Raw genomic sequence first — 288,358 nt, 5'->3', positions numbered from 1 at the left:
AGCCTCTGATTCGGAGTATTCAAGTCATTTCAAGCACACACAGAGCACCAACTGAGCAAGAGGACTGCTCACAGGGTGAGGTTTCAGGGTAGGACTTGTTTCCTCCAAACGTGTGAAGGTTAGGCTTCTAGTCTAAGCTGGTCATTAGGATACCGCTATGCTAATGGAGAGAGAAGACAAGGGAAGGAGCCTGAACTTATCCTTCTTCCCCTATTTCAGGATAGGATGGATCATTCCCTGGAAGCGCCTGTCTCTCTCCAGTGATTAGAGGAGAACAAACATGCTTAGATTCTCCTTCAAGTGGCTAAATTTGGATGAGAATACTCCTGGCATTCTTCAGCCTGTGTAAGGGTAGTATATATCCAACAAATGAGATTTTTTACTATGATTGCAAAAATCAGAGATCTGATGGGATCAAGGGAAACTCTTTGTCTCAACAGCACTGCTGTCTTTCATTCACCTTAAACCCCTTAGTCCTCAAGCAGGCAATTTGGTTTGTAAACTTTTTGGAGCCAGGACCTGGCTCCTATCTGCTGGTAAAACAGCTGGCACATGGTTAGTCCTGTACAAACAAGCAATAATAATGCTTTCTAGAAGCAGATGTTTGGAACCTGTTCTCAGATGAAAATGGCTCAGTCTAATTTAATGAAATACAAATAATGTGTTACATGCAATTATCTCCATATGAATGTTGGACTCATTAATTAAATGGGGACTTAGGGAATTTATTACAGACTATGTCAATCTGGCCTCACAGGTAGATGTTTTCCATACCAATGACTATGGGTGTCAATCCTGGTCTTACTGACATCTGTTATGAAAATGTCACTAAATGCAGTAGGAAGCAGATTTGATTCTCTTCTCACAGGAATGACTGTGAATATTCCCTTCTCCCTTTAATATGAACGCACCTACAAAAATACTAGGCCAGTGAGGAAGTCTCCAGATACTGATAATTTTCTTTGCAATTTTTAAAATCTTTAAAGCTCATGTATCAGTACTGAATGCTGTTGCTGTTTCTCTCGCTTCACAGACAGCTTATACAGCTTCTGAGCTGCTACACTGATCATCAGTAGGTATCTCTCAGACAGCAGAAAGCAAAGATGTGAGATATGTGGCATCCGTTCTGCCCATCCCACATTTCACCATGGATTTTAAAACATTGACTAATATGTTAGCTGCTGAACTGGAAATGATTCTGCCTTTGGTCACCCATCTGGATGAAACAGATTTTTACTGTAATCAGACACTCTAGAGACAATGTTAGCATATTGTTTAACCTGTCGGAATTTAGTAAAAAGGGATGAACTATGTGCTTTCAACATAACAAAAGATTTCTGAGAAGATATTACATATTTATATACATACTCTAGAATATATAAATTACAGAAATTCAATATATCAGAATTTTCATTTCAGTTGAAAGCAACTCTTACACCTCCATTTTCCCCAGCAGCCTTTCACAGCAGTAGATACCAGACCTGTGCATCCTTCATAACCCCAAGCCATGGTCCATCTTCTTTGCTAATTCATAGCCCAGGATATTATTGCACCCTTGTAAGTTAACTTAGCTTCTGGTTTTAAGGACCCAGACTTCACCTCACCAACCACTTCTGTTTATAACTGCATTGATTTCAGTGAACTTATTACTGATTAACAGCAGCGTAGGTCAGAGAGGCATCAGAGCTGGCTTCAATTTTCTGCTATGATTACTATGATTATTCTGCTATGATTCAGAGCTACAAATAAAAAAATATGTGGAGAAACAGTGCTTCTGAAGTGTCTCCAAATTCACAATTTCTGGTGAAGAAACCTGGATAATGTTTCTCTGGCCTGCCAGGTTACGCTTGCTTTGCTTAGGGGAGAGATTTGAATCCTAATTCTGGTTGTGACAAATTCTTGTCAAAAACTTATGGGACAGGCTGCTACCAGAAAAAAAAATGTTTTCAAGAAACCAAATTTGTTCATGTAATCTCATTCATTTAGAACTATATCCTGTGCTAGGATCAAATGTTTTCAATATAGAGGAAAATGCTCCAAGACATCAATACTGAAAATAGTTGCACCTCTTTATAGTACACAGTGCTTATCCTTTTTTCTCGTTCAGAGTATAGCAATGTTTCATTAAAAAATGAAGGGAGACGATGTAACTTACAGACAAAAAAGAGGATGTTTCAAAAGAACATAAAATTAATATTTTATTTTACGTTATGTATAATAAGGTATGTTCAGCATTTCCGCAGTTCCAAACTCAGAGCAAAGATAAGGACCACAGTGAGAAAAATCCCCATGGATGGGCATTCTGCATTTTGACCAGCTCTATTAATAGCCCTGAAGTTCTCAGTAAGCTTGTGCTATAGGTCATAAAGCTAGGATTATCACCATATGGATTTGGAAAGAAAAATGGAGACTGAATATTAGCAAGTATTAACTAACTGGAAAGTTCATTACACTGGAATAGCATGTCAGAGAAACTTATGGAGGATCTTTCTCTTGTAGCACTGAATATATGGTTGGACAAAAGCACTTAGAAAACTCTGCTACAGACAAGACAATCTGATAGATCAATTAATCACAACAAAACATTTCCATTTCTACAATCTGTCCCTCTCAGTGAAAACTAGATGCTGAGTTTTATCAAGAAGACTGAATTTGATCTAACTGCTACAGAGCCTTTTGGAATTTCATAATTTCAGCTTTGAAAACTACTTAAGCTAATTCAATAAATTTCCAAAACCTGAACATTGCCTTTCATCTTTCAGAGGAAACAATTCTGAGCACTGCATGAGCAGTATTTTCAGCTCCAAGGTTTGAACTTACTGCAGTAATTGGAAACGAGCTGAAGTGTGCTGCTTGACACTTTGCTCTCTGTAGCATGTTTCCACATACGCTTTTCCAGATACACAAAGTCTACGCCAAATTCTCCAGTCCCACCATGCACTGCAAATGTAACACTTGTACCAGGAATAACAGCATGGCTGCTGTTCTGCATTTGTGGTTTCTACTAACACTTCTTTTAAACAGTTGTTTACCTTCATTCAAGTAGCAAAGTTAGTTGATACACATAAAGTATTTTCATGATGAAATACAAGGATTGTTCATTTTTTTTGTTCCATCCAGTTCATATTTTTCCAGTTTCTGTGGTGAAAACTATGCAATATCAATAGTAAATTCCTTTTAAAGCTAAAATATATTCCACTCTCAATTTTCCAGAAACTCAGTATGATCATATTGTGCTACAAGAAATGAAAACTTGACTTCCTGAAAACATGAAAGCATCAGAGGTCCCAAATCACTTAATTTTCTGTGGTTGGTTAGAAGATTCCATTCCCTGCAAGCTATAATCTGGCCATTGGCTTCTACAGCTTTGTTACCTCCTTGCTGGACTGCAATATAATATTAACAATATTAGCAATATTGTTAATGATATGTGTTAAATAAACAATACATTGGATGTGACCGTTTCAGGACTTGGCAGATTCCAGTTAGCACACAAGCCTCACATATAAGATATCCTCAGCCATGCTAGCTCTAAGAAACAAATCAAAGTATCCTCACTCCCACACTGCCTCTCCTAGGCTCTCGCTGAGTAATGAATCTGAAATCAAGACCTCATGTAGGTCTCTAAGGCACACTGCTTCTACATGAAGTCTCCAGCTGACACTTCACGTCTGCAGCACAATAAAACTTACTAAGGTAAGACTAGAAACTCCTCTGTACAGGGGAAAAAAAAAAAAAAAAAAAAAAAAAAACAACAAAAAAAAACAGACTTCCTCAGGAGACAGTACTAAACACTGAGGTGTGCTTCCATTGACAATAAAGATAGTGCCCAGCCTCTCTGCCTGATACTCCTAGGGCAGAGCACATTCCTTTGACCCCATCTATTCTAACAAGAGCCACACCCATGCATATTGATGTATCTCCTTTAGACATTCAAAATTAAGCCACTACCTGAAAGATTTTCTTCAACTGCAAAGAAACAGAAAAAGCATATTACATATTAGTCATGTCAAAGAATTCACTGCTAGGAGGTGCTGTGCTGTTAGGAGATAAGCACAGCATATGCACATTACATAGCGCAGCATAGCAAAGAAGGCAAGGCAAGGCAATATTTGTCTGATTTCAAGCTCAAATCAGTGTAATTATCCAGCTCAGATCCTTCCTACATATATCTACAACCTCCTTATTTTCACCTTCCATCTTAAACAGTGATACACTAGTTACAACAGGAGATCTTCATCCCAAAAATGAATTCATTAAAGAAACAAATAATTGTTTTTCTTACTATGCCTTGCCTATGTCAGTGGCAATGGCATGAGTGTTAATGTTATATTTATGAAATACTGTCAAATTTTTAAAATCCAAGTAATGATAAAATACAAATACATATGCATTAAGAATAGGTTCCTTGTTTATGCAAAGAAAAGTTATTAATTTATCTGTCCAGCAGCATCAACCTTGAATTCTAGGAAAATGAAGGATTTCAACTAAGATTGGTGACAAGTGGTGTCCCTCAAGGATCGGGACTGGGACTGGGACTCTTTAATATCTTTGTTGGTGATATGGATAGTGGGATGGAGTGCACCCTCAGTAAGTTTGCTGATGACACCAAGCTGTGTGGTGTGGTTGACATGATGGAGCAAGGGAAGGGATGCCATCCAGAGAGACCTGGACAGGCTGGAGACATGGGTTCAGGCCAGCCTCATGAAGTTCAACAAGGCCAAGTGTAAGGTCCTGCACCTGGGCCAGGGCAATCCCAAACACAAATACAGGCTGGGTAATGAGTGGATTGAGAACAGACCTGGGGAGAAGGACTTGGGTGTGTTGGTGGATGATAAGATCAACATGAGCCAACAAAGTTCATTTGTAGCCAAAAAAGCCAACCAGATTCTGGGCTACATCAAAAGAAGTGTGGTCAATAGGTTGAGGGAGGTGATTCTGCCCTTCTACTCTGCTCTCATGAGACCCCACCTGGAGTACTGTGTTCAGCTCTGGGGCCCCCAACATAAGAAGGATATAGAACTGTTAGAACGAGTCCAGAGGAAGGCTACCAAGATGATCAGAGGGCGGGAATACCTCTCCTATGAGTACAGGCTGAGAGAGTTGGGCTTGTTCAGCCTGGAAAAGAGAAAGCTCCTGGGAGACCTTACAGTGGCCTACCAGTACCTGAAGGGCGCCTACAAGGCTGGGGAGGGACTTTTACACTTTTACATCCTGATGATAGGACAAGAGGTAGTGGGTGGAAGCTGAGGGAGGGGAGGTTTAGACTAAATATAAGGAAGAAGTTTTTTACTGTGAGGGTGGTGAGACACTGGAACAGGTTGCCCAAGGAGGTTGTGGATGCTCCATCCCTGGAAGTGTTCAGAGCCAGGTTGGATGGAGCCTTGAGCAACATGATCTAGTGGGAGGTGTCCTTGCCCATGGCAGGGGGTTGGAACTAGATGATCTTTGAGGTCCCTTCCAACCCAAACCATTCTATGATTCTATGAAGTATTACCACAGTTATAGCTGCACCTATTACCTTTGTTAAATGTCATTTTGCACAGGCCAGGTTAGCTTTATACCAGCTGAGGTATTTGCTTAAACAGCTATTCTCTTACAGAAATCACAGTACTGAAAATTTCTCTGTGTGTAGGCTGGTGTAAGAAGCCTGTTATCATAGACAGCTCAGTGGTGTTCCTGACATTTTTCAATAGCTACTAAGAATAGGACATCTAAAGCCTTTTCCTTCAGTACCCTGTTTGGAAAGGCAGGGAGGTGATGACAACTATCTAGAGAGCCACAAGAAGTTGCTTTCAACTCTGTTTTAATTGGATTCCAAAGCAGCACAGGCAACAGTAAAGAAAAGGTAAGAAAAAGCCCTGTATTTATGGTAATGTGAAAGAAAATGTAAAAAGGTCTGATACGACTGCCAGATAAATAAAGACAGACTGCAAGAGAGAGCAATGTGAGCAGGACACTGGGCTGAGACTCACAGATGTGGATTTCCTCTGGGACAGCTTGTGGGCTCAACAAAAATCACTTGACTGTCCTGTGTCTTGGACCTCTTCTCTATAAATGGATTTAAGTGGCCATCTCTGTAAAGCACTTTCAACCTAAGAAGAAACAAAATTATATAAGAACTAGACATTAACAAGTTATTACTCATCTGCAGCAAATTTGTGATTCAATCTTCATGGGTTTCTTGAGACAATGAGTTGCAGCCAAACTGACCATGAAAGCAAGTGAAAAATAACTTTCCTTTATCAACAAAAAAGCTGGATTGACCATGTGACTCTCTTCTCAGGAACACCACAGTTACTAATTTCTGTACATCAAGCTCTGTCATTCTCCACCAGTAAAACTCAGTAGATACAAGCAAGCAGAGGGATGAAGGCTTTGCCCTCTTTGGCTCCTCTTGCACTGCACAGGGCCACATTTTCCTTCAGGGCATACACAGCTGCTGAGTGCAACACTTACCTGCTGGGTCCAATTTTACAAGTTAATACATGCTCACAGCTTAGATGTGTCATTTGCTTCAGCCCCTTCTTGTCCCCCCTTGACCTCATCTCTGCATCGCAGTGACACAATGTGGCTTCTCCCAGCTCCATTATGGGCCAGGCTCCTTGTACAAGGTAAGGAGAGGCAGGTATGCAGCTGATCATGGCAGCAAGCACTCCAGCAAGAAAATTCAAATTACGGGGAAAGAAGGAGATGAAGACAACAAAAAAGAAATAAGGCAGCAATTACAGCCCAGGGCACGAGGAACATAGTACAAGGATCCAGATCAGGAGAAGCCATCTGGAAATGGAGACAAGGAGCATGGCACAGGCTACACAGAAATTCAGTCCAGAGGAGGCAACCCTTCAGCAATTCAAAGCCACCATGGTCTGCCAAAGGAAGCAAACTTTCCTCCAGTCAGCAGTCCCAGTGATTTCAATGGGATATGGAAAGTTGGTATATCTGTAGGCCCTGAGCTCTTCTTGAATTATTTATTATCTCAAATAGTCTGTGAGGAACAGACTGTACCATCTTACAGTGCTGCTCCACAAAGATCAAAGTCTTTAGAAAGAATCCACCTACAGGGCTGTGGATTTTGGAAGGCAAGTCTAACCCATCTACCACTCTGAGTGTTACATGAAAACCTGCTTTGTCAGAGTAGGTGAAAGGAACAAGAGGGATTTTATTGTCTGGTAACAGCCAATATGGGAAGCTGAAATATTAAGATTAACTGTAACTTTGTTTTTAACAATTAACAGCAGGGCTTTTTCACCAGACCAGCATGCGTGAACACTAGGGATAACCATGCAATGCATTGAAAAGCATCGCGTACAAAAGGATTGGGAAAAGAAAATTCCCTTTGAGCAAAGGAAAGGCTGGAGTCACTCAGGAAGTAAAATCACAGCCTTGTACCTTTGGATAGCCAGTTCAGCAGAGGAAAGTAATGAGCATGAAACAAGCACAGTTTTTAACCACAACAAATGGAACATCATGTAGAACCTACTGTGTATCTCTGGGTAGATTTAGTAGATTTACTCAGATACAGAGTCGAATAGTTCACTCAAAACCTCTTAATAATATGAAGTCAAGATACAGATTCTGGAGGCCTTTCAAACCCTACAATGCTCACTAGCTGCTGACTATAAAGCCCATAGAAATGTGTGATCACCTATCTGTTAATCTGAATACAGATTACTGACCCCTTATATCCACAGTGTTGCTTTTCCTGATGACAGTGACATCTTCTTGTCACTTTTTCTAGTGGAGAAAGCAGACACATCCCACCCAGCCCTCTGCTTTGCAAACCAGCTGCACACAGGGACCCTCTCATAATGAAACAATTATCTTTACCATGGAAGATAATTAGAAGAGACTATCTCTGTCTCAACCTGATTAGACAATAAAAACTGCAGACTGACTTCACAGAAATTTCAGATAGAGTTATTTAATTAATCCTAGTTAAAACCAGTCCTTTTCCCAGAAAGAAGGGTAGGGGCTGAGGATTCACATGTATAATGGTAGACTGCCCTTGTTCATTAACATCTTCTAAAGCAAAATTTTATTCTTCTTATTTAGCAGTGAAGACAGCCTAAAACTCTAGTAACTAAAACTCCAGTAAATATCAGCTACACCATGCTGGTGTAGTTAGTTACAGTGCTGGGTAAAGTCTGAACTTCATCATGTGCTGGAGTACAACTTGTCAAATCTTCAGTGCATGTGCAGAAATTAGTGCTTCAGCAATCCTGGTAAAGTTGAAGCAACAAAAATCCCTCCTGGTACAGCCCAGTTATACCAGTGTATTTCCATGGTAAGCACCTGACTGTAAACAAGAACCTGCCATGGTTTGGTGGAATGGGCCGAGATCTCCAAACAGGGAATGATGCTCTAGGTGAAATTCCTCTGTGCTGAATTCAGCTCATTTGGTGGCCAAGGGCAGAGACACAGCTGCTTTTAAGGCATGATTCCCCTCACTCACGTCATATTTAGAATGAAAAGAGTGTGGACTGGATGAGCCTGTTTGCTGGCTACAAAGGACGCAAGATGGCGATAAGTAGAGCAGATGTAAGCGTCTACAGGGTCAATATTATATTTGATCGCATAAATTCCATACTTTGTGTTAAAAAATTACGCTACCTGTCCTTGTAGCTGAGATGACTCAGAAACAAATAGTTTTCAATTAGAAATTCATATTCCCTTTGATATGAGTGACACGCACTCAATTTTTTATGCTGCCACTACTAAGTGATGCCTAAAATTTCTAAAAATATGTATCTCACTTTGATAACTCACGGAAAATGTGGAAAAAAATTCTATATTAGGCTTCATCTTGACACCGAAGATAAAGCTGATTATAGAAAAGGTTGCTCCAATTGAAGTGGCTGCTCCAGAAAAAGTGTTTGTGCATTGATTACAGTTCATATACCATTGTCTTGACCACTAAACTTGGAATCTTGAAAGGGCTAGTTTCACAAAGCCAAAGATTGTTATGCACTAAATTGGTTATGAGAATGAATTTAAGGAGGAAGACATGAATGACCATTGACAGGAATTTAGAACACTTCTCTAGGTGTCCAAATGGCCAATGCCCTAATGAAAAATAAGGCCTAGCTGATAAGCAAATCAGCCTGGCTTAAAGAGAAAGTAAAGCAGAGATAATCATCGCAATGCAAATCGGCATATTCACATTACAAACCAGAAATTTAAGAAAATTAAAGAGGAAAGCAAAGCCACAAAGAAACTTCCATGAGCTTCAGACTTAGGAATAATATGCTGGGTTTTAAGCATCTCAGGTATAACACAAAGTTTACAAATAATTAAATTCTGTACTGTATATAAATGTTAGTCCTGGGCAATTATGAAAACTAGGTAAATGTGTTCAATAAATGTTTCCATTCTTCTTCGAGTAACAAAATGTATTGGTATCAAATGATGACAAAATACTTCCATTTCAACAGAGAAAGAAGTGACAATGACAATTGGCAGCTGCTAAAGTTAAACATTTATTTAAGCATATCTGCCTAAACTGCATGTGTGAGTTTGAAGGAGCCAGCCCAGGTGTTTTTTGGATCATTCATGCTGAGATTTTTGATTCAGTCCTTAAGAAATGTGGACATTAAAAGACCTAGGTTCTTTTAAAAGGTCTTGATATTCAGAGAAATAGTGCTGAACTAGTGTGACCTGTGCACTTACAAGCTTGTTATCCTGACATTGATCCCCAGAAAAAGAAGAATGCATGTGACATACACTCAGTTAATACAGAACGACAGAAGTTAATGCAGTCTTTGAATATCAATGTGGATTTATAGAAAACAGGTTTGGTGAAACAGCTGAAAGAAATTTTTTCACAGGATTATATATTTGGATGATAAAAAGACTAATGTTGATGTAATAACAGCAGACTTATGTAAGCAAGCTGACTTAAGACTGCATGACATTTTAAACAAAATATAAGCACACAATATCAACGTGGCATGTATTATGTGGACTAAAAGCTGCCAAACTGATAAAAGCTTAATCTCTCAATTTTCCAAGTTGGACATTTTAGAGAGATTTGATCATCATTTTTTAATACCTCAGAAAATGTCATAATGGGGTTCTTTGACAGTTCCTTCTACTTTTTTCATTATGCTGAAAAAAACACAAGTAATGAGGATCCAATAGGTGGGATTTGAAGCAATTACCCATAGGGATGGCTCCCTAGGGGTTACAGTGGAGCCCTTCTCTATAAATATTTGAAAATTGCAATTGATCACTTTTCCAAAACTGTTGTTCTCGATCAGACATACATGAAGACAGCAAAATCCTATGACATTGTATGAAAAGGTTGAACTAGAGGATGGCCCCTTCTGGCTTTAATTTATATATTGTTGATGTTGGACCATTTGCCTGTGTAAACCTGAACAGTCTATGTTGGTCCATAGGCAGAAACACAGATAAGGGAAAAATAATTTTATCAGAATTAATTTTGGTTCTGCCTTCAGTGGAGGCAAGACTAATCAACTGATAATCCACCTATCCTGACTGCCAGGTTTGCTGCATTGCCATTAGTTCCAGCAAGAAAGTTGAGGATGCATCAGACAGCTTCACACATCTGCACAGGGTCTCTGCTGCCCACAGGGCTCTCCAAGAGGGCAGAGACACTTTCACAGAGAAATGGGTTGGATCAGACTACAGAAATTACTAGAAATACTAATTTTACCTTCCTTTACTTTGCAACAGAACTATGGATCTGTCTTGTAATTTTTAAGCCATAAAATATATATGCAGATACATACATGCATTTTTACACAGAGAATTAAAGGACCGTGAACACAGTCAGTGTCAAAAGAGCTCATCCTCACCTATGAGATGGATAATGATACTAACAGGGAGGATTCTCATAAAGGCATGAAGAGAAATCACTTCTGGTTGTGAACAGAAATGATCCAGGGACAAAGCTGAGTTGGAGGACAGTCAGGCTGCATGAAATTTACCCTTGCACCCAAAGCTATGCAAAACCTATTCATTCTTTGTTTATTTGAGAGCCTAAATGGGTTATAAGGAATGCTATGTCCAGTACTGAACAGAATTCAAAACATATCATTGCTTCATTCAAAAAAATTTTGTCAGAAATATTTCATCTTGCAACAGACTGCATGTTACTGTGAAAATGAAAAGACATGTCATCACCTGGTGGCAGAATACACCTTGGGCTAAATTTTATATGACTGAAGGCCTCGACACTGCAGTAAGAGCTGCACATACGGAACAAAGTACAGGCTTTTACCTCTGAAGAGAAATTAAGTATCTCTTGAAGCTGAAGAGAATAACAGTTTCTTGAGTATTTTTATGTTCCTTTTGTATATGTAGCACAAAGTAAGAGTGAATCCATATTAGCCATGGATATACCAGTGTGAAGCAGTGGGGGAAAGCAGTAACACCCACGTGTGAGAAGACAGAATTAGCCTATTTTAGTGAGGTAACCATGTACAAGGCAAGTGAAACATAAGAAAAATAATTCATAATTATTATTATCTCCAAGGCACTGTGCTAACACTGGCATCAGTTCTTATAGTTACAGGTTATGTTTAATGGCTTCTCCTGTAGTAAGGGAATTCCATTTCTAATTGGGCTTTTATTTGCTTCACAGGCTTAGTGGAAGCAGACAATATTAACTACAAATAAATAATTAGGCTTCACTTCTGCCTGTCCATTTTAGGTTGTTATTGAGCGTTAGTCTGGAGAAAAACCTCCAAATAAAAACTTCTGAAAAGTATTCTGTTACGACTGTTACTGAACTAAAATCAAGGTGGGCAGATACTTTAGGGTTCTTATGCCTAGGTTTAAATAAAACATCCAGAGGTGAATATAATAACAATATGATAATGCTTATATGTCATTTTTCTACTGTATTTATAGTGAATGAGATTCTAATAATCACAGAAGACAGAACAGCTAAGGTTGGAAGGGTCGTCTGTAGATCACCTAGTCTAAGCCCCTGATCAAAGCAGGGTCACCTACAGCAGGTTGCTCAGGTCCATATCCAGTCAGATTCTCTGTCAAGCTTCTTTCCAGCGAGCTGGCCACCAGGTTAATTCTTTGTCTGCTGTTAATAGATGGATATGGTTCCTCTTATCTCACCAGCACTTACTGTGCTTTAGGGTTTGGCTATATTTTCAATTTATAGAGGATGCATAATGATCACTAGGTGTTGTAATGTTGCTCATGCAAATGCATGTCACTGTAGGAAAGCAAGTTTAGACTAAGTATTCAGACAACGTTAATGCTGATAGGATAAAAAGAATAGCTTATAGCTTTTCTTTAATGAAGAAATAATGTATTGAATTACACTGACACTTACTTTAAATGAATACTTCATTAAGTGTAAAATGGAAAAGTATTTGTCAGCCTGCATAAAAAATTATACAATGTACCAGCAGACTGACTTAATAAATGCATATTACTCCTGGTTATACTGTGATGGTACCTCATGCAAGCACAGTGGAGGAGATCATCAAAGAGAGGCCAACACAGTTGAAGAACAGAAAGATCAAAACACAGAGGTGACATTACTCGTCCAGTCTCTCAGTCACAAAGCTGGAAGCTGAATTCAACCAAATATCCTGACTTCAAATCCATTGGTGTATTTAAAGCCATATATTTAAAAAGTCCCAGTGTAACAATTTTCTTCAGATTTTGTCACTCTGTTAAAATGAAAACATCCTCAAAGATGGCTGGATTTCAGTTCTGTTCCAGTGCAAACCAGTTAGAAATCTGTTTACATTCCCAACAGTTCATCCGTATTGCTCCAAAGGAAGACTCTGATTTAGGATCCCAGTAAACTGAGGTCCATGATCTTAACCATAGCCTCCGGTGTTTTGAAGGAGCTTTTAGGAGCTCTCCTGACCCAACTGACTTGATGCATCTGCTGAAGTGTCATTACTTTTTGCAGAAAACTAAAGGAAAAATGAGACCAGGTAAAACCAAAGACCTGTCTTACAATAGGATGATTCACTCCTTGGAGGTGCCCAGCTCTCTCCAGAACAGAGAATGAGAAAGCCTTGATAACCAGCTTAAACGATATCATACTTTTCCGATGACTAAATTGTAGCAAAGATGAACCCAACAGTACAGTGCAATATAGAGGTGTATTCTCCTCATAATGACTGCCAGCAATTAATATCATTATGAACTGGATTTGCAGGCTCATATCAGCTGGAGAACAGCATACAAAAATCTTTAACATGACAGATTAAAAGAATAAAGAAGAGGAGGAACAGACTTCATTGTTTTCTCATGTCTATTTAAAGCAATTAAAAGGAATGCTTTGATCTCTTTTCTTTCAGATTAACTATCCTGCTATTTCAGAGATATCTTTTCCCAGATCAAGGAGACAATAAGAAAATTACCTCAGATGAATGCAGTATAAACTTCATAGGAGCAGTTAAATAAAGCATAATTTTTCATTAAAGTTTAATAAGTTACTGTAATTAGAGATTACTTTTTTTTTTTAATATCACTTTGCTTATACATGGCACAGAAGTCTGATCTTGAAGAAACAAATTAAATACCAATTCCCAGATGCCCCACCTCTGTCTGCTACTCTCCATCTCTTCTGAAAGGCTTGTCATGTCATACTCTCTCAATATCATCAGGAGAACCCAAACAGGTCACCACAACTTCATGATAAATTCCTGTCTGTCGTATTATGGCCTTGTGAATTACTGCTGAATTTAGTAGATTTTAATATGTGTGCTTTGAACAACACCATACAGGTATTAAATTTGCAATATCTACCAACTAAAACTCTTTAACACCTTATTTAACTGATCAATATTATTGCCTTCCATTATTGTTTGACTATGTGACCTTAGTAAACTTCTTCGTGTTTGCTCAGAGGACTTGTTCTTCCTCAGGCACTGCCATCTCTCAGTTCTTAAAACTTAAAATATAGCTAGCCACAAAGCAAAAAATATTCCTAATAGCAAAAGACCTGTCCAGTCATGTTTCCCTACAGTCATGATGCACACAATTTTCAAAAGTATCATTCAAATGTCAAAGTCCTTGACCGTTAGAGGTCCTAGACATTTATAAACCTTTCAGGAAGATTCAGATTGTATGTTTGCAAATCACCTTTGAAAACCTGAGATTTTGGTGGTTTGAGATTTTTTTTAACTCCTCTGTAATTCTCTTTTTCATGGAAAAATCATTGATATGGTCCTGTAAATTGCACATGGTGAGTTTTTGACAACAGAAGAAGAAAGGGTGCAGAGAAGAAGCTGTCAGCTTGCAATACCACATAATCACCAGTCAGAAGTTACAGGCTTTATGAAACAAATGGTTTGTCAGACCAGGAGGAATGAAGGTCCTCTAAAACTGAACTAATATTCTCAGAGAACTAAACCGATGTCAGGTCTCCAGGAGAAGGTACATTATCAGCTGGAGTATTTTCTCTGGAAGGAGGGGAGACAAGAGCATGGATCTGCATCTTCTCCTCATACTAATGATTTAACTTCAGCCCAAGGAATACCTAAAGTAAAAAGAGAAATTAATTGTGAATAGCCTCCAAAAACTGTAATCAAAGGCAGAATTGTTCACTGTTGTAAATGGAACAAAAATAACCATGTCCCTGCCAGCAGGCATGCAAAACAGTGTCAGATGGGATTTGGTAGGATAAGAGCTAGGACATGTATTGCAGTATGGTGGGTAGATGAGCAAAGTGTACAAGGTCAGACAGCACAGCCTGAGCTCTGCTGCTGCACACACTACCCACAGTCCTCTGAATGTCAGAAGGCACTACAAAGAATCAGAAACAAGCAGTCATTCTGCCTGGTTAAGATACAGCATGAAGAAAGGTCAGGACGAGCCAAGCTGAAGCCAGATTCACCAATGCTGCCGCAGCGCCTGATCTCCAGCCGCGCTCCTGAGACATGGCACATCTGCAGCTGACCTTAGCCGAGACACTGAAACATGTCTTGGAAGGACTAGGTCATGGAGAAAATCCTGGGAAATGCTTGACATTGTTTAGGATGGTATTCAGAGAATCACAAAAGAGTAGAAGAGACTAAAAGGTGAAAACTATTTTAAATCATCAAGTTGATTTTTAAATGCATGATTTGCTATGCATAGTCTCTGTCACACGAACATAGAGATTGACACAGTAGAACAAATCAGTCAAATTTAATTAATTACCTGATGCTTCAGAGGAAACAGAATGAGGAAATACTCAGCCTTCCTACGCCCTGTCACTGGCCTATGCATTGAAGCATAAAGATTACTAAATTGGGGGGTTTTTTAATCATCCAATTTCCTTCTGGAAAGCCTTGTTTTCCATATTATTCTTGCTCTCTTGTATCCTCTTGGCTCTAAAAAAAATTTACAGAAATAAAATCTACTATGTTTCAAAATGTAATCTATGTTTTGCCTTTCATTTCAGTTGAAAACCATTGGTGTCCACGGTGTTTGCCCTCCTTGGTGACAAAGAGGTGTTAAGCAAAGGGGTGTTAAAATATCAGTGAGGTCTACTCAGGACCTCCTGCACAAACTACAGACAACTATACTACTCCGATGATTGCAGTCCAGTCTCCGGAAAAATCCTCTGTTACTCTTCAAGCAATATATAAAGTATTTTCAAATTGTGTGGCATCTCATAAGCATGTTTTTCTAGATATTTTAACAGACTAGTGGATTTGAATGCTTCATTTTGGAGATATCCAACAATGCCTCCCTTTCAGAAAGTAATGAACTCTCTGTAAATTAGACGCTCTATGTGTTTGCTGAACACAAAAGACAGACCCAAAATCACTGATAAATTTTTAAAAAAAGAAGTAAAAAAAAAAAAAAACCCCACAACAAAAATTACAGCTACAATTCTAATGTACTGAAGCAAAATAAATGTCTCCAGTGAACTGTTTCCTGGGGACTGCTTATTAACAGCTGCTTGTAGCAGATCGGGAAAATATTCCTTAAAACAAGCAGTGTTGTATGTTTCAGCACAAAGCAGCACCCAGCATCCTCTGGAAATGAGTCTTCCCAGGAAAGCCTGCTGCTGAGCCGGGCTCTTCTGAAACAGCTTGTCTATTTGCTGAGACCACCTAGGAATAGGGATCGGGAATTGAAAATATGATTCATAGCCTATTCAAATAAATAGTAATTCCAACTTATCCCTACAGGCTCTGTCTCAGGATATTTAGCAAACAGCTTTTACCTATTAGCTTGGCTTGTAGCTAAATCACCTAACAGAATTCCTGCATGCTGAATCCTGCAGCCTGCATCCCATCTTGCAGGCACTGGCCTTGCTGGGCATCATCTGCATATAATAAGAACAGAAATAATTTTCAGTGTACTTTGAATAAATTAACCTGTCACTAGTCATTTGGCATGCTCTTTGCTCTTGTCAGGCTTCTTGATCACATATTAAAACATCAGTTGTTGATACCATTGACAGCTTTATTATTATTAAGTGACAGCATGTGTCAGAAAATCAAAAGAAAGCACAGCAAGAATATGAAAAGGTTGAAAGCAATAGAGACAACATGATTGTTGCCATGGTGCAGATCAGCACCTAGTGAGGCTAGCAGGACAGTAGCAGTAACACACTGCGTTCACGCAGTTTCCTCATCCCAGATAATTCTAATAAAGCATCTGGAAAGATGCAGAGATTACCCTGATAGAAAGTTGCCATCACAGCTTGAGCAAGGACTCAGCAAGCACCACACTGGCAGCTTATTCTGAAAAGTCAAAGTTGATGAGGAAGAAATGTTTGAGTCCTCCCCAAGCAGCATGGACAGCCACTTAGTTATTTATCTCAAGGGTTACCTTTCATTAACAGTCGTATGTTTTGGCACTGGCTCTAATAAGCCACTGAATAACATTTTATCACTTGCCAATTCTTGACCAATTCATGGAGCACACTGAAAGAAAGTGCCATTAATCAAAAAGAAACACACTTGTTTGCAACTCTGAAGTCCATGGAGGGAGTTTGTTTCCACTCCTCCAAAGACAAGTCTTACTTTTTTTTGTTTGTGTTTCACAAACTATCTCTCTGTCCCTCTGCTGCTACTTACTAGGCAGCCATACCGACACAGGAAAACAGGTCAAAAGCACTTTGTTTATCAGTTTTTGAGCTTTCCAAACTTCTTAATTTCAATTACTTCTGAAAGGTTTGCATGCTTCAAAAAAATTGATATGGCAGAAAGCAAAATAAATAGCTGATTTAATGTCGGTGGGAAATCAAACCTGGATGAAAAGTTGTATCCTGTATTATTCCCTCTAATTACTTTTATTTTCTATCATTCTCACCTTTTGTTTATTTCTGATTACCCTGTCTCAAAAGTATTTTTTTCTGTTGAGGTCCACAGCACAGTCATCCCTCTACAATGACTTCAACAGCTAAACAAGGAAGGATTATAGAAAGAGATAATTCTTTTTATGCTTGCGACTGACCCTTCCTGTACCCAAGACCATGGCAGAACACCAACCTTTCTGCAAACAAAGCTGTACTCAGAGTTACTTTCTTTGAAGAACTGAGTATACCAGTTCAATCAAAGTACTTGGCTCTAACACAATAACATTGTCTTTAAATTCATTCCTTTGGGATTAACGTGTATCAATGTTTTATGTATTCTAATTATAATTTTTTAAAAAAAGCTTTTACCAGAACAAATACATCAGCTTACTGGCAGAAACACCATAAGCAACTTCCCAATATCTTGTGAAGGCACAGAGGGCAAACCCCGCCAATTTAACGGCAGGTTCACAGCAGTGTGTTAGTTTTACACCCATTGGAAGGGACCAGAGAGGCCGGTACAAAGGATGATTGTATTTTTTCCTTCTCAACTTTGACCTCACCGCCCTTTTCCTGCTATTAGTATCACACTGGTGTGTTGTTAGGAATCATGACACTGCCCTTTTCCACCAGCAACTCCCCGTTGCACGGATTCACCCTGTGCCAGACCTGAGGAGAGAGGCAGAGGCACAGGTAGAGAAAGCTGAACAGAAAGTGCTGACCTTGCATTTTTCTGTAGGGATGCCCAGCCTATCTTCTTGCTCTAGTTTGCTGACACTGACTCTTAACCACAGTATGGGCTGTAGCATTTTGTTTCACCTAACACCTGATGAGATCAGTTTATAATACAAAAAAGTAATCAGATAAGTTTCTCTAAATAAACAGAATCAATATTCTGTATTACTCCAGCAGCTAAGGTAGCTGTGATAACAGAAAATGTATTTAATCCATTTTAAGCACAGATAAGTATTCATTTACCCAGAATATACCCATCTGCCTTTCCCCTTGTGCTATGATTTCTGTTTCCATAAGCTGGGCCACATTATGCAACATGATGGTCATTTTGCAGTGGTTTACTTATGCTACAAAGGTGCAAAGCAGATGAGTCTGAGAACACCAACATGCTGGGCAAGACATGGTCTCCAGTTTTAGAAATGCAGGATGTAGAACAGCCCAGTCCACATGAAGACCATCTCCAGGCGCTGCCTGCCAGGGTAATGAAGCACAGGTGGCAAGGCCAGAGACCATGAAATCCTCCATAGCGTGTCCCACACTCTCAGAGTGGGACAAAATGCAATAGGATAACCACGGACATGTTATCCTCCCACACCAACACATCTGCACTCATACATCTGTACACCACATGGCAGGGTAGACCACAGCTCAGTCTATTCCATCAGCCAACAGTTTTGCAGTGCATAGGTGTCTAACCATTGCTGCCCTTTAGTTTACAAGTTTGTCATTCTTGTACCTCCTCTTAATATTTTCCTAACACTACAAACATAGGGCCAAAATACATTCTATTTTGCAGGTAATGCCTCTTCTTTGATGCCATATGAAATTATGTATAGCAAAATGATGCAGAAACTGGTCATCTGTCTATATAATCTGTTCCCTATATGAAAGTTTCTCCCTACCCATAACACTTTTTGAAGGGTGTAGATCAGCATTTCCCATAAAGGCCCATGTAACATGTAGCTATAACTCAGAAAAAGTCCTGAAGCACACATCCTTCATGTCTTCTTGGAAATCCTATCAGGAACTCAAATGAGGCCTCTGGTATATATGTTATTGCAAAGTCATTAATCTGCTTAGAGACCACATGAGTTCTGATGCTTATAGAGAGGAAGGAAACTTTTACAGAAGTAGAAATTTGGGATCATCACTTACACTGACATTTGCATCACATGAAAATACACACAGAGCCATTTGGACAGGCAGCTCAGTGTGTTTCCTCCATATTCTCTTCAGTGTTTTTCGTAGGCTTTGTGATCAAATGAATGGGGATCTTATTTCTATTATGTTCTCAGATTTCTTCCACAGAGGAAGAGCTGGCTTTTAGATCCCAGGCCAAACTCAGATATTTATTTGGATTCAAATCATTCCCATCACAAGGACTTCTTAATCTTCAACTCAAGAAAGATTTTTCAACCTGCCTGCCACAATGCCGCTATCAGGATTTCCCAGCTTTGAAAATATCCCTTGGGGTTAGCCAGTTGGAGGCATCATTTGCTGAACACTTCACAGAATCAGCTAAATATAACTGCAGTGTTTGACTGAGTATTAACAAATCACTAACCCACAGAGGGATGAAATACTCTTTTCAATCTGAAATGCAAAGAAAGCATATAGATGTGTAGTTTTTTCAAACACTGGACATTATATTCCAAACAAACATGGAAATTAACTATATATTTTATGGAAACATAGGAATATGATCAATATATGGAATCATAGGGACTCTAGACTGAAACTAGATAAAAGGTAAACAAAACTCATTAGGTTGCCACAAGTTTAGGCTGTTCAACCATAATTTTAATTTAAGAGTTTCTGTAAAAACATAAAACCTCATAACTAATGTCTAAAAATTCAACATCCTGTTTAATAAGAAACACAAAGTAATTTCCAAAAAGTGAGACACAGGGGCTCAAATAGTTTGATGAACTTCTGGCAGTTTCAATCAGCTAATAAAAACCCCATGACATACTTAATTCCATTTTCCCAAATAACAAATTCTTGCACAGAGGGTGGGACTGTCACTCACATTGCCTATGTATGCCAGCCTTTTCCAAGAGAGAGTCAGCTGAGTCACACAAAGGAACAGCAATTTTGCACCACGAAGGAAGCCTGACTTCCTTCTCCTCCAGCAAGTCCATCAGACTCCCTGTGGTACCAGCCTAGATGTCTTTTTTGCCAGCACTCCAGTTGTCTGGAAACATGGCTGTGGGCAAATTCTTCCTGCTGATGGCTTTGCCATCTTCAGAGCTGGATGTATGAGCTATGATTGTCTCTCTATAGATGTAATTGTTCAACCACCACCGCATGGAAAGTGGAGGGAAAATAAGAACAAGGTTCTTAACCAACGGAAACTTTTCACCAGTGGAGAGAACAAGATCAAGAGCTCATGGAAAATGAAAAGAGCAAGGCAGAAGGCTTGGCACAACTCAAAGCCCTCTAAACCCTTGATGGAGCACATGGGAATTCCAGCTACCTGAAGGAACCTCTCACAAGTACATGGTAAGGCAGAAGATGTAACCTTATTTAACTATCTTGATCTGGCCCAGAAAAAGTCAGCGCCTTGTCCTCCGTTCCACTATTCTTCCATGGTAGCTGCCTGAATCCAAGGAAACATCAGTGCTATGCTGTTCAAAAGCACAGAAGACATTCATCAGAAAGGCAGGAGGATTTATAAAAGCAGGACCACATCCTTTAAAAATTCCCAAGCCTCCTGAAAAAAACACTGCTGGATCCATCCATGTTAAGACAAGCTGAAGGGAGGTACACACGTGAGCTGAAGAGGAAAGACCTCTGATGTATTTTGGAGGAAGGCAGTCTGGCTTTCCTCCATTAGGGCAACAGCCAGTTCTGCAGGCATCATCATACCACTTCTGCCAGTGAGTCTGTTTGCCATGCCTGATGTCCTTAGTCAAAATGAAGGTTGTACTCAACACCTAAACCATTCAAGGCCACAGAAAAATTAACTCAGCCAATTGGTAATGCCACAGGTTTCACTGCATATCATGTAGGATTTTAAGAAAGAATAATCAACAACAAATTGTCTGTTTAAAGGAAGGTTATCATTATTTACATATTTTTCTATCTTATTTTCTTGAAACCTGTTGCTGTTAATTTCTGCAAAAGTGCTTGCACCTTCTTACTGAGCTGGTTCAAATATTATATTAAGCTTCACATACCAGAACAAGTCAAAAATAATTTGTTGAATATTATAATTTTGTTAATTTAACTTCCTTCTACCATAATGTAACAGGCATTGTGATCAGGAAGAAATAACTAGTGTCCTTCTATCTTGACTTCTAGAAAGCCTTTTCCATGACTTTCCCATAAGTAACTGAGAGAATATGGTCTACATGAACATGATTGCATAAAGATTCCCAGGGCATGGGTATGAATGTTTCCTTCTCAACACTTGAGAACATTTGGAGTGATTTTCTGCATGGTTGTTTCAGTTATTTGGTTCTGTTTCGTATTTTAGTACCAATTGGATATCTGGGAGAGAATGTGCCTATTAAATCTGCAGGATCACACAGAACTAGGGGGAACCACATATATGTTGGAGAACAGCTTTAGGATTCAAAATGACAGTGAAAATCTGAAAAAAAATCTGGAAAAATGAGACTGCAGCTCAAGATGAACAAGTTCAGGGTGCTATAGTCTACCTAGAATAATCAATGTCAAAAATACAGGGAGAGAAATACGGAGGTAGATAGTACCGTCATCTGAGGTCAAGGTGCAGTTGAGTGAAAAAAAATCATGTTGCTATAGAAAAGATAAAAATCCTACTAGCAAGTCTAATTAAGGGCATATCTTGCAACTTGCAAGAACTGTAACTTACAATATATCAAAAGTTTAGGTGAAACTCTGACTGGAGCACCATGTCCAGGTTTGGGTGCTGTACGTGAGGAAACAAGTCTTCATGGGGAATCCAGAAAAGAGCTGTCTAGAAGAAACTTCATGTTTATGGGCATAGTGAGGCACTGGAAGAGAACAGCTGAGAAGACTGTAGGTAGGGTCTCTACTATCAAAACTTTTAAGAAAAAATTGGATAATTGGGAATCATGAATTTTACAGACACAGACTAATCCTGACTGAGAGAGGAAAGATGAGCTAAACAGACTCTCAGGGTTGGGTTTTTTTTCTCTAAAGTGCTAGGTTTTTATGACAATTTACATGAAGTTTAAGAGAAAGTCCTTCAGCATTTTAGTCAGACAGGGTGCACAGTGTAGGAAAGAAAAGATATTTAAACAGGCTTAATTTTTATAAGCAAACAAACCAAGAAAATGGCAAGGAGTCTGCCCAACATTACCAGGGGCCCAGCCCAAAGCAGCTTCTAACCTGCATCTCTGAGTGGTGAGTAGGAAATCTGTCTGGACTTCACAGACACAGTCAGCCTCACTTATCTCCCTCTCTAACCCAGGTAGTTCTACTAAGAAGTAGGATCAAGGAAGGCATTTTCATCTTCAACCTTAACAGTGTCTCTTTAAAGCTTTTTACCATTTCAGCTGAAGTAGGACTTCATTTCAGCTATAGGTCATCATCTGCTTCCAGCTTCCTTTATGTGGACACAAATGCCACACATCGTTCACAGTTTAATTTCCTTCTCCCCCAGCAAATAAAAGTTATCTTTCTTTTCATCCTTAACTCTTTAATTAAGAGATTGCTAGATATCAAAATCTACCCCCTCTGTATTAGACATGTCATTACTACACCATCTGATTGCTATCTCGGGGGATTATGGAACTGCTGCAAGTAGGACACAACAGGAGGCAGTCGACTGGCTTAGCAGCACACGGATTTCAAGCCACTAAGGGAAGAGGGTTGTTAGAAATGGCAGACATTCATCTTCCCTGGGATAGATAAAGGATTAGATTTCACAGAAGCTGTTCTCGAAATTCTCTCAAAATCCAACCCGGCAATCCATTAAGTTTAAGAGCAAGCAAGTCAGCAACATGCAGATGAGCCAGCTCTCAGACTCAGTAATGACTCAATTCAAAATCATTAATGCCAAATACATATAACATCAGCACATCCTTGGGAAAATAAATCCCCATAAATCTGGGGAAAAGAATTCCAGGCAGTTTTTGTAATGACATGTATTCATTTATATCAGAGAGGAGAAAAATATACAAACCTTGCTCAGAATATCGTTTCTACTAGTGTGCAACACAGATACTCCAAAATAGGTGGATTCTCTTTGCAGTCTTCAACCACTGATCTCACAGATTACAGGACTTTAGCACCTACAGGCAAATGCCTTTTCACTGGCCAGAAATCCTTCCTTAGTGATCCTATTCATTTCAGCCAGCATGCTTTGGTTCATTCTATGCAGTGTGAACAACAGCTTTATCCCTCCTGGGAAACTACATGGCACTTCACTCCTCAGAGCCTTCATCACAATTTTTTCTGGAGGAAGGGTCCACTTAGTGGAAGAGTCCACGACAGAAAATAGTATCCAGTCTTTTAGGCTATAGACCTTATAAGTCTCTTACATGGCAAAATGGTAGCTCTGATTTTAACCTTAACCTTCTGGAACAGTACCCAGATACCATATATTTAGTGCTTGTTTAGCTGTTCCCATTCCAATACCTGTTAAACAAATCTTTCTCCCAGTGATAAAAAGGCTCTAGGAAAAAAACATAACAACTCAAGATTAATTCATTGATGTGAATCCAAAATGTCTCTACAGGATTTCACTGACTTTTCCCAACAATTAATTTGATTCATATGGTTTCCAGAAAATTGAGGCCCCTTCTCTGATAGTACTGGTCTGGGTTAGTGTCTTGTTATGAGTGCAATCATTAGTACAGTTATGACACTATTTACAGTTGTAACATGTTCACAGCCCTTAACATGGATGTGCATGTGGACTTACCGTTCAGCAGGACACGTGATGTAGTGAATATACTTCCAGGTACTAAAGAAGATGTGGCTGAGGGGCTACCAGGTAAACTGGCAGGAGGCTGCAGGCTTCTGGCAATGCGGATGATCCCTCCTGCAGGATGGATCCAGCCTACAGACCACCTGGGGTCTCTGCTTCCTCTTGAACCCCTCAGTTGGCACCTCCTGGGCATCAGTCCTCCTTCTACAATGGTTTTCAATGTGACTTCCCAGGGAAAGTGCCTTTTTCCCTTACAGTTCCTGTGTTAGCCCTGACTGAGCATTAAGAAACAGTCTTCCAGAGCATTTATGCACTGCTGGCTCACAGCATACATAATGGCATCACCTGTTGTCACACCAACAAAAGACTTGAGCCTAACAGTTTAGCTAAACCATGACTTTAGAAGTGTCTCCACGTCTTGATGTTTTGTGGCCTTCCTTTCCCTTTCCTTCCCTTCTATGTAGTTTATGTCAAAACTGGAGGAATAGCAAATACAAGAATTAGATTCAAACTAAAAAAATTAGTTGCAAATCTCAGAACTAGATAAACTGCCTTGAAAAACCCTAGCATTTTAATACAAAATTATGAACATGAAGTATACTCTTAAGCTACATTCAGCAGAAGACCTTCTCCATATTTTTGTCCTAGGCATTGCCAACAGAACTCAACTGAAGGAAACATGATAGAGTTAAGCCAGGCTTGGGTAACAGGACATATAATAAATAGCAGACAGGGTAGCAGAAGCAATAATGTTTTTATACTGCCGTCTGGAAAAGCTTATTAGTATTTTTTCCATTTTGCAATTTTCCCCATAGCAGCATTAAAGAATGACACATACTCTACCTGTAGGGTTTATGAGAAAGGCACCACATGCTTTCTACATGAGAAGATATTCACAGTCTTTGCACCATCAAATCATCAGTTTTCTAACTCCATATAGCTTGTTTACCCAGCAAATACGTGTTCTGGATGGAGTACTTGCCAAATACTGGTCACTGGGCTGTTAGTGCCCATTGTTTCCTGCCAAACAAAACTGAAGCATGTGCTTTTTTAATGAAATTGCACAGAAAGACATGTTAGAACTTTCTATTAAAAAAAAAAAAAAAAAAAAAAGAAAAGAAAAGAAAAAGAGAGACTATATGAAATCACAGCTCTTTATTCAAGCAGTATCACAATCAACTTGATAATGTTTCAGTTTTTCTATTACTACCAGCTGTGGATGCAGAGTAAGTCCAAACTTCATGCAATGTGGTCTTATTTTGTCTAACATTTTAAATGTAAATTGTGTCCAAAAGGCTTTACAGAAGTAAATACACAACTATAGGGTAAAATAGCAGAGACTGAAAGAAGTAAAAAAGACCAGCAAAGAACTGGAGACTAAAGAGACAAATAGATGCAAGTATTCTTGGAGGCAAGCACTACAGAGGACCACAGTCAGGAGGACAAGGGCTAGGGAAGAGCCTCTGAACACAAGCGAGGGAAAAGGTTCATGTAAGCTATGGTCCAACCTTGTATCATACCAAACACTTCTTGAAAGGTATTTCACTGGGAATGCGGGCTGCCCTGAAGGTCTCAGCAGATCAAGCTGGCTGCACATACTTGAGAACAAGGCTTCAGGTGAAGCAGAGCAAAATTAAAGGGAAGCAACTCTTCAGATAATTCAGCTAACATCAACTAACAAAGGCAGATGAACCATATATGCATTTTTACAGCAATAAATGAAATAAATTATGTGACTGTGAGCCCAGAACTGCATTTTGAGTCTACTACTAACTGTGGGTTCTATTCTTTGCCATATGGTTAATTAGATGAGATAGTAACAGAACAAAATATTCTAAATTTACTATGACTGTCATTAGAAATGTATGACAAACTGCTAGTAAACAGGTATTTCAAAATCAGGAGAGTAATACTAAATTAGTCTTATTCAGCTATTGTGCAATGTTACATATCAGTTAAGGGAAATTTCTTAGCTAATCTTTATGATTTACATAGCTATCAGTACATTATGCAAAATATCATTAACTGTTGCACATATATATAGTTGTTCCCATCTTCCTTTAAACACAGAAGAAATTAGAGAAATTTACCACAGACATTTAAATATACCTGTCTATAAAGTCTCAAAAGAAGAAAAGAAAATTCTTAATTTAGAAGGGCTTGATTTAAGTACATGGCAAAGAAACCTACTTTCACTGCAAAGCAAATGTTCTAGAAAAGTCTTCCCATATCTAGTCCAGACAATGACATATGCTTTGCAGTAATAACACAGATGCTACAGGGCTTTGGCCTCACATAAATTTAGATTTCTAGATCTTTAAATGAATACCTTCTGAGTAATCATAATGTAATTACTTAAACCAGATTACTTGATTAGAATGGCATGTTAATATAAGAATCTTGTCATTTAGGTTTTACTCTTAACTATCTTCCCTTTTTCCCTGGGTAATCATCATTACAGTAATGACAACGATAAAGGCCCATATGTTTCTTTGTCTTACATGCTGCTGATTGAGGGAGCATGGTGCAAGTTAATGTAAAATGAGATTCACATCACACTGTGCCAGATAAAGATGCCTACGCAGAATTATGTAGCGCAGCCGCAGCCCCAGAAAACAGGGCATCCAGCACCTGGAAGGCTGCCAGCTGAGACGGGGATACAGTTCATTGGGGATCGCAGAATCAGTGGGGAGCAGGAAGGGGACACACAACACAGGCTTTGCCATGGGACTGCTTCATCATAACCACAGATACTTATATTTGCTAAGATAAAAGAGGCTAATGCTGTCTGATGTGGCATTAATGTGCAATGTTCAGGAAGAACATGCTGCAGATGTCCCAAACAGCACAAAAGCCCGTTTTTGGAAAGATGGCAGCTCCACAAAGGGAGGTCACACATGTCCGTAACCCACCTCTTGTGTGGAGGCACATCTGCCACTGGTGTAACTGTGCCAATACAATTCTCTCAGGTAAGCATGGCGCACGCCATCACTGAATGATTTGTATAGCTGTACTGCAAGTCTGTCTGCACCAAGACTTTGCACAGGGACAGTCTCCCAGTGGCTGAACTTCAGGTGCAGATGAGTTCCTAGAATATGAAAAATCAGTATACATTACTGGTCTGCAGCTGTGGCTCTTGTAGTGCTCTGCACTAATTTCTCAGGATCGCAGCAAAAAGCACCGCTTGAGAGCAAGGTTTATGAGAACATTTGGTGTCACATAATAGGAAGCGCCTTGCAATAGTCTTTACTGTCCAGAAAGGTGAAGGATGTTTTCATGGCTGTATTTTAGCAGTTCTGCAGCTACTCAAACAAACAGGTATCTTTTTGCCCTTTTTGCTCTTAGTGTCTAGCCACAGACAACAGTGGGCCCTGCCATATAGCAGCACAAGCTGCTCTCCTGGGCTTGTTTACTTGTTCCCGCTTAATCTAAACACTTTTTTGCAGGACAGGGGAGCACCTACCTCCATTCTCTTGCTGTGCTCCTTGCAATGTAAGAAAACAGAAGGTTTTCTCTTTCAAAGACTAATCTTCATGTATCACTCCTTGATACTGGACGCTGCTTGTTTTAGGCTGTATTTTCTCCTTTAGCAATATACACTTAATCTCTACTGTTCAGAAAAATCCTGTGCAGGGCTGCCTGTTGTCATATGAGTGTATAGACATGCTATGCTGACCTGTATGCTCAAACAGCTACTCAGTATGTCCCCTGCTAATATGTACAGACACCTTGAAAGTAAAAATACCTTCATGGCACTGCCCTCATGCTTGTATTTTTCTCATGGGCAGTGATTAGAAATTATGCCCATGAGAGACAAAGTAAAGAAGACAGGGAAAAAGAACTGCTACAATGCTAGACGGTCTAAATTGCTTCTGGCATTTCAAATACTTTATTAGATTTAATGCATACATGGGAAAATCACTGGCACACACATTTTCAAACTAGCCCCTAGTTTTCATGAACTTCATGTAGAAAGAAGCTCAGTTTAAAATAACTTGGCCTTGTTTTCTTCAGGGGTGTTGAGCATTACTGCTTCACATTGACCTGAATCTGTGGTATGGATGCTCTACCCTTTTGAAAACCAGTCCCATACCAGCCACACAACACCTCTCTTTGTATCTGAATATGTGTTCCTTGATGTGTAGCACGTAATCAGATTGTTCTTTCCAGTGTTCAAAGAAAGACAGGTAAAGAATGTCACTGGAGTTCAAAGTACTCATGGGTTTGATTCACAACTTAGTTGTTGATCTGGCAGAAAGTCTCCCAGATCAAGCTTGGCCTCATTAGTGCTGACATTAATCCCTGACAGCAGAAAGGAAGGACTGGTTCCTTAATTTAAAGCAGATCTATTGATTGCATTTATAAACAAGGGAAGAGCTGGAATTTCTGCATGTCCATTATCCTCCCTCTTCATTTTAAAAAAAGCAAAATAAACCAATTCCATTGACTTCAGCTGTGCAAGGTTTGTGAGTTGGGGTGCTGCTCCATAACCACCCAGACCATCTCCCTGCTACAAAATCCACTACTGATTGCTTATGGTCTTGATAGATTCATCTTAATTTTCTCTTTTCCAAGTGAAACCTTATATGCTGCCTGGAAAAGAGTCCAACAGCTTGTTTAACTGTGCAAGGAATAGCACTGGGGTGGAGGCATCACTTCTTGCCAACTCCAATTGCCTTGTGGAAAGCTTTCTGGCTTAGGAAGCACCAAATGCTTCAACACCCACCGCAGCTTTTCCTCTTCTTCCTTAAAAGATGTTTAATCTACACTAGGGCAGGCACTTTAAATGGGGTGGGAGATCTTACTGGGGAATGGGAGAAGGCCTCCTTATGAAAATAACCTGAAAGTCTCTTTCTAAAGGTCTTTTCTGAAGCTTGAAGATGATAAACCTCTATTTTTGGCATGACAGAGGGAAGGCAAGTCCAGCATTAGCAGAGTTTGCTATTTCACATCACAGCTGACCTCCCTCCACAATATATACTCAAAGCATATTTGTTGTTTCTGGAAGAATTATGTCTGACAGGAGAAAAGAGCTGTCTCTTGAAAATTCAGGGTAGCTATTCATCAGAACAGATGTCAAAAGCTTTAATCATGACCACTCAGCCAAAGCCTTCTTTCTGACAAAAAACATTTTCTTTAATGATGCAAATAAAGATGACAGACTTGACTGATAGTTGTTGTTCAGTGTCGTGCTGTTAATGTTTACCTTCATGGACAAAACCTCTGTGTTCTCAGCACTTTGTAGTTTTTGTGTAATGAAAATTACAGAGATTTTAACTTAAAGGGGTTTTTTTCAATATCTCTTCATCTGAAAGGGAATAAAATCATAGTGATATTTTGGAGTGATTTGGTGAAAAGCAAAAGTGATTTGGTGAAGGCTGGCCCTTCAATCCTTTGATAAACATGAACAGAAAACCTAGCTCTAGATAGCATCTCTTTAGTCAGTTTTGCTCCTCTATTCCTGCTTAAACTTACAGAGAAGGGGTCCAGTGTGCTATAAGTCAGATGTGTAGTAAAGCAAGATAGAAGAGAAGGTCACAGAGTGGGTCAGATATTCTCATAAAAGCACTTCAATTTCCAGGGTACCCCTTTGACTGCCCATGCCTTGCAATTTTTCTGTAGAAACCACTGATGTGTATAGACATTAGCTGTCCTTTCATTGTCTTGTTTCCTTGAGCATAAAACATTTATTTAAGGCAACAGAAGACAGAACTTAAGCGTATTTTTTCATAGGAATATAGGACTAGAAAAGATGCTCAGTGTCACTGGGTCTTGCCTTGCTTGGCAGTAATGTAAATAAAGTCAATAAAGACCTTCATGAACAAATTTCACCTTAAAATTCATTAGGTACTTTGTTTCCACTGTTCTTGTTCCAGAGCCTCCTTTCCATGATGCTAGAAAATATTCTTCTCATTTCCAATTAAATGTGTCCTTGCAGAAGAACAGGAGTTGGTAGGCAGCTGAAGAAGTAGGGGAGGGTCTGTTGAACCTTGCTAGCAAGGTGAGCTAAGGTTTTCCTTTCTCCTGAAAAGCACAGGAGGAAAACAGTGAAAAACACCCCGTCTACATACAAAGCCTTCCATAGCACACAGAAGTTGGTCTCCCACCATGTTACCTGCATCCAAAGTTCCCAAGCAAGCTATGACTAGCCCTCCTAGTCGCACAACTTAATCCCCTAGATACACACTGACCTATTATCTGACCAAAAGCTTCCCCTAATACTATTTTCAGCTCTACCTCCCACAAGCCCACAAGGTCTCCAGCCTTCCACCTTCCCAGCCTCCCCTTGAACCACCACAGGATCCCAGTGCCTCCCCTGAGGTCTCCTGGTGCCCATCCTTTCCTGCTTTTCTGTGGCATCTGCTCTGCCATTACTGCAAAACTGAATTACTGCCTGAAAGGCCCTATTTCCATCAAAATGGTAGTGCCATCCATTTGTCTGTGTCACTGAGAATTTTCAATAGAAGACTAGGTCTTGTGCCAAAATTGTCAAAACTGTTTAAATAATCCTGTTTTTTCTCCTGCATTTATGTCACCTGTTCATTTCCTCCTCTCCTCTCCTTTCTGTCACCTTCAGTTGAATTACGGAGAGCAATAATGTCCACTTGCTATCTTCAGTTCACCAGAAGAAACCAAGGTCTTTTTATTTCTCTCAGAGATCCTCTCTATTTCCTCCATCTTGCAAACAACTCTTCCCTGTATCTGCTCCTCTGCAATTAATTCTTCCTTCAGTATTCACAGCCAAAGCAGAGAGCAACACTCCAGGGGAGCACTTGTTGATGAGATTATATCCAGTGGAAACATCTTGCCTTCTTCATCGTGGGAACATATTTGTGCATTTCACAGCTGTAACAGAGTTTTTGCTCATACTGGTCCCATAATTGTTGCTAATTCCATGCAGCTCATAGTAACTCAGCTCTTTTTTCCTGGTCAGGTCTTTCTTAGTGATGAATTCCTACATTATTACAGCAGATGTTTTTCCATTACTTCCTGACAACATGGTCCCGTGCTTTGTATTGTTGCCCTTTTTTTTTCCATTTCTGTAACTGCACTTTTGAAGACTATCCTCTTCTCCTTGTTTGCCATATAAAGGTCTCTTAGAAGTCAGTGCCTTCCAGCTTGCTTTTTCATAGCCTCCAGCCACTCCAGCAGCCACCCCTTGTGATCCTGCAGACCCACAGGCCTTGTACATTTTGTGTACACAGAGGCTACTGTAGCCTTGGAGGTGAGAGGAATGAACAGATCTCTCTCTAGCACTTTCTTACTTAGCAATTTCACATTCCTAATTTAACTTCTATCATCTGTTCTCTTCTCTGTTAAGCAAGAAAGGTGATTGCATTGACACAGGCCATCTGTTTACTTTAAGGTGTAAGAATAAAAAGGGAGTTGTTCTTTAGGTATCAGAGTCAAATGTGTCTTTGGACAAGAATGCATTCGGATTTTCTATTACTTCACAGAAGTTCCCTTCAGTTTGTCTTAATACTGTGCAACTACATTTTAAAAAAGGCTTTCGGGTATTAGGTCTATTTATCTTAATCCTAATGATAAACATAATATTTTTTTTTTTCAGTTTACACATATGTCCCCCCTGAAATTACTGAAAGTCCCTTGCTGACATCAGCTGAGGAATCCCTGATGCTGGTTAGTTAAATTTACATCATCCACTATTTAAAGTAGGGGAATTTAGATGGAATTACACCAATGTAACACCTAAAAGACTTGTAGGGTAGTTATTTGCAAGATCAGTACCATATATTTAATTCCAAGAACTGTCATTAACTCAATCTGTATTTATTTGTATTCTGATTTAATTCTTTAGACCTATTTGGAAGACTTTAGTTTTGTAAAGATCCCAAAATAAAAAATACAATGGTTGTTAGCAATTTTTTACTTAAATGATCTGGAGAGTTTATTTTGAGTAAAGATGGTTGGGCAGGAGGACTATAGACCTCGAATGACATCTGAAGTGGCACAGAGATGAGAAGTGTTCAAAAAATGGAATGAACATCACCAGAAATTAAATGGAAAACAAGATCCAAAATGGCTATGAAGAATATGAGACAGATAGTGGAAAAAAATAGAACAGGGCAACTTCTATACATCGTCTTGAGACACCTCACTTCAGTGCTACAAAAGCCCAGGAACTCTCACCTTCTGCAGCAGACAGTAGTAATGAAACACCAGCACCACTGGCACCGAGAGATTTGGGTGGGCACCAGTAATAATGTCTACAGCACTTCTTATTATAAAAAGATTTTTTTCATAACACACCCATAAAAAGCTTCTCTACATGCAAACTTTTTGAAGAGATGGAATGAAGACGCTAGTGGAATGGCATAACCCAAGCTATTTCGGGGGGGGGGGGTGCCAAGCCTCACTTGCATCTCACTTCAGAAGAAAGCTGATCAACTCTCTCAATATAATTAATATTAGTATTTAAATTCAGGAAAATAAAATTGATTGATGATGTTCAAAGTGCCTTAAAAAAAAGGGTTCAAATTGTGAAGTGTTATATACATACACCATGACCCTTAAGTTGTTTGCCTTCAAGTGTAGAGGATGAAGCGTAGAGGTAAAAAAGTAGAATGAAGTGCCAGTAGATGTTTCAAAAATGATACTCAAGCACATAGTGACTGAATGAAAGAGTAAAGCATTGTTAAAAAAGAGAAGATATTGTAGAATGTTTATTGTTAGATGCCATTTTGAATGGCATCACAAAAAATTGGTTTTCAAAGTGGAAGAAAGAAAAATTCTTATTACTAGAGCAGCATGCCTAGGAAATAACATGTTTGACTAAAGTAATGTGATATTACAGTATTTTGAGAAGAAGAATTACTTAATTTTTTTAATTAACTTGCAATTCTCTCCAGAGCTCCTAATCCACTTTAATGGGATGCACAGCAACAAAGACTAAAACCAACTTTACTATTTAATAAATTATTAGGTGTCATGTTCTGTTGTTCAATATGGAAAGCTCCTCTCTGACAAGGACTGCAGATGAAACCTGTATTGACTTCTGCTATGTTATTCTTGAAGATTTAGGTTGAAAAGTATTGAATGCATCAAAATATGCAGCAGGATACAGCTAAAAAAGAATGAGCCCACTCAGATATGATATTACAAATCTACTGAAAGATAATTTGTGCAAAGAGAAGTACTTTTCACTTCATTTAGATTAAACAGCTATGAGACAATATTGACAATTAGAGTTAAATATCCATAATGTATTGTATTAAAGGAGTAACTAAACTCGACAAACCACAAAATCAAGTATGTTTGTGAACTTAATGCCTGAAATTGATTGTTACATCAAAACCCGCATATTTCCTAACAAATGGTGGACAAAATCTGAGATACTCATGGACTCTTACCCTTATGAAAAATGGCTCGATGTCTGAGTGGAGACCAGTAATGAGTGGTGTTCCTCAGGGGTCAGTATTGGGACTGGTGCTGTTTAACATTTTTGTTGGTGACAGGGACAGTGGGTTTGAGTGCACCCACAGCAAGTTTGCCGAAGACACCAAGCTGTGTGGTTTGGTCAACACACTGAAGTGAAGGGATGTGCCATCCAGGGGGACCTGGACGGGCTTGAGAGGTGGGCCTCTGCAAACATCATGAAGTTTAACAAGGCCAAGTGCAAGGTCCTGCACATGGGTCAAAGCAATCCCAAGCACAAATATAGGCTGGGCGATGAGTGGATTGAGAGCAGCCCTGAGGAGAAGAACTTGAGGGTACTGGTGGATGAAAAAATGAAGATGAGCCAGCAATGTGCACTCACAGCCCAGAAAACCAACCATACGCTGGGCTGCATTATTCTTCCCCTCTACTCCAGTCTCATGAGACCCCACCTGCAGGACTGTGTTCAGCTCTGGGGCCCCCAACATAAGAAGAACGTGGACCCATTGGAGTAAGTCCAGAGGAGACCACAAAGATGATCAGGGGGTTGGAGCACCTCACCTACGAGGACAGGCTGAGAGAGTTAGGGTTGTTCAGCTTAGAGAAGAGAGGCTCCAGGGAGACCTTATAGTGGCCTTCCAGTACTTAAAGGGGGCTACAGGAAAGATGGGGAGGGACTCTTTGTCAGGGAGTGTAGGGATAGGACAAGGGGTATTGGTTTTACACTGAAAGAGGGTAGATTTAGATTAGATATAAGGAAGATGTTCTTTCCTGTGAGGGTGGTGAGACACTGGAACATGTTGCCCAGAGAAGCTGTGGCTGCCCTCTCCCTGGCAGTGTTCAAGGCCAGGTTGGACGGGGCTTTGAGCAACCTGGGCTAGTGGAAGGTGTCCCTGCCCATGGCAGGGGGTTGGAACTAGATGATCTTTAAGGTCCCTTCCAAACCAAACCAATCTATGATTCTATTATATGATTCTAGGAAAATCACCAGTTCGAGATACTTCTGGAAAAGGGAGGTCATAGTATTCAGTGATCTTGATGAATAAAAGTATGGGACAACTTAGTCATATGTAAGTGTTTATTCAGACTTTGGAAGAGGTAACAGTGTGGCTAGCCTCCACTGGCCAGAATTATCCATAACTCTGTTATCAACAGTAGCCCATGGACTTCATGTGTTTTGCTAATTTTAATCTTGATCTTAGAACACTAAATATCTATTTCAAGATCATGAAAAAAATGTGCAAAGTATGCTCAAAGTTCAAGAGAAACTATGTTCAAGGGAAATTTTAAAATGTTTTCTATTACTGAAGCAACTTTGATAAGATGAGAGCATTTTTATAACAGTGCTGACAGTAATTATGGAGCATGGAGGTATTAAGTAATTTTTTCAATTTAATTGTTTAAGGACAAGTTTCATCAGATTTTTTTATCTGAAAAAAGAAAACACTAGAAAAAAACAGTAAATTCTAAGAGTCTAGAAATTCTTGCATATTAAATTTTTACCAATGACAATGTGAAATTTTTTTAATCGATGTATTTCTCTGAAAAGTTGTTCTCATTTAAGAGTTACATAAAATGAAATACAAGTAAATATCTTACAGAATCAATGAGTATGAAACATGTAACTCTTAAAGCAGCCACATTCAGGTACAGGATTATGCAGGTCCACAGAACTGCAATAGCAGGCATCACATTAAGTCCCTATACTACCAGCTACTCACACTAGTACCTCTACTCACAGGAAAGATGATTTTTTTAATATGTTGGTCTTCAGACCCCCAAAATGTTGCCATCACTAGATAATGCTTTCCACACGGTAAATGGAGAGGTGAAGACATATTCTGAGAGAGATTACAGTTAAGTGAGATGTTTTACCATTGATTTTTTAAGAATCCTAGGCACCACTCGGCATAACTTGGCCTTTCCAGATACCAAACAAGAGAGCAGGAGTCAGTCATACAAAAGGCCAGGCATACCAACAGACATCTGCATAGGTGTTTTGCTCAGGCCTTTTCCATGGCTGACAGGTTCCACCCAAAATTTAGACTCCAACATCCCCATTCAGGGACAGACGCTGACAGGGGGAGTGAGGAGAGCAATCAAAGGAGTGAGTGAAGGAAAAGAAGACAGCAAATCAAGAGGTTGTGGGGCTTTTTTTGAACAAACAGACAAAGAAATTAGATCACTACTGAAGAACAAGAAGACTGACGTGTAAGGTCCCCCAACCTTGAATACACAGACCTCACATTGCAGGCAAATGCCTTTAAGATCAGAGCAGAGAAAAATCCATCATGGAGACAGTCTCCACACCTCCTAAGTAGTGGGGTCATCCTGTAAGGTGTGGAAGTCTTAACAAACATGAAGGCAATTCTCTGTAGAACACCCCTTCAGTTCCTGTCTCACCCTTCTCTCAAAGCAAGTAGGAACTCTACATGGAAAAGGTGTAGGCAAGATCTGTAATCTAGATACCCAACACACTATTCTCTGAAATCAAGGTTTCTAAAATTGGACCTAAATTATGACCAAAAGACAGAACATTTTGGAATTCAGAGTGCATGGTCAACTTAATTCATTTTGTATCTAATCTATAAACTAAATGAAAGAGTTTTAGAGAAAACAGTAGGCAAGTACCCCATTGTTTTACTACATACAAATGCTTGCTTTTCCAGATTAAACCTTTCTCTATTTTTTATACTCATCTTATTCCTAAGAAGATACAAGTTAATTCTGATCTATCAAACACCTCTATGAAACCTCAAGGAAAAGATGAACTTGAATCTTCAGTACAGGCACAATCAGATCAGGCAGGGATTCAGCACACCACAAATAGTGCTGGAGAAAGAACTTCTTCATGAAAAGGTTACTCTTTCATTCTAGACCTCCTCTAAAATAGAACTGATGTAACAGAGTGGATTAGCTGACCTTCACAATTTAACAGAAATACAAAAACCCAGTCCTTTTTACGCATATGAAGCTATCTCATTACTACTGAAGCATAGCACTATGTGTTATCACAGTGATTTTCAGTGGTTTTAAAACATATGATTTCTTCAAACTAGACGCTATATCCTACAAAGCAAAACTTAATTATTTCAGAACAGCCCATAGCAATCTTAAAAGCAATTTAATTTTTCAATAAGCTTCACAGATATAATTTTAACTGTAACTTAATGAGCTTAAAGTAAGCACAGTGTGGATATAATCAACCCTCCTCAGAGTCCCTTAGAGTCACTGTACGGAGAAGATTTAACCTCAGCACTCACAGATAAGCAATAGAAACCCTCTCCTATTGAGTGGCAAAATGTACATAGTTATTCACAGTGTATTCACAGTAGTTTATAAATACAGAAATTAGTATCTCATAGTCATGGATACCACAGAGTGTGTTTCTCTCTAAAATAGAGATGTTCCTACCTATTACAGGGACCAGAAACAATGAGTGAAGCCTACAGTTGTTGAACACTCAGTAGGAAACCCAATATCACTAGAAGGGTCAATCACTCCAGCAACCGCGTTTCCAAGCAGACCCACCTATTGGCTTTCACTCCATGGAAGTCTCTGTAAGGTCCCAGGAAACTGTGGCAGAAGACAACTTTCCGTTTTTCATTCATAGGTGATAAAGTCAGTTATGTGGAACTGCTCAGCGTTACCTTTCAGTCCATGGTTCCTTAAGTTTTATGGTATTAATTTCTTCTGCTCTGAATTTGCAGGTTCCTCTACTTTCTGGAAAGGTGCTCTCAAAATTTAAACAAACTCTCAGATGAGTTAAGAATGAGCTATTCCTGTTATACCTGATCATGAATCACTCTACAATCCCACTTCGGATTTTAAAACAACTCTTTTATTCAGTTGCTAAACAAAGAGGGTGAGCAGATGGTAGACTATATTGAGGGAAATAAATAAATAGCAAGATGCAGAAATGTTCACACTGGGATCATGGAGGAAGCTTATGTCTCCAAATCCAAAAGCCAAGTCAGAAGGCTCTAGTCTATCACTGCTGAAACACCCCAGTTGGATGGGTGGGCCCCCAGGTTCTCCTGGCACCCTGCATTTTGGTACATGCTCAGAGCAGCACAGTCCAAGAAGAGCTCAGCATCTTCCTAAAACCCATTTTAGGCCAGATATTAGGCCCCTCATGCTGTCATTTCTACTTCAGTTTAAACTCCAGTAGACAGAGTGGTAACTCTGCAAAGTTGCAGATGCGCAACCTTCTCAGGCATGTCAAAGCCTCAAAGTGAGGTAAGTCTTGCCCCAACTTCTAAACAAGACCCTCAAAACAGGCAAAGATTTTCATGTATATATGAAAAAAAAAAAAAGAGCATCTGGTTGATCCAAAGCTAGAGATGGTCCACCAGAAAGCTCCATAAAGTCCATAGAAAGCCATTTGACAATTTCAGTGAGATTTGGATAAGACTTTTATTGCATTACTTACAGCTCTGGAATCCACAGGTGTAAAGAAGTCCTGCACAAAAATCTTTAAAAAAGGAAATAGTAAGGCAACACCCTGTCATTTCTCATTCCAATTACAAATTTTGAAGCAAAGGCAAATAGTCAAAATAAATGTGTTTTCACAGCTGCTCATAATAGCTTAAAATATATAAAGCTTCAGTTATAAGTTATTTTTCTACTTTAGAACTGCATCATAACTTCCGCCCCTGTATGCATTTGCTCAGAGAGCCTGCTAAAAGAATTTGCCAAGATTGGGAGTGTATTGCCATCTGCTAACAGCTGAATGAGCCTGGAGCAAGTTTTATCCGCTTTTTAAAAAAAATCTTGTCCTCATATTGCCATCAATTTCTCCTCATCTTCTGTCTTGACGTGACTTGTTTTCTGTTTCTGAAAGAATCCTAAGGTCATGAATAACAGGAAGAATAACTTGGGCAAGAAACACTGAAGTCAGAGAGGAAGAACACTAAGTAGGCAATGAAGTCTGCCTCCTTGTAACTACATCATTGTTTTTACATTTCCTTATTTACAGTTTTAATACATTTTATAGCCTGCCAGTTGTCAATGTTGCAGGTCTCAGTGTTTCTCCTGATTCCTTTCAGAAGTGAGTGCGGAACCTAACAGTTCCCACAAAGCATTTCTTCATATCATGTGAGCATTTAGGATGACCCTTGCTATATGTATCTCAGCTGTTGCTCACTTCAGGTAAGTTTTGACTATTCTGTATTATATAGCTGTCTCTCAGAGAAAGGAAAGCTGCAGCCCTTCCCTCTTTGTCAAAATTAATAAAACGCTGTGGCTCTGCAGTTACTTGTCCAGCACTTCTAAAGATTCCAGTGTGGAGTTACACTAGTAATGGGACCTTTTCTTTTTCACATCTTGAACAGTATCCCAACTGTTCTGCATACTTCTGATTTAACGGTTCTTCTGGTTAGCAAGAAAATGTAATGGGACTTCTGCTGCATAAAGAGGAGAGTCCAGCAAGCTGCACAGCCCAAGATCATGATCAGATTCCTTCAGGGAAGGAGATATTCCTGTACTTGTCAGCCAAATAAAGGAAACAGAAAAGGTCTCCATTGTGTTTTGGTGAAGAGTCACAGAAGTGGGAACAAAGCCAGACTCCTAGGTATACAGCTGAGATAATGCATCTCCAAAACACACATGCAAAGCAGCAAAGATGCACTCCTTGGGGCTGGGATTAAATACATCACTTTCTGCGTCTTTCATAGGCATGTAATTCTGAAGAATTTAATCAAAGGCAATATATCTTATAAGCAGATACCGCATTAGTACAATTATGCATGACAATTATTGTTTCTACAAATTGATATTATGATATTACATTTTAATAAATCCATATGACAGGTATCCTCTACTTATCTCTCACACCCACTTTCTTTCTATAATGCAGAGGCAGAAAATTTTCCCAAATTAGTTTAAAAATTGGAGGGGGGAGAGGATTTATTTTTATTTCATTCATTGTAGTTCAAACATCAGAGCTCACTGTCACTCATCTGAGACAATGTGGGAAACCAGTCTGCTCAAAAGCAATCTGTTTTTACTCTTTGAAAAAGAGGTACAGTTTTGCTTGTTTTGCCTCACTAATTGTAAATTTTACAAGTGATAGAGTCTGAAAAGTTTTGTAATTTTTATTTCTGAGAATTGTTTATATCCACACAGCGTATATTATATTCTCAGATTTTTCTCATTTAAATTATTTCATCTGTGATCCAGAATAGATGGAATAGTGCCAGAGGTCTGAAAGGTGAGATAGGGAACAAAAAGATTCCTCAAATCTATCCGTTTTGGTATTTTAAATTTAACATACTCTGTTCAACTGCTGGGCTTGCAGTGAAAACTTACAAGCAAAGAATGGGTGCCTCAGCCTTTCAAACTAGATTAGCCAGTTCAGTATCATGTTCTTGGATGGGCAATACAAAGGGAAAGCCTGAAATGCCAGTATTGCCTGAAGACTAGGAAGACATTTCACTGTGTACATTACATGATGTATCAGGATATGTTCATGTTGTTTTCACGAAGATTATTCTTTCTAGTATTCCTCTAGCTGAAAGAAAGAATTACAAGCCTAAAATTTCCAATGCTCCTGATAATTATGTGCCCTGTATTTTGGAAGTCATCTAGATGCCCTTAGAGAAAAACAAGACACTCAAAAGCTAAAGAGCAGGGTTTTTAAAATTGTGTGTTTAGAAAAACAGAAGTGATTGGATTCTTGCTGGTACAACTTATTTGCATCATAGTTTCTTTGCCAAAGTGTTCATGGTCCCCTCACTTGGCTTCAGGGGCTAGGGAGGGCAAGTAAGCATTTGGGTGCAAAGTCTTAGAGGTGCAAGTCTTATACTGTAGCCTTGAACATGTGTCAGATATTTATTATGCTCTGAATGTGGATCAAAAAGGGCATTAGACTGAAATTTTATCTGTCATTATTTCTTTATTAAAGACTGAAGTAGGACCACAGCCTGGGGTTGCTAGACCAAGAGATGTGGGATTCTTGGACCTAGAAGTCACAGAAATGCGTTGGCAAATACAAGGTTTGTAATTCTTCTTTTCCTTTAAAAAGATCACTGATCTGTTGTTCTTAGATTGACCTGTTGTAAATAAGAATCAAATTCACATATGTCCACAAACAACAGTTCTTGTGATGATAGCTGCAGTATTTTGTCAGAGTTCAAGTAAGTAAAGAGAAAAAGCCGAATACCTGGCATTGAAACATGGTGAAGAATAAAAACATTATAAATTTTCAAACTCAGTAAGAGCAAGAAATATATCAGAGAACCTGCAGAGACAATAGATGAAGGTACAACAGAAAGGCTCAGAAAAAAAATTAAGCCATAGCAGAAAAACTAAATTTATTTGGTAACTGCATTTGTTTGGGGGGTTGCGAGAAGATATTACCACTTTTTTGTGGTAAGCACATGGAAGATCCACCTCAATTCAAGGTGTCAATAGAAGTAGTTATGGAGTGAAAACAAGAAAGAGTGGTAACAACTGGATGGGACAAGATGGTAGGAAGTCATGATTTCTAAAGTTACTCTCAAGGATAAAAAGGCCAAACCACTGTATCCCTTAAAACTGCCTCATGACCAGAAAAAAGGCAAAAGACTTTCAAACAAGATTTGAGGAACTATAAGAAAATAATCTCAACATCTACACTGGGGAAACTGGTAGCAACTCTTCTAAGGAATAGAATTAGCAGGTATAAAGTGGGGAAGATCAACACAGCCTTCATAGAGGTCAAGTGTCACAATTCAGGAATTCTCTGATTATACTTTCAATAAACATGTGGACAAAGAAGATGCATTTCATATAATCTACTTGCATTTCCAAAATGCATCTGGCAGGGCTTACTATGAGAAACTCTTAAAGAAGCAAACTAAGATGAACAAGAGGAAAGGTCCTCACATGGCTACATGGCTAGGAAACAAAGGGTAAGAATATTCACTGTTTTCATGTTGTGGGAGGTCACTATGAAGCTCTGCTTGGGGCCACACTGTTCACCATATCTGTAAAGACATAGATAGTATACATAAGAGTTGTTGACGTTTGTTAACAATACCAAGCTGTACAAGGTAATAGAGATGTCGTCTGATTGCAGAAATGCAGAAAGGTCGTATCACTAAGTGACTGAGAGAAAATTACAAAGTTTGGTACAGATAAATCTAAAATGATACAGAGGAGAAAAACCATAATTGAACGTTTATGATGCTGGGCTCTGAGCTGTCAGTTGCCACTCAGGAATAAGGCCATGGGGTAATTCCATTAAATAACCTGATAACACTGTAAGAAATATAGAATATTATTTTGAAAGTACTGGAAGACAAAAAACTATCATGGGTCACTGTACAGGCAACTATGAGAATTGCAAGAAATCCTTACTCCTCTATACCAAAACGGTAGGAAAAAGCATCACTAAATGCTGCTCATTTCTTACATTCTTACCTAAGCATCTGCTGTTGACCTCTCTTAGGGTTAGCAGGGCTTCATGAGCCTACTATGATCTACTGAATATTATTTTTATTCTTTCATATCTCAGGGTTTCGATGTCTAAGAAAATTTGTTCTTTCTGCTATTGCAACATAATACTTCAAATCCAGTAAGCAGTGTAACAGGAACACTTCTAATGACTGGTGAGATAGTGATTTCAGTCTTATCACAAATCCTTTCATAGCAGAGCTTTCTGTGTACATACAAGCTTGAACAAACAAAATAGTAGAATTTAGAATGATGCATGACACTATCTGTTTTTATGCCAGTTCACATTTGCTCCCAACAGTACAGTTTCTCACTGTTTTGTTTTTTTTTTCTACTGCCTAATTCCTAAGAGACATTTTTCTATGGTTAATACAGCTCATGTGATTTCACAGAGGTTGTGTTACTGCAATTTCCAATCCCTGTGCGTGGTAAAGACATCTGTGAGAATTATAAACACCCATCCTGAAAATGCAATCTTAAATTAGGCAAAATTCCCTTTTGAATAAATGGGAATGGCCCTTGGAAAAAAGCCAAAGGCCTGTAGATGTAAGTGGAGGAAGAACTCTAATTGCTTTAGAAAAAAAAAAAATAAGTAAGAGCAAGCCTTTTTCATCACTCTATGTACCAGAGCTGCAATCTGATCATTATATTCTATTATTTCACAAATAATCAGGTGGTGTCATTCTAAACAGTGTGATTTCTCCTAAATACAGTTAGAATGTTTCATAATGAACCATATGATTTTGTCATTTCTCTCTAATGCAAAGCAGTATCTTAATTTGACACTTTGGGATGCCACAAGTAAAACTTAAGCAAAAGACACAAGAATAGGGGGTGACTAAATACATCTCCCCTTTACCACCAAATAAGCACACAAAAATCTTATTCATATAGATTCATTGTACAGGCTGCCAGGACCCCAACTAGACAAGAAGATGCTCTCAATACTGTATCTGAATATTTCAGAGAAGTGTAAGGACAGAGAGGACCACAAGACCACCACAGAAGTGCTGCAGAGACATGTGCTTTCAGGTGAAGGTAACAACTGACTTTCTCCAGGGGGAAGAGAGTCTGCTGGTAGGGTTAAGAGAGCCTTCCAGCTTTTATTTCCCTAAACACTTCAGGAAAGTCTTCATGCAAGATGTGCTGAAGAACCAGTGGGTGCTACATACTTTAATTAGAGGGTATCAGTGAGAAATGCTGTTGCCTGAAAGTTGCACTGGAGGGGGGACTGGTTTATGTCCTGACAGTCATGCTAGGAAGAATTTAAATATGTTTAATGACAGAAGGAAAGTGCGGGTACCAGTGGTAAGTATATTTAAAATTTAAATTGCCAGCTGGTTTTCTTGATTTCATGATCTTCTCTTTCAGCTTTTAGACACATCTGTCAGTCCCCCTGCAAAGCCTGCCTCACGGAGGGAAGGCTTCCACCCTCCATCTCAGACCCTTCAGGATCCTCTGATAGACTTTCTAAAGCACAGATATGGCCAGAAAGATGATTGCCAAAATCTGGAGAGGGGAGTGTCTACCCTGGCATCTTAGTCACCTGAGACAGAAAAAGGAAGACACCCTATAAACTCAACATGAAACAGCATCCCCAAGGAGTCTGGGCCTGTTCCCAGCTGCCACCATTGCCCACACACTACCTGCAAGATTCCAAACCCTTCTCAGGACTGCACCTATGGGTAGCTGGCTTGGAGGTATAAAGTCTTTGGTTTGGAGGGACTTGCTATTTTTTTTCTCAATTATACATCTCCCTAGGTGCCCCAAGAAACCTTATTAGTTCTCTTCCCCTCAAGAACACCATGGCAGAAGTAACATTTCTCATCTCTTTAAGATGTTGGCCTGAACAATACCCAGGCCAGGCTTTTTCTGTCCCTTCAACACAGAAACCCAAGTGTGAATGTAAACGGACCCAGGACAGGGCATTTAGGTATTAGTATTGTTACCAGCGATGAGGGGAGGTGGACTGACTCTGGCAGTCCTGACTCCTGTGCTGTCCATCCCTGAGGTTGACTCTGTCAGTCTAGGGCACACTGTACTCCATCCCTGCTGAGTACTTACACACCACAACAAGTAGTGCCAGGCTAAAAACTAGGACCTCACACTGGGCTGGATGGCTGACATGGGGCCACGCACTATCCTTTCCTTCAGCAGCATCTGGAGACGTAGCTCAGGTAGCAGAAGAAGAGGCAGGCCTACAGCAATTGGGAAGTATGAGAACACCTTTTGTCCAGAGACAGCTCCTCTGGCTCCTCTTCCTGGCATGCTACCTGCATGTTTGTACATGTACATGGGGTGAGGCTGATGCTGGTGTCTCTTTGCAATGCAGTAGCTGTCTGGGACAACTTTGCTGTCTGATGAGGAAGGGGCAAAAGACCTAAGCACACAGTGGTTGCAACGATGTATCGTAGAAGCTGAAAGACTAGATTTCGTCTAAATATGCACAGTACTGGCAAAGGATGTCCTGGGACCACCCTGGACTTTGATATGGCTAGTCACTAGGCACATTTGGGCCATGTGGTAACTCCACCTCAGATATCCCACTGTGGCATCGGAACAAGGGAATGTGCCACACATACACACTGGATGAAGGGTGTATATATGGGCTGAAGGGCAAGCTTGGGTGTTTTGGATCTGGCATTCAAAGTAAACAGCTCATGATGTTGTCAAGTATGCTCCCAGAGAAAGGTACTACAGATGCCTGGGGAATGGGACCATGGGAGCATATAACCAACATGGTTCATAGAAAACAGGCCTCCTGTTCATCATACTGGTCTTTTTACTTTTTGACAGTTTTATTTACAAAAAATACAGTTTTTCAGCAATCTTACTTCTCTCTTACAGGTAATCGAAACATGAAACTGAAGTAATAGGAGTCACTTGGAGAAATTCAGAGCAGATTCTGCACCATCTGAAATCCTTTGTGCAGTTCTTTGTTCTTTGCTTTGGACCTTTTTTCTCATTACAGATTGCATTTCAGTCTTTAGAGGGTTGACAGGTAATGTATACTTTTAATATGTATCCATGGCAACATTTATTTCATTAAAACATACTGTATATGCCACACTGGCAACAAATTGTCAGTATCTAAACTAATTCCAAAAATAATAATTACACCTTTCCACACTGTCAGCAGAGAGATTACTATCAACATCCCCAGCCTCAGATAATTACTCAATCCACTCCTGAACTTAATTTTGATCTAAAACTAACCTCTTCCAGGAAACATCTGAGTGACTGTAAAGCCTTGTACCACTAAAGAGTCACCAAAATAAGTCTGTACTGAAGTAAAAAATTAAGTGACTATGAGACCAGAGAACTCTCTACCGAGGACCTCAGATCCACATTTCAGAACCAGCATCAAATGTCTTTTAACGAAAGCAGTGTGGCTGAGTTCAGTCTTCTCACACGATTATATAGTTGGAATAAATGGCCTCTTCAGTGTTTTACAGATTCTTACTTTCTTGGGCTATTTCTATAATATCAGTGGGATTTATAATCCCTCTAGTGATGGCTTCATTCTCATCTAAATGAAGTATAATTGTGTATGATGAACACAGAATGTGTTTCCTTCACTTAATGCCTTATTTTTTGGATCTTTCTCAAACCTTGCATGGCCCAATGCTCCCCTCCACATTAAGTCAGTCAGGGAAAGATTCTGTTGTACATAGTATATGCAGTACTAATATACTGCTAATGCTTCTAAATCCTGCCTAAATACATACTGTCTCCCACATTCCTGTAGGAACCTGTTTTACCTTTTTCCTGGTAAGCATGCCAGCACTGTTCCCAGAAGCAGAGTGGCTTCCTTGCCGGATGAACAGAGAGGCAATATTCTGCTTCTTGTTAGGAAGATTCAGTACAAATTAGCAGACCACTGGCAGAAAACTTCAATGAAAATTAATTAATTCATGTCCTGCTCTAAGTGGACTTTGTTGTCAGTGACCTCTAAAATTGGACAGAACTCTGGAAAACACTCTTGTAAGGCATAACCCAGAAAACTGGATACCCTAATAACTATATAATATCTGTGTTAGACTTCAACATCTGTGGCCTCTCAGACATCAGGACAGGTAGAAAGGTGTCTACCATAATCTTGAAAAGCATATTCATCTTTACTTGGATATTAATGAAGTCACAGAGGTCTGATGTATAATTCCAGCCCATGCCTCCAAGATAAATGTGTGTGAAGCAGTTCAGTCATCAAGAAGAGATGATTAAAGATACTGACTAATTCTATCTGCCTCACACCCATGGTACCAGCCCCATACCATACACTTTATTAATGAGTGCACCATTAGAAAATGCGTTATCAACATTCTTATTATGCAAAGGTCACAGACTGCATTAGCATTTGCGATACAGCAGTTTTTTCTAGAGGTTTTGCAAGTCAGTCACTTGCCAGACAAGCTACCATATAAAGAACTCATTATCTTTCTCACATTCACTCCTGCCTAGGCTCAGAGCAGAATCTATCAGAAGTCAAGAATTTCATGAGCATCAAGAAGTCAGTACTATCCATATTGTTCACATCTCTTCCATGACACCTGTTTTCTACAAAATATCTGCCTACGGAGATCTGAAAAGCAGCACAGTTGAAACTATCTAGCTGCCAGCACGTCTCCACAACTTTCTATATGTTTGTTTTCAAGATGTGATTTTGTGCCTGCCACTAAGTTCTCAAATAAATGTCAGTGCTGTTCCCAAAGCAGAAGAAACTCTGCTCAGAAGACAAATGGGGAAGGAAAACACAACAGCTTTTTTTATAGTTACCAATCTTTACAGAACTCTGAGGTCAAAGGATGATGACATTCAGATCCAGATCTTGATAATGAACATGACATTTTCACAGTTACATTATCTTCTCTAAATGTCAGGACAGAGTACTCTAGTCACAGTACATGAGTGCACTCAGAGGGGATCCAGTTTTCCTTTCCCTCACATCAGTTTTATACCAATTTGACTTCATTTACATTATCAGAATTGTAAAATAAAACAAAAAAATAAAACTGTTAAAAAGAGGACTACAGCAGAAGGATGGAGCCAATAATGATTTCTGAATTTCTATGGGGAACATTTCCCTGTGTAAGATATCTTGGACATTGTAACACTTGTACAGATGATTATGTTTTAGGAAGAAATCAATTCAGCCATTCTCTAATATCTGAGACAGTACAGTGTCTGGGGCTTTTGTCAGATGTAAACCAAAACTGACACTTTCCCTGGTGTATGATACCTCTGCAAATGACCCGAAATTTTGAACTAGACTTGCAGGACATCTACAGACTGGTAAGCAGAAAATTAAAAGAGCAAGCCAAAAAGAAAGAATCAACCCCCAAACTATTGATGCATACATACCCTTTAGCCTTTTTGCTCAGAACACTTGGCAAAAAATATCAAAACAGATACGAGTACATGGACAGTTAAAGGAGCTATACTGCTATGACCATCAGTTATAACACGTTTTGGTACACATGCAAAACCTCTTAGTGAAGTTAACACAATCTCTGGCTCCTTATCTCTGTCTCTGGCACATCACATTACTAGACTGAGAACGTGTAGTACAAGAAGAAGGAATAATCACAGAATCACAGAATCAACTCGGTTGGAAAGGACCTTGAAGATCATCTAGTCCAACCGTTAATGTAGCACTGACAGTTCCCAACTACACCATATCCCTCAGCACTAAATCAGAGTTTTGTCTTGTGAGTGTTTGAGGCATTTCTTCAATCAGCCTCAACTTTTGCTTTCCCAGGCTGTTTGTCTTAGTTTCTCAGATGTCTGGTTTCTCGTCTCTCACAGAGCTCTGAAATTTTAGATCTCTGCTTGATTCTCCCCCATACTCTCATAATGATGTTCATACTCTTATTTTTCCTTTAAGTACCTTTTCAAAGGTATAATTAAAGACATACATACATACCTTTGACAAACTCGTCTCTGCAAACTTGAGTGAAAAAACGAATTTGTGTAATTTGGCAGATGAGAAACTTTACTTTAGAAAGCAGGCAAAATGACAATGGTGTGACAGGATGATTGTGATAAGAGTGTGTGTTAAGAGTGTGATAAGAGTGATTTAATCTTAGCTGAGAGCAAAAACGCAACCTTACAGTGCATTAACAGACACTATGCAGTAGAAGTGGTGAAGCGGTAATCATTTGGTATACAGCATTTTGTCCGGTTCTCATGTCACACAGACAAAGGTTCAGAAAGCTGTTCAAATGTCTGTGGCACATGCAGATACAGCTTTGTTATCAAAGAATTAAATGCATGGTCTATGCAGTTTCTCTAATGGAAGGTGAACACAGAACTTGAACAGTCCCAAGATATCTACACAGCAGAGAAATTTCTGAAGGTAGATGGATAATTTAAGCTAGCAGAGGAAAGACATTATGAGATTCATTATGTAGATATGGAAACTGGAGACTCTGGCCTAAAAATATGTGGAAACAGCTAATGAGTAATTTAACAACTTTCTTATAAATGTGATGAGTTTAATTTACAATCTTTAATGCAAAACTAGATGCAGTCCTAAAGGGTATTAACATTCACGGCAATTAACAGCTAGCACAAAGGACACTGAAAAATAATAAAGAGTAATTTTTTCATAAATAACTAGCTTCTTTAATTCAGTGCATTTTTAAATCATGGTGACCATAACTGAAAACAGATGTTACAAGACATAAAAATTATTGCAAGAAATTTCAAAACCAAAGTATTATGGTTAAATATGTTGGCCTAGAACATATTTGGGACAGTTTGACTTCCAGTTGACTCCTCTCCCAATGCCAGTGGGTTTTCATCATTTTAAAAATATCACGCATTGCAAGTCTATTTGCCACACACAACTGCTCAAACATGTTTTCTCTGTTGATGTTAACCACTAGCAATAGAATATAAGTAGTCACATTATGTACAGAGAACAAGTAAGAAAATACTCATTTTCAGATGAGACAACGGAGCACATGAGAAGAAGAAACTCCAACCAAGTTAATTCTGGTCTAATACAAAACTTCACCTATCCAACCGCTGTGCACAGCTGAGCAGGATGCACAGATATCAGAGTTCAAGCACACCAAGATCTCAAAAACAGAAAAGCAAGAACTGTGGGAATTTTCTCCTTGCTTTCTTAAATAAAGTGCATTTCTCCTGTGGAATGAGCCTGATCTGTTCAAATTAGTTCTGCCTGGAACAAATGGTAGTTCTGATAGATGATGCCTTATATTAGCATGATATCAAGATGTAAGCATTACCTGTTCTTTATCTTGTCTAATATCATAATGTTTGATTTTAAGATTCTTATCTGTAAAAAGATTGTTACTGACATCTGTAATTCAATATACAGTGATAAACACAGAAATAAAAATATAAAGAACTGACAAGTACAAAATTTATAAAAACACTTTAATAATTTTCTAACATATTAGTCATTTAGATCTTAATGGTAGTATTTTGAAGCGTTTGGATCACTAGCGGGTATGTGTCCTCATACAGTTCTAGCATCCTCTTCAGAAAACCCTTCTTCATCACTTGTTAGTAAAAAGAAGAGATAGGAACATACAACACCTTCTAAGTACAGTTTTTTAAACATTTTAAATTATGAGAATATCTCCTGCATTTTTTCCTCATGCATTTTCTACTTCCCACACTGTTCATCTCATAATTTTTAAGATATCTATTCCAGTACCCTGGGAGGAACAGTCTCTCGTAACAAATGACAAAACTGCAGATCCAGTTTAGGTTTTGACCACTGTACAGCTAACAGTGAGCTCTTGGTAATGTGATTACATATCATTGCTTAGCTTTGTGCAGTTTTGTATGCATTCAGTAAAACCCACTTGTTAGACTGTCCCCATCATGGATACTGACACTCAACTAGCTCATTACCAAATTTATCATTGTGATAAAAGATTTTGTTCTAAATTCTCAAATCTATAGGGAATGCTTTCAAAATGTTACATATTAAGATAGCAAGAGGAGTGAGACCACAAACAGCAGTCCACCGAGAAAGCTACTATAAGCTATCTAACCATGCACACAGATCCAGTGCTCTTCACAAATCTGCTGGGGACAGCTATAGCTAAACTGCTGGAGGCAAATGCCCTGCTGGCTCACAGAGAGGCAATTTCACATCAGTAGGACAAGAATCTGCTCCCAGTGAATTGTCTTTGCTACAGCCTTGAGCTGACAATATTTTGTATATCTTTGTGCATTGCACCCTTTTCTAAAGGGCAGCTGTTAGTTCCCAAGTGTTTGGCAGCCTCTGGCAGATCCAATGTTTTAAGAATTCTTTCACCTTCATACAGTAAAAAGTATGCTACTCCATTTGGAATTAATTCCTTTATGCTTTTACCGTTACTACTTAATGTTGCCTGCCTGACATTACAAGGATTTACACTGAATCTCCTGTTTATTTACTTTTCTTCTTGAACCTTCTCTCTCTCAGCCCTGTGTTCATTTTTTACCATGAATAAAACAGTTTCACGTGAGTTATACAAGATGACAAAAGACATCATAGGGAATAAAATATAGGAAATCTCTTAGTAGAACAAGAAAAATTAATCCGAAACTTTTTGGCATAACAGTGGTCTTCTCTAACCAGTCCATCCTTGCATGCTTGATATTGTCACAGTAAGGGTAATTTTCTTCTTCCCATTTTTTATATGAAAAATCCATGTTAAAGATTAGACTACATTAGATTTTGCTAGCTGCTACACTTTTTACATATATTTATAAGTAAGAGAATGCATTTGTAGAAATCCATCTCCTTGGTTCCCTCTCCTGCAATGAGCTGAGTGCTGTAAGCCCGCTGCCATAGTGCACAGCAATGTAACTGTTTAAACTAGCTCCCAGAGGAAAGGCTGCCAAAAGGGCAATCGTTCAAAAGCTTCTGCCTTTTGTTTCTCTGCAGAGATATAGTGGAATGCCTTCTTTTCACAGTTCTTAAAATAAAGCTGTTAAAGAAAAAAAAAAAAAAAAAAGTGGGTGAATTCTCAGTGCTGATCCCTCCCAATTAACCTAAAAAGTCTTTTCACAATTAACCTAAAAAGTCTCATCACGAGGGCCTTGTCCAGGGCTTTGTGCGCAATTATATTCTTAGGGTATGCAGTGCACTGTCCTGAACTACAAGAGCATACCGAGTATCTCCCATGCGAGCCCTATCAGCTCTGACAGCGAGTGCTAGCATGTTGTAGGACCTGTGCATGCTGTCCCCTTCTCTCCAGCACAGCAGGCCAGCCTTCATGCTCAGTCCAAGCAGCAGAGCTCCCATGGGGAAGCCTGTTGCAGTGGAGATGCTTTCTGACCTTCATACAGACACAGCAGGATAGTTACTCCAGCCCTCCCATGCTCCTTGTGCTGGAAATATCCACTCCGTCACACATGGGAAAGCTGTGCTCCCTGCACACTCTTCACCTCTCTAATTTACAGCTCAGCAGACTCACGAAGGGGCAGGGGGAGCAGAAAGGGCTGTGGAGGTAATGCTCTTAATGCTCTGTGCCTCAGCAGGACATTGGGTTTCCATCTCTGCATCTGGTTTTGGCTGTTGTATATGTACCTCACCCTCTTGTCAATGCAGGGAAAGATTCACAGAAAATATTCCTAACCCCTGTTCCTCTGATTTTGTATATAATGCTAGTTAAATCTTTTTCTCCAAAACTGCCTCTATGGACACTTTAATTCTGTGAGTGGACTGTATTAATGCTGAAATGCAGTCTTTGAAACCCATGCTCCATCTTATTCTCCAGTAACTTTCTCACACAGAGAGGCCCTTGTGCCTTTCTTTCCATTGGCTTCAAAGTGAGTAGAACTATCAGACCTGGATGTAACAAGGAGGGAGGTGAAGCAGCTTGGGTATCACACTTGCAGCCCAGCTAGTGGCACCACAAACAACCAGTTGAGGCAATCATGTAGGAACAGGCAGGGAAACCTACAATTTCATACACAGCAAAATGGCATGAATTACACAGGCCCACGAGAGCTGTGGCTAAAGAACTGCAACTGAGCTTAAGGCCAAATGATTAGATTTGACTTCCACAGCCAGCCATGCACCTCCCACATAATTAACCAAAGTTACTCAGAGTCCACACTTTCTAGCATAATTTCTCTGTTTTGCTGTTCCACACTTTTGGTTCTTATTTTCTGTTTTGTTTTCTAAAATTCGGATAATCTCAAAATTACACAAAAAGAGATGGAGTACTTCCTAATTCATAAGGTTAAAAAAAACAAGCCAAAACAAAACACTACTCAGGAAACATTTGCCCCAAAATGTTCTTTGATAATCAAGGTAAGATTTGTGTATTTAAAGTAGTCTAAGACTATAATTTCTGAGCTAGTGAAAAGCAAGAAATTAAGTTCATAATGGTAACTAATTTCAAAAAAACAATATGGATTGCATCCAGTACAACTCAAGTTAATCCTCAAGAAGGTTTTTCACACAGAATCAGTCTTTACTTCAACTGAATCAGGACCAGTTACAAAGTTTTGTTATTTTTGGTAGTGATACTAGTAACCATGGCAGTAAAAAACCAGCTTTAGTAATTTAAATGGCATTTCAAGCATTTTTAAAAGCACAATTTTTTACATTACTGAAAATTCATTAGTCATTCATTTTGTATTCTTTGAATAAAGCTTTATGAGTAACTTTGTAAGATTGTAACTCAATACATGAATTAGTGTTGTCAAAGTATAAACATACTCTAATATTAGTCTTTGCACTGTATTCTTTTAAATTCACACAGTTTTACAGAAAGGCTTTCGAATGTGTGAGATGGCACAATACATTTACATTGCCATAGATACACAGATATAAAGATCTCTAGAAATCCACCCATCACCTTTTTTCACGTTAGCCTCTCTCATGGTTGCAGAGACCCTTGTAAGCATGAGGCAAGCTCACTGAGCATTATCTACCTGAGTACACAATTGTAAGTCCTCCTTTGCTGGCCTATCCGCTTTAAAAGCACATAAAAGTAATCCAGAATCAAAACTACTTCATCAAGCAGTCATATCAGTGGTTCAGACAGGGTAGGCACTGGAGTGAAAATAGCTCTGTTATGAGTTAAGCATTGCACCATGGAAATGTTACAAAAACAAGGCAGAATCCTTTCAAAGACAAGAAAGGGAAAAAAGGAGCAGAGAGATAAAAGTGAACAAAATACAGCAGCAGCCTAGAGTGGACCAGATTTTCTTAGTATAAATGTAAACAAAAGGCACTGAATATATAAGGAACTAAGTGTTTAGTTACCACAGAAAGCCATATTCTCCCTCTGATCCCCATGAAACCTTCATACCGATATCAATGGCTAATAGCTTTGTGCTCTGGGGAATTCACTGGCCTCATTGTATAGTCCTGGTCACGTGAACTATGTTATGCCTAATCAGATTGTGGCATTCATTATCATAACATGCCAGAGAAATTATAATATAAATAGGTTTAAAATAATTAAATAGATTTATGCAGAGAAGATCTATCAATGACTATTAAACATGATTAATATTTAACCTACTGACTCCAGAAGCTAAAAGGACAAACCAGGAGAAGGAGCAATCCGTACCTCTACTGTTTCTCTATGCATACACTATTTACCACTACTTGATAGAAACACAGATTTACTAAGGTTGAAAGGGACCTCTTGAGACCATCAACTCCAACACTCCTGCTCAAAGCAGGGTCACCCAGAACAGGTTGTTCACAGCTGAGGCTTGACTGTCTTTAAGGAAGGAGACACTGGGCAACCTTTTTCAGTGTTTTACCACCTTTACAATAATAAAGTTTTTTGTTATGTTCAAACAGAATTCCCCATTTTTCCATTTGTGTACATTGCATCTTGTCCTGTCACTGGATACCACTGAGAAGCCTCTGGCTCCATCTTCTTCACTCCCTCCAATCAGGTATTTATAAAAACTAATAAGGACCCCTGAGTCTTCTCCAGGATAAACAGTTCCAGCTCTCTACATTTCTCCTCATATGAAAGATGCTTCAAGACCTTCATCATCTCCATGGCCCTTCGTGGACTTGATCCAGTATGCCCATCACATTCTTGTACTCCCCCTCCTTGTCTTCCCAGCTTGTGTTTCCAGTCCACTGCAGTTATCCTACCATGTTGCTGTGATCACAGTGTGATTGTAACCCTGCAGCTACATGCAGACCTGTAACTCCTGTTTGCTCCCCATGCAGCATGTACTAGCATAAAGGCCCAGAGAGGTACTTGGCCATGCTGATTTAGTGGCTTAGTTCCGTCTTTGGCCTGATCCTGTAAGGCTACTGCCACGGTTTAACCCCAGCCAGCAACTAAGCACCACACAGCTGCTCACTCACTCGCCTCTGCCAGTGGGATGGGGGAAGAGAATCGGAAGGGTAAAAGTGAGAAAATTCGTGGGTTGACATAAAAACAGTTTAATAATTAAAAACAAATAATTATTATTAATATTATTGGAAAATTGTAAGGAAAAGAGGAAAAATAACAAAGAGAAAAATAAACCTCAAGAAAGACAAACGATGCAAATGAAAACAATTGCTCACCACCAACTGACCGACACTCAGCTAAGCACTGAGCAGAAGCCTCCACCACCAATCTACTCTCTAGTTTTATTGCTGAGCATGATATCATATGGTATGGAATACCCCTTTGGTCAGTTGGGGTCAGCTGCCCCAGCTGTGTTTCCTCCAAATTTTTTGTGCACCTCTCATCTAGTTGCTGATGGGGTGGTGTGAGGAGCAGAAAAGGGCCTTGACTCTGCGTAAGCACTGCTCAGCAATAACTAAAACATCAGTGTGTTATCAACACTGTTCTCAGCACAAATCCAAAACACAGCCTTATACAAGCTACTGTGAAGAAATTTAACCTTACCCCAACCAAAACCAGCACAGCTACTCTTATAAACTGGTGCTCTGAGTTTTTACCTTTTCAACGTCAATATTGTAAGTAGTTACCAATAAATCATAGGCAATAAATAGAGAAGGAACATTATAAGGTCATGGTCCAACACCTTACTCTAAGCGAGGGCCAAATACTGCTCCTGAGAGATGATTTTTAATATATTCTTAAGGTGTGAAGTAGTTTCAAATATCAGTTATCTCATTAAGAGCTTACCTCTCCCTAACATTTGAACACTCTTTGACAGTATCTAACCTAACTAGTCTTTGCTTCAGCTAAAGTCTGAACTTTGTTCAGCTAAAGCTCCCAGAACTTCTGTTCCTTCTTCAGTGAACATGAAGGGCAGTCTATTTGACTTCTTTCTTCTATATGTTCCAAGACAACCCACCTCACTGTTATTCACATCCCTTTAATTTTCATTCCATTGGCTGTGCTCTCCTGTCCCCTGACAAGTCTGACTGCTTTCCCTGGGACTCTATCCAACCAGTCCACCTTTTTCTTTAAGTGCTTTCCCAAAACTGGCATAATAGAGCTGTGAGGCCTGCCAAACAGAAAAAGTACACCAAGTATTCTTCAGGTGACACTTGCCTTGTTCACAAAAACATGTATTATGGACTCCCATTTACTTTTTGACTTCTAAACTGCATAATTTCAAAATCCTTTCATAGAACATACACAGGCCCAGTTTACATCATAGTTGAGGACATCCATAACACAACATCTGATGGAAGAAAGTGGCACTAATGGTCTTAGGACACAACCTTCCCCCTAATATCTGAAAAAGGCTGACACTCAGAGAACAGGTGGTTTAGCAGTCACAGATGAGATAAGGCAAAGGCAGGAGAGGATGTATTACTTCTATACAGCAAAGCATTTATCTTTCCCAGAAACCTACAGCACCTTTAAGCACTCAATCCCAAAGACTTGCGCTTTTCTCTGAAGTAAATTGAACTGTATCATCTTGCATGACATAGTGTATAATAACTACTATATTCTATGTTACTGTTGAAGAAAAAGCCTACAAGAGCGACCCCAGTAAATAAAATCTGTATGTCCTCATGTGTTTGTCACAAATCAGCACAAACAACTTCTCATTATGAATTACCTGCTTTCTGCATGACTCCTTACTGATGAGGTAGTTCCTCTGTTTCTTTCAAAGACAAAATGTGTTCAGTTTCTCCACTTTCTGTGGCCCAAACTCTCACTAATTCAGGCTAAGAGCAGTGTGAATCATAGACCCTGCATCACTCATGCAGTAGTATGCAGTGACCACATAGTTTCCCAAATGGGAGAAGTCAAGGGGACTTTTTTGATACAAAAGCAGGTTCACACCAGATGAGTAGAAGTGGCACTCCTTACTTCAAGGGTTTCAAGCACTGAAGCTGACAAAAACCAAGGATGTAACATCCCTTGAACTTTGTTTAAAAAGATCTTCAAGCTGCTTTGTTTATTAAGTAGATTCAGTTTATGAGATCAGAGGGCAAGATAAATATTTAAAAGTATAGATACATATATAGCTCCATAGGAGCTGTCAAAAGCTTCTGTTCCCACATGCATATGGGCATAGGAATTATTTTATGAAAGTGCTAATGCCACTGTCTTCTACCAGCCTTCTGGAAGTGCAGCACTTCTGAAAACCAGACATGTCTAAGTTATTTTTAACATTGTAGATTAATTACATTAAATTAGGTCACCTTGTCTTTTAATGATCATTTTCACTTCCTCCTTTAATGCAGTATATAACTCAAACTTTCTTTCTGAGCAAAAGTTCAGATGAGTATTAGCATTATAGTCAGAGCAAGGATAAAAGAAATAAATAAAGGGGAATATCAGCTACATTTGGATTCTGAAAGGGATTATGAATATTACAGACACACTGTACTATTCAGGCCTGGAACCTGGAACTGAGTAGCTCTGTTTCTCCTAATGATTAGGTAAGGGACCAAGGTAAGATGTTCACAAATTCAGGTGATCTTGGGGGGAAATCCTTCTAGGAAATAAGGTCCTCCGTTTCCCCTAGTTTATCCCTTCCAGTAAGAGCTATTACAGACTGCCAAAGTCGTCTTATTTATTTTCAGCCACCTGCAGATTTCTCTGTTTTGGGGAAAAAAAAAAAACAAAACAAAAAACCCCCAACCTAATTTTAAAGTATTACAGTTGATACTTTATCCTAGGGAGAAAACAGACAGCAATATCCATCAGTCTTTAAATCCCCTTGTTTACTGTACCACTAGACTTTATGTAATGCTTTTCTTCCTGAAATGCGTCTGCCAGTGATATGAAATGATCGCAATGTAATATCCTAAATGTTTTCATCATGTGTAATTATTTATTTTCATGCCATTCTGAAATCCTAGGCAGATTGCCGACTTGATGATCATGTTTTCCCCCACAAAATACTTAATAGACAAGAGACAAAAGCCTTAGAAGGATCAGAAATAGAAATGTTTACATAACCTGCCACTTGAATCATCAGAAAGCAAATGCTATATCTTATTAGAAAAACACAAACAAGTTTTTCTTTTCAGTGGCTTTTTAAATTGCTTGCCATAAACCTTTACCAATTAATTACAGTAATAATTACAAACAGAAATTACAATAAAACGAAGAAACAAAGAAAACAAGTAAAAGCCAAGCTGACTGAACTAATTTGTACCATCTTTGCAAAAACTGGCAAAGGGCTGACATGTAATTTCAGTTAATGTTATTAATTTAATTGAAAGCCTCTAGAACTACAGTTATATTAATTCAATTTGCAAATAAGTTTACAGTGTGGGCACTAGTTTTAAAACTGGATGGAGAGTAATAGCATCAAAATCTTTTATTTTTTAAAAAAGATATTATATGAATCTTTCAAAAATTAATGTTCAGTAAATTCTCATACCAGATCAAAAATTCTGAGGACTGACATTAGAGGGGATAAAAACACATGACTTAAGGAGCATGGGGATGGTCTCTTTAATACAGCAGTATGAAAAATGCACTTTTACCTACTCTGCTAAAAGAAAGATAACCTGTAAGTGTGTTCCCTGTGGTCAGATTATTTTACCATTTCAGTTGAATTAAACTGACTTTGAAAAGTCAGTTGCTAGATGAGCATAAAGTGAAACCTTTGGTTTTCTCCTAGGGACTGAGATTTCAGGCACCCTTGGCACTTCTGCACACTTCAAAGTTTCACTTGTAGTAAACAATTTCACTTTGGTCTTCTTAACTGCACTTTGGTCTTCTTAATTGCACTTTGGTCTTCTTTCAGTCGTGCTTGAAAGCATTAATAAATCCCAAACCCACTACACAGCTACTGTGAAGGGACAGAATGCAAGAGAACTTGTACAGGTTGGAGAGAAAACTCTTCCAGATGCATTATTATAAAAGATGGCAGAATCATTTGGGTGGGATTCTTCTCACTGAAAGGTTGTAATGTTGATGTCCCGATCTCAGGGAACTGAGAACTTAGGTCTAAGTTCCCTTTATGATCCGTGGAGAAAAATATGCACTTGCAAGTTCTGCTTAAACAACTCCTTGAGAATGGAAAGATCAGTAATTCTAAAAGTACCTCTTCCTCTTCACTAATTACAAGAGGGTGGTCAGATGAATCATGTCCAGGTTACAAAGATCTTGTAATCCATATGCTTATAAAATGTTCCTCAAGGTGACATAGCAAATCCCTGTTATGGTTGCAGACATGATAGTTCTTCATCACAAGTAGCAGAGACCTGCTATTCTCCACTTCTTTGGGTCCCATGTCACTCTTGTAACTTACTCACAAGTAAGGGTTAGACAAGTCAGCTTGTTCACAAGTAGAGCTAAACAAGGGCTGAAACTGCACTCATGGAGAGTTTGCAGGGAACCAGCCCCATCTGGAAAACGTTATTCTGCATAGCCATTTCTGTTCAGAATTCTACTGGCCCTGGCTTTCTTTAGAAGGTGTCAGCTGGGTGACAGGAGGGAGAAGAATAAGTTAGCTAGACACATGTTTTCAAACCTTTTCTTGTGATGTCTTTGAGAATCTTCCAGGAAGAATCCAGTGAAGCCATACCACTGTTTTGACACCTTCATTTCTTCCCAGCCTTACTGAGGTAACTTAAAACGGAGAGCAACACAGCTTAACAGTATTCTGCATGAGCTTTGGAACTCCTTTTAAAGCTGTACCTTTTAATAATACTACAGGAAAGCTGGAAAATACAATGGTCTTATTAGCCTCAAGAATTACTAAAACTTAGGGGCTCTTATCAGTCCTAAGGAGAGCTTCTACTGCTACATCAAGCAGAAAACAAAGAACAAGGTAAATTAAACCAGGTAATATTTACAGCAGAGTATTTTGGGCTGGGATTAATACACTTTTTATCAAGCTTTTTCTCCTTAAGCCTTTTCTTCCCACCTCCATTTTCACAAACACTGTGGCTCTTTTCTTCTACATTCTCAAGTAATTTCCCTTCAAGTTCACATTCAGAAGCTGCTGAACCAACTGCTCTTAATGACATTCCTCAACTGCAAACTCCATACAGAACCTCATCTGAGATGGATGGTTTTTTAAAAGCACTTGACAAAAAAAAAAAAACAAAAAAACCAAACAAAAACAACATAAAATTTAAAACCAGTCTGTAGGCTGTTTCCTGGACTCATTAGCAACTCCAGGATAACAACAACTTGAACTGGATTTCTAAATATGTGTCCAGGACTCTTGGACCTATGACCTGCTTGGAAAGACTGAAAACGACTGGCCAGGAATGAACTGATCAACTTTGCCTGGAATGTGACTGAGCTTCCCTTTGTAAATACATGGAAATATACTCTGAGGAACTTCTAGCATTTCTGGTTCTAACCTAGTATTTTCCATTATTTTAATTGAAATCTGCCTGAAAAGTTTGGATTTGTTTTTCTCCTTGTTCCAGTCACTGCTCTACTGCTCCAATCTGGCTGTGTATGTTATTCAGTTTAGAACAGGTTTCACATTTTCCATTTAGAACTCCAGTGATTCCTGGAATATATGTGATTTACAAGGAAGATCTTCCACACATTATTTCAGCCTGACAAATGTGACTGAAGAAATGGAGAAATCAACATGGAGAGAAAAATCCAGCAAAGCCCTTCCCTCACAGAAGACAAACTGACAGTGGAAAATGCTTTTTTGTCCCATGATTAATACATGTCATAAATTTTCATTATATATATTCTCTGAAATGCTACAAACTTGAGGCACATTATAAATATTCACAAACAAGCTCTTGTCTGAATTAAATAAGGCGCCAGAACGCCTATCACAGGAAATGTAAGCTTGTGCTTTAATTGCTCTTCATGATTCCCCATTGCATTCCATCAGCAAGCCGTCAGCCTATATTGGAAGGATTATATCTTCATGTGAAATGTTTTTCCCAGTCTCAACTCAAACCATGTCATCTTTGCTCAAGTTAATGTATCAGCCAAAATGCTAATTGGGATATTTACCCAACGAGGGAATACACTAAAACTCAAAACGTATTCTAGTGATGTAACTACTTAGTCACCGGTATCATAAATGGATTTAAACCATGTATAAAAAAAATAATCACACACCTGAAATAAGTATATGTGTGTAGAAATTTTATTGTATGTATAATGAAACATCTTGTGCCATGGATGAATTTATTTCTCCAAAAAGAGAGGCACTATATCATAGCATTACTCTACAATATTAACTTTTTATTAGACCTTTATTAGATTCTTGGGGTCAGAAACTACTAGCATGGAAATAAAAGCAAAAATATACTGGTCCATACCAAGACACATTTTGAGAAAAGTGGCCTGACCTCTTACTGTGGCCATAAGTGGATGCTTAGAGCAAACAAAAATAGGCAGTGTGGAATGGCGCTTCCCTTAGTAGACTCTTTTGCTGTGAGCACTGAGAGACTAACAGAGCTCTAACAGATCATGTGTGCATCACCCTTTTTAACAGTTCTTCTGGTCTAATTCATGGACCATAAAACTGACTGATCATATTTTAATACATTTCTAATTCTGTAGGAAGTAATTTTTATTGTTAAATTATGGATTGTTTTCAAAAGTACTTCTTGCTTAACTTAAGCCTGTCATTTTATCATTTCATCAGGTGCCTTCTGGTTATTATGTCACTTAAAAGGAATAAACAACCATGGTTGTCCATGTTCTTACAGAAAACTCTACCCAATACTCCATTCTTCACTGACATACATCCTAAAAATTATAGGCCATTTAAGCTTTTTCCTACAGAAATCTCTACATATTTCTAATCATTCACCATGATTTTTACCTCTACCTTCAAATGCAAAGAACAAAAGTGTACATTCCTGTAAGTGATTTAGAGTCTTTCTTTGCTTATATGTGATTACCAACCTTAATACTACGCTCAGCAATATATGAATGTACTAAAAAAATAGCTTTTTCACCAATAGAAGTTATTAACTACATATTTCAATTATTATTCCAGAAAAAATCAGAAAGATGGATAAGTACATGAAATATGAAGCAGACAGCTATATCAGCCAAGGTAAACAAAAAGAATTTCTGTTCATGGTATTTTCTTGGTTTTGGAAAGGAAGTGAAACTTAAAATACAGATCTTCTTTTTGATTCAACAGAAGCTCAGGGTGTATTAATTCTCATACACTGTATACATAGCAGAAACACTTCACACTTTCGTAAATAGTAGATGTGCACTCAAAAAAAAATCAACAATACTAAGATAATTTCTAGGAACACAAGAGGCATGCAATCATAGCTTTCTCTGGGACCACAAATATTTTTCTTGGATTTTTAATATTATACGTTGTATAGAAGTGATAGAAGTAAAACTAAAATACAGTCCTGAGAATGTGCCCCACTTGCTTAGCAGTCTCTTTAAATTCAGAATCTACATATGTCATGGGTTCCATTACTTTTTCTTTACACATGAAAACCAGAAAAATCTCAAGACATAGGGTACCTTCTAGTAAAATATTTAAATAGCTTTCCTAGAATAGGCAGAATTAATTTGATAGTAATTACAATGCCAGGGATTGGAATGGGTGTGCCACAGGGTGGTAATCCTGTTTAAAATAAACATCACTTTTATTGTGTAAAGCAACAGAATTCAGAACCAACAGTATGTGATATTTCTCATGGGTATTACAACACCTAATAGTTGTCCAACTACTTTGTCTACAGTTTTGGACAAAACACTACAAAACAATCAAAACAGACAAGAAGAACTGATGACGAAGTAACTAACTAGCTCAAGGTAATGCAAGAAGTTAGCGTAGGATTACAGTACTAAGCTGTCATTTCATCAGTTTCAATATGCACGATCATAACCATCAGACAAAACCTTATTAATCATAGGAATGAAACATATTCTCCCTTCATCAATACCCATTTTCAATGTATTATGAAGAATTCTGACTAGTATACCCTCTAAACACCTTCTTTAAAATCAACTATTTTCTATATATTAGTTATAAAAGACAAAGAGGAAAGTGGTATTGTCTTATGGAGAGGTCCAGTAAGGGGAATCAAAGCTGAGCAGCTCAGTGGGATGCTGAGAGACTTACACAGACACACTTAGTAAATTCTATTTATATTTATTTATATTCTAATTCTGCTGAAACTTCATGCATGGGCACTGAAAGAATACTGCTGATCTTTTCACTTTCATTTCGTGTAGGTGATTCCGAAAAATCTTCTAATAAATTAGGTTCTTAACAAAAGAAGATCATTTGTTGGTAGTACTTTTGATTATAGGGCCAGATCACTGCATTTATCACAGCATTCATCACAGCCTACAGTGCACAGCTCTTGATTTAGAAAGACCCCAGAGAAGAACTGAGAGAAATGTCTTCTCTGTCCATTTCAGGTGAGGCGTCCTGACTACCCATAACCTTTGCATACAAAATCTCAAAGTAGGTCATGAGCCAAATCTCCCTTCACCATGTTTTCCATATGTAGTCTCCACAGATACAAGAAGAGACCATGCTTGTTTTCCAGAGTGGTTATGGTTTGCCTCCACCACCTCCATCTGTGACTGGCAAATAATTTTCAGCTTTCTCTATGAATAATAAATGATACTACAGCGAGGGATGAGATTGCAATATGCATACAACTACCTTGGATCCAGTTAGTTCGGACAGTAATACATGAAAAGATGACACTGCAAGCCTCAGTGTGCACTGTAAAGTTTACCAGGGAGTCTGGTTGCCCAGGCTACCACATCTTCACACTCTTGCAAACAAGCTCCATAAAACATAGCTGAAGTTGTTTTTTCTATGCATAAGCAGAAATACGGCAGTCAAAACTAATGCAGCCCTTGCAGCACAGCATATTATACTATCTTCTGCAATATTATATTCCACAGAGTATGGAATCACTATTAATATAATCTATCATCTCATTTGATTTCTGAAAGCAGTGGCACAGAGAGCCATTCTGTTTTTTCCTGGGGCATTTATAGTAATTCTGGACTACACATGCATGCATGCAGTTGAAATATTTGCTTCCAAAAAGCATTGCTTAGCATTTGTCAGTGTTGGATTCACATGCCATTGAAGTACTGTTATTTCTTAGGCTCTAATAAAGTCCCCTGAAGGCTCCATGTATCTTTTGTATTTTTGAAGCTGTGTATTAAAATTGCCTAAGCAAGTAACAGTTGAGGTTAAAGTTACATTATATGATAGGGCAAAAACAAATAACAAGCCCGCTCACCAGCTTGTCCCTCTCAGAAATGTGTTTATAGACACTAGAAAACCAAGACTTCTTTTCCCTCATTGTATTTACTAACTAGACAATAATTTATGGTCCAAAAATGTGGACTAGAAAGAATATTTCAAGAAGAATTTCAGATTAAATTTTTGCTGTGAAAGCAAGTTTCTTAACGATTTTAAGAACAAAAGATAAATCTTGGTTTGCCTAGAGACAGAATTTCATCTTCAGTGCACCTAACAGTGGCTGATCTGCAACATGCAATTCTGAAAGATTTCAACATCTTTTATACATCTCCATACAAACAAATAAAACTGAAAGACCCACAAACAAACTCCAGTGCCTACACAGAGCCTTCAGTCAGACCCCACAGGATACCCTAGTTTCTCTATTTGATACTCATTTCTGCATTAGGGCCCAAATCTGTGCCTTGATACAGACACTGAGTTTCAAAGGTTGAAAGCAGAAGTCAGAAATTATTTTCTGCTTGTTTAACAAGTCTTTGTTTCCAGATATCCCTATTTATACTACATGGTCAAGGTGCATCATAGTCTCTTCAATAGTAAATTAAAACTGGGAGTGCATGCTCAGCCTTGCTACTGGCTGGACCTGGAGAGCTGGAGCTGCAATAGTCTCAACTCTGTCAGGCTCCCAGATTCAGCAGCTGAGCACAACAGACAAGGCCAACTCACAATCCAACCCCTGGCTACTATTTCCCTACACATTAAAAAAAGACGGAATTTAAACAAAAAGCACAATGTTATGCTCACAGTAAAAAGCTTGTAAGAGGAATTTTCAAGGATAAAAGCTTGATTCAAGTATTAAAGGAATCTTGTAAAAATCACAATCACATTTTAAATTAAATGCTTTTATACCTATGAATTTTCATGTCATATTTTTACTACTAATATACCTAAAGACAAACTCAGCAAATTTCTTACACTATGCTTCATACAGAAAAAAAAGATTCTGTAAAGAAAAGAAAGTAATGTGAGTTCAGCACCAATGCCATAAAAATACCTAGGACCAAACTGTCCATCATTAAATTTACAGATAGCTTGTTGGTTTTAACTGACAGGGTGGATGAGAAAAAGCTATCTGGCATACTTTGCAATTAATTTCATTCATATAAAATTAGATAAAAAATAGCTACTGAATATAAGCACCCAATAACCACTACTATGAGGAAATGCCCATGCAAGAACAGCCACTGACTGCATCGTTAAATGCAAGGATCCAAGGCCTTTGGTATAACTTATGACAGAACTAAATGGTTACCCAACAGCAACCTATAGATCCAGCTCACTGTATGGTTCCCGAAACACTAGTGGTAACACAATGGAAGGGTGAACACTCACCTGGGACCAGAAAAATGCAAGACCTACCCTTTCAGCAACAGCACAGGTTTAGATCAACTTTAACTGGTCATAAAAAGTCATTTTAGACACAGTGATAAAAGCAACATATTAACTGAAGGTGAGTAAACAATAACTTTTACGTGAATGACTGTTGCCAGATACTACAGTTGTGAAACTTAACTATTTATAATGACAGAAACTTCACTGAAGAAAATACCAACTGTAGTGTTACAGCAGAAATTATGCACAATGGATCCTGAAAAGTCTAACCCCTTTCATAGTATAAGTAACCTGAATCTGGGGTACTTCAGAAAGAGAATTATAAATATTATGAGCCATAAACTGTAGCTGAGGAGTTGAGATTAATTACATTTCCCTCAAGTATCAGTGTCTCTCTGTTAGATGACCACAATGCTTTGAAACTGTCTAACTCATGCAAACCTTAGCAACCAGATAATTCAGTTGTTAATGCTAGATAATTGCGTTTCATTGATTAAATCATACCTCAAATACACCTGCACATCCCCTATCTACAAACTTTTCTGAATCATTGCATTTGGCCCTGTCTGCAGTAATATAACAGGTCTTCTTCCTGCTCCAAACACATGTGCAGCCCTTCACATAACATTTAGGGGAAAACTATTTTTCTATTTACCGTGTACTACAGAAAAAATACAATAGCAATCACATACCAAATAACCAAGATATACATTTGCAGAATCTATCATCTAAATGACAAAAAAAAAAAAAAAAGGGAAAAAACCAAACCAAAACATAAACAGAAATTCTTGCCGAGAAAAGGCAAGATACAGACAATAAGAAAGGAAGATGCATTTGAACAAATAACTGGCTTGAAAGATGATCTAGACTATGTATGCGTTTTCAGCCTCCATTTGAGTATGATTTTTAAATACAACTACGTTGTTCACACCAAAGACAACAAACTGTTCAGTATTACCTTTCTAATACGGTGTACTTCCTATCGCAGACAAAGCCAGCAAAGTGGCCTACAGCACACTTGTGTAAGTGGAAGCGGACGAGTGAATCCACGCAGGGTTAATCCATGCTGCCATCTTGTGGTTACCCACATTAGAAACACTGACTTTTACATTGCCTGCATTTTAAATACTAGCCTATAAAATTAAGAAACATCAGTACTGTTCTCTGAATAGCTAATGGCACAGACAGGTGGTGTTTCTTCTTTTCTGAAAAATTACTGCTGTCTTTTCGAACCAAGTTGCTGGTTTTGCCTTCAGATTTTCAGAGTGGTATGAGTGCAAAACTGAAGGGGTGCAGAGTATGTTCATTTACTCCTTCATGTATAGGCTGACAGAACTACAGACATAAAACATGCATGAGATAAAACATAACATGTATGTATAGCTTTTATAACTCTTTTTAAAGGCATAGAGAACAGAATGTACATCTGTGCAGAAAATGATAACGTGCATTTTTTGCTATTGTTCACTTATTTATTAAAGGGAGCAAAGTTGAAATATAAGCAAGGATAAGCTGTCTTCCCACTGAAGAGCTAATTAGGCCTAATTAGGTTTCTCATCAAAGAGCTAGTTAGACTACTTTTCAGACAAACCTGCTGGTTTAAAATTGCGTTCAGACCGCTAGCCAAAGCAATTCTTCCTATCATTTCCCTTTCTCTGCTACATCTGCAACAGGTCTGCCATCACCCATCCTACATTTTACCCCTCAGATGTTATTCACTATGTTCTTAAGGAACGTTTACACGAGTTAATGAACATAGAATCTGTTAAATAGAATATGAAAGATAAAGACAAAATTTTGAGTGAGCAAGCCTCAACTTTGAAATAGAGGAATCATTTTCCAAAGCTAAATACAAGTTGAGAAAACTCCTGAGATTTTAACATCACTGCAAAACCTCATTGGAGGATCTGAGAGAATAGACAACTAGTATTTACAGAGCAGGAGAAGAGGGTTTAGCTCTTAAGGGACAGAGAGAGATAGCTAAGTTATTGCCTGTTGGAGCATGGGCCAGCTGAAGATGAGACAATGATAATGTGCCATAGCACCAATATCGAACAAGTCTATAAATTTTCATGTCAAGGAGAAATAAGAATTTCAGTTCCCAGCCCTGTCTTTTGGCAGTATTTTGTAGGACTTCTCCAGAAGCTGTTTCTGAAAAACACACTATGGTAATGGGAAGTTATATTGTATATGCGAATTCAGCCTGGGACATACCGATTTTTAGTCTCACAAACAGGGTTTCCCACAAACTTTCCATAGGCCAAACCACACCAGCTGGGCACAAGGCACAGCTGTAAAATTTGACAACAGATCTCCACAAGGATTTTATACAGAGTCGTGTATAATCGCGTCCTGGTTAACAATGAGGGCTTCTGAGGGAAATCATTTACAAGCTGAATCAGTTTGAGGATAACTTCTGGAAAATTCTTCCCCTCACAAACAAATCATGCACATTCCAGTGTGGATAAATTAAATCAATGCACGCTTGCCTGATTTGGGTGTTTTACTAAAAAGTAGGTGAGGACCTAGCTGTCTTGGATAAAAGTATTAACACGGTAATGATTTAACAAGAAATCTAGATTTTTTTGAATAACTAACTGCAATTTATCATTACAAAATAATTCAGAAATGTTGAAAGAAAGTGACTTATTTACAAATTCTAAAATGACAAGATTCACATTAACAGTACCTTAATTTATACATATATACATGCACATACACAAAACACACAAACACACACACAGAAGCAAAAGTATTTTGATCCAGTAGAATAAGTACGTACACACACACCAATAAACAGAGAAAGAATGGGTAAAAGAGAAGCTAGATCAAAGAAAATTTCCCTCTTAAGTTTATAGTAAATGCAATGCCTTAGCATTCCCCAACGGGTGATAATTGAGACTCGAGTGGATGGGCTTCACTGTGGCCTTCTGTCACCTCTGGAGGCAGACAACACCTTAAGGGTTTTGGTACCTGAGGTGTCCCAGCTCAGGGGAGATGCTGGTCACAGGCCCGCTATGATCCAGGAAAGCTCAAAGGGTCTCCCTAGTGGTCGCAGTTTATAGGGTCCAAGATAATTGACTTTCGTCAAATACCTTCTGGTGCCTTCCGGCAGTTGCACAAGAACTTGATAAATGTGCAACTCTGTTATTGTTCCTTCTGACCACATCCCAGACACAGGTGTGCCAGGCCATTAGGAGATGATGGACCGTTATAACGGTTTCAGAGCAATCTGGAGGGGCAGGAGCCAGGCTTCTTAAGGGGAGCCTTAAGTTTAGCAGTCCTTATCTCCACAGACTGGTTTATAGCTCAGGGGGATGTGGGTGGAATCACACCTGGCACCAAGCAGCTCAACAAGGAGGGGCAGGGAGGGGTAAGAATTGCACCACCACGCTAGCTCCATAGAATTGGCTAATTTTTGAACATTACTGCTCTTTCTTTATGCTTTCTTCTCCATTACTCCTGAAATTATTCTTCTGCCCTTTCAGCAGACAGTAGTCTTCTCCTTTGGCTCTTTTCTCAGCTGAGTTATTGTTTGCCTTGGCCACACAACTGAAGTACTCCCTATCATTAAGAAAACCTAGAGTAGAATGTGTGACATTTCAAACTCTGCCTTGTTACTCAAGTCAAAACCTCAGCCTAACAAACACTTAGTACATTTAAAATGGAAGACGTGGGGTAGAACCTACTATTACTATGTGAACAGTGCAAAAGGGTAAGTAACTTAGGAAACCTCCCTCTGAAAGCTGGCCTAGTTCCTGATTTGGCAAGTGTCTAAAAGTTGTAGTGTTACCATAAATTTGGTCACAAAAGAACCTTCTAAGACTCAGTTTGAAGTTTTAGAAGGCAGGCATTGTTTATTACAGTGCTAGACATGTGGGGGATTGTGCCGCCCAACATGCATGCAACAAGTCATAACATGCAAAGTGTATGTTGTTTGACAATTTACATATGCATTATATTTCCTAAAATAGTTAATTATTTTTCCTATAACTATTTGTAATATTTACATCCTAATCATGCATGCACTTTAGGTCCATTTGGGTCTTTCATGGGTGTCTTTGCTGGTCTTCAGGGGTCACTTTGATGTGTGTTTTAGGTGAACTCTCCTCTGGGACACGTGCAGTGTGAGTTAACCTACATACTTGTTTTCCTTCTATACTGGTTTTGGCCAGTTCTGATTCCTGGTTCTCCGAGCAGTGTCTGCTTGCCCCCTCTGAAGGTTTGAAACATTTCAAACAAACAGAAACCAATCATATGAGTATGACCTTAAAAGGTACAGCATGACATTTCTACTTGTTCTTCAAGGTATCAGCAGGGGAAAATCAGTGTGGTTTTAATTTTAAAATTAACTGTATTTTACAAGAGGTGATTTATACAGAAATCCAGAGAGTATCATATTACATTTATGACAGCCAAAACATCAGAAGTAAAACACTACAAAAATATCTCTTACATGTTCTGCAAATCATGGGAATGCATGTAGAATAAAGTAAGCCCAAAGCACGGATGGTTTAATGGCTCCTAGCCCATGAAACACCCTATGCTCAAAGCAAAAACGGGCCTGTGGTCTCCGGCAGCCGCGGGGAGGGGCCGGGCCAGGCCACGCAGCGCCTCACCAACCGCGGCAACTCAGCCACACCCCAGGGCGCCAACATGGCGGCGAAGGCTGCCCGCGCGCGCCACAGCAACAAGCGCCCTCCTGCCTCTCCGTGATTGGCTGCGATGGGAACAGTGGCTGACGAGGCGCTCGGTGATTGGCGGTCGGGACAGCTATTTTGGCGCGCGGCGGGCTCAGCCCGCCTATTCTTGCGGCGCCGTCGGGTTCTGTGGGTGGCGGGGCGGTGCCGGCCTGGCCCTGGCCCTGGCGGTAGCGGTATGTCTGTGCTCCAGCGTCTTCACCGGCGGCCTCATGGCATCCGTCTGCAGTTGCTGTGGTTAATTACTTTAAAAAAAAAAAAAAAAAAAAGGGGGGTGGGCAGGGGAGGTGATGATGCTGTCTATTAGCAAATACAGAAGGAAAAGCAACTGGCCAGATAGCAGGCCTTAAGGAAGGGACATGGGGTCAAGTGTATATGGCAGATTGCAAAGAGGGCATAAACCTATAGTATTGAGACAGTGCAGAAAAGATAAATGATCATATTGAGGGTACATGGTCAGGGAGGTGGTTTGATGACGAGTACAGGAGTCTTCTGCTGTGTCTGGTAGTGGTAAGGTTGGGGTAGAGCAGCACGGTGAAGTAGCTGGATATTGTAAAAACAGCCCAGTGTTTTGCTGTGTTTAAAAAGATATGCCTTTCAAAGAAAAAACGAGTGTAAGTTTTGTATTACTTTTGCATCTATCTTTTTAATTTTATTCTTTTCCAAGTGATGTAAGTAATCTAGTGTTGGCTCAACTAGCGAAATGCCTATGTGGTAGACAATTTGTCACTTTTTTTTAGAAGACACCATCATGAGTAGAAAGAAGGACTTGGTGGATGATCATAGTGACAAACTTCACAGAAAAATGAAAGCTATAAGGTATGTGAATTTTGAGATTAGTGGTTTTGATGTTTTTAATTTGTTATTCAAATTAATAAATTATTAAATTAATTTATATTCTGGCAGTATGTCAAGAAATAGTTCTGAGGAAATGTAGAAAATAATGTTTGTATTTTGCACTGTTGCAAATGAGCCCCTTTTTATGTCTTTTATATATATATAAAACATAGTTTGTGGAACATTTTAGTATTTGGTGTAGGTTCAGGGAAAAAGACATTTTAAATGCATCTTGGGATGTTGTCAGATGCTGAGATATTAGGCAACCAATGTCTCATATTGATCTGTATGTATATTTTGCAAGTAAATAAATCATTGTTGATCATTATATTTTTAGCTAAATAATGATAGAATGAATGTGATTAAAACTTTTAACAGTTTGTTAATGCTGGTTCTAGTTAACTTGAATGCAGCATACCCAAAAGCTTCTAGTACCACCTTTACTGATAATGAATTCATTATTGTGGAGGTAAATTGCTTCTCCTCCATTTAAATGAAGGTAACAAAATCTTTGTGTGTATGGTGTGTGTTTCATTAATTGCACCTTCTTCATAAAGCCATATGGTCTAAGTGGGCAAGCTTAGTTCTAAGAGAGCTGGAAATCAGAATTTGTGTTTGGTTAGTATCCCTAATAATTTTAAATCTTTATTTTTTCTTCTGAAGGCAATGTCTTAAGGTACTAGAAGAGGACTTTACAGAACCATATCAGAGAAACAGCGATTCTTATCATGCGTTAAAAGCTATGAATGTGAAAGGTAAGGCATTTGGATTTTATTTTCATCAATTTTGTAATGTGCAGTATTCACTGTTAATTAATATTTTATATGGTCTGTTAAAGATGATAGATGGGTTGCCAGATTTAATTAATACATTGTTTATTTACGTTTCCAGTACTTGGCAAGAACAATCAATACCTTTCTCTTCCCCTCCTGCTGTTTTTCTTGACAAAGCTGCTGACAAGTTTGTTTTAAAAGAAACCTCACTTTTTCTGGAATTTTCTGCTTGAGTATCTTTTTTCCAAAAGTTGCAAAACTGTGTTGAGTACCTAGTATTTATGAAACAATTTTTTTCCTGTACTATAGGTACGCATTTTGAATATGTGTTCTGCCTTTTTGCCTTCACTTTCATGTGTTTATGCTCTTCTGAATGTGGCAGCAATGTAATATAGCTAATCATGCAGATAATACCCTAATCATTAAATTCAAGTGAGTTTTTGTAATTCCCAGACAACTTCCACACCTATTTATCTGAATTTCTAGTTTTCAGGTTCTGGCATTACAAAAGTCAATGTCCAAAGTCCTGTTGACTTGATGAATGCTACTTAGAAGAGTACTCTGATCATGTATTCCTGTTTGTCTTGTCAATTAAGATGTCCTACAGTTAACAACATTCACAGTCAAGTGTCTCCTGTGTTTGCTATTGCAGCGATGTGTGATGATGTGAAGGATGAAGACGCTGATTTTTTTGGTTTCTCTTCTACAGAAGTAAGTTGATCTAAAGCTTTCTGTTCAGTAGTCACTGTGATGGTCTAAGATAGTGATAACTCAAGATTTTCTGTATTTTCATTGAAAGTGATTAAAGCAATCTCAGGTCCTCTCCGAGGTAGGGGCCTGCACTTTATAACCACCTACTCCCTAGCAAATCTTTGCTAGCATTTCTCATTATGAAATGTACCTATGTAGTGTGCATCTGGTGTCCAAATTTTGGTTTTAGAAAGGTTTATTTTTACAGTTCTTATTAGTGCCCCATGTTGTCAGCTTCATTCCACCCTCTCATTGGCACATAATGTGCCAGAAAGCAATGAGTGCATATGTACAGGGGTTTTTTTAAAGAAAATATTTCCCTGTCAACTCCCAAAGAAAAGGTCTTAAAAGGTTATTTAAAAGAAACAAAAATAATTTTGTATAACTTAAGAATATGTTTCTGTAGTTAAAAAAAACCCTCTGCTTGTGAATCTTTTCTGTGTAATGCTAATGCCATTTGTTTTCCAAAAATCTGTATTTGGACAAAAATTACGTGCTTTTCTCTATTTTTAATTCATGCCAAATATAGGGTGTGGCCATCTCTTTTTTTCTGTTTTGAGATTTAGGTTTAGTCTTTATTGCAAAATACAGGTAAGTCAAATCTTTGGATTCAGCCCTGTCGTTAAAGTTTATTGAAAGAAAGAAGTTGTAATCAGGGTCAGTATTGTGATATGTTAGAAGTTTTGCATAACAGTGGGAAAAATACGAATAGCAAACAGGAAATTGGCATTCCTTTTATTAGGAACACTTCACTTACCACGAAGATACTGATGGCTACAGAGCTGCAGCCTGGAAGCTGTTTTCATACACCTCTCAATTCAATAGTCCTTGCTTTGAAGCTCTTCCTTTCATTGAAATGAGGGCGGGGTGGGTACTGAATGTGAAAATGGGCTTACAAAACATTTTTTATTGGGTCTTGGATTTAACTTGCTTTACTTTTTTCCTCTGAATTTAGATCAAAACTGATTTTAAACTTGGACTGTGCAGTGGCAACTCAAAAAGGCTAGCAAGGTAAACCTTTCTTAGCTTAACTGTTTTTTATGCGTTTAAATGCCAGACAAGGGGAAGACTTGATGGAGTAAGCATTTCCATCTGTTTTCCTTTGATTTTTTTTTTTTTATGTGTTCTTTAAACTTTACTGATTTGTTCTCAGTATGGGTGTGTAGTACTATGGGAACACAACTTGCTTGACACTTGAGCACAAATATTTAATTGAAAGGCAACAAGAAACAGATTGGTTTGGTTTGAAAATGTTTGGAGCTGGAAGGTTTAAGCACTGGTAAATCCCTGATAAGAGTTCAGAGGGAGAGACTGCTGAAATACCAGGCTGTAATAGGAGGGACTGTATCACTGAAGTGCTGCTTCCCCCTACCACCCTGCTGCTCCCATTGCATCTTCTGCTTAGATAACCAGTCACAGCTGTAAAGATTAGATGCCATCAATGTTCTCTGGTATTGTCATATCTAAATTGCCTTCATTTGCTTATTTGTCTAGCCTAAGTGAACTTGAAGGAAGTCTTAAAGTGGGTGTCTTTCCCCGCACTACTGTTGCTGTGGAGATGCATGTTGATACAGATCAGAATAGGCCCAAATAATTCTCACAGATCTTTTACATAAGGGATCTGTTCTATACAGATCTGTTCTGTAAGGGAAGTATAGGAAATATATCTTCTGAGATTGATGCGTGTGATGTACATTGCTAACCTTGCCCAAAATAAAACAGCAGCTTTAGATTTCACATCTGGCTCTGCATCAGTGCTCTCCAAGTCATCTCACAGTCCCTCAGAAACAGCAAACAGCACAAGAACAACACCACAGCGCTTCCTTCCTGTAATTAGGCTGGTTTATGCAGACTGTTTTTGTGAGAGTTTTGACAGCTGTTTAGATCCCATTGTACCTTGCAGAAGAGCAGGTATGAGTGACCATACGACAGAATTTAAGAGCCTTCCTGATAGGTTGTCAGTAGATTATATTAGTATAATCTGTCACGTATTCTAAAGATTTTTAACAGCCTAATCAATATCTGATAGCTGAAAGAAAATATTTGAGCAACAAATGAAAAATGAATCCTGGGGTGTTAGTAGACATGCTGTGGTGGTTTAGGCCCTGCTGGGATCTGAGACCATGCCGCCATTGTCCCTCCCCCACTCCCGGACTGCCTGGGGCAGGGTTGAAATAAGGAAAAATTTCATACAACAGTGTAACAAATAATAAACTGAACAACAACAGTAATAACAATGAACAGAATAAGAGATATACCGCACAGAGTACAGCAAGTGAGGGTACCAACCATGAACGCAACACGTCCCCTAGCTCTTCCTGCACTTGGGGCCCAGATCTGATGTCAGCATGGTATTGAATAACCTGGCTAGAGCTTGCTCCTCACATTCTGGGGAAACTCAACCCTATCCTAGCTGAACCAGGACACATGCATTTTATTTTCACTGAGGATAAAAATCACTGCCACTTACTAAGGTTTTGTTCAGCCTTGCCAAAATTGTCAGATGAAAAATTAATTACTAAATATGAATTCTGAGATAATGCTAGTAGACATGAAAATGAGGTATCAATAGTATATCACGGTATGAATACTACTGTTTCAAAAATAGGTGTGTTACGTATTTAATAGATTGTGAAATATTCAAACAACTGTGTCAAAAGTATTTGTGGGAAGTTTGATACTTTATATAAAATGTGTAGGTTTTTTCCTTAAAAGTTTTGTTTTGCAGGCCCTTCAGTCACAATACTGAGGAGAAAAATGTTCAGCACCCAGTTTCTTTGGGTGATAGGGTGAAGGATAAACCAGCTGTAGCTCTATCAGCAGACATGGTGCGTTAATACAGCGTTTCCTTACATTCTCACTCATTGTTTTTGTATATGCATAGTTAATACTGCACTTCTTAGAACACAAAAAACCTGTGGCCTTAATAGTTTTGTGCTATTACTCCATCTAAACATAGAACCAATGCTCAGCTACAGAGTTAATGAAATAACCTGACAAAATGAATGCAGCTCAGACCCCACCAGATCATAGCTGAGGTGTGCTAATGTATTCAGCTGACTGTGAAACTATGTATTTTGAATTTAGCTTTTCTTAAGACACCTGAGGCTTTGCAGTATTTGGGTTTGGGGCCTTTTTATTTCTTTTTAAATTCCAGACAGCTGAAAGCTTGTGCAGCACATCCTTAAAGTGGTCATTCAGGGCAGCAAGGTTGTTGGACAAATGGATGTCTCTTGAAAATATTCTATCAAGTTTCCTTATCTTTCTGCATGAGGTTCATGAAGTTTTAGGCCCAGTGAACTAATCTCATGTATATTGTACAATGACAGAATAAACCAGAAATGAGTGGTGCATTTTGTGCCAGTCATGTTTACAATGGAGTTTGTCCTGTACACTTACCTTGAAAGAATTGTAACTTGCAAATGTCTGTCTTGGCTTCTTAGGTGGTTTTGTTACAGTGCCCATTAAAGTTTGAAAATTATTTTCTTTTCTGAACAGTTTTTTAAAAGTGTTTGAAATAAGGCTGTATCATGTTATCTAAAATACATTACTGTTGACAGAGTATTAAAGGAAATAACCCTGAAGTTATCTTTGAAGTGTCTTGATTTTGAGGCTGTAAGTAATACTTTGATGGTAGTCACCTCTTGACGGAATATTTTCTTTTTTTGGAGAAAGTTGTTGACAATGACCTCATGTGAAAACCCACTTGTTGAGATTGTAGTCTAATTGCTACTCTTGTTCCATAATTTTTTTCAGATTCCTTTATTTTGTGATTAGTGATTACCAGATCTTTGGCAGTAGCATTTCTTACATCACTGAATGACCCTATCCTTGTCTCTTGAGTTTTGGAAGGATTTTTATTCCTGCATCATTGATCATAATAAGAACCACAAAGTAGAGAGGGAGCAATGTAATTCCATGTCATTTTAACCTGTTAATGTCTCCTTGATTCAGCTCAAAACAGAGTGGCAATAGTTGTCATAGGAAGTATTACAAACACATTGACATCCAAGTCATATTAGGAGGAGGAGTTTCTTCCCTTTTTCTGCTCCTTGGAAGGAGACATAATTGATCTGAAATGTTTATATGCATTATTTGGAAAGTTGGTCTGGAGGGGAAGGTGATGACAAACATCTTTAATAAACTCCACAATGTGTGTGCCTAGCAGGTGTCTCGCAGATTGTGGGCAGCACTTCCTTTCACTTACACCAGTGTCTGGTCAGAGGCAGAACTGTTTCAGGTTTTTGAACTATTAAGCTTTAATTTCTTTCTTTTCCTTCACATACTGTCTTTTGATTTGTTTTTGGTGTGTATGTCTGTGTGCAAATAAATTGCATGTATTTAATAAACTTAGAACTCATGTTTTCAAAATTTTACAATATAAGTGTTCTCAGTATAATTCAGGTGAGCTGAGTATTTTGGGTCTCTTTGCAGCTCTAGAGCTGCTCAGAGCCTTACACAGATCATCAGTCACCCACATCAAGTCAAAATGGCAAATGAGTATAGCCCATCTTGCCTTTCAGTCATACAACAACTTTATATTCATTGACAAATCTTCCCCCAGGACAGCAAAACTATGGAAGATATTGATACAGCTTTGTACACAGCTGTGTGTAATCTCAGCCACTTATATGAAGCAGATGAGGTGGGTGAAAATAAGTTAATCATAAAATACTAAAAGCTGTCCTTGACTGAAGCTTTTTTGTTATGAGTAGTCATGTATTAACATGCTACTTAAACATGGTTTTACTGCATTTGTTTTAACATCTCTTGTCCTTCAATTGTTTATGATATTTCTATGAATATACAGCTTTATAGACTCCAGGCTGTAGTCTGGAGTTTACAGACTACAGTAGTCTGTAAAATTAATCATTCCTGATGTAAACACTTTGATTTAAAACATACTGCTGGTATTCTTCTCTTGGTTTCACAGCCCATCTGAAAGAATTGTTAGTGCCTAATTGTTAGTACCTAGCCTGAAGAATTGTCTTAAGTAAAAAGGACAGTTCAGTTGGCTCTGATCTAAAAATCTGTATATATAGGAATGGCCCTGGCAGGGATTCTTCTGGTACAAACTACTGTAGTAGTAGGGATGTAAAGGAGTACATTAGCCTATGCATAATTTAATAGGTCAATCCATATATTTAGCAGAACTATATATAAGCCAGTCTTTAAGTACTAAGTTTCCTTGGAACAGGGTCAAGTTCAGCATTTGTTTTTTCTCTAGTAACTATGCCAACTTTTTAGTTTTCACATGCCTCTTTCTGGTTTAAAGATGAAAAAGAAATTATACAGGCAGCAGAAGTAATAATTTACATGTTTTACATATTGTGTCTGTTAAAAATTAAGTAATGCATTTTTATGCACAGTATAAAATACTGCACAATACAAAAAATTAAGGTCTAGACTAGATACTAGGAAGCATTTCCTTCCAGAAGGGGTTGTTAGGCATTGGAATGGGCTGCCCAGGGAGGTGGTGGAGTCCCCATCCCTGGAGATGTTTGAGTCGGGTCGACGTAGCATTGAGGGATATGGTGTAGTTGGGAACTGTCAGTGTTAGGTTAATGGTTGGACTGGATGATCTTCAAGGTCTTTTCCAACCTAGACAGTTCTGTGATTCTGTGAAACAGAAGAAATCCTAAAATACTGGCTAATACTATTTATAGGTTTTGCTGAGTAACTTATGAACTTCTTCAATGTAACTATTTTATTTAAACTTCTCCACAGCAATTTTAATATGAGTTAAAGCTTGCTGTTCTGTCTTTGCCATTTATTTACATTTTACATGTATTCTAAGATACCCAGGCATAGAAGTTTTAATAATCCAAAAGTTTAAAGCAAATTCATTGTAGTAAGTGTGGCATGAAGTGTTCTTAAAACCTGTTTTCCATTTTTCTAACTTGTTTTGTTTCAGTGGCCAATCTGTCAGTTAAGCAAAGTTACATTAAATACCTAATACATATACTAATAGCATCTTGTTAAAACCTACCATTTCAGCAGCTCTAATGTAACTGTGGTCTTCCAATAGCATTTCAGCAAAGACCAAGAATCACAAAAGCCATGTTGCATTACTGAGACTTTTTTTCTGTAGTCTCTTCACAAAGTGTAACTGTAGCAACAAAACTGATGCTTAGCCAGAGGAAGAATCTTTAGTTTTTTCCTTTATGCTCAGAATAAGTTTAAAAAACCCAGTAGAAATCTTAGCGTGCTAGTTATCTGTGTATGGTGCTACATTCAAATGTCAAGTAAGGAAAGTGAGGCAGTGGGGCCCAAGATCTGTGAGTTTATTGCCTCATAGACCTCATTTGACATGAGGATCCATACTGCAAACTGACTAGAAGTTAGGGAAAACAAAGATTAATGATGTAATTGGTTTAAGTATCACTCTTTCTGCTGTATTGATCACTGTCTGTTTATTGCTTCTGTTCTGAAAAAAGTACTGTGAGAATAATGCATGTTTATTCAATACTGAACAAAATAGATGCTGAAATACTTGGAATTGAAAATGAAGCAGGAAGGAGACAAAGTTGTAGAAACTGCAGATAGAATATTTGATGAACTTACTACTCTCCTCTCAAGGTAGTAATCTGGTTTGTGGGATGGCAGGGATGAGTTATTTTTACCAAGAAGTTATTTCTAATTTGGATTAAAATTCTAAGAACTTCAGTCTTCCTTGTAGTAGTATTTCATAATGCCTGTCTTTAATTTTTGCCCTTACATAGTGATGTCTTGGAACTGGTTTGTATGGTTGGAAAACACAAGCTTATGCAGCCTCCGTTCTTTAAAAAAAGAAAAAAAAACTTAATGATGTTCATTTTCTGAAATACTTCAATTTGAGAGGTTTTTGATACTGCCATTAGTGGATGATCAGTTTAACAGCAAGAATAACTTTTTTAAAATTGACTTTCTTCAAGTTTTCAAGATGATACAAGCTCAAGGAGGCTTCATTTCTTCATTTTCAAAAATATTTATATCTTCAGATTTAAGGGAGCAAGGGGTGCAAAAGCTTAAGATTCCAGAAGAGCCTCAGAGGCGCATCTGATATCTTAATAGACTGATTTGTAAAATCCAACTGTTTAGTTTTCAGTTGGATGTGTATGGAAATACTGGGAAGTTTGAATGGGAGAGTGAGTGCTTTAAACATTCAATAAAAAAAATGTTTCTCCAAATGAAGTAACTTTCCAGTGAGAACTTTAACTTTTGTGGTTCCTCTGATTTTTAAGTGGGTTTTCCATGCTTTCCTCTTCATTGTTTGAGGAAAATTATATTTCTGTGAGATTTATCTGTGTATTGCGGTGTAACTGGTAGTTGTGTGTTACAGTTAAAGTTTGAATCTGCATGGCTGAGTGCTTATTAATTTCTGGAGCAATATTTTTAATACAGCAAAAGGAAACTGTGTGCAGAATTAGTGAAGAGCATCAACAACTACAGTGCTGGTATTGCAAAAGCTAAGGAAGTCATTGAAGAGAAGAAGAAGTGCTTGATTGGTGCCATTGGGATTGCAAATGAATTAATAATTACACCTTCTCTAAGAAACTGTTGTGATCTCGCTCAGGTAGTTACATTCTTGCACTGTGAAATAATTGTTAATTAATGTAGTCAAATTTGGATTGAAAGTTTCTGTGATGCATCTTTCAGTTTGCTGATTTCAATATTGAATTTTTTGCAGTAACGTGTTCTTACCCCACCTCTACACACACACAGAGTTTATATTTAGTTTTTGTCACAAATTAGGGTCTGGTGACTGATGTGGAAAAAAGGATGGTCCTTGCCTTGAAGAGCTTGCTATCTAAAATAGCAAATGAATGTGGAGGACAGGAAAACTGTGACACAGTACTGGCATGTTTTCAGCACTTTCGAAGTATCTCAAGATTTTTCCATTCCAGGGCTCTCCAGCCTTTTCACTGAACTACTTCAGAATTAAGTCATGCCCTCCTGATCCTCTTGGTCCTAGGTCTTTACTTCCATTCTTCCTCCCCATCGTATCTGCTGTTCATAGAAACCCACACTACTTGCTGTGCTATATCAGACCAAAGGTCCATCCTGTGAGGTTTCCTGTCTCTGACAACAGAGAGGAAAAGATGCTTGGAGGAAGAATCTAAGAACCTGGGCATTTAGCGAGTACAGGAAGTGGAAGGTTAAGGATTTTATGATCGGTAGGGTATGTCAAAGTCATCACACTGATAAACATTACCTCATTGTCTCATAAGCTTGTATTACACTTACTTGAATGTTTTCATACACACTGTGGCAGTGTGTATGGTGTGTGCATGTGTACATTATGTATCCATATTCAGTGGCAGTGAGTTCCACATTTTAATATTTTAAATGAGGTGTATATAAAACAGCGCTCTCTCTTCTTTTTAAATGTGCTACCCAGTGACTTCAGTTGGAGCCTTTGCAGTCCTTATTTTGAGAAAAATAATGAATAGATTGTCTCGTCACTCTTGGAAGTAATGTGATTTTTAGACTGTCGTGTTGCCTTCACAAGTTGTCATTTTCCATATGAAGAAACTTAGTCTTTCTCATCTGACCCAGAAGTGTAATCCCTCCTTTTTTCTATCATTTGCCTCCATCTTGCCCAGTGTGACTTTTGGGAGCTGGTACCCACCACTGTCCTCCCATAGGCCTGACTTCTTATTTAGAAGTCACCTTGTCAGTAGCTATTCCGACAAAAGGAAGATAGGAATCCTGCATCTGATTACATGCTAACATTACAATATCCCCAAACATTATGTCTTAGCAATGTAAGAAGACATCACTGAGAATTGGCTATTGGCTGATAATGAGTAAACTCTTAGGTTTTTTCTGTAAAATTAATGTCATACTCTGGCTTTCTTATGTTGTAGGTGCCTGTATAATCTTTTTGTATAACAGAAGCTAAGACTGTACTTCTTGATTTCAGGTTATTTATAATTTAAAGTTGCCAGTTGAGGCTGAGCTCTCAAGAGTGAATAGTTTGATGGAAGAATTATCTTCAAGGTAAATGACTTGAGTGAGAGGTAGATGAATGCACCAGTTATCTTAATTACAAAAACTGTTCACATAGTAGTTAAACAGCAGAAATTGAGCTGCTTCGTTTGCATTTTACTGAAAAACTACTAGTTCAGATGTATATAAATTTATCACTAATGATGTGCAGTAGCCTTCATCTGAGGCATCAGGGAGAAAGCAGAGTTTGCTGCTATGTAAACAAATATATATGCATGTAAAAAATTCTGACAGACTTCTACCACTTACAAACTTCCTCTCGTTCCAAGTAGAAAAAAATTGGGGAAATAATGGCTTAATTTTTAAAAAAAAAATGAATCAGTTTTTCACTTTCAGGAAGGACATAAATGCTTTTTGGGGCACTGATGTCTAAGAAGAAATTTTACTGTGGAAGATCCCAGTTACCATGTTACCTTCATTGGAAGTGACAAATATGATTTCTATACCAGAAATGATTAAGAAAATGTGTCATAGCTGTGGTACAGCTGACCTTATGCAGCTTGGCCATAAGGCTGGTCGGAGTACTGTAATCCTACTGTAGCTAATTCAGGAACAGTGAAGGAGGGACAGAACAAAGATGGTGTTAGACTGGAACATCTTTGGGATTTCATTCTATTTCAGGACATGGAACCAGTCTGGGGGATAGAGTGGCTATGTGACATCAGATTCTGTCTGGCAGAGGGGAATGAAGCTCAGAGTTGGTTACTTGCAAGCAAAGTGTGAAAAAATGGCATAGAATCATAGAATTGGGTTAGAAAAGACCCAGTCCAACTCTTAACCTAACACTACCAAGTCCACCACTAAACCACATCCTTAAGCGCCAAGTCTACATGTCTTTTAAATTGCAGTATCATGGAGTGGTTTGGGTTGGAAGGGACCTTTTAAAGGTCATTAGTCCAACCCTCTGCAAGGAACAGGCATGTCTTCAAATAGATCTGGTTGCTCAGAGCACTGTCCAACCTGACATTGAATACAGGCATGGGGCATCTACCACCTCTCTGGGCAACCTGTTCCAGTGTTTCACCACCCTCACTGTAAAAAAAAATTCTTCCTTCTATCTAGTCTGAATCTACCCTCTTAGTTTAAACCATTACCCCTTGTCCTGTCACTACAGGCCTTCCTAAAAAGTCTGTCCCAATCTTAGTATCCCCCTTTAAGTACTGAAAGACTGCAATAAGGTCTCCCTGTACCCTTCTTCAGACTAAACAACTGCAAGTGCCTCAGCCAGATGCCTTCAGGGATGGTGACTTAGCCACTTCCCTGGGCAGCCTGCTCCAGAGCTTGACAAAAATTATGACAATTCTTATCATAAGTTAGTTGAGTAATTAGAATATTGATAAAGGAGTCTTTAAAATCTGCTTTTAGTAAACTTAGGCCCTACCTACCAAGTCACAATTTTGAAGATGATGTTAGTGGTGAATGAGAATTTGAGAAGTCTATTTAAAAGCACAGTGGCAAACTCTCCCAACCTAAAAGAAAGCTGAAACATAACCCAATCTGTTCGCATTGGAGGACCTATTAAGAACTTGAACAAAAAGGGGAAAAAGATCTGATGAAGGATGAGTATAAAGGCCTCACATGCTGGTACCACTAAAATAACATGAACAGTAAAAAAATCACAATGAGGAAGTGCATAGGAGTTGACACATTCTGTAAATACAAAATAACTAGAAAAAAAGGTAGATGTTTTCCTGAAGGGATAAGGGGATGGGCTGTTCAATTCTGCTTCCATTTCAGTTTTCACAGTATTCATTTAAATGAACAGCAGAGCTAAGGATTTGTTTGAATTATGTTTACAGTTCTTTTAGCCTGACTGTGAAAGTACTTAAAATATTTGGTTGGCTTTCATCAGTAAAGGATACTGTTGTTCATTGGTGTAACAATAAACAGAACAAAACATACATTTTTAGTTATGGGCTTTGTTCTTCAGGACTGTTGGAGAATTCTTTTTCTTAGTGCAGAATTAATTTACTGAACTAAACTGGGTGTAGGTGTGAAAACTCAGTGAATGTTGGAATAATCTGTCCATAACAGAGAAAGTGAAAGGCAAGGGAGTTTTTAAGTGTGAATGTGAAGATAAATCAGCAACCAAATCTGTTAATAGGAGTGGAAAAATGAAACTGGAGTAGGTGATTAATCTCCATTAATACTGTGCTGAAAAATACTGTGTATCTTAAGCTGTCAGTGATTTAGGTATTCATGTCACCTGTAACGTTTCTTCTCGATTCTTCTTAAACATTGATGAAATTACAGCTTTCTTTAAAGATTTGGGCAAGATTGAATGGGGAACAGGGCAGTTTGTTTAATAAAGAGGATAGGGACAGTAACTTACCTGTTCTTCTAATGGTTAAATATTTATTGGAGATTAAATTTCAAAATAAAAATAGATCTGTATATGCTTATGGGTTTCTAAGAGTATCACGGAACATAACAGAACTTCAGATGCTGATATTTCAGTCAGCATTCCAGTTAATTGAACTAGTATTTCAGTTCTGAGACTTTTTTTACTTGTTTCACCCAACTATGTTTCACTGTATCACTTATCAATATTTTTTTAATGCTGTGTGCTTTTCAGCTTTTTCTGGCATTTAATGATACAATCATAGAATCATTTAGGTTGGAAAAGACCCTTAAGGTCATCAAGTCCAAGTGTGAACATAACACCACCAAGTCCACCACTAAACCATGTCCCTAAGCACCATGTCTACACATTCTTAGTACACATAATAGAGATGTTTATCATTTCAGCATATGAAAATTACTTCAAAATTAAGTGTAAATAAATCTCTAAAATCAAGAGCAAATACTGAAATTTAGATTTCCACTTCACAGTCTTAAGTAGTGATTGCATCAGATGCCACAAGAAATTCCTTGAGATGAAGTTCAACAGAAAAAAACTTTATTTTTAAAGTCGCAGTTGCTTTTATTAGTCCACTTTCTTTTTCCCTGCAGTCTTTGACAAAAACTTGAGATAATTTAATGGAGTCACTGGAAGGGCTGTTATAGTTAGCACTGGTTATGTTAAAAAAGGCTTATTGCATACTGTAATATTTGATACTGTAATAACCCCTGATTACAGGGAAGAGTAACTGTTAGTACAAAAGCATCTGACATGCCTTTTGTTTTTAATATGAACTATCTATCACATTATTAACTTTTTTTTTCAAATAGTTTGTACCTGTGGTCTCTGATCATTTAAGTGGGGATAGCTCTTGTACTGAGTTGTGCCCAAGACCCCAGAATATGTCTCATTTCTGTGCCAGTCCTTTTTAGGTTTCAGAAATCATGTTACTGTTTCTGTTGTCGTGGGTATTCAACCAGCTCTTATGAGGTATTTTCTTAACATAGTGATACGTTCTTAATAAAACCTCTGCTTTGACTTGTGCTTTTTTGAAAACAGACTGAATTATATTTGTCTCCAAATAGATGTTTTCCCAAATACAACGAAGATAATGGACAACACACTCTTACCCTTGATGACAAAGAAGAAATGCCGGACTGCAGTACTCAATCATCTGTCGTGAATATGTTTCCAGCACTTAGCAGAGAAAGTAAAGTAAAGGCTCTTGCAAATAAACTCTGTGTTCACAAAGAAGTGAAAAACACTCAAGTATATGAAACAGTTCCTATGATACATCCCCAGAGTATTCCTGCTCTACCCAAGTCTACATCCAGCCCTGATGTCATAATAGAAGAAATATTTGAAGATGACCTGAAAAGTAAGTTTCATAATAGCTGATGCTTTCAAAGTTCCATTGTCAAGCATGATGTTATATATGTGGTTTATATTATTTTGTGTGTTTGTAGTTACACTCGGCTCATATGAGTTCTTTAATGATGTCTGTATTTCATTTTATCTTGCTATCATTTCTTTTTTGTTCTTCAGCTTAGCTTAGTGAAAACTTTCTCACCAGTTCTCTTAAAGAAGGGTCATAAGTTCCTGTGTCTTCCTGGATGATTCTCTTTGTCTCTTAGTTATTACAGTCCTCCTCAGAGTTTCTGACATTGGCTCCTGGAGAATGCTTTTCTGGCAGTTCCCTAGGCTTCCTGAATCTTCTCCCAGGGCATTGTCCTACATTAACTGGCAATAGCAATTAGGTTCCTTGGCTTGTCATATTTTTCCTGGACTGTATGAGTAAGCGTGTAGCTAACAGGTCCAGGAAGTGAGCTGTTAGGCTCTTGTTAGACTGAATCTGGAGCACTCTGTCCAGTTTTGGACCCAGCAGTACTGAAAGTCATACTGGAATGAGTCCAGCAGAGCTTACCACCCTGGTGTCCAGGAGGTATAGGGCTGAAGGCATTAGGAACAACTTGGAACACCAAAGTTCCGTTTAGATAATAGGGGTGGAATAGATAGATGCATCACACAGTATAATTAAGATGCTTAATGTCAGAGTGTTCTGCGTCCATGACGTACCTACAAAATCCCTGTGATTAGCAATGCTTGGGCAGGGTGAGGGAGAGCGGAGGGGTAGTACGTGAGAGGAACTGTGGTAGCATATATTGGTGATCAAAGTGAAGTAAATTTCAGAGCTTGGGCATGACTGTATTAAAATAACATATTCCAGAATCCTGGTGGACTTTACAAAACAGTTGTCAGAACAAAATTCCTCCAAACTGCAGTGTTATATAAATTTTGCATGTCTTGAATCTAAGAATTTAAATGATAGTTTTGTAATCTTGGAATTAGCATGTGGGCTGGCCATGTGCACATAGTCACTGTCTGTGTATCTGTTTGTCACATCAGATGTGAGAATTTTTGCCTTTGCGGTATCCTTAAAACACATGTAACTTCTCTTTACTGTGTTTGCTGTTTCACTACATATGTATAAATACTCAACTAACCTAATTCATTGACCTTTTCTCCTAAAACAACAAACAGAGTTTCCCACAGAATATCATGCTCAACAGAGGAAGAAGCTGTTCAAAAAGGAAGCACCTTTTCAATGCAAAGCTGGTTAGTAGTTTTTCCTATCTGGTAAATGGTTTAGTTTATTAGAAGGGACTACCCTTTAAGCAGTGAGAGCAGACACTGGTATTTGTTGGAGAGTTGGACACATACATTAACATTCCAGTTGGGTTCGGGAGTGTTCTAGGAAGCAGATCTCCTGACCCTTGCCTAGTTAGCATGTATTAGCTCACATGTAAGAGCAGACTTGGGACACATGAATTGATTTCCTTTCAGTTAAAACTAGTCTGGGAGGTGCTTATGAGTGCAGATGTCATTCTTAGCACCAGGAGTTCTGCTCTGCAAAAAACCTCCCTGGTCTGCTTTCCTTGCTAATGTAAAGACTATACCATCTTTCAAGATTTCCAATAAATGTGCTTAGTTTGAAGATGCAATACAGGAAATCCCAAGAAACTTTCAGCAGCTCAGCATTGGCAATGTTTCTCAACACCTGGCAGGTACTTGACATAATGATAGCAGTGCTTGCTGTGAACAGTGGGACCCATTTCTTAGGTCAGTAGTTTATATACTGAATTTTGAACTGTTGTCTTGTTCTTCCTCCAGCTGTGGTTTTCTGAGTTATGAGTGAACAGCTAAATGTACAAAAAGTAATTTGAGGAAATAAGTTACTTTGTTTAAAAATTCTGTAGGCATAGTTCGTGCAGTGCTTTGAGCTTTATTCATTGTTGAGTGTAAATGGTAATAAAATTTTTGAGTAGAGATTGAAGTATTGGGAAAGAGAGAAGTTGACAAGAGGAAGAAGCACTGCTGAAAAAAGATGTGCACAAAATAATACCAGCAAAGAAAAAGATTGAGGAAACTGCATTGTTTCATTTGATTTGGGGTTTTTGTTTGGGGTTTTTCCTTTGGTTTTTTAATACTTTTTTTTAAACTGAGAGTCATATAAATACACTTCCCCTGACAGTTTCCTGTCCATTAACTTGTGAATTCACTGGCTGCTCTTAATGAGACTTGGCAGCATGTTGGGGAATTTGAGCAGTTTAAGTCCATAACAAATTCTGTGGCAATAAGTAGTTAGCAGAGAAATTCTCCTATGCCCATAGTGAAGTTAGTGTAGTGTGCTCACTCTTTATTAGATATCAAAGAATTCACATGGAGAGAAAAACACCACTGTCACAGTTGTGTGATATTTGAGTCTTAGCAGACACTTGAGCATCTCTCACATATACATGAGGAGAACAAGATCTTAAGAGATAAAATAATCACAGAGTTACCTGGTGTGATGGTTTTTATCAATAATATGCTAAAATACCTACTTTGTGCAGTATTGGATCTTTTCGGATTATGAGAAGCATAATTTGAAGTTGGATATAACGAGTTTTTCTTTTTTTTTCTGCTGATAGGCTTAGTTATCAAATAATATTTGATAATTTTTTCAAATCCCTTTCAGGCAGCTGTGGTTTGTTGGGATTTTTTTGTTTGCATTTAGTTTAAGGCACATAATCAAACAGCTTAATGACATCTCTTCTGGATCCATCTGGCTCTAGTGATCCGGAACTGGCACAGCTCCTGTTACTTTTTTGGCTGGAGATATCAGCCTCTGCTGATCTAGTGAAGTGACTGTTAATACATGCTTTTCTTGGTCTACTTAAGACAAGCTAGCTGACTGATCCCACCACTGGAGATGGTGACCAGGGATGATCCAGAAGAGTTAGTGTACCTATAGATGAAATCTTTTCAAGTCATTCAGACTTTTTACTCAGATGCCATCTCTTTCACCGGAAATGCCGAAGAGTAATCTTGCATCTATTCCGGACACTGCATTTCATAAACTTCCAAGCAGAGTCCTGCGTACGTGCTCAGAATGTTTCAAATGCCAGATTCTTTTTACCATCAGTGTCCTGGTTCAGCTAGGATAAGGTTAAGTTTTTCCCAAGCAGGGGGAAGGGATCCCCAGCCGGGTTATTCATACCATGCTTTCGTCAGGTCCAGCGCGGGAAGCTTTCCTTTGTGGCTTTGGTCGCGGGAAGCACGCGCGGCAGGCTGGCTGTGTTCACTGCGGTATTTCTCTGTATATCTTTTGTTTACTGTTATTACTGTTTATTGTTGTTGTTGTTATTGCTGTTGTTGTTGTTCAGATTGTTTATTACACTGTTGTATTAAATTTCTTCTTGTTTCAACCCTGGGGCTTGTGCCCTACTCGGCCCGAGGGTGGGGGAGGGACAACGGCAACATGGTCTCCGGTCCTGGCAGGGCCTAAACCAGCACACATCAGTGAGTTCTAGTTCAGAGGTGGGCACAGAGATGGCAGTGTTCTAGGATGCTGCAGATCTGTCTGCTGTGCCCTGATCAATCATGCAGATGTCACTGGATCTAGGTGGTGCTATCCACTCTTTGCAGGGAGTTTTAAGGTTTAAAATACTCCTGTAAGAATTGAGTTGCTGACCTTCTAAAATCTTCTGACCCATTCACCACCTTTGGTGAGTAGCTTCAGAAAGAGAAACCTGCATTTTGGATCCCAAATCAAGGGAGACATCTGCAGTGTAAAGGATTTGGATGCTTAAGTCAGAAGTACTGCCTTATATAGGGTCATCTTTTGGCTAGATTTAGGCCATTGTTTGATCTTCATGCATTGTCTCTGAATAGTTAAACAGAAGTGCTTAGCATAAATGTAGGAGTCTTAAATCTCTGCTTTTTAGAAGCTTCCTATTTCTCTGTTAAATAGGGAGTACAGACTCTGAATTACCTACTTAAATTCAGGTTATCCTTTTGTAAGCAGTGAGACTGCGTTTTGTTTTGAAGGGAAGCATAAGGGAGGTAGTTCAAAAGAGCAGGTTTAATCAGAAAGCAGACATGGTAACTACTTTGAAACAAGTGTGAGCAGACTTACTAGGTTAAAAGCTATTTGAGGTAATGTTATCATGATTAGCGCAACTTAATCACATGTCTAGTAATACCTGTTGGAGCAAAGAGTGTTTGATAATGTTTTGTGTCTTGCTCAGGTTTGCCAGAACTAGTGTTTGTAAGCCATGTTATAGATCCATGCCACTTCTATATTCGGAGATACTCACAGAAGAAAGCAGCAGGGGTTTTGGAGGAGAAATTGACAAACTTCTGTTGTAATGAGAGTTCGTATCTCTTGCCTTCAGATGTTTTGGAACTAGGTAAACTTATTAATTTCTGAAGATTTACATTAGTTTAAAATACTATCTTGCAGTATGTCTTCCTTAGTATAATCTTTTTTTTTTTTCCTCCTTTCCCCTGCCGCCTTTACAGTAAAGCACTTCTTACATGTTCTGGAATCTATAATTAATGCTTTTTGGGAAACATTGTACACATTGTTCAGTAAAGTAGACTTTTATTAAATCATATAAACAAAAATGATAGAAGTAAAAAAGGCTGCAGTTCTTAACCTCAAGAAATCGAGTGCTTAGAGAAACCAGCAGTTGAAACAACCTGACTACAAACAATGTTTTCCAGCATTAGGTGAGAATTGTTAACTGGTACTTTTTTCAGTGTAGTGATTTTAATGACTAGCCTAATTCTTTCATTACTTCAGTAAATCAGCTTTCTCTCATGCAGGTAAATTCCCTTCGAGTGGATGGATGATTTTTTTTTTAAAGTTCATTAACTAGATAGAAACCATTCTAGAAGTGAAAATGAAAGACAGTAATACATTGCTATATCATGAAAAATATTTTCTAGCCCACATGTTGACAATGTTACTTCCAGAAGGTGTTTAGAAAACTGATGAAAAGTATGTAATAGCCCTCAACTTCAGTGTTTTTTTGCCACTTTACTAAGAGGTACATAAAGTTTTGACAGAAAATTACTTCTTAATACAAGCCAAACACCTCCTAGCCTTACAGACACTGTGTAAATGAATGTGGGAAGAAAACACCTGGTGGCTATTGAGACATGGGTTTTAATGTCTTCATGTCTATTTTAGCAGTAGCACTTTTACTATCTGTGTGGAGGATAGGCAACAATGGAACATTATGCAGAACTGTAATGATACTTCCAGTGTGAAATATCTACAGATACTCAGTCTTTTTTTATTTCCTTCCATATAGGTGCTAGAATTTTTATTAAGAGTGAGGAAAATGGAATGTGGTGCCGTGGAACTATCACTGAACTAATTCCCCTAAAAAGTAAAAATGAGAGGAAACCCTGTGGTCCAATAAGATACAGAGTTTGTGATACTGCACTGCTGGAAGTATTCCTGATTGATTTTGGGAGCTCTGTAGTTATAATTTTCTCAGGGTATGTTTATAGAGAGAAGTTTGTCTGCAGTTATTGTCCTTGTTACTCAAGAGCATCTCTGCTAAGAAACAAGTCCTCCATCAGCTTCACTCAAGCAGATAACCAGATATCCAAATGACAGTAATAGTCTGTATGTGCCTATTTTCCACAGGAAAAGTGGCAGTGTATGTAAGTTAACAAGTGTACAAGTCTTCACACGTTAAAATGTTTAACTTTGCCTTGCATTGAAAAAGAGAATACGTGAGTCCTCAATGTATAAAAAAGCAATACATTTCATTGAGACTTTTTGGTTTTGTTTCAGTGACATGACATAGTGCCAATTATTGCATTGATGATCTTTATTTTAAGTCTGGAATTTTTTGGTGTTGGGTGGGTTTTTTTGCTTTTCTTTTAAGCTAGTACTGCTTTTATTCCCACTCACAATAGGTACATTCCTGCTGAAAGGCCTGAACCTTCTGCTCTGCAGACTGTTGAAACAGATGACATTTCTTTGTTTGTAAGGAAGCCTGATCAGCATATTGAGGCAGAACTTGCAGCTGTTCCTCCTTTAGCAGTACAGTGTTCATTGAAGGATATTGTTCCCAAAAATGCAGTAAGTAAAAGCTCTTTGTACTATTTCAGGAGATTTTTTTTCTTCCTAAGATTTATATTAAGGAACTTAAATACATAAATTTACAATGATCTTATTCCAATCTAAACACAGGGAAACTTGAGAGGAGTACAAGGTATATTTTATTTTTTAAAAAAGGTTAAATCATCTCTTGTGAAAAGATGGGTTGCACTGCTTTCATTGGAAAGGAAATGAGCTTATAGCAGTCTGTCTTTAAAAAGCCTCTGGGTTTACAGGTACATATTTCAGGTTTAAGTCTCGCTACTCTTACCTAAGACATGTTCTTTGTCAAATTTTAAAACAAATTACAGAACTGATACTCTTATGGCTGTCTGATAACTTTATGCAAGTAGTAACTTTCAAAAATAATCTAAACATAGAAGAAATGCGTTCAGTATTTTTAAGATCATCTTTTCAGGGATTGCCCTTTGTTACTTAAAATTTTTGCCACATACTGAATAGAGTTATTTGTTCTCTTACAGTATAACAACAAATAAATAGTCAACCTTTATTGCCTTAGAAAAATTACATATATTGCAGCATTATTTTCTTCAGTATTCATTTATTTATTAGACTTTATTTTTGCCACGTTCACGTGGAGATGAACTATGTCCAGTGCAGCTGTGCATTTCTGACAGTATAACTGCTGGTTGGTTTTGGGTTTTCTTATCAGTCTTGATGTTGTCTGAAACAACTTTAAATAGGAAATATCTGGAACAGTTTTCACAGGTGTGGGTAAAATGCCTTCCTTATATACACTTCCATTTTTTTCACACCTAAAAGGCACAATTTGCAGTATCAAAAGAGAAATGCATTAGCTTGATCCAAGATAAATAAATTCAGACAGGCCTTTTCAAGGTAGATAAAACTTTAGGAGGGATGTTGTGGAGAGGAGGAATGTGTAAATTGACCAGACTATGTTGTAAATTTGTATACAGACAGAAAAAGATAAGAATAAACTTTTGAACAAATTGGGAGAGGAGAAGTGCAAGTCATGGGATGAAACAACATATGACAATTCTGACTTATCAGAACAATCAGAGAGGTGAAATCTTCCATCTTTAAAAGAAATGTGGTGGAAACTGCAGTCCTTTTGGTCTGACTCAGTTTTATACAGTTAAAAAACTTCTGTAAATCCGTCCTAGAAGACTAATGTTTAGTTCTGGCCTGGCTGTGGACTAGACAGTCTTAGCAGTTTGTTCAGTATTTCATCTCTTCAGACACATCTGCTCCCTTTTTTGCTTTTATTTTTTTAATTACTATTTCTATTTTTGTTTTAATATTGACATCTTCAGTAACTTTCTTTCTTCCTAAAACAGAGTGAAGGTTGGGGAGAGGAAGCAAAGACAACATTTTTACAAATGGTAAATAATAAAGTTGTTTCAATGGCCATATTTAGAGAAGAGAATGGTGTTCTGATTGTGGATTTGAAGAAACCTCCATTTAATAAAGCAAATGATAACATGCCAGTGTCTGTCAAGGATGCATTAGTTTATTTAGACTTGGCAAGGTATGTGTTTTCCTTTAGTTTATGCTCTTATGCCATAAATGATAACAACATAATTGTAAAGTGAAGTTTATCAAGCGAATTGTTTTTGCAGTGTTTGATATTTTAATGTGTGATGCATTAATCTTAATGTCTGTTGATTTACTTTTTTGAACATCATTAATAAGCATTGTAGAATATTCATTTGCACTACTCAGGGCTTTATTTCAATAATGAACTTTATTTTAGGAAATGACAAAATGTAAATTTCTGTACAAGTTTTAATAACAGGGCAGTGAAAGGAGATGCCCCTAGTGTCTACCCCAGAGAGAACAACATAGAGAAGTCAGCCTTGTACATGTTTGATTTGGTTGGTAGGCAGTTACAGGCTAGTCAGCACATCTGAACCAGCCACGGGATGTGATGTATATAGCACAACCAACAGGAGAAACAATCATGGGGCGTAAGGGGGAGCGTGATGTTAGCATGAGGACAGAGGAGAGCTGCTTTGGAGGGGGACCAGTGGAAGAGGCAGAAGAAAGAGAAGAACATGAGCATTTTGGTGTTTGGGTACAGTGGTATAACATGCAAATCTGTGGGAAATTACAGGTCATTTTGCTGCACTCAGAGAAAGGTCTTTGTTTATATTTGAGAATAACTGTGGTAAGAACAGTGGGATATGATTTTTTTACTGCATCTGTATTCATCAGGTAATTGTTTTTTCTAGTAAGTGAGGAAAAGGAAATCTGAGATAATGGTTTTGTCAGTATAGTGGATTCTAGGCTTTAACTTTATTTTTTTTAATTATTTAAATGTATGCTACTGCATTCCAAATAGCTAAATCTTTTTAGGAGCCAGCTGCCATATATCATTCTTCGTATGCTACATTTGTGATGTGAGAAGCGTTAGACAGAATTGGATGCAAGAAGGAGAGCTCAAGCTATTTACAGACGTGAATCAAGTTATTTTTATAAGACCATTTTGTGTTTTTTATCGAAAGACTGACATTTGAATATAAAAGGCTCCCTGTCAGTTTTGGCTGAATTTATACAAAATTTCATTTTGTTTACCTTAGGTTTAGATTGCAGCTTCCCAATCAGCTAGAAAATAATACCATCTTGCGGTATAGTCCACCTAAGATTCCACAAGAAAGAGAAGAAGTCTCTGTCACAATTTGTCACATTAATAGTCCAAGTGATTTCTATCTGCAGTTGGTAAGTTTAGAAATAAGGTCTATTTAAATAAAACTCTGAACAAACATTTTAATGTTAAGTTATGTGTAGTCCACAGTAAATAAGGTACAATTTTGACTAACTTCTATTACTTCTTACCAGTTTTAGGATTCCTAGAATTAATAGATGAGAAATTCCTACAATTCTAGATTAATTCGGGAATTTTAGATTCTAGATTAATTGCAGAAATTCTTAGAATTCCAGAAAGCTAACATTTTTTGTCAGTTCTGTTACATGGTTGATTCCTATGTGGGTATATAGTATTTTACTGTTTAGAGTGGTGATTGAACAGTGCAATATTCAACAATTGCTAGGTTCTTTAATTCATAATCACTGTTTAATTTGGAAGGGGAAGACTAGGAAACTTTACTAGAAAAAAATGTCCCTTAAAAGAGCAAAAATACTGGGTGTTTTTGGTTGTTTTTTTTTAAATCTAGTGTATATGTATGTTTTGGTTTTCTTATTTTAGAGAGATAGCCTGGATTTTTCAGCTCTTGCAAAGAAAATTCAGAAGGTATATCAACATGAGTATGGGAAAAACTTGGAAGTTGTCTGCCCAGTTGAAGGTCAAGCCTGTATTGCAAAACAGGAAGATGGGAATTGGTACAGAGCACAGATTATAGGTGAAGTATTGAATCTTTCCCTCTAATGCTAGGCTGCAAAATCAGATGTGGTACAAGATCAGTCACACACTGGGTATGAATAGTAACAAACAACCATTGTTTTTACTAGGCATTCTTAAACTAACAAGTAGGTTCATAAAGTCAGTAGTACTAATTCATGTTATGTTCTTTTGCTATTAATTGAGTGGTTTATACATCTGTTTTTTAAAAACCCAGTCAATTTCATTTTCTATATATAACTGAAATTCTATTATACATAATGTTTCATTTACTATTACAGTCTGAACTACACATTTGTCTAATATAGCTGACCTCTTGAGTGTAACTAGTATGGGTAAATAATTCTCCATAGTAATTCCAAAGTGGATGGGGGGTGTACTTGTGCTGATGTGTATGTTGCCTGTGTGGGCAGTGTAGCATGCCTGTATGCTTACATGTCTACTTGCCGTGTAGTTAATGTGCCAGTGTCTCATAAAGTAATTAGATGGAAAGGGACCAAAATGCTAACACTATCATTTCAGGAACCCAAAAGAGCTGGTTCTTAAAGAACACAGATTTTGAATCAGGTTATAGAACATTTGAAAATGTGGTATTGTATGATTATGTTGTGTAAGTGTGGATTTTGCTCTGACATTCTAGTGCTTTAACCTGTATCAGATACACATTTTTTGTTTTAATAACTTGGGTTGGTTTTTTTTGAAGGGCTGCCAAGTTGTCAAGAAGTTACGGTAAAATATGTTGACTTTGGCAACATTGCTAACTTAACTCTTAAAGACATATGCAAAGTAGAAAAGGAGTTTTTGAGCTCTCCAGAAAAGGTAAATTAGTACTTGGATGGATTAAACAGTCAAAATTAATAGAATCTCAATGTATGGAAAGGGAAAGAGAGAGTTGTTAACATTCTGAAGTAAATAAAATGTTAAGCAAGTTCCTTTTCTCATGGGTTTATGATGTGACTTAATGTTTTGGACGCACATTAAAAACTTAATTTTTTTATAATATCATTCAGTTTTAAGGTAAATCTAATATTACCTTTCAGTGAGGAGGTATATAGGCATTGTGTATGTGTGTTTAATTTGAATGCCTTCTTTTATTCCGTAGTAAACTGAATTAATTTTTACATTCTTTCATTTTCAAATGATAATCTAATAATGGTCTTTTTTTTTAAATTACGTTTTTGTTTGGTTTATACATTTAAAGTTTGGTGATTTCCTAACTTTAGGTATTGTGGGAATTTCCCTCTTTTGATAAAGAGGAAAAAGCTGAGTGGGAAAGGAAATGGCAAGTATTTCTGTCAAATAAAAAATGCACATAAGAAGAAAATAATTATTTTCTTCATCTCTTCATTTGATAGTTCTGGTTACCAACCATAATTACGCTAAACTTTAAAACTTCATATGTTGGTAGGGGGGTTTTAACCCAATTGTAGGCACCAGAAATAAAGATTGTTGTAACTAAGGTTGGCTAGCATCTTTTGCCGAAAATAGGATTTAATTTTTTATATTTTGGCCAAATGTTTCTGGGGAAAGTTTGAGCCAAAATGATCAAGCCTTTTTTGACAGCAGGGTAGAGGAAACATTCTGAAAATGGCAAAACATTCTTGCCATTGCAGTGTCTTAATGCTTCAGATCAGAGTGGCTAATGAATAAGGATGTTGGGATTTTTAATGTGTGTTATGCCATTGTTCCAACTGATTGCTTGCTATTGACCAAATACAAATCTTCAGAAAGATCTGTTAAGAATTTGTCAGCTCCTGAGCACATACTGCTAGGCCTCCTCACTTTGAACATAAAGGAGAAATGGCTAAAGAGTTATGGATACAGATGGGTATATGACCACTAGGGAATTGTCTAAAAAAAACTTGAACCCATCAGTTACTCTCAAATGTTGACATTCTTATGCCATATATAGGTTATGGTTAAACACTCTGGCAAGGTGTTAACACCTGAATTTTGTATAAGAAATAACAAGTTCCTGTTGCTATTAGTTTTAATGCAAGTAATAAAGATGAGCAGACTTGAGTTTGTGTTGCTATGGTTTCAAATCATTTCTACTTAAAGATTTAAAATTCTTTGAAACATGACTGGACACAAGATGGCAAAATCAAGCATTTAGAAAGAGTATCACAAGTGAGGTTGCTTGTGCAGCTCTATCCTATTGCATGAAAGCACTGATAAGTCTTCACACATGATCACATACTGCATTGCCTCAAATGTTAAGTTCATTGTAAGAGATTTGAATCAGGCTGTTACAAGAGAAGTCAGACTTTTTTTTCAGCCTGTTAATAGTTTGCAGGCATTTTAATGGACTTGGGTGGTGCAGAAATCTTGTCCAAGACTACAGTGAGCAGTGCTTAATGTAGTGTTGGGTTTTCTCAGCTACAGCCCTTTCTTTTAATGGTTATTTAACCTGTCCATCAGTTTTATTTTCAAATTCCTGACTGCCTGTATCCTATCAATATCTGCACAAAACATTATTTCTATTGTCTTTATTTCCTTTCTTTCCTTTTCCCTCACCTGTGTTACTCTTCTTTCTTTCGGTGCAATAAACAAGAATGAGGAGACAATAACATTCACAATTTAAAATTGAGCTATAGTGACCACCAAAGTTTGCAGTAAGGATGCTAAACAAAAATTCTTTTAATCAAAGTACTTCATCTCATCTAATTTCCTGTGTGTGTCTCTTTTCGACTCCTGGTTAATACCTTCCAAAACTCCGGCAGGAATTTTCTGACATAGGTACTGTGGTGTGTCTCTGTTCAGTCCTTCAGACTTCTGCAGTGGTATAGTCATGTTAGTCTTAGATGCTTTCAATCTGGGTTATTACATCATAAGCAAAACAGGATGAAGGCTTTTTTTTATCACCTTTCTGCAGTAATCTTCCCTGATTTCTGCACCAGTTTATGCCTAACCATAAAGGGAGGCAAGGAGAATTAAGCTCGCTCTATTTCAGCAAGAATATATGTGAATTAGAGCTCAGCTGCTGGTGGGGGTGAGGTGGAAATAATTTTAAGTCAAATCAAATAATGGTAATGTGGACCCAGAAGCCATGCATGTCTTGCTGTCCTGCATGAGTGCAAAGCAAAGGCTCTGATTTGGCTGTAATGAGATGGTCTTAATATGTGATGGTACATGCATAATTTGAGTTACTTTTTAGGCAATAAGGTGCAGGCTGGCTTACATTGAGCCTTATAAAGGGGCAAATGAGTGGAACAGAGAAGCCAAGGAAAGATTTGAAGAAATGACTGAAGAAAAACTTATGTTCTGTTCAATTGTTGGTAAGTTGTCAAGAGTATATTAATTTATATTTAAATATTATTAAATTGTCTTAAACATAGAAACACACACTTTCATATTTTAAATAGTATTTATTTGAAATGCTTAGGTTCGTACTTGCTGCAGGTAGCCTGGAGTGAGAATATCTTAAAATGTGAACTAATTGGAAGAGACATAACAGATGCAACTTCTGACAAAAGCTCTGTTTATGTCTTCTCTTAGGGACCACACCAGCATTAAGTAATATAAGTATCCTGGCTTATTAAGATGGGCTTGTTTCCAAAAGTAGTAGCTATCCTTGACTGTTCCTGACTCTATGAGTAGCTGAGAGTATGAGCACTGCTGCTCTAAAATGTCACCAAAAAAAAAAAAAAAAAATTGAGATAACACATATATGCCTTAGTAGGATTTTTCTCAATACCATTTACTGTTAATATGCAACTAGTTATTTTTCAACACCTGTAGAATGGTGGTTTGGAACCCATCTAATAAATGAAATTACATGTAGCAGTTGGTTTCTTTGTACAAAAATATTTAGTAATTCTTGGTGTATTTTAAGTTAATTTTATAGATATGTGCAAAGCTAAGCCTTTACGTATTGTTGATGTTCAGAATCAATTATTTTATAAATCATATGTAATTTTACTAAATTCTGTCTTTTTATACCATTTGCCGTACCTCCAAAATCATAAAACTAGTCTTTATACTGTCATTGATTGCCACTAATTATATTATTAATTCACAGAAATTTTAGATGGTAACATCTTATCTATTGAACTCTTTAAATCCTGTGGTGGTCATGGAAGAAGCCTCACTATTAACTGCCAGCTAGTTAAAGAAGACCTAGCATCCTACGTACCTGGGTAAATATACTGTGTGTAACAGTGTTTGGAAATACTGAATTTGTGTAACAAAATTACTGGCTTTAGTATGGCACCGCCAGTGGCTGGAGTTTACCACATTTGTGATTAAATTCATTACAAATCACATTCATCAACTGATACAAGTTACGGAGTGTAACTCTACAGTTTGGCATAGTTGAATTCTCAAACTGAATCCTGACAACATACTGTGTTGAAATTGTATTTGATGCAGAATTTGGAGATGAAATGTTTGCATTGTACTTGTAGTGTGGTTAAGTGCCAGATCTTCCCAGACTAGTTATAATTAAGGTTCTCCTTCCCTTATACTAAGAAAAGAAATACTACTTTGTAGTGGCCAAAAAAAAGTGAGTCAAAGTGTTTTTTCTTCTTTCTGCAGGGCAGGGGCTGTTTATTTTCTTTATTATCTCTTTTTCTTCTTACAGTAATACATACTTATGCTGTCATTCAAGCTCTTAATAATGAGCAAATCAGCAACGAGACGGTCATCAACCCTCTCTCCCACAAACAGTTCCATCCACCTTAGCACAGCCTGGCAGTTTCTTATCTCTCCTCCAAGGCCTGCTTCTCCTCAAAACAGTTCTCCTTCTCCAGACCTATACCAAGCTGACTTATTTTTCTTCCAAGGCCTGTTTCTCCTCAAAGCCTTACTACTTCTCCGGGCCTGTGCAGAGCAGAGCTAGCACTTCTCTGAGCCTGAGCAGAGCTGACTGGCCGTCGTCGATTTGGTTCTTAAGTATTGAATTTCCCACAGCTGCGCAGGGCTGACAGGCCAGTGCCAACTTGCCCCTTAATCATGTGCCAGTAACAAATTGAATCTCCCACAGCTGTGCAGAGCTGACGCTCCCACATCACTTTTGTGTGTTTAACCTGCACCTAACACAAGTCATCTCTTTGGAAGGTCTTACTAGAAAACAAATAACTCAGATAACCAGCTATGACAGCAACAGACAGAAGAGTTGGGAGTCCTGCTGGGGAACATGAAGCTGATAAGGAGATAACACTGCTGTATTTAATTTGTTGTCTTTTCATATAAAAAGATTATCTATGGGCTGTATTCATGAAAATCAATAATTACTCTTTCATTAATAATTTCTGAATACTGATGAAAATAAAAATATTGTTATATAGACAGTTTTGATTCCAAAAGGGAATTCCTGATTTGCTTTTATTCAGGAGGAAGAAAATAAGTGGATTTTCATCTCTTAGCTCAGAAATATAACTAAATCCTAGTAACACTTTTCTTATACTGATCACAATTTTAGTAAGATTTTTGTAAAATTAAACAGCTTTACTTAAACCTGAACGGCTGAATTGTTTTGTTACTGTCAGTAGGCTATTTTGTTGTCTTGCAAGCTATACCTAAGATACCTACTTGCAGCCTGCAAACAAGTAGGTATGTTACTTTAACGTGAGTCGCTGTGTAACACTGATAACTTTACTAATGTAGATTTTTCAGTTGCTTGCTCACTCCCTTCTTTAGTTGGACCGGGTAGAAAATAGAAGAAACTGGAGCAAAAAGACTTACGAGTCTAAATACAGGGAATTACAGTACTTACCAAGTACTGTTGTAGGCAAAACAGACTTAATTTAACTTATTAGTAATTAGTATAGATAATATATAGTATTAAATATTTAATTAGATTCAGGCATTGGGACACAGAAGACAAATGTTTATAGTGCCTACCCTCCCCCTTTCTCAGGCTCACATTTACTCCAAGCACCTCTCCTCCTCCTCCTGCACTCAGGTTACACACAGTCCCTTCGGTGAGGCAGTAAGCAGTGCAGGGGCTTGGGGTCAGGACACAGTGATTTCTTTCTGCTGCTGCTTCTTACTCTTAGCTTCCTGTGCTCCAGCATGGATCCTCATAACCCCATTAGGGTTATGATTACTCTTTCATGTTTAATGCTGTTGAGGGATACCCAGGCCAGCTCTAAACTAGTGTAAGACAATATAAGCAGGAGAGCACAGCGCTCCATAGAAGCTGACTTGCTGATTGGGATAGGAAGTAGTCCATACAGAATTCCAGGAACAAACCTTGGAGTCTGAAGTTCATTTCAAATTGATTGGTTTTTATGATGGATCTGCAAGGATAATGCTATAGTGGAGTTGCTAGAGAGGGTGTTGTAAGACATGTAACTTGTATTTCACTTGGGAGAACTCTCCATGACAGATTTGCCTCTGTCCATTTCATAGTTCAGACTCATTACATGCAAGGCAAGTATATTTATGAGCTATGATGTTCATTTCTTTCCTGGTTCCGTAAGTTAGCTGTTTTGCCCAGCAGCTTGGAAGTATGTGTATCAAGAAGGTTTGCATAAGTAATTGTATAGCAGTATGTAGTGAATGATTCAACACTTCACAGAATTTTCTTTTTGACAGAGCAGTTTGTTTTCTTCCCATGAAAGAAAAAACAGGTGCTAGATCTCTGAAAACAAAAGTTTCTTCCTGGAAGCCCAGAAATGGTCAACAGTTAAACTCGTGCTTGCTGTCTTCTTTAGTCAGTGATGTTTACAAGAAGCCAGTTCTTTTTGCATTAACAGTTTGGGTTTTTTCAACCTGCAATCTCTTATGTCTCTAGTTGGCACAGTTCACACGCTTGTACTAAGCTGGGCTGTGGCTCAAAATACATAACCAGCCAACTCTTGTTTGCTGCTGGGCTTTATCCAGTTCACACAATTTAAACAGGTTTTCATCAGGGTACTATGATGACCATACTTCTTTCACTACTCTACTTTAGGAAAGTGCTAGCACGAGTCATGTTGTATTTGTATCCTCAGGGAATGCTAGAAAGGTGAATGTTTCGCTAATGTTAATGTTCTTCTGAAAGGAATGGCTACGTATGTTGGAAGTTGAATGTTGCATCTTTCACTCAGAGGCACTGTTGATTTCCAGAAGCATGATATTTGTAATTTGATGGCTTTTAAGCCAGACATAAATAGTAGAATGTTCAGTAATATCAGCTGCTTTTCTGCCAGCAGCCTATACTGCACTGTGCTTTAATCTGTCAGTAGAATGTGCAAGGATACTTCCGAAAGAGAATAAAAATAAGTTACTATCATCAGTGTTTCGGAATTAGCATTTAGAAATGTCTTTGATTTTTGTTGGGATTTTTTTCTTCTTTTCTAAGTTATTTGTTATTCTTTACTCTTCGTGTTGAATGATTTCTGTCATGTTGAACTGTGGTTGGTACTGAGCTCTTTTTCACTTTGTTTAAAATACGTTTAAACTTTCCATTCTAATTACTTTTACAGGTACAATGAAAGTAATGCTGTAAGGCCCAGTGAAATATGGGATGTTTCTCTAGAAGAAATTCCTGAAACCTTGGAAGCTTTAAATCTTACAGACATGGAATCTGTGGATGAAGGAGATTTCAAATCAATTTCTGAGAAAGAGCTACAAGTGAGAATTAGTCATGTTGTGTCTCCTAGTAAAATTTTTATGCAATGGATGTCATCAGAAGGTATCCTGAAAAGGTACTAAAATCCAAAGAATTTCTCTCAAGGCATTCTTATTACAAGCTGGTGAAGCACAGTTAGAACAAACTGATGAGGGTTGCATTTGGTACTGAGTACTCTTGAATACTGTTGACTTAATCTTGCTTCACTGAGGAAAGTATAGGAACAGAAAGCAGATTGGCACTATATTATGGTTCATTAAATATTTCTGATTCCAAATTAAGTACATGATCTAACTTCTACTTCAAATCTGGTTTAATGTAGTAAATATTGGGGACTGATAAATGCAGCACTGTCCAGAAAGATTAAAGGTTATTGCTTGCTCTTTTCTCCTCCCTGTTCCTTCGTTAGAAAACTTTTTAAACAATACCAGTATCATAAGTCAGAACTTCAAGTTAGTTATTTCAACATGATTCTAATATACTGTTAGGAGAGTTTGAAGGCAATTTCTAGACATGGTGTATCAGTCTTCTTTTGGTCGATATTTAGGTAATGTTTAGATAATAGTGCATGCTGTTTGAAGGCAATTAAATGGAAATACCGTTTCGTAGTGCAAGTTGGTTATTGTCTGCCTCTTATTTCTCCTTTGTGTCATCTTTTTACCTTGCATCTAGCTACCTAGAGTCTCATTGCATTAGTCGTGACACGATAAGTATCACGCTCTCAAGCTGTCAAGAAGAAATAGTGCATCTTTCAAATAATGCTATACGGAAGGGTTAGGATGGCTCAGATTTAATTCTGTTGTTTAAGAAAAGTGATAGTTTTACAGAATTTAAACAGATTTCATGTGATTTGAAGCTCAGTTTCATGTATTTCTAACATGTCATGAAGAAAAAATACAATACTATATGACTGTTAAACAGTGACTAAAACTTTGTGCTAGTTAAGCACTATTTGACTAGATAAACCCTTTATTCACTGGATAAAATTTTGCCACTAGAAAAGTAGTTTTTTTGAATGTTAGTTTACAGGAGAAGATGGCTACTGTCTACAAAGAATCCCAGCCACAGTCCGTGAAGTGGGAAAGTAGTATGCACTGTGCTGTTTACATACAGGATTTGAAACAGTGGCAAAGAGGTCAAATAAGCAGGATTGTCTCTGAAACAAGTATAAAGGTAAACCTCTTATCGTAAGAGGGTTCATACTTTCATTTCTAATGTTTGTAAGCATTCATTGATTAAAATAATGTCAAATATGTGCTTCTTAGTTCTGTGTTAATATTTTCTCATACAGCCTTTTGCTTTTCTTGAGAGTTTAAGTTAAATTGTACATTACTGTGAAGAAGATTACTGTCTCATCAAAGCTCAGATGCCTTTAGCAAGGAACCAGGTAGTTGAGGAAGTCTCATAAGGTTGATTTTGTGTATGTTTACACTACACTTTGCAACATGGCACAGATTCCCAAGCTATAACCTACCAGTTTAGCTTAGATTCCAGAAGCTGTGTGAGCCTGAGGGTCCCATTAATTTAAACTTAATGATCCTTGCTAAAAGATGGAGTTAGTTGAACTGAAGGCAACACCGCAGGTACACGTGTAGTCATGCTGTTGCTTGAACCCTAAACTGATGTTGATGTATTGTGCCATGTAGGTGTAACATTTTCCACTTCTCACACAGTGCTGCTTTAAACATGCATTTTGTTGCACTCATTTGAAAAGAGTAAGAAGAATCAAAAGAGTCATTTCATGAATAGGTAGCTACTTGCCTCAAAAGTAAGAGTGGCTTTTTAATCACATAAATAATTCAGGACTGGATTACCATTGGTTTTCTCCACCATCATCAGATGACGCCTGTGGATCTTGTTAGTAGGAAGCAGAAGTGGAACTTTTTATACTTCTGGTGTGCATCATCTGCTTTCAAAGGCTAAGGGCCCTTAAACAACTATTTAACCACATCAGAATAAAAAGCAAGGGCTGGAGGGGAGCTATTTCAGCATTTCTAGGTTTACAAATTTAAACGCACCAACATAACAAGCACAGGAAAAGAAATTTTCTTACCCAAGTAACAGCCTCTGTGAAGTTGTTTGGCCGCCTCTGAGCATATTTCTGTGTTTTGTCCTCTAAGTGCACTGTGGTAGTAGTCATTCGTATTGTGTGATGAAGTACTTCCGTGCAAAGGCCTTTCGTTGAATCCTTGTGTGTTTGAATTTTGTTTACCTATTCAGGCACACTTAATTATTTGTTACAGATAACACAAAGAAAGGGTTTTTTCATTGTGTTTCTTGTCTATAACAGGTATTACTTTATGATTTTGGAGTTGAAGAAACAGTGGATATCAGCTGTCTAAGAACACTTAAGGAAGATATGAAGATAATTAAGACATTAGCAGTAGAATGTTCCTTGGTAGATATAAGGTAGCCTTTCCCTTATACTAAGTAACAGTATTAGAAACCTAATATTGACGTAAAAGTATTTTCCTGCCTTAGCAATGATATCTTAGATTTGGATGTGGTTTGGCTTTTGAGTAAAGAAAAAATGGGATGGCAACTTTACAAAGGGCTTCTTTTTCTAAGGGTTATGCTACATGCCAGTAAAGCAGAAACTGTGCTATAGAAAGTAAATATTTATATGATGAATTCAAAAATACTGGACAGATGATAGAGGTTTTTGTTATTTCACTGAATGCTTTTTTCCTTGGCTCAGAATTTTGAGATGAATCAGATCTCATTAAAATGTACAGGAGGTCTCTCTTTTTCTAGACTGTAGAAAAAAGAGAACACCATGGTATTCTCCTGTGTATTTGTTTGTGTGCTATCTGTACTTCAAATAAAAAAGTCATGTTTTTAATATCCATTCCCTGAATGAATATGAAAAGCCTAATTTGCAGATGAAGTATGGATTTTCCATTGTTCTGTTGAGACAGATGCCATGCTTAAGGAATTCATGATCCTCCTTATTTTGAAGTTTTGGGGTTATATTTTTTAATTCTTCCTGCTACATAGATCTAGAGGTGAATAACCATTTCTTTTTATTGTTGACTGTAATGAAAATTTTCTTTTTTCCAACAGTTCAGACAATTTAAAAAAAAAAAAAAAATCAGTAAAGGGAAGGGGTTGTGTTAAGATCAGGAGATGCCACCTTCTGTTGTACTAAAGGAGATTATAATTTGTTCTGTGTTAGACCAACAGGTGGAAGCATGCAGTGGACAGCAACAGCCTGTGAATATTTATCCCATTACCTAATAGGGACACAAGTAAAAATAATCATACAGGTTTGTAATCAAAACCAGCAGTATTTGTATAATTTCTTTCAGGCTGTCTGTTAATTTAATTTTTTTCCAAATATTTTTACTCGTCAAAAAGTCCTAAGTGGTATTTACTTAGATTTCTCTTTGCTGTAGGGGAAAAGATAATTTTTGTTTTTTCTGCTTTACTTTTTTTTACTGACCAGAGCAGTTTGTCTACTCAGTGTGGAAAGAAGAGAGTCTTAGATATATTTAGTTACTGAAGAAGAATATTTAGATCTTTGGGTTCACTGGATGCTGACAGCTTTTATGGACAGATGAGCAAGGTGCTCATATTCTTGATGAGAATGATTTCAGCAGCTGCTATATTAGTTTTCAAGCCTCAGAAACTGAAAGAACGAGTCTGATGCTGCACAAACATCATTAGTAATTGATTTCCTCTACTGGTAAAGAAAACTGAGTTATTATGAGGGTTTGATTTTTTGGTGTCTGTTGGCAGCTGCCAGTGAGGTTTTACAGTGTGTCTGGAAATAAAAGCACTGATGAGCAAAGTTATTTATGAGGGGGATTAAAGCTCCTGCTGGAGGAAAACGAGTGGCAGTTCATTCTAAGAAAACAGATAAGGCAAGAAGCAGGGTTTTATTCTGTTACTTTAATGTTATGTCTAGAACAGTTGGTAAAAGGATGGGAACTGACACTGATTACATAAATTCTGTCTTCTGATGTGCACATCAGTTGTTAAGTGATGTCTGATTTGCAGTCAGTACCAATAAAATGAAAAAATGTCTGTAGTTTAGAGGAAATGGATATTGTAATATGTTATCCAGCTCTCATTTTTTTCAGGAAAGTGATGTGGCTCATGCATTGCCTGTGAAAATACTTTGCAAAGATGAAACAGGACAATTGATTGATATTTCAGAACACCTTATTAAAAAGGGTTTGGCTTTTAGAAACAAAAGGTTTGGATACTTTTATGTTCTTTCAGACTGTCATATTCACATCATGATAAGCTTATAAGTGAAACAAAAATTTGGATTGTTCTCTACAGCATATGTAGCAGCAGAACTACATCTTTAGTGAACTTTTTTGAGTATAACATTATTAATTGTATTCATTGCATGTTTCATTTCTTCAAGTTGGTAGATGACATCTTTGACAGTACTTAAACAAGCATTTGCTATCTTTGTGTGTTTGATTTTTTTACTTCTATTTTACTATTTTGCACTTGTAAAGTTCTTTGTCACTTAATATGATTTGATTGGATCTGCTAGAACTGTTGAAGCTGATGTGGCTTGCTCAGTCTCCAAGGAACATCTTGAACATTTAGAGCAAGAGAACACACAACTGGATGGTTATAATTCTGAAACTGCATGTGCAAGAAACAGTGCTGCTCCAGAGGAAAATGTCACTGTTTCAGAGAGTGAACAAACATCATGCAAAATATATAAGTCACTACTTCATTCAGGAATGGATGAAATATATAAATCCCCCATTATGCCCGAAGTGAAAATTTTTCAAGCTGTAGTAAGTTGCATTGGATATGATGGAACTATCTATATAATACCGAAATCACTTGGTAAGATTACGTGGAAGAATGTCTACGTCTATGACTATGTCTATGAATCTTATAACTTTACTGTATCAGAATATATCAGACGTGTTACCCGTATACATGTTCTGTATCAGAGCATAGTTGTGGAAGATGGCTGTGGGGGAGGATTGCTGCCAGGAGGTGATGAGGCCTTTGGCGTGGGTATGAGAGGTACATGACTGTGCGCCCCTCACCCTGCAGTCCTGGAGAGAGCTCCCACAGTTTCCCAGTAGGGAAACTCCAAGATGGGGTGCCCTGTCATCAAACCCATCAGAATTGGGTCCCCTGCCCTTCCACCCTCCCAAGAAATCAGAAAAACTCCAAGTGCATGGATGAGCAGGTCACTTGCCTCTTTCCTCTAGGTGGTATTGGGTAAAGCACAAGTGCTTTATACTATAATGTTCAGACTGTGATACATTTTACTACTAATAATGAAGATACAGTCCTAAAGATTCTCAGAGGTTAGCCTGGTTCTCAAATATTACTGGATTTTTTTCTTTCAGTGTGAACTCAGTACCCAGTTTCCTTAGGCTCTTTATTTGTACTAAGATTCTGTATCTCATAATAATTTCTGTTCGTACTGTTTGAAAGAGGTACATTTTCATCTGACAGATGCAGTGATAGTCTTCAGTACTGCAAGAATATATTGTGCTTTAGAGAAATGTTTCCATATGAGAGCATTAATTTTTCTTTTGTTTTCTACTCTATAAGTACATTTAACTATTAGGTCGTATAATTGGATTCAAAGTACAGTACCCCACTGGCCCAAGACTGTGTTGTGCTGTACCCATAGCAGAACAGGGTCTTCTGCACACTTATTTTGTGTTTCATGGTGTCCTACCACTGTCTCTGGGAATCTGTTGTCTTGTTCACAGAGAGGCTCTTGTATTAGTGCTGCTAAGGTGTCAGTTGCAAAAATTACAGACACTTTCTCTCTGAGATTAAAATCCAGAATTACTAATGACTTCACAATTGGAAATGCAGTTTAGTTTTTTAGTAGTAACTCGTTTGTGGATACTAGATGTTGAACATACATATTGTATCAGTGTTGGAAAACATTTTATGGAGCAGCACTTGTTTTATGTTTATACATATCTTCATCTGAATCTGTTAGTGGTTGAAATAATTTGTACTAATATGTTACAGGCTATTCTAAATTTATATTTTTTCTCCCCCCCTCCCCCCAGAAATGGCATTAGAGAAATTGATGACTAAAATACAAAATGACTTCAAATGCCTTGGTCTTCTGGAGCCCTACTGCTGGAAGAAGGGACAAGCTTGTGTTATAAGAGGATCAGATACCAGGTGGTATCGAGGTAAAGTTGTAGAACTTGGTGGTGATACTCTCGAGGTAAGTTTGATTGCGTGGTGTGCTTGTGTGTGTGCGTGAACATGTGCTTGTGTATGTTTTTAGAAAAAAAGGCAAATAATCTAATCTTCTAAAATAAATTTATAATCACACCTTTTTTCATTCAACTGACCTGACTATCCAGATGTTCGTTCTGCTCAGAAGTGTGATGTCTGTCCTGATTTTTACATTTATTTTAAAGATTAATTCTATCTACCTATTTCATTTGCCACAATTTTTCCCATAGTCTTCCTGGTGATGATAAATGTTCATAAGCAAAAAGCTGCCCTTGATCACCTATAAGTAATCCCTTTCAGATTTTTTCTTTTTCTATTTTTGTTGTTACTGTATATGGAATGCTTTGAAAACACTTAGGTTGAGCTTCCCCCCATCCTATCTGCATGCAGAAAGTAGTGGCTGTCTTTGTTTTGAATTCTTTCCACTGCACAGGTGTGGAGCTACTTTTTCTAATCAGTAGCTAATCTTATCTAAACTCTTGAGTCTGTTAGTCCTTTTTGAATGTAGATTTGCAAGTCTGACATTGTGCTCGCTCACAATTTTTTTTCCTTTCAATTTTAAACTGCTGTAGGTTGTTACACAAAAGGTATGATCTCTTGCAAGACAAGTTTAAAAACTGAACTTCTAATCTGTCATACCAGTTTTTTAATGCTTTCCTTCATTTCCACTTTGTCACGTCACCTACTTAACAGCACACCATTATTTTTTCCTCCAGAAAAGTGAATACTGTAAATGAATGCTTTCTCATATTAAACTTGACTTTTAAAAGAACAGTTATTTCACGAGAGCTTTTCTTCTCATGTAGGTACAATACATAGACCGTGGTTGCACAGAGAGGATTCCTCAGTGTCATCTGTATCCAACTACATTGTATACTGGTATTCCTCCATTTTGCATACCCTGTCAGCTCTACAAGACAGTACCAGTGAGTAATGGTAGATTTGCAGATGTTTTACTCAGAGGTAGTTACTCAAATCAATAGACTGTTTAGTTATAGAAAAGTTGAGACTAGTTGCTGGTATTTTTTCTTGCCTATGAGTGTTCAGAGAATAGCTGATGAAGATCATTGGAGCAAGGTAGCCTTTTATCAGGAACTGCCAGATTAGTTTATGAAGTGACCATGCTTCGAAAGCAGCTGTCATTGGAATTAAATCTTTGTGAGACAAGACACTTTAGCAGTTGGCAGGATGATCCTCTGAAGTTTTGCAATAGCAGCCACAAGAAGTAAGGCCTGGATTTCTTAAATCTTCAAGTCCTGCAAAAGTGTTTCCATCATTCTGAAATTAGCTGTGTAGGAAGCAATCTGTTACTCTAAATTCAGTCAAGTGAATTGCTTTAGAGATTTTTGTTAGTAAGTAATTGATATGTAAATATCTTCACATATCATCGCATCTTATTGAAAGTTGATTGGTGCATTTAGTCAATGTGAATTACTGAAACGACTAGCTTACTTTTCTAAAGAAATCCTTTTTCTGGAAGCAGTTCAGCTGATAGGCTTATAAACCTGTCTTTCTTAACCTGTAGGTTGGGAGGGAAACGGGTATTACTGGGAATAAAAAAAATGTTCTGTGTTTTATATTGTCTGAGTGCAATTCTGTATCTTTGAGTTATGTTTTGGGTAATTGTGCACACATACATTATTAAGTATACGGTAAAGGTTAGACTTAGCAAGCAGCATCTCTTTTTATAAGCCACTTAAGGACTTGAAAATTGCTGGTCAGCTTTGTCACACCGTAAGTTTTAGTGCACCAAATAGCAGATAACATTTAAACTGTTGTAGACAAACTAATGAAGTGTGTTTTCAGATAAGCTTTTCAATGATAGTCATGTATTTTCATCTTACTAGGTTAAAAATAGTAAAGAGTATTACTTGTCAGCATCTTAATGTGTGGGGGGTTCTTGCTTTTCACCAAACAGATGGGAGATTTTTGGCAGCAGGATGCAATAGTTTGCCTTCAAGATATACTTGTAAATGAAGAGGTTGAAATACATGTTCAGGTAGGTTAATTTGTTCATATATGTGGACTGAGGCTTTTTGTTCTTTTTTTTTTTCTTTTAACTTGCATTTAAGAATAATAGGTGAAGGAGTATAGCAGTAAATGTGTTTCTTAGACAAAACAAAATCCAGAACTAAAATTACTTCTCCTGTGACTTTACCTTTATTATTGTTTCAGACCTCACATGTGCCCTTTGGAGATATTGATATTTCTTTGGTCCTGTTTGTATTCTGCGTTGTCATTCTGACAAGCAACCTACATGCCAACAGCATAAACTCTTCAATTTTAAGTGATAAAATTTGGCATAATTAAGTATGGACATGCTTAAATTAATATATTAACGTTATAGGGAAACACGTAATCTGTATTGTCTGAAAACCTGCAATTTCAGGTAGTTTAATTTCTACTGATAAATTGTGAGAGGGGTTTACTGCTGAGTGAGAAAATACAGGGTAATGTTTCAGTGTCAGAATGAGTAGTCAGTGCTACCATTCCAGAAATAAATATATTCCCATTTGTATCATAACTGATGTTAATAGCCATCCTTACTTGTTTTGTATCTTTGATGAATGATCATGATGTGTACAGGAATGACAGGTTTGAATTTTCTGGTCACTATTTCTTAAACCTCAGTCATGCTATTACTGGTGTAATATTTTTTGTCTTTTGTAAGTAGGAATTGCCAGATAACCCATGGGGCAAATTGTCCATCAAGCTGTATTTTGGTGGAGTCTCGCTTTCTTCTTTCATGGCATGCCAGAAGTACTGTGTTGCTGAAGATTGTGAGGACACACTGAAGCTGGTGAGATTTGTGTGTGTGTGTCTTTTGTTGTTACTCTGACATTAAACACATTACTCTGTTGCTTGTTGTGACCTTTGATTTCTTAATTCTTTTTATATTTCTGTACAGTTTTGTGATGTAAACAGCAGTAAGACTGTAGGATATGATGTGTTAATAAGATTATATGAAATGGGAAATTGCCAAGAGTTTATTCTTTTGGACTCCTTACTGAAAAGAGATTTTTGCATTTCTCTTTTAAAGTCCAAGTCGTTTTTGTGTTCCTCTGAAGCTTAAAATTATAGGAATAGGGTAATATGTAATATTTTTATCACTTGACTATATTAGTTAATCATAGAAATATATCCAAGGATGAAGATGTTCAGAAGTAAATTGAATCAAATATTTCAACATAAACCTAGTGATTTCTAAGGGAGTTAACAAGGTTCTTTATTCCAAGTGTATGGGATGTTCATGTGGTGTTCTTTAGAGGAGGATTGAAATTTTCACCAAACTTCATTGTCTTAATACATAAAAATCAGATTGTTTTTTTTCTTGATATCTGAGGATCAGGTTTATTTAAATTACTAAGGTTTTGTTGTTGCATTTTTCTCTTAATTCTGTTTAAGCGTGACAAAGTATTTTTCTTTCCAACATGAGTCTGTGCTTCAGAAAATAATTTTACGATAGAGTACACTGCTGTCACTGCTGATGAAAGTTTTGGCATGTGTGCCAGTGGGCTTGTGATGCAGTTAGAAAAATCTCTCAGTCTGTATTAGAATTGAGTAGCCATGGAAAACCTAATTGTAAATCAGTCTCTTGTTGCATTTTCATAAAGTCAGCCACAACACAACTTTCAGCAAACTAAATACGGATTGTGAAACAAAATTGTACCCTTAAAACAAAAATGAAATTTGGAAAACAAAGCCATGTAAGAAGGTTGTAAGCAAGAAGCATTCAGAAAGCTTGAAGTGCTTTTTGCAAGGAATATAGCATTAAGCAGATCCAGTCCAGGAATAAGTGATCCAGAACAATTTGTAAGAAAATGAGTGTTAAAGAGTTGTTCAGTTGTGGACCAGAAAAGGAGCAAAGCATCCAGAGCTCAAGCTGGTTCGAGGAGCAGAACCTTGGGAACAAGTAGAAGCAGGAAGCATGCCACATTGAGAACGTTCGATCAGTCAGCTCTGGGTTTAGCTGTGGAGGCTAAGCAGCCGTCTTCACAAGACAACTGATACACTGCACTGACTAAAGGATACTATGACTATATAAAGTCTAGCCATTATGTATGTTGTTATCTTATAGTTTGTAACTTTTTTCATTGCTTCAAGTATGTGTTTTCAGGTAAGTAATCTGATATGGTCTGTATTCTGTTCTGTGAGTAATTTTGTTAATATTAGGCAGCAGAATATTGGGGAGTACACCAAAACCCCATGCATGGCAAGCTTTTTTTTGTTCCTGTACTACTGTGAGTCAGAACTGAGTAGCTGTGTGCTGCCTTTTGCTTGTATATTGAGACATGGGGGACCATGACTTTGCTTCATTTGATAGTCAAGTTTTTAATCTCTTCATTCTGAGATCAGACTTAACTAACAGTATCATTTTTAGAACTGCTTTTTCTACAGCAGTTCACTACAAACCATTTCCAGCTATCTCAACCAAAATTGATTCAAAATCCCTTGTACAGACCATTTTTGTGTTTAACTGCATTGTGTATCAGCCCCTTTACAGTGAGGTATTTGAAGTCTGCAGATTTTAAGATCATAATCTGAGAGAACTCTTGGCCACACTGTTATATCTTAGTCCACACCTGAAAATGCCGATGCTGAGGTTTTTTTGAAGTCTTAGTTTAGGTCAAAGGAGAGATGTGCTTCAGATTGCTGTTGATATATTAGCCATATTCATTCAATTAACACCTGCCTTCTGAATGACAACAAAGACAATGTTGGAAAGACTTCATACAAAGCCATTTTTGATGTTACTGACTTGCAGTCATCTGAACACTTCCAGCATTGCCAGGAGCTGCCCAGGTTGCTAGCTATTACAGAGAGAGTCTCTGTCTTTTCAGGCACAGAGAGAAATCTTTAGGCAGAAGCAGCAGTGTACAAAGGGCTAATTCCTCCTTTGGTTCTGCATGGACTTCCATGATAGATGAGGGCAGATGCTGCAGTTGGTGTTGCAGTGCTGCATGCATCATTACACATTCCAGCACTGAGATTGTTATGTGGTTTGGCACTTCAGCTTGCAGGAAGGGTCACTCCTGTCCCTATTCCCCACTTTTAAATAGGCAGTTTCCTCTAAAACCAGTGATCTGTATGACTAAAAGACCTGCCAGATGCCCTGAGCTTCTGTTTCCATATTGGGAATTTATCAGGACAAGCCTGAATGACTGCGGACATATGTTGAACGCCAGCCGTGTGGGTCACAAGTCCCACCATCTCTTGACACCAACAAGACCTGTTCTGTCACTGAAGTTTGCAACAAGAATAGTGGAAAAGCATTCTGCAAATGCCTAGACAGAAACTTTCTTTCCACTTTCCTTTTGTCAGTGTGAGAGTGAAGTGTAAGACACCCTGTCTGTTTCAGGGAAATACGGAAACAGACTTGCCAGACTGTCACTTTGGTCTTCATCATTCTAAAGATGTCTTTAATGTCTCACACTACTGGGTGGTAGAGAAGGAAGTACTACGTAACACACTGCACTGCAGCCTGTCATTTACTTCGTTTGGATTAAATTCTTCGTGCTGAAAAGCACTCTTGCGTTGCCTTAAGTATACAGTATTATGTGGTGTGTGTATGTTAAAAATACATGATTTCTGCTATGGCTTTACAGATGTAGTAAGGAATAAAAGCCATATTTAGATTTTTAAAGGATACAGAGACAAAGGATGAGGGACAATTGTTTGAAATAGGTAACTCCTAAAGATGTCTTGGTAGAACCTCTTTTTAGCACAGTATTTACAGCTGGACTGTCTATGCCTACATGTGGTAGATCTAGCAGTAACCAATCTACTGACAATAAGAAAAGTCTGTTAACATTAACAACAAAAATGTGACCTGCACAAGAGCTGACTGAGATACCCAGTTTAGCTTCATGCAGTGCTCAGTTGGGAATGAGCTGAAATTTAAGTTGAATCTTTAGAGCCAGGTGTGGTCAGGTGGTCTGTCACAATGTTCCTGATTGTTTTGCAGAGATCTGGCATTTAGTTTGTATGTATCTATGATATATTTGGACATCCTTTCTTTACTAATATTTATCAAGATTGATTTTTCTCTTTTTAATCTTAGGAATACGTGCTTTCAATGGCAAAACTTTTTTCCTAGTTAAGTCTAATGTTTTCTGTATTGTATGTCAGATCATGAAGGGAGAAGAGGAGTCATAATTTACTGCTTTATTTTGCAGTTATATATATCTGGTTGCTTTCACTTTTCTTTTTGTTTGGGCATAATGGTAACTGTTCATCAAGTAGGTGTCTAAAACTAAAATGTATTTTAGAGAAACTGTACTTTTTATTATGTATCATATTAAAGTACAAGAGAGAATAGAAGCTGTATTCATGACCTACGATCCTTCTGAGCTATGTGATATACATCCTTATAAACATATAATTTAATGCACCGAGATTTATTTTGTCATGAACCAAATGAATTCATGGTATGTAGAATGCCAGCTGTAAAATACACAGTTCTAGAAGAAGACACAATGGATCACTCTTTGCCACTGAGATCTGAAAAATCTGTTACCTTTTTGAAGGAGAGATAGTCCTGGTGGCTAAGGAGTTAAATTATTCTTTGCTGTTCTCTTAAGGGATAACTTGCACTGGTAAACTGCAGTAATACTGGGCATGGCATTCAGGTTAATCTGTGTCAATTAATTGCTATTATTTTAGTTTTTCTTTCTAAATACTTTCACTATTTTAAAGGGAATTCCATATTTAATGCATTTTTGAATTAACAGCAATCAAGTTAGCAAGTCAATATATTAGGATCATTTCAATGATATATTCATATTTTAAGTGTTCATTAGCTAGTTCTGTTATGTTTTAGCTAAAACTTTTTTTAAAACCTAATAAGTATTGAAAGGAAATGTCGATTAGTATTGTTTTTCATCAAGGACACACTGCTTACATTATTAGATCACTCCTTTGAACCAGAAATTATACCAAAGCTAGTTTCCATTTTGTTACTGAATATGATGCTTGATTAATAAAGACTTTCTTGGTCTAGGAGCTACTTGAAGGACATGTTCCTGGTTTGCCTTCATACATGTTGCCATCACTGCCTGTTTCAGGAGAGACCTTTACTGTCAGAGTTACTCATTTGGTGTCCCCTAAGGAGGTATGTTTTGTAAACATCTCATATATGTTGCAGACAGGAAGTGTTGCAGTCCCATCATGCTGGTGAAAAGGAAATCATGGTTTACAGTTTTAGATAATATAGAAAAGTATTAGTAAGGTTGCAAAATGCTTCTGAGTTATTGATGCAGATGGTTGTACAGTGTAATTATCTTAATGAACTCTTATTTGAAATACCCTCATGGATGGGGACAGAGAAATAAATACTGAATGTTTCCCTTAAAAAAAAAAAAAAAAAAGAATTACAGTACTGTAGTCTGGTACTACTTGCACTGTATAATAAGGAAATAGGTCATTAGGTTTTAACTTGGCAGAACAGTAATGGTTTATCTCTTTATTCTCCAAAAATTAAATTACTGGAACATTATATAGCAATGTGAATGTTTTCTGGGTGCTACAGAATACAGGTTATATTTTACTGTCTTTGGTCAATATTTGATGATTTTTGTGTAAACCCACACAGCTTCCCTCTAGTAGTCTCCCAGGCAAAAGGCAGACTGTAATATTCATTGACCAAATAAAAGATTCCTATGTGGACTTTGAATTCTGAATGATGAAATAGGAGAACAGGAAGCAGTGAGAAGCTGATTGTGTTAATCACTAGTGAATCTAATGCTTCTAAGTGGATTGTTTTATATTATGTTCATTGTTTTGGTAAATCTGTAAACCGAATAACAGGTTTTAATAGTACTGAAGTGCTTGCTTTAAATTCAGCATTGTGGTCTAATATAAATTCACCCCACTAATTCACTTGGGTATACACATCTTTAAAAAACCAAGTTGTATAGTGTACATATCCATTAATACATTGTATAACACACATTATCCGTTATTGATTTTTCAGATAGGCAGCAATGAAGTTGCAACAGGAAATCTGAGGGCAGTCAAGAGAGACTTCAGGGCCTTGGGATGACTGGTTGAGGGATCAGGAGCACAAGTAGTGTTCTTTATCCTTCCAGTTGCAGAGAATGATGAGGAAAGGGAAGGAATTCAGGAAGAATCAGCACATCAATACCTGACTCTGAGCCTGGTGTCACAGGCAGAATTTTGGGGTTTTCAGTCATGGGCCGGTTTACATGACACCAGGCCTGCTGGCAACAAATGGGGTACACCTGTCTCAAAGGGGGGAAAGGATCTTTGTGTAGGAGTTAGCAGGGCTTAATAAAAGAGCTTTAAATTAGATTTGAAGGGGGAAGGAATAAAACCAGGCTCACTGGAGATAAGCCTTGTGTTAGGGAGTGTTTTGACCGTCTAGAGCTTGATGATGGTGACAGTGGGGTTAAGTGTTTATGGGTAAGAATCAGGAGGAAGGCCAGCAGGGTATATAATAGTAATAAATAGTGGTGGGAGTCTGTTACAAAACACCCAACCAGGATGAAGAGGCAGATGAAATATTCTACAGGCAGCTGGAAGAAGTCTCATGACTGCTAGACCTTGTTCTTGTGGGGGACTTCAACTTATCAGATGTCTGCAGGAAATAAAATACAGCAGAGAGGAAACACTCTAGGAGGTTCCTGGAGTGTGTGGAAGATAACTTTGACACAGCTGGTGAGTGAGCCAGCTAAGGAAGGCACCCCACTGGACCTGTTGTTTGCAAACAGAGAAGGACTTGTGGGTCATATGATGGTTGGAGTCTCTTTTAGGCATAACGATCGTGAAATGATACACAAGTTTTAGATTTTTGATGAAGTAAGGAGGAGGGTCAGCAGAACCTGCTACCATGGACCAGAGGGACTGTTTAGGAGCCTGGTTGACAGAGTCCCTTGGGAGGCTGTCCTGAAGGACAAACGAGTCCAGGAAGGCTGGACATTCTTCAAGAAGGAAGTCTTAAAGGTGCAGGAGCAAACTGTCTCCATGTGCTGAAAGGCGAGCAAGTGGGGAAGAAGACTGGCCTGACTGAACAGAGAGCTTTGGCTGGAATCCCGGGGCGGGGGAGCAGAAAGAGAGTTTATGACCTTTGGAAGAAGGGTCAGGCAATTCAGCGGACTAGAAGAATGTCGTGAGTTTATGCAGAGAGAAAATAGAAGGGCCAAAGCCCAACTAGTATTTAATCTAGCTACTGCCTTAAAAGACAATAAAAAATGTTTCTGTAAATACATGAGCAAGAAAAGGAGGGCTGAGGAGATACAAAGGGTAAGGAAAAGGCTGAGGTACTTAATGCTTTCTTCGCCTCAGTCTTTAGTAGTAAGGCCGGTTGTTCTTGGGATACCCAGCAGCCTGAGCTGGAAGACAGGGACAGGGAGGAGAATGAAGCCCATAATCCAATGGGAAATCATTAGTGACCTGGTATACCGCTTAGCCATACACAAGTCCATGGGGCCAGACGGGAACCTGATCTATGACAAGGTGACCCACTTAGTGAATGAAGGAAAGGCTGTTGATGTTTATACCTGGACTTCAGTAAAGCCTTTGACACTATTTCCCACAGTATTGCCCTGGAGAAACTGGCTGTTCTTGGATTGGACATATGTTCTCTTAGCTGGGTGAAAAACTGACTGCGTGGCTGGGCCCAAAGTGTTGTGGTGAATGGAGTTAAATCCAGTTGGCAGCCGGTTACGAGTGGGTCATGAGAGTGTTTGGCCCCAGGGCTCTGTACTGGCGCCACTTCTGTTTGGTATCTTTATCAGAGATTTGGACGAGGGGATCGAGTGCACCCTCAGTAAGTTTGCAGACAACACCAAGTTAGGCAGGAGTGTTGATCTGCTCAAGAGTAGGAAGGTTCTACACAGGGATCTGGACAGGCTGGAGCAATGGGCTGAGGCCAATGGTATGAGGTTCAACAGGCTAGGTCCTGCACTTGGGGCACGGCAACCTCATGCAAGGCTATAGGCTTGGGAAAGGGTGGCCAGAAAGGTGTCTGGCAGAAACAGTCTCAGGGACATGGTCGATTGCCAGCTAAATGTGAGCCAGCCGTGTGTCCAGGTGGTCAAGGAGGCCAATAACACCCTGGCTTGTATCAGAAGTAGTGTGGCCACCAGGACTAGGGAAGGGATTGTCCCCCTGTACTCGGCACTGGTGAGGCCACCTCTCAAACACTGTGTTCAGTTTTGGGCCCCTGACACTGAGGTGCTGGGGTGTGTCCAGAGAAGGGCAACAAAGCTGGTGAATGGTCTAGAGCACAAGTCTTATGAGGAGCAGCTGAGGGAGCTGGGGCTGCTTAGCCTGGAGAAAAGGAGGCTGAGGGGAGACCGTATCACTCTACAACTACTTGAAGGGTGGTTGTAATGAGGTGGGTGTCCGTCTCTTTTCCCTAGTAACAAGGGATAGGATGTGAGGAAAAGGCCTCAAGTTGTGCCAGGGCAGGTTTAGATTGGATGTTAGGAAAAATTTCTTCATGTGAAAGGGTTGTCAAGCATTGGAAAAGGCTTTCCAGGGAAATGGTTGAGTCACCATCCCTGGAGGTATTTAAAAGAGGTGTAAATGCTGTGCTTAGGGACATGGGTTAGTGGTGGACTTGGCAGTGGTAGGTTAACAGTTGGACTTGGTGATCTTAAGGGTGTTCTCCAACCTAAATGATTCTATAATATACAATTGTTTTGACTAAATACAAGATGGAAGTGTTTGGATAGCATAAAAAGGGATTTTCTTAAATTATGTTTTCTGCTTCCTCTCTTACAGGAGAAACTTTATACTGAATATTTTTTGGTTCCTTTTGTGCAAATGATTTGAGCTCTTGCTTTTGATGACAGTATATAGTTGTGAACTCTACATACTGCTCTGGACTCCTGTAGATTTAAGGAGTGGTTGCATGATGGGGTTACAGCTTGATTATATTGTATACAAATCAGAAAATCAAAATTAATTTTCTTCCTGACTAGTGAATTATAATGTTGAGTTTATTAAAAAAAAATAACCTACTCATTTATTTATTTGGACTGTTAATAGATATATCGTCATGTTCTGAAATGGCTCTGTGTAAAAAAAAAAAAAAAAAAAAAAAAAAGACATTTCATTTGTTACCTAGATTTTAATTCACCTATGCATGTTGTTATGTTGTTTAAACTTTTATTTCCTTGACCTACAGTGTTATACTGATGACCCAGATATAAATTAGGTGAATGGAATGTCTTTGCATAGCAAACAAAACACCATTTCAAAAGTTCTTCTTCATTAACTTTAATCTTTGGTTTGATATTATGAAGTGAGATTATTTACCAAGTAGCAGGAGGGAGGAATCCTAATAAGACACAGCTGTGAAATCTTATATGGGTATATTCTCTAGTATATGTACATTCCTTTAATTCTTTTGATATTGGTATGTGGTGTTAATAAATCATGGCTCTCTTCTGTTTCTGGGAAAAAAAAATTGTGTAAACAGGAAATTATTCATACATTGCATAAAGAAGAAAGGGGAGAAAGGATGTGCTAAACCTCTCAAAGATGGGAACAAGTAATCTTCTAATAATTAATCCTTGATCACTGATGGAATTTGAAGGTTCTAAGTTATCTGCAAAAATTGTAATGTGAGAGTCTTTTCTTTGAGTAGGTATACATTTGCCTTGGTCCTTCTAAGAACCTTATGAAGCAGGCTGCCACAGAAGGAGATACCATCTGTGACTCAGAGAGTCTTGATAAAGCCCTGAAGTGGTGCAATAAAAGTGTAGGGTCTCTTCCTCTTCTAACTTACTTCCAAAGAGGTATAGTAGTGTGTTTATTTTCCCTGTTATGTGGATGTACAAAAAGCCTGAAATTCTTTCTGAAGGATAGGAATAATGATATTTCTGTGTACCTTTAAAACTTTTAGAGGGTAAGGAGTAACACTACAGTATAATCATATAATATAATAATATGGTTTTACTTTTCAAAGAACTCAAACTTCTGATGCCTGTTAAATTTGATTAACTGAGTTTAGACTGCATATGGCAGTAATAAAGCTTCCTTTAAGGTGACTGTCACTGAAGCTGTAACTGTGAAAATCTTGCTAGTAAATATTCAAAAGATATAAATTATGTACAGAAAATCATGTTACCAAGAATTAGAAATTATGTGAACCCTGAAGAGCATCACTTCAGTTTAATTGTGGATTTCTCTATTTAGGCAAAAAGATGGGCTTAAATTCTTTTGTCCAGAGCTTTTGGGCCTAAAATAACGTAAAGTATGTAGGTCTAAAACTTTGTGAAGAAACCAGTTATTGCTAGTACTTGGTTCTACCAACTAGTAAATTTCTGGTTGAGCCAGCATCTGCCTTCTCTCACAGATCGATCTGTTTACTAACTGAAATGTGCAAATGAGTCAAAGTTGAAAAGCTTAAATGTTAAACAGTTTGGATCGCTATCTTTACGAAGCAGTTTTCTGTGAGTTTTTATTGCCATGTGAGGTAGAGAAACTTGACTTAAATTTCATACTAGTGATTGTGAATTGGAGTTCGAAGAGAACTGGAGAATGCATAGAGCAAAATAATAGCATGAATTAGAGAAGGAAGAAAAAGATCTTGGCCATGAAGTAAGATGGATTTTCAAATTCAGTTAATTTGTACTGCACTGAGTATATTTTGGGGTGGCTTATGTTGGTTTTTTATTTTTACAGGAATGCCTTGCCTTGTAGAATACCAGGATGGTTTATGGTATAGAGCAAAGATCCTCTCTGTTGAAGAATCTGACCCTGTTAATATCCTGGTTCAGTTTGTGGACTATGGTAGTTTCTTAGTTGTCCCACAAAGCAGGTAAATGCATAAGAAAAAAATGCATGTATAATGTGTGTGTGTATTTATGTATACATTTAGATTATAAAATATGTACTTTAAATGTGTGTATTTTAACATTTATTATTTCATATAACTATATAATTTATAGTAATTTAGCATTAGATTTTAGTTGGAGAGAAGGTTGGTTGGTTGGTTAAGTAATTGCTGTCTGCAGGGTATGGGGTTGTGTGCACCTCCTTCTCTCTAAGTTGTTTTGAGAAGCCCATTATTATAATATCAGATTTCTCCATCATCTGCAGGTTACTTAACCTGTGAAGGAGGTTCAGGTTTATAATCTGCTTTTGCACCCAAGAAGCTTACACAAAATAAGGACTGAGCCCTCCAAATGCACAAGCAAATCTTCTGATCCTGTACAACTGCAGTCTGCACACAGGACAGCTGGGGAATAAGATAAGGGAGTATCTGAGTGGGACGCACCTCCTTCTGCTTGTGTGGAAAATGGAAGTTCAAATCCCTGTTTGCCTGGTGCTGAGCTGCTCTAGGAACTGCTCCTGTGCTGACACACAGATGTCAGCTAAGTGTCTCAAAACACCCCTGGCTTATAGGGTCCCCTAAGCTTGTCTGAATTTTCTCTCTTGGAGCACTTTCACTTTATGTATATATTGCTTAATCACACTGACTTGCTCTTGAGCTCATTGGGGAGTCTACAGGTCCTTGCTGAAGATGAGGCAAAATGGGGATTTGAACAGATTCCCTGCTTCACAGAGTAGTAGCGTCATGAGAGTGTGTTTTACTTCAGGGTTGCACTTTCTGCTCTGCTTCCCCATTCCCTTGCTTCAGAAGAATGGAGACATGATAATATAAAGCTAAGGTACCCATTTCCAGTAGTGTGTGTAGAGTACATCCAGGTGTGAAGTACTTTGGGCCATAAAGGTCTGTGTCATTGTCCAGGCGCACCGGATTTGGAGCCATATTGTGATTCCTGTGCTCAGATCTGTATTAGGCCCTTGAGACTCCTCCGCAGGCATTGTAATGGGGAGCCAGTGTGCCTGGTGGGCTGAGGGGTCTCTGTGATACTGGCCTGCTTCTTGATGGTTACTGTGCTGAGGTACTTCAGAGGGCCTAGTCCCACCCTACGGATTGTTGGGTCTGACAGCAGCATGTTACTGTAGAACAGGGACTCTGATCCCACCATAAATCTACTGCATGAACCGTTAGGCTATCTATGTTCATACTGACAGTTCAGCTTGACAGGTGGATTGTTGCAGGCAAACATTTTTCATTCTTCTTTTAGATTGCGTCACATACCAACTTATCTGCTGAAATATCCCATTCAGGCAGTACGAGTTCTGTTGGCTGGATTTAAACCTGCTTTATATGACAAAAACGTGAAAAGAATTCCTTATGCTCCAGAATGGAGTATGGAAGCATTGTGGGCTATGATGGAGCATGTTGAAGGAAAACAGCTCTCTGCTTACATACTTGTGAGAAACACTTCATTTTTTTTTCTGCTAGTTCTTGCTCAGCCTAGAATTCTTACTAGTACTGAGTATAACTTCTGAGTATTGTATTATTATGAACCCTCATCATTTAAAACTGTGAACCATTTACCATGAAAAAATGCTGATGAAGAGAAAATTATGCAGTGCTCTTCTTAATTCTGCAAAGTAGTTCCTGAGCATTCCTGTTACTTTAAAACCAGTTCCCTTTACTTGAAACCAGAAATATTCTTTGTATATTCACAGTTCAATTTAGGCAGTGAGTATAGTCAGTAAAGTAACTTCTACTGTTGGTTAGCTTGAGATTTCAATCTGTTACTGTCAAAACTCTGTCCAAACTTCTGATTTTCAGGCTGTTTCACCAGAAGTCACCATTTCTTTGTATGATGATGAAAATCTAGTTCATATGAAACTGATAGAAGTGGGACTTGCAGATTTGGATGAGTGACGTGAATATGAACTGCAGATTCGTACCATTGCAAAGGTATGATTATAGGAGTTTTAAGCAAAGTCTAAACTCTCAGTAATGCTGACAACTAGAATTTTTTTTTAAATCCCTCCTGCCCACACTTCCACTCTTTTAATAAAATGCTGTTAAAAAAAGTTCTTTATATACAAATTACTGAAGCTCACAGTATAGCTTTAATGACTAAGAGGTACTGAAACAAAGAGCCCCAAGGCAATATAACAGAAACAGCTTTTGCTGCTAGTAACTGAAGAGAGTAACCTGATGTGTGGTGGTGTGTTCTGCCCAACCAATCAAAAATAATTGTTTTTCTTCATTTTCAGCATTTGATCTCAATGTCCAATGCCAGTTGTTCTCAGACAGATTCATGATATCACATGGATGTCCATACGTCTAGTCAAACATGGAATATTTTAAATGAAAAGCGTTACAGTGTGTGTTGTCTAGAGAATACTGGAGACTTCGATTTTCAAATTTCCTGGCCAGCATTATGTTAAGTGTTTTCTCTCCCATTTAATGACTCTTCTAATTGATGTTAGATAATGTTCTCAACACTTGTGAATCTTGAAATAGTGAAACTGTATACTCACATCTCAGTCTTTTGACCTTAGAACCTTAAGTATTGTTCTGTGATATCCTTTCATAAGAGTAGATGGAATGAAGGTATAATAGTAAAGAAATAGATAAAGCACAGATGTTGGGCACACTTGATCTAGTATCTTGTTTAGTAGACTTGGAGGGAAGATAATAGTTTTATTATTGGGATGTAACTCTTGTTGATGTTTCAGGCATATTTGGTGACAGACTTCTCCAGTACTAGAGTCTGGAATCGGGAATGAAGAGTTAGGGGTAGGGGAGAGTTACTGTCTTTGTTCTGGAACATGTTTGCATTACTGCTCCGTTCTCTGTTTTCAGTCATGATGAGATGGATGTGTTTTGGGTGTCCTTGCTCTTCCTTCCTACTCCTGGAGCTGCAGTGTTCATTTGAAAGTGTTGGAATAAACAGGTTTTTGCTCAGAATGCATCTGAAAGCATTTTTTCCTTTATTGCTAGAGTATGTAAGGTTTCTTTGGATGTCTCTGTTGTACTAGCATAGTATATCCTTTACACTTAAAGCTCTGCTTGTTTTCAGTCTCCCCATAAAGAATTTTGTTTAGATTATCAAGGAAAACACATGCACAATAAAGACTCTGTAACCTCTCTGGGAAACCAGTTTCAGTACTCAGTCACCCTCACAGTAAAAACACGTTTCTTGATGTTGAGAGGGAAGCTCCTGTGCTTCAGTTTGTGCACATACACACAAACCCTTATATCTCTTCCCTCAAGATCACCAGAAACCAAGTGTACAAAGCTTCCCTCAGTATAGTGTTGCAGTGGAGTCTATACTAACAATGGAAGGATTCTTTCACAGCTTTAGCACGTAGTCTGATATGCTACATGCTGTTGCAAATACCTTACAGAGCTGTCATGCTGTCTTCAAAATTAATTTCTTTCCTTATTTTCATTTTAAAAAAACCCAAACTTGCTTATCGATCATCATGAAAGGGACTTAGCCCAGAGTTAAGAGCTGTTGTTTAAGATTGCCAAGACTTGCCTATCCACCCACCAAGGAATTTCTAGTTGCAAGTGACCATAGTTCCCACTACTGCAAGTAGATTCACCCCTTGAGTTAAAAAGGGCATAGCCACAGTACCTAGAGTGCTTGCTTTCACTGAGTAGAAGGGGGGGCAGAGACAGACGAGGGGAAGACAGCATCTTCTACTGTGCAAGAAAAAGAAACAAATATTTCAGCATCTACTACAGTGGAGTTAGAACAGACACTCTAGCAGTACCACTGTGCTTGTAGATAGATACTGCAGAATCTTTAAAAGACAAGCTGGCTTTAAAATGCGTTAGGTGGAAGAATTAGATGAGATGACTTTCGATTTCTCCTGGTTTTTCCCAGGTTTCTAAGTAGCTGGGAGCATTAATCTGTCCCACAGTCTCACCTTTCTTAGCCTTATGAATGTGGAAGAGCAGTTTACAGAATAGACTCTGGGGTCTGCTGTTGCCTCCTAACTGTGAGATGAATTAAAAATAACGTTATGAGGGAAGAATAGCCTGAGGCTAAATGAAAAGGAATACTGTTTACTCTTAAGCAATAAGTAAGCTATTTAATACTCAGACTCTTAAGGGGCCTTAAAGGGCCTTCTGCTCTATTTCTCCACAACAGGGGTTCTAGCAGCACAACTTTTTAGTGTGGATTGAAGAATCTTTCATCTTAGATGTCTAAACTAAGTTAATCTATAGCTGTTTGATGAATTTCCACTGACAGCTAGCTGAGCATTTAAAAAAAAAAACAAAAACACCCTTTAAACTACATGTGACAATCAAACTGCTGCTTAAAAGTAGAAAGAGGAAAAAAACAGAAAAAGATCTGATGTATTAGCACCCACTGAAAAATAAATTTATTTCAGAAAAACTATAAACAGTATATATACAAAAAGCTTAAAAGAGTTTCTCTTCCTGTATACAAGAATGTACATTATTTTTGCTTATGTACTGTCACTTCCAACAGTTTTGACATTATCTACAACTTTGTGTCCATGATAATGTTACCATCCTTGTCTTTCACTCTTACTCTCCCAGAGACATACTTTGTTTCCTGCTGTCCATTCATGTACACAGTCTTGACAGTACCATCTGGATACTCCCGCCTCTTGAACTGCGATGTGTGTAGTTCTCTTTGGCCATTATTGAACTCTATAGTTTTACTTCCATCTCTGCATTAAATAAATGTATATAAGTGTTTTTTAAAAAAAAACACTTCTTTAAATAAAAAAATTATATAAAGTACTATACATAGGCTTAAGCTTAAGCTCAGAAAAAAATGTTAAATATGCAAGCCTAACTGAAGGAACTTCAAAAATACAGTATTTGTGAAAAGCCTGGGGTTTTTTTAAATATTATCTCATCTGGTTGATGCTCAAAAACCTCTCTGCAAAACTGACATGACTTCTTTATACTTGAGAGCCTTAACTGCATTTTCTCTGCATTAAACCAGTTGCTGCAACAGTCCAAAAGAAGTTTAAAACTTAATGTTTTGAGTACTATCAGTTATCAGCTGTCAGTTAGACCTGCTTGCCACACCAGCTGAGTTCTCACATGTTCTCTAGAATTTCACACAAATCCGAAGAATCTCAGATTAGGGTATGAGAAGATACACACAGGCATTCAATCTTTATTTCTCCTCCAAGCTCTACAAAACAAATCTCAAACAGTAAATACATGTTTACATTTGAATATACTGTACTGTTAAACTTCTAGAAACAGATCTGTCACCCTATACTGTGAGTGAGCCCTAACTGCTCCTTTCCCACCAACAAGCTAGGTACCTGTAAAGGTAAAGCTTACCGCTGAATACGAACAATAGTACCATCTGGAAATATACTTTCTTCTTGCCCATCCGTAAATAAATTTTTAATAGTTTGATCAGGGAAAGTAATTTCTTTCTTGCCATCAGGATAATGCTTCTCTGAAATGTATTTTGAGACATTATGCTTATTACATAAATAGAGGTGTATATATACGGGCAGCAATTTTGAGGGGTTGTTGGGTAGGATGATTTCTTTACCTATTTGTCCATTTGAAAACTGCAAGACCTCTAAGCCATCAGAGTATGTAGTATGTGTGGTCTTAGCATCAGCATAATAATAAATCTGCAGAAAACAGTTCAGATTTAACATTAACTAGTGAGAAATCTTCTGTGTGCACATATAAGTATTTATAGAAAAATGCAGAAGATAGAGGGTACATACCACTGTCTGATCAGGCATAACCTGCTTCACATCACCATTGAAGAAAGTTATAGTTACAGTCTTCCCATCAGAATCCACTTTTTTCCATGTCCCATTGGGGAAAAATACAAGGTGACAGCCATTTTTCAAAACTTTTTCAACCTAATGAATATGTTACAGAGAGTATTCAGCCGTTACACTCACATACTCATTCCTCTTTCACAACAGCTGTCTTGTAGAATTTCAGAGTGCTAAGCTCTCGTTTTACCTTTCCATCAGGATAAGCAGTTTCTCTCTGTATCTCTTCACTGTCTGTATATGCAAGTCCAGATGGTAGTGACACATGAGCTTCAGTAGGACATGCGTCCTGAAATGACAACAGTAATCTAAGCATAAACTCAGATCAAGCTTTGTCTTCACACGTCGGTTTTTTCCTAGGCTGACAGGTATTTTTGGAAACAAAGAGCATCAGGGGAGGAAGACAGGTATAGGAAGGCATAAACATAGTCTGGGTTTTATGCAATTCCTAGTGGTAAAACAGATGCAGCAGTAACTGGTTGGCTGTGGTCAGCTGTAGTCTGGACTAAAGTGGAATTTTGTGTGTTGTAGCATAGTGCTCAACTGCCTTAAATCCTCCATATCAAGGTAGGAAATGATGAATTTTCATAAAGCCTGAATGCTACCTACAGTAATTAACATAAGAATTAATCAACTATTTACAAGATCCATGCAGTTACCCTACATGGAGCACATAAATATCCATCTTTTTCCCCTCTTTCAGAAGGTAAAACATTTTGCAAAATTCAAGGGAGCGAGAGATTATTATTTTATTTTCTCAGCCAAAGAATGTTGCAACTACTAGGCACAAGTAAAACACTCTGCCCTGACTACATACCCATTTTCTGGTATGACAGTAAAATTGCAGCTGAACATAAGCAGGTGAGCCAACAGCTTCACCAGTCATCCTCCAGCTACTCACTTAAGTACAAGTAACTATTGTTTTATATTAGAGTTTCTCCTCCCCATTAAAAATCAAATCAAGATACAGGACTTACTACCATAAAAGTCCTAGAAGAATCTTCTAGTGCTGTCATTGGTTCAGACTTGCTTCTGTCACTGGCAGATCCTGATGCAGGTGCTCTAGAAAGCTTTCCTACTCAGATACATGTAATACAGTTAATTTGGAGGTGAAATTAAAATACAGTTTAAGTGTTATATAGGAGGTCAAGCTGTACAGGACGCCTACATTTCTTAAGTGCAGTAGAAACTGAAAGCAGTACATGAAAAGAATCAGCAGAAGCCAGCTCCCTCAGGTATGTCATTGCTTTATGTATCAGCGAGAAGCTACAACTGAAGAATCATTGTGATACATACAATACTTGCACTTTTTCTATTTCATCTATAGATTTACAAGGGATTTCCAACCGCAGGAACCTAGACAATGTTATTAGTTAGGCCTTAGAACAAATAAAGGAAGACTAATACAACCTTTTAACAAGAACTGATTGTCAGACGTCCCATGTCTCTCCTAGCACACCAGAAAGATTACAAAAATAAAACCAGCAAGTGCTTCAATTCTGGAACATAGTCCTCTAACAGATAACGTGATGGTTGCCCGAGGTGTCAAAAAAGAACCCTCTAGTTACTTACTGTATGTAATTATTCATTAGGAAGGGGTATAGCTGCCAACAGCATTTGCTTCCAACTGTGAACAAGGAGCACCTGCTACAGCATTGCCTGTATGATTACAGATCTAACGGAAGGTTTTGAAGAGACACAGAAGCTTGGAAAACACCAATGATGAATGCCATTTTGGATTACAGAACGCAGCTTATGGTATGCTCCAGACCCATGACCAGAAGCATTTTCACTGAGAAGGGTCTCATCACAGCTTTCTCCAGAATCTTACCCTGCAAAGTATTCATCCATACGATCAAGTCCATCATAACTACTTTCTATCTGCTTTTGAGGTGGTGATGCACTTTTCTTAATACAAGCAAAAATCCACATTAATTTCTTCTAAAGAGTTAACAGAATTCTCTGATTATATAAACATTTATACCTTTTTCCTGAGAATAACTTTTGCAATTTATCTTGCTGCACTTCTGTGCTGGAAGAAGCAGAGATGCAGTTTGACTTTTTGGGCCTCTATTTGGTAGACACTAAAAGAAAAGAAGTCATTTGTGGTCTATGTGACATTTAGTCATAACTCTTCATAACAGCAGCAACAAAATTTACACCATATGACATGAAATTTACTGGAAGCTTTCTTCACAAACTATACATTATAGAGACTTAGCAAAAGGGCTTGTGTGATGTAGTCCAAACTATGCTTTGGAACTCTTCCTCTGCTGCCTCAATACTAACAACTGCAGAATTAAATTTGGTGCAAACAATCCAAAGTAATAGTTACACTTTCAAAACTAAATATAACTGCTTTTAGGCAATGGTGAACTGCCTGGTTTGCCTGGCTGATCCTTAGAGTTCACAGGTTGGATCCCATCTATGATTTTTCTCTTATAATTGCATCATTTTTAATTCCTGAGATGAGTTCTCAACAAATGGATGCTGCACATTGTGAACATTCACATTTGGAAAGAAGGCAACATTAAGAAAATCCTGAGTCACCACTAGCGTAGTCCCAAAGTTAGTAAATTAAATATCTTAAGTTGTAGTTATTGGATTCCAAGTCTATGATCAAAAACTCAAGGGCATTTACACAGATGAATTTAAAACACTGAGATTAATAACTTACCGATTCGGCTCTTTTTAGAGTTATCCCAGAATTTTCTATTCTCCTCTTGCTTCCAGCAGCTTCTACTTTTTTCCAGGCTTCTAGACGAAACCTCTCCATTATTTTGACTTCCTCCTTTAGCTCCATATTCTCATTTACTAAAGTTTCTATTTGATCTTTCAGGCGTCGATGGGTGGTTGACCATTTTGCCTCTCTTCGTTTTAAATCTTCCTGTAACTCTGCAATCTGCTGTTTTAAAGCCTTGGAAGAATGTGTGTTTATGAATTGAAGAGCTTTCATTTTTTTAATGAAATATTATTTTAGATTATGTTAATGTTCTAATAGAAATAAAAGCACACAGAAAAAACGACGAGTGGCAATAAAAATAAGATCAGCCTAATAGGCCAGAGGGTGAAAGGTAGAACTTTTCTTCCCTGAAAGAGATATTATTTACTTTAGACTACCAACTTTATAAGCTCCACTTCAATCACAGAAAGTGTCTTTATTGCTCTTTTGGCATCCTTCACACTTCGAAACAAAATCTTTAAGGCCACCTTTGAGAGGACCCTTCAGAAATCTTGGCACAGGAAAACAAGGAGGATGCAATCACATAAAACACATGTGAATCTGCCTAGCCAGTTTATCAAAAGTTACTTCAATCTGTTGAAGTAAGGAAAATTTGTAGGGAAGGAGGAGGGAAATCCATGTGTGATGTACAGGTAAGTAATATTAGACATCACATGTACCATGCATCCTGACAACGAAGACACAAACAGATCTTGTTTCTTACATCTCTGTTACCTAAAGACCTACAAGTAATAACAAAATCTAACTTTGAAAATTGTAGATTACTACATTTACTGTACAACATAGACTGGATAAACTCAAGTAGAGTTCTTATGTGCATTTTGATCCACTACCATCAACAAAAACTTACAACTTAAGTAATTCTCTATCAAAGTTGAAGATCATCATACCATAGCCATGAGCAGTTTTTAGTATGGAAGCAAAAAGATTTGCTCATCAGGGGTTTTTGCCTTAAAAACATTGAACAACATTGTGAAGACTGTAGTTCCTTCCTCAGTTAGGGCATGTCTACTAACACTTCCCATCGTGATATCACATGTAACCTTTCAATTAAGTTAGAATTTACTTCTCAACTGCCTTTAAATGAATGTACATGTTCCTATGGGGACTAGAAAAATAATTTATTTTTATACCTGAATTTCATCACGTTCTTTTTTATCTGGAATTGCTCTAGCTTCTGTGGCATATTTTTCAAAAACTTTACGCTCCTTTTGCAGTTTTTTCATTTCCTTTTTTTTATATTCTTCTATTTCACCCAGTTCTTGGGCTTTCTGCTGTTGAAAGTCTGCAATTTCTTTCCTATAATTATGAAACAGAGTTGTTTTATCCCAAAACTACTTCAAATCTAGGATTTTAAGGAAGAAAATGAGGCCTCTAAATTCTGTGGTCATTGATTCCAGTCCTTATTGTACTCTGAAAATATTCTCAGTTTGTACACACAAACATCAAATCCAAAGAAAGAGCATCAGTCATGTTAGCACAAAGATCAGTTTTGCAAGACCAGTTCAGAACAAAAGTATACAAATTCTCCCAAGTACAGCCTTTAAGGATATAATGTTAAATTAGCGGGGGTTCTTAATATTACAATTTGTGTGTGAGTAATAATTGCAGTTTAATATATACATAGAGCAACAACCCGTTTGTTTCTTGACCTGTATCTCCACTGTAACTGAAACACACCGATTCTTTACCTGTGCTGTTGGTAACTGGACATTATGATATAGTCCAGAACATACTAGGTAAGTGAATGCACCAAAACGTTTCAGTTGAAAATTACCTGATACTTGCCAAGGCATGCTCTCTTTCTTCACGGAGTTTAGTTAGAGTTGTGTTTTCAGCTCTGAATCTCTCTATTTCAGTTTCCAGTTCTGTGAGTTTTTCTCTCAGTACCTGGGATGGAACAGTTGTTCCTGCCAAAGAAGAGCCAGATGAAAGTTATCTGGCATCCATAAGACTGAAGTAAACAATTATCACACACCAGTTAAAAATTTTTTAAAATCAAGTGATACTATTTTAGAGATAGCAGTAGTATTGCAAAAACATTTTACTATTGAAATAACACTGAAGTGACAAAGCACTCTGCACTGTTTACTCAAGTACCTCAAATATTAAGTATATCCATTATTTTTGTAGATCTAAATATGTATTAGGAATTGGAATGTGAAGGGCTTCACATCAAGCTAGAGAAATTAAATTAAGGTATAAGGGCCAAGCATCAAACAGGAAAGTTTCTGGTTGTAAGTCTTTACAAGCTCTATTCACAAGAAAGTTTGCTCATATGCATCCCCAGTGTGAAATCTACTGCAGAGACTGATTAATAGGATTTATGGGCTTTTTTGCCATCCCAGTTTCCTGATCAGTCACTACTTAACACTCCCAGGGTTTTAATAGTCTGTTTCCAAACATGCGACAGAGGAGCCTAAATACTGATGTTGCAGTGTAGGTAGTTGCTCATTCACCCTTAAATGAATCACAGAATTGTCTGGGTTGGAAAAGACTTTGAAGATCATCCAGTCCAACCATTAACCTAACACTGACAGTTCCCAACTACACCAGATCCCTCAGCGCTATGTCGACCCGACTCTTAAACACCTCCAGGGATGGGGACTCCACCACCTCCCTGGGCAGCCCATTCCAACGCCTGACAACCCCTTCTGGAAAGAAATGCTTCCTAATATCTAGTCTAAACCTTCCCTGGTGCAACTTGAGGCCATTCCCTCTTGTCCTATCCCTTATTATTAGCTTAAAGAGGCTCATCCCCAGCTCTCTGCACCCTCCTTTCAGGTAGCTGTAGAGGGCGATGAGGTCTCCCCTCAGCCTCCTCTTCTCCAGACTAAACCCCCCCAGTTCCCTCAGCCGCTCCCCGTACGACCTGTGCTCCAGACCCTGCACCAGCTCCGTTGCCCTTCTCTGGACATGCTCGAGTCATTCAATGTCCTTTTTGGAGTGAGGGGCCCAAAACTGAACACAGGAATCGAGATGCGGCCTCACCAGTGCCGAGGACAGGGGTAAGATCCCTTCCCTGTCCCTGCTGGCCACGCTAGTGCTGACACAAGCCAGGATGCCATTGGCCTTCTTGGCCACCTGGTCACACTGCTGGCTCCTGTTCAGCCGGCTGTCAATCAACCCCCCCAGGTCCCTCTCTGACTGGCAGCTCTCCAGCCACTCCTCCCCAAGCCTGTAGCGCTGCTGGGGGTTGTTGTGGCCCAAGGGCAGCCCCCGGCATTTGGCCTTATTGAAACTCCTCCAGTTGGCCTCAGCCCATGGCTCCAGCCTGTCCAGGTCTCTCTGCAGAGCCTCCCTACCCTCGAGCACATCAACACTCCCACCCAGCTTGGGGTCATCTGCAAACTGACTGAGGGTGCACTCGATCCCCTCATCTAGATCATCAATAAAGATGTTAAACAGGAGTGGCCCCAACACCGAGCCCTGGGGGACACCACTCGTGACCGGCCACCAACTAAATGCTCTGGGATTCAGTAAAAAAACCTACCCTGCAAATCTAGCAGGCATCTGTAGACAACCCTAAGAAAATCAATGTTCCACAAAACAGTAAGCAGAAGTAGCAGCTTTCATATGAACTTCTCGTAAAATCTTAAACAATATCCTATCCTAACCATTTGTTGGAGGAGAGTTTGAAACCAAGATCTCACCACCTTACAGAGAATAGGCTATGCCATCATGCTTTCACTGGACAACTGCATTTTTAATGGTACCACATAAATGTCACAGCTTCAACAGGAACTTTTAGAGGCAGTCCTTCCCTAAGCTATAACCATATAGTCAAAATCAACTTGGGTAAAGCAGAAAAATTAATCCCTATTTCCCATATTCTGTGTGAATTCTCTAGATACTACTGGAGGAAAATACGGACAGGGCTGCCACCTCCTTTTATTTTCTAAGAGGAAGAAGCTAACCTAACAGTGCATAGCATTGCCCTACTGTGGTGTAAATGCACACTGCAGTGGAAAAGGAGGTACCACTTCACTTTCAGCATGCCTTTGATTCTTTCCTTGGAGAGGAGATGAAGGGTGAGAAAACGGCCATTCGCTGCAGTAGAAGTCTGTATTTACACCCTTTGTGTACTGTCAGGTTGCAATTTAAGCTTTTGAAGTAATTTTTTGACTTGTAATTTATGTGGTCTTCAACATTTCATACCAGTTCTCTCACCTCCTGGCTCCTGTTCCACATTTGATTTGATCACACGCTCCAAATGGCAGCTTCTCTTCTGTTTCGGTTTCAATGAGGGAAAGAGTTTCATCATCAGGTTTGATACAGGAGGTCCATTTGAATCACTATCCACTGCAGACTCTTTGGACATTTCATCTCCCTTCTTTGAGGCAACTTTTCTCTTTACTGCTTTATCTGGGACAGTTGTATCATTCTTACTGGAAAAGTCCATTTCTAAAGGTGTTTTAGTATATTTTCCAGGTAAATCACTATTAACATAATTTTCATCAAGATCACTCCATGTTCTTTCGTCATCAAACTCAAACTTGTTCCTACTTGTACAAGACACACTCCTCTGATGGTCTGAAGTTTTTCTACTCTTTTGCTTTGACAGTGCACTGCAATCTTTGCCTGACAGGCTGAGGTCAGCGTCTCCATTTTGCCTTACTTTGTTGATGTCTGTAACAGAACCTCCATAATCAAAAAATTCTGGATCACTTTCTCTATGGCTCATAAAGGACGTCTTAGCGTCTCCATTTTCATGCTTTAATGTGGTCTCAAATTCACTCTCAGAATCTGCAGTAGTATCACCATTGCCCTCACCCTTATCTTCATTTATAATCCATTGATTACTCTTTAAAGCAGGAGATGCTGTTATGGAAGAAGCTGAAAATATTACACTGTCCATTTTATTCAATGGATCCTTCATTCTAAAAGCTGTTCCTGAATTTGAGACTGTATGCACAACTGCTCTGTCATTTATATTTCCCCATGTCATACAGTCTGCCTTTTTATTTTCCTTATTTGTAAGTTCAACAGCCAGAGCCTTTACTTGCTGCTGTTTTGCCTTGATAGGGGTAGAAGACATTCTACGGCCTTTTAAAGTTTGTTGGTCTTGATCTAAGATCCTTTGCACAAATGAGGAATTACTTGAGAAAGATATTTCATCTGCAGCTTGTTCTAGAAACAAAAATTCATCTAATTCTACATTCTCTTTTTCTTTTTCTTTTTCCCAGTTTTCCAGCTTATTCTGAAATGAAACTTCAAAAGACAGATCTGAATCCTTCACAGGGGGACCTACAGGACATTTAGAATTTGAAAAGGCACTGGCAAGCTCATGAAACAACTGAGGCTTTTCTGGGCCAAGTAATTTGTGTCTGATTTTGCCAGTGTTAGACGTAGCAAATTCTACTATGTTCTCTTTATTTTCTATTTTGGTGTTAATTTCTGATGGGAAAGAATCTCTCATCTGTTCATCATTATTTTTTCCTGGTTGCATTCTTGTTTCTACTGGCAGGGTATTTTTTCCATTGTGATTCCTGAGTACTGGGGTCTTCCGACTAGGACAATGTTTTGCTTTATCAGAGTGGTTATATTTTTTACATGGTGCAAAAGGCTTCTCAGAAACCAGTTCTTTGCCAGGAGGCATATTTTTCTTCTGTATTTGTGATCTGTTCACTTTAATAACATTTCTGTCATCTGAAGCCCTTTGTTGAATTTTTGGGGTGTTTTCTTCAAGTTTTGTAATTTTAGATTTGGCATTAGTAAATCTTGTTAAGCCTTCTCCTCTTTTCAGGAAGGGTCGTTTGATCACTGGTTTCTGAATGGCTGATCCATTTGTCTCCTGGAAGGGTGTAAAGTAAAACATAAGATGTTAAAAAACCCCTTACACAGTTTGAAGATTTCTTCAAATAAACCCCACATATGAGTCAGAATTTATACACCTTTCTACTGGATTTCTAAAGACATCTTAAGTGAAATATTTGAGGCTTAGTGTTTTATTTTTAAGAATGTGAATATTACACTGTGTTAGTTTTTGATGCTAGAATCTTCCTTGTACATTTTTAAAGCACCTATCGCATCTTGACACAATATATAAAGAACGATAAAGTCTAAAAGTAAATAAATAACCTGTAATTTCTGGTATTGCTCCAGGCGCTGCTCTTCTAGTTGTATCTGTTCCTCCAGAAATTCTTCAAATGTCTGTTTCTTCTCCTGAATCGCAGCTTTAATAGGCCTAGTGTAATTTCATAAATAAATAAATAAATAAATGTCTTATATTTCTGTATGTGTTTAACGTCACTGCTACTCAAAGACTTAAGGTGTAATTACATAAAAGAAGACAAATTATGAGGTGCTTTTGGTCATTAAGTGTCAAAGCTAATCTGAGAAATGCATTATAACACTAGCTGTTTATCTTTTGAGAGATGGCTTATCAAATCCCTGCCATAGTTAATATACATACCTAAAAGATACTATATGCAGGTTTTGCTGTTTCTTCTTTCCTTGGTTTTCTCAATGACCCTTTCTTCTGCCCAGATCACCAAACTTTCACTCGTATTTTAGTCATGCTGCCAATTTCTACAGTGTCACCTTCCCATCCAGTAATGCTACTGAGATCATCTCCCCCTTTGATACTCCTCCTCCTTCGCAGGAGTACTGGGTCTGGTTGGGATGGACTGAGCTTTCTTCACAGCAGTCCATATCGTGCTGTTTTGGATTTGTGACCATAACAGTGCTGGTAATACACCAGTGTTTTAGCTGTTACTGAACACTGCTTGCACAGCATCAAAGCTTGCTTTGGTTTTTCATGCTGCTCCCTGCCCCCAGCTAGTAGGCCGGGGGTGGGCAAGATGCTGAGAAGGAACACAGCCAGAACAGCCAACCTGAATTGATCAAAGGGACATTCCATACCATAAAAAACTGTGTTCAGCAGTAAAAAAACGGAGGCTTATCTTCCAAAAGTAGCTGTTGCTCACAGACCAAGTGGTCATCAGTCTGCTTGTGGGAGGCGGAAGGTGCCTTTGCATCACTTGGAGTTCCACGCCCCACCCTCCTTTCTTTCCTTTACTTATTAAACTGTTTTTATCTCAATCCACAAGTATTCTTGAGTTTGCCCCTCTGATACCCTCTCCCATTCTAGGGGACAGAATGAGCAAGCAAGTGAGTGGGTGCTTAGTTGCTGGGTGGGTTCAACCCACCACAGCCTGGAACAGGCATTTCTTGGTTTTGTGATGACCCAGCCAACAAGGCAGAGTTTTAAAACAATGCCAGTCACTACTTTTATTCTATGAACTCCATAAACAAAGTTTTTACCATACATGAGAAGGCTTCTGCCACAGGCACTGTTATTACTTCTTAGCCATATACAGACATTTAAACAAACGTAACTCCCGGTAATAAACTGCAGTGTCACAGCCTTACACTCCTTCACGTTACTACTTTCACCATGTAGCAGTGGATAGGAGGTTGTAATAAATCAAATTAGGAGCAGTAATTGTAACTGCTTATATACTATGCTATACTAAAACGTGTTTCTAAACTATCATTACGCCAGGCTGCACACACCTCTTCAGCCAGTACACAACATCACCTCTTTCACAGCATAAGCAATTTCAGGCCAGAGCCTCTCTTACTAGGTCTCCACGGTACCTAGTAAAATGGAATCCTTGGTTGAGAAAGCTACACAAATTGAGAATATCAGACTCTTTCAAACGGGACTCAGAATTCAACCAAACTTGTGTTATTTGACAAAAACTGCACAATAATGGTCTGAATTACCTTTCCTCTGTATTAGTCCACAAATGTTTTCCTCCGCTGGAATTTTCAGAGAGATCTGCGCTTTCCACACATAAAGGATCAATGTGATGATCTTCACTCTCCATTAATATTTCCATCTTTTGCTCTGGACACCACATGTTTTTTCCTATGAAATTAATAGAATTATTTTTTTTCTCCCCAATAACAAATCAGTTTTCAGCTTATACTTTAAGCAGCATTCAGATCAGATTAAAACCAAAAGGGAGTTTCAAGGTAATGTAGTCTGAATTCCTATATAAAGTAGTCCTAAGGTTTCCCCAAATTAATTTATTTGAATTGGAGCTTTCTTTTTAAAGGTGCACACAATTAGGCATTAAAAATTTTACACTGACCTTAAATAACCCATTCTGATTGTTCATCTTCTTTGCCATTGTTAATTTATGGCTTGAAGATAAAATAACTGAACAAATTTGGATGTCTGCTGTACTGAAGAGCTCTCTTACCAAGCTTCTGTTTCCCATGTATATATGTATAAACTAAGATCAATTTATCCTTTCACATCCTCTTAAATCAAGCCCTCTGATTAAAAGCTTTGAAGCTGGTATGAGGTATGATAACCTCTACAGGTTAATAAGGTTTAACTTTATTAAATTGCTAGATTCAAACCAAAACCACTATTCCAGTCATAGCAGCAGAGTAGTCATGCTGGTGCCAACGGTACAACTGAGATGAGGAGGAAAGATAAAGAACTCCAGTACACTGCTTCTGATGTACGAGTAATTTTTAGTCATATAGTGGGACTTTGTCAACCCATCTTGATTCCTAATTCTAGTTCAGATACTAACTCTCACAATAGAGCTGGTCTGAAGTCATTCTGCATCCCTGGATAGATTTTTATTTTCCGTTTGCCATGTGAAAATATAGGTACAGTTCAACCCAAACAATTCAGCTATCCAGTATCTGTCATTATTTGCTATTTTCCCAGTCTTTATCATAAATAAGCTTCAGCAGTAATGATTATATTTTTTCTCTAAATCAGACAAGCATTTCATGCTGACAGAACTTGATTTTTTTGTCTCATGATGCTTTTAACAAAACTCACATGCATGAACATCAAGAGGAACACTCTGAGGCCTGTAAGCTGTCATTAAACTAACCAACAAATCAAGTAAACCAACGCTTGTATAAAATTTTCACAATAAGCAGTAGAAAATTACACCCAGTAACTACAAGGGTAAAAAACCCACCACACACCAAGTTATCTTTCTACAAATGACCAACTAGTAATGTATTTGTCTTCCTCATTTTTCAAACAATTCTGCATTTTCAGAGGCACACCCAGACCTTGTTTTTCACAGGCAGACACTCCTGAAAGACTGGTCTTCAAAGATGAGGGACATTCTTTGCTGTTTTGTAAAAATTTACTGTCTTGTGTATGTAGAGAAACAATCGGACCATAAGCTCTGTCTTCAAAGATATTCTGATACCCAGATGATGGCAGTTGGTGTAAAGTCGTTAAGACCGCTGAATGCCCAGGTCTTAGCTTTTGACTTTCAGCCATTAGAGTATAGCCTTGAAATTAAGAGGAAAAAAAATGGCTGTATAACTGTATTCATATTACAACACCACTGTTCCACAGGGGAAAACAAATGCTACTGAAGGGCAAGATTGATCATCTAGCCTCCAACTTACTGATTAAATGATTAGGCAATCTGGATTTTGCTCACCTAAGGCTAAACCCTAAATTCATTTTCTCAGGTAGGCAAAGTGAAAGAAAGATAATCATTTAAGTCACATTGGACTAACACTGCCAACAGGAGAAAATACCCCTGCTCAACTCTAAAAGCTTTTTTGAGGCCCAGGACTGTCCCCTCCCTTTGCACACAACAGACAAGACTGGAAAACTGATGCAGGTTACAAGTATTTGTATTTAAATACAGATCAACTGCCTAGTGTAGTTCAGTTAATCACCTGAAGTTTGTGCTGTGTGAGCACAAACAAGGAGTGACCACTTCACCTGGATACACTGACAGTATTGAAAGAAACAGCTAATCAGAAAGGAAAGCTACTGTTTTACACTGTCTTTTACATTTAAAATACATTCTTCGAAACAAGGGCTCCCATCATAGCTTATATTGATCAAGTTACAGCTGGTATTTTATAAAACCAGGATATTATTCTATCTACAGTAGCACTCAACTTCCAGGCACTGAAGTGATACAGCATTTATCTTTGACCAAACAACTAGTCTTATGATGAAAAACACAGAACACACGTCCAGATTTTAACTGGAAAATGAGATTAAATTCTTCAGTTTACTCAAAGTACGTCCTATGCTTGCTTTCTCAACTTACCAAGAACTGCTGTCTGGCCAGATACCATGCTAAGCAGCTTCTGCTGCTCTTCCATTAGCCTTTGCAGTTGCTCCATCTGTTGTTTCTTTAGCTGTTCCTGTTTCTGTTGTTGCAATTCCTTCAGCTTTTCAAACAAAAAAGCAAAACAAATGCATTAGAGGCTAGGTTTACTTAGAATGTACCACAGGATTTGTGTCATCGAGGGAATGGGTATTTCTTGTTTTGAAGATGTTCCATTGGCTAAGTGTAGCATGAAAAAAATAAAGAATTTTTCTATCTATGAATACACATGCTACTTCCAGTTCACCCAGATAAGAGTTCCACTAGTCTTTAACTGACCAATCTGTAAACAACAGGAATCAGAACACTCATTTCTACTGCATGGGAAAAACATTCAAATTCTTCTCTTTTAACGTTAACTTCTACTATGCTTTGTTTTTAATAAAATGGGAAATACTTCGTAATATTTAAAGCATTAGGAAAAGTGTGGGGTGGTTGTTTTTTTTTTTTCTCTCCAAGATCTTGGTTACAGTACTGATACAAAGGACCACGGGAAGGGAAAAAGAGCAACAGAGAATATTAAGACTCATGAAGCTACTTTAAAAAAAGAATTAAAATACTGATTAAATTCAGTAATCCAGACTTCATTTTCTTGTGGAGCAGGAGTCCCCAGCCCTTCCTGAAGACCAGCCTCAAGGGCCATACAAAGGCAGGGCATTCTGCACCCTACCAAACCACAGCAATGGGTGGTGGGCATCCAGGTCTGTCTCTGTATCTCCAACACATATGTATGTGCTCGTTCCAGCTCCTCCAAAGGGAGGACAGGAGGCCTGATGAAATCCTTCCACAGACCAACAATTGGACCACACCTGTCATCCAGCAGCTAAGAAAAAAGTCCCTTGAATTTCCCTTATAGTCCCTTAAAATTCCAGTGAAAACAGAAGTAAGGCGCTATGCAAGCAGAAGCTGTGAGCTAATGATCAAGATCTAAAGGTCACCGAAGTCTCATCCACAACCCCTTCACTTAATTTATTAAAGAAATCATACTTCTACCAGTTCTGATAATATCCTCAGAAAACCAAACTGAAAAAATCTCATACATACAAAACTACATTCGCCACTACAAGCATCAGAATTATTTTTTTTATAATATATTAGATTGTCAGTAACTTTCTAAGACAGGAAGACTTAATTCCTCTCAAGATACTGTTAAACCAGCTAGTATCTGTCATTTAGCCACTGTTTGATACTGCTGGCAATACTGAAAAAGTGCATAAATATTTTCCTATCACATAAAATACAGGAGAAAACTTTTATAGCACCAGGTAAATTGGGGAATTCTACTCTAGAGAGACATACACAGACTCTTTCCACCTCCCCCCTTCCTGTCTTCACTTGAGTAAACAGACATAAGGATTTGTGCTGAGTGGACAAGGAAGTAAATTCTTAATCCTTAACAGCAAGATCTATGAAAGTGCTGCTGAACACTTTCAGCTAAAACAATTTATATCTAGTAATTGGGAAGAGTTACAAGTGGTAGTATAGCCAGGTAGAGAGGATTAACTGACATGCTTGTGTTGGAAAAAAGACAATTAGAAACATCAGAGTGTTGTAATTGCATGTCTTTTTGTCCTAATGTCTTAGATACTTCAACACATTCAACATCTCTCTTCATCTAAACAAAAGCAGGTATATGGGTGTACATGCCTACTTTGAGAACTAACAGAAGGTGTTGCTATAGATACAAGAACACACAACTTCACCATGTTGTGAATGTCAGTGGTGAAGTACCACCACTTTAATGACCAGCAGCCCATTTCCACAGCTTCAAATGAAGAAACAACAGAATATTGTAAAACTCTGTGCACCTCTCCAGGTAAAAGGATTCTGAGAACAGATACACTGCCACTGAGCACAATTTAATTTTAAACTGGAACCTGTGCCAGCTGGAAACATGGAAGTTAGACTCTCGATAGCTGCACATTATGAGGAGGACACCAACTTTTATGCTTTTATGCACATAACTGTGACTTAGGACTTGATCTTTAAGCGTGCTGTGTTCTATATGTGGCAAAGAGTTTGTTTACTTCCAGTAAGACAAATATGCAGGAACAAAACAAACCTTAATGGGTACATCAAGGAATTCTAGGACTTTTACCTGTTCAAGCTTTTTTAAGAGTGGATCACTGTGATCAGATTTATTCTGGCCATCCACTTCACCATGGACAAAGTCTGTTTTAGAGGTTTCCATGTTACATGCTGCTGCTGGAAAAGACGTTCCAGTGGTACATAGCTGAAGCGTACAAGAGCTGCCAGACTCTTCACACAAGGAGTCATCACTTACAGAACAGCTGTCTGAAAGATGCAACACTTCGGCAGGGAAAGCTGTGATGTTTTCAGGTCCAGATAACAAATTTTCTTTGTTGATTTTCAAACCAGTACTAGGATCTAATAAGACTCCAGCACGGAAACTATCGGACATCCAATGTGCAATGAAGTTTTGTTCACTGCTTGGGTCTTCAACAGTTGGCATCTTGTAAACTGTATTCCAATTTATCTGCTGATGTAGCATTAACATAACAATATTACATTATGTAGCGTTAGGTCAGTGAAACTTTCAAAGTGCCAGTTATTTGGTATCGATGGTTACCTACTCTTAGCACCTAAAAATTAAGCATATAAACAAAATAAGAAATCTACTATAACAGATTCCCAGTAAAAGAAAGTTACTCTACTATAACCAGCCTAGTACATTTATTAAAATAAGTCACAATCTACTTTTCCCTTGGCAATAGAAACAATTTGGATAATGAGTAACAAACACTTTCTGTGCAGGAAATCAACATAATCCAACTTTTATTATTTGAGTGCAATGAATATTATCTCAAATATTATAAAGCTGTGTATAATATTCTCTTCAGTAGTACAAAATGGCATTCAGAATTTTTTTTGAAGTGCCTGCAACAAAAGGAGAGGTGATTTGAGGAGTTGAGAGAGAGACTTCCCACACAGGACCTTCATATTAATGCAAAGTTTCAAATATGTCCATCTAAATACAAACATTTTACTGCACATATTTCAATTTTCATTTTTGTACCTTCCTAAGTTTCTCATGGAAACGCTACAACCATACTGCCTGTTAACTTCTTCCTTCCGAACAGCTTCTTTTTTTTTAAATCCATCCCCAAAAAAAGTTTGAAGACTGCAAAAGTTTCAGTGATCACCAAATTCCTACGAGTGTTATGAAACATGAATGAATTCAGGCAGGAGACCCTAAGTGATTTCCTCACTTAGGAAGAAAAAGAGACTGAACTGCTGCCGATGACGATGTGACAGCAAGACCCTGCCCACTCGGTCCTGCTACCTCGGACTGGCCCCAGGCCGTTAACTCTGCCTGTGTGTATGGTGTGTCACAGGGAGGGAAGGAGCCAGGGGGCAAAGGACAGACAGCCTCAGCAGGCCAGGATCAACAGTCCTGCTGATCAGAACTTAAAGTTTCCTCGTTCCCAAGAGATCAGTTCATGCCAGCTCTCAATTCTCCCACTGTAAAAAGGCTTATGCTTTCAACCGAAGTTTGAAACTGTAACTAGGAGAAACAGTGAAAATCTCTTAGAAAAATACTTTTCAATTGCCTTCTGTTTTGAGACACTGCTGGAAGTTTCCCAGCGAGGTACAGGCTCCTAGGGCATGGGCAAATTCAAGCCTACAGGGTAGGCTACACGCTATTTTTCCTGTCACCTCTTGGAGACCCTTTCGAGGCAGCCTGCCGGTTTAAAGCTTCGCCTAAAGTTTATGGGCAGCAGCACGTTCGTGACAACCGAAAGGGCTGGAGTGCTGAAGCTGACCCGTCCCGGGAAGGCGAGGAGGGACGAAGGGATCCCCCAAAGGTCGCCGCTGGGGAGACGAGCGCAGCCGCGTCCCTGCCCCGAGCCGCGGGGCCGGGCCCGGCGCCTTCCCTCCCCCGCCGCGGCGGAGGCCGCCCCAGCCGCCGGACCCTCACGGACACCTCAAACGCGCGCCAGCCCCCGCCGCGCCGAAGCACCGGCACCGCGACAGCTCCGACCCGCGGCCCCTCTCAGGTACCCGGGGCGGCACCGCCGGCACCGCTCCTCGGGCCGCCCGGCAGCAGCACTCCGCTGCGTCCGCCAGCCCTCTCCTGCCATTACAAACCTGCCGCCATCGCACAGCCGCCCGGCGCCACGGGCTGGGCACCGCCCCCGCGCGGAGCATGCTGGGAGTTGTAGTCCCACGCCGCCGCCTTCCCCGCCTGGCTGCCAGGCGGCGCCGGCGCCCGAACTACAGCTCCCAGAGCCCCAGCGGCCAGGGGGCCGTTGATGGGCCTCAGCAGAGAAGCCATGCGCTCGCAGCCGCCGCTGCCCCCGGCCCTGTCCGGGGCAGTGCGGGGCGGGAAGGGCCGGCGGGGATCCCTCCCGGCAGCCGGGCCTGCCCCTCGCCTCTGAGGACGGCCCGCGGGCGGAGGCGGCTCCCGGGGCCTCGCCGCTGGTGGCCCTTTTGGGAGACGGGTTTTTTCTTCGGGCAGCGCCGCTCCTGAAGAGGCGGAAGGGCCGTCTCCGTGCCCTGTGCCCGGGCGGCGGTCCCGGCACGGTGCGGGGGAGATTCCCGCCCGGTGAGCCCTCCACAAGCCTTTTGGGCTGGAGCGTTTTCTGCAGGCGTGGGGGTTTGGACTTTGAGTGTGCTTTTGCTGCGGCTACTTACGCGCTTTTAATCTTCAGATAGCTGCAGAAAGGGGCAAAAAGCATCCCTTGACTTTCTGACGTTTTGTGCTTTAGGCGTGCTCTGTCTTACTGAGTGAAATTAGTGTTTTCCTCTAAACGCCAGTAAGTGGCAGAGCATCACGCTGCAAAACTTAGGGTACGTCGCAGGCTGTGACCTGTTTTTGCAGCTGTTGTGGGCAGACACAAACCCGAGCTCTAGGCTGTATAAACCCAGGGCAGTCCTTTCAGTTGCCTACTACTAGTTTTAATTTCTGCTGTTATTTTCTGTAGTTCCACAGGGCTCTTTCTGCTAAACTTTGTCATCTTTCTTACGCTTTGGTTTTACCAGTTATTGTGTACGTGATTATCAAAGGATAACGTGTATTGTATCATGTATACTGTCTACACGATTATCCTGAGACTGGATTCTGCATTAACAGTGATAACCTACTGTGCAAGAAAATACAAGAATTTGTACTCTTGCTTTTTTAAAGCACAGCGTCACATTCAGTCCTTTTGGCGTCTTTAATAGGAAACCACAGCAGAGGTTTGTTTCCAGTTTACCTGCACACTGAAGGCTTTACAGGACTACAGATTATTCATGGTCTATTGTTGGATGATAAATTTTTTTAGCTCTCTCTCAGTGCTGAAAATACAATCCGTTGCTAACAGTGGTGTTGAATCTGTGGTTTGATCTTGAAGTACATTTGTGATTTGTGTGAAATCCTTTTGAGGCTGTTGGGGCTTTATGGATCTTCACCAGCATAAATTAAAATTGTAAGAATTAAACCAGTGATAATTGCCAGCAGTTTCACTTTGCATAACTTCCTTATCTGGTACTGCAACAACACAGTACTCTAGCTATAAAAATGTTTATCAACAGTTAATTAATCCTCAACACACATACTAAATACATTCGTTTTTCTATTCTGGTTTTGAGTTTTGGAAATTTTGCCATTTCAAATGAGCAAAGCCAAACATTGCTAAAATTCCTTGAGAAGTTTGGTTCTCTAGGGAAATAGAAGTGAGGCTATTAGACAGTGATAGCATTCATCAACAGTGAAAGAGAATAAAATCTTCACTCAAGGGAGGGAAAAGCTGCTGGGGATAGACTTTTAAACAGGTTTTTACTCCATTTTCTGCTCTGTCAGGTATTCCAAAGTTCACTTGTACTTCAATGGTGACAATTTATCCTCCTTCCAAGCACATCGAGGGTTACTGCCCCTTCCTGTGCAATAGACTCCACTTTGCTTGGTTTATTTATTTGACTGGGTTGCTGTCCCTTTGGGCATTTTATGGGGAGGTATGAGTGTGTCCTAGCCCTTCCTACCTACCTACAACACCCAAGCTCTCCAGTTGTACCTCATGCTGTTGGGGAAGCAGGAAGATCTTTCAGGGTGGCAGCTGCCTGAGTGGATACTGGTGATGTTCTCAGCTGTCATGATCTAAAAAATACTCAGAAGTACCAGTTTCCTGTTTTATGTGCAGATTTCATTTTGAAATCAGTTGAAAAGGGGAAGCTTTTACAGACTGATGCATAAAAGTTTAATAAATCACAAGACAACACTTCTGACCAAAGGCCAGACAGACAGGGTAGGTGTATATTTGACATAGTTTATTCATCTATCAGTTACTTAAAAAAAAAATGTTTTAGAAGATTAATGTCTAGAATCAGTTTTTAAGAAATCAGCAACCATGGAAACTGGCAATGAAGTTGATAAAAAAATTAGAATTTTTCGGAAAATAAATATTAGTTCCATTCAGTGGAGTCTTTCCATTGATTTTTTTCTTTTAATGAAGCTTCAGATAAGACTTCAAGCTGGAAATGTGGATAAATATGAAAAATAAAATAAAGCTACTCCAATGGCATGTCTTTATTTGACTCCACTGGAAAACCAAAACCAACAAAACACCACTTCGCAAACTGTTTCAGTGACTTCTGGAGATAGCTCTCATTATCTTAATAACGTAGCGGAAGATAAAATTATTGTTTCTTAATTTTCCGTATTCTGTGTGTATGAATTTATGATGGCCTTTTTTTTTGTTTGTTTTACCTTTGGATCTGTCTGTGGAAATTGATTTTTCCATCTCAGTGTACACCTACAGTCCAACTCCCTAATACATACAAAGCTTCTGCCAACTCAGCAGGCATTAGTATGGCTCAAGCTTTATGATTTTCTGGCTGGAGCTCTGTTTATCATCACAGTTTTTTTCTTCCGTTGGTTCACACAGGTTTTTGCAATCCAGTCTGATTCATTGTTTTTACAAATGCTGAGCATCTCTTTTTCTCATGAAAATTCTTGGGAGAGCTGCAAATCAAGATAACTTAGTTGATAGGGAAGCAGTATTGTCATAACTGTTTCTAATCATTGTGTTAAAGGAACAAAACCAGCTCTAACACTCTTAAAGCTATTTTTAAAATGTAGCTTTCACTTCTAGAGACTGCTGTTCAGTCATAAGGTAGGTTTTTAATTACTCTGTGGGAATGTACAAGTTACACTTGGTCTGAAAGTCCTGATGCTGAAGGATATGACTACACGTGTATATCATAATGTAAAGTCAGGAATAAGGGAGGAATTCGCCTCAGACAGCACAGGTAGCTGACCAAGCTACTAAAAAAAAATAAACATTTAACCAGGCAATGAAAATACATTTATTGTGTCATTTCCATAGTTCTTCTAAAGAATGAAGATGGAAATGTAGTCTTCATCTTAATTTCACACTAGACATTCTGGCCTCTTAGGGCAGCAGCTTGTCTGGGTGGGATTTAATTTCTCAACTTTTTTTGTTGCTATTTTGCTGATGAAAAACAGATTTATCTTCTTATATTACTTCTTACTTTAGCATGATTTTGTGGCCCATTACAGTACAGTATTTACTGGGCATATGTGATATTAATTACTCTGATTCCGTTCCAGATTTTACAGTGAAAATTATCGAGATACTCCTTTTTTTTTCTCCCAAGATGTTTAAGTGAAAAAGTAAGCATTTCTGTTATTGTTAGAGAATGTAGGCAAATCAGTAGATGGATGAAAGGTTTACAGTTTTATACACATCAACAGTAACTCTTCTATGTTATCATGTACTGCAATGCAAAGAGGAGTATTGAAAAGTACTTTAATGCTTTCTGTCTTTCAGTGCAGCCTAATTCTACCCAAATAAAACTTCTATTATTGCTGTAGTTTGCTCACCAAAGTATCGCAGAAGAATAATATGTTGGCTTCTGACAGGATGTATGTTACCATCGTTGTTATGTGTTAAATCTAATGTAAATTTTAAACTTTTTTATTAAAAATCTTTCAAGACACAAAAATTATGGAAATGTGCAATCAGTATAGTGAAGCCCTGAGAGGAGCTTCTGCTTGTTACTGTGATACAAATAATGAATAATTCTTCTTTTCTTATCCAGTCATAGTATGTGGTTCTAAATGGGGTGAAAAAATAAGTGGGACAATGGGAAGTACTGGTGCAATACCATGTGAATGAAACATACTTAAGCAATAAATTGGGTGTTGGGGGACTCTATCTCTCTGTTTAAGTTAACTCCAAGAAAGCAAAGATTTTGTAGTTATTGAATTACAGTGTTACCAAGAGCATTACAAGTTCCCATTTCAACTACATGCACACTTCAGTGCATCCAATGGAACAAAGGTATGAACCACACAGTGACATTACCTGTTTGTTTCTTTATGCACATTGAATGTACCTGTCCCAGAGAGCTTTGGATGCTTTTCATTCTTATTTGCAGGCTGATCCTTAGATATTGATTATAGGAGGTCATTCTGTTAAGGTTTATCATAAAAAGTTTGACTTGTAGTTGTCTCCTCTACTTTGCTTGCTTACAACTTGCTCAAAAGAACTGTTTTGGGACTTGGCAGCAACACAGCATGGTCCTGGATGTATCTGCCTCATACTCACATATATTTTCCTGGCAATATCTAAACTGTATAATGACATGTTGAAATGCTATAGCTAGTGATATTCTGGACATACTATTGAGAGACAGAAAGGCTTGTCTTGAGGGCAGCCTAAACTCAGCGTACAAATTATATTTGAACTGTGGTATAGCACTTGCAGTCTGTCTCATTGTAACATTCAATTCAAGTCAAAGGAGCTGTATCAGGGATCAATTTTGAATAGTTCAATTGATAGTACAAGTTGTTCCAGCACACATTTAGATGAACCTGTCTCATCACTGAGTTTTGTATATGGAGCCCTGTGCTTGTTCTTCATGTCCCATGAACCCTCATGAAAGCACTGCCTTGCTGGCAGCCTGTTAAATCACAGTCTAGAGGTTAGGTGTGGATTGTCAGCTGTTAGAGCAGTGTCTGGTAAAATTGATTTTTTCAATCTCTATATAGTTTATTTGACTACCTTTTCAATTTACAGAATAATAAACAATTCTTAACTAATACTGCTGAAGAAATAAAAAGTATGAGACTTCTATTGCAGACTTGAAGAGCCAGGATTTCCTGCTCAGAGAAACTTTTCCACCAGAAGCAGAATCTGTAGCTTCTACAAAATTGCAAAAGGCCAGCACAACTTGCATGTTTACACTTTTCTGTCCTTAATGATTTGTTTTAGCTTCCAATTTTCTGAATGTGGTAAACATCATCTAGATTACAGTGATACAGCCATAGCTTAAGGGAAACTGTTTATATGTAAATGTTTTGAGGTTTTGTTTTTTTTTTTTGAATGTTGGGTGAATGTTCTCAGTACTTAAACATTAAAAGCAAATGTAGTTGTAATCTGAAGTGATACCTCAAAAGTGATGTGCTCATATATCGCAAACAAATTTGTTGTGTGATGCATGACTTTGACTGATGAATTATTCTGCCCACTGTACAGATGACACGGCATTGATGTAGATCATATTGGAATCAGTAACAGGACTTCCCCCGATGGCAATAGCAGTTGGATTCTGCTTTCTGAAGTACTCTTCAGACAATGTTTTACTGCTATTTAAAGCAGTTGTAGTGTGACAGAAATATTTTCCCATTTGTGTTCTCGCTGTACTTTATCTACCTCTCTCTTCCACCATGGTTAGCTTCTATTATAGGGCACAACTGTCACATCCATATCCAGCAATGTTGAAAGGCCCACATATGTCCTCTAGTGTTCTCAGAAGCTGTGTGTTTGATGCCATGTAAGCAAGTAATGTAGAATGTCCAAACTTGTGTCAGAATTATTTAATGACAGCTTCTGGAGTTGCAGAACAGTGAGAAAAAGCTCAAGTAAATGCTTTAACAGTGTTCCTCAGAAGAACATGAGAATCTGTTTTCACAACTCTTCCTGATGTATGAATTGCACTGATTTTCATGGCCTCTCCATTCTCTTGTAGCTTTGCTGCTCCAGTTTCTTATTTTCACAGAAATAATGTCTTTCCCATCAGAGCTTTCTGAACTAGAGATCTAGTGTCATCTGTTAGAGTTGTTACAAAACACTGGCCATTTTGAACCATCTGTTCTTTTAACAGCTGTGCAAAAAAGGTGATGGTTGGCGTCTTCAGACTATTATGTCCATGTACCTTGTAGTACAGATACCATGTAAAGAAGTACAGATATCAGATTCAGATAAAGGTAGCACAGGTATCAGGTACAGATAAAGATATCAAGTGGATTAACTTCTGTTTTCTCCAAGACTTTATGTCTCAGTTTTCAAGAGCGGTCATAGTCATCTGGCCTGCCATGCTCTCCACTTGAAAGAATTTATAAAAGCAAACCTTACCTTCAGTTTGATGGGACTGAAGAAATTATACTAAGCATGAGGGAGCATTGTGCAATTTTGTTTATGGGAATAGGAAAGTTTAATTATTCTTCACTGCCATGACTTGCATCTTCGTCTTTTTGCTGAATTGTGTTTATTTTACTACAGTTACTTGTAGAAGAAGCCATCCATTCAAGTGCTGTATGTCAGGAAGTTAGTGATTTTGTGAACTGATCTGGGCAGAAGCTATTGCCCACCTGGATGGTTTACTGCTTGAATCAGTAAACAACATAAGCCCAAATGATGTAAGTTAATTTCTGTTACACTGTGAAGATGAGTATATGAATGCTGTTAGGAGTAATTTTTTTCCAAGCAAATACGTATGTTGCATTTCAGACTGGTATTGGTAATTACACTTTTGATACTCCCGCACTTCAACAAATCCACGCTTCAGAAATTTTTATCTCAAAATTTGCTTTAGAATCATGACACTAAAACCATGCTGTATTCCCTAGGGCAGATGGCTGTCTTTTCCATTTTATAGCAATTTACACAATTCTTATGGCATGATTCTGTCCATGAGATAAGTCAAGTCACATAAGAGGACAGTCGTAGAAGGCAGTGCCTAATAGCAGATTACTGTTTCCTGCCAGTATGTTTCAACCATACTTGTCAGCCATTCTCTTGTAACGGAAAAACAGTTTTAATTATAGTCCCTGTCTGCATTATCAGATGACACATGTAATTAACACATGGCTACTCTTGAAAGCCTTTGGATATTACAGCTGTTATTAAGAGTAACTGTCTATCCATCCATTTATTAAGTCTGGCTCATTTAATCCCACTGTCCCACATACCTCAATTCTTTTGCTTTTGTCTCTAGACGTTTAAGAAGATAATGTTTATTCATGTAATTTAAGTTCATTTAACAAACAGCCAACAAAATTACTGTTTAAGATGAGAGTTTTGTTCACCTCTGTTATAACTGAAGGCAAAATTACCTGAAGATGATGTTGGTTTACATTGGAAGAGCTTTGCCAGTAAAAGGTCTACAATTCCGGAATGACTTCCGGAATCTTACTACATGAAACTCACTTTTGATGCTTTTTATTTGATGAATGGCAGAAGAATATCCCTTTCATTTTTTGATGTAGAAGTAATACACATTTATGTAGGTTCTGGTGCGCATTACATAAATCAGCAAAGACATAGGATATGTTGTTTGTAGTAAATGCTTTTTATGAGGTGCATTTTTTTTTTATATTAAGATTCATAATATTTCAGGTAGGTGAAATTTGATAAATAATGTTCAATCATTGGTACCTTTTGCAAGAGCTGAACCATAGGCCTAAAAGATTCTGTATCTCAATGCATTGATCTGCAAGGATATGATAAAACTGTTTTCACTAGCTCTTCCCACTTATAATTAATTTGCAAGAGAAATAGCATTTGTACTGGAAAAAAAGAATCTCTGGATTTTTTGAAACAAAATCATTACAAGTGGGTTGCTGTTCAGTTAGATTAACCCTCCATTTTTTTCCCCAGAGACATTTGTGAGAAAGAGACCAGTCTTGATTCAATACTGAACTGCAGTAAGACATTGCTATGCAGCCTCTAATGTCTGCATGTTACTAGCTGTTGCCTGTGGTTCATGTAAATCAAAAAGCATTTTGCCTTTTTCCTCCTGCCTTGAGGAGACAAAATAATACAGACTATTCTTTGAAAAATTTCCAGTTGAGAAAAAATATACAGATACAAGCAAACCTATATCCTGTCTGTCTGGATAAACTGTCTAAAATTAATCATTACTTCATAAATAGGAATTCTACTCTGCTTTATGTATTTTATGATGAACTGGTGCACTTAGACATTTAGTAAGAAATTTATTATCCTCTACTTTCTGTTATTTCATCAATGCATTGAAGCTGACAATAAGAATCAACAAGATGTTAAGGAACAGTATCTTTCAATCTGATTCATATTTCATTTTACTTCAGGGAGTTTATTTTACTAACTCTTTAGCTCTGCTTGAGGTACTTTGCAGGTAGCCCAATATAAGGGCAGAATAATATCCAACCTCTAAATACTGTTTTCATATCCTAGCTGCAAGAAAATATTTTGTGGATATTGCACTAACAAGCGTTAAAGTTCTATTTCACTGTAGAATTAAAGGGGATTAATTTTCCGTATTTATTGCTTTGTGCTCTTTCTGCAATTTTGCAATTGCTTTCAGTTTAATAATTTCTTCTTCTAAAGGTGAGCAAAGCAGAAGGTATTTTACTCCAAGTAAAGAATGCACTGGATGAGGAAGCTGGCAAGGTGACACATCACAAAAGTGAAACAGACTATAAAGTTTCCAAAAAACTGTTATCTAGAAAACATGACCTGTGTCAGGTAACTTTTCCAGATTGCTAGTAAGCCCTGATCTGCATATCAGATGTGACATCTATTATACATCAGTTTTGAACATGCTGACTAGATAAATTGACAGAATACTTTGCACAGCTAGTCACAGGCTGTCAGTTAAAAAGATAATTTATTGGAATCGTGAATAGAGTAACACTTGTGGGGGGAAGTTCAGTGTTTTGAACAGGAAGACCAGTAAATGTCCACATGGTGACAGGAGTTTCCATTGCAACCAGCATTGTGATGGCATCTTCAGCTGGATCAGATGAGAATCACCCAACTGTTGTTATCATCCAGCTGATCCTAGGACTACTCCAACATATATGTACTCAGTTCCTATTGATTATCTTAAACTATATATAAAATACATCTAAGCTGTTTTAACTATATGCAAAGACTGTTCTGTGTACCCATTGCTGCAGATGCAGAAACACTTTCTAGAGACTACTTAAAATGATGGATCTATGTGCAGCTGGAACTGTTCCTGCATCTACAGCACAAACTGCTTGGGGGAGTTCTCTGGACTGCCTGGATTATCAGTGCAAGAAGTTAGTTGGCACATGTGAACAGATAACATCTTTCAGTTGGTGTAAGCACAGCTGGCCTGCCTAGGGGAATCTCCAGGGTTCTTCCACATAGCTCCCCCTCAGCTCCTGTGTTAACTTAGTTCTTTCTTTTTTAAGCTGGCTAGGAGTTCAGTCAATCAGGAGTTCAGTTACTGTGCTGCAAGTCAGTCCATTGTCCCATCTTTGCAGAAACTAGCTGGGAAATTCTCAGCCTGCCAGGGGGATTGCCAACGAGGTGTGCTGAGCACGCACACAGATGCAGCCCCTGTGTGCAGCAGCAAGAGCTGACTGCTCTGTAAGGACAGGTGGATGGGGCTGGGGGTGAAAGAGAGCAAGGCCAGAGCAGTTACACCACTGACAGTGACTCTAGTCCCACAGTACCCAAAGAGCAGGTGACAGTGACTGCTGGTGATAGTAGCCAGGGTGAGTCCAGACTGCCTCTTCTTTATTGCTTCTCTGGCAGATCTGAGGACAAACCAGGAACTTGAGTCCACCGAATCTGGGTCAGAACCAGGGAGGTGAGAGGCTGGATCCAGGCATGTTGGCAACATAGCTCAGCCAAGAGACCAAAGGCAAGACCTTAAGCTTAGAGGCATCTCTTGAGCAAAGGAGAGGCAGGAATCTGCTGAGTCTTCTCACAGGTCTCAGCTGCAGTGTCAAAACTGGCCCTGAGCCCAAGCAGCCAGGCCCTCTGGAGAGGCAGGAGGCAGTCAGCAGTCAGAGCTCTGACAGCTACGTCACTCTTGTAACTATAGAGGAAACTTGGATTTCCTTCTTGTATTGCAATTATAATGTAAATTCCATAGATTCTGCCAGATATCCAGAAGTCAGTCTTCTGTAAGTTACAAAATGTAAAGGGAAAGAGGCTCCTTAGTGTTCTAAAAGAATAAATGTTAATAGTGCCTTTAACCTTGGAATTCTATTCATAATTAAAACCTTCTGACATTTCTGATATCAAAAACTGTCTCATAAAGCTTTCCCATGGCTTATTGAGGGTGTAACATTAAATATTTTCAAAGTTAGATGTCCTTCTTTCTCTCAATCTGAGAAAATTACATGAGTACCTTGTGCTGCTGCCTTAGCTGAATAGTGGCCTAGCAGACAAAATAACTCTAGTTATCTTCCAATTGTGTGGAAAAAGACGTCATTCTGGGAAGTTATTCAGCATATATGCCTATAATTCTATTTAATGTTCTTGACATTGGTTTCTAACTGGCCACCCTATCTTTCTGATTAATAACATTTAAAAATGGGTAAATATGGAGAAATTAAAGAGAAGGTGGTTCTAAAAGATAGAATAATCAATGGTTAGATCATTAATACAGGGAAAAGTGAAGTGGGCTTCAATTATACATACACAGTCACTCCAGGTTTGTTTTTACTGAGTGAATATGCTGTTAAGCAGCTGAAGTCTAAACACACCTAGTAACTACTGGTTACTAAGTGGTTATACCTGAATATATACTGCTTGAGTATGGAAGGAGCACTATGCTTGGAACATGCAAACTTCTGTTTGTCTTCAGCAAAGTTCAGTAGTTGACTTTCACTTGATGTTTCATCTAAAGTTTTAAGTCATTTACAATTAACAGAACAATAGTTTATGTGACTCAGTTCCACCTTACAGTTCTTTATGACAGAAACACTTGAGAAAAGTTTTGGGAAATTTGCTGTTACCTGAACCCAGAGGACTACTCTTTGTAGGTAGCAGTTGTCTATGTTAAGGCCTGTATATGAATTCATAAACTAATCGTAAGGACAGGATTTTCCCACAAAACTTAGACTCTACTTTTACACAATAGCTAAGCATAATGACATTGCAAGAACTGGAGCATATTTATTCTGTTTGCATTTGCCGTCTTAGTTTTTAATCTAAACACAATTTTTAAAAAACCCTCAACTGCAGTAGAAGCATGCTGAAGGATCAGGGTTCATGAAAGGTTCTTAAAAAAGACAACCATCAAGCAAAACAAAGCAAAAAACCCCCCTTCATATAAAAAAGTTCATATAGCAACTTCATAAATTAGGATGCAATATATCTCTAATCCTCAACAAAAGAAATCACACATTTTGAATAAAATGTTTGAAACTACAAGAGGCTTAGTCCTATTTACAAATATTTTATCCTTTAGGAACTCAAAACTTGACTGAAGTTCACTGAATCTTGAAAGCATAAAGGTTTGATTTTTAAACAGGGCTTCATGCTTTTACTTTTACAGGGACTACCTAGTTTCAGTATCTAAATCTAAAATTGTGATCCTGAAGTCCTTTTCTCAGTTGCTTTATAAATCTAGAGGTTCCTCGCTGTGTGACAGTTAAGAATCCTAGAATCCTAAAAATACCTTCTGAGTATTTCATAGGGTATCACTATCTTTACACCATTAAGCAACTCAGTCCTTAGTCTGTCAGCTGAGGAGGTATATTCCAAGCAGCAGACTGCTTAAGCAGAAGGCAGGTGGTGAGCACATTGTCCTCAACTCAGACCTTTACACAGTAGCTTTACATAGAGCATTCAGCTGGTGAGCATAAAGGTAAGAGGTTGAGGGAGAATATGAATCTTTTGCTTTGTGTAATCACAAGAAGGGAAGGACATGAATCTCGGTGACAGCTCTGTATGTAAAATGCATAAATCTTGCTGGAGGTGGAATTGTAACCCAGGTTTTCCTCCTCTCAAGTGTCTTTCTTAATTGGGAGTTACTACCTCCAGATAGCCTGAACTGTGATGCTAGGATGTTTGTCATTCAGCCAAGACAGCGAGGTCTCTGAGTATTCTCAGTAAAAGGATCTTTAGTACAAGCTTGTTGTGGATCAAAGTATCAACATGGTAATGATTAAGAAGCAAATCAAGATTTATTAATGACTAGCAGCACTTAATTATTAACCAATTTAAACATTTAAAAATTCAGTAAAATATGATTAAAATAGTGATTTAACTAAAGATTCAAAGATTACAAGATTCACACTAACTTACTATATGGTACCTTATACATATATTCATATATACATGCACATTCACAAACCCAAGACGTACAAACACAGAGTGGAATATGTACCTGTAAGAGTCGGTCAGAAAATCAGCATTGTCTCAACATTGTCATCAGAGACACGGACAGTGAGGTACCTGACAGCGGCCTGCTTGGAGCGCAGTTGCCTATCCCAAGAGTGGAATGTGGTGTGAAGGCTCCTGAATACAGAACTGTGTGGTACAAAGAGTGCTGTGCTGTTCTTTGGTACCTGGACCTGGCTAGAGCCTTTAGACATAATCGCATAGCTTCTGTCAAAAAGATGGATCGCAACCGTTGCCATAGCATCAATGAAGAAATCATGAACTTTAGATGAACTTTGCTTCATTATAATACCAAAACACACCTCCTGGTCAAAGGTTACCCGCCTCCCAGACTGACCACACCTCAGACACTCCCCCCTGCACATGCATGATGGCCTCACTCAAGAAAGGCGGAGATATGATAATTGAATTCTGAGAAGGGCGGAGACTCCTGAGGCAGAGGTGGAGCAAGGTGTGTTACTAAGCATAAAAGATGACTTCTGAACAATGAAAATTGGAAGCTTCCCCACCAAGGACCACGATGATCGATGACACAGCATCAGCTGGACCTGGGTCCATTAGGATGTCGTGAGATCAGTGGTAGTCGCTATAACTTTTCTCCCTCCTCTCTCTAAACTTTACTTTTCTCCTTTCTTTCACCCATCTCTAACTATTGTGTGCCACTTCATGGGCAACACAATAGTTTCACTGTTTGATCACTGCTATCCCCTGTGGTGTTGGTCACGTTAATTTTGCACTTTTGAGATCATAGCAAATGAACCATCAAAAGTCCACCAAGTGGACCATGACAGTACCCACACTCATGAAAATAACTGTGTATACCCAAACACATCGGTAAGCAGAGAGAGAGTGTGTGAAAAAGAAGCTAGCTTACGGTTTAAATTTTCCTTGAGTTTAGTATTGTGATTATTTACTCACAATGCACTGGCATTTCTCAACGGCTGACAATTGAGACTCGAGCAGGTCAACTTCACCCTGGCCTTCCATTGCCTCTATCGGTGGCCGGACGGTACCTTGAGGAGTTGATACCTCAAAGGGGTCCCAGTTTAGGGGAGATGCTGTTCACTGGCCCACTGCAGTCCAGGAGAGCTCAAGAGGTCTCACTTGGGGTCGCTGTTTATAGAGTCCAAGACAATTGACCTTTGTCAAATACTTATCACTCCAGCCTGTGTCTTCTCCCAGTTGCCAAGAACTTGATGGCTGTGCAAGTCTGTTATTGCTGTCCCTGGACCACATCCCAGGTGTACTGGGCTATTAGGAGGTGATGGGCTGTTATAACCCTTCCCAAGTGATATGGAGGGCAGGGCCAGGCTCCTCAGAGGGTGTCTTAATGCTCTGTTTGCTGCCATTAGCAGTACTTACCTCCACAGGTTGGTGTGCGGCCCAGGAGGGGGGGAGGAGGGTTTTTATGTCACATCTTTGAATTTGGATCCCAAAATGTGAAATAAGATAATTTTTATATGACTTTAAGCATGAAAGCACATTTTTGATTTCTCCCAAATGTCTAAATAGATCTTGAACTTAATGACTAAGTTTTTTTTTATCTCTGGTGATTGTTCTCTGCTATTTTTTTAAATAATTGTCACCCAAATTGCCAGAAAAAAAAAAAAAAAAGTTGAACATTATGTTGAGATTCAGAATAACATTTAATCTTTTAGCAGTGTAGTGATATTAAATGCACTTTCTAAGTCATGAGATCTCAAAGATTATTTCAAATTTCTTGCAGGGACTGTCCAGTGAGAATTTTACAAGTGTATCAGGTTAGCACAATAAGTGAAACAGCAGAATTTCTGAGTAGTCTTGGAAACATTCTATCCTTATTCCATGTCTCATGTGTGCAACTTCATGGGAATTCTTTCCAGGTAAATATTTACATTCTATTTTTGTGACACTGAATCAGGTTTAACCATATTATTAAATATATTTAAGACTTTAAAATATTTTTTTTAATGAAGCTCTTTTGCATTACATTTAACCTGTTTTTACTGTTAACATTTATATGAACTTCCATATACTTAGGTGGACCTCTGGAAGGAAAATTAATCTTTTGTAACAATAAATTTGATTACTCTCTAGGTAAGTTAGACTTGAGATGCAGCTATTTGGATATGATGATGATGAGTGTGGTTTAAATCCAGATGAAAGATGACAGAATGGAGAGAGTGGGAGAACAATGGCTGTGTGGAAAATTTATTCTGTTTTAGGAATTAATTGCATTGAGAATGTCTTCCTTCCACTTCTCTACATTATTTCCCCACAACTACTGTATTTGTCATATTTTTAGATTACCCTAATTTTCTGGAATCACAGAATATTTAGTTCTGTGACTAAATGCCATGGATTCACTCAGACATGGTAATAATGCTAGAATAATATAACCTCTAGTAACCTGATATATTTAAATCCTCATCATAGCATGTATGCAGTGAATACCAACCACTGAAAATTTGACAACGTTTTAAAAAACGTACCTGATATATAACGTCAGAATTAAAATACCTCGAAAATCATATTAACATCCGTTTCCTTATACTGCAGATTTTAATTGTAAGTTACAAAACTATTGAACTTATTTAAATATTGTGTCTTTTTACATTTTTGTAAAATTTGTTTATTTGGAATATGTTTTCTGTGGGCATCAATCAGTATGTCTCATATCAATCATTATGTCTCATAAACAGTCTAAGGATGGTATCTTTACACTAATAGGTTTGCAAATCAAAAGTTTCTAAGTATCCATTCCCCAAGGATTCTACCTTTAAAACTCACAGTTGGGTTTTTTTTAAATACAAAAAATTTGTACAGATTTTTAAAAATTAAATATGGTGCAGTTGCTAGAAACTGTAGAACTGCTCATCTAATAACCAAAAAATTATTTTGAATGTTCGGCAATGAATCTGGAAAATGCACTGTTTTTCTGCTAAATTAAGAAAAGCTAACAGTGTTTATTGCTTATGTCATTAGTGTCTTGGTGATTAATATCACTTTAGGATTTATTTTTTTATTAATAGACTTTATTTTCTTTGAGTGTCTATGGATGGTTTCTGTAAAGTGTACTTCATTTTAATCCTCTGTGGTTCATAATTGCACATGTGTTAGCCCACATGCTCTATGCATAAGTATTTTGTACTTCATTCACTGTGTGACCATTTTTTTTCTCTAGATGACTCCTAATGCCAAAAGTGATTGTTGAAGATCATGACCTGGTAAGAACCGACATTGGGAACCTGGGCAGTGGCAGTTACTTCAGTGATTCTGTTAGGTTTGAGTAACAACATATCTCTTTACTTTATCCTTTGTGTATTCTTTTTATTTTTTTAAATTAAGCTGAAATAATGCTTAATACTTTTAAGGTAGTTTAATTGCAAAGTTTATTCCTGTCCATCTGTTCAGAAATACTTGTGTATCCTTAAATTCCTATGATGTTTACATTAATATAAATTTTAATAAAATGTGTATGATCTTTCTTTATTTATAGCACCAATAAATATTCTTCACCCTGTGAAACAGATGGAACCCAGCTCCTGGCAGTTTGTGGTGTGGCACTTGAATCCTGCTTACATTTGAGTGGAAGAGATTATTCATTAAATAATGCATCATCAGGTTATGATATTGTGCATGGAGTCCATAAAACAGCAGACATCTCCTCAGACTTTGAGGTACTGATCCCACAAAATCAGGAACTTGAAGTTCTGGATTTATTATACCACTGATACATAACAGAATGAATGTAGCCTGCATTTCAGTTCAGACTAAATCACTAGACAGTAATGCATAAAATCACTTTTGTCTGGCTTGCAGCCTGTTAAGTGCATATAAAACTTCTAAGCCTCTAAATTGCTATTTGTAAAGAATTCTTGCAAGAAAATAATACTTAAATTTTAAGATGTAAATGTTGTATTTTATTATAACTGAATCCTCACATAAATATCTGGTCTGTGATATTTATATTTTTATTTGTAAGCAATGCTACTTTGTATGGAATAAGAAATCACTACCATGGAAGGTTCATTGTTTTGTAAATGAATCCAGCTGATAAAAATTCCTGTCCTTATAGGTTGGTACTCTGAGGCGGGGATATCTCTAGTGGCACACTAACAGATAACACTAACAATGGCTGTCTAGATATCCACCAGTTTACTTTTTTTGTTCTTAGTTATTTTGGGAATGATTGTGCTTTACAGAGAACAGGAAATGTAAGGAGTGTAGAGAATATGAAGTAAGAAGATAAGAGATACAAGTGGTGGCAATACAGAGGTTAGGGTAGTGAAAATTAAAGCTGTCAGATCCTATTATTATTCAAAAGTGATGTGTCTTTTTCGGTTCACCTCTTAATCAGTTTACCTTTTTTTAGATATTATCTACAACTTCGTTTTTATTGTAAACACTTTTCTTTGTTTCTACCAGGATGATTAATTTGTTGTATATAAAACCTGTCAGGTTAAAATTAGATATGTTGTTAAATTTTGTCTTGCTGAAGATCAAATAAAACCATGTCAGCCTGCAATTGGGGTGGAACTGGAGCAAGGTAACAATGAGTCACAGTCATGATGTCATTTACAGCATGGAAGTAAGAAATCTTTTCTGTTTGTACATTGACTTGCTTGCAGAGTTACCTAAATACTTATCAGAACCCTTTTTAGAGTACTTGTATAAAGATAACATAATAAAAAATAATTTGTAGTTTACTTGCAGATGTTACCAAATTAGTGATTACCATGACATCTGTGTAGCATCTGTTTAACAGATTTCCAATAGGCATAATTACCAACAGTTGCAACTCCTCCTGTCACAGTGTGTTTCAATAGAAGCAAAGGAAGCACTTTTGCATAAATCATCAGATGGTCTTTAAATAATTAAAATGCAAGGTTCTAAACAAAGACCTTGTAAGACCTTAAAGAAATACCATGATCCCTCAGACAGACAGCCTACAGCTCAGCAATACAACACAAGTAACTCAGTGTTACTTCTGTATTCTGAATTGCATAAACATAGGCTGTTGATACAGGATTAGTTTTGATCATCCTTTCCAAATGTATATTTCAAAAAATATCTTTAATCTTTTGTAAACTCTTTGTTTAGGCTATACATAATCAAATGCAAATCTTTCAAATCCTATAAAAGTCTGTCTTCAGGACAGACTGGGAAATCCTGCCCCTCTGGAAGCTGTTTATATCAAGGCAAGGATAATCGACTTTGTAGCACAGATAGAGTGTGCTATTTATTGTCTTCTTCTACAACTCTGCCCCCAAAAATTAATCTGTTTGTTAAATAGTGTTTTAGTCAAAACGCTACTTAGTGTTTAGTTAATTGCAGAATAAAAGACAATTCAGTCTCTAAATGAAGGAAAGTCCTGAAACTGAGTGGAAACAGTTTTTATTCTTAAAGATGTATAGTCAAATGCCAAAAGCTCTTTGGTTAGTGAAAGGCTTGGCTTTATTTTTAAGTCTGTTTTGTGCCTATGTGTAATCAAGTCACCATTGTAGAGAAACTTTCTGCAGCAGTGTACACATTCTGTTCCCCTTAAAAGACTGTCTTAGCAATCTTTGCATGCTGCATCATAAACCAGTGAGAAATACCTAGGATGATTAAAGGCTTCTGGAAATACATTTGCGGTTTGTTTTTGACTGTGGTTGGACAACCTAAATTAGCTGTCACAAATAAAATACCAATCAGTACAGAAGAACTTGCTATTCTAACATGAAAATTAGCTAACAAAAGTTACCCAGGCAGGGTAAAGTAAAGACCAGCTTGGTTTTTAGTACATATGCCCTAAGAACACATTCTGTGAAGTCACGGGTCTTTTCCAGTTCTGGGGCGTAATTCCACAATCTCCTTCTTCAACTGCATCCTGCCTAGAGCAGTCTCGCTCATGCTAAAGCTGTGGCTTCACCGAGTTCTGTCATATGTGTGTCTCTGCACAAGAATCCATATTCAGGGGGTTTCAGTGCCAAAATAGCTTCATAAAAGCAAGTAATGTTTTTTATATGTTGCCAAAGCCTTAAAAAAGCAAGCAGGGGAAAACAGGAGAGAAAAGGGTTTGAAAGAATTGTCAACAGATAAGTCTGTGCTTAGACTATTCTGACACTCAGAACTGTTGTCTGATCAGTCTGATTCCTTTGAAGAACTATTCTTCTCATGAGGGATTGTTGTGGGGGGCATGGCTTGGTTTGGGTTTTTGTCTGGTTTCCTATGGAATGTATTACTATCCAGTGATATCTGTTCTGTAACCTAGAAGGAACTAAAGGAACTGATGCCTCAAACATTCATTAACACAGAAAACATCAAGGACAAATTGTGGCCTTTGTGATTAAGTCTAATGAATTAATTATCTGCCTAGGGAAGCACAGAATGTATGGAAGGGTGCATGGCTCTGCTCCCTTGCAGTTTTATAAACCTCAAAGGGAGGAGATGTAGATTGTAAAACCATGTGTTCGGGTTAATGCCTGCACCTTAATTTACAACTATAGCCTTGAAGAAGAGCTAAAAGACTGGTAAGAGAGCTAAACAGCCAACCCCAGATGGAGCTAATGACTGCCCAAAGGACAAAAACTGAGGGAAAGGTAAAGGTGGTAGAGGGAGATTGTGACCACTGGCTCAATTGGAAAAAAGGGTTAATGCACCCCATTCCTCCTCAGCAAGTGCAGAACCCATGCTCCATCTTTTTCTGTCTCTCATGCAAATGAATTCATGGAATACCTGCCTCTCTTTGTGTAGTATGCTAATCAGTTGATAAAATGAACTTAAAAGGCTACAGAAAACTGTTGCTGTGTGTGTACCCACCACCCAAGATTACCACACCTGAGACAACACTGGATCCTTGGGTGGTGATCCAAATTTCTTTGACTCTCTCTGTCTCCTTTCTTTTTGTTTTCTTTCTTTTCTTTCTTATAGATTTATAAGACACCATATTATTGCTTATCAACCTTTTCCAAGTTTAAGCCATTTCTACCACAAGTAAAACATTTTAACCAGTCATTTGGTGGTGTTTCACCTTAATTTGACCTGAAGGGATTCATGACTCTGGGCTCCCAGTCCAGGTTGTATCCATCAAAGCAGAAATATAAGGCTGAGGTACAGAGCACAACCCAGAAATTATCAGATGACAAGGGACAATAAGAATGGCAGCAGGGGGGAATGAGGAATTGCTAGAGTTTTGTTATGACACCAGGAAGTAAACACAAGAGTAGATGTGAGAAGAAAGTCAGATACAATTGTTACTGATTTTGCTATCAACTGAAATTATGTTTGATTTTAACATGAGTATGGAATTAAGAGGTATTTTAGTAGAAATTATTTGTTCACATTTATTGCACTTTATACCAGCAGCCAAATGCTACTCTAGGAATGTTTAGAACCTAGGTAACAAACACAAGTTGATTTATAAACTGATTTATGGTGCATACATAGAACTAGAAGAATGCATGTAGCTGTCGAGGTCTAGGAGCAGTGGGAATTGAGGAAAACCAACTGTAACAGCTTGCAAGTACCTGCCAAGAAACTGTGAACTTAAGCAAAAGGTAATTCCGGCTGGGGGAGATAGTGACCACCAACTCATGGACCACCTACCCGTATTACACCCCAGACCCATTTCTAGACATAATTGGAAATAGGAGGATGTTGATGATTTCCAAAGAATTATATGTTTATGCATGAATACTTAATGAATATGTATGAGTAGGTTCTATATAATATGTATGATTTTGGTGCTTGGTGTGCGTTGTTGGTGAGACGACTCCCCTGCACACCCAGCCGTTAATAAAGACATGTCTGCTTATCTACATCACATTGGTGTCGATAAGTTCTTTATTCCAAGTTTTCGGTAACACAATCTGCTCCCACAGAGACAGAAATTTTATCATTAAAAGATGGATACTTTACTTGTAGAAGTAACATAGGCTTTTCCAAACATCCCTTTTAGTACAGAGTAAAAATAAATCTTTTTTTGTTGGTGGAGATTTACTCTTCCTTCTTGTTTAGTCCTTACTGGCTTGAAACTATTATAGACATATTGCAGTGGTGACTTCTTTTGTAGGCAGTTAGCATGAGCGTTCCACTTCTGACAGTAAGCCAACCTTTAGAAGGTCATGTTTTACTCTTCTGGAAGAGATTTGATTAATGATTTAGAGATTAAAAATTCTATGGCTCCTTGCATGTTTCTGGAGGTATCTATTTGTCAAGCACTGATGAATGTTATACTTTCATTTCTAAGGTATAAATAGATGTTCCAGTTCTGGCATGTCTATTGATGTGTTCTGGTGCAAAGCAGTTCAGCTGTTACACTTATTGATGTTTTAATCACATTTTAACACTATAGTTACAGAAAAAAATACTCATTTCAGGTAGTAATGTTTCAGATCTACACCAATTAAAACAGTAAATCAATTGAAGCTAAATATGTCTTTCCTGTGGATGATAAAACTGCTGTTTGTAGATTTGAAGCTTTTATCAATGGAAAACATGTCCGTGGAGAGGTAAAATGTTGTTGTACTTTGATGTAGCTCCTTCAGTCTCAAGATCTGAAAGCACTTAATTAGTAATGAAGATGTGCAATGCTAATTTTGGTTTCTCTCATGTCCTTTCTTATTACCACTTGACTGGATTTCAAGATAGTCATGTCATTTAAGACAATATCAGTTAAGTTTTCTGTCTAAAGAGATGGAAGTACTTATTTTGGAACAATCTTTCATGGGTTTGTTATAATCAAAGCTAATTTTTATAAAAATATATATAGTTTTATTTGGGTTCAATCGATTTAGGGTGGGAAGCAATAGGCAAAGCAGCACTGGGTGCATGGAGAGCCGCAGCTCTGCCACACGCACCCCGAGTTCCAAAAAGCAGCGTTTTTTATACTCTTGTGCCATCCTCTCTAACCAATCTCCTCCCGTCAGATAGTTGTCCTGCTCTTTTCCACTGGGTCATTTGAGTTGCTGGGGTGCATGTCCTCCTCCTATTGGGTCTTTCAAAAGTCTCGAAGCCTTGGTCTCTTGGCATGCTTTTCTCCTATTGGATCTTTTAAAAGCCTCATGATCTCATCTTTCTGGTGGGGTTTTCTTCAAACAGCAGTTACATATCAGCTCTAGATGGGGCTTCTGAGGCACGGTTACATTGTTCCAACCAAATGGCACACTTTATATTTTAATGGTTTAACATTTACAGATCATTCAAGTGTATAGTACCCACCCTGCCCAACCTAACAAATTAGTTACAATAGTTTATTACAGGTTAAAGAAAGAACCATATAAGGAGTATTGGAAAGCTGTCAGTCAGGGTGATGGAGCTTATCTAATGGACCAGGATGCACCAGTATGCAGAATGTTGTGGCTTGGTACCTCCTTGAAAATTGTGCAGTTGTCCAATTACAGACTCTTTGCTGAATCATGGCTTTCTTGGGAAACACCTTTTTAATAGAACTTATTTGGACCATATATACAATAATTTTTAAAAACCATTGGTTTTTTAAATATGTGCTATGGATTACATAAGACAGGTGTTTCCCTTTCAGGTGGTTTGCTTTTTGCTTTTTTTTTTTTTTGGTAAAAGAGTGATTTACTTTGTTACTATTGATCAGTTTCTGTCAGAAATTAAGGAATTATTGAAAGTTTGACATTTCATATCATAGTCCCATTTCTCCTTACATTTCACGAAAAGCAAATAGTCATTTCCGTGTTAGCATTTGGTTTCAATGTGCCTAAACACCAATTAAATTATTGTTTTGGAAAACTTGGGCTTTAATGATGTCACTAAAGCTAGTTCTTGTTTTGTGGGTTTGGGATTTTTATGATATTTGTGTAGTAAGTGTTGGAATTTTATCTCCAAATTCTACTGTCATGATCAAAATCACCTGTGTCACTGAGCTGAGTTTTCAGCATGGTGGTATGACCTTTTGTATGTCTGCTTCTGTGTCACCATGGCAACAGGACAAAGCATTAAATGAAAACATGCAGATTTGTTAAAATACAATCTTAAAATAGCATCTTCTTGTTTTGATGCAAAAGTTCTGTGCTTAGGGGACTGAAAGGGCTCAAACAAATGAATTTCTGACAGTCATTGATTAAGACTAAACTGTGATGCATGAAAGCTTTGCTTGTGTTTTGCTTCGTTTGTTTCCCAAGGACTCCTTAACTGTTTCCCTAGATCTCTCTGTCTGTTTAGGCAAGAGTAAACAGCTCCCTGTGTAAATCACTGATAGCAGACTCAAAGCCTTCAATGGACACTTGGGCAACTCCTAGAATGAGCAAACTAAGATAAGGCGGACTCAAAGAAAAGGACACAGAGATCCTATCTAGGGAGGAGGATTTTGCTGATTTAGGAAGAAGGCACCTGGATTTCACAAGCACATGCTCTGGTAAGAAGATCAACTAGCGAACACTGTGAAGAAGACTACGAAGATCCTCACTCTATTTTTACTACGCATGCTCAGACCGTGCAAATGAATTCCAGGAACTCATCATCATAAGACACCCCTTTCCAGGAAATCTAATGAATATGTATGATTTGTGTTTATAAACTGATGTCCCTTGCTAGTTCATGGGAGCCCTTATGGTGAAGAATCTCCAGGGTGACCCCAGCGCTGCTAAGAATACCTGCTTAACAGTAAAAAAAGCTTTACAGTTGAGTCAATTTCTTTGTTTCAGGACTGTGATTACACTTCAGTAAGTTTACAATTGTGTTTTGTTAGAAGATAATTGTAACCATTCTTGTCATAAAGCAACATGAACACAAACTTAGGAATGCTGTGATTGGTAGGAAGCCTCTATCTTGGGATATATTTGCTCCTGCAGGACTTAGAAAGTTAACTTGAGTTGGCACACGTTAGGTTTCATATTTTGAGATAGCTGCTGTTTCTGTGCCGCTGTTCTTCCTTTGGCTTGCAAAGACACTGTATTGCCTCCATCATGAAGCAGCAGCTGAGCATCTGCTGAACACTCTGCTATTATCTTTCTCTGCTTCAGGGACAAGGTTGCTCATCCGTTTCTTTGGATGTTCGTGATGGCTCTGGAATTCTCCAGGTGGGAGAAGGTCATCTCTCCGTTTAAATGCTGGCAAAGAGCCAGAGATGGTCCATGAGGATTCTAGTCCCTCTGAGATAGTATCACTGTATCGTAGGTCTGACTGGTCAACAAGTATGCCTTCTGCTTCAGAGCTCTGTTATACTGAGTTCTGAAGTTCACTGTGGCCTTGGGAGAGAAACATGCCCAAGTTCATTGAAATTTTAGCTGCTGTGATGCTCAGATAACAAAGCTATGCGATTAAATGAAGAGGGTTCCATGCAATCCCAGCTTAGTGATACAAGAGAATGGAGTTCCAAGGCAATAAAAGTGTCAGGAATGACATACAAATATTTCATAAGTGGTGCACTTAAATTTTTTTTTCTTTGTAGGATACAGTAAAAAAGGCTTCTGTTAAACAAGTAAAACCAAACCACATAAAAAGTAAATTGTTTTCATTAGTGTTATCTGCTTTATTTTATCAATGCCTTAAATGATTAAAACACTTAAATTTGATGTTTTTCTATTTGTATGGAATATTTGATGGTAAATCGCATTATCAAGAAAATAGTTTAATTTCACTTTTCATTCTATTCTGGTTTTATCCTTAGATAGGGGAATAACTTTCTTCACTAAATACTTCCTTTTGTTTCAGAAACATTTCTGTTACTAAGGATTATATATAAATTCCCAAGTCATGAAACTTAATGAGACCATGATCTTATTTTTTTTCAGTATCACTGCACTTAATATTTTAGCCTTATATTTTTATTAATATTTTAGCCTAATATTTTAAAACAATTAAATGGCATCAGGACAACTGATGTTTTAAAGTGATACTGATTATGTTGCAGAAAGTACCTTTTCTGTTGTCAAGAAATCATTTACATAGTAGTACCACTTCCCTTTTCTTAGGCCCAAATCGAAAAAAAAAGCTACTGCAGTTGATGTGCTGCTCTTCTTGTGCTCAGTTCATATGCTGCACAAAGGAATTAATAGTTTTCAAAACACTGATGAAACTGCGATTCATCTAATTCAAGGTGTGTTTTTAAATAAAATCTTATCATTCAATGTAGTAATATAAGCCTCAACATACAGAAGATTAATTTCATTATGGAGAGTCAATGACTATACTACAGGATATGGCTGTAGAAAAGGGAATGTAAGGTATTAATCATACTGCTAGCACATGGTTTCTTTTAAGAAGATGGATGCAAGAAGGAATACTTTGCAAAGTATGATACAAAAAATGAAAAGTATAGAAAGTAGTAAAATATATTTTATACTTATTAGAATCATTGAATAATTTAGGTTACCTCTGGAGGTTATATCTTCCTTAAAGCAGGGCCAACTCAGATGTCAAGTAAGTTCTTCAGGATCTTGCCCAGATGAGTTTTAAATATCTTTAAGGATGGAGACTTGTCAACCTCATCTTTAAGTACAACCTTTTCCAGTGTTTAATATCACTTATTTTAGAAATTAGGAAGAAAATTCTGTTGGACTTTTCCTTCACGTAACTTGTGCCTGTTGACCTACACCCTTTTTTAGAATTATATTTATGGCTTGGTGTTCTTCACAAGCATACACTATAAAATATTCTGGACAAGACTCTTGAAATTATTAGAGCAGATGATTCTTCACAGCACAACTTCCACCCTTTCCTTTCGCTGTGGGGAATGCTGGTGCTGGCTTGTTCTGAACCCTGACCCCCTCCCTTCTGTATGTCCCACTGCTCTGCATCTGAAAAATTTCTTTGGCGGTGAAGTTAAGAATTATCTGCTGACAAGTTTTTTGGTATAGAGGAAAGGCCTTAAAAGAAGCATGAAGGAACAGGCCTTCAGTGAATCTAGACTGCCCCAGCCACCAGTGGATTCCTTGTGCCAAAATAGGAAGCTTTACATACTTCATACTTTACAGGGCATGTAGGAACAGGATAAAGAAGCAGTCAGGAGAGCCCTGGAAATCTTCCTCCCTCTTTTGAAACTCCTTAACAAAGGGAAAAATTGGTTGTATAATTTTGGCTACTCTCATTGGGAATACAATAAAGATGCACTGACTGCTGGATCAAAGCAATTCTAACATATGTGAATGTACAAAGGAGAAGTCAGGTTTGCCTGTATGAAATGCACAGTACTTCACTGCAGTGATTGGAATAGTGCAAATAAATTTAAGTAATAATTATGAGTCTACATACTTCCCATGTGGAAGATTCTAAAAAGATAGGGTGGCACAGATTATGATGTTTTCTGCATCATGATATTTTACACAGGCTCTAGCATCGTACTATAGAAAATTTTCTCTTTCAAATGTCAGAATAGATTATTTTCTTCTTGCTCTTTTGGTGGATTTACAAGATTTTATTATAATAAAACTTCATTTCTACACACAGTGTTGGCCACTGGGCTTTTGGGTTGATCAGGAAAGCAACAGAGTGGGTAAGAAAAGTTGAGAAGCAATTTCCATCTGTTTACTATCGACTTGAACTTGGAAAAGACTGGGATTCTGCTACCAAGAAGATATTGGGTATCAGATTTATCTAACATCAATTATCTTGCTACTTAAAATATTTAATCACATAATTGTATAAGATAATAGCAGAGTTAGCTTTCCTTGCAATTTTATATTAAATGTTTAAATTGAGGACCTTTGATCTTACGTTATTACTGAATAATAATTCTCATAGTTACAGACTTAAAGGTATGAAAATAAAAGGTCTTATAGTTCATAAGTCTTGATTTTACATATATGCAGTATTTTACTTACCTATAACTGTTAAAAATACCTTAATATTTCTTTTTTTTACATGAATCTATTTGGTTCATTGTACATTCTAAAGTACTTTGACAATATCTTTGTTTTGAAATCTTATGTACTTTAATATTAAGGTAAAGAAAGCATAACGTAGTAATTCAGTTAAATGGCAGAAGATGTTTTGACAGATACAAGAATGTGATAAAGAACTAATAAGTATCTTCATAACATATCAGTGTTTTCAACTGGATAGTTCGGTAATTCTTGCAGTGTGACCTTGAAATTCAAAGAGCATAAGTTATTTTTCTCCTGCACTGCTTTTCTTGTCAGTCATAAACCAATTATGAATACATAGGTCAGTTTTGTTAGAAGGAATGAGTTCCCTTTTTTTCTGCTGTTAGTCTGTATTCTGATTTTATTCTGACAAAACCCTAACAGATTAGTTTTATTTTGTACGGGACCAAACACTGAAACCTAGTAAAAAAAAAAAGAGTCTAGAAGTGATTTAATTTAATGGGCTTTTCACAGGTGTTTGAATGAACACATTGCCTCTTCTAAATTAAGGAGCTGCACAGAATGACACTTTGGTACTTTGTGATCCAAGGAAATGTAGTTAAGAGACTTAGTACAAGCTCAAGTGTGTACAGAATGTACGCTACACTTCCTTGTCCAACCACTGAAAATACACAGAAGCTTCAGGTTCCACAGCCAGCATAGATGATGTGTTACACTGCCCGAGTAAACAGAGAATGCTCCCTAGCAGCAATAGGGAAGTGTTGTAGCAGGCTACCAAGGAAAACTGTGGCATCTTTTATAGATGTTTCCATGAGGATTTAAGCAAACATCTGCCAAGGATGGAGTAGATACACTTTATCTTGTAGAGGAGGTTGCTGAGAGGGATATCCTAAGGTCCTCCTATTTCGAAGGTGCTCTGAATTCACGTTTTCATGTGTGTAAGATGCTGACTCTTTCTAGTAAAAATACAAAGGAAAGATTTGTACTACACTTTCTATTTGAGAAGAGTTTCGTAAGAACTGGAAAGTCTCAACATAGACAATGATAAACTAGCTTCTAAATCCACTGTGAAGTCTTTATATGGTCAATCGCTGCATTACTAGAGTTACCTTAGAAAGTAAGTGCTTGCAAAATTATTATTTTTTTTTCCCCTTCGCTACAGTTAATTCTTCAAATAGTTTGGATTTTCAGTGTTGTAACAATACATCCCACACAGGTATGTACAGAAAGTATACATTTACGTTAAAGCCTGAGTTTCATTGGTGTGCATTCTTTAAGGAACTGTTTCTGAGATACAATCTATTAACTCTGGCTCTAGCAGACATTTGAATAAGCAAATAGGGTGCGGTTTATTTGCTTTTTCGTACACGATCGCCTTTTTTTATCCTGCTTGTTACATAAAGCAAGCTATGGTTGCCTACAGGCGATTATTTTAACATGCAACATCCTATGAAAGCTAACAGGATTCTTCTTCCCAGTGAGAAACCCCATTCCCCAGCAGCCCCTCATCCGGAGATGCCCGTGTACGTCTTTCTGGCACGTTTCCCCAAGCCTCATCCAGCCGAGGGCAAGGAATACCTTTGTACCGGGATCTTCAGACCGCTCTCTTTGCCAGGCCCACCCGGGCACCGCGTCTCCTGGCAGAAAGGTCACCTGCGCGAACGTGTCCTCGAGTGCCTCCAGCCACCGGGGACCGCCTCCCTTCTCCGGAGAAACCTTACGCGGGGGCTCGGCCACGCTTTCGAGCAAGGAGCCCCCGGGCCAGCGTGCTGACAGGCAGCTCCACCCGTCACCCGGCGCTCGCCCCTCGCCCCTGGGACCGAGGCCCCCGGCAGCCGTAGTACCGAGACCCGTGACAGTGGGCGGGCGGGCGTAACGGCACCGGAGCTCCCCGCTCCCGCCGCCCGGCTCCGCGGCGGTCACCGGGCTGCAGGAGAGCCCGTCCCGGGGCGAGCGGAGCCGCCACTCTCGCGGGGCGGGGCGGGCCCACCGGGAGCCCGCGGCCACCAGCGAGAGGCCGGGCCGGGCCGCCCTGCCGCGACCCCCGCGGGGCCTCCGGCTGCCGCCCCCGCCCATTGGCTGCCGCGGGCCGCCGCGCGGAGGGCGCGGAGGGCGCGGAGGCCTCCGGGCTCGGGGCCCCGCCCCTGTGCGTCATGCGCTGGCGGGGCGCCGATTGGCTGCGGCCGCCGCCTCGCGCTCTCCTGGCCCCGCGGTGGATGTCGCAGCCGCTTTTCACCGTTGTCGTTTGAAATTCGGCCTAAAATGGCGGCGGCGGCCGGGAACGGGGCTGAGGCGGCGGCGGCCAGGCTGGAGGGGGCGGAGGAAGAGGAGGAGACGGCGGCCGCGGCGGAGGACGAGGAGGAGGACGAGGAGGAAGGCGGCAACAGGGCTGGCAAGGGGGCGGGCGCGGCGGCAGCCGCCGGCGGCGAGAGCGAAGAGGAGGAGGAGGACGTGGACGTGTTCGAGGTGGAGAAGATCCTTGACGTGAAGACCGAGGGGGTGAGTGCGCGGCGCCGCCGCCTGTCAGCGCGGTGCCCCCGGCCGGCTCTCCTGGGGCGGCGGCAGAGCCCCCGCGCCGGGCGGCGGGGCCGGGCCGGGCCGGCAGGCAGGCTGGCGCGCTGGGCGGCGGGGCTGGCGGACAGCCCGGCCGCCCCCTGAGCGGGGCCGGCGGCTCCAGGCGGCGGGTTTCTCCCGGCCCCACGGGGAGACGCGCGGGAGCGGGGCGCGGTGGTTCGCCATGCGCCGGCAGCGGGGCGCCCCGCGGCGCTCGGCCGGGTCGTGCGCTCCCCTCGCTCTGTGCGCGCAGGCTGCGCGGGCGGAGGCGCCTCTTCAGACGGGTTTTCCTGCACGATTCATTTATACTTGGGCGGGAACCATGCGAAAATAGCAGTTCCGTTATATTCGTAATTTAAAACACGTTGTGCGTAATGTTGTAAGGAAGCTCTTTGGATCTTACAGCTTTGACTAAAGAGACTATATCTGGAGTATCTTGACAAAGTTTTTTTTGTCTGCATTGTTAAACTGCTCTGCTCTCACGGCTGAACTACAGTGCTGAGTGCAGAAATGAGTAGGGTTTAGTATAATGGAGAGCTTGGAGGTTGTCTTAAGGTGTGTTTAGTGAGCCTGTGTTTACTGGTTTATAAAATATGTGAAGACCTCTTAGAACAAGAGAGACTTCTTCCATTTAAAATGACTAGCTGTAGTGATCTCTGCTTTGTTTAGACAGAAATCTCTTCTTTGAAAGCAGCCTAGACTGGCTGAAGTTCTAAAATTTCCTAAATCTCAAATACAAAAAAATATTAATACAGCTTTTTTTAAAAAAAATTATTTTGTGTCTGAAAATTGTCATGATTAGCTTGTATCTTGGCTGAAATATCTTGATGGCTCAAGAATATTATGCTTTTTAGGTAATCCAGTATTTATAGCTTTGCGTGTGTGGTCAGAATAATGTCAGTCTTGAAACACACCACCCCTCTACCTCCAGCGATGAAACCTAAAATCTGTGTACTGGTGGAGGGGGCAGTCGTGCCATCCTACACACTTCTGAAGAGTACCAGAATACATCAAGTACTATCTCTTAAAAATGTCATTGGCATGTGCTTGTAAAAAGGTGTGTTACACCTGTTTCTGTCGTCCTCATCCACACAGCCCATTCTGTAGCAGGTTCTGAGCTGTATGCACTTGAGGTTTCCAGTCTGGGTCAGTGCAATTAGTTTTACTGTACGCGTGTACCTTACCCAGTATGTGTTGGCTGTAGCTTTGTAGCTTGGGCTCCAGTTGCACCAGGTCACCTTTTCCTTGCTCTTCAGCGAGGGCCATGCTCCCGTGCTTCAGAAATACAGGGCAAGGCAGCTACTTGCACCCAGTCTTAACCTCCAAAATGGCTGGAAAAAGCGCTGTCCGTTTACATTTAGTAGATTGTATTTTATGTAGTCTGCTTTAGACTAGTGGCTCCCAGCTTGCAGAATCCCAAGTCCAATACAAAGTCGAAGCAGATACACGGAGTCAGCCTCTGTCTGTGGAGCACAGCATAAGGCCGGTCAGTGTGTTCCTGTGTCACAGTTGCAGGAGCTGGAGAGCACCACACAGAGAAGCTCTTTCCATTTGTAGTCCTGATGTTGCTGGAGCTGGTAGTAGTGGTAGTGCGAGAGACAGCACTTCTGGGATGGGATTGGACTGCGGAGTTAAAACTTGCTGATAAATGAAACATTGCCGTGTCCTTCTTAAGAGAATAAGCAATAAAAGTTTGGAAATGTTTCCTGTTAGTGTATCTAGAAAGCCTTCAATCATACTGCATTGCAATTATACTAAAACAACAGGCTTCAATGCAAATTGTGACATTTTCCAGTGGAAATGGGTAACCTTAACTCTGCTCTTTAATGACATGGTGATACCCCTTTCCATAGGAGTTGGTTTTAGGCCATCGCTAGTTCTCATTGAAGCTACACCAGTATAAAAATGCTTAGAAGTGTTTTATTATTTGTAAGTGATGCAGAGGAAAGAAAAAACAATATTGAGTAAAATAATGCTGACAGGTGAGTGTGAGGCTGTGTATGTATCTTTAGTGTGAAGATCAGTTTCCTGTCATCACTTCAGCTGCATTTTTGTGTCATTCTCTGTGTACTGGATGTAGAGTCATTCAGCAGCCAGTAGACTTAGAATTTTACCCAAATTTCTCAATAATTAAAAAAGGACTTGTAACTAATTTTGTACCTGAGTTACAAGGGTGTAACAGTAAGTCTGCAGCTAGCTGAAGTCCTGAGTTTAACCCTGTACCACCAGACAGGTGAGAGGCCAGCTGGCTAGGAAGCAGATTTGCAGGAAAGGAGCTGGGAGTCCCCACAGACAAGTCAGTTGAACATGAGTCAGCAGTTCTTGCAGCAAAGTAGGCCAGCAGCATCCAAGAGTGGAGGCAGCAGATCAAGGAAGATGCTTCTTACTCTCTTCTCAGTATTGCAGGGGTGCATCCAGAGTACTGTCAAGTTCTGAGCTCCCCAGGACAGAAGAGACGTGGACATACGGGAGTGAAAGGTTATGAAAACAGTTTAGGGAGCTGGAGCACAGGGTGCTGAGAGAGCTGGGTTTGCTCTGCCATAAGAAGAGAAGAATCAGGGGTGATCATAGTGGTATCTATACATACTTAACTGGGAGGATTGCAGAGAGGACAGTCACATCCTTCTCAGGTGCACAGTGAAAGGGTGAGAGTCAGTGGACACAAGCTGGAACACAGGGAAACCCGAATAGATAAACCTGACTGGGCAGATTTCTGAGCAGCCTGATCTAGTTGGTCCCGCATTGAGCGGGGCATTTTACTTGTTAGTCCTGGAGATCCCTTACAACCTAAATTATTCTGTGACTGTAATAAGAAAGTTGTTTATTTCATGAGTAACCCCATTAGAAGAGAGACAGTTGAACATGATTTTGGAAACTAATTCCTACATCAAGAGTGTATCATTAAGCTAAATTATAAGAGGAAAAGTATTATACTAATGTATCTGATTATAGGCTTTTTATTCGTATGTCTGTGAAGCAGAATATAGAAGATTGTAAGTAGAGTTGATTGCTGAAGTTTAATGGCATATGTATATACACTTGGTCAAAGATTAATGGTGCTCAGGAAAAAACGTAAATTTACATTTAATACTAAGTGTCTAATGACAATTCCTTTGAAGGTTTTCTTCTCCAGGCTTGGTTAGCAGCATAGGATCTTTCAGAGCATTATCAATCTATTTTTGAAAGAAAGAGATACTATTATTTTGCCTCTCCAAAGACGCTTTCCTTAGTATATTTAGTACATTTGCTAATACTACGCTTTTGTTTTGTTTTAGAAAATAAGTTTGGGAATGACTGTGTTGTCTCGTTTCCTATTCATTATTAGCTTTTTTTATATGGACAATGGATTTTCTTAAGCTTGGTGCTAGCTTTTGTCATACATCTATTTAAAGAGACTTTAATCAATAAAGGTGACTGCATTGATTTCATAGGACATGTCTCTGTTTTTCAGTTAAGCTTGGTGCAGGAGGCCCTGAGTTGCCACTTGTCTGGCTGCATCAGCAACATGCTGAGTCCAAGCTAATAAGCCTTGCCTCTCGGCACGAAAAGGAATCCATCTTGAGAAACATAAGGATTCAGACTACTTAATTTATTTAGGAGACAGGCAAGAGAGAATTTGGTGGAAAGCTTTTTTTTTTTAAATTAATGGTAAAAAGCTTTTTAATCGAGTGAAAAAACAACAGAGAGACTAAAAAGTGCAATTTCATCCTACAGTGAAGTTAAAATACCGTTGAACAAATTGGTCTAGAGCTTTTGTATGTAGTCTTTTACCATATTTTTTGTAATCAAGTCCACTGAGATGCACACACTCAGATTTTTTTCCAGGTTTAACTTAATTTAATTGCTGTGGATTTTTTTTTCTAATTGTTGATATTTCAGTTTATCGAAAGTGTCATTGATTACAAATGTAACGTAAGTTATAAATTCCAGTATAAACTAGGTGAATGGCGTTAATGCATTATACATTTTAAGGTTTTATATCAACTTGTTCAGCAAAGAGAAACAATTCAAGCATGAACATTTTCGAAAATAAATACTAAAACCTTTAAAAAGAATAGTTTTATAACTGCCAGAAAATCCGTTTCAGTAAAATGACTGGGAATTTGATTTGTACATTGTAGCTGTGGTTCTGAACAAATTTTGGGTATTACAAATAGTTTTGGATAAAACTGCTCCAACTACTGAATAGTTTTAGAACCTACTTAGTTCAGTATGTGATGCAGATGGAAATAATTTTAGGAATTCTTATGTCATCATAGGATTGGACTCCCATTGTAGTAACTTCTATATACACGAAATTATATATCTGCTGAGATCCCCAAGAATTAACTAGATAATGCAATACTATGCTGTACTGTATTAATTAAATGTTGGGTTTTTTTCTTACAGGGTAAAATTCTCTACAAAGTACGGTGGAAAGGTTATACATCTGATGATGATACCTGGGAACCAGAGGTTCATTTGGAAGACTGCAAAGAAGTGCTTCTTGAATTCAGAAAAAAAATTGTGGACCATAAGCCTAAACCTGTTAAAAAAGACATACAGGTGTGTTTCACCTCCCAGTATCTTACACTGAAGACGTATTCCCTATCTAGGCTCTGCTAATGCAGGGAGGGAGAAGGGAAGAATTTGGGATATGGAATTAAGAAGACTTAAAGAATCTCTTAACCTAAGTGTTTTGCTTTATGTGAAACTGAATGTTGTTGTTGTTCTCAGATTTGCTGAGTTTGTTTGTAGACTCTAAATCCATCTACACTTTATTTCTGTTTTTAATGGGACTATATATATGATATATGGTCATTTTAGCTTGGTTTTGATAACATAACCCCCTTTCCCTACCCACATGTATATCATCTTGTCAGTGAAGCTAGGCGCTACTCAATTTACCCTCCTGCTTTGAGTAGCAGATTGATGAGGTTTTGCATGTTAACAATTAGAATTGGTAAGATAGGAATACAGAAAATTTAATTGCAAGAAAGCAGCATATAGCTTTTTCTTTTCTTTTTTAACTGCTCAGTCAGTTTGAAAATGAAGTGTAAGAATCTTTTCTGAAAACTGGTACCATACTTCAGGGTAACCTGTAGGTAAATTTTACAAAAGCAGGTTAATTGCTTTGTTGTAAAATAGTTCAGATTTAGTTCTCTTCTGGAATGTGATTGTTGGATGTCTGGTTTACTTGACTTGTTTATGTGTTAATTCTCATGCAGGCAGTTCATAATGTAATTTAGGTAAGTGAGCTAGAATTGTACTTGCAAATTTTACAATTTGGCAATGAGGAATGATGTTTGCAGTAAAAAGATTTAAGTGTATAAAAATTTACTTCTAGGCACCACCACTACCATTTTTGTATAGTTTGCTCCAAAGTGATACAGTTTAACGGGGAAATAAATATTTTTCCTTTTTCCCTATCTTTTAGAAACTATGTCTGAATGATGATGTATTTGAAGCAGAATCTGACAGTGACTGGCAAAGTGAAACAAAAGATGTTTCACCAAAGAAGAAAAAGAAGAAGTCAAAAGATGGAGAGGATAGAAGTCCAGATGATCTGAAGAAGAAAAAGTCTAAGTCTGCAAAACTGAAAGAAAAACCCAGAACAGAATGTGAAAATTCCTCAGATACTTTGGTTTTAGATTCAAAACCAAAGAAAAGGACTTCAGAAACCAAGGAGGATTCAAAGGAACCAAAGAAACAACGGAAAGAAGATAATAAAGAAATCAAGAAAAAAAAAGGAGAAGTTAAAGATTTAAAAATAAAATCTAAAGAAGATTCTAAAGAAAATAAAAGGTCACGTAAGGAGAGGCATGGAGATGTTCAGTTTGACTCGGAATCAAGTGCTCTAGATGATGTATTTTCTCAAGGAACTGATAATGAAAATTCAAATTTAAATTCTGAAAATAAAGCCGAGAAGGAAAAGGTAATAGGTGGAGAAGAGAGATTGGAACAAGAAATTGCTGAAAAAGATTCCATTGCTGATAGACATCTTGATGAGTCAGCAAGTAATGAAGATGATAGTATTGATGTTAAGGGTAAAAGAAAGAAGAAAAAAAATCAGAAAGCTGAAGATTATAAAGAGGAAGGTAGAAAAGTGGAAGCTCAGGATGTCTGTTTAGACAAGAAAAGCTTGCACAAAAAGCAAAAATGTCAAGAAAAAGGAAAAATGGTATCAGGAGAGTTGGAGAAAGTGTCAGCTGCTCCTTCACCGGTACAGAAGGGTTTGAAATTGAGCACTGATGAAAGAGGGCGCAAGTCCACCGATTCGACTGGGGAGGTAAGCAATGCTAAGGCATTGGGGTGGGAGCTGGGTATTAAATCAAACATCTTTGAGGTACAGATATCTCAGAAGGCTACTGTTCATGATGGCAAAGAGAAAAATACAGATTGGAAAGCTAACAAGCTGGGTGAAGCTAAAGAAGGGCTCACTGCACGATGTATAGGAGTGACTGAAAAATCTTTGGTTTGTGAACACTATAAAGGAGGGAATACTTTAGGAGAGAAGGCTGTCTTTAAATGTGAAATTACGTATTTCTCCTGTTTGTTACATGTACTTAGAATGAACTTTACTGTTCTTCCAGAGCATACCGTCTTTAGCTTTGTTTCTGCCGCCTTCGACAGTTGATGTTCTACTTGTGTCGTAAGACATTCAGCATTAAGCAACTGTCCAACACTGCATAGTGAAGTGCACTTTTGAGCTAAAGCACGCACTTGATCTCTCTCAAAAGCCAGCCGTTCCATTATACCTTACATGTGTTAGCACCTACCTGAGAATTGGAATGCTGAAATTGCTTCTAAACCCAAGTCTCACAGATGATTGTGCAGCTGGCTTGTCTTGTTAGAATTCCTGGGGTGCTTAAAGAAAATGTTAGTTTCATGACATGGTTTCATATTAATTACAAATGCTGTATCTGTTCTGAGAAATGAGCTAAACAAATACTGGAATATTTCTTTTTCCTTATTTAATACGTTAGTGTGTTAAGAGAAGCAGGATGGTAAAGCTAAAAGAAAAAAAAAATCATGGAAAATAGTAAAACAATATTTCTGGAATGTTTCTGAGAATATAATTTCTTTCAGCTGCTTCAGACTGTTATAATACAGTTTGCAGTTTGTAAAACTGTGGCTGTTCAGAGAAACTCCTTTCTGATTTATAACAGGATTGCAGCCAAAACACCTTGATACTTACTGGATTATATCCCACTTCTTCTGAAGCCATAATTTCTGGGGTGGCAAGTTTCTTCTGTAGGTTCAGCAGTGGTACTCTGCTCAAGATTGCTGCTTGTGTGGAGTAGGCCACCTTAAACATAAGGAAGTTGATTTGGGAGTAGAGAATTACGTGGTATAATCTCAGAGTAGAGCTACACGAAATAGTATCTGTGCAGGATCTTAGTGGTGAAACAAGAAGTTACTATGGGGCATAGCCCAGTTTCAGAAAGTTAAATAACTGAAATGGTATGGGCTTTATTACTCTAAGTATTTTCTTGTAGTTGGAGGCTATAGCATTTGTGAGAGAGAGACATCAGTGATGATAATCAGGTAACTCTTTGGAATTCTGTTTTATTTACCAGTAGTATAAAAATGCTGTCACCCCAAACATGAAGAAATCAACAGCAGATGAAAGTTGGTTTGCTTATGGCTCTTCAGCCAGCATTCTCAGTAAGTTACCTGTATGCCTTTCTTGAGGTCATGCTCCAAGGTACCAAGAAAGGCATTTAGCTCTTTGCTTTTTATCAGTCTAGGAGACTGTCCTGGTTTTGGCTGGGGTTTTTTCCCCTTCCTTCTTAGTAGCTAGAATAGTGCTATGTTTTGGATTCAGTATGGGATTTGATATGAGAAGAATCTTGATAATGTACTGACGTTTTTAGTTGTAGCTAAGAAGTCAGGGACTTTTCAACTTCTCATGTCTTGCTGGTGCGCAGGTGCACAAGAAGCTGGGGGGGGGAGCATACCCAAAACAACAGACCCAAATTGCACAGTGGAATATTCCATCTCTCACGTCGCGCTCAGTGTATAGGTGAGGGTCAATCAGGAAGCTCACTCGGGTGTTCAGGGTGGTGGTTTCAGGATTCTCTCTTCTCTGGGATCACTTGCTGGGAACGGGCTGGGCATCGGTCAGCAGATGGTGAGCAGTCACGTTGTGCATTACCCATTTGTATTTATTATTATTATTATTATTTTAATTTCATTTTATTTCAATTATTAAATTGTTTTTATCTCAACCTATGAGTCTCCTTACCTTTACCCCTCCAGCTCTTTCTCCATTCCCCAGGAGTGGGGAGGGTGAGTGAGCGGCTGCCTGTTGTTTGACTGCTGGCTGTGTTTAAACCATAACAGAGGCTTAAACAATATTTTCTGTAACTGGTTAGTTATTCTCCAGAGCAGCTGTGGATTTACTGGATGGGTGTGTTTTGTGGAGAGTTCTTGGCTTCACTAAATTGTTGGCCCAGACAGATTATTATTTTCAAATAAAAGAATTGTGTATGTTTCAGCTATCTGTCTTTCCTTATGCAACTCTGATGGCAGAACACTGTCATGTCAGTTTATAATACTGTATTCTTTCTTTGGAGGCAGTTTGCACGCCAAACTATTCTTTCCATTTGTTTTACCTCCAAAGATAAATGTGCAGTGTATATTGTGTACCTGATCAGTATTGCAAATCTGGAATAGAATTCAGGATTACTGATTTTAACAGCCACTCTGTGTAGCAAATATCTGGTAATCCCTTTAGTAAATTACAGGTCTCCTTTTATATACTGGGCATCTGCTGGGATTAACACTGTCTCTGCTACTACTTAATCATGTCAGTGATCAAAAGCTGAGGTTTTGTGGTGGGGAGGGAGGGAGTGAGAAAGACAATTAAGTGTCTCAGTTATGCTAACATCATGATACACCAAACTCATCTATTTTAATTGAAGTTTTTCCTGTGTCAAAGAAACGGTAGCATTTAATGATAAATGCAGTCTATAGTTCCTGTGGGAACTTCTTTGGGGGCAGTTTCTCAGAAAGCCAGTGTTATTCTGTGTACCAGGTTAGTGTCAGGGGCTGATACAAAGCCATGCCAAGGAGCTTTGTCCCACCTACTCTGCAGTTTGGAATTTGCTGACTGAATGGAGAGAAAGGATTATAGGAGGAGAAAGGTAACCTTTGGTGAAGGCAGTTGAATTCTGTTTTGGTGAATTTGATTGTATATCTACGTCTATCATGAATTTCTTATGTGATACCAGATATTTCTAGGCTCAGTGTTCTCTGTGGATATGGTGGATTGGGTGGATTTTTCTGAGTGTTTTTCACAAATGGCTGTTGCTGTAGTGTTCTGTTTGTGTAAATTGGAAAATTGGAACCTTCTTTATAAAAATGTTTTCTCAGTTAAGGTTCAAGTCAGTGCTATCATAATTGCTTTGAATATGGTGCTACAAAGGTGTTAAATACTTTGAAATAATTACATCCTATTCAGGCTCAGTATTTGGAACAAATGAAAAGTTCATAGTCTGGAATTTCTGTCAAAATGCTGGTTTTGGCATATCTGCACCTCATGCCATAAAGCACCTTGAATGCCTGGGATGCAGGAAACACCTGAATTGAAGTTGTTTTATTTTGGAAATAACATCTCTTCTCTTATGGAAGAAGCCTTCACAGACTTAACTCCTCACTCACCTGTTTAATTCTTTTAATAGAAATGTCCTCAAGTCTTGTTATATACAGGCTTCAGTAGTATTAATTTTAATTATATTTTGTTGGAGTGGTGAAGGTTCTTTCATATTTTTCTCTACCACTTAAACTTGATCTTTGTTCTTAATATCAGGAGAAAGAAGTAAAGAGAACTGAAACAAAAGAAAAATCTCAAAAGAAAGAGTCTGAAAAAGAAGAAAAGAGTGGAAGAGAACAAAAGGGCCTAAAAAGTAAGTGCTAACTGCTTAAAAGAGAGAAGGGAAAGACCCTTCAGGACATTCTCTTATTTCTACAAGAGTGGGTATTGTATAGTTTAACACATATCAGAAACAAAGATTTCTGCTTTCATTCTAGGAAATAAAAGTCTGCTGTTTAGTGGCTTTGTTAATACAGGCTTTGTGAGAATGCTGTGTGTACTTTCATGTATGAAGCATGGAAGTGTATAGAAATCTCTTAATGTTTTTGTAGACAGGTCTAGATTTTTCCCTTTTTCATTTAATACTGTCAGCTCTGCTTCTGTGGCATGTAACCATCTTTTTCTTTTTAGAGAAATTCATCCAACTATTGGCTTCTTTCCAGAAGTGTTCTTAAGACATTATGAATACACACGTTTTATGTTTAGAAAAACTAGCAGAGGTTCCCATCAGAAAAACTTCTTGCCTCTTGCTTTAGCCCCACTGATGAATTATATTATATAGCCCTTAAAATATCAGCAGAACTGGATGATTTGATACATGAAGAAAAATAGGTTGTATTTCTGTTCTTAATAGTATAATGGAGTATTAATGTTACCATTGTTGATTTCAGTAAAATTCTGTATGGTTTTATACAGGATAAATTGCTTTACTACTTTGATGAGGATGTACTGAGAAAAACTAGGTAACTCCACCTTTGATGATCATGAATGGATATAGGAAGAGCTATAATGTTTCAAATAGCTGTTGCTAGAGAGAAATCTTTCGCTGAAGGTAGCATAGATGCTTACAATGCTTAAGAAAAGTAGTAACATACAGATTGATTAATAAATGTTCTTCATAGAGCATGTGTCCTTCATTTGTTCATCACAGATACTGAACCGTATTTTCAAAGTAGTCATTTATACATAATTCTAAACTACATTTCTTAAAAAGAAGATGGTACCATGTTGGAAGCAGTCAGAACTCAGACTTACTAGGTTAGATGGAGGTCAGCTAGCTCTCCCCAATTTTTTGGCTTGCTGCTACGCTTCAGCAATGATTACCTTATGGAAGGAGAACAGACCTTTTCTAAATGGACTCTGGTAACTCACATAAACTTTGTGATGTAATAGTCTTTAGTGGCTCAAGTAGTCACTCTTGGTAACTGTCTTAATATTCTAGGCTTTAAGGACATCAAAAGCGCATTTGGCTTGTTTAATGTAGCTTCAGAAGAAAAAAGTGAATATTCTGAGAATAACTGCAGAAGAGAAGAGTCTTCGCTAGAATATAAATTCATGGAAGAATTAAGAGCAAAAGACAGCAAGGTGTACAAGGAAAGAAGGAACATAAAAGATGAAACAGACACATGGACTTGCATTGCTGCAGAACGTGATCGAGAAGTAGTGGTGGATGTGTGTCAGATGGAGAACTCTGGTGAGCAGTAGAAACAAATGCAGGGAAGAGTTGAGCACTGGCAGTTAATGTTTTCTCCATTCCTGCTTGCATCTTTTAGTGCTCCAATTCTTGTGTCTGCAGGAGGCTGAAATGATGTTTTCTTTTGAAACTCACTGATAACTTTTCATTATGTTTCCAGTGTGTTTCTGCTGTTACAGTAATGGAGTGTTCACCATCTCTTACACTTCAGCCTAATTAATTTAGAACAAATAGACAGTTTATTTCAAGTAAAAGCATTTTATGTCTGTTTGTAATGTAGCCTTCATTGTTTGGAACCATTCCACACTGTCTTCCAGAGTCTATTCAAATGAAAAGTAGTAGTATGTTAAGCTGCTGATCATTGAAGCAATGGCAAGCAATGAATGGTTTGGAAATTTGTAAGTCTATTTTATGTTTTTTCTTCCATAAAATCAAATATATTATAGGTGGCAAGCAACAAGTCCTGAGTTTGGGTATGGACATGCAGTTAGAATGGCTTACACTAGAAGACTTTCAGAAGCATCTTGATGGAGAAGATGAGAATCACATGTCAACAGAACCGATATCAAGTAGTGAGTAGTTGCTGGGAGGAAGGAACATTTCTTAGCTGGTGTTTCAATGTGAAATATCCTATAACTGCATTGAATTTATTTTCTAGCTCTCCTGAGGGATGCTGTTAAAAGTGGCGATTATATGACAGTAAAGATGGCACTTTCTTCAAATGAGGACTATAATCTGGATCAAGAGGTAATTTTTATGCAGTAGAAGTATCAGAGGGGGGCAGGAGGGAAGAATACAAATTTGGATTGTTTGAGAAGTTTTCCCCTCTTGCTAGTAGCAAATTTCTGTGTCATGTTGGAAAAAAAGCACAAAGGAGAAAAGGGAGTATAGAATTTGAGGCTTCAATACTTGTTACCAATTTCTTCCACAGAAAAAATGGTTTGATACAAGTAAAGTTGGATAGAAGAATCCCAGTAGCTGGATTTACAGGAGATTTTTCCACTGGATTTAACTGAATATTAAATTTAGAACTTTACACGGTATAAGGAATGATGATACCCTCAGGTCAAGTGACAAAACTATGTAAAAATATCTATACATTAAAAAAAAAATAAATTTGAATGTTCTGTTTGACAGACTGGGACCATTTCACTCCAAGAATAGTAACTTTTCTGGCGGTTCATCATCAGCTGTGTTCTTACTAGTTTTTCAAGGATCTGTTTACCTGTTAAATAGTACTAGAGTTCCATTTTTGAGGATTAAAATCTCTGATACCAGTATTTTCACAGGTGATCTTGTGTAGTTAATGCTACATAACTGACTTGCAGAAAAATCACTCTATAACTGTGGAGTTATAAAGTAGGTATGTTTATTCAGCGCTGGGCGCATGGGGGATCGCTCCACCACAAGCATGCGCGCCGTTTGCAGCTCCCGTCCGGCTTATATGTTACAAAGTAGTGCATATTCATAGAACGCCTATACATATACATAGTCTACCCCCGCCTCCCCTCGCTCCTCATGGTAATCAGGTCTCCTCCCCTTGTGCCTGCGTGATGAGCTCTTCAAGTTCCGGGCAGGGGTCGTATAGATGAAGTACCTCTTCTTCCTCGCTGATGAACTTTTCACCCTGTCGCTCTGCGCAGCCTCAGTTGTTCTCTGGCTTCTGACCAAACTGCCAGGCCAGCTTGTGCTGGAATTTGGGTAATCTGTTGCTGATACCCACAACTTCAAGGACCAGAGGAGGCTTCTCTTTGAGCTAGGAAATAGTAGCCTAGCAACGTTATCAGCACCTGGTATGTTTTTGCGAACAGCCCCATACGCCTCCTTTTGTCTTTTCGAAAGTTCCCCAGTCTTGCACCATCAATCTAAGGTTGTTTAGACTCCCCATCTCATAACAGTAGCATTTTGAGAACTGTACATTATGCTAAGACTTCATAGTAGAAAACATGCTAAACGAATACTGAGGCAAGTATGTGTTCTTTGGATAGTATTTAGTGGAAAATGCAAGAATGAGTGAGGAGACTGGCCACTCACAGAAGTCTCTTCATACTTACGCTCTGATAAATCCAAAAGCAGTGTTGTGGCAGCAGCTGATTTGAGCCAGTGTGTTTTTCCTCCAGTGGCTTTTGATTTCTTTTTCCACTGTCTTGCTGTCTTCCCCACCCTGAAATACCTTGCTACCTTTTTTCCTGGCTCATTCTGTTTTTCCTTCTTGTTCTGGTCCTTGGAATGTTTGCAGATTATGGAGTTTAGAGTGTGAGGCCTGGGGACAAAAGGAGTGGGAGGTGATAGTTTGTCAGTGTCCGGCAGCCATTTTTGTGTGAATTTTTCTGCCAGGGAGAGGAATCTTTGAGAAACCTGTTGACACACTTGCAATTTTTGTCTTGCAGTTTTGATTTGTCTATAAATATTTGATTTTTTTTTTTTTTTTTTTTTTTAATGGCAGTGATTGTTGTTGCAGGACTCAAGTGGAATGACCCTAGTGATGCTTGCTGCTGCTGGTGGGCATGATGACCTTCTCCGGGTCCTAATCAGGAAAGGAGCTAAAGTTAATGGTAGACAGAGAAATGGAACAACTGCATTGATACACGCAGCTGAAAAGGTTGGCTTGGTTACTGTTGTATTTGTGGTTCTTGGCTCTTACGCTTAAAAGTGGTGCACAGTTTTTTTCCCTTGGAGGGTGCCTAAAAAGTACTTAGCAGGATATAGCAGGGTGACCCTAACTGCATAATTTCAGCAGCTGTGGTTACTGTAATGTAAATAAATTCTGTGTGTTGTGATCTGTGGCTACACAGGATCCAAACTTGGGAAACTTTGAGAGCAAATCTCTGATTAAGCAGGGTTTACTGTTTGAGAGCTGGGAGATGGAGACAGTGGCAAGCTCTTCTCTTTTGTTCAAGTTGGTTCATATGTTTTCCTATGCTGCAGATAGAAGGGAGCTGGAATCCAGTTTGGTGATTAATGCAGAAATACTGTTTTCTTCCTGTGGTGTTCACTGTTGCAATATTTAGAAAAAAAGTAAGAATTGTAAATACTCATGGGTATCTACTTGTGTGAGTCTGAATTGCTCTTTATTAGTCATGGGAGAGAACAATGTTAATTGTGTCATGCCTCATGCTTTGGATTTTACTGATGGATTTTAAATAAATGTCACTTTATATACTGAAACAAAACCAAGTAGAAGACAATATTTTCTACTTCCTTGTCTTGTGGTTTTGTGGTTTTTTTCAGAATTTTCTAACAACAGTAGCTATTCTTTTGGAAGCTGGGGCATATGTGAACATGCAGCAGAGCAGTGGCGAAACTGCTTTAATGAAGGTAATTTCAGTGTTTGTCCTGATACAGCTTAATAGTAAATACTTTTGGCAAACTGATAAAACATCAAAGTGTATTTGTAGAGTTGATTTAGGGAACTTGTTACTGTATTTGAAAATCAAATACTACTTTTAGTTATTCTGGGCAGTGTTTTTACCCATTTTTTAAATTTACTGTTATATCTAAACAATAAATGCAGATGCCGTCAGCATACAGTGCTAAATATCGCTCATCATCCTCTTCCATTGTTTGACTCAAAGAAATGCAGATGTGGTCTTATAACTGACATAATCTGGTTGTCAGCAGGAAGATAAGAATTCACATGGGTGTTGCTGTGACTGACTTTTGTCATTTCATTGCAGGCCAGAAGTAAAATAACTGGTTTGCAGCCTCCTTCCCACTGTCTGTTCTGCTGTTCTGCACCTTTATCCCTATCACAAAGGAAATTTTTAATTTATTGTTTCTTAGTTTGTTGTAATTGGAAAATTCAAAGATCCTTGAAACAGTCTGTGCTCCTTTTTTTTTGTTTGTTTGTTTATATTAAATAATTTCACCAAAATTCCCTGTCATGATAAACTTGCTTAACTTATATGTAGGCTGTTTAAGGCAGTTTGTTTGCAGAAGAGGTTACAACATGCCTTTCTGTCCAAGACAATGTGATATTGTTTCTTTTCTTTCCTCTGCAAGTGTGGAGAATTCTGTAAAGAAAATAACACACTTGTGGTCTCCTCAGCCACTTCAGTCCAAAATCTCTTCATAATTTGGCTACCTCCATGAACCTCAGTTTTTATCTTCATTGTTTTTAAAAGTTTTATTAGTATTTGATGCAAATCTGTACTTACTTTCTAATTGGCAGTCTACAGTGACTTAGATCTTTGTTTTGCTGTGCAGATACAAAGAATAGGACCTTCATTTCCAGTAAGTTAGTGGAACAAATTCATCCATGTGTGGATAAATACATAAATGTGTTTATCAAGTCACTTTTATTTAACTTTAGAAGTTGGATCATACTTTTTAGAAGTGATGGTGGGGAAGGAGGGGAAAAAAGTCTTGGCACTAAATTCCTTTCTCTGAGGGGGTGGGGTTTGTTGGGGGGGGACAGGTGAGTTTATTTATGGAGATTATGGATTGAAAGCACATATGAAAGTTCACAGCTGAAAGAAATTTTAGAAATTAACTTCTGAAAGGCCTCATGATAATAGAAATTTGTTTCTGGTGCCTTTCCCTAATTTGTCTAAGTGAAGTGTTTGAAAACAAGAGACCAAAGGCATATGTTTGCATTCTTCAAAGTAAAGCTTTCTTTAGACTTTCCTGTACTTTTGTCGAGTCTTTGGTTGATATGCCCTGAAAATCTTGTTGTAAGTAACACTGAACAGCCTTGATCACAGCAGTTAGTAACAGTGACTGTCTACAACAGCTAAATAACAATTTGGAGCAAATTGTATTAGTTTACTTCATGCCTCACGTATTATTTGAACTGAGATTCCTAGAGACAGACACTTGGAAGTATTAATTTAGTCATTCTGAATACTTATGCAGAAATCCATTTATTCAGGTAAACAATTGCAAGAGTTAATGAACTCCAGCAGATTAGATGTCTTCACAGAACTTTTGGGGTTTGTTTCATGTTTTGGATTTTTTTTTTCTAATTGATCCACTTGGTAATCCTGAGTGGTGCTGCTTCTGCGAGATCAGGTGTATAGCATTACTGTGGTAAAGATAAAATATTTCTGGTGTGTGCTTCTGAGTTCTTAGTTGTGTTACCATTCACAGAGCAAATGCCTGAACTTGTTTTCTGAATTGTAACTAATTTTAATTCATTTCTGCAGTTCTGCTTACTGCAATGTTATGTTCTGTTCTAACGGGGAATTTGACATTGTTGTCTATCCTTCCATCTTCTCACTTTCTGTACAGGCTTGTAAAAGAGGGAATTCTGATATAGTGCGGCTTATGATTGAAAGCGGAGCAGACTGTAACATTTTGTCAAAGCATCAGAACAGCGCGCTGCATTTTGCTAAACAATGTAATAACGTACTGGTGTATGAGCAGCTCAAGAGTCATTTGGAAACGTGAGTAAATTGTACTTTTAAGTCTGTTCTGCTGAACTTTGCAATAGTAGGCATGTCATAATTTTGGTTTAAGTCAAGGGGAAGAGGGGAGATTTCAGGAAATAAAACAGATCTGATTTGAGCAGAAAGCGAACTAATAAATCACGTGAAAATGAAAATGATGTCAGCTTAACAGCAGACAGTTGCTTAAACACTGAGTAAAAAGATAGAAAGGAGGAGAAGGGAATTACTAGAAGTGAAAGATTCCTTAAATTAAAAAGACAGCAGTTGGGAAAACTAAAAAATGTGTGACCACTGGACAGTTGAATGTCAACTCTTATTATGGCATGCCAAATAAAATATATTGGTAAAAACCATAGAAAATAACAGAAGAACACCAGACAAACACCATGAAAAGTCGGTGCAGATTGGGTGTTAAACATTAGCTGTGAGCTGAGAGTGCCAGAGGTAAGGCTTGCATGCCAGTAAGTGATGGAAATGAAAATCTTCATCTTGTAACAATGACTGAGGCGGTGTGGTATATGTGGTATGTGAAGTGTTCATGTGATATGGTTATCTAAAAATATACTTAGCTGATGAATATGGATGCTAAATGAAGACAAATGTTAAAGACAAGGAGCAAGCTCTTTAAATAGCATTTTGGAGGAATACTGAGAGTTAATGTATCAGGGCAGAAAATTGTAACCAATAATCTCTGAACTCAGAGGAGAGTCAGGGAGGGTCTCAGCTTCTGCAGCTCTGAGGTGGTATTTTTGCCATGAGTGCGTAATTAGTGCTGGAAAAACAGTGTCTCAATGCAAGATCCTTTTATTGTTTTATGATTATTTTATTCTCATTATTTATCTATATAATATCACAGAATCACGGAATCATCAAGGTTGGAAAAGACCTTGAAGATCATCCAGTCCAACCATTAACCTCACACTGATAGTTCCCAACTACACCAGATCCCTCAGCTCTATGTCTACCCGACTCTTCAACACCTCCAGGGATGGGGACTCCACCACCTCCCTGGGCAGCCCATTCCAACGCCTGACAACCCCTTCTGGGAAGAAATGCTTCCTAATATCTAGTCTAAACCTTCCCTGGTGCAACTTGAGGCCATTCCCTCTTGTCCTGTCACTTATCACTTGGTTAGAGAGACTCATCCCCAGCTCTCTGCAACCTCCTTTCAGGTAGCTGTAGAGGGCGATGAGGTCTCCCCTCAGCCTCCTCTTCTCCAGACTAAACACCCCCAGTTCCCTCAGCCGCTCCCCGTACGACCTGTGCTCCAGACCCTGCACCAGCTCCGTTGCCCTTCTCTGGACACGCTCGAGTCATTCAATGTCCTTTTTGTAGTGAGGGGCCCAAAACTGAACACAGGAATCGAGGGGCGGCCTCACCAGTGCCGAGGACAGGGGTGAGATCCCTTCCCTGTCCCTGCTGGCCACGCTAGTGCTGACACAAGCCAGGATGCCATTGGCCTTCTTGGCCACCTGGGCACACTGCTGGCTCCTGTTCAGCTGGCTGTCAATCAACCCCCCCAGGTCCCTCTCTGACTGGCAGCTCTCCAGCCACTCCTCCCCAAGCCTGTAGCGCTGCTGGGGGTTGTTGTGGCCCAAGGGCAGCCCCCGGCATTTGGCCTTATTGAAACTCCTCCAGTTGGCCTCAGCCCATGGCTCCAGCCTGTCCAGGTCTCTCTGCAGAGCCTCCCTACCCTCGAGCAGATCAACACTCCCACCCAGCTTGGGGTCATCTGCAAACTGACTGAGGGTGCACTCGATCCCCTCGTCTAGATCATCAATAAAGATGTTAAACAGGAGTGGCCCCAAAACCGAGCCCTGGGGGACACCACCCGTGACCAGCCACCAACCAAATTTAACTTCATTCACCACAACTCTTTGGGCCCGGCCATCCAGACAGTTTTTTACCCAGCAAAGCGTGTGCCCATCCAAGCCACGAGCAGCCAGTTTCTCCAGGAGAATGCTGTTGGGAAACGGTGTCAAAGGCCTTGCTAAAGTCAAGGTAAACAACATCCACAGCCTTTCCCTCATCCAATAATATGCAGGTCGCCCTGTTGTAGGTTTGTCAAAAAAACCTGTAGAAGGTTTGTCAAGCAGGACCTGCCTTTCATAAACCCATATAAGACAGTCTATCAAGTTGTTCGTAGTCCAAGCTCATTCTCTTTTAGTTTAGCATTTAGAAAGCCCTGGCTCTTTCCCATCCTCAATCTATCTTGACAAACTGCCTTGTAACGGTCACTGATAACGTGCTGTAGTATTATGTAATATTATTCTTACTCTGTTTTACATAGTTACTAGTGCTCTTTCCTTTAGAACCTTATTAAATACTAAATTTAAGCATACTAAGTCTTAACAAGTAAGATCTTTAAGCAAGCACTTTCAATTTGCAATGATCCTTGCAGTGGTCATCATGTTGAGGCTAGGGAGCCCTTCTGTAAGACAGAGAAATTTGTGGAACATTTGTAAAGTGAAATGTCACATTAAAATATTTTATTGCAACTAGTAAAATACAGATAAATACATTTCCAGGGCAAGGTTGTATTTGCCTATGAATTCTACAGGAGCTCAGTTATGTAATTACAGAATCACAGCAACACAGAATAGTTGAGGTTGGAAGGGACCTCCGGAGGTCATCTTCTCTGACCCCCCTGCTCAAGCAGGGCCACCTGTGGCCAGTTGCCTGAGACCCTCTCCAGATGGCTTTTGAATATCTCCAAGAATGGAGACCTCACAACCTCTATGGGCAACCTGTGCCAGTGCTCAGTCACCCTTACAGTAAAAAAAATGTGCTTCCTGATATTCGGAGGGAACGTCCTGTGTTTCACTTTGTGCCCACCCCTTACCCAGTCACTGGGCACCACTGAAAAGAGCCTGGCTCTGTCCTCTTTACCCCCTCCCTTCAGGTGTTTATTGCTATATATACACATTGATAAGATCCCCCTGAGCCTTCTCCAGGCTGAACAGTCCCAGCTCTCTCAGCCTTTCCTCCTCTGTCAGATGCTCCTGACCATCTTGTGTCCCTTCTTTGGACAGTCTCCAATACATCCATGTCTCGTTAGCGAGGAGCCTGGAACTGGACATAGTGCTCCAGGTGCCATCTCACCAGTGCTGAGTAGAGGGGGAGAACCCCCTCTCTTGACCTACTGGCAGTGCTTTGCCTAATGCAGCCCAGAAAGCAGCTAAATGCAGCTAAAAGCATAAAAACAATTTTTCAAACTTAGAAAATTTTTTGAACTTAGAAAATTTGTTAAAGTGAGCAGGGGCGGTTGAAGTGGGTAAATGGAGTATGCTGATTCTCCCCTGGGGAAGGAAATCATGAGTTGCAAGTTAAGGTTTTGAAGGAAACAGCAAGCATGCAGACAAGTGATCTGGTACCCGCTGTTCAGTGTATTGAAACTGTCACTCACTCACTCGCTATTTGATGCCTTTGCCAGTTTGTTTCCTGTAAAATCTGCTACCTTCAGTTTTGGCTAATCGGACTACTGAGTTTTGGGAGACCTTGGACATGTAATTTTGCCAGTAAAATGGCAATGGAAATTAAATACTGATAAATACAAAGTGATGTCCATGGGGTATCAGTGTGTGGAGGGAGTAATACAACTCTTTACCAGCTTCGACTCATTATCTGAAAATGCCAGTTCAGTTCTTCTTGTCAGTCAAAAAGGAAGATAATACAGTAGTAGTGGAGCTGAAGATAAAATTTAAATCCATGGTGTCCAAATGCCTTAAATAGCATGTGTTATTCCAGTTACCTTGTTTCAAAAACAGATGAAGCAAAAAGAAATAAAGATGATCAGACATAAGGAGAAGCTTCTGGGAGGATAGACCGAGGGAGGACATGGCACCTTGGGACAGATTAGGTGGTCAGAATTTAAAATAAAATCAGAAAACAACAACAGAAAAGCCCTGAGGCAGGTTCTACAGCCCATACTGTTAAATGATTTAGTGATAGGTTTGAAGTGGAGGAATGTTTTTGCACAGAAATACTGAATTATGGATCTTGTTGCAGAATGCTGTGGTCACATGGGATTTCAGAAGGGACTAAGTAGATGTAAGGAGAGGTACGATTTGGCTGCAGTCTCTAGTTTTGGATGTCTCTAAATCAGATTGCTGGAAACTAGGGACGGTGTACAAAAAATCCCCCACAACTGTTTAATTTCCCACATTTAATCCAGCTTCGTCTAGCATCTGGAAACTAGGCTAGATGGGCTTCCGGGCTTGGTTTGGTATGGCAATTCTTGCGGTTTCTTTCCAGTCAAACACTTAAATTTTAGATTCTGCAGATGGTAATCTCAGCTAGCAGGGAGGGGAAACGTGCTCTGAATAATAGCTAAAAAAGCTATAAAGCTGAGAGAGCTGGGACCTTTGCTTTGCAAAAGCATTTAAAACTCATTTGTGTCAAAACAGCTTTCTGAAGAGGATTACTTGGGAACCTGCTTGTAAAGGTGCCAAATACTGTTGGTTTATGTGGTCTCTCTTTGAAGGCTGGGCTGCTTGCTTAAATTAAACACTGCCCCTCATCCAATCCCCAAAAACCAAACAAAAAAACCCCAGTTTGGCTACTTAATGGTAGTTTTGCTACTTTTTCACTGCATTATTAGTAGGTTTTAACCAGGGACTGCATTCTTCCAACAGTATTGCCAGTAAAATTACACAGTGACTTACTTGGTTTTTTTAATATTGTACTTACAGTCAGGTTGATAAATCAGCCACTCTGGGGAAATGGTTGTTTCTACCCACTAGGTATGTGTTGATGTTTTGGGGACATCTTTCTACATAAAGAGCCTTCAAAGTACATGGCTAGTCAGAAATTTTTTTTTAATCTGCTGCAGTGCATTTGTCTCAGCAGTTTATTTTTGTGGACCCAATAGATGAATTTCACAAGCAAGTCACTGATAAAATGTGTTATTAATATAATTATTGATAAAGTACTGGGACCTGGGTTTCATCTATACATAAATGCGAGGGACAAAGGCACTCACTCTTGAAAAGTGGGAGTCCAGGAAGGTCATCTGGAATCCTTTTTTGCGTCAGCTCTCACTAAGTCTATGGTAAAGTAATTTTACTGTGCGAAGCACAGGCCTCACTTGTTTGGTCTTCTAGGCTCTCAAGAGTAGCAGAAGATACCATCAGGGATTATTTTGAAGCTCGTCTTGCTTTGCTGGAGCCAGTCTTTCCAATTGCATGTCATCGTCTCTGTGAAGGGCCAGACTTTTCTACGGATTTTAACTATAAACCTCCACAAAATGTGCCAGAAGGTAGGGGGGGTGGGGGTTGTGGTGGTGGTGTTTTTGTTTGTTTGTTTGTTTGTTTTAAAAAAAGGACAGTTTGTTAAGAAACTGCTTTTTAAGTATGTCTTAAACTATCTGCTATGCGAAATTATTGTGTGACTGATTGCAGTACACTACATTAAGGATGCTCTGATCATGGAGCACAGGCAGAGCAGCAGATCTAGGCGTGTTGTCAGTGGGGTTTGTGTGCGTCTTTTTAAGAGTTTTTCCTAATTGCCACATGCATCAGCTGTTTTCTTCTGTTCGTGGGTTACGTTGGCTTTGTGAGGGTTGCATTACTAAGTGATAGGTATTAGAGGAGTGGTTTACCTTAGAATTAATAATTTTGAAAGATCTTAGGTTTTAGTTTATTTAGAAAATCTCACCGTGGATTATCTTGTTTTGTAGACAGTCTATTTTTGCACAGAATACTGAATTACGGAACTCGTTGCAGAATGCTGTACAGCACTATCATGATAGGAATGCAGTCTAGAAGTACTACAGAAAAGAAGGCAGCATCAATCAATTCTGCTTTGCCCATGGACCTTTTGAAAAAGCTGGGAAGCAAATTCCCAAGATACTTGGGAATGTTTCTTAATTCTTTCAGGAATCCAGATACTAATCTCTGATACTTGGCTTAGTTGAGTCATTTTTATTCACCTTTTGAGTATAACAGGAAAATACCTGCTGATACTGACTTTTCTCAAAATTATAATACATTAACATAACACTGAGATACTACTTAAACTAAGATTGAAAGTGGTTGTGTCTACCCAATTTTCTCCTTGTTATGAGTTGTACTATAAGTCTTCCAGCTCTTTATTACAGGAATCCTTTACAGAATTAAGAAACCTTACATAAGTTCGTGTATTAAAATGAGGCATTTCTGAGTATTGAAGATTGTTGTTTATTGAATGTAGCTGACTGGGCTCAGCTGTCCTTACCAAGAGGGTAGACAACACAAACCACATTAAATTCCGTAACTCTTCAGGTGAACTTAAAACCACAGAGTTTTAACTGTACTGAGGATTGCTGTATCCATTTTGCTTTCCTTTCTAATAGCCACATAAAATTATTTCTGCTGCCAGAAGACCTTAACTTAGTGACCAAGGCAGTTGTGTTCTGTGCTGGGGTCCACTGGCTTGGGGTTTAATGTATATTTGTACCTAACTGTCTTCAAAGGTTCAGTGTACGCAGTTGTTTTCTAAATAGTGGATCTCATTGCAAATTCACCTGACTGAATTGCCCTCCCTTTCAGGATCTGGAATTCTTCTCTTTGTTTTCCATTCAAATTTCTTTGGTAAAGAAGTCATTGCTCGGCTCTGTGGACCATGCAGTGTACAAGCTGTGGTTTTAAACGACAAATTCCAGCTCCCTGTATTTTTGGTAAATCTTTTCATATAATTGATTGACTGTAAAACTGCATTGTAAATTTTTTTATGGAGCAGCCTGGGAAATCTTAATGCCTTAATTTGGATTTTGAGTATTGTGAAGGGTCATGATAGGGTTCTTTTTTAAATTAAACTTAATTTCTCTTTGTATATGGAGGGAACTGCAAACCTTGCATGTACTAGACTCCATAAAAATTTCTGATTTAATAGGCAGGGTTATAGTGCTGGAGAACATGCTTCCAGGTGGCCATGCTTGAGCAGGGGGTTGGACCTGATGATGTTGAGATGTCCCCTCCAACCTCAACACACCTGTGATTCTGTGACTTCAGAACTGAGGGTTTGAGCAGGCAGGTGAGAATTCTGAATTTAAAACAGTTTCACTTTTCAAATTCTCAATTCAAGCCTCTCAAATTTTTGACCCAAGAAAGTTCTAAAGTATTTAACAGCCTACCTCATATTTCTAATGATTAATTATTTTACTTTATCCTATTTTTAAAAAACTTAAGTACATCACTCTGCAGTTTTCAAGTCCTCTTGTTTTCTGTGTGGTTGCAGCAAAGGTTCTTTGCAGTATGCAGTATAAACAACTTTCTTTCAAAAAATACATAGTGGTACTGTCATATTAGTCCCCTCGCACAGCACTTTCAGTCATATCCTGCCATTAACTTTGTACACTTTCTTTTTCCTTTTAGGACAGTCACTTTATTTATTCCTTCAGCCCTACTGCAGGCCTTAACAAGCTTTTTATACGGTTGGCAGAAGCTCCTAATGCCAAGGTACAAAATGTTCTCAAAATTAAATGTGCATGCTAATTTGTTGTACAGTAATTCTTCCATAGTCTAAAATGCTCCTAGTTGTATGTTGCAAATGTAAAACTAAGGACTTTCCACTGTCTCCTCATCCCAGTCCCCATCAGTTACAGTTCCATCCTGAGACACTGACAGAACATTGCCAAGGGTGTTAGTTCTGTCATAATTAAATGTTTTTATGCTGCAGTCAGAATAATTCATGCACCAGGATAAAGTAATGTTACAGCTAACATTTTCCCCATCTATATTGTGATTTTAATGACTAACAGATACACGGAGTGTCAGTTATTTTTTGCGTACATATGTTTTTGCTTGTCTGTTTAGGAGAACTTGGAAGTGTTTACTAGGATATGCAGTCTGATTTTAAACATTCTGTATAGTCTCTTCTATTTTCCAGGTGGTTTGGGCAGTAGTCCCACTACGTGTTGCAAGATGAATAACAGATCCTGTTCTAATAGCATTTATTTTATCTTTCAAAGACACTCCAGTGCATTTTCTAGATCTTGAGATTTAAAACTTACACTCTTACATGTTTTATTGTGCATCTTTTTTTTAAAAAGGGAAAATTTGAACTTGTATTCAGAAGGATGTATATGTCTAGTTCAGCTCTGGGGCTAACTTGTTCAGCCAGCACCCAATGCAGTAGTATTCTACTTGAGTCCTTTCACAAGCCATTCATCATACAGCAGGGCTACTATAAACTGATTTTATTAAACACAGATTGTAAATACCTTTTTTTATTTCTCAGTCACTAGCAACTGTATGCCTTTTCTCATGCTATTCTTGTATTCGAAGTGTTTTAAAACAGTAGTTACATGTGAACAACCTTCTATGAAACCTTTGTTTGCTTTTACAGGTAAAGCTGCTAATAGGAGCGTACAGAGTGCAGCTGCAGTGACCTCACAGCTGCAAGCATTGAGTGGACTGACACTTCTTTGGATATACTTCTGATTCCTCTGTTTAGAGACTGACCAAGCAGTTTGGAACTTTTTGGCACCACGCTCTTAAGACTAAGTTCCCATCTCACTGTCACTCGTTGGCAGTCACATAGGAAAGTGTGTGTTGGAGAGCAGTTGAATACACTGCACTGGTGGGACAGGGTTGTCAGCTTTTTTTACTTTGTACAGATGTAGATGTAAGTATTTGTGCCAATACATATAATTCTGTTTTTCTTTAACTTGTGGAGTCCAGACTGCATATTTCAGCTTTTCCACAGTGTGGAATGGTGCATATAAGAACTATTTAAGGTAACTACATGAAATGTCTTTTTTAATAGAGAGATCTTTACCATTTGTACACTAAAATTTTCTACTTATCTCACTGTAATGTTTATAGGTCAAATGCAGAACTGTCATATACTTGGAGCCCTGGGCAAAAATTACACTTCTAAGTCACTGCATTATGAATTGCTGAGGGCTGTGTTCTGGTTTGAAACTTGTTGCGCCTGTCTCCTGATGAGAAAGCAGTTATGCTTAGAGTGATTCCCTTTGAACAAACACAGGTCTGCAGGTGTGAACAAAGACATCTGAATAGGCTCAATTCATAGAGGACTGCAGTCTGATTCCTAGTTATGTCAGTGTTTTAAAACTACTGTTGTATTAGAGAAGCAACTGATAGTTTTACAGACTTTAACAGATCTTAACTTCTGAGTTTAGTCAAGTGACATAGGAAAACAAATACAAGCTGAAAATAGCTAACCAGAAAACTTGTAACTACCTTAAATGTGCAGGCAATGTTTTTTTGTAGACAAGAAGATAGATGGAGAATTTCAGATGTTCTCAACCTGACAGATGAGAATATGTACTCTCCTTTAATTCACAAATTCAGTTCCTTGGTGCAAAGAGCTGCTATTTTTTTTTAATTATTATTATTTAAATAACCCGTTTGATCAGATGACAGCAGTTCTGTAATGGTCCTGTGCTGTAAAATACAAATGGAATACTTCTTCATGAAGTATTAAATATTTTTCCTTGTAAATTAACCAACATCTTGAAAAGTAAAGGAAAAAAAAAAGATAATCCAGATTGTGCCTTTGCTGTTCTGGTTGCCACATGTAGTTTACATGCCACTATGTGCCTATATTATTAGCAAAACTATTGTGGATAAATTCTTAATGTATTTGAGTGCTCACCATCAAAATGGTGCAGATTTATTGTCTCCTTTTAAGAACTGTGACTTTGTAGTATAAAGTTCAATTAACCAGTTTTTACTTTTTGGTTCTTGAAAGTTTTAAACTTTCATATTTTAAGAGATGCCAAATAACTAAGTAACAGCACACTTATTTCAATTTTGTGGAATGTCACGTTAAGCTATATAAAACTAGAACAGCAACATAACATACAAACAGTCCTTTCTGTTTTGATTTAGAATAGTTGCCTGTCTTTTTGTGAACAGTATTGATGGATGTTAACAAGTCTGGGTTTTGAACAGACTTGGCATCTCCACCTCTCTGAAATCTGTTAGATACCTCATTTTGCTAAGTGTGACCACCTGAAATGCATGAAAAGCACTGGCTGAGAATCAGGTATGTCACTATCAGCACTGGGGACTTTGTGTAGCTCTAGTTCATGTTAGTCACAGTGCATGGCCCCAGGAGTGACTAAGGAAAGGGGATGTTTGTTCCTAAGTGTTCACTTGTGTTGGAGTGACAGTTTCCCTGTATGTGGCTCCCCCTTCCCCAGCTACCCCTGCACCGTACACACAACCCTACACCGTGTGTGTGGAAGTGCTGCACAGCACGTGTCAGTGGTAAACATTTGAGCTGTTCATGGTGGGGACAAAAGGTTTTGAACAAGTGTCCGTATAATATAGATGCTATTTAGAAACTGTTGTACAATCTAACCTAAAAATGTCTACTAATGCTCCAAGAGTTGACATAGCAAGTAGTTTGTCAAAGGCTGTTGATGTTGGGGGTTTGTTTTGTTTGGGGTTTTGGTTTTTTTCCCTTGAGGCATTTGGGAGAGAGGGAGTTCTACAGGACATGGGAATAAAATATGGGTTCCTGATGATTTTATTAAGGGATGGATTTTGCAGCCATCTTTCTCTTTTAGTTGGCAATATAAATTCAGAATCCCTACTAAAGATGCATAAAAGGCATATGAAAAGATGTTTGAAGCTGGTGTTTGTCTGATTTTATTATGGTTTTTTTATCCAGTTGCTAAGGAAAAGCTTTTGGTGGACAAAAGATGAGAAAGTAGCTACAATAAAAAAAACCAATTCTTTAGGCACTGTGGAGAAATACCTTTGAAGTACTTGTTCAGTTTCTTCTTGCTGCAGTTCTGTGAACTGCCATGGCAGTACATTGGATTCATTATCTTTCACTGTTACATCACTGGTACTTGTGTTCCCAGCTTTTCACAGGTACTGAAAGTTGGTGGATGAGGCAGCTGACTGTCTCAGGTCCTCTGTGCTTTCTGCAGCCATTTTTCAAAAACAAGATGTTTTTCTATCAGTCTGGATGGAAGAGACAGACAGCACAGAGTGCAGCTGCCACCTTCACCAGCTGGGACTGCTCAGAGTGCCTGAGGGCCATCCTAACGTCTTGTGCCTGTCCATTCCTGCTACAATTCTGTCCTCACCCTTTGTCTTCCCACAGGGCACTGGAGAAGGGCCCCTGTAAAATCTTTCTCCTTTAGGTCAGTCCTTCAGAGCAGTGGCAGCCCAGCAGCACTGGCGCCGAGGCAACGCTGCATGATGCATTCCTAGAGCAGTGCTTTCAGTTTTGCTGGAGTCTTTCTCTCTAATGTGGAGCTCTTAATGGAGTCTTAGCTTTTAAGAAGTGTAAGAGAACCAAAAGGCCACATTCTTCTAAGCTGGTGCAGCATGGGCATGCACTGTAAGCCCCTCACTGAATCCTTAAAATTCCCCAGCTTTTCTGTGTCCCAGATAAAAGGGGGAAAATATTTTTCAGATTCAAAACCCATCTTAAAATCTTTGCCTTTCACCCAGAGTAAGGAGAAAAAAAAACTAAAAGCAGACAGGACAGCACAGAATACAAGTTTGAGCAGGACTGAGGCAGTAGTCAAGGTTAGAAAAGGGGTCCTCTTAAAAAAAAAAATCTCAGACATGTCAAGTACAGCAGCCAGGAGGACTGCACCAGGCAGAAGTTGGTTCTTTTTGCTGTGGAGAAACAATTTTAAATTAGTCTCAACTGTCATGCAGTAAAGCTACAACTGACATTTCTTTCAAGAATTTCTGTAGTACTTCCTATGATTTGAACATAAGGAGCTCCTCTGTGGTTAATTACTGTTGGCACAGACTCACTGATAGTGGATGGGTCAGACCTTAACACCGCCCAGCTATGCTCATGTGCGTGCCCCTCTTACACCAGCAGCAGGCACGGCTCTGCTCTTCAAAAAACCAAACCCATATGTATGGGAACTGAGGACCTTGTTACCACACCCAGGGCAACAGCTGCCTGCTCCAAAACTCCATTCACTGCAACTCTCAGGGCACCTGCCAGCAGCACAGATGCTTTCAGCCAGAGCTGGAGGACATCTTGATCCGTATCACAAACCCCGCTTTCTGACACACAGTCTTGTTCCCTGGAGTGGTTACTTGTACAGATTTCCCATAGCCAAAATTTGTGGAAGAAAAGCCCAGTTAGTTAGGCCTGTTTCAGCAGTTGTACATCTCACACTGAACACAACCATCCATATCACAGGGGGGAAAGCTGCTATCCCAACCACACAGTAACAGCCAGAGCCTTTGCTTGCTTTTTGAAAAGCTTTATCAAGCTGGTTGAGATCCTGTCTGGAACAGTTTGCACAGATGTACAAGCATCTGAAATTTCCCTTGCTTTCCTGGATCTGTCAACTCTACTGTCTTAATGTTGGAACAGTTTTTACTTCTACAGCAGGATCAAGATCCCCAAAACTACAAGTGAACCCACAAGCAAACATCACCTCACACACACCCCCCATCTGGGGCCCCTGCATCCACCCTTCCTGAAACAAAAGGTAACTCCCAGTTCTACAGTGGGGGGAGACCAGTTCACTGCAACAAGACAGTATGGGCTTGCACTGGTTTTATTAGTGGAATGATGCAACAATTAAGCACTGAAAAACATACGAGACTTCCTCACTGCCCTGAGCCACCAAATGAGCCTGGCTCCATCCTTGCTATCCCCTTCCCTTACACAGAGATTTCCTGCCCCCCAACTTTCTCCTTTCCAGACAGAACCACCTCGCTGCCTCCCCCAGGGCTCCTGTGCTCTAACCTCCTGATCATCAGTGGCCTCCACTGGACTTGTTCCCCTGTACATCTTGTCCTCGGGAGCCCGGCACTGGTCACAGCGCTCCAGCTGCAGTCTCGGAAGCGCTGACCAGAGGAAGGGTCCTGCTCCCTGCCCCTGCTCAGCTGTGCTCTTCTAATGGAGCCCAGGATGGGGCTGCACACCATCTTCACTTGTCCCTTGGGCCTCCCCGACCAGCTTCTGCAAAGCTCCTTTGCCACCAGTCTGTGCCCGGGCTGCACAGCTGCACCAGGTTCATTCAGTACCCACTGCAGGACCTCACATCCTCCTTTTCTGAAGTGAGTTTCCTGCCAGGCCCTCGACTGATGTTTACTGCTTTGTTGATTGCAGGAAATAAGACAGTAAACATCCTGTTATTCACTGATTAGTTTGAAAGAGTTTTATGATGCAGAAACCCTGAAAAAAAACTGGTGATGATACAGTGCAATGTTAAAGTTGCATCACATCAAAATTCATTTTTCATATGCATTTCGTTCACAGCTTTTTTTTTTTTTGTCTTTTTATTGGGCTACATTAAGACAGCAGGCATTTTTATCATAACTTCCAATTCAAACTTAACTGCAGCTTCCATCTCACTGCAGGTTACCATTTCCTCCCAGTCCTGGTCAGCTGTTGCTGGCTCACACCATTTTCTCCAGGTAACTAATACTTATGTGCTCTTTTAAACTCTACTGCAATTTAAACACAAGCCACACAATTGTTATTTCTTTAAATATGAAACCCACTACTTTGTCACACATTTTAGTGCTTGAAAATATTTTCTTACTGATTTAACTTTAAAGGCTTTTTTTTAGTCCAAACCCAATCATTTAACCAAGGAGCAGTCTTTTGATATATCATTTATTCTGATTCAAACTTTTAACCCTTTTATCAACACCATTCCCCGGCACTAGTACTTCTGGGAAGAAAATCAGTTTCCAATACAGTCTAGATAAAAAGGGAGTCAAGACCTCAGTCACACACAAAGTGGGCCAACATCAGCTTTATTATCAGCTTGACTTTGCCTAACTCTGGGTACCACCTTCTCTGCCAGAGACTGAAGTCAGTAACATCACAATAGCTGTAACTCATCTCCTCGTGCAGGAAAAGGCAGCTTGAACCTCACAAGCAGACACTGTATTTGGATTCTTCTGACATGTCCTTCCCAATCCAGGGTGTTGCTGGGGGACCCTTAGCCCTGTTCCCTCAAGTCTCGCAGGGCAGACCTGTCCACAAGCAGAAGGAATACAATGAAACAGAGTGATCAGTTCATACCTCTCTGCTGTTCAGCTAGCTGCTACAGACTTAATTGCTGTTTTATTACATAACAGCATTATCCTTGTGCCCAAGAAAACAGCATAGAGTGGAAAAAAAATAATGTTATGCACAAAAATAACACAAAGAGACTGATACCTGAGCACAAAGGAAACGTAAGTGCTACAATGAGTGACAATATGGTTATATTCTCACCCCTGATGGTCCTTGTAATTCCAACTTGAAGAGCAGCGTTTTGCACATGATCACAGTATAGCAGAAAGTCATCTTCAGTTCTGAGGGCCTCTAGCCACCAGTGGTTTTCATTGGAACCTAATGCAATGGAGAACATTTTGAGGAAGTAAGTAGAATTCAGGCTGAGGAGTTACAAGAGACACTTAAATGATAACTTCCCTGAAAACATACTTCTGTAATCAAAGTATGGCAAACAACAAGACTCAAATAGTAAACTACAGAGCAATGCATTAGCAAATATAGTTGGATAAAGAGGTGGGAAGGGCTTTCCCAGACAGCCCTTCCTAGAGGTTACCTGGAATTCCCAACCACTGTTGAGGAACCCCAGCAGCAGGCAGCTTGACAGAACACACTGACCTCACTGCAAATTAAGTCAGCTGTTTTCTGGTCTAACAGGACTGTACGCAAGTTTATTTCAGAGCTGAAGAAGGGAATGCAGTGACACACGAAGGCCAGCTCTCATCTTTACAAATACTGCTCAGCAACAAGTTAAGGAAGATCAAACCAAGCAGGCGTAAATTTTTTAATATGACTGACTTGGCTTATTCTCCCAGCATTTTGCAACTTGTTTGCTGTTGCACACTCTGCCCCAAATACAATGCAATCCACTCACATTCTTATCTAATCTTCCCTCAATTTTTAATGCAGTTTAATTGGGCCATTAGGCTTTGTCAGCCAGGTTCACACTGCAGTCTGAAGTACACACACACAAACGAACAATGGAGAAAGAAAAAGTATTTTATCACTCTATTGAGACAAGGAGTCATTACTTAGCCAGTCAAAGAAACACTTGTATCCTCAAGGAACCCTGGCCATCCGCTCTTCCCTTCACAGGAAGGAAACTGTAAGTTGACGACAGAAAAATTCTGAGATGCCTGGGAAACCTGCCAAACACTGAGGCTCCCAAATGGCTCTTTGGCACAGGGGCAGTCTGGTACATAAGGACAGGCAGCACTGAATTCCTAACAGCTACATGGTCAAGACAAAATGTCCACTGGATAGAAAAATCTCTTTTGACTCAAAACTTTTTAAATGTTACTACTACTTTTCTGATAAAGAGTTTTAACTGTATTGTCTTTTTGAGATTTTGTGAGTAAATGCTTGTAGCTTGCTAATTTCTACAGCTTGGTGTATGTTACACATTATTGTGTGATTATTTTTGTTACAATTTTACTGCAATTTAACTACAACTACAAAGTAACAGGAAACTCCTTAGTAAAGGACAAGGCAAAACCACAAAACAAGGTGCCTATTATTTTTTTCCCACATCCTCAGCCCCTGGCACACCCCCCCACCCCACCCCTCCCCCCTTCAATATCAAATAGCTAACAGGGGTCAGGGCACACAAACTGGACACAAGTGAAGTGTGTTGGGCCTGATGGGAGGCAGCCAGGAGCACTGAGGGAGCTGGCTGCTTGCACTGCGAGGCCACGCTCTGCTGCTGAAAAGGACCTGGCAATGGAGAGAGGTGTGTGATGACTAGGGGACAGCAAATGTCACTCCTATCTTCCGGAGGGGCACAAAGGACGATCCAGGGAACTACAGGCCCTGGGAAGAGGATGGCCCAACTACTCCTGGAAAGCATTTCCAGACCAAGAAGGTAACTGCAGTAGTCATGATGGATTTACAAAGGGGTCACTTGCAAATCCTTAAGGATCCTAACCTGGTTGCCTGCCATGCTGAGGTGATCAGTTCAGTGGATATGGGGAGAGCAGTGGATATTGTCTCCTTTGACTTGAGGAAGGCTTTTGACACTGTCTGCCATAGTATCTTTATGGACAAGCAGATGAAGTACAGGCTCAGTAAGTGGACAGTGAGGTGGACTGAAAACTGGCCAAACAGCCAGGCCCAGAAGGTTGTGATCAATGGCACAAAGTCCAGTTGGGGGCCTGTAAGTAGCAGGGTATCCCAGGAATCAGTACTGAGGCCAGTTCTTTTCAACATCTTCATTTATCATCTGGCTGATGGGACAGAGTGCATCCTCAGCAAGTCTGCAGGTGATATAAGGTGATAGAAAGCTGAGAGGAGTGGCTGGTACACCAGAGGGTCATGTTCTCATCCAGGGAAATGAAGCTCAAAGGATCTCAAGAAGTTCAACGGAGGGAAATGCCAAGTGCTGCACCTGGGAAGAAATAATCCCAGGCACAAGGACAGGCTGGAGGCCAACTGGCTGGAAAGTGACTTTGAAGGTAAGAACCAGGGGTCCTGGTGAACACCAAGTCCAAGAACCACCATGAGTAAAGAATGTGACCTGGTCACAAAGGTGGCAAATGGCATCCTGCACTGCACTACACAGAAAACTGCCAGCAGATGGATAGAGGTGATCCTCCCCCTCCGCACTGGTGAGACACAGACCTCATCACCCTCTACAGCTCCCTGAAAGGAGGGTGCAGAGAGCTGGGGATGAGTCTCTTTAACCAAGTAACAAGTGATAGGACAAGAGGGAATGGCCTCAAGTTGCGCCAAGGAAGGTTTAGACTGGATATTAGGAAGCATTTCTTTCCAGAAGGGGTTGTCAGGCGTTGGAATGGGCTGCCCAGGGAGGTGGTGGAGTCCCCATCCCTGGAGGTGTTTAAGAGTCAGGTCGACATAGCGCTGAGGGAGATGGTGCAGTTGGGAACTGTCAGTGTGAGGTTAATGGTTGGACTGGATGATCTTCAAGGTCCTTTCCAACCTAGATGATTCTGTGATATGGGGTGTTGTGTCCTGTGTTGGGCTCCCCAGTATAAGAGACATGAACATACTGGGTTGAGTTCCATGAATGGAAGACAACTGAGGGACTGGGGCATCTTTCATGTTATAAAAAGCTGAAAGAGCTGGGACTGCAGCCTGGAGAAGGTCGAGTGAAATCTGATAAATATTTGTACACATCTAATGAGAGGATATAAAGGTGACACAAGAGTCTTCCCAGTGATGCCCAGGAACAGGATGAGAGGCAATGGGCACAAACGGGAACACAGGAGGTTCCCTGTGAACATGAGGAAACTTACTGTGAGGGTGACCAAGCACCAGTACAGATTGCCCAGAGAGGTTGTGGAGCCTCCTTTCCTTGGAGACCAAACCCAAATGGTCATAGCTCAGGGGAACCTGCTCTACTTGACATCCTGCTTTGAGCAGGGGGTTGGATCAACAGGCCATAGCAGGTAGAGAGTAAAAGGTGGAAAAGAAGGAGACAGAGCTTCTGTGGAGACTATAATGGGATTCTGCCTCTCTTGAGTAGAAATTTTGAATTTTTTCAGTCTTTGGAATCAAACACCACATAGGCAACTTTTCAGTATTAGCTATAAGTCACAGTACAGTGAGATATATGACTGCAGAAAGATTTTTTCTTTCATGTTGCCCTTCCCATGCATTTTAAGGAGTGACAAAGGACCCCATCACATTTATACTTTCCATGCAACTCTGAAGTTTAACTGCTTACTTCCTACACTTAATTTACCAGCTGCCTTGGAAATCAGTAAAAGGACCCCTCTACTTAGCAATAAATCATATAGACTACTACTACAGAATCACAGAATGGTTTTGGTTGGAAGAGACCTTTGAAGATCATCCAGTTCAACCCCCCAGCCACAGGGAGAGACATCTTTCACATATCATTAAGAAATAGCTGAATATATCTGGTTCTTTATATATCTAGCTCTCTACAGTTGTGTTAACAGTAAACAGAGACAGCTCTGAGTATGTTTACTAGGCCAAACACAGAGGAGAACTAAACCAAATTCCTCTTGCTTTATCTGTAGAACTTGCACATCTTGGTCAAATCCCAGCATTTAAAATTATTTTTACTTTATAAAAACAATGATATTGTAGAATTTCAAAACTATCAAACCAAGCTTTAAAAGGGAGTCCCACAGGGTAACTTCCAACACCCAGGGCAAATTACACTACATACCTGCATGTCCACAAACGGAACTCTACCCCCAGTTTTGCAGAGCACATGGACACAACCCTCCAGACCAAAGCCAACGGACCAACCCCGAGGGCTGTTCAGAATCAGAAATGACAGCGTTGACTGTACGAACTGGATTCTGAGCACAGTGTATCAACAACATCCAGTAGCTCAGACATGGCATCACAGTAATGTGGCACAATGGGTTTTGGTTGTAAGACACGTTATGACTAGCCAGACTTTGGGTTTTCTGCAAGAGGCTGTGTACGTATACTTCAAGCACTTTAAAAACATGTTAACATATAACAGGAATAACACAAGGAATTTCATGATCTGAAAGCAAGTATCAGTTGAAGCGAAGCAGAACTACTTACATCAAATCACAAATGTGTAAAAAAAAAAAAGGGGCTCCTAAATTTCAGTAATTATTAAATAAAACCAAATATCCTAATACATACCTCATACTAAAAGTTGGTTTAGGATTCCCTTTTGTATGCATAAGATAGCAGAAGGATTCTGCACAAGCCAGTCTTCATCTGCATGTTAAGATTTTAATAGTAACCTAAAAAATAAAGAAACAGTAAATAACTGTCACAGACCAGAAAATACAGTAGCCTCTTTTTTCAAATAGCCTTAAGTGTAATATGGAGAAATAAACCATAATAAAACTTCACATTACCAGAAAAAAAATCCATTTTTTCTTTACCCATTCTTACCACTTAGTTGATACTACACAGATTTCTCTAAACTTTAATTTTACTACCTCAGCCATTAAAAACCATCTGTTCCAATAACATTAGCAAGTTCCTAGATCCTCATACTTCTCCTTGGAGTAGATTAAGTGCAGTCTGCTCCAGAGAGCCCCAAGTCACTTCTCTTTGGAGGGTTTTTAACACACACACATATCAAACACAACACTGTCGTCTTCTAGGCCTGCCAATGCATGTGACCAAAGCGGCATTTCATCCTTCTCATATTATTGCCACTGCAATAATTAGGATCCCTGTGCACAACACAGTTATTACTGAAACTTGAGAACTAACTGCTCTCACTGGGAAGCACAAATACAGCCTCCTCCAGTTCCACAGCCTGCTGTGGTACAGACATTTAACAGACACTTAAAAGGACCAAAGCTATACATGAAAATAATACAACTGAACTGGCATAAAATGTCCTGCTTTCTAATAACTTCTCAGAACAGAACTGCACACAAGTCTCATTAAAAGATATTTTAATACTGAAAGCATTAGAAATTGATGCAAAAATTTTAAGACTCTTGTGATTTTAAAACTTCTGCAATAGATCTGCTTGCATTTTTGCAGTAAGTTCAGTTGGAAGAACAGCAAGTCAGAATAAATTTTATTCCTATTGCATTTATTACAAGATATTGCAATATCTTACAAGTATTGCAATTATATATAAAAAGGCCTAAATAATAACTGGAAGTGTTAACAGGGGTATCTAACTCTGTGGGTCATCTTCCAGAGTCCACATGCAAAATAATTATCCGAAGTGTTTAAAATTCAACATCTCCCTGCCCCAGCCCATTCAGGCTTCAAAACAGCTCTCACCTGTACATACACATTCCCTCCTCCCCTGCCCCCAATTAAAACCATCTCTTCTCTGCAAATACTTCCAATTTAAAATAACATGCGAGTCCTGCAATGTTTGATAGGTTTAACATAATCCGTTCCTCTGGCTGGGGAAGCAGACATAGAAACATGCTGCAGAGCCAAGGAACCCTAAAGAATCTCTGTAAGGAGGAAGACTGCCTGGAAAACCCCTGGCAGTGCAAGGGGATGAAGAACTCTGTATGCTCTCAGATAAAGACTTCCTAAAACAATTTACCAACACATTGAGGTCCTGCTTGATGATCAGAAAACTTAGCATACCCTGCAAAGTATTTGCCACATATAGGTTGCATCTTTCGGGCTAGCTTTGCTTCAGGAACAGTCCCAAAAAGCAATTCAGAAGTGACATACGTGCAAATTACAACACACAGCCACAAACACTGACAATAAAGGCAACATTTACCTTATCAGATACAGCTGAAAAAAGGCTGAGGCTAGCAGCTCAGAGAAAATACAATTTCAAAGTTGGCACAATTTAATGTCTGTGTCCTATGAGGAGTGCTGTTAATTTATCAATTTTCCCCTTTGCTTCCTTTTGATCTTTTCCCCTCCATGGGGCAGCTTGCTATATACTGAATTTCAACAGTTCTGTTATCTATTTGATAACACAGACATTCAGCAAGATGGATACTGTCTTTCTAAAGCAGATATGACAGAGCACAGCACACTTAACCCTTTATAACTAGAGCTATAATTTTGCAAGTGCCAGTATTAAAATCACTTACAGGTCAAATGCGCCAATGACTGTAACTATGACCACCTGCCTCAGGGACCAGGCTGGAATTGTCATATGGACAAGTATTAGTGTCCTGGGACGTTACCTCCACATGGTGAAACTAATCCAGTTATTAATATGCACCCATCTTAAAAGGAAGATACAAACGGCACATCTTTTGATCTGTATTTTAATATTATGAAAAAACCCATGTTAATTAGGCTTTTCTGCCATTCTTGCCCCATCTACAAACAGCAAGGCTAAGACCTCCAAATGCATAACAGCCTCTCCAGTTTTTGTAACTGCCAGTGTCTATTACCTTCTCTTTCTTGGCCACCCAGATTTACTAAAGAGAAAGCAGTGAGCCAGATTCTTGGCAACTAGTATGTATCAGTGACAAAACCGTAGCCAAATAAAACTGGTATGTTTTTGAAGACAATCCCTAAACTCAACTAGTACACAGCAGTGTTACAAATTAATCATTTACCATAACTCAGATACTTACAAAGTGATTACTCTGTGTGTGTGGTTGGTTGGTTGTTTTGTGGGTTGTTTTGTTGTTGTTGTTTTTTACATTATGCCTCTGGCTCTGCACTGTTTCTTCAGCATTCTATCTCTATGAGAACTAAGATGATTCCAACCTCCCTACCCTATATAAACCCTACTGTCTATGATTAACAGTAATTACTTCATTAGACCTGAACATATCCTAGCAGCTAGTGCTAAAAAAGGTATTTGTAAGAGTAAGCAGGAACACAGCAAATAGTTATTTCCAAAGTAACAGACTCTGAATCATCTTCATTCATATGATAAAGCTTTTCTTTAAATTAAAGCTCAAAGTGCATATGATACCAGAGAAAATTAATCTGAAGTATTCTAAAAGATTAACAGCATGATAAACATGCCTATTCTGAAGAGAACAGATGCATCACACACAAACTGAGCAATACTGTGCATATATTGTGCCATTATTAAGAAAAATTTATAACCAGCTCCTCAGTACAAGCTATCTCAAGTAACACATGTTCAGTGTAACAGAGCACTCTCCACTACTGTCTTTCCAATACAGAACTGTTATGCAAGACAAGCTCCAAGCTGCCACGGCAGCATACCAAGCAGAAACAGCCATGACAATCTAAAACACATTTACCTTGTACACTGATGCTAGGCAGCTTCACTGGCTTGACTGACAGAACAGCGTAGTGCTTTTTTTTCAAATTAACAGTATTTTTGGTGGGTACTGTAACAAAGAGCTTCCCCCCCTGCATTTCCCTCCATTTCCCCTTTTATTTTATGTCTACTTAAAAAATTACCTAGCAAAACAGAACAGCAGCATGGGTAAATTTTGACTTCCACTGAAGTGGACCACATTTTGCACCAGCAGGCACAGGTATCATTCTGAGAGTAGCAGAGCCACTATCCATCACACAAAGGAAGAACTCCAATGCCGAGCTGTTCTCAGGAAAACACAATCCCTTGTGGCCATTTACTTGGGGTTTCCAAAGGGAACCCGAGATGATCCGCAGAGCTGTGTTCATGTTTGCATTTGTTCACGTTTACCTATCAAAAGGTAACAGATAATAATGTTGGCTGCTGATGTACTAAAAGAAGACACAGTGCTATACATTTTAAATAGTCAAGCAATCTTTTCCTCCCCATTCTTCTCTTAGTTTTTACTCAACTCTGGCCAAACCTGCTCACCTTAATCACGAGTAGTCCCTGCTGAGGGCAGAAGTACACATGTGCAACAATAAAACCATCTGAGAGTAAATCAACTGTCACCTGGGCATCATTGATTACAGGAAAGAAACTGCAACATACCCTTCCCAAATCTTGTTTCCCCAAATTCTCTCCATCAGAGTATATACTTGCAGACAGCTAGAAACAAGTATTTAAGGGAAAAAATGAACATTACCAAATTAAGGCTCAAAAGGAAAATCAAGTTCCTGGAAGCAAAAGAACTACTACTTGAACTGAGCCAGCAAGGCGATCAATGTCCTTGACAAGACCATTAAAAACATTTTACATCTATTTCACAATTTCCAATTTGTAAGGTATAGGGTATATCTGAAGCATTTTACACAGAATGAGGAATGTGAATGTAGTCATATTCCTCTTCTGGAATCAGATTTCAAAAAAGAAAAAACAGTGGCACTTACTAGTGGCTAGGTAATAAACCCATACCAGTGACAACACTACAATTCAAGGCACATTTATTTTTCTGTTTTGCCTGGATTGCAAAACTTTACTCATACAGAGGTTAAACTATTCCTCCAGCATTTGGGAATGATGAGCATGTCTGAAAAATATTTAAACAGAATGGACAAAGATTTAATCTGTGCATCTTAAGCGAGGTCAGAATTTGAAGACACAGAAATTTTAAAGTACCTTCTAAATTTAATAAAAATTGTTCATTTGTCAGTCATTATGGTCCTAGACGTAAGATCATGCATTTAATACAAAAGGAGGATCCTTTTTTTGGTAAAAAAAAAAATATTCCTACATTTTCAAAGAAGTTTGGATTTGATCAGAAGGGAATGAAGTCTTTAACTTCTTAACATCACTCAGGCTTCTATGACATGTAATTATATTTTCACAAAGTTGTGAACTATGAGGCTGCAAAGTCATTAAAATAATCCTATATGAAACAGCCACTCAATCCTGTCTTTTTTAATATAGCCCCCTCCTCTATATTGCTCACTAACATGCCAGTGTCAAGTCAAGGAATCTGCAGCACCAGAACAGCTGGCTGATCAGACAGTGATTTTCATAATTATCCATTCTATGTATGCTGTCATTAATGGAGCAGAAATGTCTTCAGATGTTCAGATTTCTACTTTCAATTATTGTATTTATGCTGAGCAGCTTGGAAAAACATCCAAGTAACAGTATCATTTTCTTCATTCAGAACTCACATGCCCTGTTACACGGATGCAAAGTTCCTGAGCATTTTGTGATACTTTACCTTAATCATGAACAGCTAAGTAGTACAAAACTGTTGAAGAAGCAAGGGAATAACCTTTAACCCTCATCATCTCTTTCACCTAGAAATAATGACGTATAGATGTGACTTCACCAATTAACAAAGACAAGAAACCTGACAGATCAAAAGCATCTGAAACCACTGCACTACTCAGCACTGGAAGCTACAGTTAAAATTGCATTAGCTTGTTTTATGTCAGGTTCGAGAAATTCTGAGCGAGTTCACCTATCACAGACACTTATGGCTTGTTTACATACAGGGTTTGAAGCAAATTTGGATGTCTGCTGTAAGTGAGATCTAGTTAAACTAGCACTGATAGCATAAAGTAGTATCAGTATTACTCTACTATTTTAACCAGTCAGAATATCATTGCACTACACACTGTGCAAACAAGTTTACAATGATGCAATCTTGAGATGAGAGAACCACTAAGAAATTTTTACAAACATTTAAATAGGCATAGCTTTATTAATACTTAGTTTGATTTCCAAATAATTTTAAAGTAGAAAAATGTGTACAGACAAGCCTAAGAGATTATTTTATCACACTTTAAGATTACAGAAAAATCAGCATAAACTTTTGTGTTATAGAAAAGTACTCTGATATAGTTGAAATGTGACCACCTCGCTTGTTTGAGGATATTTTGGATCTTCCATGAACTAGGGGGGAATGCAGCTTCAAGGGAAACTTCTAGATTGTGAATAATCCAACTTTCTCTAATTTAAAAAAAACAACATTCCTAAGGAATTATGAAACTCACTGACACACACAGCACATTTATTCCTGAAGTGTTAGCAATGCTGCTTTACACAACTTCACACAACGCTCCCCATTCCCTCCTGTAGGATTCCTTACCTGTCATTTTTGCAGCAGGTGCCAAGTTAGGCCAGTGTCCTAACCTCCTCTTCCAAAATAATGACAGCAGAATTGATTATCTTTGTGGGGCTAAAATCTCTGAAGCCACAAGACTGTGCTGGGGGTAAGGGCAGGGCAAGCTGTGGTCGCATGGTCCTTATAAAGAGCAACAACTCAAGATTCACTCAAAGAATTTTGATCTTTGAAGTGCTTCATTTGAAAATGTAAAATTTAACAATACTAAGTAATATACACATCTATACTGAAATGAAACCTAATAAGGAAGCATACAAAATACCTAAGCAAGTAATAGGATTTTAGTGTTAATTTATATAAATTTCAATAAAGTCAAAACTTTATTCCGATGACAAACACCGAAGGGTTAATATTGGAAGAGACCTCTAGAGATCATCGGGTCCAAACCCCCTGCTCCAGCAGGGCCACCCAGAGCCACTGCTTTTGATCTCCAAGGATGGAGACTCCACAACCTCACTGGGCAATCTGTGCCAGTGCTGTCACCCTCACATTAAAAATGTGTTTCCTGATGTTCAGACAGAGCCTCATGTGTTTCAGTTTGTGCTCATTGCCCCTGGTCCTTTAAAAGATGTGGTGATTCATTGTGCAATTTAGTAATTTCCTTTCTGTGCTAATTCTGCTGGGTGACAATTTCTATCTCCAATTACTTCATGACAAATACAGAATACCAACTTCTAGCTTCTGCCATAATAAAAACCGTATTTGGTAGAAAAAAAGAAAATCTTACATTAGATTTGAAATACACAGGAAGTGGAATCTGTATTTCAAGACAAAGACAACAGAACATCATTAATAAACTGCAGGGCATCCTGCAAATGCTCTATCACATGTTGGTCCACTAACATAAGGACTTACCTGTTTATGAAAAAACCACAAAGCAATGTTGAATAAAGATACCATTTCTCAAGAAAACCTGTGTTTTATAGAGATTAAGGCATTTACAGATCTGTTTCAGTATGACATAACTAGTCCTTGCAACAAACCAAGCCTGCACTTGCCCAGTCTAAGCAGATTACTATTCAGATCTGGGCTAAAAGTTTTGCATACCATCACGAAGGAACTTGTGAATATTTTTAAGGCAGGATATGCAAAGAACTCAACCGCATAAAGCTGAAGAGCAGAGATTCTCTACTTGCTGCTATTGTACAAGCTTCACTGTCTGGCAAGCTGGGACTCAAACTTGGACTTTTGTCCTTGCACAACTGGACATTCTGCTGATGCTGCACTAAGATTAATCTCAACTTTCCTATACCATTTTACTTTCCTTATTTTAGTAAAAGTGGCTACTACCTGTAAGAATGTTACTGTTCCAACCCTAAGTGAAATTGCTTTCTGTAAGTGAGCACCAAACATTTAAAAGGTATTAAGCCTCATGTAGAGTGAAGGAAGCACCTCCTAAAAGATGTACTGAAGAGGACTGAAAAGCACAATATTAGGAATAATTTCAAGTTTGAATAACAGATTTAACTATCAGGCAGTGTGTGTTAGAAATACTATTAACCCTTCCACCATCTACCCCACTTAAAAGACACTCCAGTTGTCTATAACATTCTTCACTTGAGAAGAACAAAGTACAGAAGGCCTTAACAATGAAACCACATTTGCACAGAACTAAGCCAAGACCGCATGGTAAGAAATCCAGAACTTCCTTTGTTATCATCTTACATACAAAGGCAGTCCGTTGGCATCATATTCAAGACTAAAATATTTTGAATCAAAGAGACCGTTGGTACAATTTTTCATCATGGTTCATTCAGATTAAGATGCAAGCTCATAGTATAATTCTCACATTTGAAATATGTATTTAAAAATAAACTATCAACATTATGTCAGGTGACAAACTTGTAAGTATCAACACATTAACAAGAACGTGGTTATGAACACAGACTAAAACATAGAACTTGTTACTTAGTTACCTGTTTGCAACTTTTGATGTACACAAGGAAAAAACATCCATTCTAACATACTACAAACATTATTTGCTATGTGTTGGAAAAGAAACTCCACATAAGCAACAGCTTCTCCAACGAAGTCTGCACTTCAAACCGAAGTTCTGTATACAGATGCAACAATTTCTTTTAAAGGTTAACAGAACATTTACCTGTTATCAGATTCTTCCACTACCTTTCACAGACCATCTTCAAAGATCTCACATTTTGCTCTCCTATTACGCTCAACCTTGTTCTTGCCTTCTTGTAACTTTATTTCCATTTTTATTTCCATATTTCTTATTTAACAACCTATTTTGCTCAACTTGCTGTCATTCTGAGCTCTACAAAATCTTGCATATGATCAGCATTTGACTGCTGAGTTTGCTTTGATAGGGTATATTTATACATAATTTTTGAGTGATTCTGGTTTACAACACACTATGTAACTTAAATGCAGATACTCAAAAACAGTTTAAAGATGAACCTTAGCACCTGGAGGTAGAACCAGGCCTCCATATCTTTATTGCAAAATTAGGGAATCGGACTGAAATAATCATCCAACAGATTCACAATCCTTTATCAAAGGATTAGTGTCACTGACAGTACAAGTGTAACCAGTTTGTATTTTCTGAAAATTTCTACATAATATTTCTCAAGTCTGTACTCAAGCTTGCACAGATCAATACCTCATTAAGAATACAACATTTACAATTCATGAAAAGTAACATTTGGAAGCACATTGCAAAGAATGAAAAGGTGTAAACTATGAAGACTGTAGCTGGCAGGAGCAAACGCCGATTTAAGCACTCCATGACTATACTACCCTTAATCCTCCACTGCAGTAGCTGCCACTGCATGACTGAAATCTGCTAAACAGAAGAGATGAAGATTTTGAAAAGCATCCTTGAGGCCACAAAGGTATTTCATTAACTGAGGCAGGTAAAGCAACTGCTGAAATGACCAAAGGCACTACTACAGACAAAGTCCTGGGGAGGCAATGACAGTCATGTAGCTGTACATGTACTAATCAGCAGACAAGCTACCTCAGGTGCTGACAGTTCAACTACTCAGATTTATCACTGCAGCAAGATAATTATGTTCTTCATAAATTTAAATCTTGCTCATAAACTTTAAGTCTTATTCTTGTTTTGTCACGATCAAGGCAAATTCTCCTGCAATAAGAGCAGGACTGGATTTGGGCAGCATTTGGTTTTAAGCTGGAGCTCTCTAAACTTGTGACACCAGTCCTCTACTGGAAGCATCAACACATTAAATTATACATATTTGAACTTCAGTCCTTTCCCAGCACAATTTTGTCTTGTACATTTAACCATACCCTGCATGTCATTAATACAGTTCCACCTCTGTTCCTTTAAGGTTATGTAGACAAAAACTAAAAATGAGAAAATATAACCACCTCCCCAATAAGATTAACCTTCTCTATATCTTAATGAAACACAGGCTTTCAGACTGATTTTGTCCATTAAAGCATGTATTTTATTTGCATGTTTACATTGAACTAGTTTCATTTATAGCAGAACTCTGAAACAACATTTAAGAATTTTAGATGAAGTTTATCAAGAGTCATATTTGGGGTTTTCAATTCTATGATGTTTCCCAAATTTTTAGAGAAACAAACTGAAAGATGTCAAACCACATCTGTATGCTTTTCTACATTACTATCTCCTCCATCTGTAAATCCATGAAAAGTAGCTATCTACTTTTACTTTTCTATATTAGTATTCATATTAGTCAAGAAAGGATATCTATTTTTTTAATTTCTCATGTATTCTGTCACCTAATTATTGTGTACCGATTTACAAAAAAGAAAAACTTCAAAATTAAATTAAACCAGAATGAAGTCTTCCCCCCACCATCAACACCCCCACTCCCCAGAAGAGCCATAAATCCTTTTTATGGCAACAGGTTAAGAATACATACATGATACTCATATACTAACAAAATACATATGGGGAGGTACATAATGGTTTGCCAAATCACATCAAGAACTGGATTTACTGTGCATCTGGCATACAATTCTTCCCCTTAACCCATTTCCATCAAGTTTAGTATTACAAACCCCAAATAAAGTTTTATACAGCTCATATCTTTCACATCAGGAAAAGTTAAAGCCTTTTACAATAAAAGAAAACCAGGAATACAGAATAGGAAACAAAGTCCTAAACAGAATAGATAAGGACACCCAGAGCAGACCAGTGACAATCTTCAAAGATGAATGATGTGGCCCAACCCTATAGTCAGTATGACACATTAAGTCCTCACATCACTTCTACAGCTTTGCAGAGCCTTGCAGAATTTTCACCATAATACTGGTGAATAATAGAAGGTTAGGGTTGACTCACAACGTCCCCAGTGTCAGACAAGTGAAAGATTTAGAGCTCAAATACTTCATAGATATGTAAGACCTCTAGTAAAATAAAGCTTCCTCCACCTTCTTTAAAGATGCACCATTCATCTTCCTTGACACTAGGCAGTTTTGAAGATACCAGATTTTTAAACAATTTTTTTTTTTACAACAATATGAAGAAGATTCTACATTACCAGTTTTCCCACCAGAGGCCTCAAGAATTAAGAAACATACAATAACCGATCCCATCCCTCCCTCCAAAAACTAGATGAATTCTTTCAAACCTGTCAGTACTTCTGTGACTACTACAGCAATAAAGCAGAAATGCAAATTAAGTATCAAGGTTCTGGGCAAAGAGTTTTAAAGAGTATTTCCAAAAAATATCAGACACATGGGAAATTCAGGTTTATGATTAACTGGAAGAAGAAAAAGATACATAAAGAATTTGAAAGGTAGTAAGAATAATGCTCAAGATCAGCTTTTATCCAACTAGGCTTAAAGGCACAACATACTATCAGTCTTTGGCAACTACCATCACTCGAATGATCCTATTCCTGATATTCATACTATATGCCATCATCTCCAGTAAGTACATGTGTCTAATTAACCATTAACGTTCTTAGTCAAGACTCCAACAATGAATTAGTACTTATAACTGGATAAGACAAATTGTACTTGTTATTAAGCTTTAGATAACAGTTTTGCACAATGGTCCTAATTTAAAGAGTAAAAAAATGCATGCCCAATAAACAACGCAACTCAAAACAAAAGCATGATTGCTCCAGATTCGTACCTTCTCCACCCCCCAGCAGCCTGGCTTACTCTCACTCAACATAATTTTTAAAGCTTCACTTTAAAAATGATGAAACTGAAACTAATTTTTTGTTATGTTTAATAGAACATGGGGAGTTACAGTACTACTCAGAGCAAACATCAAGTAATTTGTGATTTATTTCCTGACTTGTACACATGCTTGTGATTAAAACCATATTATCCACGGAAACTGAACTCAGAAATTTTTTTACCTTTAACATTAATCGTGACGTGGTCTTTAAGCAGGGAAAAATCTGGATGTAATCATGCATGAAAGTATACCAAATCATTTTATTGTCCCAAGCCAGCTGTCATTTTAGAAGCAGTAAGAGTCACCAAGGACTTACATTTACTTTCCTAATAAACACGTTTTCATGACTTGCTACTTTTTTCTCATATGCAACAGAAAAAGCATATTTTGCAAAAAACATGCAGAGTGAACATGAAACAGAAACCATGTTTAGCAATGAAAAACTCTCCTAAACAAGTTACATGACACTAAACAAATGCTCTAGTACCCTTCTTCCGCAGACATTTGCATTCAGCAGTGTGAATAAAATATGAAACTGTACACAACTATGATGCAGGAATGATGCTCAACATGCATTAAGTGGTATTACAGAAACTACATAAAGCATAACATGGCAACAATACTGGCACATACACCAAAATGGTTCTAAAAGCACAGCCATCCAACTGCCAAGCTGGCATAATTTTCACTTTAAAACCAGTAAATCAATATATGATGATTATTTCATACCTTTTTTTTTTCAAAACTCTGATCATTCACTTTTTGAAACGTAATTAACTGCATTCTTCACACACTAAGGCAGAAACATTATTTGTGTGATTTGGTACAGCTCAGGTTCTGAAGCTGTCAGATGTGGAACTGCTGCTGATACAATGCTGGAAGTTCTAGAAGCAGAATGTTCCACACTGGAACAAAACTGAAGATGAACTACTGCTTCATTATTAAAGTTTTCCTTCTGTGCCTTCTGGAAAAGGCTTCTGAATTTGATTAGAACGGGAGCTGCAGCTTACCTTTCACATGCTCTGTCCCTTAAAAGTGGAACATAATACCTGGAACAATGCAGTGCTACTGTATCACAGAATGAAAAACGTTAGCATTTTAAAAGACAGTGTTTCCCATCTTTGTAATTCCAGTTTACAGATTTTCTTCCAAGAAAAAGTACATTTGAATAGTCTTGCTTCTCTAAAGCAACTGTGTGTATCATCTTTCCTGGAGAAATCATGAACACTATTTTCCATATTTTACTGGCTTGCATGTAACCTTCTTGGCAAGTGCAGAAAGTGAACAGACATATCAAACTCGCATAATCTGGCTCAACGTTTTCACGTACCTTTTTTGTTTCATTACTTCAAATGCTTGCCCTCTTGGGCCAACTATCACTAAGAACATAAACCATAACCATGCTATTCAGACATCTGAAGCCCTCAACATATTCCTTACCTATTTGTTCTAAGCTATGTATGTCTTAGAAGTACTGAAGTCATCCAAACCCACCTAATGAGAACATATATAAAACTACATTCTCTATGTGGCATGTAGATACAGCACAAACTGACCTATGTCTGCAGAGTTATGAAGTGTTGCTCTACTGCCCACTCCTTGCTGTTCTTTTTCTTCCATGCTGAAATGAGCAGAATCAGTAATTTTCACTCAGTTTCTTTTACCCTTCTCACTGCATGGGCACAGAGATGCAACAGTGGCACGAAGCAGGCAGGAAGCAGAACCAAGCAGCAAGGAGGGCAAAGGGCTATTCACATCTGCAGCAATGTATGTATTTATTATTTCAAATATGCACAGAAATAATTCAAATTTTCCATTAGCATACAAATACTTAAAACATTTGTAAGCAGCCTGAAAGACCACTTCCAGCTGGCAGTTTGAAGACTGCATTCTACAGTACTGTGATAGCTCATTTATGCAGGGGATTTTCCTGCAATTTTACACTACATAAAAATATTTAAAGCTTAGTAACAGCACTTCAGAATAAATCCTTTTACAGCAAATAATCAACAGTAATGGAGTTTTGAAAAGAAGAAACATTAAAATGCCCAAAACACCAAGAGCAAACAGCTGCAAAAAATTATAATAAATCCTTGTGTTTTTCACATCTTTTAAGATTACATTTCCTTTTCCAACTTGCTTTAAGTATATGTGGTTATTTAAAGAGGGAAAACCTGCTTTGCTTGGGGACGGTTAGGCACTGGGTTTGTTTTGTTTTTTGAGAGGGATGTTTTGTATTTCCTTTCAAATATTCACTGAGAATAAAAATACTTTCCCTTTCACATAAATAAAAACTGATACAGTGAAATTAAGACAAAAGCCTACTGAAAATGCCTTAATCCTATCCCAAAATTACTAATAAATATTCACTATTTTATTTTCCTTTACACCATCTTCTGTTTGGTGCTCCTCTGGCTATGATGCAAGGGTGTAAGACTGGATTCTCACTTGTCTGATGAGAGGCTCACAATCTTAAAATCAGATGTTTCATACTTACGACAACATGAGGTGTGTACATTGTACACAGTTGCTGTATTCAGCCACAAAAATAAAGTCCTACAGAACAATTTCATAACAGAAGAAACATATCCAACTGCAGTGACACCCCCCCCCCCCAAACTACATCCCATGAATATTAAAAGATTTTTTAAACATTAATTCATTTCCGTTTTTCTGGTATTTCTTGGCCATCTGCACAAACTAAACTCAAAGTTTAAAAAATCCAATGTAACTGGTGTTTCCATCTTTTCCATTAAAAATTAGTTAGTTTGTGGTTTTCATGTATAACAAGCTTTTAAGTTATTTTTGTGAATTCCTGTAGATACAAAATTAAACCACATTCCTCTCATTTTTATTATGTTACTTTTATTCCCCCTTTCCCACATTTTTTCCATTTACATACAGGACCCTTCACACTTATTCCTGTTCAAGGTTCTATGAAAATTCTTTTAGTGAGAAATTAAGGCAAGAATATCTTTATTCTCGCTGCACTTCAAGTCAAGCACTTAACATCCCGCATACAATTAGCATGTAAATTCATACAGCTATGCTTTACTCTACAGAAATTAAGATATAAAAGCACACAAGTAGAACTAGGAACAACAGAAGCTCTAGACAAACCATTTATCAAAACAAATAGAAAAACCTTATCAACACATTTATGCAGTAACAGTTACGTTCCTTTTGAATGTCATACCTCTTACTATGAGCATTTTGTTCTCTATTGAGGGACTACATACAAATCAGTAAGTTTTTACCCACGTTTGCAAACTTTTTTTTTTCATTATGATCTGGGTATAAAATAATCATTATATCAAAACAGGTTTACCTATAAATATGCTACAAGTATCTCTGAATTTAAGCTTTTCTGAAGAGTTACCTCAATTAAGAAAAAATGGTGGTTGTTCTAAACAGCTTTTCTGAAGAAATCCATCTTTTACTGCTTCTAAAGTCAGGCTGAGGTCATTAATCTGAATACCTCCAAATTTCAATTACAGTAACTTTCATAATAGGTTAAGGAAGTTCAAGATGGAAAAGACCTATTAAATCTATCCCACTGAAAACGAACACACTGAGGGCTTGTTTCCATGCATTTAAAATCATCAAAAGTATTGTTTTCATGAAAATTTAATGTTCAGTTTATCTATTTCACAATTTACATTAACATACATAACTTAATTTTGATAAACTTCAGTATTACATGGATTACTGTGAAAACAAACCTGAAAAGCCTACAGCTATGATTTTTAAAATATTTTATGGGGAGAAATTCAAAACTATTTACAGATTTCTTCATAACAAAACACCACATTGGTGAGACTACCTACTAAGAACAAGTATATTTTATGGTATAACCCAGAAGGATATACCAAAAGCCAATCCAACGGGAAAAATTATACCTCACATTAAATATTGAAAGGTTTTACTCACCCCTTCTATTAACATCTCACATTTAATTAAATGGATTTTTAAGAAAGCAAATGCTTTAAGGATAATACAGTTCAAGGTTTGCCACTAAACTAGCACTGACTAACCAATAATCTAAAGGAGTAATGTCCAGCCTCTGTATTTTCCATAGGCCACACTCCCTCCCTCCTCACTATCAGGGAAATCTGGACTGGTATTTCATCATACCAGAAATGAGCTGGCAGCCCAAGGAAAGCACCAAATCCCAAGACAGTTCTGCATCTTAATGACAGTGCAGTGCTCAAATTAATAAATCCAGAGCTCCTAAGAAGGTAATTAAATAGCATTTGAGATATGTGCTCTCTCAAGTCCTCCAGTCTTTGCCCCAGGCACAACCTAGCAAGAGATGCTGGATGCAGACTCTGTGAAACCACATATGAATATGCACCACTTCAAGCCTCAGGAATGGGACTGAGAATCCATTCACAATTGTGGTCCAATGTAAACTTATCCCATCAGTTTCTACCCAGTATTCCCTTCCATTTTAATAGTTCAATTACAATTTTTTTTTTGACATGTCTTCATTGAGAAGGGAAGAATTATGGTCCAACTTATTATAAAAAAAAATATGTATTAAGAAATATGCAAAAAAATTAGTTTCCACAACATGCTTAAGTAAAATCAGCTTCATGCCACCAGAGCACACCACTCTCTTACTGAACATCTCACCCCAAAGCATATTCTCCTTTCAAAAGGCTTACAGGGTATTGTTCTTCACATTAGAATCTTCCTTTAGACTGGTTATTTCTGCATTTTTGAGCCAAGTTATCTCAAGGCAGACTGTGACTGTTTAACAGTAAGTACTTCACAAAAGTCAATGCATTTGTGTTTAGTACCTTTCAATAGAATTTGTAATTACAGATTATTCTATTTTTCAAGTTTAAAAGGAATTTGAAATCAAAAGTGGAAAAGGGAAAAAATTAGTTTGGTATAACATTTTAAAATGACAGTATACTTTAAATCAGAATGGTCCTCAAAGAATGCATACTATAAAATCCTATTGGATTATGGTTAAAGTTAAATTAATCTAACAGTTCATATTGTTTTCTTCCCATCTATTTTAATCTTTTGTTCTAATAAGAGTCTCCAGTTCATCATATCTTTATGTCCAATTGGATAAAATAGATGTAGACAATAAATAAAACAACTTAAGGTCAGAAATTTTTCCAGGTAATCCATAGTAATTTGTATTTTTCTTAGGAAATAAATACAGTTAAATATACTTGAATCACCGCCAAGTTTCCCAAAATATTAATGTGCTTTATCTAATGAGCACACTGGACAGAACTACAAATAAACTAACTCACAATCAAAATTATTTCTATTTATTTTAAGTGCCCAGTAGCTCCCCTTCAAATGAGTGAGGTGATAAATGCAAATGCAGTTAGACTAGCTGGATTCTGGTGGTGGTGTTTCTTTTACTTAAATGGCATAGTAAAGCTTTGCTATATTTAAAATTAAAATTGTATCTCACATGAAAATTAAGCAGTTTAGACTGAAATCTCAGGAATAATGTAAAAACTAAGCCAGTACAACCAAAAGTAAGTGCACTGTAGTCAATTTCATATCCTCTCCAGGCTTATTTTATTTACCACACCATCGAGCAAAGAGAGTCAGTCAAGACTTAATAGTGCTTTCTAGTCAAACAAACCAAAGATAGTTAAAAACTTAAGTATGTGTGTACACAAAAAATTATACTGATTGGCCAGATGAGGAACAAGAAAAATTAATCACTTCCAGCACACAGGCAGTACCTTCAAGCAAAAAGACTGCTTGGCCACATCTACATACCATTTTTAGGAAACAAATTGGGACCATTCTTTTTTTAACAAAATTATCATATAGCTAGTCAGTTGCTACCACATATGGCAAAACGAAAACCACTCTCTTTACAGTGGAGCTGTAGACAATCAACATGGCCAGGCAGCCCTAAGAAAGCTTTTATTAAGAGCAGAATTTGGCAGCCTGTCATCAGCTACCAAAGGCATTCTTCATCTTTAAAGCATACCCAAATTCAACATTTCAGTATTTATTTTTTAGGATTTAAAGGCTCAGTTCACTGATATTTAAAATGAGAGATAGGTTGGACCAGATGATCCCTGAGGTCCCTTCCAACCTAGTATTCTATGATTAGATGATTTTCTGCAATAAGGATAGCAGACAAATCCACTGCTACCATGCAGCAGAGCCATTCAAGTCAGTTTTACGGGAAGGGCAGCTCACAACTATGGAATGAAAATCATGAATATTACTTAATATTACTCTACAGCTTTCAAATACATACATACCTCTGCTTGCTGGCAAAAATGCAGTGCAGTAAACACGCACCTGAAATAGCACGAGGCTGGCAAGGAAAGAATGAACCACTTTCTGCAGATTTGGTAATCTTTAATGTACTTCTGAAACACTCAGATACTACAAGGATGAGGGTGTGTATATATCTAAACAAATACAGGAGTTAATCACAACACCTGAATGACACAGCCTTTTCCTTTGAAAAACTGAAGAGACCTCTTGAATCTAGTTCAAGTAATGCTTAAAACATGTTCCACTTACATCTTTACAGTTTGGAATTACCAACTCACACCAGTACTTTCTCAATCCCCATAAAAACCACCATGTATAAGGGCAGAAAAGATGAGACAGAAGTAATTTAATATTTAGACACTACTAGACACCAATGTAAACTGCATTTTCCATTAAATGCAGTATACCAAAGCAGAGAGCTTAAGTAGTTGCTACATGTAAACACTAGTTTAGACCCTTGTGAAAAAACAGTAATTTGCCCAAATGTTGAGTTTTAGGAATAGTGTGCTACATAAAACCAGTTACAGGGGTTTTTTTTAAGAATGAGTGCTGTAATGTGATACATATAAGTAAGGGAAAGAGTAATTCAGACTTTAAACCTAACTCACTATTGCACTGCAAACAATAAAGTGTGGCACGTATCTCAAGTCAAGCACAAAAGGGCAACATGAAACACAGTCTAGATGAAAATGCTTAGTAGTTGCACATGACACAAGTGAGGACCTACCCACGTGATAACTCCTGAATTGTATCAAAACAATCTCTATTTTAAGCCATATAACACTGGCAATTTAAATAAACTTACTTCCAAAATGCCAGCAATGCCACAGTTTTCCTGTTACCCATTTGATCATAATTCAACTCACCAAGGCCATAACTGCTATATTAAGTAGTAACACGTACATGCTCTCTCTGCTGCTTGCATCCCATGCTTTGAGCTACATACATATCATTTTGATATAATTAGGGCATGTTATCTCAAACTGTTTTTTAATCAACTTAGTATCACTATTCATGCAGATAAATTTCATTAATTTCTACTCCTGAAAACATAAGGGAACTGATAAAAACAGAACACTGATATTTTACAACTATTTTGCACCAAAAAAAAGCAACAGTAACAAAAAATATCCCTACTTTCTTGCCACTGCAGGAATAGAACCAATAGGTCTTTTCCATCATCTTCCATGACTGAAAATCCATATCATAATAAGCTTCCTAATAGCTTTTATCATGTTTTATCTCTAAGACACAATCAGCAAATCTAGCCTGAGTCGTGTTGGAAATGGGTATTTTTCAAATTCATCATTCTGTAAAATATTTATCAGTAGTCATGTGCAATCCTTCTAAATGTATATTACCCTAAGTGAACAATTATTTTAACTGGAAAACATGTATTTGCCTCTGAATTAAACAATCATTGACAACAGATTTGTTTCTATTCAAACCAACCACTGGGGGTAACATATAATGATGCATTAGACAGTGGAAAGCATTAAACCAGCTTGCACAAGTGTCTCCTTCCTTGCAACAGCAACATACTTTAATGATCAGAAGAACACACAGATGTCATAACAATTCTTCCTCTGTAGAAGCAGGATTTAGGCAAATTCATTCATACTGTTACGAATAAAGCATACATACAGATTCCTTTTCCAAAGGTTTTTTCCCCCCCAAGTTAAATTTTCCAGTAATATGAGTAAGAGATACTCCACTGATAAGCCTGTGGTGACTAAGTTTGCAAAGGGAGACTGAGATGCAAGAACACAGTATCCTTGAGAACACTTTGTATAAAATTTGATGTTCTTCAGAAGTCAAAACAAACAAAAGAAGTTGTGTTATAAATTGTTCATAGTATGTACTGCAACATGCAGTTTTGCTAAACATTCACTACTAAGAATGGGACTTTCTTGACACATAGTAGAAACTACATAAGAATGAGAATGCCACTTATAATTAAGCATAAAATTATTCTCACCCAACATTAGTAATAACATTCCCAAAATCCTTTCAAGTGATTTTTATATTTTATTGTAATCAGATAACTGCACGTTTTACAGCATAGTCACACATTGTATTTTGCTAGTCACAAACACATTGCCTTACATAATGATCCGCATCATTTCTGCTCTATACTACAAAGCCTATGACTGAATACAAAAGAAGTTTTACAAAAGAAACTGTTTTAAAGACTACAATAACAATAAAACCGTTTCCAGATAACAGCTAAAATTATAAAGGCATATCACTGTATAGTTTTACTGGAATTTCTAAACAGTAAGGAATGAAATAAGTTTTAGTATCTGCGACGCTTGTTAGGTCCTTCAAAGTTGCCCCCTGGGTTTCCTCTACCAAAGCCACCAGGTCCACCACTCACGGCACCTACACCACTCATTGGCGGCTGAGGAGTTTCAGAGCCCGTTCTACTAACCAGAGGTGAACCCATCTGTGATGGACCTCCTTGAGGGAATCTCTCATTATGCTAATGCAAGTCCATTTGGAACATGCCAAATGTGAGTTACAACAAAAACCACAAGTGATGTTGTCATGAAGTTCAGCAGATAGTCCAGCAGAATCAGGATCACACATAGAGGGAAGAAAGGAGCAATTCAATTAGTTATTATGGAAAAAGAGCTGGAAATTAAAGAGTGCTAATGTTATGCTCCAACTTTGGAAAGTAAATTAAACACTTAAGTATTAATATTAAGACCAACTCTGGTGCTGACTGTAACTTCATCCTTTCAAGCACATTGAAAGCAATACATATTCTCTATGTAACAGAAGACACAGCAAACAATTTTATACCTGAGCCTATTCTGCCTTACATACCAACTACAATGCTTCTCCCTTAAATAAGACACAGAAATATTGTCAAACTAGGGAAAAAACACCAGCTTCTGTATATCTAGAGACTGCAAGTTTACTCTTTTAATAGCAATATAACCTAAAGACTTTATATCTGTGGATATTTCAGTCCATACTACCTGGAGTCAGCCTTTTGTACTGCACTTAGGAATCTTTAGTTAGACATTTAAAACCTAGTCCAAATAAACTGACACAACTAGTGACAAAATGCATAAATGGACTATGTTTAGTTAAAAAAAAACCCTTGATATAAATCTAAAGCTTAATCTGAAATATCAACATAAGATGAAAATGCAGTTAATGTTCCACATTTACTTTCCTTAGTTCTGTGCCTAGTATTAATAAAGGTGTATGTGCTTACACAGATTTGGCTATGGAATTAAGACCTGAAACAGAAAACATGCATCTGAACACTTACAGTTTAATATTTATGCAAGTGTTTAAAAATAGAACCCCACATGAAGAAATTTAAAACATTAACTCAACATAACATAAACCGTTAAAAGCACAGATATACAGTACAATCAGATCTTGAAATAACTCATCATTTACCTGTTGAGGATAGTTATGCTTTCAGAAGAAATTCCTTCTGTACAGAGATCTAGGTTAACTGCCCAGGTATTCAAGTTCAACAATATTCAACACTAGCACTTCATTTATATGCCCAAATCAGAAGAATTTTTCTGAAAGTCTAACTTCCATAATAGTAGTACTGCTCGACAATTCTAAAGTCTGCTAATTCATCTATATGTATTATTCCAAAACAGCATTATATCTTTATAAAAAGATATACAACTTAGATAATTTTTTATATATATGCATTGTTTAAAATTTGACACTGAATAAGGAAAAAGTTACTTCAACAGCTGCATAAAGATCTACTACTCCAAAGTACCTTAAAATCTGCAACACTGGTTAAAAATTGTTCAGAATTTAACTCATACCAGCTTATTAGGGGTGAATATGAATTTCAACAAATGGCTTATCACATACTCCTGACAATTTTTTGCATTTGACTTACTGATAAAAAGTCAAGCTCTCTTTCTAACAAGGATCCCTCTCTCCAGCTAACAAGAAAACCGAAGTAATTACCTACCTACAGTAAAGTATGGGTAGAAAAAAGCTATTTTTAAAAAGTTATGTTCGAAGATAAACTATGTTTCAAAACACTCCAGCAGAACAAAAATAAGATTGTTTCAACTTTCCCCTAAAGACTTCTGAAACATATCCAGTTGAAAAAATGAAAACTGTATTTCTGGTTTATAAAGCATATTCTCCATTTCTCTCAGTGGAAACTTAAATTAACTCTTACAGTGTTTTAGCAGACAACCCTTAAAGGATCTTTAAAGTGTCTTTCCAACAACAGGGAAGATACAATATGGCCATGCCTTTCTGTAGGGGCCTGTACCCTTAATTAAAAACCTTAAAAGTCCAAAGTGGGGGAAAAAAAAAAGTGGCATCTAGTTTGTCCTTCAGAAGCATGCAGAACAAAATGGAAGTAAAAAAATAATTGGTTTAAAATGTGCATTTTGAACTGTCAGTATATTCCCTTCATTTTCATACCTGGAATGACTTTTTGTAGAAAAACAACAGTTTGAGATAGATAGCATGTTCTTTTCATTAAATCTCTTTTTCAGTGTCTAATGACAAGAGAGTGTTCCAGAGGTGACCAGTAATACAACAGTCTCCAGCAAAAGCATCTCTGAAAACAGCATTTTGTGAAAAGCATCCCCTCATCTTTGTGAGAAATGACACAACTGATAAAATGAGCTGGCTCCTACAATGTGAAGTGAGATCCTCTCCTTTAACTGGTAAAGACCAGACTCATATATTTTGTACTCAATCAAAATCTTATTTTCCTCTGAGGAACAAAGGATTTTGTCCAGAGTTCGTTATACAGATTGTTCAGTCACAGATGGATACTGCTGAAAAGGCATATATGAAAAAATAAAGCTACAAAATGCTTCTGTGTTCCAATAAAACTATAATGGAATGACTGCTTATACCATATACTTTATATCACACTACCACTAGAACATCTCAAGTATCTATTTACAGAATAATACTGAAAAATATGTAAAAAATAGGTTAAAAATTATACAGTTGTTTCTCTACATAAGACATTACAGCTAGAAAAAGGGACTTGCTATGAGAGCAGAGCAAAAATGGCTAGTGCTTTAACTGCATCCCAATGGAATACCTACTCTTGATAAAAAATTCCAGATGCATACAAGACATTCCCTACCACCCTTGGCAACTGGGCAATATTATTTTTCTTGTATTGATACGACAGTTACCCCTAACAGGTGTCAGTATACTTATTTTCTAAGTGACATAATTACTGTCATAATCCCATGCTTTCAACAGTGTTAGAAAGGAAATACAAAAAAACACTAAAGTTGCTTTAAAAAAATTCAATAGCTTACACAAAGATATCTTCACACTACATAGCTTCCAACATTTAACTGTTCATCAGAACTCCCAACAAGCTAAGACAAATAATTCAGTTTTGCAAAAGAAAAAAAACAGCAAATGCCTAATTTTACAGGATTACTCTGCTATGTTCTTCCTTCTTAATTTCACAGAAGTAATTTCTTCTTATCGCTGAGTTTTACATGACAGGTCATAGATGATAAGTTTTGCCACGAGTGTGGTACATTCTAACCTCAATTTAAAGTCTGGTTACTGATCAAAGAACTCACCCTGTTCCTAAGGGAAGTAGGATTTTCACAGTAATATCAAATAAATATTTCCCTTCCATGTTATAAATTATTCGCATGAACAAGTTTTAACAATTACTTTTAACAGATTCAAAACATGTAACATGTTTTTACTCAGTGTGAAAATATCTTTGGTAACAAAAATGGGCCATGAAACATGACAGCTATTCAAAGTAATTAAATTTGTGATACATTACCACTGTTCCATTATCTGGCATCATTGGTGTTCCCATATTTGCAGCTCCTTCTGGTCCCATGGAAGGACCAGGACCCATTGCAGGGCCAGGTAAAGTTCCTCTGTTGTTCATATTCATACCCATCATTGGAGGAGGGCCTTGGTTACCAGCAGGTGCTGGGCTAAACGCATCTATGCAAAACAATCTATACTTAGAGCTGTCCTATCTGAATTTTACAAGAATAAACAAACAATTTACAATATTTAAAAAGCCAAATGTACAAGACTTCCAATACTTGAAATGAAAAAAAAAATATTCTTTGAGACTGTACATTTATCTCAATCATCTGCTTTTAAACAGATTTTCATTAATCCCTATTATTTTGCATTATATAATCTGCCTCATGTATTTGAACATTCTGAACTTCACAGCTAAATATAGCTGTACAGTTTCTGTGCAGAATTTGGAGTGTTCATATAGCATATATATGCAGTATACACACCACAAGTTAGCAAAAATCTCAAGTGATTTTGCCGTAATTAGCAGCTATAAAACAACTTGGCTCTTTCAGGGATCATAACATATTAAATATACATTTGCAAGAACTGTTCTACCAGTACTGTGCTAATTGTATATAGTGTTACAGGGTATTCTAACATCTAAAAGCAATACCAAAGATGGTACTCAACTTTGCAATAAATTATTTGTAATATGGCATAAATAATCTTGCATTTAAATATACTTTATTAGTAAGCACCACAAAACTAAGGGAAGTTTTGTTAGAACTGAAAGTTAGTCTCCTCCAAAACTCTGATTCACAGCAAGAGGTAGAAGAAAAGCTTAAAAATATCTTTTGAGATTATTTAGCTGTAACGTTGCACTAAGAAACACCACTCTGCCAGTACCCACTAACATACTCAACAGGTTAAATGGCTTTCATAACATTTTCTCATGTTATAAGGAAGAATAAAGTCTGATTATATATATATATATATATATATATATTTTACATCTGCTATTATATATCATCAGCAGTCCCTGCCCTCCCAGCAATAGTCCACCCTTTTCAGCCAAGTGTGCATCCAAAATCTGATAATCAAAGACACGCCTTTGGACTGCAGCCTATGTTTTAAGTCCTGACAACATACAAGAGTATCAAGAAATGTGGCATATTACTAGACTCATAAACCTGCTATTTTTATTTCAAAAATCAACCTCTCGCCTCTCATCACAACCCTAACTTCAGTAATTAATATATAAATGTGCATCATTGAAAGCAGGCCATTTAGCACAGATACAGTATTATCTGCAGGTATGCAAAACTGCATGTTTATTACCTGCCCTGAGTTCATGTAACACAGCAGTCAGTGCATCCAAGATACTGCTGCTAAAATTGCAGATCTGAGCTTGATCGTACACAAGCCAACTTCAAACTGCTTAGCAAAAACAATACATGCAACATGGTAGCATGTTGAAAAGAGAAAAATCCTGTAATTTTGAAAAGCAGAACTCAAATAAGCTTAGTAATAAGAAACTCCAAGACTTCTCCCTATGAAACTAAGCCAAAACAAAGGTGTGCACAAGTCGGATACTTCCTACCTACACATAAGCATGATCAGTTAATGTAGCACATAGAAGATTGTGCTACAATTGAAGAGAATTACAGTTTAGTATGTCCTAAAAGTGTTTTTTAGTGGCATCCATTCAGTGAGTAAATATGGAAATAAAACTGCTAGTGTAAGAAGAAACCTTTATTTTCAGAGGCTAGAAGTACTCTGCATGACTATCATGATTGGCAGTGCTTTCATGATTGGCAGTGCTTAGTGCTGGTAATAGTGCCATTTACTAAAAGCAGACAATGCTCACGTTTTTGGCTTGCTTACCAACCTAATTAACCTTAGCTAGCTGGCCACACACAAGTAGTGTTTGCTTACACTTCAACTGCAAAAAAGTTCTTATCCTCCATATCATACAAACACACACATATTGCTTCCAGGGTGATGTATAGTGACTATCAAACCTCTGCATTAAGCCAGTTTCAGGTAAAGTCAGCTCAGACATGAGGACAGGGAGTGTAATGCACAGTTTCATCAAGAGGTCACTACAGCATTTTAGCTATACCGCAGAGGACCTCCTAGCTCCAAAGCAGACCCTTAAGAGCTAACCACTTGATTGCCCGTTCTTTTTTTGTGGTACATTGACGTTAGCAGTTAATTCGCTGGACCAGGTTCAGCAACAGATGGAAAGCAGTGACCACTGTTCATGCCACAATGCACAGACACTAAGAAAAGGTCTTTTTCTGGAATCCAGGGGGCTGAAAAAGTACGCTCTAAGTATTCAAACTGCACATGCCAAGGTCCCAACTGCCATGGTCAATAATCCTCATCAATGCAGAGACAGTTCCCGAACAACCCTTTTTTTTTGCCCCCCTGTATTGAAAAGTTTAAGCTGCATGCAGCATTACAGATCCAGTTAAGTACTGAGACATAGATTCTCAGAACTTGTCTGCTGCAGAAAACAATGTAAAAATGAGTGGTTCTGCACAAGTCATCCCAAAACTAATTAAATCTCGTACAGAGGTACCTTGATTTCCAATAACGCTATCATGCAGGTATTTCCACTACTGAAGATACTCCAGCTCCCCAGTGTCACACATGATTTAAAAAAAAATAAAAAAAAATAAAAAAAAATAAAAAAAATCACAAATGGCACAGGTAAAGGCCAATTAAAAAGTTACAATTCCAACAGAAAAGTTGAGAAAGGAAGCTAAGATCAACAATTAAAGGTCTACTGCAGGTTTTGGGGGTTGGATTTTGTTGGTTGTAGTGGTGGGGTTGTTAATGGGCTGGAGAAAAAAAAAAAATCTTTATACTGAGCTAACCTAAAATCCAGATACTGTGGCAACAAACACTATCTTTACCTATTCGCTATGAATATTTTTCCCTTTCTAAAATGGCAGTTCCCTGTTACTATAACTTCTTTTGGAACTACACATTTATTGCTAAAAGCATTTGTATCAAGTTTGAAATCAAGTCATAGCACAAAGCTTACAAAGCAAGATTATGATGAACATCACTGTCAAGCATTAAAACCTGACAAGGGCTGTGAACCTACCACTATAACTACACATTTAGAATCTGTACATAAGAAGTGTATCTTGCAGATCTGAACAACTGCACAGTATTAACATTTACAGAGGCTCCTAATTAAATGAAATTTTCAAGTAAACTGCAATATGCAAAAGTACAACTATAAAAAAATTTAGTGACAATTTATGCTTCAGCTTATTATTTGTAGATAATGGCACAATGTCTTCCTTTAGAATTATTTTTAAAGCTCTTCACTGACAGAAAAAGCCTATTTCTATTTTGCAGCTATAAATGTGCTTCAATTAACAATTGCAAGGAAATGGTAACATTTTAAAACCTGGCCTGAGGAGATTCATTAGGCTATAAATTCGCATTATGAAAAGGTCAAGTGACAATGTTTACTAAGTTTTGTGTGTACTTTCAAATTTAAAATATGTAAAAATAGTATTAACTTTTCTTTAAATTATCATCTTATTTTAAATGAACATCAGGAAGCTTCCAAGAGATACACATTGACAGTTAACACAGTTTAATGAGATTTGCTTTTTTAAAGAAATATTTTAAGTTTCAGTCTTGTTTAAAAGCAGATATTCTAGAGAAGCAAGATTCCAAACTCTTTCAGTCTGTATCTATAGAGCAAAACACTAATTATTAAGAATGTACTTTTCTAGATTTCACAGTAATGTTTTTAGCTGTGACAGTATTTTAAGTCACAAAAGTGAACTGAAAACGTTTGCAAATACAGACTTGCAATAAATTAGTAGAATACCAACCACATTACTCATTAATCTTTTGTCAGGTGCATCAACAAAAACTTACCAATTTTAAGCTCTACATTTCACTGCATGCAATTACAGTCACAACTTCTCTGTGTAAGTAGTCCCTCCAAAAGAATGCCAAATACTTTCTGAACAGAAAACTCTTATTTTTTTTGTATCAGATAATTTCTAGAGTATAACCTTTCGCTGCCTTTTTGTTTCTTGCACATCATATTTCTCTCCCACAGGCAGTCAAAACAATAAAATAAAAATACACCTTGGGGAAGAAAACAGCTGTTTGGAAGCAAAGTATGTGAGGGGTTTTCATTTCCTAATACTGTTTACTCCTTTTTACCTGTAGTTGTCACTAATTAATAATACTTGAGTAACATGTACAGTCCCAAAGAAAAAGAAATTTTACATTACAGAAGCCTTTTTCCTTCAGATCCCTACCTCCCATGTTTATTGCTCCACGAGGACCCATATCACCCATTCTCATTTCCTGTTCTCTCTGAAAGCAAACATAGTTTTCATGGTCAACCTATCATTCTTAGAACTTAAAACATTCCCATTTACTCCATGAACATAAAAAATTTCAAGTTTCAAAAGTTGCCATTGATTACAAAAATGTACAAGGAATAAAGGTAACTGTACTCCCATTTTTATAACATCAAATGGAATAATAAGTTCAATATAGCAATGCTGTACATTTTTGCATAATGCTGAAGGTTAAATATCACAAGTTTCATTTACCAGATGCAACAGTCTAAAGCTCCCAAATAGTTACAACTGAAAATGAATCCACCTTCATGCAGGTTTTTTATTAATACGAAGTATATTTACATTTTAACCATTAATGAAGAGGTCTTCTTACAGTACTGGCTAAAGGCCGTGGTTCAATAATACAATCAATCTGGCTTCACAACTCAATGCTTATGTTGATTGGAAACCAAGATCTGATGTGTTACATTATGGTATATAAACTTCACCTGCCAGTTCATTTTTGTTCAAATAGCTTTGACTTGGTGGTGGTACATTTTTTGATAAATTCTATTGTGCTATTATGTTAGTTCAGATACTGACCATCCTTTTGAAACCAGCATAAAGATATACTATCAACATAAACTATGTAACATGCATTTATACTAAGCAGACAAGTAACATGCCAAATTGATGTAGATTCAATTGATGCTCAGTTATCTAACAAAAGATTTCTGACATTACTGATCATGAACCACGGTCTACTGTGATGCAATACTCAAAAGATAGTACCCAGAGTGGCAAAAATCATCACTTAGGGGAAAAAAGTACACCTATGACAGATAATTCCAAGGGGTTTTAGTATTACTGTTTACATTGAAAGGATGAAATAGAAACAAATGCACAGTTCAAAATGAAAACTAATGAAACTTACTGCAATTTCTGCAAGGATGTTAACATATATTTTACACTCTTGAGTGAACACACATGTGCTGAGAATAAGCAATATGCAAAACATTTACCTGATCTGAAAATCATTCCACTTAAGATTTAAGAGCGTAAATTCAAATGCACTTTGAAAACAATTCCATACACTAAGCAACTGAATCAGCCTTGCTAAAAGCAACCTTTAAACAGAAATACTATCAAATCAAAATACATTTGTAGTTCTTTTATGGTTTCACAAAACTCCTTTTCCTTCAGTCATGTTTGGGATGCCAAATGCGAGTCTTCTATCTTCACACACTTAAAGCAGCAAACACCAGTATTTGACAGAACAGAGTCAATAGTTCTGTAAAAATATCCTGGTATGGGACACTGTCATAAGATATATGACAAAAGGCTCTCAGGTCGAATTTGTTTCCAGTAACTTGTATTAACCTAGAAAATGTACTTAACATAAGAAGATCATATGCTATTTTCAAAAGAGTATGGCTTAGCGTGGAAAGGAATAGTACGGGCTCGTAACTAAAAGGCTCGAGCAGGGTTTAAGGTCCAGCTATGAAAGGCCATTGATTAACAATAAGGACCTCTCCTTCTGACTGTAGAACCCACATTAAAACTCTGTTAACAAAACATGCAACTACTTCATCAGACCTTTCACAGTAATGTCAACTGACATTTTAAGTAAAATCAGCAGCCCTATTCGGATCAATCATACCCACAAGTTGATACCAAAGAGTTAATCACAAAATTCAGCATGCAGCCTTGTTGACACTAGTCTGCTTTTACACCTCAGCCCTGACATGAAGCAGCAGAAGGAAAAGTGGTATATCATCCCTAGTGTCAATCCCTAGCCCAACATGGTAGAAAAACACCATGGCTAACAGTTTACATTAATCAGACTGTGCGTGCACGAGTGTGTGCTTAAGTGAAAATAGGGCATGCCACAAATAGCTGTAAGATACTCTTTAGCTACAAGGGAAAGTACCAGATTTCAAATTACTGCACACAACTAACTTTGACGCATTTCGGGCTCAATTGGAGGGTCGTTTTTTTTAAAAAATAAATGTGCTATTTAAGGCAGGGACAAGTACAATACCAGCTAGCTAAGGATGTTAAGTACAGAGCTGTAAAGCTGTACTACTTACTAGGACTTAATTTTCTTTGCAAAGGATAGAAGCATTGGCAAGCTACAACATATGCTTTTTTTAAAAAGCACACTACACTTCCTAGCAATAAACCATTTTTTTCCTCAGCTTGAAATGCTACCAGTCCTCAGTTAACAGTAAGTACAACAAGAGAGGGGTAGGAACCGGTAATTTTTACTATTTTTAGTCTAGTCTAACCTTTGTAAAAAAACCCATGAAGTAATTATTTGCCATTTTGTAGCTTTAACTTTTGTGTTGAATTATTACCACTTAAAAACATTTCAGCTATAGACTCAAGATCCATAAGAGTGCCTTATGATCTCCGCTGCCTGTTAGTTTATCAACATGCCTACAAGAATTATTATTCCTACTGTTGTATGTCCACAATTTATCACGCTCTTTTGAATTTTCTGTACGGAAAATTCTTCTATACTGTTAACATGGAATTAGAAAATTTGAGATAAAACCTATCACAGAAAATACTTAATTTCAAATGTTAACTGACAGCATATATCATTAATATAATTAAATGCTTGACATATTAAATATAAAACCATATACTTTGATAATTTGCCAAAACCTGTATTTGCAGGAGTCCTGATGTAACAAAAATTCAGTCCTATCCCACACGTCATGTCCTAGACACCTATTTACTAGTGAGCATAAACAAACTACTTAAGGTAAATTAGATTAACTATTCCAGAGGTTTTGCCCAAAATATGACAGAGAAAGGAATACCAACAGGCAGCTATGACAGAGTAGCCGAACCAGTGCTGATTGATACTCCAGCCCACCTGAGAGCTTCATTCTTTGGATACTCAAGCCCTTTGCAGAACATAAGAATGATAGAATTATCTTCTCAGAGCTTCTTTTCCTCACTATGCGACTGCCCATTCTTCTGTTGTGTAGCAGCCTGCTTCAGCCCCTTCCCTGAAGCCACTCATAACTACCCATAACAGGGAGTTAAAATTGAGCAGCAAGAGAGGAGGGCTAAGCTTTTACTAGAGAAATATGTAGGGAGGCAATTAAGAACCTCTGAAGTCATGCAGTACCTGGGAAAACAACTTAAACTGGAAGAGAACAAGAAAAATGGATGATATGCAATTATAGGGGGAAAAGAAAGCCATAATACAAAGAATGCATAGTAAAGTGTAATTTCAACTTTGGGAAGATTTTTTAAAAAACCCAACACCTTCAACCAAAAAACAAAGAGAAGCAAAGAATAAATATCCCATTGTAAAAGGGTAACCGTTTACAAAACTCCAAAGCAAGCTTTCCAAATTACTTCGGTTGCAAGATTCTTCTAAAACACTTCAGAACTCACTAAAGCAAGCAACCCTCAAGAAGGTCTCATTCCTCCAAGTAATTTGCTTTTAGAAAAACTGTTATGATGGCAGCTATAACATACTTGCTAATTACTTCAGATACAAGAATTTAAAATTAGATTTCTTCACAATTCCAACTCAGTTTCATGTCAACTGTAAAAAGTAGATCTACACAAAAATATTGAATACACCCAGTTTTCAAATTACATATATATTATACATTAACATAGTATGGATTGTACCTTTTTTACAAGTATCAGAAACAAAAATTCTTGAGCATTTAAGGTATATCATGTGCAACATTCTTACACCTCAGTCACCACTGATACCAGTAGTCTAAGTACACAGAGAACTGCCAAAATGATTCTTCAAAATTTTTAAAATATATTAGATTTTTAAATTCACTCTATAAAACCATGCTACTATTTTGAAAAGACACTTAAGAATTGATACAAAAGAATGTATCAGATGCAATTCCCTTCTCACACTGAAAATAAAAATAGAAGTAGTCATAAAACAGGGGGTTTTTTAACTGACAAAACAATACTACCTTTTTCCTAGAAACAGGCCTTACAATCGCAGCAGCCCAAAGCAAGTAAAAAACCTTGCCTTCAAAAGATGCAAAATTCATACTATGCAAAAATTATGGTATGGAATAAATATACAAAAAGATGCAAAAATTATGGTAATATTTTAGAACAGCAAAAAGCAGGATATCAACAAAAATATGAAAAGAGCAGATCATAAAGTTTTCTTCAAGCACTTGTGGCCAGGACATGCACTTCCCAATTAACACAGGACTATTCACTCACCTTTCAGTTAAGAGATGGTGACCAAAATAAAACAAAGACATAGCATCAAAAAAATGCTTTATCAAAAAAGAACTCTTACCCCATAAACTTAAACTTGCAATTAAAATCTGAAACTTAATTAGCGCTTTATCTAGGTGTTGTGTGTAGAGCAAAAATCACAGCGCTGTTGATTCTCACCTGTTTTCATTAACATGGAAACGGAACTCTATTCTCTAGCAGACTTTATATTTGTCAAAATAGGTATGACATTTCTGTTCCTCTTACTAGAATTTATTACTCCCTTCTAAAGTGGTTTATTTCATTAAGTTCTTTCTAGAAAAGAAAAACTGCCGAAGGCCTCTCCAGGAGGCATAAGATCCTTAAACAAAATTTTAACTTGCTGAAAAGGTGCCTATATTTTAAAGACATAAAATCATAAAAGTGGTTAAAATTGCTAGTTTAGCAGTCAAAACTAGAATTTGGGGGATTACTTTAGATTGTGCATTATTTGTCTTTTCCTCAGAATATTCTACTATCTCACGTCAACAACTAGCTCAGTGGAAGTTAAGCTGCCACCAAGGAGCTGAAGTAATAAAAGCCTTCTCTTTCACCCAACCCTTTTGTCACCTTTCCCTCTTCGGTTTATCCATTAATTAAGATCTACATGTAAGATCCAACAGTTAAAATTAACTATTTTGCGATATTGTATCCCATCACACACAGTAAAAGTAAATGATTTTAAATGAAAAATACGAATCTTCTTTCAAAACCTAAGATTTCTGTGTGTTCCCAAGCACCGCAACATAAACCAAAAGCTAATCCCTCTCCTGAACTGGGTGTCACAGTAAATGATAGCAGAGATCTCTTCTAGCCTAAACTGCTCAAGAATTCCATGAACTGAATAGTTCATAGAATTCTTGCTCCCACCTGGGAGTCTGAAAAAAGTAAGCCCTCTTACCTCACACAGAATTACATAAGCAAATACATTAAACTACATAACAACTAAAGTAAGTAGCTGTAACACATGTAGCATACAGGAAAATACACATCCCTATTTTTAAATAGGAAGTTTAATGAAAAGAATTTTCATTAGGTTTAACAGCAGTCAACAGGACTCAAGTCTTTGAAAAAAACACTGTAACAGAGTTAGAGCAGAGCTAAAGATAATTTCCTCCTTGGTGACTCAAGTCATGAATAGAGAGTTGATGGAGAAGTCACAGTAAGTTACACCATAAAAAAACCTGAACATTAAAAAAAACTATTACATCAGTAAAAACAGGAATACATATTGCATGAAATATATGCAGATAACTATATTCCAGTAAATGCTACAAGTTGGAAAAACATTCCTAATGGTAATAACAACTATAGCTGTTGACCAAAAAAAAAAATCTGATTTATCAGAGACAATAAAGAAACATTTATTATTAATCCAGTGCATTTCTTAAATATTTCCATCATTTCAATAAGATTGAAAAGGAAGCATCAATGTTACTGAAATAGGGGAATATCTTTTACGATTCATTAATAGTGAATGTATTTAGGAAAACCCTCCATGCACTACATCTTTGTCCTCTGCTTTCTGTTTTGCGAACAAACAAGAACAGTGTTCATCTTCTGTGGGACCTTCACTCATTTCCCTTCTATATCTTTTGCAGAGCAGTCAGTTGCTGAGGATAGTCCTCAGCAACTAAACCCCGCAGAAAAAAAAAATAAATGCAGTTAAAACAAGGTAAAAATATTTACTACTCTAAGCTGAAGTTACTCTCTAAAAATACAAAACAAAAATTTACCTCAGTCTTTTAAAATCACAGATGTACTGTAATAAAAAATAATCCTAAATTTATATTAATGTGCAAGACAGGTGTCACAACATATTAAAACAATCTTAATATACCTTGTAACATATACTAGCATATTTTACACATAAGTAATAAAGAATTGGGTAGGATAGTACTACATTATACAACTGCTTGACAAACCTGGTCTCCTCCTACAAGACAACCTGCTTATTGGATGAGGGAAAGGCTGTGGATGTTGTTTACCTTGACTTTAGCAAGGCCTTTGACAGTTTCCCACAGCATTCTCCTGGTGAAACTGGCTACTCCTGGCTTGGATGGGCACACGCTTTGCTGGGTAAAAAACTGGCTGAATGGTCAGGGCCAAAGAGTGGTGGTTACTGGAGTTAAATTTGGTTGGTGGCTGGTCACGAGTGGTGTTCCCCAGGGCTTGGTTTTGGGGCCACTCCTGTTTAACATCTTTATTGATGATCTAGACGAGGGGATCGAGTGCACCCTCAGTCAGTTTGCAGATGACCCCAAGCTGGGTGGGAGTGTTGATCTGCTCGAGGGTAGGGAGGCTCTGCAGAGAGACCTGGACAGGCTGGAGCCATGGGCTGAGGCCAACTGGAGGAGTTTCCATAAGGCCAAATGCCGGGGGCTGCCCTTGGGCCACAACAACCCCCAGCAGCGCTACAGGCTTGGGGAGGAGTGGCTGGAGAGCTGCCAGTCAGAGAGGGACCTGGGGGGGTTGATTGACAGCCGGCTGAACAGGAGCCAGCAGTGTGCCCAGGTGGCCAAGAAGGCCAATGGCATCCTGGCTTGTGTCAGCAATAGCGTGGCCAGCAGGGACAGGGAAGGGATCTTACCCCTGTCCTCGGCACTGGTGAGGCCGCCCCTCGATTCCTGTGTTCAGTTTTGGGCCCCTCACTACAAATGAATTGTATGACATTGAATGACTCGAGCGTGTCCAAAGAAGGTTGCCAAGAGCTGGGGATGAGTCTCTTTAACCAAGTAATAAGCAATAGGACAAGAGAGAATGGCCTCAAGTTGCACCAGGGAAGATTTAGACTGGATATTAGGAAGCATTTCTTTCCAGAAGGGGTTGTCAGGCGTTGGAATGGGCTGCCCAGGGAGGTGGTGGAGTCCCCATCCCTGGAGGTGTTTTAAGAGTCAGGTTGACATAGCGCTGAGGGATATGGTGCAGTTGGGAACTGTCAGTGTGAGGTTAATGGTTGGACTGGATGATCTTCAAGGTCCTTTCCAATCTAGATGATTCTGTGAACTACATTAACTAAGTAGTGAAAAGCCTCTCAGTGCATCACCAAGCACTGAAAAAGATGGCAATGGATTGCAGTTTTGTGTTTGAGAGAATACACACACACACAACACTTCTAACAGATTTAGAAAAAACTGTTTTCAAAAAGAAAGTTACATATTCCCTCAAATTCAGCTTTATTTTAATACCAGCCATTTCTGATCTTTACAAGAAGGAAGATAGTTGAAGATCTTTCCTTCTTTAGGTAACACTAGCTTCTACTTTCTAAAACATGCAAATTTTTGTTTGTTTGTTTCTTCTTTCAGGAGAGTACACAGTGTTAAGTAACTTGATCCTCCCAGTATATTTTGTTTTTTAAGTCATCCTCCTACAGCTGGATCCAACACCCAATCTGAAGAAAAGCTGACTTACTTTCAATACATCAGTCCTCTCACGATCTTTAAGTCTGGTCTACACTGACAGTTTTTGAGAAGAAAGCAGTTTAATTGCACAAATATTACTCACATTACAAACACATTTAAGGGACACATTACTAACTAGCAACATTTAATAATCCCCTGAACTAAAATACTATTTAATACAGAAGAGACAGCCACGAGGCTAACCTAAAAGAAGTCCAGAGACCACACGGAGGTCCCTCAAATTTCAGAGCATCAAGAGACTGAAAGATCACAGAAACTGCAATGCATTTTTACTAAAAACTAAATGTAAATCTCATTGTACACATTAGCACTCAAAAAGACTGTCATCTATAGCAGCTGTGAAGTCTTATTAATGCAGTCTGATTACAAATATTGAAAACATTCAAGAATGAACAATCAGTATCCTCAAAAGATATTGCTGCAAGTAATCTTTTTTCTTAAGACTAGTTTGAGCATGACTTGTAAAATCTCAAGTTTTCCTCAAAATCTAAGTCAAAGGATATTTCAGTACGTTAACTTCTGGCAAGAACTTCCTGTTCTTGAATCTTGGCCACAAAAAATTCTATTTCATACTTTCCAAATATGACTGCTGTTTATTAGAGGCAGCAATACACATGTTCTTCCCTTTGTACCATCATCTTATCTACCAGGTTCTACTTGCATTCAAAGTGTCCTTTTCTCTTATCTTTGTTTAAATCCAAAATGGTTTACTTAATTCCACCTCTAAGAAAGCAAACCTGTGACATCCTGTAGAAGATGAGCATATACTTAATCAAAAGGTAAAACTGAATTAAAAAAATGTTGTGGGGTTTCTTTTTATATAGTATGGACAAAAACACCACCATTGAAAGAGGAAAGTAAATTTACTTTTCACAACACAAAAGACTCTCAAACGTTCCTGCTATCCATCAAGCTCCATATGGCACAGTTTGTTCCAGCCTGTTAATTTCAGCTACTACTTCAAAATTAGCAAACGGAAAACTAAAAAATCTTGTAGAAAAATACTGATGCAAGAAGGCAAGTTATGAGCTGGTTGAAGTTCTTTCAAGAAAAAAAAACCAGCTGAAAATGGCTAATACTGTAGAGTGAAACCTGTCCGCAGTGAAGAGTCACTCTCAGTAAACTGTTAAAATACTGTCAAAAAAAAATTATTTTTTTTTCAAACTTTGTGTGGGGTAGAAAGTAAACTGCATTAGGAAAACAGTCCAAAATAATTGCAAATGTTATATAACGGAGGTATTTTCTCACTCTTGTATAAGAAGCAGAAAATAACCACTGTTCTGAACTACAGTAATAAGGCAAATTAACTGGGAAAGACAAATTAAATAGAAAATTACATGAAAGAAATGTGAATAATCATTACTGGTTTTCATCACAGAACAAGTGAACAAAAGAATACTTACTGTCAGCCAGAAAACGCAATACGATAAACCTTCATGAATGGACACTTTATGAGTCACTGATTTGGATGCAGAGATATTCACTCATCTTCAATATTAAAAACTGGCCATCACTAGTTACTACAGAAGTTGTCTACAAGCCTACAGAGATTTTTCTGAATGTCTTTATCTAGTGACCTTAAACACTAAACTTGAGAATTGGAATCTTTTACAGAAAATACCTGAAAGTTAGTAACTTGAATAAAAGCATGAATGAATGTATTTTCATTAAAAAGCTTACGTGCTTTTAAAGATCTTCTATCACATAAGCTACTACAGCTTCATTTTACACAGAACTCTTACTTTCAGAATGCTGTAGTACAGTCCAAAAATTCAAATGACAATCTAACTTGTTAACAAAAAAGAAACAAGTCTAACATAAGCTAAAATTTACCATAGGACCTGCTCTGTTGACTACAGAACTTTGCTCCCTATTGAAATTTATGTCTTTTCTGCTTATTTTGTCTTGTAGTTACTTGCTGCTTCTCTGAATTTTAAAACTACATTTAAAATGCTGCATTAATATATCATTATTTCCAAGGGTTTTCCCCAACTCTCCCAATGTTATAACATTAAAATATTGTATATACAACATCTACAGAATAAAACCGACTAAAAATGTTCCTCAAAACTTGTGGAAAATGTCATTGACCAGACAAAGAATTAATGTATACATAAGGTAAAATCTGGCCCCACACAAACTGCATATAAACAGTAGTTAAGAATAAAATTGGAAGGTTTTCATTCTATGCCTCTATTAAATAATCTTATCATCTGTTCAGTTAAAGGAAAATCCTACCACGAACTTTCACTGACTATGGCTACACAGATGGAGCACTCTCAAAGGATATAACTGCAAAGACAGATTTTTTTTTTTTCCTAACACCACTGCTGTTGACCATTTGAGAGTAAACAAGATCAGAGGTATTCTGTCGAAATACAACTAACACTCACAAGGAAGGTAAAATTCTGCTTCTCAAATATTTTAAGGTAAAGTTCAGACATAATTTTTCACAAGACAAAGTTGCTTACAGAAGGTAATCACTTTAACAGATCTGGAAATCGTTTTAAAAAAAAAAAGATATCTGTATATTAACTCTCTTAATACCAAATTCCTCATTAGAACATTCTGTCAATTAATTTGGTTCCACTAGAGTTAAGAAACACTTTAAATCCATGGAACCAATATATAAAAACACTTCTATTAGCTTCATTTTTTGAACAACAGTAATGAAATTGACAACAAAAATAACTGCTGAACATAATGCAAGTATTTTTTCATTTGTCATCAATTTAAGGCACTTAACTGTTCACTTACCTGCAAAACTACTTTCTGAAAGCAATATCGACTGTATCTCCAAGTTTACAATTAAAACATGTAATGTAATTACATTCACACTATATATACATCTTCAGAGGTGTATTAGGGAATTTCATGCTGCAGCTTAGAAGTAATCTGGTTTTTAGTTTTAAAAATGGCATGAGAGTAGCTAAGTATAAAAACACATCCATGGGGGCATGGAGGATACCTTACTTCCACAGAACAAGTTGCAAATTTAAGATGCGCTCCACAATTCACCCGGGTGGGTGTGGAGTTGAAGGCCTGTAATTGGTAATGAAGTCTGGGTAACTGGACCATCATGCAGAAATACAATAAAATATTTAACTGAAAATTGTGTGTTATAACATTTGGGAAATCTAAAATGCAGCATTGTTTTAAGTTTTCCTTGCACAGAGAAACACATCTAGGCATATATTAAAACAGAGTGAACATTGGATGGATTCAAAACAACAGTTTTCGCCAAGTGCAATATCAAGGATTAGATTAATTGACAGTCAATGTTTACCAAAAATATCCTTTATCATGAAGTATTTACGTAAAAATCCAACTAATTCTTAATTGGAATGTGGAATATAACATTGCAAAATTAACTCTGAACACTTTAAAAGCAGCACTAGTCATAGCCACAGTACGATATATATGATTCTTTGCAAGACTTTTGTATTAACAATTTTTCCTCACCAAGTAGATACTATATATGCTAAGTTGTAATCAAAAAAAGAAAAATTTGATCGTAGTTGCTATCCCATAACTGATCTGAGTTACCAAGTAATTAGAATATGCAAGTATTTCCAAAAGGAAGAACACTACCAAAGTTTTCCATTGCTACAGAGGTCCTGTAGGAGAAACTTCTAACAAACACATGCAGTCTTTTATGCATGTTACAAACATTGTTTACAATCACAATAGTTCGATGTTTAAGATTTCCCCAACAAAGTTCTGGCCTGTCCACACATACTTACACATACAAAACACAAACAAAGAAGTGTCAGTGAAACTTCCTGGCATGAAACCAGGCTCCATCGTTTTCCAGCTAGAACTTCTATCGAACCTGGAAGCCATTTACTGTAGAACAGGAGCAAGATGAGGTAGATTTGAATGAAGACAGACGCTTATCATTTGAATAAACAGAGTTCTGACTGAGGAAAACAATACACATTGTACCAGGCAGTTCTGGTGTTTTAATCAAAAGTTTAAGAAACTGGTCATCTGAACAAATCCAAATGTATTAAGAAAAATTGCTTTCTTATTAAATCACCTGATCCAAGTCCATACACAGTAACTCTTGAGCTACAGTGTTTGCTTTAATCAAAAGATATCTAACAAAAACTACTACTATTTTATACTACAGACGCAAAGGTCAGAATCACATTAGGAACACAATGGCCATCACAATGAATTAGGGACAAACAAGAATAGCTGATTCTTACCTAAAGAACATACAAGTTCCCCTATAAACAAACGTTTAATAATTCAGAAAGGGCAGGGGAGAAACAAATACAAAGACTCCATAAGTAAATCAAATTTTTAAATTATTGTAAAACCCAACACTATATACAGAAGAGAAACAAAGCCTTAAGAACCTAATTTTGACATCATATTGTCTTTTTCAGAACTTTTGTATTAATACATTTGGAAGAGACACTTACCAGCTAAAACTGCCACAAGTGTATCAACAGAACTGCACTCAGTAACATGAGTAAAAGCAATGTGCTTCGTGTCATGTACAAAACAAAACCAACACAAATACTCTTTCATCCTACACAATGCTAAGCCTGAATTAGCGAGCCATTAGTCACTGCAGTAAATCATAATGGCCATAGACATTTTAGTAAGGCCTGCAGCGACAGGACAAGGGGTAATGTCTTTTTAAACTAAAAGAGGGTAAATTCAGACTAGATATAATGAAGATATAACAAAGAAATATTTTACAATAAGGGTGGTGAAACACCAGAACAGGTTTCCCAGAGAGGTGGTAGATACCCCATCCCTGGAAACATTCAAGGTCAGGTCAGATGGGGCTCTGAGCAACCTGATCTAGTGGAAGATGTTCCTGCTCATTGCAGCAGTATTGGGCTAGGTGACCTTTAAGTCCCTTCCAACCCAAACTATTCTATAATATTCAGGAGAAACATCTTTTAATTGTAAACCTTAAATATATTTAATCGACTCTTTAAATGTTACCTTTTATCAACCAAAATATTAAACTCCTCATCTGAACAGTTACAAATCAGCTCTACAGAAACTCTCATTGTTTTTCAAAAAAATACTACTTATTAAAAATGCTAATTCATCTAAAAATAACACCTAATCTCTGGAAAATTATAAGTGGAACCTAAAGAAAAGGCTTGATGGAAGACAAAAATAACAGACTTAAATTCCATATTCCTCATGAGAGATTTAATAACCCAAAACAAGCATTAGCTCTGGTAATGAGATAAACCTACTTGATGCCTACACTACAGAAAGGAAGCTTGTGAAACATTCATGAGAAAAACCCTAATATTTAAAAATAGCATTTAGCCTGGTATCGAAAGACCAGCAACCTAAGACAAGTTAATTTCTGTATCTCAGCTTAATGCATTACCACTACTAAAATTTTCTACTCCATGAGAGCTACTGAAGCAAAATGTTAGAGGCTAAGCAAAAGGTGAGAAATGTACTGCTCACACTAAGAAAAAAAACTACTCAGAAGGCACTGCCTCTTGACAGAGAAACCAACTCTATAAACAAGCTTTCTTCACACTAAGCAACAGATCCATTAACAGGTTTCCTCACATCAAGAAATACTATTTCTACAGAAATTTCACTTATTGCTTCTTGGACAGTTTACTCTTTCTTTAAACACAGACCCTTCGAATAAAGACAAACTTTTCTAAGCAGAGGAACTTATTTTGGCTGAAAGTCTCAATGCCACCAAGTAAGATATCAGGATTTATACAGGTGGATGAGTCCAAAATAGGTACCAAGTTGACAACTGAAACTGAAAGTTAGCTTCTTCTTAGTCTGGGTAAGTATGTGTACAAACTCCAAGTCAAACTTAACTCCAGTAGCTGAGGAAGAAAAAATGAAAATTAAGGCAAACATTAATTTTAGCTTCTTCAAAACATGTAGGGCATTTATCAAACACATTAACAAATGATTTATCTAAATTTTCATAAAAGCCTCTTTCTTACTCATCAGAAGATGAAAAGCTGAAGAACTCAGTAGTTGAGGAACTTAGGTAAGTAGATTTTCTTTAAACTTGTGAGCAGTAACAATTTTCAGAAATTATATTAAAGATATGGAATATAGAGTCATTACATCTGCTCTTTAATAGATTTCATTTTTATCTGTAAACCCCATGAAATCAGAGAAGCTAAGTACACAAATGGAGTATTCTATAAAAAAGTACACCAGATGCCTTTGAAGTCTTCCCATTAATAACTGAACAAAAATGGCATCTGCTAAAGCTGAGGGCTCATGAAACACTAAGACTGATAACGACTGATGTTATTTTGCGATTGCCTATGAAGCATATGAAAAGTGTCCTTTTAGTTTCTTGATTCATCAGTCTTACTGAAAGAAAATTAAGTTATAAACAAAACCAGATAATCTAAAGAACATAGATGAAAGAATTCCTTATCAGTTACTGTAGAAGAGAACAAACCTTGGAATGTTTAAATGCACTACTGCAGCACCCAAATTCATACTGGATATTTATGCACATTTGACAGCACATTAAGGAAGAAAAATTACTTATGAATGGTCATTTGTTCTGTTTGTAAATTTACAAAATTGCAAAGTTGTAAACCACTTTGTGCAAATACTAGAAGATTATAGCAACAAAGTAAAATATTTTAGTCTCCTAAATATCTGTAACACAAGGAAAATTTATCACATTACCCTAAATATATTTCAGTATGTATGAACTGTGAATAAGTTATGAATTAAATGTAACATTGTAATGATTATTTGCTCCATTACTGAAAAATTACCTTAAGTAACATCATCCTTGATCACATAAAAACATAATATAGGGTCAATCATGAACTATCCTAAAATGGTCATGACATACTTACAACCAAAAAATATCTTATTCCACAAATAGCTCTAGTTTATGCATACAAACATATGTTACAAAAAGATGGTTGAAGTTCCGCATTGATTTTTACGCAATGCCTTTTCATACCAAAAGCAGGTATGACAGTTAAAATAGTTTTTACATCTGGAAATGTAATTAATGGCAGAAAATAATTTATGTAGTTTCTGAAAATAAAGCAATGTGAATATTTTAAGATCTATTAAAGAATTATTATTTTCACCTAAAGTACCAAATTTACTATCTAAAAAACTAAGGAACAGAAGAAATGCAAGATTTAAGTATCTGTCTGCTGATATATATCACTGCAATCCTGCAAAAACAAAAAACATTTAGTGCTACTGGCAAAAGTAAGACCACACACAAAAACACAATCTATGTATTTATACGGTGCTTGCTCAAAGACTTTGCCTATGTTGCTTTATGCATAGGAATAAACTTCATCACTGAAGTAAAAACACTGCCAAAGAAAGCAGGAATGTTTTATCAGGTTGGTTTTTTTTAGTTCTACATTTAATGATCTGTGTTTCTTCAAGCTAGTTTTACCTTAAAAGACTTTTAAGGTGTCAAACATGAACTACTTCTTCCACGAATATGTATGCTGGATTGCAATAAGGAGGTAATTCATCTCTCCCAACCAAGCTCTACAAAAGAGCTTTTATAAAGCTGCTTAGCTTTATAGCAGTTTGTTAAGAAACAGAGACTTCATTCATACGACCTCACAAAACTTCATCATCAGCTTCATTGAGTACACTAGGCTGTCAAGATAAAATAACCAAAATTTATTAGAAGAAAACAAATCAAATTTTAAGAGATGCGTGGAATTTTTTATTAATTCATTTATTACTGGAAATCTGCCTTCACTTAGTTTAATTTTGAATAAAGTAGGAAACAATTCTGCATTCAGTGAAAAATCAAATTTCTTATATGTCTGGGGCTTTTGAGTATAATGGAATCAGAAGACAGGAAAAAAAAAAAAAAAGCATTTTCATTTACTTAAGAGCCAAGAAGTGCAAAAAAACTATTCCTAAATTACAAAAGTCCAAGAAAATCTAACTGATAGAATTTTTTCAAAAGTGTTTACTTAACTTGAAAGTAAATGTAGAAGTGAGGGATAAGAAATGGGAAGCTTCATTTATAAACCACTCCAAAGGACAGAACTCTTAGCATGAAGACTAAATATGTGGGGAGTTTTCCAATCAAGTTTCTGGCAGCCCTGAAGCTATGAACTTTGTTGTTGTTTTGGGATGTGCTTTTTTTATTCCCTTGCTCTCATCTGTTTTACAGCTTTTGATCCAAGTCCATACCAATCTCTGCTGTTGAGGCAATCTCCACTGCTTTAGTGGCTGCCACTTAATGCTAATACTGACACAACATACTTGAGCAGCAGTGCTTCTGTATAAGAAAAATTAAAGGAGAGCAAAACATCTAGAAATAATTCTTGAACAGACTAAGAGAAAAAAAGAAGTACTTAATATACAAAGTCTTCCATACATGAAAGAACAGCAAGCATTCATGAGTTGAAATTGATGAACTCTCAAATTCCTTACATAGCAAGTTATATTGGAAAATGGTAGTTTCATTGAAGGGAAGAGGACAAGGACATCCAAAAATCTCAGCTCCCTCTTTAAACCATCAGCAAGAAGAGCAGTAAGCTGTAGGCATATTGTTCCATTAAGTACAATACCCAACCAACACTGTTTTGCAGTGTTACTACAGAATTAAATCTGTGCACCATAGAACTAAGACTACAACTCCTACATATTTTGGTCTGGTTTGTAGACACATGAAAACACTGAATACACTAAACCAAATCACTCCCTTCACTCTTATAAGTTGGTGACATGAATAAAAGTAGTTCCTGGAACTGGAATTATTTGGTAAAAAGGTTCTCAGATTTAACAATGTAAATCTATGGAAGCCATTCACAATTGCACAGTAACCTCTGCGGTTTGAATAATTAATGTATTACTAGCATTTAGAAGTAACGTTTTTTTTTTAAGAGTTGTGCTACTGAAAAATAAAATATTGCTTCCAATCACCATGAGCAAGCTCCTCTTTCAGCAAGAAATATGAATGCAAAATAAAAATTAGCACAATATTACAGGAAAACAAGTTTCCTGATTAAGCTATTGTGAAATTAGAATGCATAAATAATGAGCTGTTAACAGCAGATTTCAACTGAAAATCTGACAGATTTCAACTGACTTTCAAAGCAAGGGAAAAATCATAACCAATACAAAAGTGTTTATCAATAACTTATCTACTAGAGATCATACAACTAGACCAAGAAACTGTTTAGACATTACTAAGATACCCATTAGATTCACAATCAATGCAATCAAATTTTTCATGTACAACATCACCATAAAACAAGAATGCTTCAGGAAGATAAATCCCCACACATTTTATCATCTGTGACTAAATGAAGTAACTGGTAACTGCATTAAACTTGATTACAAGATATTTTTCAAAATCAGTTATACTGAAAAATCAAAGTTTAACAAGTTCAGGAAAAGATACAGAAAGAAACTTTAAAGAGGAAAGCCTAATACTGCAGCCTTATATGAGAGGTCCCAATTCTGGTCATCATCGCACTTACCATTTATGTCCTTCTTTTATACTGAACAGTAAAAAGGGATAGGATATAAGTGAAGGAAGCTTACTTTTCAAAGCTTTTAAGAAACAAAAAAAAGATTAGAAACAATTGTTACTTTCCTTCTAAATACATGGTTGGCAGAAGACTTTAATATGTTATGAGGATTACGCCAAAAGTTTACCAAGACCTGATTTTGGTAAAAACTATCCACCAGTATCATAAACCACAATTTTTACCAAGAGACAACTTTTAAACTCTTAAAAGAGGTAATAACTTTTTTCAGTGTATGTACAGTGGTAATCCGAGACCATAAGTAATTACCAGATGGAGCCTGTTCACGGTAAACAAGTATTAGTAAGAATAAGTAAAAAAAAATTAGTTGTATAGGAAATTCTACTAAGTTGAAAAAAGATCTGACGTATCATTTTGCAATCTGCAGATAACGTTTACAATTCTTTGCCGCCGCAAAATGCAAAGGCTTTTTTCCAACTCCCTTTCACACTGTAAAACTTAAGTACAGTTATCTGAAGGCTTGTTATAACAAATGCCTATAAAATACTAGGCCATGCTTAGAATTACATAGTTGCCCTTACTAAAAACAGTTGCTAAAGAAAGTAAATACATCACTTCCAGTTTTTTGTTTCAATTCTGCCTCTTTTGAAGTTCAAAGGACATTAGAAGTAAAACATAAATCAACACGACCAGAATACTAGTCTGAAGACTAGAGAAAACACTTTTTTAAAATAATTGTATGTGCCACTTCAACTTCACATGACGTTAAAAAAACCACCTGGACTATGTATTCCTTTATATAACTTATAACCCTTTTGGTAAGGTTGTTACTGCACAGCTACATCTATATATTCTCGCAGTGTATTAATTAGTTCCAGATGAACACACAATTCCAGTAATGCAATTCAGTGGGAAAGCTACACTCTTGAAAAGCATTCTTCCACCTCTACCTTTCCCCCTCAAATTTCATCTTATAGAAGTTACAAAAAATTATGCACAGTGATTGAAGTGCTTTCCATTTGAACCATTCCTCTTCCCTTCTTATGCTACATTTTTGCGATGTAACTTGAACAGTTTCTATTCACAGAGTGTTCAGAATTTAAAGATGTAGATAAGCATGAGGATGGCCAAACTGCGGCAAGCAGTTCAAGCACAGAGGCTAAGTAACACTACCTCAAGACAGCTTCAAGAAGAAAACCAGTAGAGGTTGCTGTGGTCAACGTTATCTAGTTTTCCCCAGCACCCCAAGCTGCAGGATATAGGCCACAATCTCCTACTAGCAATGGAATCTGAGGGAGCTACTTCCACCTCAAGTCAGGGTTGGCTCCCCAGCTTCCCCTTCCTGTAGCAAGTAGCATGGGTCTGACCGATCAGCCACAGGAGGATTTCGACAGATAGCTTATAGGGTCATAAATCAGACCACCCCAAAAGACACTACATGAAGATACGGTGAAATGAAATTTTGTATTTGGCATTGCCACAATCAATAAATGCTATTTCTAAATTACATCAGACAATTGTTATATGCTACTTCACAAACTATGTTTAATAATAATATGGGAACACGCTAAAGGACATCCTGAGTTTTGAATTCTTGATCTTCATCACCCCAAAGAAAAGACATGCTGAAAGCAGTTTTCTTTTACAGTGTGAGCACATACAGAAATAAATGATTGTTTTCTGCTGCAAGTTTCTCCAAATACAATCAGGAAAATCAACTGATAGATGTTAGTAACATCAAAGGAACAACTTTGATTCCTCCTCATCTTTACTAAAAACACTAATGGGCAGAGGACAGGAAAAGAGATGTCCTTTTGCAAACAGGCAATCTCTTATTTTCTAACTTCTCTTAGGATGTCTCAGAACATATAAAATAACATTCTTCTCAACCCTACAGAAAAATGTTGTGGTACAGAATGCAAAATAGCTATTTCCTCGACAAAATGGAAAATCAGAAAGTAGCAGAGAAACCAGAAGTTTATTTTTGACCTGTGAAGGGGACCAAAATTCCCTCCTGAAGACTACAGTTGGTATAACGTAAAAGAGCACCGTGTGCATCGCTTATTTATTTCTTCCTCACTAAGAATAGCTGTAACAGTAAAAGGTAACCTTCTCACACAAACCTAAAGCATTCACAATACAGGTTGCGTTTAACTGCTTTGTTTGGTAGAAAAAAAAAAAAAAAAAAATCATACCCTTGACCATGATAGATCACCATGAAAATTTAGAAGCTGACTCCACTGATACCACCATTTTGCTAGTCCTGCAGGATGAGTCTTCAGAGGCAGAACACACCTAAATTACTAATATAAATAATGTAGAAATTATAGCAGAGGACAATTTTTTTTTCCACCTTTATAATCTTTTGGTCTCCTTCAGTAAAGATTCCTCATCTAGTTTTACAGTAGGGACAAAGGGGGAAGTGATTTTAGACTCCATATGAAGTTAAGCATAAACCAAAACAAGCAATTCAAACAAGCTTAGCAGCCTGAACTGGTTTAAAAATTAAACCTTCAGTCAAACTAGAATACCTCCTCATGGAAAACAATTTATTCCCATGACCTCCCACTTAGAAAAATTCTGTTATTTTATTAGAAAAAAATCATTTCCTAAATTAAAAAGGCAAATTATTATCTGAACACCTTAAGTGTTACATCATCAGCTTGTAGGAAAAATAACAATGATGCCACTGTACAAGAGAATAACTACACTACTAAATTTGTACAACTCATGAGAACAATGGAATACTGAAGGAAAAACAGTAAACAAGAAGACGGCAGCACAATAGCTAGTATATAAAAATATTACAATAAAAAAATTCTTTTGAGATTTGGACTTTTGTCATAGACTATTACTTACATTGTCCATGAAATTTGGCTTGAATCCTCCCTCCTGCTGTCGTCGCAATTCCTCCTGTTCCCTCTGGCGTAGCATCTCTTCTTCACGTCGCCGATGTTCTTCTTCATGTCTAGAATATTTTTCAAAAACTATGTCAACTTAGACTCGACCTGTTCAGGCTTGTAATAGGTCTCAGGAGATAAGATCAAGCATATAAACAAAACTGGTAATTTTTTTTTTTTTTTTTATATAGAGAGTAAGGCACTGATCTACTCCACCTAACAGGTCTGAATATTATTGAAGGTTTTTTGGGTTTGGAGGTTTTTTTTAACTGGAATACAGGTAATTACAATTCCAGGAGATTCTATACCTGGCTCTTCCTGCTACATACTGGTAAGTAGGTTAAAATACGCCATTTTTTAAAAAGTCACTACAGATTAAAACATCTCAATACTGCCAAAAAAATACATTCTTCACTCTGAGAGGTGTTTGTGCTCTAATCTACATTTCTTGTGATATTTAACATAAAAAGTATAAACTCAATCAACATAATATTACGTCTATTTTCTTAAATTTAGCAGGGGCAGGAAAGCAAATATTTGTATGAATTAGATGTTAAAGGAAAAACTGTTCGCAACATAGCATAGCATCATGTGAAAATCCCCCCCAAAATCTTGTCAGACTATAAATCTGCAATGCTACTATTCCACATGTGAATCACCAGTCCATAAATCTTAGAAGCACATCTCTATTACAGCTATGCTAAAGTCACAAGGTTAAAATAAATAATATGAAAAAAAAAAATCTGTTAAGACATTTCTATGCTATTTAGAAAGCTAAAAAATTTACAGTGGAAATAGTAGAGCTGAAATAAATGAAAAAAATCAAGAAATACTTGAAGCTCATATATTAGCGTAAGTGATCACTTTTCTGTTCAAGAATATTAACAGAAACATCACACATTATGCTTTTGAAAAGCAACTTTTTAACAGCAAGCGATTTTTTATTTGATATCAAAAGCAGGCTCTAAAAGCTAGAGTATCTGTATTCACACAGGCCTATAGCAGCTGCATGCCACACCTTTGCACAGGAGAAGACAAAATACCTCAATTGTATCTGCTTGCGTTTCTGAAGTTCTTGATTTCGAAGTTCTTCCAAACGCCTCAATTCTTCTTGACGTCGCATGAGATCTAACAGGATTAAAAACGTAATAAAGATAAAGCTCCCAATCAACAATGTGGCAACAAACAAAATTGCTATTACTGTCAGATTACAGCTCTAACATTCAATTTTTAAAGAAATTTCTCAACACAAGAAATTAGTTGCTTTCCATAAAGCTAAGTCTAGTATATGAAAAAACACACTGGATCGACAGCTCACAAACATGTAAAGGTACAGGACTAGCAAAGCCTCCAAAGCAGGTTATGGAAACAAATCTGAAGCCCTCAAACAAAAAGGAGAAAAAAAACCTCTCAATCTCTTAAATCACATCCTGGTTTTACATCTAGAGCAAGACATCAGTTTTCTCGCAATGCTGTACCACTGAGGTCACACCAGCAAGAAAACTAGTACAATATATATGGGCTTATACTTTCCACTATCTATTGCAGACCACTACATGGCACACATCAGAAAAAAGTGTTGTGAACTTCACATGATGTAATCCAAGCCTCCATAGAAGTTTACCACTTACCAGAACTCTGCTTCCAGCAACTTACAAATGTCTTGTCTTTTAACACTACCAGAAAGGAACAGCTATCCTCTTAAAAAGCACTTTAAATGCTCTTAAACAAACACACAAGTAATAGTAATTACTTTTGCTTTACTAGTTTCTGACCACTGACATTACTGATTTCTGCCTGGCAAATTATTATTTCTTCAATGAATATTAATTCTATCTTTTGTTAGAAAGCAGTTGTTTGCCTTTCCTATCTTCACATGACATTATTTATAGAAACCATGAGGTCTTTTATGCTTTAGTTCAACTACTCCACACATTTCTCTACGCACCTCTTAACTATACTAATTATAGCCTCTTTAGCTATGCAAATCACTCTCCTCAAACTTGCATCAGCATATATTATTACACCTTAACCTTTTACTTTAATATCCAAAACCAACTACAATGGCCAGTACATTTCAGCAAAATACCAAGTATTTGTTTTCTTTTCTAATAAAGAAGATTATCAGATTTTTACTCTCACAGCTTCCTTACTGACATCAGAAGTCCTTTCTCAAGCACATTTTGCAGGCTTGCTTTTCCAATCTCTTCTGCAAAATTAACACATTTCACACTTGAATAGAGTATGATTACACTGAAGATGCACTCAAATCACAGAGTCTGAGGACTACTTCTTTACAACTGTGCTTGACACAGAAGGCTTGGCCACTGCTATCCCAATACGCAGGGAGAGCCACAAGTACACTTTTTTCTTTAGATTATTTCAGAGTACAAGTGCACTTTCTTTTAAAATTAACCTTTAATTTGTCTGGGAGTATTACTGACATCAGTAACTGACCCATACTATGCTCAATATTCTTCACTGTGGGAAAAGATGTTTCCTTTTCAGTTCTTCATTCTTTCAAATTTAAGTAGCATTCCCTGTTTTCTTGTGTTAAGACACTAGCACAGGACTTCCTATTTTCTCTCTACCACTAATTGCTACCAATTTATCATTTTCTCCCATTTATTCTTAAGGTGTAGAATCCTACTTCTTCCAGCATCCTCGTAATTTTTTTCCATAGCCTAGTTCTGACTATTGACTCTCCTGAAACTGTTAGTATTTTAAAGTTCAGCATATCAGTATATGATCCAGTACCATTTGACAATAGCAGAATCTTGGCACAAAGGCTTACTAGCCAAATGAAAATACAGATCTAGAGATTGGGGCTGGGCACAGAGCCATTCATACTCTGCAATGATGGTAATTCTGGACTGACATATGCTAGACACAGGCCCTTTCTCTGAATAGAAAAATCCTGCACTAAAGCAGCTGTTAAGAAAATACAGAAAGCATTGTTATTAGGTTCTGCGCTTTCGTGTGCTTAAAAAAGGGCAAGGTCTTCATTTTATCCTCAACCTTCTGCAGAGCAGAGGGCAGAAGGTGAAAGTGTACTCTCACCTCAGAAGTTAATCCTACAAGCAGGAATATCAAGTCCAAAAAGATTTTTAAGTTGTTGTAGCTGCTGATTTTACAGGTTCTAAGAATGGAAAAGAAATGCTCAGCTTCCACATAACAGACAATGAAGGTTCTGGTTAAATTCAGTCACATTTTTCAGTATTTTCATAAACTATTTAACCACCATTGTGAAAGAATATTTACAAAAATCTGAAGCATATCACCAATATGCAGATGAGAAACATCATGACAATTTACTTACACATGAAAATACATGTTCTGCTTTATAAATTACTTCTGACTCAATCTGTCAAAACATGACACTTAAAAGTGAAAAGTTACACGTATCAAAAGAATGAAGTCTACCTTAAGTATTAATACCACACCACAAAAACCCAAGTACTTAAGCCAACACGTTTCTACGTTCAAGTCCTGCTAGCTCTCCTAAAGCAAATTCTATAAAACCTTCACCCTTGGGAGTATATAGACTCTAGTAAGCTCACCCTTCCCATTTTCTTTGTAGCCCCTGAAAATTAATATATTTCATTTCCTATTTCAGAAAAACCAATTCAATATACCTTTAAACCTGTAGTTTGTGCATCAGGTATACAAAAATATTAACTCTAGGTTCTGGTGCCTCAAAAGTTTCATTGCACCTTTCTTAAAAGCCCTGTGATGCAATCTCATTAATGTAATTAATATTCTTGGCATGATCTGAACTTACACTCAGAGACATTGTTCAGACCAAGACTTAAAAGCAGCTAATGTCTGAAGATAAATACAAAAGAAAAAAACACCTTATTTTCATACACACTGAAGCTGGAGGCAAGATTAAAACAGAAGGAATTTTTACTAGCCCCTAGAGCTTTGCAAACATCAGCAGGTGAATAGACAGAAATCTAACAATCTGAACAAAATTCCAAACTATTTAACATCAAAGACAAGTACTCTGTTAACCAAATGGGGAAGGAAAAACCCTATTCCCACACTAACAAAAAGCATCTTTCCTCACTGGAATATTAGCACCCAAAGCATTCATGTTCTAATAGATCTTTAATGGAAGGACTAATTCTCTTGCTTCTGCATACAGAAGCAGAGCTTAACAGATATTCAAAAAAAGGATTATTTTTTCCTTCACAGTGCCCTTAAAAGAAACCCTTATATTCACAAAACATACCTAAGCTCTTCTCCCACGTTTTACCATCAAGACCTTTCCTATCTTAATAAACAGGCCACTGTCACCTTGTCTCAGTTTAAAACATCAATGGCAGGATAATTTAAGAAAAACTAATCCCTAACCTTGCCATCAAGTAGAGGCATATACACAAAATTTAAAACGTACATCTAATTGAAAAGGGGGTGGGGTGGGGCTGTACTATGTATTACTGCTGTTATATCACATTCACATTCCTCACCTGTAAGATACACTTATGCTTACATGCAAACCAAATGCTTTAGTATTGTTTGCTTGGAAAATAAACCAAGAAACAATTTGACAGTTTTAATTTCAGGTGCTGCAATAACTATCTGACATTTCAAACCAGTGTTTTATTTCATTATGCTCTGTATTTCAGTATAAGACCTTATATAAATAATACGATTTCACACTAAAAGCAAGCATGTCTATTTAGAAAAAACAGGCTTAGTAAACTTTTTCCTAATGGCAACTTTCAGTTGCAGTACATTTAAAAATACTGAATAAAAATTGAAATATGCTCCTTTTAGTCTTTTCCAGTTATTAAAATGTTTTAAAACAAATTTAAAAGACTATATGTGTTTACATTCAATATATCCAAGCATTTAGGTGCTTTAATTCCACCAACCTTGTTAATACTCTAATCCGGCTCATACAGGTATTTTCAACACGTCATTCAAGTCAGCAAAAAACCAATAAGATAAACCAGTCTTGTGTAGGGAAGTCGTACTACCAACAAAAATGTCTTTTCTTAAGAGCAAGCATAAAATAAAGACAAATAATTGCAGCAAACAGCTTGTATGAGTTACCTGGGTTTAAGTTTTGAAATGTATCCACTACTTAGAATCTCAAGAAGTTCAAATTCCTTTAAAATTACAAGGCACTCTTATTCAGTCTATCAAGCTAGTTATCATATTGTACTGTCTTATGATCCAACAATCTTAGAAATAAGAATTTTTTCAGGTAGCCATGATCTCCCTTAAATTAGAATTAAAAAACCTCAAAACTTCACTGTTTCATTTATGCAACAAACCTTGAGATCCTTTCCAACAGGTCAGTTTTTCTGAACTGGAAAGCAGTGATTGCATGTCCACAGCATTCTGTGGAAAACATGTTTTGCAAAGAATGCTAACAAACAAAGTATCAGATACTCGCCCTGCCATTGTCTTCTCTGTCCAAGAAAAACAAGCTCCACTTATCTCCATTCTTAAAGATAAGGCTTGAAAGCAATTTCTAGAGGACTTTTGCCCCAACACTAGCAGATGTCCAAACAATTACAAACAAGGGGATTCGTGATCTTAAAGTTTCAAGAATGACTAAAATTCATGGCAACTGTGAGCTATTGCATATCTATCTATAATACTATGTGCACATCAGATTTCTCAGAAGGGTTTCAAAGGAAAAAAAAAGTAACATTAGGTATTGAAGCATTTTAAATTAGACCAGAGGTGAACAGAAGTACCAGCTACCATTTTTGTTTTTTCCTGCACATAGCCCACAAACAGTACTTAACTCCTATTTAGTCCCATAAGCACCATCAAAAATGGAAAATAATTTTACTTATGATTGTGTAGCAACCATTCAATTTTTTTACATAAACTACTTAAGACTAGACAAATTTAAGTGAACAGACCTAGACAATCCTTTCTCAATTTCTTAATCCATCTTGGCAAATCACCAAGGAATATGTGTAAGGAGAAATATTAATTCCTTTTTCTCAGTTTAATGAACTTAGTGTCTAGCAAAATCTCCAAGTTTAGCATACAGCTCAATATGTGACACAAAGAAAATGTGTGACAAAACAAATTTAATACTAGTAGATTATCTGACTTTACCTTGCCTCATCAGCATTAGCTGATGCTCATGTCTAGCTGCTTCCATTTCTGCCTCTAGTTTCTCTTTGGCTTCTCTAATGTTCCTGTCAACCTGTTCACGCTGTTGCTTTTCCATCTCATCAAGAGCCTTCCACCGTGAAGCATACTCAAACTCAAATGTTCCAGGCTGAGCAAAACGTGGAGGCTGCTCTCTTTCCCTAATGAAAATTTAGCAGTTAAAATGTACAGAAGGACACATTTAGATCAACAGCTGTAACAGCCAAAGAATTTATAAACAATCACTTCAAGTGTAGATCTGACTTTAAATAAACCTGTCATGACTAAATTCTAAACAAGTCAAAGCTTAATTCAGCTGCAAAGACAAGTGATGTGACCAGAGAAACCATCCAAATAAACCTGTTCAATTTCTATACTTTTAAAAATTTTTATTTACACAGTATAATACTAAGCCGCAACACTAGATTAACTGTGTTCAGCTTTCTAAAGAGGCATTTTATAAAAAGTTATTAAATAAATATCAAAGCTTACTAGACAGCTCAAAATATTAGCCAGTCTCTAAACATTAAAAGGTACAAACATGTTATTTCACATTCTAATACTAATATTGTACATAATAGCGACATATTTTTAAAAGGTGGTATTCCACAGCCTTACCTGAATAAGCATTTTAGCTTCCAGCAACATGATTTCTAAATGGCAATCAAATTTCAATATTAAATATTATCAGATTAGGTGACTTCTCTTTCACCTCATAATGAAGACTCACTTTCTCATGTCATGCTCAAAGTTTTATCTGAACCGTGGAAGCTGTAAAGATTTACACCCCACTGACTTTACAAACAGCTATTCAGAGAACAAAAGATCTGTGGGTATATAAATCTCTGCCAAATTAGACCACACCCCTAATCCATAAAAGCTATACTTTAGTGGGCAACAAGCTCCAATGGATTTTAGTGTAGGCCAGGAATCGATCTACTTTAGTAAGTGCACAGACCGTTAAACCCAAAAGTTAAGCCTGAATTTTACTATGATTAGGATATCTTGGCAAGGTCTTATTTAATCCTTTGACAAAAAGACAGCACAACATAGAAACCACTACTTCCTGTTACACAAACTCAGAAATAAAAACTAGTTAGCTTGGTAAATATATGCTAAGTATATAAATTAAGTTTTATAAAATAAAGCTAAACACAACTTACTTGTGATACTGTTGTGTTTTTTGCATTAGCTTCTCTGGGAGCCCATCTTCATCATCAAATTGCTCCATTGGTTCTACAACAACAGGTCGAGGTGTTCTGGAAGACAGTTTATTTAATAATTGAATCATAAATTAAGCAGTTAAAGTTATTTTAGTATGTTGAGGAAACACTCCACAAAGCTAACATACATTATCCATAATTCCTGTCTCTTGCAAATTCTTCTTAAATTCTAGAATTCCAATGGATTCCGATTTTAAGAATTATCTTTGAAAATAATTGTTTCGATACCCAAAACCAGCTATTTTGCCTAGAAACCATAATATACTTGATGCAGTTCTATTTGCTAAGAAGTATTTAAAGATTAAAAAAAAAAAATCAAAACCATCTACAAACAGTTAGAAAATATTTAGGAAGGAACTACCTTTTTGTTTTCATCAGTGAGGCAACACAGGGGCCATGATTAATTGGGAAAGCACCAAACAAACCCAAAACAACAACACAACCTACTCATATTTTCACAGAATATTAAGTTACTCTCCAATTGAAAACAGCTGGTAATTTGGCATTAATGTTCCAGTGATAAATAAAAAACCATTTCTGCTTAAGTTATTTAAGACCCATTCTTTGAACAACCAAAATCTCACAAATCAGAATCCTAATTTATCTTTGAAAATAGCATCCTTGAATTCTCATTATCTGTAGTAATCAGAGGCAAGTATTAGCCAATACTGCCAAGGTCAGAAGTATAAGGATCCTGAATTGCATAAAAAGCTCTCTGAATCAGTCTTGCAAGCACAGCCTATAATACACATCTTAAAGCAGAAAGAAGAGCTAGAGACACTATTTTTTAAACTCCAGCACTTAAAGGTGTGAAACACAATAAATATTTCACGTTGCAGATCTTTTCACAAAAAAAAATATATATTTTAACAACAGCCAAAGAAGAAACCTTTGGGCATCGAGTGCAGATTAAAAAGATAAAATCTGGAAACACAGAGCACAACTCAGCAACTGCTTCTCCTGATGTTATCTACACGGTAATTGCTGGCAGTTCTGTTAACTTAAATGCAACTGAACTGTGGTGTTAACAAGTTATGATTTAAAACGATTTTAGATCTCTAAATTGACATTTCAAATGCCTAGTTTTGATATATTTAGCCCATGAATTTAAAGATTTTCTTCTGATCAGGCAGAGTTTTCAGCTAAGTAAAATTTTAGACTCTCAAGCAAAACATCAAAGCATCATGGCAACAGATTCATGCTAATTCTCTTTGCAACTGTGCATTGGGGAACATGTCAGCCACCTAAGAAAAAGATTAAGTGCTTTTTATTCACTCAGGCCACAGTTAGATGATCATTTCAAACCAACTAATCTATCCAACTGATAAAACAGGAACACTTATACCCTAGCTTCTTTTTCTCTGCCACATCTCTCACACCAAGAATAGCATTCATGTGAAACTGAACTACATGAGTTCCCTTGTCTGGCTCTCTGTGCTTCCATTCAAATACTAACACCAAGAAAACCCAGGGGATAAGAACAAATTGCTGGCACCTACAGATAACAGTAAAGGCGTATTCAGATTGAATTCACTGCATAGCCACCAGATCAGTTCAGTGGTACACAAGATTTATGAAATTATCACAATACAACGGAGTTCCAGACCCCTTCCCCACCTGCAAACTCCTCGTGGCAATATTTTCTCCTACTTTATCCTCTGTGGGACCTGATGTTCGTAGCACCCATGTTAGCAGGCACCTTCACGTGCTTAAACAGCCAAAATGAACTCAAAGACAGCTGAATACTTTTCTATTGTTTCAGCAAGCACAAGTGGCTTATGGAGTATCATAAATTCTCAAGCAGATAAAAGATCAACAACACAGCCAGGGCAGTAAGAGAAAAAACCCTAAAAGTTCCCCAATTTGATGGCAGCAAGCTTCCATGCTGTGGAATCACAGCCCTGTTTTTCCAAATGATAATTAGAAAAATAGTATTTTTTTTAAATCCCGAATATCGATCATTTCACGGAGTCTTTAAGAAAGCATTTGAAAATGTCACTAGTGAATGTGTTAAAGCACACCAGTTAACTCTCTTCAGCAAGTACAGAAATCACAGATGCAAGAGAAAGTGCTGTAATTTGCAAGCTTGCTTGCCAGCCCTTGAAATAGAAAGTTTTCCAGAGATCGTTGCCATAAACTTCTGCAGAATCTAAGCCATCATTTTCAAAAAGAAAAGTACTTCTGGACTGTCAAGCCACAAATAAAACTTTTGAGATAGAAATAAACACAAGAACACTTTTCTGAGTTTACTGAAGTATCAGCAATGTAGTACACACACTACTGCTAAGAAACAGGAATATTAATTTTGTCACACTGTTACTGTGATCAGGAAGAATGCAATCAATGAAAATAAAGGCTCATTAGCAAAAGCCCTACTATATAGAGAAGGAAAAGTAGTATTGCATATAGACAAGAAAAAACAAAACACTATCAGACTCTCATATGGTAATTACAAGTCTTATAAACAGTAAGAAGAAAAAGATGGTTTTCCTCACCAAAAAAATTACAAGTATTTGGGATATTGATGTAAAACACCTTAATTTCTCACCTCATGGGTTTCATAACCTAAAAATAAAGAACTAGGGAATACCCACAAATGCAGGTTTTCTCACATCAGAAATATATATTCACACAAATTCAAACAGAAGCCCGTAAACTTACGTTGTTAGCAAGAATGCCCCATCACTGCATCTTTCTAGAGCTTTCCGTGCTGGAGGTTTTGCTGCAAACTCTACGAAACCTTTTCCTGTAGCTCTGCCCCGATCATCTACTACAACAACAGCTCTTTCCACTGGCCCGAACTGAGAGAATGCTTGTTCCAGCAGCTCATTAGAAACCACCGGTGAAAGATTCTTGACCGTTAGGGCAGCTCCATGTGTAGCAAATCGAATTCGAAGTGGTCTGCTCTTCAAAATAGTACCATCAAGTTCTGCCTTTGCTATTTCAGCCAGTGTCCTCGATTCCTTTTTCAAGATATAAAATATTTTATATATTTTATTTTCAAAGACAACAGACACTTTTGTGTTCCTTGCCCCCCCAAGTAAGAGGTTTTTTCCATAACTTGAGCACAACAGCATCAGTGCCATTCAATTCCCTCCCCCACCCGCCCCAAAGTGTCTGCCCACCGATTGAAAAAAAATATGCATTTGTCATCTCCTATGATTTATTCTAAAAACCAAAATAGGCACAAATTTTTGTTGCACATTAGAGGATTTAACAAATTCTCATGGTGGATACGTTTGTGCTGTTCTATAAAGGCTTTTAGTAGAAAGTTGAAAACTTGATGCTTTTTTATATTTACTTACTCAAATGTTTATATTCTCCATCCCTAGCTCCATATAGTAGGAAACAGTATTTTCCAAGATTACACTACAGGATCTAAACTGTTTTGGGTTTGGGTGTTTGTTTTGTTTTTAAGTAAATGAAAATACCACACTTCTTCATTACCACTGTTGGATGAACTCTCAATATCCAATTCCATCAACAAATGATGAAACTACCTTCTCTGCTCATGTATTCATTCTTCTCACATTTACAGCTTTTCTGCACCCACATCCATGAGACAGCCTGCATCAAAACCTGCCTTTTTTTATTTCAAAGATTTTCACCAAGTTTGATACCTGCAATCCCTTACATTTAAAGAAATTATTCTTTAGATCTTAGCCATTTTCTCCATAGTTCAACTGACGAGGTAAATGGTTAAAAAACAGAATATTCCCTAAATATAACGTAAAAAGGAAGTTCAGATAAAAGATGTATCTAATCTGTATTACATACAAAACTGAGTAATGACATGTAAATGTATCGCACTTCCTCCGGAAAATTGCTATTTCAGGCTGGGGAATTCTCAGGGTAAAAGATGTATGGCAGAATTCCGCAAGCACTTATCTTTAAGATGACAATTAAAAAGAAAAAAATCCTAATCAGTAAAATATATGGAAAAATCGTAACTAGATATACCCAAAGCACTCTAAAGCTATTCCCAGAACGATATCAGTGCATTCCAGACATGGCCATCATGAAAATTAATCCTGTACATTAAATTGACATTTAAATACAGTACCAAAAGCTTTTTAGATTATTCCTTTTTGCATGCCCAACTTGACCATATTTGATCGAATATCGTATTACCCCTAAAAACCTAGTCATATCTAGACACAAGTAATTTAAACAATCCAAGAGCACATTTCTTAGCAATTCTGAGATTACATGTTGGTTTTAATCACGTGTGAGCAGTGGTATTTCTAAAGAATCCCGTCCAGTCTAAGATTAACTGTGTTTTCATAGACGAAACCTATACTCATCATGAACTGTACAGGCTGAAATTTGCTTGTGCACAAATAATTTTTTTTTCTGTAATCCTAAAGTACAAAAAAATCTCCCAATTAAGTGAGAAAAATTTTTATACTAGTATTACATGAACAAAGCAGACCGCGCAACCACATCTTCCATTCACTGGAGTACCCATGCTACTAGCACGTAAACGGTAACCCTAAAACCAGCGGAGTATCACGTAGTGAGGTGGGAAGCTAAACGCGAGGGGCTGGGAAGGCTCCTCACAACGCAGGCTTCTAGCCTGAATATATGGAAACAAACAGAGGAGGGCTGAGAAAGATAAGGAATAGGAGGAGACAGTGCTAGCAGCAAAAAGAAAGAGAATGAGGGACAGATACTGGCTTTTTTTACATCCGTCCGACAAGGAGAGGCAGGTGGGGGGAGCAGGGGACAGAAATCTCCCGCTTGCAAAGGCAGCCCCTGAGTTACGGGGCAGCTACGGAGGCTCGCGCGAATCCTCACCAGACGAATGAAGCCAAAGCCACGGTCCCGATTGATGAAAACCTCGCTAGGCTCCCCGTAGCGCTCGAAGAGGCGCTTGAAATCTTCCTCGGTGATATCAGTAGGCAGATTCCCCACGAACAGCCGGCAGCGCTGCGTGTAGCTCTTCTCGCCAGGTTTGAGAAAGCTTTTGATATCGATGGTGAACCCAACCTCCTGCTCTTCATCGCCACCTTCTTTGCTCGGCACTAGCGCCATGGCCGCCGCTGCCTCACTCTCCGTTTCTAGGCCCCGCAATCCCTTCAGGTTGCCGCCGCCCCCCCCCACCATGCCCAGCGGCGCCGCTGGGGAGCTATTCTCGATCCGCACTTGCTTCAAGTTCCTATTCGCTGCCATATTCAGACCTCGTTCCTTTCTTGGTGCTTTTCTCGGAGGACGCGGAGCCCGGTTCAGCAACCACCACCTCCGACCCTCCGCCAATTCAAAATGGCGCCGCCGCCAACCTCGACGAGTTGTAACGTCCCTGAGGAAGGCCCCGCCCACCGCCGCCCGCGCGGCCTCCACCGCCGCGGCTCCTGCTCGTTCCAGGGCGCGGAGTCTGCGCATGCGCTGTTGTGCGCGGCCGTGGGAGCCCATGGTGCGCTGCCTCCCTCAGGCTGGTTCTTCCTTTTAAGCTCCGGAATAGAGGCGAGCTCGCCTCGGACCGCGAGAGATCCGTCCTTGCGTCTGCAGAGACAGCTGTGTGCCAGCGGGTTGCACTGCCTGACAAGATAGCCCCCTCAGAAGCTTCCCTCCTAGCTCGGCTCCCTTGGGGCCTGGCGCGCCCGCGCGGGGAGCAGCCGCAGACGCAACCGTACTGGATTAGAGTCGTGGCCTCAGAAGTGTCCGGGGCCTGCAAGCAGTCTGTCCCCAGGCGGAGGAACCCCTTGGTGGGGTCTCCCCTGAGGGACAGGCAGGCGGGTGGGGAGGAAAGTACGCATAACACGGGAGATGCTGAGGCGCCTGCAGGGGAAGAGCCTGGGGGAAGAAAACCCCAGGGACTGTGCAGTGGAGGTGAGAGGGAGGACCCGCAGACAGCGCAGGGAAAGCGTTCACTGAGTTAGATGTGGGAGACCAATCTGAGGGGGGAGGAGGCTTTGTTACATCTGCTCACAGAACAACTTCTTAACGGGCAGCAGCTTTCACTATACATGTAATTACTTTCTTCTAAGAGGCCTGAAGTCAAACGTTTCTTTCCTTGGACACCCCTTGTAACTAGAACTGCGTGTCTCGTCCACAGCACAGGAGTACGGTTTTCTTCTTGCCCGCTACATGCCCAGTTGCTTGGTTTGATCTACGTGCTTCAACCCGTAATTCAACTGGCGCATTGTTTCTCAGACAAAGAGCTCATCAGTCTGCCTTCGGCCTCACTGAAAGCCTGATAATCGGTTCTTGGCTCTTAATAACCGTAGTAAGCTGAGTGCTTCGGGTGCCCATGCAGTCTGCATTATGCAGGAGAGCTCCTGGACAATAGAACAAGTCTTCAGGAGAGAATAACTATTACTTGTTTTATTAATACAACTATAACACTGAAAAAGTCTAGACCATCTCAGGGTTAATAGTTACTTCAGGTAGTGCATGGCATTTACTGTTCTTTTGAAAAATCAATGTCAAGTATATGCTAGAAAAAGCTAATTCTACAAATAGGCATTAATCCATTGTTCAGGGATTTCCTTGTCCATTTGGAATATTTTAAGCTTCTCTGTCTTGTTTTTCTATTTGAGGCACAAGAAGGATCTCAGTCCCTTTCCTCGTATCTCTGAGCTTGTACCAGGATTTGGAGAAAACATGAGTTCCCAGGCAGCATGAATTACTTTATCAGCCCACCTGTTTCTGAAGCAGACTGGTGGGTGTAGGGCATCGAACTAAACCCAGATTGAAACCTCTGAAAATCAGAAAACACAGATGGTAGAGGAAGGGTATCTTCTACTCATAGAAAGGCAGGCAGTCAGGCAGTATAGGAACATGAGGGAGGTATTAAGAGTAGCAGTATGGGATCCCTAAAGCTTAATCGCCTTGACTGTCCAAAGACCTATGATTTGTAGCATATTTAGGATTCAATAACAAGTGCTAAGACAGAAAAGGAACCAACTTACAGCAAACCAACAGCTTTTGAAAACTGGTAAACGTAAAGGGAATGAAATTATTAGTTTGAAATTATGTGACTATACATTGTACAGAGTGAAAGCTCAGTAGATGGGGAAAGGGAGATGCATAGTAGTCTGCTTGTTAAGTTATTGCCAGTGCTGTGATATAAAATTGCCATGGTTTTCAGATGCAGTTTTCCAAATCAGGTTAGTAATAAAAGCTACAACTATTTAAATATACAACCGTGATTTTCTGTGTACTATAAAAAAGTCAGTAAGAGGAGCAGAGAGTGTTCTGTTCACAAAGTCCATACTATTCTTAACTTTCCTTAGCTGTAGCAATGTCTCAATAGTAAATGACAGTCCAGTATAAAAATCAATAAAACTCTAACTTCCAGAAACAAGAAAATTATTAATATATCTGTGAAAAAAAGATATATTTAATATGCTCATGCAACCATAGCTAATCTTCATTTGTCACTCACAGTATATATTTGCACTGTTCTTAAACTTTGTTGAGCAGGAGCTATTTGCATGTGCCCTATAGTCAAAAATTTTTGGGTGATGTACAAAAAGAACCTCATATCTGCTATGTTCAACCACTTCCTCACCATCATTTACAGTATATCATTTCACATTTTACTCATTCATCAGAACAACCCCAGACAGTTCATCTCCTACCTAACTGCTCAGTCTTTGTGTCTTAATGACACCACTTAACAAAAGAATGTTTTGAAAGGAGATATAATGGGTCCCTTGACGTTCTTGTTCCAATGCTTTCCTTCTGTTATTTTTATGACTTACTAACTGCAACTCTTATCACGGGAGGATTTCTGCTAGACTGTTCCAGCCACTCTTGATAAGTTTGGTATTATATTTACTACTTCGAATGCAGTCGAACTACATGAAAGTAATATCACAAGAGTGGTGGAATAATAGTTATGATCACATAGTAATATGTTTTCACTAATTCTTGAAGGGTTTTTTTTGAAGTCTGAATTTATTCAGCTTGGTATTCAAAAGGTCACAACAGACAACAGTAATTTTGTACTAACAAAGTTTGGTTTAGCCTGGAATTTATTTTAAGACCTTAAAAAGGTCACAACTTCTTGTATTAGTAATATACTGCCTTTACATGTACTACCAGACTCCCTTTTCTGACTCATGCATAGCCTTGGACTATGATCTTGCAAATGGTTGTGTATTTAAATTTATTAGCATAAATACAATAGTCTGCATATGCACGACTGTCTGTAGTACAGTCACTGTTCCCCTAAGGACAAGAACACTTTTTCGTGGCAGAAAACAGGAGCAGAGTTGTGAAAATCACCAGTAATTTTCATGTTGTTTGCTACAGAGAAAGGTTCTGTTTGGTGTATGCTAAAGTGTTAACACTATCAAGAGATTTGGGTGTATTTCCAAAACACACACCATCCAGCCGTATGCCATATGAGACACAGTGAGAAGCAACTGTTCTAACTTTTAATTTTCTGTATCGCAGCATTACTTCCCTACCAAGTATCAGGATCCTGTGGAACATCAGGGAGTCATCAGACCTCTAAAATAAAGTCATGAGAGCTTTTTATGCTGCAACCTTTTAAATGCTATTCATCTTGATGTACAAATAAAAATCTCAAACTACTTGTTGAGAACAACTTCAAAGTGATTGCTTGGTTAACAGCACTCCAATGGTGACAGCTGTATTAGTGCTAAGGCTTCTCAACAGAGGCAACTGTGGTTCACTGCTCAACAGTAAGCTGGATTCCCAGGTTTATTTCTTTTAATTTCCTAGAATCTGCAATGAGTCACAGTTAGGATCAGTACTTTTAACTCAAGCTACAGTGGTAGATCATGACAGGGATCACTAGATCTGAATGATCTAGTTATCACATATCAGGGAGTGCTAGAACTGATTGGTAAATTAGAGCATGGAGGGGGATGCTCCACTTGGGAGGAGGAGAGAATCAAACGAAAGCATGAAATTCTGCACTGAAAAAGTAGGAAGTGTAATAGGCAGCGGTTGATGGTCTAAGCTTGCGATCCTACTCAGAAGTGCAAGACCAGGGAACTGAGGCACACCTCTGTGCATGACCTGACACAGGTGGGAGCTGCTGCTGCTCTTCATCTCTTGCCATTAAAGATAGCATTTACCTGCAGTATTACTCATGGGAATATTTGGACAAATTAAGCTTAGGGTAGGTTTTGGTGTCCACTACTAAGATTCTCTCACTAAGCTAAATTGGCTAAGAAAATTAAAAACACTAGCTGTCATAGCTGTGCCAGGAAGCCTGATGATATAAACATAACGGTGTGGATAAAGAAGTGCTTAATGCAATATGAAGAAGTGATGCATACTTTGTAATTACCTGAGGATGACCTCATTATGCTACTACTAGAGCATTAAGAGTGGTTACAAGACAATGACATTGCAGTGCCATCTGGTGACAAATACTAGAATTACCACTAGAACTTTAATAGACTAAATCAAGTGAAAATAAAGATGGAAACCTACGATAAAATTATATCTTTGGTCCCAGATGGACAGGATGACTTGGATTTTCGATTTTTAAACCCTGTGGGCAAGCCTTCTTTCTCTGTTCTCCTCAATATTAGCATAAATCAACAAGATACATTCATTGTTTCTACATGGAGAGAAATATATATGAATCACATTTACAAAGTGATCTGTAAAACCTAACATAATATGTTAGTAGCCACCTATATGCATGCCATATTAATATATTTCTTATGTGAATGAAAACCAGTATTTCAGAATTATTCAAGTATGAGAAGTCAGTATCATTCTTTAAAACAACACTGGTCTCAAGGAAACAAGGACTGAAAGTATATGAAAATATATTTGTCTGTGAAAGTGTACTTGTCAGATGGACGTTTAGGCTCGACAAAAGTTACCTAACTTTTCCAGAGTTACTTTCCTCGCTAATATAACCAATGCATACAATGCACTTCATTCTGAATATTTTTCAGCATACTGTCTTTGTCTATTCTGTAGAAGAGTGACAGTTAACTACTAAGACAAGTAGGAAGTTAAAAGCTTAAGGAAAGATTCCCCAAATACATTCAGCCCTTAATTTATCTCTAAACAATCTTTTGCTATGCTGTCAGCACATCATTGCTTCATGACAGACAGTCCATGGGATTAGGTTAGGAAGAAGAAGCAGTTTGTATGGAACAATTAAAGTGCCTACGAGAGACCCAAAAGGGCTGAGCTCCTAGCCCTGAAAGAAAGCAGTGCCACAAACATGTTTTATTCAGGCCATTTTCTTCCCAGCAGTTTAACACAAACTCGGCTGTTGCAGTTTGCCACCAAGCTGGGCAATTAACCCAACCGAAATAGCCCACAGGCCCTAGAGGGCCTTCCTGTTTGCACTTCCCACTGGGCATATTTGTCTTTCTCTGGCCCCAGAAAACCTCTCTTCCTCTAAAATTCTACTGACACATGGCACACAGACAAACTTTAACCAGTCTCTGATGCTTTAACCCTGATATGAACAGATGAAAACTGCACTACCAAATCACAGAACAACCTGCTATACTTCATCCCATACTTTGCACACCATGAAAAGGATCCACCACTGGTCTGTATGTGGTTATGGCCTCTACACAGCAGCTACAATCCAAAAAACCACACACGAAGGTCATGGAAAAAAATTTTGCCATTCAATCACTAATGGAGACTTGCCACTGACACAGTACTAGGTCCTTGAAAATACTAAACACCACACCAACGAGATATTTTCTTCCTCAGTACTTGTGACACCATTTATGATGCAGAAAGAATTTGTTGTTGGGATCACATGAGTAAGGGAAGAGCACTGGGTTGAAGATGAGTAGGCCACCAACTGTTGAGGATGAACCCTGTTAAGTAGCACAGATCCTGATGCAGAGTTAACACCTCTCCTCTGCTCCATGGTGAATTTATGTACAGGTAGAAGGGAAGTGTTAACCAGCCACATCTGGAGCATGAGTTCACAGAGTAGGAGAGGGCTGTGGCATCACACTGAGCAGATGTGATAAACAGACATTAGTCCAAAAGACAATTATGAGATTATCACAGTAAATGTGTGAAACTTAGAACAGTTGGAAACATGGGACAGGCTGAAGATGCTGTTAACATGTAATTCTCATTTGCAAGATAAGCAGGAGACATGCCTGGCAATTAGATCATTGGTAATGGGGTTCCAAGCACTGCCTATCTGTTTCTTTTTGTGAGACTTTTTTGGGGGGAATAGTGGGTAATTCTTCTCAGTGCTTCGCTATTGCCCTAATGATTTTGAGCAAGAGATTTCACTGCATTACAGGCAAGAAAGAAGGTGGAGTTTGAATGAGCTCCCTATGAACTGTTTCCCTTATTAAAGTGATGAATTCATAGTGTGCATATGGTGCACAAGCAACTGAGCTGATCTAGTGGTTCATTGTCACCAAAATGTGGGGAGTAAACACTCCCTTCCTCTACTGATTCTCTCTTCCTTACTTTCCTCTCACCCTTGGCCACAGAGTGTCCCCCTCCTTGTGCTGGCTTGCACGCTCAGCAGACCCTTCCGTGATCCATTTATCTCACAAACCAACAGAAAACTTGACACTTTTCTACTTAATTAATTTTCTGCTGGGTTAGTGAATTGAATCAGCTCAAAAAGGGGTCTGACAAGCACCCGACCCAACACAAAGGTGAGAAGCATGTAAGTGGCCAACAGCAGGGAGAAGGTGAAATGACAAAAGAGTTGATGTGTTTCAGTTTCAACCATTACAGAACTTTACCTTTAATCATTTTTGGTTTAGAACAAGCAGTGGAAGCTGAAGCCTGTATGGCTTGGGTACCAAGGAGGAATCACATCCTGCCAGAGCAGGGAACAAGCATGCCTTGCTATCACCTGGAAACCAGGGCAGTGTCATCAGGTAAAGAAACAACCCTGGAAAAGTTTCCTTTGTTTATGACTTCTTCAGAGTGCTTCTTCTTGTATTTGAGGATAATGAAGAAAATAATTTTTTGGTATGAAAATTATTTGGCAACAATACTGTATTTATAATCATTATTCATGTTATCTAAAACAGTTGGTGAGTTCCAGACCTGTATAAAAGGTAAAGAATTCTAGTTCAGATGTAATCCCAGACAACTTCTTCAGTTTACCTCTCCCTGTTAGAGCCTTGATCTCTGAAAATCCATTGATAGGAGATACAATTCACAAAATCCCCCAAAATATCCAATATCTAGAATGTTGTAGACTATGATACTGACATCTCATATCTTGTAAGAGAATCCCTGAAAATAGTTCTGTATAAGTAATTGCACATGGCTTCGAATATTTATTGCATACATCATTGTCTCCTCAAGGGTTGCACAACTAAGCACTTAAGAGTTTTGTTGCCTAAACATGTACCCATTAGAAGTAGTGACCTATGAAGTTTTGGTAGCCATGTTTTTAATGAAAACCTATTAGTATGACAAAATTCAGAAGAGCACATATTTAACCCTGTCTCTAAAGGAGATATTTTCACTGTGAAATCCATAAATGGAAGAGTTAGTGTTATACAAATTAGATAATCTCTGCTAAGCATCTTACTAAAACAAGTGTGGTGAAATACTGGTTTTAACTCATAAAACCTGTAGTGAAATGTACAGATACTTACAAAATAACTTCTCAGTATTCAGCCATTGTGGAAGAGATTAAAGAATTTACCTATTCCGTGAAAGGCTTTTAATAGGATCGTTTAAAAGAGCTGATAACACTACTAGAGAGAACTATCTGGCTTTTAAAGGCTTCAAGGGTCAATTCACTTGATGTCCAGTAGGATGTGGCAGATGCTCAGTGGTTGGTTGTTTGGTTTCTGCTTCAAATCATCTCTCACAATCTGTAGGAAAATATATTTCCTGCATTTGGTTATTTGTATCTTCTCTGATTAACTTAATATCTTCTGTAAATTTTCCTATATGATTCATTTTTATACAGTATTTTTTTCTGTTGATTTTATTTTCAAATTGGGGCATAAGAATATTGCTCTGTGAATTGACTTACTCTTCCACAATGCCACTCGGGCTGAAAATGTTCTGAACAATTTAAGAACTCTTGCAACAGACAATGACTGTTATCTGGAAAAGTATGAGACATTTCTCTGTGGTTTTTATTTTTGCTTTCCATGTCTAGGATTGGGTTTTGTATGTGGCAAGGGAAGGAGTTTAAACTGAATTAGGAATGTGTGAATGCAATTTTCAGTAGTTTATCTAATACTTTTACCAAAACCTCTTTGATTTCACTTATATCTGTCAATCACTCTCACACCTAGACAGGAAATAGTATTTATAATCTTTAAGGATTTTCTACAGGTCAAAATACTTTACCAACATGAAAATCAATAACTTAAAAATGTTACATAATCAGAATTATGAAACAATGAATAAATTAAGTGTATTGAAACACTGTTTTGACATTTTAAAAATATTTAATCTCAGTTTTATTATATTTAATTATTTTTAAGGTAGGATGTGGTTTGTCTGTAGTGTAGCATAAAAGAATTCAGGAACTGCCATAACAGAGAAACCTCACAAGCTTATCACACTATCTTTGACAGGCAGTTGATGCCAAATGTTTAGGAGAAGAGTGCTGACCTGTCTAGGAATTAGATGTAGGTAGCAGATGAAGAGTTTTACTGTAAAAAAAAAAAAAATCAACAAAAATAATGCAAGAGGTGTAATTTCACAATTACTAAATTAAAATTAATATAATAAAATTAATTTTCATTTCACATTATGTAATGTGTCATTAAACTGTTTTCAACTCTCTACAGTTGCTATTCCATATTTGTTAATTCAGATGTATGTCTAAAATTATACTGCACATAGATCAGATTTTAAACATTTTATATATTTTTATTTTTGCAAAACTCTGGGAATCTAAGTCTTGTGAGTGTGGCTGTGCCAGGCAGCACCACTAACATTGGTCTGCAGAGCTCTGCTCCATTCTTTCCCCTGATGTTTCTTACTGTCTCTGTTTTATTTCTTACTGCAGGGGTTTTTTTAACACATTACTCAGCTGCTTATACAGCCACATGTGAATGAGATGGGGGAACTAACCCAGCTAAAAGAATAAAGGGAGAGAGAGAAGAGGAGCAAGTGAATGGTTGTTTAAGCAAGCACTGATAGCTAATAAATGTGGTATCACATTCCATCCTAGTCTCAAAAAGCATCTGTTAGTGGCTTCATCTTCCCTGAGGGGAAGGAGGAAATACTCCCTAAAGTGCTATCTCCTTCCATATCCGGAATTTGGAGGTATCCATATGTGTGAGCATGACAAAGAGTCTGTCCCTATAACAGCCCCACCTGAGGAATTTGAGGAGGAAGCCTAGTGGATCCTGTTGCAGTTTGAAACTTTTCTATCCCTGTGTCAGCCATCTCTCTTCTAAATGTTGCCAGCTTTCTGGTACACTGCTCATCAAAGTGGACTTGAGCTAAAATAGTAGGCTGAACTGCAGTAAATGAGACATGAGCACACATTTCTTGCTCCCAGCTCTTCTTGGGATTAAGGTAAAGTTATTTTAGGAAGGAGGTAGCTCAGCTACCAGACAGGCAGCTGAGAAATGTAGCACACTGAATTGTGATAGTAAAATTAACCACGAACTTTTAGCCTAGTGAAAACATTTAAGTGTAGACCCACTTTTTTTTTTTTTCCACAAATTACAGTCCATGTAATAGTCCAGTACAGCCCATTTTGTCTCTTTTCAGACCAGAATAAAGAAGGCCACAGGCTCCCCAGTTAATCTCTCAAACAAACTTTAATCCCAACATAAATGAAAGGGTAGTTTTGCTCATTCAACAAATACAATAAACTGTTCTACATGCCGGCAGGTCAGGCAGCCTTACAGTGATAGCCTGGTCTCAGAGGAAACCTCTTGCACTTAAAGATAACCCTCCTGTAGCCAGCCAGCTACTACTTGTGTTGGGATACAATTTAAACCTAGTAGCAGGGAACTGTTGCCCTGAGCACTTCTACGCACCAGTGAACTGATCAGTTACAGGGCAGAACAAGCTGCTCCCATAGGTCCTCATGGTGCTACTTAGACTGGTATGACAGTTACTGCAAGTCACTGGTTAAATCTGTAGCATAGCAAGATTGTTTCGTTGCCCAGCAATGAAGAAATCTGTTAGGAATTGTACAGTCTCATATAGAAATGTAAGACATAATGCATCTTGCCAGCTTCTAGATAAGACTAGATATATGAGCTCCTTTTTGTTGGTGGTTTATTTTGGTTTGGTTTTTTTTCCCCCTTTGGTATGTTTTTTCCTAATAGTAAAGACTGTAAAGGGAACTAAAGTAGGGTTTCTGTTTGAATGTCAGACCAAGCAAAGGCAGATACTTCCTGAGAACACATTCAACACATCACCTTGTGACCCAGGGCAATTTATTTAAGTCAGTATTTTCAAAAGCAGGTGACAAAAGCTAGAGGCTAAAATCAGTGGAAGCCATAAGTACTTACTACCTTCAAAAATAAGGCCATTTTTATATAGGTGTCTATGTGAGATACAGTCTACAAAGTCTTGATCTTAATATCTCAGTTTCTGCGTTGGGGGAAATGTTTACTTGCTTCACAACAGTAATGTAATGTAATATGAATTAACTTTTAAGCACTCTGAATCCTCAAATGAAAGGAACTCTTCAAATACAAATTCCCAAGATTAATAGCGTATTATAACGCACAGAATCCCAGTTATCCTATGGCAGAAATGTGAGCAGGACAAATCCCCAAAGCAAATGATTAGGTGTTCCAATTCTGAGAAAAAATGGGACACGGTGGTCATTTTATTTTATCAGGCAAAGGCCTGAATGTACTTCTTGTAGGAACAGGACTGGAAAGAATAAAAAAAAATTAAAGCCAGATACCTCTACTACAACTCTGCAAATCAGCTCATGTGATCACTTGATGCTTCACAAAGAGGCATCCTCCATGCAACCTACTTTGCCATGCACAATGTATGACGCAGCCCACACACAAAACCAACAACCTGCAGTGTTTGCACAGTGGGACACACATGTGCCTGAGCCTAGCTAAGGTTGTGTGCCTGCTGGCTAGGGCTGAATGCCTCAGTTAGTTTGTATGGGAAATAGGCTGAAGTTTGAAAAAAATAAGATTATGCAGAAGAACCTGAACCCGACATTCCAGGGTCCTGGAATGTCCAAAGTCTTGTGTCCAATTCCTTTGGACATAGTCAAACCAAACTGGAACTATATGTTCACAAAAAGTCACAAATTCAGCTTTTTGCAATGAACTTATTTGGTGGATACTCAAGAGAGAATTGTGATCAGAACACTGGAGATACTTTTTCTCAAACTAGCCCAATACTGACACACTATGCTGAGTTTGATGGGATGCAGAATGCAGTGAGGAGAGCCTCCTCAGACACAGGCGCACACTTTCTAAGTGAAGCCCAAAAATGGAGAGGCTCAGTTGGTGGGGAGGAAGAATAGACTGGCTGGGGTCCAGGTGTGAAGGGATACTGCTATCTCTAAGCGTGTGTATGGAAAATAGGTATGGTGAGAGAAGGTTACTTTATTTGGCTACCAATAATGTGTTGACTTTTGCCTAAACTCTCTGTGGCAAAAATGTCTCAGTATTTGTCATGGCTCAAAGGAATTAAGAAATAATAATCTCCTTGTGTTTATTTTTGCTTCTGCTTTCTCACATGACCAGGTGGAATCTTTATGTGACCTGGCCCTGGACTTAGGTTACCTAAACCCACCTGGTGGCCCCACTCAGGCAAGGTACTACTATGCATTGCAGCAGAATTTAAATGGTTTTGCACTGAACAGTATTTATGCATAGGCAAAATTGGCCACAAAGACAGCTGCAAGACTGAGTATCAAAAGCTAAGTAGAGAACTGGAGAGCTGTTAGGCAGTTTTGAATCATCAATATGTATCCTTTCAGGGACTAAACATTAGCTTTGATTTGGTAATCAGTGAACTGAGTAAAGAATGGATTCTCTACTTTCAATAAGAATAGCAAAAAAACACAAAGAGTTTGAATTAAGAGAAGATACCGCAAAAGGAGACTCTGCTATAATCAGAGACAAAGACCTGATGTTATTACACACAGTTAAGCATTTGGTGAGTCCAACCATCACTTTGTTACGTTAAAGAGTGGCAAAAGGCATCTTTTCAAGCAGCATTGTCATATGAATCATAGGAGAAAGCTATAGATACATGTCAGTATTGGGGATGAAATGGAAAATAACTGGAGATCAGTGGCATCCAGCCTACCTATTAAGACAGATACAGCCAAGTCGAGAACATGGATGATAGAGAACCAAACACAACATAATCTGCTCTGACATGGAAGGAAATAAGAAAGGTGCATGACCAGTGCAGGGAACCAGCATGTGCCAACCCGCAGAGCAAAAGCACTGAAAGGATGAAAGCCTTCATCTAACAGCATGGCAACATCGCCCTCGCTTCTTTGTGTTTCTGCTGTTAGTGGAAGATGCCCAAGACAGTGCTTGGAGGATGAGGAGACAGTTGGTTAAAATACCAAAATACACTGAGGGCTGAAGCTATTATCTCTGGCATGGGCTGTACGCTAGTACCCTCCACCCCAGAAAGCCGTGAATGTTCCCATAAAAGACAGAAGGATTAACAGTGCTACAAGGAAAATAAGCTGCAATCAGCACAAAAATTGGAGGTATTAGAGTGGGCCGCAGAGTGAGCTTGGAGAAGGAGCTGGGCTACACAAACAGCAATAGATCTAGCTGCACTTGCAGTAAGTGGCCAGTTTGGTTTTTGAAGTGTGAATTCATTCCATACAGTTACTTTGTGTATGCTACAAAACACAGGTATTTTTTGTTATGTATATGGGAATTCTCTCCTATATTCTACATACATATAGCCTTGCATAACAGCGCACATTTATTCTAATCTCTTATCATCTTTCTTATAAATGTGCTTCCATAGGTTGTCTTTTAAAATACTTGGCACTGATGGTCTAATTCCTTTTTTAATTATTACATTTTTTTTCCTGTAATTGGAGGGCTTACTTGTCAGCAAATGCTTGCACATGAAGTCGCCTGTGAAGAACCTCATGAATAATTGATCCCTTCCACAATGCCAGCGCCTCCCATTCTTCCCAACGGGGCCGCGATCACACGCCGATATGCTTTTTTTCTGCCATTTTTTTTCGCCGTGCCATTGTTCCCCTCGGGCTGAGCTCACCTCCCGCTGGCCCCGGCCGCGGCCGCCCCGGCAGGCCCAGCCCACCCGCCGGCCACGAAGCCGCCGCCGCTCTCGAAATGGAGGCCTGAGGGCGATGGCGGCTTCACTCCCGTTGAGAACTATGTGAACTGGCCGCCATTTTTAAAGAGGGCGCCCGTTGCGGCGTGCCCTGTGGCTGCAGCACCTGGGCACGGTGAACTTGGCGTTTGGGAATACGGAGAAATGGTCTCCAAGTAAGAGCAGCCCCGAGTGTAACTGTGAGAGGATGCGGTGCTTGAGGTCCCAGTGGTTTTCAATAGCATAGGAATCTGAAAGATCCACTTTGTTTCCATATTAGGACAAAATTTAGGTGACTACTATACACAGTGTAGAAAACTTTAGATACAATCAGTTTTAAGTTCTAGGCTAAGTAATTGATTGACACAATCCTAGAACTGACTCTGTACTCAAGAAGAGAGCACTGAAATCTTCAGAGGTATATTCTCCTTTTTTTATATATAGTAAAGAAGCTGACTTGACACCGACATGTCTGTTCATGCCTGTAAACGTCAGGGCTGAGTGCTGTCTCCCAGGATGGGATTCCCTCTGCCCACAGGACTGAGCATCACTTTACCGTGATGGTGGCTTGTCTGGGATTCCCCAGTGCATATTTACTCTTACAAGGTGCTTCAACGGGCAATCCATTTGAAAGATAATAATGTAATTTTAGGGCTTCTTTTTCCATTTAGCCTTTCTTATCGAGAATGTTCACTATATCCTCAACAGAGGTGTTGCAATCATCCTTGCCCATCCGTGGTTGCCTTGTCATACCTGGTGTCTCAGTGGCTGTGGTAGGTTGCTCTGCAAAAGAGCTGGTGGATGTGGTTATAAGGCCAGGTGCCTGGTGAGCTGGAGTCCTGCTGGCAGTGCTGTTTGGGGTGGCGGCAAAAATGCTTCGGGCACAACTTAAAACATAGCATCATCCCCATGAGGGAATGGGATTTTGACAGCAGTTTTGGACTAGCTTTCATGATGCAGTTGTAGGTCTATTCAATGCATCTTGCTAGTCAGATGTAGAAGGATGAAACAAGTAGTGTGGTTTTATTAATTTAATACCTCTTGGAAGTACACTTTTTTTTAAACTGCAACTCATCAGAACAACTCTTAAAGGAAAGTGTATTATCAAGCTTTAATAAATAAAGGCACTTGCCTTAACTGCTACAGTTTTTAGGTTCCACTGACTGATCTGACCCAACAGAAGGGCTTGTATTCAGTCTTACTTGTTGAAATACTTGCATAAATCGTGCAGTGTTTTTTAAAGTAGAAGACAATACAAGCTATTCAAATTTCTAAAGTTTCAAAGACAATATTAATTCTAATGTACTAGATATTTACTATTTAATTAGTTTTTAGCTAATGAGACTATTTGGGCTGATGTTTTGAAGTAAGGAATAAAAAACAAATTATTATAACACAAACTGACTTTTACAAAGTCTGAAAAATAAATATATTAAATGTTCCTTAGAAATATTTATCCAAATAGTTAATGGAAACTTTATGCTATTCTTTTTTTTTTAAGATCACTTCAAGCTAATTCTGAGAGCAGAGGAGAAAATCAATGTCTATGCTGGGGAAACTAAATGGAACATTTTGGGTAGATATATATCCTCAACTAATTGCTTCTTTCTGAAGTCTGAGTCAGATATTATGTGAACATACACCCATTCTTTTATACAATTTCTATAATTTAATTTCATTTAAAACTATAATTGCTATCTATTTTACAGCAGGTATTGATTTATTTCATGGAACTAATTTTAAGCCCAATATTAGTTAGTATGTTAAGACTGTATAAAGTTAAACTGAACATACTTAAAATGTAAATACTTTGGAACAGGTATTAAGACGTTTATAAAGTCATTAACACAGTGGGACTACGTGATACTCTTAAGTGATACTGCAGTGTAAAACATTACATTAAGTAAATCATTGTACCATTGGGATTATGTGTTACAAATACAAATACAGAAGATTGCATTGTAAGAACTTATATACTTATTAAACAAAATTTTATATTTATAAATGCAGAAGGATGAGCATTCAGTTATACCCTTTTACCCCGCTACACATAATACTGGCTAGAAATTGGTACTTTTTAGCAAGACAGCAGTTGCCAGGATGTAGGCTGAAAAATTCTGGGTTTAATTTAAAATTTTATTGCCAGATTTCACACTTTATACTTAGCAAGAACTGTTTCTTGCCAAGTGAACTTTCAGAATACCATACTGTTCAAAATGGGTTATACTGTATTTGAAAAATACACATAAATCTGTGAACACAGACTGCAGTCCATCCAGTGTGAATGTTTAACCTAGAGAAGAGCTGTCTGTGAGAAGCACTGTGTTTACTGTTATAAAACATTCATTGTGTATTTAAAAATCACTTCAGGGAAGCCTATCCCAGCATCCTCAGATGCAAATCGTTTTGAGAGTGTGATAAGGTTTTGGTTATTCAGGAATTAAAAATATATATTCCATATTCTGGTATGAATCTCTTCTCCCAACAGAAATATCTGAGGATCAGAGCAGCAAACAGTACAAAACGGAAAACCAAGCACATTGTAGAAGTGTGGAAAAGGCTCACATCATACAGAGGAGTGCAGTAAGGCCATCAAAGGCAACTAATATTCTTTTTCTAAACTTGTAGAAAGAGATAGAACTGTAAAACTTGCTCTCCGGGTAGTTTAAATGAATGGATGAATGGCACAGAGAGATCAAACTTGAATGAAGTCTAAGTGAAGAAACACCTTCACAGATTACATAGGTCTTTTTGATATGCAAAGTTATTTGATGTAGAATGACAGGAATTACAGTGAAAAGTCGTTCAGGGATCACTACACAGCCAGCTAGTTGTGCTACACAGTGAAATAATGATGAAGGAAGAACATCCATCAGCCTGCTTCGCTGCCGCTCCTGGAGACTAGAGCTGTTGCCAGTTGACATTTGTATAGGAGTATGTGTTCTGCCTTTGCATTTGTCTCCATTCAGCAGGTTGAAAGATCTTTTTGGATCTATTTGGGAACTGGTCACAAAACTATCTACTTACAAAACCACTCTGGTATATGTACCTAGTATCCTGAATACCAGGTGTTCCAGACAATGTGGTTTTTAAAGTTACACATTTCTTCTTAGTTACAAACCAATTTCTGCTCCCTCCCCCAAGACAGACTGGGAGTAACTGTAAAGTAAAAAGTAATTTCCATTTACTCAGCTGGAGCTGGGCCATGTATCACAATTTCTTGATTTTCACTAGAATACATTGGTTTTTACTGTAGTTAAATATGCTACTCAATTAGTTCACTCTTACCTATAGAAACTGTACTGCTACAGTTGTAGAACTGTTGTCAGCACAGTTAAGCTTCCATCTAAATTCTTTCTGTCTTTAGTCCTGTATTGTTTTATTTTAGTAAATTTGTTTGACTTGAAAAGTTGGACTGACTGGTTCTGAATTCCAAATGATGGGGAAAAAAATCCTGATGATGTGCAACACTGACATATTTCAAAATTGCTTCAACCCAAAATATTCAAGTTACATAGAACTATAGCCACTATAGTCTGATAGCCAAATACTTTGTAGGATCTGGATCTTAGGATCCACTAGTTCAAAAGGATCTATTTCTATATTATCTTGCCATCTACTCTTAAAACTCCTGGAAAAATAATGAATAGGATGTTTTACTTGAACAGAGGTTGTAATTAAATAAAACTATATGTAATTATGATGAGTGCAGTAAGCATCCTGGTCATGTACTGATCAGGAGAAGCCTTAGGACCTGGTTCCAAATTTGTACATGCTGGATCACTTTTCAGTACAGTTTTAATCTAGATCATACATGAATACAGAACTGAATTTCTATCACACCACCAGAGCACTTGATACAGTGTTTATGCCTCATTCATGGGGGCTATCCTTTTTCATACTGCCTATAGGAGGACAAAAGATGCTTAATTCAGCAAGAAGTCTGAAGTAGCTTGGTGAGATAATACCTGATCCAATATCAAATCTTCTAGGACAGAGTTAACCTTTTTTTACATACACTTGAAGTTGCATGGTGAGTTTGTGCAAGCTCAGGACTTTGCATCATATGGTTGCAATGTTTTTGATTCAATACTACTAGAATTCCTACAAGAGACTGACAGCCTTGTGAAACTATGGCCTTATGGTCTGTTCCTATCAAGTAGAGGAAGCATGTCTTCAGAAATCAGCTACAGGATTTTTTGGTTTTTTTAAGTACCTGAGTAACAATTTCAGCTGCACTGTCTAAAGAATATTAACAAGAATGATTCTGAGCTAGTGCACTGTGAAAATTACTTAAATAAGTAATTTCAAGTAAATTTTCATTCTCACCATAGAATGTGTCACATGGAAAGTCTGTTGTTTAACTTCAGTGCAGGAGTAGTTTTTGGTGTGCTATAAAATAATTGTACAGTTATAGATCCTTGAAATTTTTAAAATTTTCTAATGGAAATCTAAAATTAGTATCTTCTGTTTCATTTTCTAAATACATAGTTTGATTGTGGGCAGCAGTAATTAACAGCTACCAGTAAGTTAATTAGGAACTATCAGGTGTCACTTTTCAAAATACAGTTGCTTATTCAATTCCTATCTTACTATCTTATTCTTAGTCTACCAAATAACATGATAGAAAATCTACCTGATCTGAATAATGCATTCTAGAGTTTTTCTAAGACATTGAGAGCTAACTTTATCTAGGGTAGGATTAAAGCATAGATATTATATCCCGGTGCCTGCTGTCTGCCTCCTAGAACAATGTATTTAAATAAAAATCTCTGACTTGTATTTAAAACTTAAAAAGTGAATTTCCTGTCTTGTGGTTGTGAAGGAAATACTGCAATCATAAATTAGGTATGACTGATAGGTGTTTAATTTCCTAGCCTAAATAAGAAGTGTGAGCAGCAACTACCACTTAAAGAACTCTGTGAACAGACAAAGGAAGTCACAGATGGCTTCTTTCACACACAGAGACATGCATAGCTTGACTACAGACAAGTACTATCTATGCATACCTCTTCCTGCTCCTGCTTCTTCTCTGGAGGAAGATGGGGATTCCTGTGGTCACTTCATTGTTCCTGAGAGGAGTCATCCCCTGAGGCATGTCTGGGAGTAGATAAGAGTCTGTGCCACTGTTCTTGCCAAGATGGTGGGGAAGGCAACTCCTGCCACCTCTACTCCAGTAGAGTGGCCACAGCAAAGCTAATGGGAACCCCATGTCACGATATACCTGAGTCCAAAGACTACATCAAGGGCTAGGAGAAGATGCCCCAAAAACGTATGAACAGTACACAGGGATTTGACAGACAGGTCGTTTAGGCTGAGAACTTGCTGATACCCTCCATAGAATAAAAAGTAGGAGAGCCTCTGGGTCTTTGCAGTATAGAAACTTACAGGATGATAATGATATCTTAAAATAACCAGAAGCCCTGTGTGTTTATGGTTAGTATAAGCAGTCATGAATCTTCAGTCTTCACCTGATGATTAGAAGATGAACACTCCCTTCCCTCACCCCTCTCCTTAAACACAACTGTTCTAAATGACTTTGTTTAAAGACCTTTAAGTCTTAATATATGATCCAAGTTATGATCAAATTGGTATAACACATTATATTATTTTGGGGAAAACTAGAATACTAATGGGGTAAAACCTGTTGTAGAAGAACAGATAAGGAAATAAGCAAAGGCTTATCTTTGCTAGGAGCTGCAGATGGTAGAGGCACATCTTCTGCTGAAGATCTTTGGACAAAGAATAAAGGAAGTATGTATGGTTGTTACCACTATGGGAACCTACTACAAATCAGCAAACGAAAAGTTGTAATTACCTGTGGGCAAGAAGACAAGTGATCTAGAGCAACTATTTGATAGTAATGTAGATTAGTCATTAGGTTTATTATTTGTTGGGAAAAGAACATGGACACAGACTATCCAGTAAGGTCCTACAATGCTCTGATTTTTTGAAGCAGCAGGGGAAAGCACCTTGAAGGAAGCTTCTACAAGATACATTTTTAACCAAGTGAGGAACTGGTTGAAAATGGGAAGCTAGGAGAACACCTAGGAAGGAGAGACTAGGAAACAGGAATTCAAGATCTTTAGGGAAATACAAGCAAGCAGAAATTTGAGACAAGCTGCCAGTTCCTGAAAGAAATTATTTACATACACAAATGTAAACTGTTTCATTGCATAGGAAAGAGTAAACATACAAAGAGACCAACCTGGTTAAACCATGAGTTCTTCATTCTTAAACAACAAGGAAACACACAGTAAGTGCACAATAGGTCAAATTACCAAGGAAGAAATAAAAATATATAACGTAAGTATAAAGGTACAAAAATTGGAGAGGCCAAGACACACAAAACCAAAAAAGTAGACAGTGAGCTAAGACCATCAAGGAATAGTACATATATATTTAACTACATTATCAATAACACAAATACCAAGAAAAGAATTAGCCCATTGATATGCACAGATCTAACAGTTTAATGCCTTTTTTGAATGAGCTTTCAACACCAAGGTCAGTTTGATCAGGTGGTAGCACAATGTCATAGTTAAAGAAGTACTCAGCCAAGAATAAGAAAGAACAGATCAGAAAATACTTTTAATTGTGTATTCTCAAATTGTCTGAACCAGAGGAACCTCATTCTAGTATACTTTATTAAAGCACTGGGTGCAGTAGTTAGCAGCTATCTTTGACAAACTGTGAAAAGGAATGAGAGATGAGAAAAGGGAAAACATCCTACTTATATTTAAAAAGGGGGAAAAAAGAATCCAGGGTATTCTAAACCAATTAGCTTAATGCCTTTTCCTGTATAAATGTTGAAACAAACTACTTATAAGAATCACAAAGAACAAGTTACAGTCAGCATAAAGCAAATCATAGCAAGTAGTTTAATTGTTTTTTATGTCAGATTAAAGGGTTTTATATATGACAAACCAGTCTATGTTTTGGTATGCCGACTTTAGTAATGGTTTTGATATTCCTGTATGTGAAAGTCTAATAAATAACCTGAAGAAACATCACCTGGATGAAACTACTGTAATGCAAAACTGTACTTAGTCATTATTGATTGCTCTCCATCCAAGTGGGAGAGTGGAGAATGTATGACTGGACTTTTGCAGGGGCAGGGTCCAGTACTGTTCACTATTTCTAAAGGTACCTTAGTAGTTAAATAGAAAATCCAGCTTTGCACATTACACAGAAATGGGAGAGATTTTAACTATGTTTAGTCAGGATTAGAAGTCAAAAGAGTAAGTCAGAGAAATCAGCTGGAGAAAAAAAAGGATATAACGCAACAGGGAAAAGTGCAAGATGCTACCTTTGGGCAAAAATAATTCAATGTAGGATGGAGAACAATGAAGGGCTCAGATGACTGTTCTGCAGAGAAGGATGTGGGACTCCTGGTGTATTACCAACATAAAATGGTGCTACAAAAAACCCCAATAGTGAGGTGGATAAACAGGAATACATTCTACAAGACACAGAACATAATCCTACATTATATGGCACTGGAGACTCTTTAACTGTAATACTGTGTTCAATTCGGGGCACTCAGCAAAGTCATGAATCCACTAGCAAGTGTCCAGAGAAAACCAAAGGAATGACTAGAGCTGTAGAAAATACGGTCTGAAAGAAATTAGGAATATACTCTGTGTATATTTGTTCTGAAAAAGCAAGGAATATTCAAATTGGACATTAGGGAAAACTGAATGTTGAAAGTGTTGAAGTGTTAGAATTGCAGAGGTTGTTTAGAAACAAGCTAACTAAAGTTTTAAAGAGCAGGTCAAGAATGATAAAGATATAATTAATTTTGTATTCAGATAAAGTGATGGGCCACATGACCCTGAGAGATTCCTTTCAGCCTTCACATTCCATGTCTTCTCCACAACCTAATTAGTTCTATGAGATTTCAGCCTAGTGAAGCAGAGGACCAGTCTATGCCCTAATTACTCCACCTTTCGAAATTACCTCAGAAATATCTTTTTTTTTTTTTTTTTTTTTTAACATGAAAACTGCTTGCTCAGATGCTTTTAGCTGTGACTGTTCAGTCATATTTATTTTCAGTATCCTTCTTTAAATTAAGGATTAGGACACCCCGGTGAGATTTTAAATTAAGTCCTATAAACAATAGTGCTAGACTGTGTTTTTACAGACAGAAGATTATTGTGTTGATAACTAGCTTGAGCTAGCTGTCTTAATACCATGCAGGAATGGAGCACAGATTGCTTTCTCAAATGCCTGAATGAATCATTTCACTAATCCATTCATGGCAGGAGGGTAAGAGGCTGATGTATCACTTTGATACCATTTCCTCAAAAAGCAGCTGGAACTCTTCATATGTGAACCGAGCCATTGTCACTTACGGTCTGTTCAGGGAATTCTTGTTCATGGGCCTTATTACTTTCACTATTTCCGGTTCACTGCATAGAATACTTAAGACTATTTTAGACACCTCTTGCACCTAAGGATACAGCACAGTAGTTGAAATGGAATTAATTATTTATTCTCCAATCAGTATCTGAAAAGTGCCAGAATATTTGTTTGATGTTCTAAAAAGAGCTGGTGTGACATGCTATCACATGCTGACCCCTTCTGATCACTCAG

General features: G+C 38.1%; 5 protein-coding genes across 9 annotated transcripts; 3 read left to right on the top strand and 2 right to left on the bottom strand.

The window, feature by feature from the left end:
- Positions 1 to 69,274: 69,274 nt before the first annotated feature.
- On the top strand, positions 69,275 to 122,849 carry RNF17 (ring finger protein 17). Its single transcript, XM_074932173.1, has 38 exons — positions 69,275 to 69,366; positions 70,054 to 70,132; positions 70,814 to 70,905; positions 71,576 to 71,634; positions 72,629 to 72,684; positions 74,402 to 74,501; positions 76,238 to 76,318; positions 78,155 to 78,255; positions 79,057 to 79,228; positions 80,579 to 80,644; positions 82,878 to 82,959; positions 84,108 to 84,383; positions 85,538 to 85,621; positions 88,576 to 88,737; positions 89,647 to 89,836; positions 90,263 to 90,428; positions 91,766 to 91,956; positions 93,008 to 93,146; positions 93,634 to 93,787; positions 94,490 to 94,605; positions 96,944 to 97,064; positions 97,808 to 97,925; positions 101,199 to 101,420; positions 102,367 to 102,517; positions 103,635 to 103,753; positions 104,520 to 104,610; positions 105,427 to 105,542; positions 105,855 to 106,159; positions 107,362 to 107,525; positions 108,346 to 108,465; positions 109,458 to 109,538; positions 110,214 to 110,339; positions 114,540 to 114,650; positions 119,154 to 119,304; positions 120,194 to 120,329; positions 121,606 to 121,795; positions 122,163 to 122,294; positions 122,600 to 122,849. Exons 1-37 carry the CDS (start codon positions 69,339 to 69,341, stop codon positions 122,256 to 122,258), a joined length of 4,812 nt encoding a protein of 1,603 aa, XP_074788274.1. The 5' UTR covers positions 69,275 to 69,338; the 3' UTR covers positions 122,259 to 122,294; positions 122,600 to 122,849.
- Positions 122,850 to 124,604: 1,755 nt separating this feature from the next.
- Positions 124,605 to 143,134, bottom strand: CPAP (centrosome assembly and centriole elongation protein). The gene is made up of 16 exons (XM_074932161.1): positions 143,108 to 143,134; positions 141,096 to 141,600; positions 138,938 to 139,061; positions 136,605 to 136,749; positions 134,955 to 135,060; positions 133,044 to 134,667; positions 130,651 to 130,783; positions 130,007 to 130,172; positions 128,808 to 129,047; positions 128,115 to 128,214; positions 127,108 to 127,205; positions 126,321 to 126,419; positions 126,074 to 126,214; positions 125,890 to 125,974; positions 125,670 to 125,790; positions 124,605 to 125,038 (listed from the first exon to the last, which is right to left on the bottom strand). Exons 2-16 carry the CDS (start codon positions 141,513 to 141,515, stop codon positions 124,846 to 124,848), a joined length of 3,795 nt encoding a protein of 1,264 aa, XP_074788262.1. The 5' UTR covers positions 141,516 to 141,600; positions 143,108 to 143,134; the 3' UTR covers positions 124,605 to 124,845.
- Positions 143,135 to 144,957: 1,823 nt separating this feature from the next.
- Positions 144,958 to 168,995, top strand: PARP4 (poly(ADP-ribose) polymerase family member 4). The gene is given in 20 exon segments (XM_074901431.1): positions 144,958 to 144,961; positions 145,066 to 145,245; positions 147,203 to 147,303; positions 148,042 to 148,081; positions 148,084 to 148,184; positions 149,527 to 149,581; positions 149,584 to 149,663; positions 151,615 to 151,752; positions 152,448 to 152,565; positions 152,794 to 152,848; positions 157,121 to 157,231; positions 157,233 to 157,256; positions 158,558 to 158,656; positions 158,873 to 159,053; positions 159,802 to 159,964; positions 160,477 to 160,608; positions 163,741 to 163,875; positions 164,609 to 164,699; positions 165,176 to 165,339; positions 166,776 to 168,995. Coding segments are annotated over 20 exon segments (2,079 nt in total). The 3' UTR covers positions 166,883 to 168,995.
- A 1,937-nt stretch (positions 168,996 to 170,932) lies between these two features.
- MPHOSPH8 (M-phase phosphoprotein 8) lies at positions 170,933 to 198,944 on the top strand. The gene is made up of 14 exons (XM_074915841.1): positions 170,933 to 171,650; positions 176,094 to 176,249; positions 177,121 to 177,972; positions 181,498 to 181,594; positions 182,723 to 182,974; positions 183,421 to 183,546; positions 183,633 to 183,721; positions 185,436 to 185,576; positions 186,206 to 186,292; positions 188,204 to 188,358; positions 193,464 to 193,618; positions 194,889 to 195,016; positions 195,714 to 195,797; positions 196,687 to 198,944. The coding sequence occupies exons 1-14, from the start codon at positions 171,414 to 171,416 to the stop codon at positions 196,726 to 196,728; spliced, it is 2,601 nt and encodes an 866-aa protein (XP_074771942.1). The 5' UTR covers positions 170,933 to 171,413; the 3' UTR covers positions 196,729 to 198,944.
- Positions 198,945 to 199,154: 210 nt separating this feature from the next.
- Positions 199,155 to 266,863, bottom strand: PSPC1 (paraspeckle component 1). 5 transcript variants are annotated; one of them, XM_074915853.1, is made up of 12 exons: positions 266,387 to 266,863; positions 264,251 to 264,552; positions 261,530 to 261,625; positions 260,331 to 260,527; positions 255,287 to 255,371; positions 254,203 to 254,311; positions 234,159 to 234,216; positions 229,880 to 230,049; positions 210,121 to 226,579; positions 206,920 to 207,023; positions 202,534 to 202,650; positions 199,155 to 202,289 (listed from the first exon to the last, which is right to left on the bottom strand). In XM_074915853.1, the coding sequence occupies exons 1-9, from the start codon at positions 266,759 to 266,761 to the stop codon at positions 226,394 to 226,396; spliced, it is 1,578 nt and encodes a 525-aa protein (XP_074771954.1). In that variant the 5' UTR covers positions 266,762 to 266,863; the 3' UTR covers positions 199,155 to 202,289; positions 202,534 to 202,650; positions 206,920 to 207,023; positions 210,121 to 226,393. The 5 variants fall into 5 exon arrangements, with proteins under 5 accessions (XP_074771954.1, XP_074771972.1, XP_074771981.1 ...); XM_074915862.1 differs by lacking the exons at positions 199,155 to 202,289; positions 202,534 to 202,650 and adding an exon at positions 205,749 to 206,555; XM_074915871.1 differs by lacking the exons at positions 229,880 to 230,049; positions 234,159 to 234,216 and having other exon boundaries at positions 210,121 to 210,367.
- Positions 266,864 to 288,358: the final 21,495 nt, after the last annotated feature.

The sequence above is a fragment of the Athene noctua genome, chromosome 1, assembly GCF_965140245.1.
Source record: "Athene noctua chromosome 1, bAthNoc1.hap1.1, whole genome shotgun sequence".
Classification (NCBI taxonomy): domain Eukaryota; kingdom Metazoa; phylum Chordata; class Aves; order Strigiformes; family Strigidae; genus Athene; species Athene noctua.
The sequence above is the reverse complement of the archived record's forward strand: the minus strand, read 5'-3'. Positions and strand labels throughout refer to the sequence as shown.

Bases quoted from the DNA above. Each gene is read 5' to 3' on its own strand.
- MPHOSPH8 (XM_074915841.1), top strand. From the start codon at position 171,414: ATGGCGGCGGCGGCCGGGAACGGGGCTGAGGCGGCGGCGGCCAGGCTG. The intron at 177,973-181,497 runs GTAAGCAATGCT...TCTTAATATCAG, and splicing joins CCACCGATTCGACTGGGGAG to GAGAAAGAAGTAAAGAGAAC. The intron at 183,722-185,435 runs GTAATTTTTATG...TTGTTGTTGCAG, and splicing joins ACTATAATCTGGATCAAGAG to GACTCAAGTGGAATGACCCT.
- CPAP (XM_074932161.1), bottom strand. From the start codon at position 141,515: ATGTTAATGCTACATCAGCAGATAAATTGGAATACAGTTTACAAGATG. The intron at 130,784-133,043 runs GTGAGAGAACTG...CTTCTTTGGCAG, and splicing joins TGTGGAACAGGAGCCAGGAG to GAACAACTGTTCCATCCCAG. The intron at 125,791-125,889 runs GTAAAGAAATCA...AATACATTTCAG, and splicing joins GTTTTCAAATGGACAAATAG to AGAAGCATTATCCTGATGGC.
- RNF17 (XM_074932173.1), top strand. From the start codon at position 69,339: ATGGGAACAGTGGCTGACGAGGCGCTCG. The intron at 74,502-76,237 runs GTGCGTTAATAC...ATCTTCCCCCAG, and splicing joins TAGCTCTATCAGCAGACATG to GACAGCAAAACTATGGAAGA. The intron at 91,957-93,007 runs GTATGTGTTTTC...TGTTTACCTTAG, and splicing joins GTTTATTTAGACTTGGCAAG to GTTTAGATTGCAGCTTCCCA.
- PSPC1 (XM_074915853.1), bottom strand. From the start codon at position 266,761: ATGGCAGCGAATAGGAACTTGAAGCAAGTGCGGATCGAGAATAGCTCC. The intron at 234,217-254,202 runs GTAAGTAATAGT...GTTTGCTTTCAG, and splicing joins AGCCAAATTTCATGGACAAT to AGAGAACAGGAAATGAGAAT. The intron at 230,050-234,158 runs GTAGGGATCTGA...TGTTTTGCATAG, and splicing joins TGGAGCAATAAACATGGGAG to ATGCGTTTAGCCCAGCACCT.